The 288,358-nt window shown below is 40.7% G+C and overlaps 1 protein-coding gene across 2 annotated transcripts; it reads right to left on the bottom strand.

Annotated features, from left to right (window-relative positions):
- Positions 1-158,506: 158,506 nt before the first annotated feature.
- GALNT1 (polypeptide N-acetylgalactosaminyltransferase 1) lies at positions 158,507-287,900 on the bottom strand. 2 transcript variants are annotated; one of them, XM_059895604.1, is made up of 13 exons: positions 287,847-287,885; positions 240,988-241,042; positions 228,170-228,413; positions 217,665-217,839; positions 194,317-194,483; positions 188,708-188,915; positions 183,510-183,680; positions 181,279-181,396; positions 179,627-179,807; positions 178,612-178,751; positions 166,550-166,648; positions 165,981-166,115; positions 158,507-160,490 (listed from the first exon to the last, which is right to left on the bottom strand). In XM_059895604.1, exons 3-13 carry the CDS (start codon positions 228,306-228,308, stop codon positions 160,344-160,346), a joined length of 1,680 nt encoding a protein of 559 aa, XP_059751587.1. In that variant the 5' UTR covers positions 228,309-228,413; positions 240,988-241,042; positions 287,847-287,885; the 3' UTR covers positions 158,507-160,343. The 2 variants fall into 2 exon arrangements, with proteins under 2 accessions (XP_059751587.1, XP_059751588.1); XM_059895605.1 differs by lacking the exon at positions 240,988-241,042 and having other exon boundaries at positions 287,847-287,900.
- Positions 287,901-288,358: the final 458 nt, after the last annotated feature.

Raw genomic sequence — 288,358 nt, 5'->3', positions numbered from 1 at the left:
AAAAGAAACAAATCTAATATGGAGTCAGATTTGTTCTTCCCTATTACGGTACCTCATGGAGTATCGTGCTCAGTAAAGATTAGCTATCGTTACCCAACAACAGTCTCCTAGTCTAAATTGTGTCCAGAGTTCCCTTTTCTCTTTCAAGGTGAGCACAACTTCTCTGTGCTTCCATATTTCTCTCGGGGAAATGTGGAGACCTGTGTCAGCACACGCTGATGAAGCACGCCTTCTGTCTCCTGCCGCATACCTCAGGGTCTTGCAGCTTAGCTGCCTCTCCAAGGACTCCCACATGGTCCCCTTTCTCCTTTTCCATCCTTCCACTTCTCTACTTTTCTGCCATCTTCGTCGTTTGGATACAGAAGGGCTGCAAAGCTCAAGCCCTCAGCATGCCCTCCTGGTGCTGCTGGCTGCACCCCTGTGGGGCTAGTGTCACATTGTAATTTCTTCAAAAATTCACTGCAACTCGCTGTACTTTCTTGCAAGTGCTGATGTAAATGTTTCTCTGCCAGAATCTGGTAACATTCTAATACTTCCAGGACTTAGATTAGTGTCGACACTTTTGTTGACCTTCTAAAGACAGATAAGGTGAAGTGGTTTGGCTAATGTCAGCTTTCAGGGGCCTAAACTTTCCAAATTGACTACAACCATTCTAGATCTTACTTTCTGCTAGGAAAAACTGTGGTATCTTCTGGCAAACAGGGATGTTTTTCTTTTTCAGATAATAAGATTTATGTAAAAATTAAGCTACTTTTTTTTTTTTAACTTTGGTTGCTATGATGCTCTGAGTTAAATTGTATGTTCCAGTATAAAAATTTATACTTCACTGTTGTTTTCTGATATATCTATCTTTTCCACTGGATATTTAATTCTTATTTTAATTGTCCTAATATATAGGTCTTTTTTTTTTTTTTATAAATTTATTTATTTATTTATTTTTGGCTGTGTTGTGTCTTCATTGCTGTGTGTGGGCTTTCTCTAGTTGCGGTGAACGGGGGCTACTCTTTGTTGTGGTGCACGGTCTTCTCATTGTGGTGGCTTCTCTTGTAGAGCATGGACTTTAGGCATGCGGGCTTCAGTAGTTGTGGCTTGTGGGTTCAGTAGTTGTGGCTCATGGGCTCTAGAGTGCAGGCTCAGTAGTTGTGGTGCACGGACTTAGTTGCTCCATGGCATGTGGGATCTTCCCGAACCAGGGCTTGAACCCATGTCCCCTGCATTGGCAGGTGGATTCTTAACCACTGCGCCACCAGGGAAGTCCTATATAGGTCTTTGTATTGTAAGTGGACTCAAATCCTGCTAGAGGCAGTGCATAAGTAGAAAGTGATGCGTGAATTATTAGAATTGCCCCCATTAAAATATACGGTCACTGTTGGTTGTTTGGTCTTCCTGATTATAGCACCTTTCAAAGCTAGAATTTCTGAAGCCTGTTACACAAGATGTGGTAGTTTCCAATCTATTAATCGTTTAATAATTCAGAAGACACATGACATTTTAGTTAGGATGTTTTGGGTTGCAGGTTACTGAAAATCCCATCTATTTCACAGGCTTGAACATTAGAGGAGATTCACTGAGTCTTGTGACCCAAGTGCTTGATGGGTTTCAGGCACGGTTTGATCAGGGTTCTGCCTATGGATCTATTTCTCTTAGTTTCTCCTAGATTGCTCGCCTCTGTGTTGGCTTTTTCTTGAGGCTGGCTTCATTCAGTAGGGGTAGGGGCTGCCAGCTGCCTCTGATGAGGGCCCTGTGCTTTACTCTGATTGGGCCACACTCTGTGCGAGACTATTCCTGAACCAAACACTGCAGCAGAGGAATAGGGGTGCTCTGATTGGGCTGGACTAGTCAGGTCCTACCTGCAGCTGTGACCCCACACAAACTCCCCAGGGGCTGCATGGTAGGGTGGGGTGGAGTGGAAGAGAGAGAGGGAGGTTTATTGCTCACTCCATCTGACAGGGCCGATGAAAAGAGAACAAGGGAAGGACTTGGACCTACTGTGAGGAGCGCTACTATAAAACTGTGTGCATATGCATTTCTTTGGGATGAACAATGCCAGATTGTGCCTTGGCAGGTCTTGTAAATTCTATCAAAACTCTCTCACTCTTTTTTGGCCTCCAGAAAGAATTTGTCTTGCAGTGCCTCTAGATTGGGGCAGGTGGAAAGCTTCCTGCAATTATATTCCTTATAGGTGACATTTCTCTACCAGACATTTGCAGTTTTGTAGGGTCCATCAACCAGTTGATAGCGGATTTGAGATGTGAGTTTAGTGCATCAGAGAAGGAGAGGCGGGTTCCATGTGCCCAGGGAGCAGACTGGTGCTTGGCTCAACGTGTCCACCAATTGCTTTATAGGAGAAAAATCCTTAGAGGAATTAATACACTTCTGCAAAGAGGGCTCAAAAGGGTTCTGGATTCTTTTCCTCTTAATTAACCAAGGAATATTTCACTTCTTTTTAGAAGTAACCGTTTTCTTTCCCAGTTCCTATATTTTGCTATATCTGATTATAATTTATGTCTGAAGTAAGCATTTCATAGAGAACCATCAGAATTTACGGAAAAGAAGAAACCCCATGAGTGCACACGCAGGTACACATACACCCTGACTCACAAATGACTGTTTCCTTTACATCCAGCATCTTTTTCATTGCTGGACTAAGGGTAGGACAATGGCCCCTGTCAAAGGCCTTTTCTTGGATGAGCACTGTGGCTTTCAAGTTCCCTTGCAGAGCTGTGGCTTGGCCATATGCTGCAGCACAGGCATACATACTTTTGGTTCCGAGAGTAAAATGACCCAGGGTAGAAGGACGGGCATATTGGCTGGGGGAGGATGGAACCTGCCCCAGCAGACAAGCTGTGCCATTTCTGTACCCAGATGTCCTGAGAGCCTGTTCGCTGCCGGGTGAGGCCAGGGTACTTGAGTCTCACTGGGGCTTGTAGTGAAGTATGAATCTTGGTGGCTTTGTCCTCAGTGAGGCAAACCAGGCCAAGGTGGCCCAGGGCTCTCTATATAACAGCATCGGTGCATGTAATCTAGGTGTTGTTGTCATCCCTTCAGTAATTACTGTCAGCTGCTTAACACCTCTCCCCACCCATCTTCACTTCTACCTAAAAAAGCAGAAATGAGGAACTTGAAAAGGCCCTTTGTTGAATCCAGTGTGCTTTGGGTGATGGCACAAGACAACCGAGCGAACGGGACTGTTTCTTGCCCTGAGAAACATTGCTGCGGGCCCATGTTAACAAAGACAAATCCCCCCCAAAGTGGAGCCAGTTGGTGGAGGTTTGTGCGGGTGCTTGCTTGAGCTTAGCCAAGGAGTGCCAGGGAGGACAAGGGGAGGACTGGGAAGGGCAGGTCGGGGCTGGAGACCAGACCACATAGAGGGCTCACCTTCAAAGGGAGTGGTCAACCATTCAAACTACAGTGCCAAGGGTTGCAGATAGCTCTGGATTGATCAGGCTGGGACATGACCTGACTCTTTGTTGAAGCTCTGGTTCTTGGGACCCAACCCAAGATCAGGGCCTTGTTCATCATGCCCCAGAGGCAGAAGCCCCATCATATGAATATTGTGAACATTGGAATTTCTAGAAAGACCCTTGGATAGGGAGATCTGGCTGGGAGAGCAGTTTCAAACTTAGCACGCTCCGTCTTTAGCAAAAGCCTGGAAGATTACTCAAAGGCTGCGGAATGCAGCCGCAGCTCCACCTGCCAGGGATTAAACTGGGAACGTGGGAATGCTGGTCCTGGACCCCGACTGTGCCCAGCATCCTGCAGAGTTGCTTTCACCTAACTGGAGTCTCAAGGTCAGCCTATCACCCTGATGTTGATGAGGGAATTCACTATGTGACACAGTCTTTGCTTTATGGGCACCCTCCGGAGAAATGTGACCTACTTGAAGAACAGGAAACTGGCACTTCTCAGCATGAGACTTATTTTTATCTTAAGGACACTGTGAATCAGGTAAGCTTCTCACAGTGTTGGAAGTTTCTTAAAGCCAAATGTGAGTTTTCAACCTGTGTATAGGGCTTTGTAGTATACATTTTCATGTTTACTAATTCCTGGCCCCATTTTACTCCTTTATGCTTGTTTCATTCCTTCCTTTTCACCTACTTTTTGCTTATGTTACCTTGATGCATTTTATGTACCCTTTCAGGTTGCCTTCCAGTGGTGTGCTAGAACCTTTGCAGTTGTTAAATATTCAGGCATTTTATGAGCCCCCTGTTAAACAGTTGATAGCTTGAAATCAGCCATAGTGGGAATATTTACACCACAGACATAGGCAGACACTACAAAATAGGCCTTCCCCCCCACCCCCAGGGAACTAGTTTACCAGCATACTACTGTTTATATCTTATCTAAAAAAGGTGAAGTCTTAATAAATGTGTTTTTTAGGACCTAGAGATTATCATACTAAGTGGAGTAATTCAGACAGAAAAAGACAAATATCATATCACTTATATGTGGAATCTAAAAAAATGATACAAATGAATTTATTTATGGAACAGAAACAGACTCACAGACACAGAAAACAAACTTATGGTTACCAAAGGGGAAAGGTGGGAGGGATAAATTAGGAGTTTGGGATTAGCAGATACATACTACAGTAGTCTATATAAAAATAGACAAACAACAAAGACCTACTGTATAGCACAGGGAACTAAATTCAATATCTTGTAGTAAACTATAATGGAAAAGAATCTGAAAAAGAATATATACATATAACTGAATCACTTTGCTATACACCAGAAACTAACACAACTTTGTAAATCAACTCTACTTCAACTTAAAAAAAATTTTTTTATTGTGTTTTTTAAAAGTACTATGAAGTTATCTATCTTATTTAAATATTGCATATAGTTTTAAATCTAAAGAACAGTGGCACTGTTTTGGGTCCAAAAATGTTTCCAGGGTACATAAATTTATGAGATTGTTTTTTATTGATGGCAAAGGAAAAATTGCCATTTGGGATTCATCCAAAACGTGCCTTCTCGTCAACTTGGCTGTTGTGCAGCTGTTCTGTAAAAGAGGATATTTATGTATGGGGATGTGCTGACAGCTGTTTACATTTCTGTTTATTTCGTTTTAAGTTGTACTCTGGTAGAGCTAAGATTTTGGTAAATCTAGCAGTATTAGAAGTAAGTTGATATCCCATTCAATGTGGGATTGTTGTTAAGGGACCATTCAATGCAAATTAGAAGTAATAATAGCTCTGGTTTAAAAGGGCAAAGAATTAGGGCTGGGAAGGGAAAATGACTCCCTACAGAGGACAAGGGTTTTGCAGTGACAAATGTGGACATTTGCTCAGTCCAGGAACTGAGAGCCAAGGAGGAGTGGGGACAGAGCAAGGATGAGGAAAGCTGCATCACTCCTGGCAGGCTCCTCTGGTCTCGGCTTGCCTTGGAATAAGTGTAAATAGCTGCAGAAAGCATGTTTGTTATCCAGAGTTGGCAGCCCAGCAACTGCAAACTTTGGCAACAGCGCGAAAAGAGAAGAGAAGATCTCTGACAGTAAAACGGCAATTCCTGGGCCACAAACAATGATAGTGAAGACAGCTGGAAAGTCCCCCAAACCTGAAGATTCCCCCAAAGGCACTGCAACAGAAGCATTCACTGACCGCGGAAGAGCTAACAATGTCTGTGTGCTGACTGCCGGGCGCAGGAGTGTGCTAGAAAACACTTTCCTTGTAGCCCGTTTAATCCTCCAAACAGACTGAGAAACTGACACATAGATGGCTGACGTTACTTGCCCCAGGGGCTCAGTGATCAAGAGAAGGAGCCAGGATTTGTGCCTCTGCTCTCAACTGCTCAGATCAAACAGAAAGAAAAGACTTGCGTGGATGGTGATGACCTGAAATGCGGTGATCGGGGCACGGGGAGCAGGTAAGTGAAGAGGGACGATGTAAGCAGCATGAGAATGATCTTGGAGAGGCAGCAGTGAGTGGTGGCCTGAAGCAAGATCTTCATTCCCTGCCCAGGAATTGAACCTGGGTAGCCTGGATGAAAACCAGGAATCCTAGCCACCAGAACCCCTGGCTCTTGCCCCCAGTGGAAAATGCATTTCTCACGGAGGCAAAAACTGTAAAAACAGGTACAAAGTTTATCATTTAGAGACACAGCACAACAGTGGGAGAGCACACAAACTGTTTAGTTAAGATAGAAGCAAGGCACACCCGGAGAGAAAGGATGTGGGCGTCCTCCCTAATGAGGAGGAGTGCAGCAAAGAGGCAGTTAAGTGATCTGTATAGGGCAGTTCTTCCGGGTCTCTGTTTACTTTTGGCCAATTACCTGGTTCTTTTTCCACCTGACCTGCCCTAGGGCCTCCCCAGCAGGCATGCGCAACTTTTTTCCAAGACGGATTTCAGCCCAGAGGCCGATGGGGTGGCCTTAGCATCACATATTATGGGGTGATGCCCCCTCCTTTTTGACCCCCAAGGAGCTTTTCTGCACATGTGCAATGTCTCCCTTGCCCCAAGGATGGGAAATATGTGACCTCTTGATCCTTTACCCAAACAATGTTTAGCCCCTCTCTCTTCCTGCCATGACTGTTATCTTAAGGTGCCCACAGGAGACAAAGCCTGGCTATTCACCTTGCTTCTGTTGTTACTTCCATTTCGGAGAGCAAACAGGAGGCTGATTTTAAATGTCTAACCTGGAGCCCATCTATCTCCTATCTCAGGAAATTCAAACAGGAGACTAGTTGTAAGTGTCCGGCCTGAAGCTCACTTCTCCCTGCCCCATGAAATGTAAACAGGAGGCCAGTTGTAAATGCCTAGCTTGTGGCCCATCCATCTCCTGCCTCAAGAACAGTAAAAGAGAGAGACCACTGAGGGGTGGGGACCGGACAGGGCCCAGTTCCCAGCTCAGGAGACCTACAGCCTTCAACCGGAGGGGGAGGAAACCACCTAGAAAACCTAGACAATCTGCTTTCTACTGGCCAAATAGCACCACATATCAAGCTGTTGCTGAGCCTCTGTACTGTTAAAGGCAGTCATGGGTGTGGGATTTGAGGGGTTACACTGGTGTAGGGCAGTTTCTAGAGGGGACCATGCATGCTGAGCTGCATGTCTGGAGGGTGGATTAGCATCATATAGAGGACTTTATTGAGCAGGGGGTTGGGACAGAGATTCAAAGATCCTAAGATAGGAGCAAACCCATAAAAACACTGATCTAAACCTTAAGGGAGAAAATGGGAATCTTTATGTCATTGGAACAGAGTGAGCACCAAAAATTTGTTCAGATGAGCACAGCCATGCTTCTTCCTTGTGAACTCCACCTATTTGCCCTGAGGACCATTACTCCTTACCAAAGAGTCCCAGACACCACGCTATTTACCAGCTGATAAAAATCTTTGCGGATTGCTGGTCAAGTAGTTATATATTAAACCACCACACAAACACGCCAGAGGCTAGACCTTGTTTGTTTGAGGAGCTCTTGGCTGCTCATTGGACAGAACCCGGGCTTTCACTAGGTGACTTTGGTGTTTCCAGATCCAACAGCACTGAAGGCAAGTTCTGGCTCCCAAGAACCAGAGCTGGAGGGTCGAAGCATCCTCTCCCAAGCTCCTCCCACAGGACCCAAGTCTTCACCATACAGTTTTCTCTCTCTTTAAAAAAACGTTTTATAAGATATAATTTACCTACCATAAAATTCACCTGTTTTAAGTGTACAACCCAATGGTATTTAGTACCTTTAAAGAGTTGTACATATATGATGATCTAATTTTAGAACATTTCCATCATCCCCCAAAAGAAACCTCCTGTCCATTTGTATTCACACCCAATTTTTACCTCCAGGCCTAGGCAACCACTAATCTGCTTTCTGTCTGAACAGTTTTATATGTGGATGAAACCGGGGATGTTTTGCAAACACAGCATCTGCCCTGCACCTGGGATGAAGCAAAACACAGACAAGTTGACAATTTTTGCATAGCCTCATAAAAATAAAAAATTCAGCAACTTTAATGTGTTACAATTTAATGTGTTAAAAGATGCAATAACCTATTGCTTATCATCTTGGAATATATTCTGTGAAAGATCAGTTATGAATCGTTGGCTGACTTGAAGGTCCAAACTTTCATATAGCTAGATGATTGTAAAACTCCATAGAGATAGTAGGGTACAAGCCTAGATTTGTTTTTTTGTTACCATTTTCTTTTTCTCTGAAATTCATGTCGTTAATTTAACTTGTATTCTTGGGTGCTTCTCAGAGTATGAGCTGCTATTACAAAGCAGATTTCATGAGGAAGTTGGCCCAATGTTTGAACTCCTCAGAACTGGGAATCCAGAACATCGCAGCTGCATTTGAATCTTGCCATGTGTCTTGTAGGATTAGATGGCTGAGTGTGGACCCCTCCCTCTCCTCTCTCTGATAGACCCTTTCCTCCCGCAGTTTTCTCCTTTCTCTCCTGTACTGTTGAGTTTTCCCTTTTCTGGACCATTTGTATCAGGATGCACACCTGCAGCAATTTTTTTCTGTTTACAAAAACCCTCTCTTTGACCTGGCTTCCCCTTCAGATCCTGCCCATCATGTCTGATTCCCTTTTCAGAGAATTCTGGGATGGAATTGTCTAAGGTAGCTCTCCCTACCTCTTCTTCAATTCCCTCTTGAACTCAGTTTGGGCAGGGCTTTGTATCTGCCACTCCACCAAAATGGCCCACGGTGTCGTTGCCAGTGACCCTACATGACTGATCCCATAGTTGACCCTCAGCCTCTCAATGCAGCTTATCAGTTGCATTGACACGTTGATCATCCTCACGTTCCTGAAGCACTTGCTTCTCCTGGCCCCTGGAACAGCTCTGTCACTTGGCTTTTCATGTGCCTTGCTGGTCCTTCCTATTCAGTCTGCTGAAGGCTACCGCTCTTCATATCTCCAGCATATCTAAGTGTTGGAGAGTCCCAAGTCTTGTTTCTTCACCTCTTCTCTCCTCGGCCTGGGACCCCCTTCAGGTGATCTCATGTAGGATGGTGGGTACTTTAAATATTATATCTCTCCTGACTTCCAAATTTGTATCTCCAACCCTCCCATCCTAAAACTATGGGAGTTCAGGAGAATTGTTCATGGGGATGCTAGAAATATGAGAGGGCTCAGTGGGCCCTGTCCTTGGACCTATTCTCTTCTTTGCACTCCCTCACTTGCTGGTCTTATCCAGTCTTATAGATTTATTTTATTGAGGTCCAGCATATCATTTTTTTCTTTCATGGATCATGCTTTTGGGGTTGCACCTAAAAACTCATCACTAAACCCCAGGTCATGATAAATTTTCTCCTATATTTTCTTCTAGCAATTTTATGGTTTTGCATTTTACATTTCAGTCTATAATCCATTTTGAGTCAATTTTTGTGAAAGGTGTAAGGAAGTCTGTGTCTAAGTTTATTTTTTGTATCTGGACATCCAGTTGTTCTAGCACAATTTGTTGAAAAGACTATCCTTTCTCCACTTAATTGACTTTGCTTCCTTGTCAAAGATCATTTGACTATACTTGTATGGGCCTACTTCTGAACTCTCTATTCTGTTGCATGTTTCATAACTTTAAGTATCACTGCTAAGGCTCTTCAATTTATATGTCTAGCCTGGACTTCTCCCCTGAGGTTCTGACATATATATCCACTGCCCTCCTGTATCTCCACTCAAATGCCTAACAGACATCTCAAACTGACCACGTCCAAACGTAACATGATCTCCTTCCCTGCTACCCAATCTGCTTCTCCTCCCATCTCCATGGCAACTCCATCTTTCCTGTTGTTCCGGTCAAAAATCTTGACTTCTCTTCACTCTCTCATACTTCTCATCAAATAGGTCAGGATATTCTGTTGCTTCTACTTCAAAATACATCAAGATTCCAACCATGGGCTTCCCTGGTGGTGCAGTGGTTGAGAGTCTGCCTGCCGATGCAGGGGACACGGGTTCGAGCCCTGGTCTGGGAAGATCCCACATGCTGCGGAGCAACTGGGCCCGTGAGCCACAATTACTGAGCCTGCGCGTCTGGAGCCTGTGCTCTGCAAAAGGAGAGGCCACGATAGTGAGAGGCCCGTGCACCACGATGAAGAGTGGCCGCCACTTGCCACAACTAGAGAAAGCCCTTGCACAGAAACGAAGACCCAACACAGCCATAAATAAATAAATAAATAAATTAAAAAAAAAAAAAAAAAGAATCCAACCATTTCTTACCATCTACCCTGCTACCATGCTGGTGCAAGCCACCATCATCCCTTTCCTGGGTCACTGCAACAGCCTCCTGACTGGTCTCCCTGCTTATTCCCTTGCTTCTTGATAGTCTATTATCTACAGAGCAGCTAGAAGGAAGCTGTTAAAGTCAGATCATGTCACTCTTTTGCCCGGGTCCCTCCAGTGTCTTTCTTTTGAATTCAGAGTAAATTCCAAAGACCTCATAGTAGCCCATATGGTCCTTTATCACTTGTACTACCCATTCACCTCTCCCACTTCACCTCCCACTGCTCCTCCTTGTTCACTCTGCTCCAGCCACCCTGGCCTCCTTCCTGTTCTTTGAACGTCCTACACAGGGTCCTGCCTCAGGGCCTTGGCACCAGTCCCTCTGCCTGGCACGTTCTTCCCCAAGAGATCCACAGGGCCTACTTCCTCACCTCCTTCAAAGCTTTACTCAAATGTCACCTTCTTTTTATTTTAAATTTATTTTATTGAAGTATAGTTGATTTACAATGTTGTGTTAGTTTCTGGTGTACAGCAAAGTGATTCAGATATATATATATATATATATATATATATATATATATATATATATATATATATATATATAATAGTTTGCCTCTGCTAACCCAAACTCCCAATCCATCCCTCACCTCCTGGCAACCACAAGTCTGTTCTCTGTGAGTCTGTTTCGTACATAAGTTCGTGTTGTATTTTAGATTCCACATATAAGTGATATCATATGGTATTCATCTTTCTCTTTCTGACTTACTTCACTTAGTATGATAATCTCTATGTCCATCCATGTTGCTGCAAATGGCATTATTTCATTCTTTTTTATGGCTGAGTAATATTCCATTGTATATATGTACCACATCTTCTTTATCCATTCTTCTGTTGAAGGACATTTACGTTGCTTCCATGTCTTGGCTATTGTGAATAGTGCTGCTACGAGCATAGGGGTGCATGTATCTTTTTGAGTTAGAGTTTTCTCTGGATATATGCCCAAGAGTGGGATTGCTGGACCATATGGTAGGTAATTCTATGGTAGGTAAGTTCCGTGAGGATAGGGGTTTATGTCTTTGCTATATTCCTAGTGCCTTGAGCTATGCCTGCCTCGTAGCTGGTTACTGATAAATGTTTGCTGAGTGAATGAATGATTGGAAAAAGGGATGACTGGTATGTCCTTCTCTGGTTGGGTATCCACATGAGCATCTTGCTTCTTGGGCAGGAGGAGAAGAACCTATGAGAGCTGGCATGGTGAAGAGACAGGCCGCCTACAGTGGAGTAGCCTGCAGGCCTGGCCTTCATTGTAGCCAAAATGATGGAGGTTCCTCTGGGTCAAGTGGTCACTGAGTTGCTCACATGCGGCTGGTGACTGAGCTGGGCATGTGGTGATGAGGGAACTCTTGGAGGCTGGAGCTGGTGTAGGGTTGGAAGAGGCTGAGTGGGGCAGGTCTGCCATGGTCCCAGGTGAAAGAAGAGTACAGTGAGGAAGCCTGTCCCACCCTTCAAGACAGCCAGCATTTGGACAACCCCCTCAGAGGGCATCAGCAGCTAGCAGGGTTGACCGGACATGGGAGGCCACTTGTCCAGCTCTGTCCGGCCCATTCTTCTACACACCCCTCTGCCCAGTGGAGACCCAGCGCAGGGAGGGAGGGGAAGCAGGTGCTCCAAGCAGACTCCTCCGCATTCCTGGTGCCTCAAGTGAGCCTGGCCAGACATGGGGGGAGCGAGCCTTGCTGGAAGGTGCGAAGTGGACTAAGCTAAGGGTAAGGTAGGAGACCTACCAGAATATCACTGAGGGAGGGAAAAGAGCCATTCCACTGAGTGTGACTGGAGGCAGTGGCTACGGGAGATAACAACGCGTTATGTTAGCTAAGTAAAGCGTCTAAGGGAAAAGAAACAATGTTTTGAAGACTGAATTTGCAGATCTATATCCATGAAAAACAGCCAAGAATTACCTTTGCTTCATGAGATAGCTTTACTTTAAGATAAAGTGAGCTAAATAAGCAGAACTTAACTTCCTAAAACTTTTTCACATGTTGCTCCAGGTTTCTTCAAACAAAATTTAAATCACTAGGTGAATTTGTGCACAGAAACATGTTGAGAAGCCACAGGTCCTGGTCTCAGTCCCGTGCTGTTTGGCTTCCACAGGGACATTTTACCCATAACCAGGGATACTGCACTTGACCTGAGCTCCCATCTCACCAAGGTACGCTGGTCAGCCCTGGATCACGGAATCATAGACTCTTAGAGCTAAGAGGCATGAGTTAGTTCAATTCTTTATGATACACAAGATGAGGCAGGCTCAGAGAGGTGGATGGTTTGGTCAGGATCACACAGCAAGTTGGGGGTTGTGGTAAGCAGAATAATGGCTCTGAAGGTGTCACATCCTTATCCCCAGAACCTGTGACTATATTCCCTTTCATGGCACATGGAAGTTTTCAGATATGATTAAGTTAAGGATTTTGAGATGCAGAGATTATCCTGGAGTATACAGGTATAATCACAAGGGTTCTTATAAGTGGGAGGCAGGAGGCAAGAGTCAAAGAGAGAGATGTGACAATGGAAGCAGAGGTCAGAGTGATGCAGCCATGACTTCTAGAAACTGAAGAAGTCAAGGAAACAAATTCACCCCTGTCACCTCCAGAGGAATTGCAGCTCTGCCAACACCTTGATTATAACCCCACAAGACTCATATCAAACTTCTGACTTCCAGAACTAAAAGATAGTAAACCAGTGTTGTTTTAAGTTATTCAGTAGGTGGTATTTTGTTAAAACAACAGTAGGAAACGAATCTTGTGGTAAAGCCAGCATTAAAACGCCCATCTCCTGGGACTTCCCTGGTGGTGCAGTGGTTACGAATCCGCCTGCCAATGCAGGGGACGTGGGTTCGATCCCTGGTCTGGGAAGATCCCACATGCCACGGAGCAACTAAACCCGTGCGCCACAACTACTGAGCCTGCACTCTAGAGCCCGCAAACCACAACTACTGAAGCCCGCGCGCTCTAGGGCCCGCATGCTGCAACTACTGAGCTCGCATGCTGCAGCTACTGAAGCCCACGCGCCTAGAGCCTGTGCTCTGCAACAAGAGAAGCCACCACAATGAGAAGCCCGCGCACCGCAACGGAGTAGCCCCTGCTCGCCACAACTAGAGAAAGCCTGCGCAGAACAATGAAGACCCAGAGCAGCCAAAAATAAATAAATTTATTTAAAAAAATAAAATGCTGAAAAATGCCTTAAATAGCACAAAATCCAAGAAAATGACCTAATATTTTAGTTAATTAACAGCCTGACACATCTCTGTTTTTCCCTATTTTTTTTTTTATTTGGCTGCATGCTCTTTGATCACCTATCATACTCAGTGCAGAGAATCAAAAGATAATACGTTCTATTTGGCATAATTTCAAATTAGCATAATTTCCTTGAGCCTGATTCATCAAAATTTACTGCATCTGGAATGACAGACTTCATCAGGACAAGGTGTGTCAGATATTTTAAAACGGGATCTGACATGTTGGGATACATAAACCATGTGACTTCCACAGAGACGAACTCAGTGTTGGTAGTATTTTACAGGTTTATGTCCCATGAACACAGAGATTCTGAAAAAAGTTTATCAAAAAAGAGAAAAGAGCATGGTATGTTTATAATTGTACAAACTTCATTCTCAAGTCTGTTCCTGGCAAGAGAGAATGGGCATTCTGATTGGCGTTGATGAGAGCTGAATCTTCTGCTTACAATTCTGCACATCTGGTGCTGCAAGGAATTTTCTGTAGACCAGTTTCTGGCTGGGTACATTTTAAACCTTGCTTCTCCTTCTCCCCATATTCTTCTGCTGCTGGGTCCCCTGAGACATGTTCATATTATAATACGGCCCTGGGCCCTCAACCTTCAAGGCCAGACCAGGGAGCCCGCCCAGAGGGTGGCAGAACCCTTCATGGGGGACATTCTTGTAATTGGGCAGTCAGCAATAACTTAGCTATGTGTGGAAGTGACTGGAGACTGCATAAATGGATACTGCCACCCAAATTAAATGTATCCCTAACCTTATTTCCCTTGCTGGATCCCCCAGATGCCATGGCCATTCCACTGCCACCTGGCCTGAAGGAGAGTGTGACATAGGGAACTCTGGAGTGGACATGGGCAGTGGTCTTACTCAACGATGGTAAAATATCTTTAAAAAATTTACAGAAGGGGCATCCCTAGTGGCGCAGCGGATAAGACTCTGTGCTCCCAATGCAGGGGGCCCGGGTTCGATCCCTGGTCAGGGAACTAGATCCCACATGCATGCCACAACTAAGTAGCTGGCAAGCTGCAACTAAGGAACCCTGGAGTTGCAACTAAGGAGCACGCCTGCCGCAACTAAGGCCCAGTGCAACCAGAAAAAAAAAAAAAAAATTTACAGAAACATATAACCATGTTTCCAGAGTCTGCGAAACAGCCTGGCGAGAGAGGGGCCCTGAAGCTGGAGCTTCAGAGGTGTGGTTGGCTGAAGTCACTGTCACTGTACTGTACACACTGTCCTCCAGACCTGAGAAAGGGGACTTGTTTTACATTTGCATAGCCGAAAGGCCATTTAGAATGTTTTTCCTACGGCAAGGAGCACTGCCTCAAAACTCGAGCCTCTACCATTTTGGAGGCAGAAAACTACTTGAAACTTTAAAGTTTTTTCCAGTATCTATTCATTAAGAATTAATTTTTTTTTCATCCAGAACTAGTCACTTCCCTTTTTATATCTTCAAGGACACCTTGCTTATATCTTAGTTATCTGGTGTCCGTCACTAAATTAGTGTTTTGCAAACTGGAGTCCACAAGTCCTTGATGACACTTTTAGAATGCTTTTTGGGTGAAATGCTAAAAACTCTGCAAAAGTGTGACACTTTCTTATAAAACTAAACATATAATTACCATCGAACCCATCACTCTTACTTGTAGGCTTTCATCCCAAAGAAATGAAAATTTATGTTCACACAAAAACTTGTACATGAATGTTCATGGAAGTTTTATTTGAAATGGACCCAAAACTTGAAACACACCAGATGTCCTTCAACAGGTGAATGGTTAAACAAACTGCGATGCATCCAGACCATGGAATCCTAGCCAGCAATGAAAAAGAACAAACTCTTGATACACAGTACACTTTGGATGGATCTTAAGGGAATTATACTGAGTACAAAAGCCAATCCTAAAAGGTTGCATACTGTATGGTTCCATTTATATAAGATTCTCGAAATGACCAAACTATAGAGATGGAGAACAGATTAGTGGTTGCCAGGGGCTTGGGGGGTGGGGTGGGTACAGAGGGGAGATGCGTGTGGTTATAAAAGGGTAGCTCTAGGGGTCCTTGTGGTGGTGGAACTGGTTTATGTCTTGACTGTGGTGGCGGAAACTGCACATGGGGTAAAATTGCATGGAACTAAACCACAGAAAATAAATGCAAATGAGTAAGTGCATGTTAAACTGGGGAAATCTGATGAAGATTGGTGCTTTGTCAAGGACATTGTCAATGTCAGTGTCCTGAGTGTGATCTTACTATAGTTTTATAAGATGTTACCCCTGGGGAAACTGGGTGAGGGATGTGTGGGATCTCTCAGTATTATTTCTTATAACTTCATGTGAATCTACAATCATCTCAAAAAAGAAGTTTAATTAAAAGTTATGTGAATATTTCGAGGTAATAAAAAGACAAGTGTCAGTACATTCTGGATGACCTGAGTGACCCCTTTATAGCCTTATGAGCTAGTTCCCCAATGGGTCATCAGTGCTTTCTTTGGAATGAATGTTTATTGCCAGTCACTTTGCACCAGTAACATCTCAACACGAACAGAATCAATGACAAGCCTCCCCAGTGAGCAGGCCAAGCGTCAGAGAAAGATTTTGCAAGGCAGAACTGAGAAAAATTCTTATTGGGTTGACTGTATTATTATAATGCTATTTAAACACATGCAAGCTCATATACAAATTTCTAACTGAATATAATAAAAACTACAAAACCAGTAAAATTCAAATTAGTGCCATTAATTTAATGCAATGAATGATGCTGTTGTGTTGAAACTAATTTGCTGATCACAAAGTGGAGATTAGACACACACTGCTACAGGGCTTGCCTACCAACTTTATTCAGAAGTGGGACTTCTTTGCTTACAACTTGAACTTCCTAGGGAACCAGGAAGAATGTAGGAAAAGGCCTCAGACCTTCTGGAATAAATGTTAACAAGGACCACTAGTTCTTAACCTTTTAACAACACGCTTCTTGCTCAGGCATAGCCTTGACCAGCTTGGTTAGCTAGTTTTCTGACCTTTGCAAATAGAAGGATTGCTGCTGCAGGCTGTCCCCTCGTGAAATGACCACAGAGAATCTGACAGTCATGGGGAGATGATTGGAAAATTATGAAAAGCAGATACAGAAACTAAATATTTTAGCAGTTGAGAGGAAAAGGCACAGAGCTTCCGAGAAAATCACAGTCTGCCCAGCACACTAAATAATGTTCATGATAATGACGCTGAATGATCAATGGAAGGTCGAATTAGGCTGAGAATGTCATGCTTGGGAAGACTGGGTGGTCCCATCTGGACCCTCACATGTTTTGAGTTCTGGTCCTTGAACGAGCATACTTCAGTTACCTGCAGACCTGGGCAACTCTTTCCCAGCAGGGAGAAGGCTGGCTCTGTGCGCTTGTGTTTGTGTGTTGGGTAGGGACGGAGGAGGGTGATGGAATTCTAAGACATGCAGAACAAATGGCCTCACAGGTGATTAATTGTGCCCCCCGCTCCCCAGGCCCTCAAGGCTGCTAATAATCGCTCCCCATTTCAGGATTTCGAGGTTGCACATCTGACCTTTTGAGCTTTCATCTTCACACCTCTTCATGCCTCTTATGACCCATAATTATGGCTGAGGTTGAGCATCAACAGGAACGCAGACCTCTTATCTTCACGTTAGGCACTTCAACCAACATTTTAAGACAAATTAATTGTGCTCGAGAAAATGATACCAGCAGAATCTTCGGAGATATTGTTTTGTGACCGTGGAAGAAAGAAAGCCATTTCCATGACAAATAGGGGAACTTTTATGAAGTAACTAAATATTAATTTATCCAACAAATATTTATTACATACCTTCAATGTTCGAGATATCTTATTAGCGACCAAAGGGTACACAAAGCCATACGTGATTCAGTTCCTGACCTAATGGAGTTTATAACTTGGAGTTTATTGTTTAAAAGTCCTACCATATAAAGAAGTGTCAAAAATGAAGTTCAATCTTAGCTCTTGAGGAGGTGAGAAGTGGGGGTGTCTAATGAGAAGGGACCCCCTGAGCTGAAAGGATGGGCAGTGCAATGATGGACAGGAATGGGGACGGGCATGCCCCGTGGAGGGGATGGTGTGGGCAAAGTTGTGAGGGTCGGGGGCAAGGAAGCAGTGAGTTTCTCGGGACTATGAAATACTGATGGAGGAGTAGCTGGAGATGGGGAGAGACCAGGTTGTAAAGCAGTTTTAAAATGCCAGGCTAAGAAGTTAAGCTTTATTCTTTGGGAAGTGGAGTGACTAATAGAGGTAGTATTAGTGGGGAGATGATTAGAATGGACTAGAATGATCTCCATCCAGCTAGGAGGCCACCACAGGGGTCCAGGTAGAAGGCCTGGAAAGAGGAAGTGGAAATTTTTAAATAGTTTCAGCGAGTCTGGCATGACTATGTCAAGTAAGTCTGGAGGGGGGTGAGCCTCACTTTTGGTCAGAGGCAGCAGGATAGAGAGAGCAGATCTCTGATAAGGCTATACGGGTTTCGGCAGGGAGGGGGACACAGCCTCCAAGGCATTCCTGCCCCAAAGGGCTTCCCCAACCTCAGTGTTTTTGTTACTGAGTCCAAGCTTGTACTGCTCGCCGCACAACAGGCCAATAAATGAGAGACGAGGTGCTGGGGCAAGAAATAGGGACTTTATTCGGAAAGCCAGCAAACCGAGAAGATGGTGGACTCATGCCCCAGAGAACCATCTTACCTGAGTTAGAATTCAGGCTTCTTTTATACTAAAGGGGAGGGAGTAAAGTCAAATATTTCGTGGCTCTGATCAGCCTCCTGAGGGGATGTGTTCATTTCTTCTTTCCTGCAGTCATTCACAGGTGGGCCTGGTCAGCATGTTTCCTATGATCTAAACAAAGGTATTTTAGCTTAATGCTCATTACCTGGGGAGGTAGGGTTCCCAGAGATGGGCCATTATGTATAATTTAAGCTTATAGGCAACATCCCTTTAGTGATTAACTTGTAATAGGATACAAAAGCTTCTTCCCTATTACATTTTGAAACTACTATACTAAATCTATCTTATCTGCAGGTTGACATTTTGCAATTTTAAACTGATCCCATATGGTTTCATGAGATGTGCCTTGAATCTCCCCAGAAGGTAACCCACACCTGGTGGCGAGTCCCAAGCCTATCGCTAGAGTTGGTCAGGACCCTAAGAGTGTGCCTGGCACCCAGTATGAACACAGAAAATGCAGAAGTCTATAACCGTGGTTCCTATGAAAGGCCTAGCTCAGGTCAGACCTTCATTTATCGGTTTGTTCACTTGCCGAGTATGCTGAGCCCTACTATGTGCAGGAGCCAGGCCCTGTCTGTGGCTGTCGGCCTCGATGACCTTCCCCTTCTCTGAACTCCTCTGGGGAGCATGTGGTGCACCCCTGGTTTTCCTCACCGGCAAGTTCTTCCTTCCGGAGGTGGAAAGACTAGAGGTTCCCCTGCTGGGTGGGATCTGGACGGACCACCAGCAAGGAGTGGATTGAGGGTCACCTCTGTGGGGAGCCTGGGGAATAAGCCATTGTGTCTAAATATGTCACCGTGAATGAAACAGCATCGCTGGTGCATATGACAGCAACAGCAGGTACTGCATGGGGAAGGGGGGGATGGGGGGGCTCTGTCTGTGGCAGGTACAAGTTCTTTACCACGTTACACCTCATTCTCCTCATGGCCATCTGGTGAATGTGGCACTATCACCCCCATTTTAAAGATGGAGAAACTTGTTTTCACAGGCACTATGTAATGTTCCCCAGGTTACACAGCTCATAAGCTGGATTTGAACCCAGAGCATTCTGGCTCCAAAGCTTAAGCCCTGGCTTAGCCCACAGACTTAACCCCTTTACTGTCCCTTTAAATATGAAATAGGATCACATTTGGCTGCAGGTAACAGAACCTGACCACCATGGTCGGAACAGGTGGGGGGTCCACCATCTTACTTCCAGCGCTTAGCATAGGGTCAGGCACACACTAAAAGCTCAATAAATGTTTGTTAAATGAATGTAAGAGTGCATAATTTCCTTAAATAATAATTCTACTAATATCTTGCATCAACATAACATTTTATTGTTAGTGCTCAGTCCCATTTCAGGGATAACAAAGAAGATCCTATCCTGCTCTACCTGTAAAAACAACCCCATGCAAAGGCCAGGACAGGTTTTATATACCCATTTTGCAGAGAAGGAAACTGAGGCTTAGAAAGGTTAAAGTGACTTGCCTGAAGTCCCAGAGTAAGGGCATCACGGTGCAGAATTCAAAAGCCTGTATTTACTTATTTATATTTTTTACTTTTGCTCAATATCCCTTCTCCATCACTGCACCTCTTCCTCTAAATAATGTGGTAGAAGCCAAGGTGCAGAGTCTTTCTTTTCTCATTAGCATTCTTTCTGAAACAGGGGCAGAGATTTTACCAGTGGGCCCATCCTATTAAGTGCCATAAAGCGGACTTGTGTGGTCTTCCGTCCTGCTCTGGAAGCATCTGTGAGTCTCGTGCTCTGGAGGCAAGGGGAAAAGAAGTATTAGGTTCTCTAATATGATAATAATACAAAAGAAATTTATGGTGCCCCAGAGGAAGATAATTACAAATGGATGAAAGGTGACTATTTAATGTAGAGGCTTTTTTTTTTTTTAAAGGGTATAAAAATAAATAGAAGAAAATAGAGTGCAAATAGAACCTGCAGAAAATGGAAGGCAAATGGGCCTGTTTCACTGGTGCTCCCGCTGCAACCCACCTCCCTGCATAATGATGGCCATTTTTAACATTTCCGACTTTGTCATTTTCCAAGTAGCTCTGAAGTCTCTTGCTTGTTTGCCAGTCTTCAAGAGGTTTCTAAAGCTCCAGGAGTGCCTTTGGCCTCGTCTTTCCTTCCTTCACCACCTCCCTTAAGGTTCTGTGGTTCTACCCTAAAGTCAGACCCTGGGCCGGGCAAGCAGGGACTGGCGCTGTGCTCCCTCCTAGTGCTCCTGCCACTGAATCTGCCCTGCTAGGACATCTGTGAACGGCTGGGGGCACTCTGTGGGCAGCCCCCAGGAGGGGCGGTGAGGGGCCAGAAGCGCATCTCCCAGGGAAGCCAGGCCTTTGCAGACACTCAGGTCACGTGCCCGGGTCTCTGGCACCGCCCCTTTCCCTCCCCCACTCCAGGGCGGGTCGTCATGAGCTCTTCCCCTGCCGGAGGACACTCAGGGGCCTGCACCCCAGATGCCTGGCCCGCTGCCCTCTTACTGCAGGCCTCGGTCTGCCCTGCTTGCACATCCCAGCCCTGCCCAGTGCGGAAGCGGCCAGGACGCTCAGTGCAGCCGTGTCGGCCCCGAACTCCAGCTGCACTTCGCCAAGGCCACGCAGTAGGTAAACTCCGCTCATTTCCCTGAGTCCCGCCCCACCCCAGACGTCACTGTTGCGCAGGAGGCCGCTGACCTTCCGCCTACAGCAGTCTCCACTTGCTACAGATGCTCTTTGATTTAACGGAAGCACCTTTTCTCCTTTGTCCTCGGCCTGCTGCCCCCGCAGCGTGCCGGTTTCGGTGTCCCCCATCCCGCAGGTGGGCTCTGGGGGCTCTGAGTTTTGCTCTCAGCTTTTCCCATTCTCTCTTCACTCTGACCTCTGGTTGGTGCAGACAAGCCACGCAGCCCCGCTTCATCACGGGCGTGGAGGAGACGACTGGTTCCCTCCAGGGTAGTGGGGGTGAGGTAGTGGGGCGGAAGGGCCCAGGCAGTGAGCGGGGACAGGAGGCTTGTCTTGTCCCCATCTTCCTGCAACACCGCCCCTCTCCACTGTTCAGGACTCCTCTGAACTCACCTCCTCCTTGGACTTACCTTCCAGCCTGGCCTGGAGCTTCTGACCGGCCCACCTCCTGTTGGGCTCCCTGCTCTCCTCCGCCCAGGGTTGGGGGGGGGGCCCTGCCCCTCCGCTGTTCCAGCTGAGCCCCGACGTGAGCCAGGCTTCTGACTAGGGCTGGAAGGCCCGGCTCACAGCACCCGGAGGATGTGCCTTGGGAGAGGTGCAGGGGCTCCCGTGGGCTGAGGCTCTGCCTCTGCCTGGCCCGCACTTCGCTTCCTGGTTCCTGGGGACCAGCTCTCCTAGCATCATGCAAATAGGCAGGGCATGCCTGCAGCCTTGGGTTTTTTCTAGGGGTCGCACATAGTGGCCTCACCCCCTGCTGCTGTGTGGCAGGGCTGGAGTTCTTTTTTGTTTTTGTTTTTAAAGATTTATTTATTGATTGATTGATTGATTGCTATGTTGGGTCTTCGTTTCTGTGCTAGGGCTTTCTCTAGTTGTGGCAAGTGGGGGCCACTCTTCATCGCGGTGCGCGGGCCTCTCACTATCGTGGCCTCTCTTGTTGCGGAGCACAGGCTCCAGACGCGCAGGCTCAGTAGCTGTGGCTCACGGGCCCAGTTGCTCCACGGCATGTGGGATCCTCCCAGACCAGGGCTCGAACCCGTGTCCCCTGCATTGGCAGGTAGACTCTGAACCACTGTGCCACCAGGGAAGCCCAGGGCTGGAGTTTTAGCGCCACCTCCTTCCCCCGCCCGACGCCGTTGTATCGCCACAGGGCTTTCTCGTCAGGGTCCGGTCTGCCTCTGTGTCCCTTAGTTTCTCAAAATACATCACAGGGTGGCACACGTGCTCACAGTCAGACGTGCTGATAAGCACTGGGAAACCTTCACTTTCTTAAAACAGAACTCTCACACAAACTAATTTCTGCTGTTTTTCAAAGGCAAGGTCATCATGTGCAGAATTTCAGTTTCTTCTGAGTTTAATTAGGGCCTGGCTGCTTGGAGACAGCTAACATCAGGAGTCTAGACTTTCTAAGCAGAGGTCCTGGGGAGTGGGGAGTTTCTCCCAACAGCCAGCAGTGGGCCACTGCCTGGGGGCTCTCTGACAGGTCTCCTTTCTCAGAGGTCCTGTCCTGGTCTCCGAGAACACAACAAAGTCTTAAAAAGTGAATGATTCCAGGAGATATAGGACAGAAAAGTGAAAGGAGCTTTGGAAAAAAGTAACTTATCTGGGGAATGTGTCTCCAAGGTACTGCACACACACTCAAGAGACAATGGTGAGAATTCAGGTCATCTGGGAAGAACCCTTGTAAATCTTTTAGATCATTTAGGCAGGAAAAGGGTTTTTGTTTTTTTTTTTTCCTTTGAGACTGTTCAATTTTAAGTTTCTGTGTAAAATATGGGCATGATATTGTTATTCCTCTTCCTCCTACATGGTGAGTCTGTGGAATTCTTGTCTTCTTTAATTGGGAGAAAACCACGTCATATTGAATTTCTACACTTTTATTTAACGTCTAATCTGTGCTCAAAGCCTATTGCCTTCTTAAACAAGGGTGATGATCTGCGTTATTGGAGCAAAAGTAGAGTGAGCAATGCCTCAGTTTATTCCTCTGTCAATCCATGATTTCCGCAAAGAGTTTAGCTGACAGGGAATCTGGCGGAGAAATTTCAATAGGTCACCTCTGGGGAAATTGAATGGGCACTTTTTTGATTCTGAACCTTCCTCATTTTATTTTGTAAGAAAACCCAGAAATGGCTCACCAAAAAGAATCCACATAAAAATGATATGTAGGAGTTTTTGAATAAAAATAAGCCATAAATAAGTAATAAATCCTAGATGGGCCCATTGAAAATGGATAGCAGTAATGCTGTGTTTACTGCCTTACTTCCAAAGCACAGACATTTATTACAATTCAGGGCAATTCATTGTACTAGTCTGGCATTTACAAAATTCTCATCATAATACTAGAGTAAGACCCTATTTCCTAGGAAGAATTGTTGTAATAAACTGTAATTAGTGCCTTGTAAACAGCCGTAATTCATTTTTGGAAGGAAGAGGCATGTGGACAGCTAAATATTGTGAGCGTACTTGCTCTCTGAGCGTTTCCATCAGGCTGGGGTGCACCTGGAGCTCAGGGAGCCCACGCCGCCCCCCGCAGGGCTTGGGCGGAGGCAGTCAGACTCCTCAGCTCCCGGCTGCCCTCCACCGAAGCCACTGGTTTTTCCTCTGCTGCCGCGAGGACAGCCCCTGTCCCAGCGCCCCATCCCCACGTGGCCTCTGTTGTCTTACAGCGTGCTTGTCCAGATGCACAGCCAGGCAGACTCCTCCAGCCCAAGCCGGGCCGCCCACCTGGAAGAGGAAGCGGGGCAGGTGCCCGCAGGCCGGGCTCACCATGACACGGTGTGAGACCTCCGGCTACAACACGGGACCCGGGCGCTGCTCCGACCCCTCGTGTCTTGTGTTGCAGCCGGAGGGACGCAGGTCCGCAGCAGAGCCTGCTCCCCGCCAGGGACCCGACGTGGCAGCAGCACGGAGACGGCGGGAAGGAAGGTGGGTGTAGCTCCCGGCAGAGTGGCCTGGGGGCAGCCCCCGCCTGGCCCCTGCTTGGTCGGCGATCAGTCTCGGTTTAGGGCTTTGCTCATCCCTAGTCCGCGTCCAGTACCTTGTGCCAGCTGCCTGGGGCGCGGCCCGCTTTGACCTGGGCTTTGAGGCCACTTTCTGCTCCTCACCCCCCGGCCCCCACTCCAGCACAGGTGGCCGAGGCTCCACAGTGAGGCTTGAAGGTCAGCAAGGAAGGCAGCTGCTCCCCAAACATCTCTCCCATTGGTGGGAAAGCCCACCATTAACCTGCGTTCCCATCGGGACAACAAACGTTGCAGTTTTACGAGTTGTCTATTAAATGTGAGTATTTTCTGCAAGGTGATAGATTAAACCACTGCAGGCATCAGCTGGGTTTCATTGATTACGTTACTCTCCTACATGACAGGGACTTGAGAGGGAAATGAAATCAGATGGTGAATTTTTTTTTTTTAATATCTTTATTGGAGTATAATTGCTTTACAATGGTGTGTTAGTTTCTGCTGTATAATAAAGTGAATCAGCTATACATATATGTATATCCCCATTTCTCTTCCCTCTTGCGTCTCCCTCCCACCCTCCCTATCCCACCCCTCTAGGTGGACAAAAAGCACGGAGCTGATCTCCCTGTGCTATGCGGCTGCTTCCCACTAGCTATCTATTTTACATTTGGTAGTGTATATATGTCCATGCCACTCTCTCACTTCATCCCAGCTTACCCTTCCCCCTCCCCCTCCCCAGATGGTGAATTTCAATAGGGAAGAAGCTCCAACAGAGGACCCTCAAACTGGAGGTGGGAGGCATCAGAGGCAAGCTGCCTTCACCATCACAGCACTGGGGTGGGATCTGGGGACACAGGGTCCAGGGAGTGACCCCTGCCTTTACAGCTGGGGTCTGTGGGTCACATTTCTGCAAAGCGCCTGCCCTAGGGTAGCATCTTTCAGCCAGATCCAGATCAACCTCAGGTCTGACGACCATCTGCGTGTGTTTCTCCCACACCTGCCCAGTCCTCAGTATAAATCATCCATTTATTCCTTCACTTTTCTCTGGCCTCGTGGCGTTCATAGAGCCTCCTCTTTTAGCAGGAACTTACTAGGTTTTAAATGTAATAGGTTCAGCGTTTTTCCTTCTCTTGAATGATTTAGAGGGCAGTGGAATAAAATGAGAGGCTATATTTAAATGAAACTGCTGGGGAAACCAGGTTGCTGAGACGGTTGAGATGAAGTGATGATTCACAGCTGGTCCTGAAATTCTTCTCAGGCAATGCCTTTATTTAGGAAAACAAGTTGGGATGGAAAGCCGTTTGGCAGACATCAAGGAATCAACAGAAACATCTAGATTGCCTTTTGTAGAAATGAACAATAATTTGGAGGTGGGGAGGACAGAAAAGGAAGGGGGAGCAAAGAGAGTGGATCAAATGGTAGGGGGTTTTATTGTACACTTTTAAGTTGTTTGTGTTGCTAAAGAAGAACCCATACTGTGTCCCCTAAAGTCTGTAACACTCACAAAGGCCTTGTGTGAATGGGGTTCTGTTAGTTTCTTGGTTTTGTTGGAACTTGGTGGAAGGGGCTGAGTTTCACATTAATGGCACATGTGAGATGGCCTGATGATTTGTAAACTGAATTAATTTAGGACAAATATTAGTTTGGAGACCATAGGCAGGCTCATCCTTCAAGAAATTTAAGAAATCATGGTGGGGAGGCATGATGGTTAATTTTATGTGTCAACTTGGCTGGGCAGCAGTGACCAGGTATTTGGCCTAACATTATTCTGGATGTTTCTGTGAAGGTGTTTTTGTTGGATGTTTTGTTGGCTGAGATTAACATTTAAATGCGTGGACTTCAAGTGAACCAGTTACCCTCCATAGGGTGAATGGGCCTCATCCATTCCTTGAAACCTAACTAGAACAAAGACTGACTTCTCTTGAGCAAGGAGGAATTCTGCCAGCAGACCGTCTTTGGACAGTCTTGAATGGCAGCTCTTACCTGAGTCTTCAGTTTGCCAGGCTACCCTGCAGGTTTTGGATTTATTAAGCCCCTGCAATCAAATAAGCCAGTTAAAAAAAATATCTCCCTCTCTCTATATATGTATGTATACACATCCTGTTGGTTTTCTTTCTCTGGAGAACCCTGACTAATACAGGAGAGGATATCAGATTTCCATAGATAGAGGATGAGGGTCAGCGAAAAACTTACCTAGATTATTTGAGGCAGGGAGACTCCGCTGACATATAGGTGAAGACTTATTTATTTTTTTTAGAAATTGATTTCTAGTTTAATTCCACTGTGGCCAGAGAACATATCCTTATGATTGCAATGCTTGAAATTTATTGGCTTGTTTAATGGCCCAATAAATAGTCTCTATTGGTGAATATGTGCACTTGAAAAGTATGTGTATTCTGCTGTGGTTGGGTGGGATGTTCTATAAATGCCAATTAGGAAAAATTGGTGGATAGTGTTGTTCATATTTTTTTGTATCTTTATTAATATTTCTGTCTGCTTATTCTAAAGATTACTGACAGGGAGATCAGCTCGATGCTTTCTGACGATCTAGAGTGGTGGGATACGGAGGGTGGGAGGGAGGGGATATGGGGATATATGTATACATATAGCTGATTCACTTTGTTGTACAGCAGAAACTAACACAACATTATAAAACAATTACGCTCCAATAAAGATGGAAAAAAAAAAGATTACTGAGAGAAGAGTGTTGAAATATTCAGGTAAGATGAAGGATTTGCTTGGTTCTATCATTTTTTGCTTTAGCTATTTGTATGTGAAAGCTTGTTGTTGGGTGCATATATTTAAGATTGTCATGTCCTGTAAAACTGAGCCTTTTATCATTATGAAATATTCCTCTTTCACTGGTGATAATCCTTGTCCTGAAGTCTACTTTCTCTCTTATTAACATAACCGCACCAGCTTTGTTCTGATTAGCGTTTGTGTAGCATGTATCTTTCAACCTGTGTCCTTATATTTAATGTGTACCTCTAATAAATAACATACAGTTGAATCTTTTTTTAAAAATCCAAATGATTTTTTATTGGAATGTCTAGTTCATTTACAGTTACTGTAATTACTGATATGGTTGGGTTAAACCATTTTGTTCCTATTTTCTATTTGTCCCATCTGTTCTTTGTTCGTTGTTTCATGCTTTCTCTTGAATTAATCAAGCACTTTTTGGTATTCCATTTTGTCTCTTTTATTTGCTTTTTAGCTATACTGCTTGATAGATAGATAGATAGTTAATTTAATGGCTGTTCAAAGGATTATAGTATGCAGCCTTAAGTTATCACAAGTGACCTTGAATTCAATCATACCACTATACAAACAATATAAGAATCTTACAACTGTATTTAACTCCATTTCTTGCTTTGTGCTATTTTTTTGTTGTATATATATTTTTAAATTTTTATTTATTTATTATTTTTGGCTGTGTTGGGTCTTCGTTTCTGTGCGAGGGCTTTCTCCAGTTGCGGCAAGCGGGGGCCACTCTTCATCGCGGTGCGCGGGCCTCTCACTCTCGCGGCCTCTCTTGTTGCGGAGCACAGGCTCCAGACGCACAGGCTCAGTAGTTGTGGCTCACGGGCTTAGTTGCTCCGCGGCATGTGGGATCCTCCCAGACCAGGGCTCGAACCCGTGTCCCCTGCATTGGCAGGCAGATTCTCAACCACTGCGCCACCAGGGAAGCCCCTTTTTGTTGTATATTTTACTTCTATATTTGTTATAAATACTCCATACATTGTTTTTACTGCTTTTACTTTAAACAGTCAATAGTTTTCCAAAATCTTTCGCTTTTGAAATAGGTATAGACTCACGGGAAGTTGCAAAAGTAGTACAGAGAATCTTGTGTATCCTTTACCCATATTCCCCCAGTGGTAATATCTAGCCCAAATAATATCGAAACCAGGAAATTGATATTGGTACAATACTGTTAACTGTGCCTTATTCAGATTTCACAAGTTTTCACTGATGAGTTTGTATGTGTGTGTATGTATAGTTCTATTCAATTTTTCCACATGTATGGATTTGTTTCACTACATAATCGAGATATAAAACTGTCCCATCAATACCAAGGAACTCCCTTGTGCTACCCCTTTATAGCACCCCACCCTCCCTCCCCAAATCTCTATCCTCTGGCAACCATTAATTTGCTCTCCATTTCTATGATACTGACATTTTGAGGATGTTGTATAAATGGAGTCATACAGTATGTAATCTTTTTAGATTGGCTTTTTTCACTCAGAAGAACGCCTTTGAAGAAAAACACTATCAAACACTATTGAAAGCACGTGCATTACACCTGTAAAGAAATCAGTATACAGAGTAAATACTGATGTGTATTTTCCTCCTACGATGCCTTAAGATGACAGAGCAGGAGAATAAAGAGGCAGTAGTGTGAAAAAAAAAAAAAGAATGCCTCTGAGATCCATGTAATATGTATTCTATATCAGTAGCTTGCTCCTTTTTTATTGCTGAGTAGTATTCCACCGTACCATAGTTTGTTTATCCATTTACCCATTGAAGGACATTTGGGCTATTTCCATATTTTAGCTATTATGAATAAAGCTGCTATGAACATTCATATACAGGTTCTTGTGTGAGCATAAATTTTCATTTCTCTGGGATAAATGTCCAAGTGTGTGAGTGCTGGGTCAAATAATAAGTATATATTTAGTTTTATAAGAAATTGCCAAACTATTTTCCAGATTGATTGTCCCATTTTACATTCCCAATAGCAATGTATGAGAGATGCAGTTTCTCCACAGCCTCACCGGCACTTATTATTTTTATTTTAGTCATCCTAATAGATTTGTCATGATATTTCATTGTGGTTTTAATTTTCGTCTCTCTAATGGCTAATGATGTTAAACAACATTTTTTATGTTTATTGGCCATCCATAAATCCTTTTCGGTGAGATGTCTGTTAATGTTTTTTGCTCATTTTCTCATTGGATTGCTTGCTTTATTACTGTTGAGTGTGTGAGTTCTTCATATGGTCTAGATACAAGTCCTTTGTCAGATACATAGTTTGCAAATATTTCCTTCCAGTCTGGGGCTTGCCTTGTCATCCTCTTATGATCTTTCATAGAGCGAAAAAGTTTTTAATTTTGATGAAGTTTAATTTATCAATGTGTTCTTTTAGGAATTATACTTTTGATGTCATGGCTAATCACTAGTGATGTTGAATTTAGCACTAGGTTCCAAAGATTTTTCTCCTGTGTTTTCTTCCAAAAGTCTTACAGTTTTACATTTAAGTCTATGGTTCATTATGAACAATTTTTTTTATATGAGATCTGAGGTTTAGATCAAGGTTTTTGTTTTTGTTTTGTTTTGTTTTTGCCAGTTGCTCCAGCACCATTTACTGACTAGACTATCCTTCCTCCATTGAACTGCATTTTGTACCTTTGTCAAAAAATGTTGGGCATATTTGTATGGATCTATTTCTGGGTTCTCTATTCTATGTCATTGATCTATGTGTTCATTCCTCCAGCAGTACCACACTGTCTTGGTTACTGTAGGTATATAGTAAGTCTAAAAATTCCTCCCACTTTATTCTTCTTGTCAAAGCTGTTCTGGCTCTTCTAGGCCCTTTGCTTTTCCATATACATTTTAGAATAAGCTTGTCTTCCATTGTTTGTTAAAAGAGAAACATTGAAAACAGTCTTTTATGTTTACCCACATCTTCATCATTTCCAGGACTCTTCTTACAGGTCTAGTCTTTATAGGATCATTTCCCTTTAGCATTTTTTTGCAATGTAGTTCTGTTGGTGATAAATTCTATTTTTATTTATCTAAAAATGTCTCTACTTTGTCTTCATTTTTGAAGGATATTTTCACTGGGTATAGTGTTCTAAATTGACTAATATTTTCTTTCAGCACTTTGAAAATGTTGTTTTACTGGCTGGTGGTTTCCATAGCTTCTGATGAGAAGTTAGTCATTATTGATATTGTTCCCCTGAATGTAATGTGTCCCCCTCCCCACATTGGCTGTTTTAAGATTTTTCTCTTTCTCTTTGGTTTTCTGAAGTTTGACTATAATGTGCCTTTGTATTCATCCTGCTTGGGATTCACTTAGATTCTTGTATGTAGATTGATGTATTTCATCAGTTTTTGAAAAATTTCATTTACTATCTCTAAATATATTTCCTCCACATCTTGTCTTCTTCTGGGACTCCATACATATTTATTGGGCTGATAATGTCCCCAGATGCCCTTGCTTTTTATTATTATTATTATTTTCTCTGTGTAGTTCATTTTGAATCCTTTCTATTGACCTATCTTTGATTTCACTGATTAGTTCTTCTTCTGTGACCATCTTCAGCTAAGCCCTCCAGTGAATTCTTTATTAAGATATTGTATTTTCAGTTTCTATACAGAATTATTTGGTTCTTTTTAAGAGTTTCTCTTTTGGAATTTCCCATCTGTTCACCTATGTTACATATTTTTCTCTAAATTTGTTAACATATTTATAGTAGTTATTTTTAAGATCCTTATTTGGTAATACATATATCTGAGTCATTCATTTGTCTGCTTAACTTACTGTTTTCCCTCTTGATTATGGATCACATTTTCTAGTAATTTTTTTCTGAATGCTGAACATTGTAAATGATATATTGTAAAGGCTCTGGGCTATATTGTCTTTATCTAAAGATTGTTAAGTTTTATTCTGTCAAGCAGTTAAATTATTGGCAGAGGCAGATATTCTTGATCTTGTAGCTGCTTGGTGTTAGGAGAATATATATCTATTCTCATTTTGGGGGAAATGGATTATAATAAATCTCAGTGGAAAACAGTAAGCTAACTCCTTAGGACCAATGAAGAATGCCTACTTTAAGGTCTAAGAGCTCATATGGATATAGTTGAAAAATGGTGGAGATACAGGTTTCCATGAATTTATTGAATGAGGATCTCTTCAGAATCTAGCCTAATTCCAGTCATTTTAGATATCAAGAATATTCTAGTTAGAGGTCTGAAAACTTAACCTGTTTTGCCACATCTCATTAGTCACTTCAAGTGATTCTCACCACAATTCTAAAATCTTTGTATCACAGGTCCTTGTATCACAAATAAGGAGACAAGCTTGCAAATAGGTTATCTACAAAGATGTTTATTGCACCATTGTTTATAATACCAAAAAAAGGGGAAACAGCCCAAATGACTATCAATAAATGATCAATTAAATAAATGAACCATAAATTCTACACAACAGAATGCTGTACAAATAATATATCTATATTTAAGGGCAAAGGAAAATGTGTTCATTCTATGTTAAATGAGAAAAGGTTAATAAACATAGTATATAATATGACCCATTGTCCATTAACAAAATATTGGAGTATATAGGAAAAAAAGTCTCTAAGTATGTGTGTGTATGTGTATATATATATATATATATATTTTTTTTTTTTTTTTGGCTGCGTTGGGTCTTTGTTGCTGCGTGCAGGCTTTCTCTAGTTGCAGTGAGCGGGGGCTACTCTTCATTGCAGTGCGCGGACTTCTCATTGCGGTGGCTTCTCTTGTTGCAGAGCATGGGCTCTAGGCGCCCGGGCTTCAGGAGTTGTGGCTCGCGGGCTCTAGAGCGCAGGCTCAGTAGTTGGGGGCGCACGGGTTAAATTGCTCTGCAGCATGTGGGATCTTCCCGGACCAGGGCTCGAACCCGTGTCCCCTGCATTGGCAGGAGGATTCTTAACCACTGCGCCACCAGGGAGGCCCTATATATGTATTTTTAAGAAAATATTATCTTTAGAAGTAAGACAATGAATTATTTTAACTTCAAATTTTTAATATTTGCATTGAGGATCCCCAAGACCATACATTATGTTTGATGATTCACTAGTAGGACTCACAGGACTCAGAAAAGCTGTTATACTCACAGTTAGAGTTTATTACAGTAAAACAGTACATACTGAAATCAGCAAAGGGAAAGGCACATAGGATGGAGTCCAGGAAAAACCAGGACAAGCTTCCAATTGTTCTCACACAGTGGAGTCACAGAAAGTGCTTAATTCTCCCAGCAACAAGATGTGACAACACATATGCCGTGTTACCAACAAGGGAAGCTCATAACTGGGGAATATCACTGAGCCTTGGTGTCCAGGGGTCAGTCACATAGGCATGCAGACCCCACATTCCAGAGGTCAGACTGATAAGAGTGTGGCCCAAAGCCTCAGGCCTACAGAAACAGTTTTCACCATAATCACATTGTTAGCATAAACTACCTGGTGCGGCCCAAGGCTTCAGGCAGACAAAAACACTCTCACAGGCAGGATATTCCAAAGGCTCAAAGGTCCATCTCCAAGAACTAGGCCAAAGTCAAGTCCTGAAGATCTTGGGAAGGTGTGGGTTTGAACAGCGCAAGCGCAGCCTGCTGAGTTAACTCTTTATTGCACAATGCTTTTCTTGTTTTTAGTGCTTTGCAATAACCACATATTGCTTTTATCATCACAAAGTAATTAAACTAACTCCATTCTGCAAAAAAGGAAATGCATCAGAAATGTTTGTGTGCTGTCCTTCTAATATTGTTTGATGTCACCAAATTCAGACTCTATGTAACAACTTTCTGAGTTGCCAAAAGTGACATCTCAGTAACTATAGGTGAAACATATCATTTTGAAATAACTTTCTTGCCAGGAATGATCTGAATTTTATAAACAGTCTCAAGAATTTATACCAGAGAAGGCCAGGAGCCAACTCTCTTCATTTAGAAGAAGAAAACCTTAGTCCATGGTGTCAAATGCTCAGAAAGTCAGAAACAGCTACATAGGAAGGTGGCTGAAAGAAGTGTTGTCACCCTAGCCACTTGAAACTCAAGTAATTTAGAACCATTTAGTTCTGGTGACTGTGTTGTGAATTAAGGATTGGGGATTTCAGAAGCCTGGCTCGCTTAGAGACTGTTCATTTCCTGGCAATTCTGATCATGGACTCAGAGATCGGCATGAGCAAAAATACTTTACTCTCTCACCCTTTTCAGTCATCGCCATGTTTTCCTGGCTGGCAAAGAATAAAAGAGCTGTTTACTGTAGGCTAAATTCTGTGTCAAACACTTAGATTACACTCAACCTTCAGAACAGTTTTGTAGGCTATATGTTATCACCCCCACTTTACAGAGGAGGAAACTGAGGGTCAGTACAAGCCTCAGGACAGTGACAACGGGATAAAACGAAAAAGAGGTCTCTTCAGTATGATATTCGATTGAAGTAATGCCAGTAAATCTACACATTTCAAAATTCTTACAACCCAGCAGGAGTGGCCAGTGTTTGGAAACTACCTCTGATACCCACTGTCATGTTTAACCATCACGGAAAGGAAAGAAGTACATATATATTTTAGGATAAAACTTTTCCTTCTCAAAGAGAGAAAAATGGCATAACCTAAAGAAAATTCTGAAGAGAGCAAATTACTAAGAAATATTCAGCATAAAGTTGACAGTGCTTCCATAACATTTTGAATTTAGATCTGATTGTGAGTTAAGTTGCAAGAGGGTGACAGATTCTGAACAAGTCAATTGAAACTCAGTAAACGGTTGCTCCATCCTACTCCTCAGCAGTTAATTATAGTAAGAACCCTGCTTCCTGGGATGTGTTATAATAAATTATAATTAGTGGTTTGAAGCAGATACTTTTCCCTTTTAAAAAAAAAAATGTGTGTACCTGGGTAAAGAGCTCTGTTGGAGCTGTACCGTTTGAGTTCAAAAAGAGTTATGGTAGAAAATTGGTTATTCTTTTGGCAGCTGAGAAAAACTGTCAGTCAACACTGTGAGTCAAGAGCTCCGAATATTATTCAAACAGAAGAGAAAGAACCTTGTAGAACGTTCAGATGTGGATAGGCCCTTGGAGCCTTGGCAAATGTTCCGCCTTACTTCATGCCGAACGCTAATTGATGGATCTCCGCTGATTGCGGTTGGTTTTAAAGCTACATTCAGATTAGGCTTTCTCTGCCGCAGAGAATGTGGCAATTAAAAAGTGCTTTAATATCACTAAGAATGGGCCCAGGAGCAGCTTGGACGGCTCCATGAGCTCATCGAAAATAACGACAGATGTGGGGCTGTGGTTAGCGCTCAAGGTGGGTAAACAGCTCTGCGCACTGATTTTTAAGCAAAGGCTCAGAGCTTAGCCGATGATGATTTGACAGCCGGGAGCTTCCTCCACGCTGCTCCTCTCTTACCTCCAAGCCGCCTTTTCTCCCTTCCTGTTGCCTTTCTTTGCCTTTTCTCTTAGAGCTTCCTTCCACTGCTGTCCTGGAGCCCTGGATTCTAGTGACAGTGACAGAAACTTCTGCGGCTGCTATCTCCTCAGAGAGCTTGGCCAAATCCAGTTATTTCTAGAACTACTGGCACTAGGAGTAACCCAGGGGTGGGTAGGGGCTGGATATTTTGTTGGCTCCACCCTTCCCTCCCATTCTGTGCCCTCAAAGGCTGACTTCCATAGGCTGCATCGGCTAAGTGTTATCTTATCCTCTGGCTTCTGATCAGATCAGCCGGGGTATGGGGGGGGAGTGGGCGGGGCGGGGGCGGGGGGAAGCACCGGCAGCAGACCCGAGGATAAGGGAAAGAGGTGAAGATATCTATTCTCCGCCCCCGGCCGAGCCCACAGCTCGGCTCCCATCCAGCCCACCCTCTTCCGTGGCTATAGCTTTCATTGGGTTCCAGTAACAGCTCCCTCCCCTTGACCTTTGAGGCTTAGGGGTTTAATGAGTTCCCTCTATGTCCCTTGTTTCTTCTCCATGCTTCTCAGTTTCCTTAACCCTCCTCTCTGTAAACAGTCCCTTCTTTAATTCTCTTCATTTTGAGCAGTCATCTGTCAGCTGATGGGACCCTAGCTGATACATACAGCAACTTAGGGCCTTTCAGCAGAAGCGATGGAGGCAAGCATCAGGTACCGTTAGTGTGTGGGAGAGTCGTTTGTCACCTGTGCAGCCAGGTGACAGGTGCCATGCTTAGATTCCAGCGAAGCTCTCCTCCAGTAGCCTTCCCAGGTTCCAGGTTAAATATGCTGTGGGACCATGAACTTGGAAAGGTCGAAAAGGAACAAACCATCGGGGTAAAGAGGCTCTTGCTACAGCCCTGTTTCTTTCTTTCCTTTGGTAAATTTCTGCGCTGTAAGTGGCGCCCACCAGACCTTGGTTTTCTTGCCTCCTTTTCAATCCCTATCTCTGTTCCATTTTACTACCATCAAAATTGCTCTACTGAAGCTGCTTTTTTAAAGTCACCAAGTTCCAGGTCACAAAGTCCAGGTAAGACAGTCTCCTTAAAGCTGGTCTTACTCTCCCTCCCTGTGCTCTGGATAAGTTGTATATTGATATCCTGGCCTACTAGTGTGTGTGTGTGTGTGTGTGTGTGTGTGTGTGTGTGTTTGTGTACATGAGTATGTGCATGTGTGTTGTGTAAGTAAAGATGTATGCATTTATATATCCTCTAGTGGTCCATGGTCTCTCTGCTCCATCTTTACTTACTTTGGGGCACAATAAGTTCCCAGTGCAGTTCCTTATATATAGTAGGACCTAATGAAATGTTAGTTGAACTCTGTGTTAGGCAGAATAATGGCCCCCCAAAGATGTGCACTTTCCCATCCCAGGAAGCTGTGGATATGTTACATTATATGGCCAAGAAGAATTAAGGTTGATGGAATTAAGGTTGCCAATTTGCTAACCTTAAAATTGGAAGAGTGGCTTCCCTGGTGGCGCAGTGGTTGAGAATCCGCCTGCCGATGCAGGGGACATGGGTTCGAGCCCTGGTCTGGGAAGATCCCACATGCCGCGGAGCAACTAGGCCCGTGAGCCAAAACTACTGAGCCTGAGCGTCTGGAGCCTGTGCTCTGCAACAAGAGAGGCCTCGACAGTGAGAGGCCTGCGCACCGCGATGAAGAGCGGCCCCCACTCGCTGCGACTAGAGAAAGCCCTCACACAGAAACGAGGACCCAACACAGCCAAAAATAAATAAATAAATACATTAATTTAAAAAAAAATTGGAAGAGTATTATGAATTATCCTAGTGGGCCTAATATAATCACAGGGGTGCTTAAAAGTGGGAGAGAGTGGCAGAAGATCGGAGTGATGTGATGTGAGAAGGATTCAACCTCTTTTACTGGCTTTGAAGATGGAGGAAGGGGGCACAAGCCAATGAATAAGGGTGCCCTCTAGAAGCTGGAAAGGGCAAGGAAATGGATTTTCCCCTAGAGCCTCCGGAAAGGAATGCAGTCCTGCTGACACCTTGATTTTGACCCACTGAGAACTGTATTAGACAAAACCTGCAGAATTGTAAGATAATACATTTGTATTGTTTTAAGCTGCTAAGTTTGGGATAATTTGTTATAGCAGCAATAGAAAAATAATACAAGCTCCATGCAGAACTATACACAGGACAGGAGCTAGCATTAGAACAAGGACCAAAAGGAGTCAGTGGTGGACTCGAGTTAGGCTGGGCTGTACTGTGTGCAGCAATGGGACTCAGGTCAGCCTAGGGTTTGGGCCAGAAACCCAATGGGTGACAGGTTGGGGGGTCCTTAGACACTCACAGGGCAGGAGTTTCAATCCCTCACCCAAATTTGCTTCATCCTGAGAGGAGCATCATGATGGGTGAAATGTGGTCTATGTTTGTGCATGGGGTGTGGGTGAACGTAAGGGGTGGATATGCTATACTGAGAGGGCTCTTCCTTAGAACGACTCCTACACCCATAGCACCTGTAAGGACACCTACTTCACTGGCCATATGTGATATGTCACCCTCCGTATGTCCCTCCTCCTAGCTATGGCTGCCCAGGCAGGGTGGGCACATGGCTTAGGGCTGCCAGTTTGCATACTGACTCTGGTATGATATGACATAGGGAGAGGAACTGGGTCACAGAGACTCTTTTTGCCAACAACCTGAACAAAGAAAGATGAGGGGCTAGGGTAGTGGGCTGCAGAGGGAGGTGAGGCCATGGCAAGCTTCACTGTGTAAGCCAAAGAGGGAGCTAAAATCATGAGGGAGCAGGGGGGTTGGTTAGTGATGAATGGAGCAAAGAGGAGAGACTGAGGCCCACAAGGGAGAGGCAGGGAACAAGCAGCTCCTCAGCTGCCTCAGGACCTGACGGCTCCTACCTGATCCCCATGATGCCCAGCCGTGCCTCAGATTTGCTCTTAAGTTCCCATATGGTCATTGTCTTATGTGCCAACCGTACCCTAAGTAACAGGTGCTTTAACAGATCAATATTGTAGAGCTATCAGATCTTCACAAGAAAAACAAGCCTAACTAAGGTATGTGTGGGCCCCTAAAGTTGACAGCACACCTTGTATGGGACCTGGAGGCCAATAGCAGCCATAAAATGTTTGGCAACAGAATGGAGGAAGTGGAGGAGGAATGGGGAAGAGGTTCCCCAGGTCTGACCCCTTTTACAGGCTTTTGTCCATGGTTTCCAAAATGAGAACTGGCTGTCCTCTGACCTTTCCCCTTGAGTGTAGCAGTTCCACAAAGCCTGGTGCCTAAAGGATGTGGTATAATGTCATCATCTAGGGTAATGCCTGCCTGGGTCTGAATTCCAAATCTTTAAACTACTAGATGTGATATCTTGAGCAAGTTACTTAGCTTCTAACGTAACCTCAGTTTCCTCATTTGTAAATGGGCAAAAGAATAGTATCTATTCATAGTGTTGTTATGAATGCAAAACGGACTAATCCATGTAAATGGTAGAGCACCACGACTGACATATAGTGTGTGATCAGTGTAGTAGGTTGAATTTTGACCCCCAAAAGATATATCTAAGTCCCAACCCCCAGTACCTGTGAGTGTGAACTTATATGGAAATAGGGTCTTTGCAAATGTTACTAAGAATCTTGAGATGCTACCATCCTGAATTTAGAGTGGACTCTAAGTCCAATAACCAGTGTTTTCCCAAGAGACAGGAGAGGGAGATGTGAGAAAAAAACCACCACCAACAACCAAAAAACAGAGACAGAGGGAAGAAGGTCATGAGAAGAAGGCAGAGATTGAACTGATGTGGCCACAAGCCAGAATCTGCCAGGGACCATCAGAAGCTGGAAGAGACAAGGAAGGATTCTCCCCTAGAGCCCTGCCAGCACCTTGATTTTGGACTTCTTACCTCCAGAACTGTGAGAAAATAAATTTCTATTGTTTTAAGCCACCTGGTTTGTGGCAATTTGTTACAGCAGCCATAGGAAACTAATGCAATCAATATATTTTCTTTTGCTATTTTAAAGGGGAGCCATGTCTACACTGACAGAGGAAGGATGAGGGTAGTGTTCAGAGGCAGCTGGTAGAAGTGTCTTGATTTCTTGCTGTCCTTTGTTCATTTACGAGAGGGGTGACAGGCAGGATAGATAAATTCACAAACTGGCCTTACTTTGATTCTTTAATTGTTAATATATTTTCCAGTTTTATTGAGATATAATTGACACACATCACTGTATAAGTTTATAGTATACAGAATAATGGTTTGACTTAAATGTATTGTGAAATGACTACCTCAGTAAATTTAGTTAGCATCCATCATCTCATAAAGATACAATAAAAAGAGAAAGCAAAAAATATTTTTTCCTTGTGTTGAGAACTCTTAGGATTTACCCTCTTGACAACTTTCATATATATCACAACGGTGTTAACTATGTCATCATGCTGTACCTTACATCCATGGTACTTATTTATCATGTAATTTGAGGTTTGTCTACTTTGATTCTTGAAGAAACAAGGAAATTGCCAACCCTTTCACTGAGGCCAAACTAGAAGAACTGGACAGAATAGAAAAGATATATATATATATACACAGATATATATATATATATATATATATATATACACACACACACACACACACACATATATATACATATACATATATATATATACACACACACATATATGTATATATATTTTTTGGCTGTGTCAGGTCTTAGTTGCTGCACATGGGATCTTTGTTGAGGCATGTGGGATCGTGCCGGCTTCTCTCTAGTTGTGGCATGCAGGTTTTCTCTCTCTAGTTGTGGTGCACAGGCTCTAGAGCACATGGGCTCTGTAGTTTGTGGTATGTGAGCTCAGTAGTTGTGGCATGCGGGCTTAGTTGCCCCATGGCATGTGGGATCCTAGTTCCCCGACCAGGGATCGAACCCACGTTCCCTGCATTGGAAGGAGAAGTCCCTGGAAAGATATATATTTGGAGGAGGAACCTGGAGTTCAGCAGACTCACTGACTAGAAGGAATGAAAATGGGAGTTCAGGTTCTACCAGAAAGAGATTCTGCTAAACTCTAAGCTAAGACTTTGTCTCGAGCTATGTCCTGGGAGTAAAAATGAACTAGAAATAGATCAGTCAGTATATGAATTGAAACCATTTCAAATTCTATTAATCCCTTATTGGATTAAGATGGTCTGGAATTGGGAGTGCCTCAAACTCCCTACCAGAAGCAAAAGTAAATCCTCTCTGGAGAAGGATACCAATATCCAGGCCTCAAGTTATATCTGATTTTTTTTTTTTTTTTAAGATTCATGGATCTTTTCTTATAAATTTATTTATTTATTTATTTGTTTTATTTTTGGCTGCATTGGGTCTTCATTGCTGCGTGCGGGCTTTCTCTAGTTGCAGCGAGCAGGGGCTACTCTTCGTTGCGGTGCGTGGGCTTCTCATTGAGGTGCCTTCTCTTGTTGTGGACCACAGGCTCTAGGCATGCGGGCTTCCGTAGTTGTGGCACGCAGGCTCAGTAGTTGTGTTTCACAGGCTCTAGAGTGCAGGCTCAGTAGTTGTGGCACATGGGCTTATTGCTCTGTGGCATGTGGGATCTTCCCGGAACAGGGATCGAACCCATGTCCCCTGCATTGGCAGGCGGATTCTTAACCACTGTGCCACCAAGGAAGTCCTGATTTTTAAAAAATATGATGTCTAGTGCTTAAAAAAAATTACAGGATACAAGAAACCAAGACCATATGACCAAAAATAAGAGAAGCAATGGACAGTAGAAACAGGTCCACAGGAGATTCAGATAATTAATATATCAGTCTGGGATTTAAAATAACTCTTCAAGGAGTTAAAAGATGATATTGAGAATTCTAGGTAACCCAAGAAAAATGGCAGTGCATAAATCCAAATCACTCCATATATCCTATAAAAAGTATGCAGATCAATAAGAGGAACAAATAAAACCACATGAAACAGATACCTTTAGGATAACTAAGAGACAGGAAAACATGACAAACTTCAAATAATCTGTCAGTAGAAAAATAAACACTAAATTCCACCAGAGTTCTCTCTCTAGCTGACACTGCAATCCTCTGTGGAGAGTGATTTGGGAGGATATTTAATAACGGGTCATTGAATAAAGGCAGAAAAACAACCAAGAAAATGAGATACAGAGGATGTAAAAGGGATCATGGGGAACGTGGTTGCAATAGAAGACAGACAAAGCAAATTCAGCATAATTAGAGTCCCTGAAGCAGAAAAACAAACAATATAATAGAACTAATGTTTAAACTATAATCCAAGAAAATATTTTGGAAAAAAAAAAAAATGGCCTGAGTCTACATATTGATAAATCCAACTGGGTACCTTGGAAAATTCCCCCAGAATGGTTGACTCCAAGAAATAGCTTAGTGAAACTATTAGACTTAAGATTAAACTATTAGACTTAATCTTTAAACTAAAGATTAAAAAAAAAAAATCCTCAGGCCTCCAGGTGGAAAGACTAAATGACTTTGCAAGGGCAAGAGAATTAGGCTAGCATCAGACTTCTCAAGAGCAACATACAAAGCAAAGCAAAAAAGGAAGGGACTTATAAGAAATTCAAGGAAAGAAATGTGTGAACCAGAAATTCTGTATCTTGCCAAGCTGTCCTTCAAGGATCAAGGCTGTAGAAGAACAGTTTAAAACATTCAAGAACTCAGAGAACTCTGTATTCAATGAACCCTTCTTTTTTTTTTTTTTTTTAAATTTATTTATTTATTTATTTTTGGCTGTGTTGGGTCTTCGTTGCTGAATGCGGGCTTTCTCTATTTGCGGCGAGCAGGGGCTACCTTTCCTTGCGGTGCACGGGCTTCTCATTGCAGTGGCTCTTGTTGTGGAGCGCGGGCTCTAGGCACACGGGCTTCAGTAGTTGTGGCATGCGGGCTCAGTAGTTGTGGCTCATGGGCTCTAGAGTGCAGGCTCAGTAGTTGTAGCACACGGGCTTAATTGCTCCGCGGCATGTGGGATCTTCCCGGGCCAGGGCTCGAACCTGTGTCTCCTGCATTGGCAGGCGGATTCTTAACCACTGTGCCACCAGGGAGACCCAATGAACCCTTCTTGAATAAGAATAAGCTACAAAGGGATCAAATATGTAAAGATAAAAACAAAATCATACATTTAGTAGAAGAAAGCATGGGTATCTATAACCTGGATATAGGCAAAAGCTTTTAACTGTCACTTCAAATATAGGTACAATAGAAGAAACGATTGATTAATTTAACTACATTTAAAAAGAAAAAACAAACTTTGCATGGTGTAAACAAACAAAAAACCCATTAAGTTAAACAATGAAAGGCAAAGTGGGAGAAAATATTTACAACATATATTACGGGTAAAGAGCTAGTTAAAGGAAAACGATCAAAGAACCCAATAGAAAAATGGATTAAAAATAGGAACATACAGTTCACACACACAAAAAGATATTCAAAATCACTCATAATTATAGAAATGCAAGTCAAAACTATTGAGTTACTATTTCTCATGTATCGGATTGGCAAAAATTAAAAAACATAAAAACACACTGCTTGTAAAGGTGTGGACAAACAGGCACTTTTATACATTGCTGGTGTGAATGCAAAAGCATGCAATTCCCTTATGAAGGGGAATTTTGCCATATCTCACAAAACTACACGAGTTTACTTTGTATCCAGAAGTCCCACTTGTATAAATTTACCCTAAAGATACACCTTCAATAATTTGAAAATGCATATGTGAAATGTTATATACTGTAGCATTGTTTGTGATTATAAAATATTGGAAACAACTTAGATATCCACATATAGAAGATTGGATGAATAAACTATGGTACACCCATACAATGGAATAATGTGCAGCTGAGAGAGAGAGAGAGAGAGAGAGAAACAGAATATCTACAAAGAAATGAGAATCTGATTTGCCTCAGGATTTCCAAAGACAACTTGGATGCTTAACTCAATAAAACCAAATTCTGGAAGAAAATTATATTAGACATAATTTTATATCTAGCCAACCTAGTATTATAAGAGTGAGAGCAAAAATAGAGACATAGTTAAACATATAAGAAATACCCTTAAACTATCTCAGAAAGAAATACTCGTTATTTTTTCAGTAAAACAAATAAGTTAAAAAAATCCAAAAGAGCCAGTAAATACAAGCAAAGGAACCAATGAAACTTATTTATTTTTCATTTAAAAAAAACTTTATTGAGTATGGTTGAGTATGAGTATGTGTTAATTTTTACTATACAGCAAAGTGATTCAGTTATACATACATACATATATATATTCTTTTTCATTCTGGTTTATCACAGGATATTGAATATAGTCCCCTGTGCTATATAGTAGGACCTTGTTGTTTATCCATCCTGTGTATACTAGTTTGCATCTGCTAATCCCAAGCTCCCAACCCTTCCCTCCCCACCTCTCCTCCCCCTTGGCAACCACAGTCTGTTCTCTATGTCTGTGAGTCTGTTTCTGTTTCATAGATACGTTCATTTGCATCGTATTTTAGATACCACATGTAAGTGATATCATATGGTATTTGTCTTTCTCTTTCTAGCTTACTTCGCTTAGTATGATAACCGCTAGTTACATCCATGTTGTTGCAAATGGCATTATTTCATTCTTTTTTTATGGCTGAGCAGTATTCCATTGTATATATGTACCACATCTTCTTTATCCATTCATCTGTTGATGGACGTTTAGGTTGTTTCCATGTCTTGCTATTGTGAATACTGCTGCTATGAACATAGGGGGTACGTGTATCTTTTTGAGTTATAGTTTTGTCTGGATATATGCCCAGGAGTAGGATTGCTGGATCATATGGAACCTAACTTTAGTTTTTTGAGGAACGTCCATACTGTTTTCCATAGTGGCTGCACCAATTTACATTCCCACCAACAGTGTAGGAAGGTTCCCTTTTCTCTACACCCTCTCCAGCATTTGTTATCTGTAGACTTTCTAATGATGGCCGTTCTGATTGGTGTGAGGTGATACCTCATTGTAGTTTTGATTTGCATTTCTCTAATAATTAGTGATGATGAGCATCTTTTCATGTGCCTATTGACCATCTGTATGTCTTCTTTGGAGAAATATCTATTTAGGTCTTCTGCCCATATTTTGATTGGGTTGTTTTGTTTTTCTGTTACTGAGTTGTATGAGCTGTTTGTGTATTTTGGAAATTAAGCCCTTTTCAGTCCCATCATTTGCAAATATCTTCTCCCAGTCCATAGGCTGTCTTTTCATTTTGTTTATGGTTTCCTTTGCTTTACAGAAGCTTTTAAGTTGGATTAGGTCCCATTTGTTTATTTTTGCTTTTATTTCTATTTCCTTGAAAGACTGACCTAAGAAAACATTGGTACAATTTATATCAGAGAACGTTTTGCCTATGTTCTCTTCTAGGAGTTTTATGGTGTCATGTCTTATATTTAAGTCTTTAAGCCATTTTGAGTTTATTTTTATGTATGGTGTGAGGGTGTGTTCTAACTTCATTGATTTACATGCAGCTGTCCAACTTTTCCAACACCACTTGCTGAAGAGACTATCTTTTCCCCATTGTATATTCTTGCCTCCTTTGTCAAAGATTACTTGTCCATAGGTGTGTGGGTTTATTTCTGGTCTCTCTATTCTGTTTCATTGATCCATATGTCTGTTTTTGCCAGTACCATGCTGTTTTGATTACTGTAGCTTTGTAGTATTGTCTGAAGTCTGGAAGGGTTATGCCTCCTGGTTTGGTCTTTATCCTCAGGATTGCTTTGGCAATTCTGGGTCTTTTATGGTTCCATATAAATTTTAGGAGTATTTGTTCTCATTCTGTGAAAAATGTCATGGGTAATTTGATAGATATTGCATTAAATCTGTAGATTGCTTTGGGTAGTGTGACCATTTTAACAACCAATGAAACTTATTGAGTTAAGTTTACATAAATGTTGAGGAATAACATTAATATAACCTCTACCATTACTTGTATTATCTTTGGAAAGTAACATACCATATGTATACCTCATAAACATGTTGGTAAGACTAGAAGAATTTATGCTTATACATTGTGGAATAGAGTAAGTCATTCTATAAATGTTAGTTTTGTTTGTTATTACTAACAGTATTCTTATTATTGGAACTGAAGTCCCAGATAATTCTGACATGAGTGGTGGCAGGGATGAGTAAGAGGGAAAGAGAAGCTTGATAAGTTTCTTTTCCTTTTCAGGGGAGAAGTTAAAGATACTAATTAACAGAAATATATGTATAAATATATGCTTTACATTTTAAAGGAAAACCACTAAAAGAACAAAATGGAATAAGGACAATTCAATCAATCTTATAAAAGGCAGGGAAGAAAAAAATACTAAAAATTATAGTAAATTTGAAAGAATAAAGTAGAACCTTTAAGTAATCACAATAAATATGAATGGACTATATTCTATTAAAATTCAGAGTGGTTACAATAAATAGATGAATAAATCGGCTCTGTGCTATGTATGAGGCTCTTTAAAACAAAATGACATAGAAAAATATATGCCAGGAAAATGTTAACAAAAAGTACACATAGCAATATTAATATCAGACAAAATAGAATATAAGGCAAAAAGCATTTTCTGGGATAAAGGAGTTTTTTCATATTGATAAAAGTTACATTCCAATAAGAAGATGCAATAATCCTACAATATTATATGTCTAAAGATATAGTTTTAAAATATAAAATAAAAAACTGATAGATTAGGAAAATGCAAATCAAAACCACAATGCAATACCACTTCATACACAGTGGGATAGCTATAATTGAAAAGACAATTACAGGTGCTGGTGAGGATTTAGAGAAGTTGGAACCCTCCTACACTGTTTGGTGGGAATGTAAAATGGTGAAGCTGCTTTGGAAAACAGTCTGGCAGTTCCTTTAAAAGTTAAATATAGGGTTACCATATGACCTAGCACTTTCACTCCTGGGCATATATACAAGGGAAATGAAAACATATGTTTACACAAAAATTTGTACATGCATGTTCATAACAGCATTATTCATAATAGCCCCAAACTAGAAACAACCCAAATGTCCATTAGCTAATGAAAAGATAAACAAGAGGTAGTGTATCCATATAATTGAATATTATTTGGTAATAAAGAGGAATGGAATACTGATCCATGCTACAACATAGATGAAACTTGAAAACATTATGCTAAGTGAAAGAAGCCAGTGACAGAAGATCACATATTGTATGATTCTATTTATATGAGATATCCAGAAAAGGAAAATCTGTAGAGGTAAAAAGGTAGATTAGTAGTTGCCTAGGGCTTGAGGGGTTGAAGGGCAATACAGAATATGGGGTTTGGGATGATGAAAATACTCAAAATTTACTGTGGTCATGGTTGCACAATTCTGAATTATACTAAAAACCATTGAAGTGTACACTTTAAATGACAGAATTGTGTGGTATGTGATTTATAGTTTAATAAACTTCTTATAAAAACAAATGCAAAATAAATATAAAGAAAAATTGACAAAAATACAGATAGAAAAGCAATTGTGCAAATGTTTAATCATGCATGCACAGTAAATTATTCGGTAGAGCATTAAATATGTCCATATATGTTCACTGATGCTGGAGTGGGACCTGGCCTCTGCAGCTTTAATATAGCTCCCACTGCTATAGTTCAAAGGCCATGGTTCTAGTCCCAGATTCTGATACCAATTTACTCTGGGCCCTGGGAAGAATCACTCTACTCCTCTGGGCCTCAGTTTTTTTTACCTGTAAAATGAGAAGGAAAGAGACCTTCCTTAGTGATCTTAGTGAAAGAGATTTTCTTAGCAATCACTAAGAAACTTCTGTTCTCACATCCCATGAAGACCTGGAAATTTCCCTTGATGTGCTGTTCCTGGTCATCTCTGTGACACTTGTATAAGTCCTGGCTTCTCCTCCCAGTCAGAAGCTAGAGCCCCGTGCAGCCAGCAGCAGGCACCTGTATGGTAACTGTGCAAAAACAAAAGACAAGACAGTATATTCATTTCACTCCGTAGAGGCCACTGCCAATCTGGACCTGTGTTCATTTCGGTTTTTAAGGGATATATTTTGTCTTCTATTTAAGGCACTGTCTTTGTATTTACATTCAAGAAATTTGACTCTTAAGAATATTTCCTTATTTGCATTTTCCTTTCTAGGGATCCTAGGAGTTCTTTCAAAAAATTGTAAGCTACTTTGATCAGAGATAGATAAAGCAATGAGGGAATTTGTTACTCTGCATTTAATTCTGACCAACCGGGTGGAAATAGGGTGGATGAGTGGAAATGGGAAAAAATGAGCTGGAAGGTCAGCATCATGTCATAATGAAATGAATGTGCAATTCAGAATCAGATCTGGATCTGAATCTTGGTTCATCTTGGTTCATTTCATCTCACCATTACTAGATGTATGACTTTGCGCCAGCTCAATAACCTCTTTGAGCCTCAGTTTTCTCAACTGTAAAATGAAGACAATATGCTTTACCTTATAGAGTTGTAAGAATTAGAGATAATAGCAGTAGCTGTTATCATTTCTAACTACTAAATGCAGGAACCACTTACAACAGCTAATTACTGCTCAAACACACACCCTCTACAGCATGGAAAACCATGTCTTTGTGAATATCTGTAATTGCTAAAAATTCCATCCTTATATTGAGGTGAAATATTCATCCCTTTAACCTCCATCTATTGTCCTGGTTTTATTGTTTGAATCATTGTCATCCTCATGATAGACTTTAGATATTACAACATATGCCACACCGGCACCAAGTATTCTCTTGGCTAAGTACTCCCCATTACCTCCATTTTTCCTTATAGGACAAGGTTTCCAGATTCCCCACCATCCTGGATGTCAGCTTGGTGATAGCCCCTGTGATTTGTAGCTGAGACCATTGGTCTAAAGATGGTCTGATTAACCCAAAAAACATTGAGGCTGTTTCCTCTCTTGGTAATTCTAATGGAGCCTTGAGTGTCATTAGCTTGTTTAGCAGCCTAATCATATCCTTTGTTCCTGTTGAATTTGCATTTATTTGAAACCTGTTAAATTTTTCAAATGGACTTTTTTCAGAGTCAGGTCCTTGGTCCTCTTCAACCTACAGTTGCATGCACACACACACACACACGTACATATACACTGACTTTTTATCCTATTTTTCAGATGAGAAAACAGAGAGGTTAAATAGTTTGTGCAAGTATATATATTTCTAAATGTACCTCTATATTCATTTATGTGAAGAGTTCCAGAAAGTGCTAAACACAGCATGCAAATAATATCTAACATTGATTGAAAATTTTCTATGAGCCATCACTGACTTTTTATCACATTTTCAGTAGAGGGAACAGAGAGGTTAAATAGCATGTGCAAATTTTTTCACAGCCTGTGCGTGCCGGAACTGGAGCCCAAGCTTGTACTCTTAACCACTGCTCTATACTGACTCCTGACATGGCACCAAACACATGCACACACGATGGCACCACTTCCATCCGAGTTGAGGACGGCACTGAAATGCAGGTCTTAATTAGGTCACAGTCTCTCTTGGTCCTTATCTGTACTACATCTGGTTGGGCTAGAGGATTTCTTATGTTTCTCTCAGCCCCAAGTTTCTGCATAAATCCACCAAGACTCTAATCTAAGTGTAGAAGAGAAGTTAAATTTTTAATTTTCTTTCTCAGAAAATTGCATTGAGCTCACGCACAGAACCTCACATTTGCCCCTATTGAATGTCGTCTTATCAGATTTGTTGGGGTGATAAGAGCTTCTGGAATCAGTATTTCCACAGCAGCCACATCTCTGGCCCTCCGACTGGGCAGCAGCATCTACAGGCTGATGCTCAGATCCTGTTGGCCTTCTTCCAAGTCACTGGTCACACACACAGCAGCCCATAGTGGCCTGCAGGGGCCTTGCTTGGCCACTAGAAATGCTTCTGGGACATGGGGACAACTGTGCATACTGCGGTCTCCAGAACTGTTTTTTTAAATATATATAAATTTATTTATTTTATTTATTTACTTTATTTTTGGCTGCGTTGGGTCTTTGTTGCTGCACGCGGGCTTTTCTCTGGTTGTGGCGAGAGGGGGCTACTCTTTGTTGCGGTGTGCACGCTTCTCATTGTGGTGGCTTCTCTTGTGGGGAGCACGGGCTCTAGGTGCGTGGGCTTCCGTAGTTGTGGCACCTGGGCTCAGTAGTTGTGGCTCGCGGGCTCTAGAGCGCAGGATCAGTAGTTGTGGGACACGGGCTTAGTTGTTCCACGGCATGTGGGATCTTCCCGGACCAGGGCTCGAACCCATGTCTCCTGCATTGGCAGGCGGATTCTTAACCACTGCACCACCAGGGAAACCCCCAGAACTCTTTTAATGATGTGTCCCCAAATGGTCTTTCCTGCAATAACCACCTAGGATGCAAACCAAGATGACCATGACCACAGTCTCTGGGTCAGAGTGACCCTGAGCAAGTCCATTAACTGTCTGGCTGTGGCCTGTGGGGTCAGCTTTGAGGAGACCGTGTGAGCTCTTGGGCAGAGGTGGGGTGATGTTGAGAGGACACTGAGAAGCTCGCTCACACCCCACTCCACCATTCTGTCCCCTGCAGACTCAACTCCACAGCAACTCAGTGGGCCACTTTCCCTTCCTCAGCAAGCTCCTTCTCCTTTGATAAGATCAAAAGCTTCACTTTTGGTAAGAAGAAAATGTTGGGGCTTTTATTCCTGGCCTTCTTCCCCCCAAACCTAAGCAAGAATGGTCTTTTCTCTGTCAACACACATCCCCTGTCTGCAAGGAAAAGAAGAATTCTTTTCATCATAGGATCTATTTTTTCGGTCATGCCCTATCCCTGGAATGCAAATGCAGACCAAGCTGGTGCAGCAATTGACTGGTAGCAAAACTCTGGCACTATTTTGGGAAACCTTGGAGAAAATCTCTTTTGGTGCTGGAGATTTTTCTTTCTCATTGACAGCAGATAGGATGAATAGAACAATTGTCTTTTTCTTAAGTGATCATGCAGTGGATGATACGTTCCTTTCCAGGACATGTACTGTGTATCTGCAGCAAGGAAAAGTACACGCAATTTTGCAAAGTTCCTTTTAATTTCCCCTCTTTGTTTAGAAATTATGCTTGCTTGTTGAAAAACGTTTGTAGTCAAGACTAGGGGGAAGCGTGTCTCACTGTGTCCCACATGAGGGAAGAGCATTGTGATTAGATGTCACTTTTAACCTAGAATTTCTGCCCTGAAGAAAGAGATAGAAATAAGACAGGATCCCTTGCCCCCAGGAAAGGTGGTAGAGACACAGCCTCAGTCATAGCCCTCTCTGGTTTTTTTTTTTTTTTGGTTCCCAAAGACAAGTGAACCAAGCCAGATCCAGGACATTTGCACAATCTCACATTCAGACAGAGGAAGTTGTAACTAGATAATGTGTGAATTTTATGGGACTTGCCTTCCATAGGGAGTCAGAGATAGATACCCTTTGTCTGCCATCTGTCTCCCAGCGTCCTGACTTTCTATCGCATTGTGATAAAAAGAATGAGAGTGTGACGTGGCTCAGACAGGGATGACATCCCTAATTTTGACAAGTCCTAAAATAAACACCAAGAGTTTAAGTGCCATAGCGAGGGTCATGCAATATTGAGGTCAACTCCTGATTCTAGATCCAAAGTTCTTTCCACTTAGTCTCAAGGGCCAGGTTTCCTTCAGTTGAAGAGCAGACAGAAGCCGTCCAGGTCAGGGTTTCCAGGAACGGCTTCCACTGCCCTCACATTTCCTCTCTAGCCTGGGTGTCCAGCTTCAGGGGCTCTGGGGAAGGAGGTAAATGAGAAAGACATTTCTGCCAAACACGCCAGCTGTGAGCAGTGTAAGCAGTGGTGTCTCTCCGCTAGGAGAAAGAATAACAGAGGACGCGAGGTTCATTTTGGGCAGTCTGTCTCTCTGGACATCTGTGACCGGCCGCTGCTGAGAGCACGTCTTCCATTTGCCATCATGTTGCTCTGAGTACAAAACAGGTTCCGTTCCAACTTAGTGAACTGTGGTGACAGCAGTTATTCTGGTTTTCTAGCTCTCTTTGGTTCATTTCTTCTGTTGATTGATCAGTCTTTCATCATGGGACCTTTCTCCAGCTCTTCCTCCCTCTTGGCCAGGTCAGTACACCATCCAGAGCGGATCAGCTTTCAGTCCCCATGGTTGCCCACCCCTTGTCCCTGACTCACCACGGAGACGTGTTGCACATTCCTGGCTCTGACCACAGCAGGGCATTCCTACCAGATGTGCTGTTTTGATCAAGAGGCCCCTAAAATGAAGCATTCGGAAGCCTGTTGAGCTAGAAGCCCCGGCGAGGCACTGTGGCAGCTGTGTATCCTCAGACCCTTGGGCCCACAGCACAGCAACCCAGCCTGTCTGACTGCTGCTGGCAGCAAACCTGAGGAGCACATTTTCCTGGTGACAACAGGACTGGGAGACCAGCATTCCCCACATGCTGTTTCAGGTGTAATAATAGGTGTTCCTGAACTGGTTGCCATCTGTGCTCCAGATTTGCAGGAGCTTTTACCTTGAACCAAGAATAATTATTTCTTCTGCTTGATCTGACTTTTTATGATAAATACAACCCTGGTGAGAGACTGGACATACACCCAGACAATGACCAGACCATATATGACAATGGAACTCTGATCCACAACCTCTGCAGCAGAAAGGTCAGCACTTGGGCAGTGACTGTAGCTTCCTATTTTTTTTTGTCTTTTAAATCACCCCCCTCCCTCCAATTCAGGACCAACTCGAAAAAGCCAACTAAGCTCCCCAAAGCAATCCCATAGGATGCCCCACTTCTCGTTAGCCTGCCTCTAGCTTTCCCATGCCAACAATCTCCAATGAGAGCATCCCTGAAGCCTTCCTTTTTTCCACTCTAAAGCTTTCCCACTGCCTTGCCTGCCTTGGAGTCTCTGCCAACACAAGAGATGGTGGCTGGTTGGCTCCCTTGCCATAGCAAGCTCTGAATAGATAGCCTCTGTCTGTTCTCATTCGGGAAGTTTCCACACCGGGTAAGTCGTCCAGCTCTTCAGCTCCTGCCCCTCCTACCCTTGACTGCTCAAAGGGAAAATATCCTCAGTAATGGAAAGGGAGCGATGTTATGGTGATGGGCTGTACTTCCTTTAAAAGAACACAATAAAATGACAGCAGAGGAACAGAAAAGCATCTTTTTTCCTTAGTGTTTGGCATTGTCTCTGCATTACCCACGCAGATGTTAAAGGAAAGTGGCCACCCTGGGACCGAGGCTCCACTGAAGGGAAAACTCAAGAATCAAGCTTTAAGGATTCCGAAATCCCCTGAAATAAGTGCCCCTTTGTGCTTACGACTGAAGCCCCAGCCCACCCCCCATGCCACCCACCCCCTCACTTTCTCTTTGGATACCTTTCTTCTTGCACAGGATTTGTACCCACGGAGAGCTCCTTGGTCCCTCTAGAACCTCCGATTAGCAGCAATTAAAATAAGGTCTTCCAGCAACTTGACAGTTTTGAAATGCTAATTAATGCTAAGCAGAGCCATCAGGCTGTCGTTCACACCTACTCAGTCCCTGCCCCGAGCTTTTTTGCATATTTGAATCAATAAGTTTCTAAACCAAGGAAGTGTGAGATATGCAAATAGAGTGCTCCCACTGTCCTTGCTGAGACTGGTACCAGTGGAGACCCAGAAAATCCCCGCAGTCCCCGCCCCCCAGTGTTTTAACTCTTTCGCAAGTGGAATGCTCAGATCCTCCAGGGAGTGACCTTTGTCCTTTGTTAGAGCTTTGTTCCAGCATTTGCATAAACTTGTTGACAAACACTTGGTTGAGTCTGTTGCCTAAGCAATGAAGTGGTTTAAAATGACACCAGTGTATACAACCCGTGAAAGAAAGGATGCAGAGATGAGACTGCTGAATTAGGTACAGAGCTGGCTGATGTCCCCAGAGCAAGAAAACCCTAACGCCACCAGGCAGAGGCCATTTATGACATATTAATCATCTATCAGTCGGTACCTAATGTCACAGTGTGATCAGTAGTCGACAGAATGCCAATAGTGTGTCAAACCAGGTTACATTTCTCTAGAGAAGCAAACCCTGAGGCTTGTCAGACGATGATCCTATATGAGTTTGAAAGGGCATGCAGTCATCTTTTGCCTTACTTTTATTAAAAAAAAATTTTTTTAACATCTTTATTGGAGTATAATTGCTTTACAATGGTGTGTTAGTTTCTGCTTTATAATAAAGTGAATCAGCTATACATATACATATATCCCCATATCTCCTCCCTCTTGCGTCTCCCTCCCACCCTCCCTATCCCACCCCTCTAGGTGGTCACAAAGCAATGAGCTGATCTCCCTGTGCTATGCGGCTGCTTCCCACTAGCTATCTATTTTACATTTTTTTGCCTTACTTTTAAATACTTCACACTTTTAGAGATTGTCCCTGAAGGGTAGCAGAATATGCTATCCCCAAATATGGTTTTTTGGCATAAGGATTATTTGGAACCAATTATTTTTGAGAAAAAGCAGTCACAGAAGAAGCTCTAAAAACAGAGTAGAATTTACTCTTTTGTAAGGGAAATGTACACTGATGGGGGGAATCTCCATTTGAAGGATGTCCCCCCTCTCTGTATCAGGAAGAGAATGACTAAATCACAAGAAGCTCTTATCAGTGTGTCTGACTTAAATCTGCATAACAACCTTACCCATGTTTACTGTGTTTTTCCTAAGAAGCTGCCATAACTTGTCTGCCACCTATCAATATCTTTCTTTTGTCTGTAGCTGAAGGTGGTATTTAAGGTGGTGGTTTGGGCCACTTCAGTGAGTTTTGCTCAGTTTTCCTGGGTATCCCCCATTATACAGTTGGTGTCCATTTTATTAAACTTGTGTTTGTTTTTCTCTTGTTAATCTGTCCTTTATTACACGGGGGTCTCTCACAGAACCTAGAAAGGTAGAGGGAAAATTATTTTTCCTCCCCTACATCCCCACCCCCAGGGCAGCCCCAAGACCTGCATGGCAATGTTCTCATCCAGGAACATGTCCTTGCAGCTGACGTTGCCTCAAATCATGCAGTCCAGAAGTTGCTCTCCGCTGGGCCTTTTTGTCCCCAAGCCCCAGTATAGCAGCCCTTCTGACAATGACTGTCCCCTTTACCAAATGTTACTCAGGGTCCTATAAGCCCTCTTCTCGACTAGGCCTCAGCCTTGGCCTTCTGAGTCCATCCTTGAGGAGTCCCCACTAAGTCAGTTTATAGAGAATACCCTACCCTTGATATCCGATCAAGTTCTTCGTCCTCAAATTTTGCTGTCCCAAGTCCTTGGCCTGCCTTTAGCAAGAATCCTGTTAGGTCAGTTTAGCAAGAATCCCCCCCTTGATATCTCCTCTTAGTAATTTTCTGTCCACTGGCCCCTCACCCTGCCCATTGGCTAGAAATCCCCACTGTCTTTGATGGATGCAGAGTTGAGCCCGATCTCTGTCTCTCTCTCTTATTGAAGTAGTCTTGAATGAAGTCTTCCTTACTGCTTTAACAAGGGTCAGAATAATTTTTCCTTTAACCCTTCTACAGGACATCACTCCTTCTGCCAGGACTTGGTATAGCTGAGTTCTGGGGCTCACAGCAACACTGCCCAGCAGGCACCCTGGGATGGAGCTATTGCCTTTGGCCAGCCCAGTGCCAGCCCTTCTCCTTGGCCACAGGTGGGCACAGGATTTGGGCCTAGGCCAACCCCTGGACACAGGCTGGTCCACATGTGCTGGGCCTGATACCCAGACAGTGGCAGAAAGAAGACATCTTCTGTTGAGGTTGGCAAGCTGGGAAGATGTTAAATTGGGGCTTTGCCTCCATCCCCTCAATGGGGGAATCCCTCCTGCCGTTGACCAGAATGAAGCTGAGATGCAGAGGGCAATGGGGCACAAGAGGGAAGGGTCCTGAGGACACCCCAGAGACTCCAGCTGGCCTGGGTCCCTCCTGAAGCCAGGACATTCCCTTTGGGTCTGAGTTGGGATTTTTGTCAATAGCAGCTGAGCGCCCCGAGTTCTGCAGGGTGATGGTTCAGTTATCCCCTTGTACATTCCCCAAACTGCCCTCCCATACTTTACTCACAGGGCCCCAAGAGGACCTCCTGTGCCAGTTCCTGGCCCCTCTCTCTGAGGTAGCCTTGACACTGAGCATGTCTGAGCAGGGTCTGGCTTTCTTTTCTCTTTACAGCTGCTCTGCACAATCTCTCATGACAATACACTAAAGCAGTGTTTTTCAAGTTTGAGCAAAGAACAGACCCTATTCAAAGAAGAGAAAAAGCACACCCCCCTGTGTGAATTTAAATTATTTTTATACTAAGTGCAAGCATATAACATATATCCATGGCTATATAAAACTAAAATAAATTTTCAAATATAAAAGCAACAAAACTCAAAAGCAATAATTTCATGACAGATTATATTTTGCTAAAGCCACATTGCTAACATTTAGTTATTATTAGAAAATGCTCTCTATTTAATTAGTTCTGAATTTTGATAGAGAATAAATGGTGGGAGAAACCCTTGGGCCAATTTCTGTTTCCCAGAGTCCTAACATTTCCATTTCACTGTGATCTTCCAGAAGGAGGCAAGCACTTCTGGTTCTGAGAGGGAAGCTGACCTCCAGGTTCCCCTTGAGGTTCTGAGAGCCCAGTTTTGAAACCCTGGATTGTGAGGTACTCAGGTGCCCTTGGTGTCCCTGTTCAGGCCCCTTGTCTTAAGGAGAATGGAGGAAGCCTGCCGGGAGGCACATGGCCCTGGACTCATCAAATACTTGCTTCTCTATGTTTTGGTCTTAGGCAGGCAGGTGTAAAAGTCCCCTCACAGGGCATGGCTACCCCAAGTCCCATTGGGAGAGCAAGAGGGTTCTTGTGATGGTTAAATGCTCTCAGCATTTGGAAGGAATAATGGAAGAATAGGAACATACTGAAAAAATGACATGAAATAATGGAAAAACAGAACAATGTCTTTTTTAGAGAACTGTTTAAAAAAAAATAGTATATTGAGAAGGAACTGAGACCTGAGATCCTGGTAGGTAAGGTCAATGTACAGAGGGGTTACTCCAGGACCCCGGTCCCCAGCATTGAATCCTCTGCCTTTAGCCCCCAGAATCCCCAGTTCCTAGATCCTGGGTCTCCAGCTCCAAGCCCCAGCCCCAGCCCCTGCCCCTAACCCCCAGCAGTCAGTGCCCCCATTCCTTTCTATTTTCTCAAAAACTTTATCCTATTATAAAATACTTAAGCTTCATTCATCGCCAAACACGCTTCTTTGTAATAAAGAACATGTATCATAATTGCAATGAAAAACTTAAAAAATTTTTCCTGTGACCATAGTGCCTGCTTCAATTTTTTTGAAAGCAAATAATTAAAAATAACATTTTGGAAGCGCATTTCTTAATCCTTCTATGTTAATAATTGCTTATCAAAATTCATAATGCATAGAATGATATATCATTTTGATAAAATACATACTACTAGTCATTGTAATCTTAATCCAATCCAGAAATTTTTAAATTTAAGAAGTATTTAAATACTTGGAATATTACTGTCACAGGAAGCTTTTTTAAGTTTTAAATTTCAATTATCTGATGATGTATTCCTTTGTGAGTTTTGACATAAAGTTGGAAGGAGTTCAAAGTATTGAGTGAATTGCTGTAACAAATCTCCTCCCATTCCCGTCTACTTATTTGTATGAATAAGAGTACTTACATCAGTGAAAATGAAAAATAGGAGTAGAATCTTTGCTGAGTTCTATCTCATTCCAGTAATAAGTACTATGAAGTGGGCACGCCTGGCAAGCGTAACATCAGACTCTTCTTGAAGCCTCTTCCCTCCTCTCCTCCTCTCAATAGAGTTATACTGCTCTTTTAAATTAAATCAATATTCAGCATTTGTATTATTATGACTGGGTAAATATTATTCATGGCTGAACCAGCAGTGAGCTATGCTTATATTTCCTTTCTTGTACAATGATATCTTTTTCTATTCCTTAGTCTTCTTTATGACAAGTCCTAAACTTTGCTATAGAACTGAAAGTCTGCTCTCAACATGATTAAACACGTCAAATACAACTACAATTTCACTTTCTTCTTGGAGACATTCTCCTTCGAGCTCTCAGTATTCTCCTGCTCTAACCTGGACTTTGCTCCTTGTATCTGTTACATAGCTGTCGTCTGAGATTCACCTCCACATCCTCGGGGACTCATCTCCATGTTATTCGGAGGACCATCCTTGCCTCTCTCTTGAGCTGGATCCCAGGTCTTTGGTCTGCCTTTGTTTTTAGTGGAACACATCTTCGTTGGCTTCCTGGGAAAGCATGCCAAGGGAAGTCCTTGTTCTCCTCTAGGTCCAAATATTTCCAAATTCAGGAAATAGAGAGGACAGAGGAGATTACTGATATCATAGGGATGCAGTCAGCAAAATAATCTAGAACATGGGCAACGTTACAGGTCACACAACCCAGTTTCTTCAACAAATAAATTTCAAGAGGGAAAAAAAGCATTTGCAAGAAAATAGTTTGTACAGAAAATAAGAGGAGAAAATGAGAGATTAAAAGATTTAGAAAGCAAACAGTTTACAAGATGTGGACCTTATATGGATCCTGATTCAAACAAACTATATTTCTAAAAAGTGTGTGACATTTATGAAGCAGTTGGAAATTTGAACACTGAATATCTGATGATATTGTTCAATTTTATTTTAGGTGTAATAATGACATTATTCTTATATTTTGAAGTCCTTCTCTTTTAGAGAGACTCATTGATAGAACAGAGGGGTAAACAGGGTGTATATGAAGCAAGATTGGCCATGATCTGTTCATTGTTGAATCTGGGTGTTAAGTAGATGGGAGTTTATTATACTATTGTCCTCTCTACTTTTACATGTTTGAACTTTTCCACCATAATTTTTTTTTTTTTAATGAGGAAAACAATAATAAAAAGGCACTGGTTTTTCCCCAGACTTAAGTGATACCTCAGCTGGATATGAATTATAAGATAGAAATTCTTTTACCTCAGAATTGTGAAGGGGTTTCTCCACTGTGAGTCTTCTCACAGTAAGGTTGGTTTCTGAGAGGTCTGATGCTTTTCTGAGTCCTGATCCTGGGTTTTTTATAATCTATTTTTCTTCCTTTCTGTTGGTATCTAAGAGCTTCCTTTTTATTACTTTTGTTCTGTAATTTCTTAATCATATGCTTTGGTGTGGGTCTTTTTTCTCTATTTATTATACTGAGAATTCAAAAGGCCCTTTCAATCTAGAATGTTTTGCTCAAGAAATTGTATTTTTCTTTGATAATTTTTTCCCACCGTTTTCTTTGTTCTTTCTGAAATTCCTATTATTTGGATGTTGAACTGATGCTATTTTTATTGGGATCACATTAAACTTGTAGATAAAATTAGGGAGAATCGACACTTTTATAGGGTAGATTTTCTGATCTTGAACAGGATATGTCTTTCCGTTTATTTAATTGTCCTCTCAGTTTTGTCAATAGAGTTTAAAATTTTTCTACATACTGCACATTTTTAATAATCTTATCCTCAGCAATTTTTACTTTGTTTTATGTCATTTTGAAGTGGAATCTTTTGTTCTGTTACGTTTGTTAGCTAGTTATTGTTGCATGTAGCAAAGCAATCATTTTGTTTACTAAGTTTTTTAACCAGTTTTCTAAATTCTCTTATTTCTAATAGTTTTCAGTTGATTATTTTGGTTTTTCCAGGTATACATCTATATCATCTCCAAATGAAATTAATTTTGGGTCTGCTTTTTTGTTTATTTTTAACCTCTTCTTTCTTTTTAGTCTTTAAAAATAGATGGTGATGGTGGGGTATTGTTTTTTCGTGTGTTGCTACATTCTCTTTCCTAGTTTTTCATTTTGAAGTTTCTTTCACTATTGATAGGTGATAATGGATTCTGTTGGTTATGGTACAAAGCAACATGTTCCTCTGTCTTCTGCATTTCCTACAAATTGACAGCCGGAGCCAGAAATTGGACCAGATTCAAGTTAAATTCTTTTAGCAAGACAGCAGGAAACACATAATGTCTGGTTGTCTCTCTTTTTGTGATCATAGCAGTCACTGATGCTTAATGCCTGTATTCATTCCCTGGGGTGTAGGGTGATATTCTGCCATTTCTTTTTAAAATATTTAAATAAACATCTTGTTTCAGAATAGTTTTAGATTTACAAAAAAATTTCAAAGATAGTGTGAGAATTCAATGTACCTTGTACCGAGTTTCCCCTATTTTAACATCTTACACTCCTGTGGTACATTTGTCACAACGAGTGCATCAGTATGCATACATTATTAACTCAAGTCCACACTTTATTCAGATTCCCTTGGTTTTTGCCTAATGTTCTTTTTCTGTTCCAAGATCCCATCCAGAATATCACAACACATGTAATTATCACGTTTCATTCATTGCTAGTGGGGATACAACACAGTACAACCACTTTAGGAGACAGTCTGGCAGTTTCCTACAAAACTGAATATAGGCTTACCATACGATCCAGCGATTGTACTCCTTGGTATTTACCCAAATGAGTTGAAAACATATGCATGCAGAAACCTGCGTATACTTATAGCAGCTGTATTCATAATTGCCAAAAATTGGAAGCAACCAAGATATCCTTTAATAAGTAAATGGATAAGCAAATGGTGCGTCCATACAATGGAGTATTATTCAGCAATAAAAATAAATGAGCTAGGGCTTCCCTGGTGGTGCAGTGGTTGAGAGTCTGCCTGCCAAGGCAGGAGACACGGGTTCGAGCCCTGGTCTGGGAGGATCCCACATGCCGCGGAGCAGCTAGGCCCGTGAGCCACAATTACTGAGCCTGTGCGTCTGGAGCCTGTGCTCGGCAACAAGAGAGGCCGTGATAGTGAGAGGCCTGCGCACCGCGATGAAGAGTGGCCCCCGCTTGCCACAACTAGAGAAAGCCCTCGCACAGAAACGAAGACCCAACACAGCCATAAATAAATAAATAAATAAATAAATAAATAAATAAACCCAAAAGTTTGGGGGAAAATAAATAAATAAATAAATAAATGAGCTATAAAGTCATAAAAAGACAATGAGGAAACTTAAAAGCATATTGCCCAGTGAAGGAAGCCAATCTGAAAAGAATACATATTGTATGATTCTAACTATGTGACATTCTAGAAAAGGCAAAACTAGGGAGACAGTAAAAGGACCAGTGGTTGCCAGGGTTCAGAACGAGGGAAGAACAGGTGGAGCACAGGGGATTTTAGGGCAGTAAAACTATTCTGCTGATACTGTAATGGTGGATACATTTATTACACATTCGTCAAAGCCCACAGAATGTACAACACAAAGAGTGAACTCTAACATAAACTATAGACTTTGGTTTATGAGTCATATTACCTCATAAATTGTAACAAATGTACCACAAAAATACAAGATGTAAATAATAGCGGAAACTCGTGTGTGTGTGTGTGTGTGTGTGTGTGTGTGTGAAATATATGGGAACTCTGTACTTTCTGTTCAATTTTCCTATAAACCTAAAACTGCTCTAAAACAAAGTCTATTAATTTAAAGAAATTTCTGATCATATTCCTAATTTAGTTAATTAATCAATTACTTTATATCTATATGGATTCATAGAGTCTTATTTTGTCCCATAAGTTATGTCATTATTATTGATAAAGAAAAAGGCATTCCTGAGATCTAGGACCTGGTGTGATGCTTTCAGCTGGACGTCACTGTTCAAAGCTGGCCTGGTGCTCAAACTAGGCCACGTATCCTCTTCTGTCAGGCACAAGTCATCTCACAGAGCACCAACATCAGACAAGGCCACTTTGAGACCATGGCAAATTGATACAAAACAAGGCCACTTAATAATTTTGTCTAGGCATAGACAAAAACAAGATGCAACCCACAAAATACCAAATATCCCTCTCTCCCGGCTAATATGAGTGACTGCTTCTTCTTGACTGTTACAGCCTGATCCCCGCTCTAGTCTGCCCTCCCTATAGATAAGATTTGTTGAGGCACCAATCATAGAAATGTCTCTACTGCCTGACAGTGTGCGATCCAGAGTGAATCCCATGTTCTTGGACTCTCCCCAAACCCTCCAAAACAAAAGCCAGATCCTGTAATAGTTTCTTTCTGACATCCTCTTACTGAGATACCCCATGGTTACTTATGGTATGCATTCGCCCTCACTGTAATGAGTAGTAAACCCAACTGGTTCAACTATAGGCATTGACACTATCATCTATTTTGATGCTAAAATTGTCTCAGATTTGACCTGTAGACCAAAGTCCTTTTGACATATCCCTATTGTTCTCTGAGCACTTTCCTACTTTCTGGCACAATAAGATATCCCAGGCTCATCTTGTAGGTTCCCTGCCCCAGCCCTGGAATCAGCCATTTCTCTAAGGAGCCCTGGTTTCTTTCAGTTGGGAATGATATTTAAAAGCCAAGATCGGGGAGCTAAGTAGGCTCATTGCTTTTGTGGTACCACTACTTCCAGGTGTGGCCAGGGTTAGGGAATATATATATGTACTTTTATCTACACACACACAAACATTTGCATCTATATTTCTCTCTGTCTTTATTCCTATATATATGACAACGTGAGTTCACACTGACACTGTCAGTTTCAGCACCACAGGATTCATTTTATTTTTTCCTTCCTTATTTGTAACTTTCTTTTCTGTCAGTGAGAAACCTGGCTTCCCTTTCCCTGAATATATCCACGTATGTACGTAGTCAGTCTCCCGCCTCAGACTTCCCTCTGATGCCCTCCTCATGTCACCTGGGCTCAGAAATCCCGTGCGGTGCTGTGCCCTCACCAGACATCCTCCAGACCCCGACTGGGCTCTCCCACACTGCCCTGAGCCACCATGACTTCCTCCCACCTTGCTCTGCCCTACCTGAGGGCTTTAAGGTTGAACTGAGAGGAAGGGAATGAGGAAGAGGAAAAAGTGCAGGAAAACTTCTATATTTCCTGTTAACTTAAAAAAAAAGGAACAGTGTCAGCCAATTTGGTCTAGGCAAAAAACTGCCTAAGATACTATTCATGGCAGCTTGTATATTAAACATTTAATTTCACTTAACAAATGTTTGTTAAAGCATCTGTTTATATTTTATTTTAATGTACTTTTGTGACCACTTTTAGTATTTGCATGGTATAGAATATATTTCAGGGGCAGGGCCCAATTTGCGGCATTGTACCTGTGGAAAGGCACCACCATGGCAACTTTCAGGTGCCAGGGGCAGAGGTGGAGAAGTGCCTTCATTGGCAAGAGCAGCACCGAGCTGGGGGCCTCCCATCAGACCCACAGGTGTGGCAAGAGGGGAGGGAAATCAATGTTTGTGGCTGGTGGTGACAGGTGAGGGACGAGTGGGGAGGCGGGTGGGCCTGTTAAAGAAAAAATGATTCATGCTGTTTATTAAAGAACGTAAGGCAGCTTTCATTCAGGACCATGGCAATAGGTAGAGAGACCACTGCAATGGGATTCTGCAGTGGGAAAGAGACTGGACTTAACTCTGAATACTGCACAGGCAAGTGGGAATTTGTAGCCAAGGATCAGGGTGGGAGTCAGTGTGTGGAAAATTCCTACGAGGAAACATCAGGGGTAAGAGGGAACTCTGGCTAAACCAGACTAACAGGCTTCTTGCTGAGGGCAGGCCAGGGTGATCATATACCAACTGGGAAATGAGGGGGACGAGGAACCTGATCAGATATTGAGGTTAGGAGAGCTGGTTCTTGCTGAAACTGTATTTTACAAGGAAGTGCAGAGATGGGCTTGGAGAAGGTTTGGGAACCCGACTAAAGTTTGGTCAAGCAAAGAATCTTTGTCAGTGCTCACTGAATCAGGCTGGCCCACGAGGCCTGTCACCCCCTGTGACCCTGTGATAAGGGACTGTCGTCCAGGCCCCCCACTGCTGAGCCACCATGGTCCCACCTCCCCAAGAATGCCTGGGGGTCACCATTTGACTGTTGATTCAGTCAGATGAAGCTCAGATTCTTCCCCCCAAATTCAATGGAACAAATATTGGTAAAGCCTGGATTACGTGTTTTACGTGTTATCATTAATCCAATATATACCCGCTGACAGAAGATACCTCCCCGGCGCACCATTCCAGACACATAGAAAGACTTAACTGTGTCCAGAATATGCTCTGTGGTCCTACCTCTGCCCCTTTGCTGAAGCTCTGTCTCACCCTGGCCAGAGACCATGGCCCTCCTTAGAGTTTCTAGAGCTTTCTCTCCTCTGTCCTCTCTTTCTCCATCCCTCCAAGAACGGTAGTTTCTTTTTTTTTTTTCTTTAAGGGTCATTATCTTGACAATACACAGAACTGCAGAGCTACTGTGACCGCACCCTGACAGCGGTGGGGAGTGGGATGGGGGGTTGTGTGAATCCACTCGAAGGAAAGAAAACCCCGTCCTAAAGTCACGGCTGAAAAGCCCAGACGATGCTGAGCAGGTCCCTACAGGAGCCATTCATGTTTGCAGGAGGCTTAGCGGAAATTGTGTTTCTTACAGGCCGCCTTGGGCACCCCCTTGGGTGAGTGAAGGGCTGACCGTACCTGTGACCTTCACTGCTGTTTGTCTGACTCACCCACGGGGTCTTGCCACAGAGCTCAGCCCCCTCTCGCCCTGTTCCCCCTCCCCTGCCTCTGCCATCCCTGTGTGCTGGTCCCCCAGGCCCTGAGATAACCAGTAGCTAACCCCCTCCGTTAGCCTCTGCCCTCCCTGTGGTCACCGGGTCCAGGGAGGCCCTCGCGGCTCCTGCACCGCCCACAGAGGACAGACGGCGACCCGTGACTTTCAGAGATGTCTGTCCATTACCACAGGCGCCCTGACTGCTCCTTCACCCCACCCGTCCCCCACAGTACCCAGCCCGAACCCCTCGACAGTGGGAAGGGGCGTCAGGTTTCCCCGTCTCCGCGAAGTCCTTTGACTTTCTTTCTCAACATAACAGGACTTCCATGGGCACCTGAAGGTGATGAATTTTGCCAGCCAATGTGCATTCTTCTGATCTCATTCACTTCTGGGACTGTCTTGACAGGCTGTGATTTGTTTGTTTGTTGTGACTAAGGAGCCACAGGCTGGGAAGGCAATTTGCTGCCTTCAACCCTTTACCGCCCAGCCGTGAAGGCAGGTGGCAAGGAGCCTGTTCCTTGCTGTGTGTTCTCACTGGCCTAGCCCAGGATCAGAGCATCCAGGGGTCCTGGTGGGTGGGTGATCCTGGTAAGGCTGTGAGAGCTTTCACTCACCCGTGGACCAGCGCTGCCATTATTTGAGCCCTTTCCGGGAGCCAGGCTCTGTGCTAAGTGCTTTGTTGCCAAGTTCACTGTCTCATGTAGTCCTCACAATGGCTCTCTGCGAGGCAGATGTCAGCACCCCCATCTTCCAGGAGAGGAACCTGAAAGGTTCAATAAGGTGTCCATGGCCAGGACTGTGACGGTGGTGTTGGACTCTGGCCCCGGCCCACCTGGACTCATAACCAGTAAGCTAGCTCAGGTCACAGCAGCACACCCACCAGCAGCCTTACAAAGTGGGGGGACAATTTCGTTAGAGTGCAAAGCATTAGGGGTTCAAATAACAAATAGGTTGTCCAGTGCAAGCCCATGACATGGTTTAAAAAAAAGCACCTTTACACAGCTGGAAGCCCAGTCTCATTTCTCTCCCTCTGCTGTAACATGGACCACCTCTAGTCCAGGTCCTCTAATGGAACTTGAGGGTTTAAATTTCTGCTGCTGTCCAAGACATCCTAATTCTTAGACCCCAGAACCCACCCATCCTAGGAGTCCAGACCCCAGAACCCACCCATCCTAGGAGTCCAGCGAGCAAACTTGCATTGTGGCCCTCTCAGCCCTTGCCCTGGGATCTCCCGAAGTCTCTGCAGGATCTTCTTTCATCCCCACCTCAGAGCATATTCTTGCTCCTCCTTCTCAGCTCGGGCGGGGCAGGGTTGGGGGCCACGGTGCGGCCACTTGAAGCAGAATCTTAGTTCCCTGACAGTGAATTGAATCCGGGCTGCCTGGGTGAAAACCAGGAATCTTAACCCCTAGACCACAAGGGCCAGTGGGCTTGAAACAGGACCTTGGTCCTTGTCTTCTCTGAAGAAAGAATTCAACAAGGAGACAGAAGGTAGTGAAGCAGGTAAAGTGTTTATTAGAAAACAAGTATGTGCGGAAAGACACACGAGGGGGCTCGGAGAGTCACGTGCTTTGGGAGCGGCTTAAATTGTTTATATGGGGGTGGCTTAAATTGTTTATATGGGGGCAGTTTTGTCGGTTTCCTCTAGCCAATCATCTTGCTTCATCTTGCTTTGTGCCCATATCTGGTCTGACTCAGGGCACTCCCTGACGTGGGCGCACATCTTTTAGCCAAGATGGATTCCAGCGCGAGGGCTCTGGGAGGTTGGCAGGACGTACTATGGGCTAACACCCCCTCCCTTTTTTGACTCCTGAGGAACCTTTTCTTGCGCATTTGTAGTCGGGGAGGTCTCCCTGACCTCAAGAATGAAAAATGTGGTCGTCTTATCTTTTTACTCTAGCAGAGCTCAGCTCCTCTCTGCACCTGCCTTTATCTTTCCCTTGAAATGTCTGCAGGAGACAAGCTCCAGCTGCTCAGCCTGGGGCCCAGCTATCTCCTGTCTCACTTCCAAGGGTGTGATGGTGCCAGAAGGGCTAAGCTGGTGTTTACTGTGGGATGGCCATCTAACCTTTTGATCTTCATCTTAGTCCTCCTGGTCTGTAACCAGGGTGAAAGGAAAGACTGGGTGCCCGGTGTGCCTCAGATCCACCCCAGCCCTTCCTGTGCTCCTCTTTTGGTTGTAAGGAACTACATTTCATGGGCTTCTTTACCACTGACCTTGGTAGGCATGCCAAGGGAGGCCTGGTGGAAAACTGGAGGGAGGGGAGGAAATTCCCTACTGCTTTACTCCCTTGTCTCTCTCTCTGCTCTTGCATCTCAGCAGTGGCTGTGTTCCCTTCAAGGCTCCAGCCTCTGCCACGCAGCCCCTCCCTTATGGTCCCAGCTCCCATGGGGCCATCTCACAGTTTCAGTATCTGCAGGAGACCTGGTTTTGGCCCCTGGTCCCACCCTCTGCTCCCACTGTCTCACGGGCCCTGGTGTGTTTGTGGCTTCCTGCTGTGGCTAATCTCTGCTTTTCCACTGTTTCCTGTTGAATTCCTCTGCGCTCCTGTAGCTTCATCAACTGATCCCCTGTATTAAGGTCCTCTTTTCAAAGACCTAGAGGGATTTCTGTTTTCCTGGGCAGGCCCAGCTCTCACCAAGTGCTTTATGAACCATACTGCCTAGACAAAGGAAGAGACTTTTGTTCCTCTCTTCCTCCCTGCCCAACTTGGAAGTGAGGAGGGCAGAGCTCATTTCTTTCTTTTTAAAGTCTATATTTGTTATGATTATAGAAGTTACCTGGTAGTGAGGAAAGCTCTGAGCATCAGTGATGCGACCCTCCACTCAGACTGTGGGGCTGTCCCCCTCTTTTTCCCCAGACCCTCAGCTCCTGCACAAGAGGGTCAGATGAACATGTGAAGTCAACACAGTTCTTATTCCTGGATGACTGCAACCTGACTGGGAGCTAGGCTGCAAGTCCTTCCTGCTGAGGTCATGGCTCAAAGCTTCAGTTCACTGGGCATGAGCTGCCTGGAAACGTGTGGATGCGTCAAACCAGGAGCTGGCAGCAAGAGCTGTGAGTTGGTGTGTGTGGGGGGGGGTGGTGGTGGTGGTGAGTCCTGTGTAGAAATGTGCAAATGCCATTTGCTAGGATGGGGACTTTGTCTCACAGGGTCTCCAGGAAGCAGGGAAGGTCTGGGGTGGTGGGAAAGAGAGCAGGAGTCTGATGCAAATCAACCCAGTAACCCTGGAGACCCGTGCAGTTGGTACCTTCAGCAAACACTGAAGCCTTTCCTCTGTGTGATATTTATTTCTTGTAATGTGTTACTATAGTTGTTATACTTTATCAAAAAAAAGATGCTACGTTAGAAGGGGAAATTCAGCCAGTTCTCTAGCAGTAGGGGAAAGGAGAATGATGTTGGCAGAAGAAAATCTCCTCTTAAAATCTGGCAGGTACTGTTGAAGGTGGCTGTCCTGATATTACTGCAATGCTTCTTTCCTGATGCTCGGATGGAGGGAATTCTTTTCTTCTTTGTCTCAGATGCGTGGGAGCTAATTACAAAATATCATTCAATATACTCTCTGTTGAAGGATGACAGCCACTATGTTTTTCTCTTTTCAAGATGCAGAAGCCACTGATCCATTTCATTGCCTGGCCCAGCTGTGAAGTGTACATTCTAGATGCTAACTATTATGTTTCTTAGAACAATTTCCCTTTGATAAAACTTTTCCAAATAGTAGATGATGCATCCTTTACTTTTAAGGAAGTGATGTGCAGCAGACAGAGAAAAACTGGGGCTGGAAGAGTCCTTTTCCTGCCCTCTAACCCTGAGACCAATACTCTGAGAAGGTTAACCCTTCTGCCTCCTTGAGGAGGGGAGGGGTGAGAGGGGCCACCTAAGAACTCCACTCTGGCCCAAGGGAAAGAACTTATATTTCAAGGCCCTGCCCCAGAGTTTGAAAACTAAATCTCTCAGCTGTTTGATAAGGGGTGAGAAAGAGCCCCTTCCTTTGTACTCTGGGCATGGTCTGGACAGAAGAGCATGGACAAAATGGCTCAGCTGGTGCTCACCACGTTAATGAAGAGGTCTATGGGAAACACTTTCTGCCTTTTTTTTTTTTTTAATTTATTTATTTTATTTATTTATTTTTGGCTGCATTAGGTCTTCATTGCTGCACGTGGGCTTTCTCTAGTTGCGGCGAGTGTGGTGCATGGGCTTCTCATTGCGGTGGCTTCTCTTGTTGCAGAGCACAGGTTCTAGGCACGTGGGCTTCAGTAGTTGTGCTGCGTAGGCTCAGTAGTTGTGGCTCGTGGGCTCTAGAGCACAGGCTCAGTAGTTGTGGCGCATGGGCTTAGTTGCTCCACGGCATGTGGGATCTTCCCGGACCAGGGCCCAAACCCATGTCCCCTGCATCGGCAGGTGGATTCTTAACCACTGTGCCACCAGGGAAGCCCACGTTCTGCCTTCCTATTGCTACACTGTTTTCTTCTGGAGATTATTATTCATTATTGGGAAGTGTGTGTGTGTTGGGAGTGGTGAGCATTACTGCCTAAAGATTGTTGCAGGGAACTGAGTGGAGTGGGGGGAGCGGGGATCCATCCCACCAAAGCCATGCATGGTGGCCATAGTGTAGGTGGAGGGCAGCAGTCCCTAAATTCCAAGTGGTAGTCCCCAGTGGAGGAGCCGAAGGCCATGGGGAGCTGAGAGACACATAACGAGGCATCAGCAACATGGCTGGATCTTGGCCTGTGTGAGACCAACATCTCTTTCAAAACATGACATGAGCTCTGCCTGGAGAGGTAAATATACAGTTGTCACAAGTTCTTCCAGGGTTTAATGAAGGACTATTCTAGATGAACCCATTGGTCATGACACTTAGCCAGCATTTCTCCCCAAAACCTATGCTATTAAGAAACTGAGTTAAAATAATAAGTAACTATTTTGAATAGAAATCATCCATACTCGTACTACTAAGAAAGTAATTTACATAGAAACGGTGAGTAGAATGGTGGTTGCCAGGGGTGGGGTTGGGGGAGAATGGGAGATGGTCAAAGGGTACAAACTTTCAGTTTTAAGATGAGTAAGTCCTGGGGACCTAATGTACCGACATGGTAACCATAGTAACAGTACTGTATTACATACTTGAAAGTTGCCGATAGATCTTAAATGTTCTCACAACACACACAAAAGGTAATCATGTGAGAGGTGGAGGTGCTAACTGACCTTATTGTGGTAATCATTTTGCAATATATACACGTATCAAATCATCATATTGTATACCTTAAACTTATACAAAGTTGTATGTCAATCATATCTCAATAAAGCTGGGGGGAAAAGGAAATAAGTTAATTAATAAGAAATGCTCCAAACCCATGCTATTAAGAAAGTGAGTTAATGTAATAAGGAATTACTCGAGGGAAAAGTCCCAGCCCTACATGTGGCAAATCACTATTTGGAAATTTTGGAGTGTGGTGAAGAAAAGAAAGTCAACAACAAAGATTAAAACCTTAGAGGACCTCAAGTTATGATGGAGTTTAATCCTATGAGTTAGGAAATACTGACAAATTTAAATCTCATTCATAGGATTTATTAAGAGCCTCGTCCTAGGGCCAGTGACCTAAAACTAGCCCAGTAATGAAATGGTCACCCATCCAAGCAAGAGGGACATTCAAAATATTTTACAATTAAGTGGGGCCACTGGCATCAACCACTTAGATTTCCTATCAGCACGGAATTCTGTGCCAGATGATAACCCTACAATTGCCATTGTGGAAAGGACTGGGGGCTTTGTGGGAGGAGGAGGATCAAGGTAGTCAGGACAACAGGGAGCACTTGAAGAGCTCAGGGAGCAACATATTTACCAACCAATGTGGAAGTATTTTAATGTTTCGACAACCTGAATGCCCATGCTGTTGCAAACCATCTTGGTCCTGCATCCATCCATTCGGTCATCTACCATATCTATTCATCTACCACCCACCCACCCACCCATCCATCCATCCATTCATTCAGTGTTCCATCTATCTATTCAACAAACCTATCCTAGGGATGTTTCCTTGGGTGATGTGTGTCACAGTGGATATACGGATGAGTGGACATGGCTCTTAGCCTTGGGGAGCTCACAAACTATTCTTGTTATTTGTGGGAAGGATGTGTTTTGGCTGCTGCCATTTATCCTACTGTGATAGAATTATGGTGAAATGTCATGGAATAACACATTAAATAAATGTATAAAATTTCACAGAGCATATGTTTATCATTCTTTATATGCCTCAAAGAAATTTTGTACTTTCCTCCTAGCAATGCTGTGAGATGGGTAGAAACACATTCTATTGATACAAACAAAGGCACTGAGATACAAAACCGTTATGTGACAGCCAGAGGGGTACAGAGCCAGGAATCTGGCCAATGGCCCTTCATCATGGGTAGAAGTGGGTGGAATCATTGCTGAGTGATTGTGACTTCAAAGTATGGAATCCTTTCCTATCTTAATATTGACATTGTCTGGCAAACTGTGCAGCCAAGAGTGGATGATCCAGGTTTTTGTGGTTGAGTTGACACTCTGGCTCTGCAATTAGCCAATATTCGGCTCTTTGCTGGTTCGATAGAGTAAGAAGGAAGGAAGGGAGGATTCACTGAAATTCAAAAGTCCCCTGTGATTGGAATGGTAAATTTTCATATAAAATGCAATTCAACACCCTCAAATGAAGAAAGGGCTTCTCATGTTCTTTCAAGGACCTACTGAACCAAGACAAATGTCCCAGTGTTCCCACTGGGGATTTACTTTCTTCCTTTCTGTGAAGCCAGTATGAATGGTTGCTTTTCAGTCATCTGGATCTTTCTGTACCCAACTGTGATATACTCTGACAGATAAAGTGGCTGCCTCCGGCTTTGAGGGTGAATGGAAAAACACATTCTTGTAGCCGAGTGAAAGAGTACCTCGCAGAAGTTGATCAAGTTTGAGTCAGTTTTTAAGCTGTCAGTAGGGACTAGCCTAGAGAGTATTTGTAAGAGGAAAATAAGATTTACTGTCCTTCTTTCTTCCCTGAACTTCACTGAAGGTTTTGGCTAGAGAAGAAGTAACTGCAGGAAGCGTGACCTGTTCTCAGGAGATTTATGACCAGAGCCTGACTGGCAGTGATTTAAGCTAAAAGTACCTGGTCAAAAAGCAGAAGAGGACTTCCCTGGTGGTGCAGTGGTTAAGAATCCGACTGCCAATGCAGGGGACACGGGTTCCAGCCCTGGTCCGGGAAGATCCCACATGCCACGGAGCAACTAAGCCCATGGGCCACAACTATTGAGCCTGCGTGCCACACTAGTGAAGCCCGCGCGCCGCAACATGCTCCACAACAGAGAGAAGCTACCGCAATGAGAAGCCCGTGCACCGCAACGAAGAGCAGCCCCTGCTCGCCGCAGCTAGAGAACGTCCGCGCGCAGCAACGAAGACCCAACACAGCCAAAAATAAATAAATAAATTTATTAAAAAAAAAAAAAAACAGAAGAGTTCACTCTTGGGTTATTGGTCATTCAAGAGGTGAGACAATAACCAAGAATTATGACTCCCCTGTCACACCTCCTTGAAATGGGTCAGTACCTCCGGTACCGAGAGCAAGGGTAGGTATATCTTTCTACCAAAAATAAAATAGGCTCCAATATTGTTTATGATGGCTGAACCCACAGAAGGGTCTGTGAACAGAATAGATTGTTCATGCACAGACCATCAGAGGCTTTCATGTGCCTGTGAGAGATGTTAGCTGAGAAAAGGTCCTGGGGAACCTACCCTTGGCCTGCTACCCCTCAAGCCAGGAGTGGATCCTGGATGGAGAGGGCCTAGGAAAGATGGAACATCATGGTCTGGTCCTGGGAAGCAGTATCTGAAAGAGGCAGCATCAGACTCAAGCAGGAGATGATTAAACCAGCCCTGTCTGCTGCATGTATGTGGCCACCTTGGGCCTCTGAGGCCCCCACCTGCCCCTTGTCCTCAGCTGGTCCTGGTTAACTTCCTCACATTCTGCTACTTCCTCTACTTTGATCCCATGAAGTCAGGGCTTTCTACATATATAACCCCAGAAGGGATCAGAAAGCCTGCACAGCACTTTAGGCATTACAAAGAGCTCATATTAGTTATATATTTCTGAATTAAAAACCACCCCAAAACCTAGAGGCTTAAGGCAATTATTTGCTTATGATTCTGTGTAAGAAAGTAAAAAGTGGCCCCAACAGCTGGCAGCTGTAGTGTTCCTGAATGTATATAAACAGTTTTCACAGCATATAAACAATACTCAGACAAGGCCATTCTTTGACCATGATGGAATAAGACAGAACAAGACTATTTTGTGATCATGCCTGAAACTATACAGAGACAAGGACATTCTGCAACTCAAAAATAACTAAACATCTCCTCCTTCCAGCTAATATGAGTTACCACTGACAACTGTAGTCCCACTTTAATCCTCCTGCCTCAGAGATAAAAATTATCAAGAGATCCAGTCACCAAGGTGGCCCCATTTTCTGAAAGCACCCAATCAAAAACTGGCTCCCACTTCCCTAAATGCCTTGTGGAATCACCCAACAGACACCCAAATCCTATAATAAGCCCCTCCTGGCTTCTCCTTCCTGGTTCCTCTGGTGTACACTCTCCATTGATGCAGAACTCGAAATAAAGCTAACTTTGCTCGACTACAAGTGTGTTCCTAGTGGTCTTTGACATGTAGGTCAGCAATTGGGGCTGAGCTCAGCTGGCTGGTTCTTCTGCACCTGGAGTCTCTTGTATGGCTCCAGTCATCTGGCAGCTCAGCTGGGATAGGATGGTCTAAGACGGCCTCACTCGCATGGCTGGTGGTTGGGCTGGCTGACAGCTGAGCCACACATCTCCAGCAGGCTAGCTCAGGCATCTTCTCATGGTAGACTTGTGTGGTATAAGAAGACAAGTCCCAATGCACAGTATGTTAAGCCTTTGCTCAAATTATGTTTGCGAATGTGCCATCAGTCAAAGCAAGTCACGTGGCTAATCCCAGAATCAATGTGGGATGAGACCACCAAGGGTGAAGATACAGGAAGAAGTAATTGGGGGCCCATTTCTGTAATAAACTACCATAGCACTGAACACACACACAATCTTATTCAATCTTCACAAATGAAAACACTGTTTTCCTAATTTTACTGATGAGAAAATTCAAGTTTAGAAAAATTTGAATCTTGACTAAGGCCATAAAGCTAGTAAATTTCAAGGCTGGAGCCCAGGACCAAATTGCTGAGTTGTACTTCAGAGTTTCTCTCCTCAGATCCCTCACTGCAGATTTGCGCTCTTGCTTTGGTTCTGCAGGGCCCTTCAAGTACATTTTGTGACTGACTTTTTTCATCTATCATAATGTTTTCAGCTTCATCCATTCCTTTTTACAGCTAAATAATATCTCATTGTATGGATATACCATATTTTGTTTATCTATTCATCAGTTGATGGGCATTTGGGTTGAAGCCAAAGGGAGGAGAGGCTGTGAATTAAGTTATGAGCTGTACATAATAAAGTCATGCCAGCTCATTTATGCATTTTACTGGGGCAATTTGACATCTCAATCTACAAACTGCCTTCTCTCCTCCAGGTTGAGGAGGGGACATACGTCCCAGGAGGCAGGGATAGTGAGTGGGGGGAGACATGAAGGGCTCCCCTGCATGGGGCCTCTCCCAAGTCTGAAGCAGTCTTGCTCCCACATTGAGGGGTTTCCCACAGGACCCCATCTGGGGCCAGGCTCTCACTTCAAGGGCACAATTTTATTGCCAGAGCATCTAGACATAGCATATTTAATCAGTCAGGAATTTCTTCTGTCACCAGATCAACAACTATGGCCCTAACACAACTAGGGAAAGATTCCCTAAAAATACAGATTTAACCAATTTCTGATTTTTCTTAGTTAAACAGAAGAAGCTTAGGGTGGGGCTTGAGAAGGAGGAAAGGAAATAATCTCTATCCCCAAAGCTACTCTACAGCAGACAGCAGGAAGTGTCAGGTGTCCATGAGAACTGGCAGGGCTGCAAGAGCTAAGATTGATTGGAAGTGGCAGAAACTAGAGATGGTTCTTTTTAAAAGACCACACAAAACAAAACAATGGTGCGTTTAGAAAACATGTGTTTCTAGAATTAATTGTAAAAGGCAGCGATGAAAATGGGTGTCAGGACATGTCCTGAGACCTTCTCGCTGAACTGTGCTCCAATTGCAGTGAGGACCTTGAGTTTAGCCACCCCCACAGGGTTCCCCAGAGGTGTCAGAGGGGGCCTGGAAATCCACACTTTTAACAGGGCCGTGAGTGGTCTGAGCATCCCATTTTGGAATCACTGTCCTAGAGGCCACCTTAGTTCTGTCTTCTTCTGATTGCAGTGTTCATTTCTGAAGGTGGAAGTCACAGAAGAAAGGAGAATGCTTTGGAGTCTTTGGAAGTGACATGGATCAGTCCTCACATAACTGGAAAATTTAATTAATTGACACATTCCACTTAACACACATGCCCACTTTAGGTCAATGAAAGGAGTATTTTAATATCAGTTCAATTTGTTTAATCGAGTTGAGAAGCCCTCTGGGGAGGCAGAACTACACCATTTCTACTGGAAACTAATGGATATTCACAGGTTGACTATGTTATGGTGTCAGGGTTCCCCTGAGAAAGAGAACCAACAGGATATATATGTAAAGAGATTTATTATAAGGAATAGGCTTATATGATTATGAAGGCTAAGAAGTTCCAGCCCGAGTCTGAAGCAGGAGAGCTGATAGTGTAACTTCCAGTGCAAGTCTGAATCCAAAGGCAAGAGGAGACCAATGTCCCAACTCAGAGACAGGTAGAGAGAGAGTGAATCCCTCACTCAGCCTTTTTGTTCTATTCAGGCCTTAATCTGATAGGATAAGACCCACCCACACTGGGGAGGGCAATCTGCTTTACTCAGTCTACTGATTCAAATCTTAATCCCATCCATAAACACCCTCACAAATACACTCAGAATAATATTTAACCAAATATCTGTCCATCCCATGGTTCAGTTAAGTTGATGCATAAAATTAACCATTACATATGTTATTTCACATTTCAGAATAAAGTGGGATCTAAATGTATTCTACTACTCTTAATTTAGTTAAACTTGGCGAAGGACCCCCAAGTCAAGAAGTCTCTAAAATGATACCTCAGTGCTGTGCTTTTCCTTGGGTTGGCTGGCTGGTGACCCTGGTGTCCCTCTTCTTTCCCACCATGGCTACCCTGCTTTGTAACACAATGGCTTCTTTACATGGAGATCTCCACCATCAGACTTGTGAGTTCCCAAAGCCAGGAACCTGGTCTATATTGTTTACCCAGTACTGCTAGCCTGGGATGGTGCCTGCCACATAGAAGGTGCTAGAAGGTGCTCAATAACCTTTTTTTAGAAATTGGACTTGATCCTTGGCCCATAATACTGGTATATTGAGTTGGCTTCCCCATCCACCACCAAATCTCTTGCAGGACAGGCTTATGGCGTTGTGTAAGCTTGGTTTGACAAATTAATATGAAATACTAAGAGAAATTATTAACATTTTTATGACAGAGAAAGCATTAGAATAAAATGAGACTATAAAATAAAATTGTAGCAAATGACTAATAAAGATGGGGCTCAACCTAATAAACAATCTTTCCATAATTTGTTTTATTCTGGTGAATTGTGGCAGCAGCTGCTGATTTACAACAGGCTGATTCTGACCAAATCTAGCTCAGATTGTGATGAAGAAATATAACCCAATATTACACACAAAATATAGTTCATTTTTTTTGTTTTGCACCAAATGTCATTGAGGCATTCAGAAAAATGTTAAAATACCTTTCATGGATGATTTTTCTCCAGTAAATTTTTAATCACACCAAATATGCAATAAACAAAATGCAGTTATTTCCTCTATAATTAAATTGATTAAATTCACAAGTTCATCACATTAATTAAAACAGCACTCACCCAGTTGTCAAATTACAAATAGCTGGCTTTCTCTTGGGCTTCTGATGATAGCTTTTATTAGTTCATATATTTACGCATATACAGGCTATCATTTGCCCTGCACTATTTCAGATTTGTTAATTTTGCAACAAATCCTTTGTTAGGAAAAAAATGAAAATTTAAGTAATATCTGTTCTTTAACTGAAGCCCACAGTCAAACCTGTTGCAGCATTTTTTTTCAGTCAGATGTCAGCTATGGCCCTATAAATAAAGCTAATTACCAACTTCAAAGTAATAGATAACCCTGAACTTTTAGAGAAAAAGTATGTGTATTTGAATTCATTTAAGCCTGGATATAAATGATTTCAAGACATAATGGTGCAAAAACCCAGTATTCCCAGAGACTGATTATATTTGACTCTAAAGACCCAATGATAATACAACATAATTAAACACACGGGGGTGTGAGTGTCTCTGAAACACATTATCTGCAGCGTGGATAAAGAGAAACGGGATTTCTTTTTTTTTTTCCTTAAATGAGACTTTAAGAATGTAAATCTGGTTTTCAAATGTTTAGCTAAATCATTCTTTTATCTTTCTCTCAAATCCCACATGAAGTTAGTTTTCATAGACTCAGATTTGGAAGCTGAGTCTAATTCCTGACTCAGAACCAGAATCTTCTTTTTGTTGCTCTAATTGCAGGCAGCCTCTCAAGGCAGCCTTTCCTCTATTTGAAGGGCTCATTGCTGGAAACATCTCCTTTATGTTGTTAGAGCCTTAAACCATGTCCCTGTAGGGTCCCATAATCATTTGACCTAGTTTGGCCTTGTTTCTGTAGTTCAGAAAAAGCCCCTCTCACCCCTAGAAATGACCTGAATCTTGCTCATATTGTACGTTTTTCAGACGACTTCCTTCCATTCTGGATACCAAAGCCCTGACTGACTCAAACTTGTCAATACCAGTTTTAAAATGTAAGTCACAAATTCAATTCTACAGATTTATTGAGTAGCATTGTGTCAGGTACATGCTAAAATTTTGTTATTATAAAGAGATCACTTTTTTTGTTTTGCACCAAGTGTCATCGAGGCATTCAGAAAAATGTTAAAATACGTTTCATGGATGATTTTTCTCCAGTAAATTTTTAATCACACCAAATATGCAATAAACAAAATGCAGTTATTTCCTCTATAATTAGATTGACTAACTTTTACTGTCCTCCAGTAGTTTCCAATTGGGAATAGACCAATTCTGCGCCTCTCTCCAAGCTTCTCTTTCCACGCCACCCCAGTCTCCCTCTAAGGGGGAAGTTGTGCCTGTGGTTGGGTAAATCCCAGGATAGTCACTTGTCCTGTTTTACTAGGGGACCAGGTGGCTGAGCCTTAAAAGATACCACCCATTTGTGGCGCCCTGTCCATCTTCCCTAAGGCAAGATTTGGAGCCTAGTGACAGGCCAGCCATCCACTGTTTCTATGTTGTGTCCACTCTGGTAAGTGGACTCTGCCCACTTGAACCCCCTCCATCTCTCTCTGTCTCTCCGTCAATCTGCCCCTCTCTCTGCACTGGAGGTGCAGGTGGGAAGAGTAAGTATCCCACTTTGACCTCGAACCAAATCTGCCTACTCTAACTGAATTTTCCTAGTGGGCTCTACTTTGTAGAACAAGGGCATTGGTTCACATTAAATCCTGGCACTTTATTCTCATTCTGCTATTGTTCTTTAAACACAGATTCCTCAGCCTGAGCCACGATGAGGAGGAGTGGGGGGAGGAGAAGCATGATACAGACTTTCCTGGGACCCTGTGCCTCATTCCACCAGGTGCACACCAGAGCCCCACCCAGAATCCCAACACTCACACAGCAGACATAATAAAAAATATATACCCATAAAAGGAGAACAAAAACATGGAGTTTCCTGGGTGAGAGATTGGGGGTTGAGGTAGAAGTTGTAAGGCAAGGTATGGGAAGAATTGGAACTTTCAGCAGGTGCAGCTGGAAGGCTGAGGAGGGAGATGACAGCCTGTGAGGTGGGGAGAAACTGGAATATAGTCAGGAAATGGTGAGATCTCAAGTTCAATTGAAACATGTAGGAGAGAGTGGGAAGAAGAAGGCTGGAAAGAGGAGCTGGCCAAAACATGAAGCTCTTTGCCTTATAGGCCAAGGTTTTGTGCGTGACTTGGTAGGCAATGAGGTGTTGCTGAGGTTTAGCGTGTTGGGAAGTAGAAGTGGTCCCCTCACATACAATGATATGCGGGCCAGGGAAGAGGGAAAAGGGAGGCTGGGCAACTGTGAGCCCAGTGAGGAGGCTCTCAAGTGTAACACCCAGATGTGGTGGTCCATGGAGAGGGCAGTGCAGAAAGGGTTGATGCAAACCCAGGTTGGACTCATCTTTTTAGCTGCCACATCAAACTCTTGGACTTGGCATTGACTGAGATCACCAGATCTTTTTTTTCACAGGAATTCTTTCAAGTCTCCCCACACTCACAATTTACAAGTGACTAGGAAGATGTCTGTATAAAGCCTGACCTTCATCTTTGTGCAAGTTAATCTTTTTTAGTGTTAACCTGACATTCCTGACTCCCAAGAAAATTCTCAATCTTCACTCTGTTGTCTATCACTTTATCTCTTCTTCCCTGCTCTGTTCTGTCAGAAAATGGAATAACCATCAAAGTTATTGCTAAAAATGTTGACAAGATAAGGACAGAGACAGGCCCCTGGAGCTCTAAGTGGAAGCCCCACTAATGGCATCAAAACCATTGACCAACAGACTGCAGGAACATTGCTTCCCTGGAAGCAAATCCATCCATCAACCTCATCATGCCCCTGGGTGTTAATCATTTCATTCCATAAAAGACTTCACAGTGACATCAAAGACTCTGTGCATTCCCCTGGCCTCCGGACTCTCTAGCACCGGCAGTGATGAGAAGGTGGGTCATGTGACACTATTGTTCTACTAAGTTTACAAAGCCTGCTCTTTCTTATTTTCATTTTAAAGATATTTTCATTTTTCTTATACAAATACAAGAAGTAAGATTACTGGATCATACAGTAGTTTTCCATAGTGGCTGCACCAATTTACCTTCCCACCAACAGTGCACAAGAGTTGCCTTTTCTCCACATCCTCACTAACATTTGTTATCTCTTGTCTTTTTGATAAGAGCCATTCTATCAGGTATAAGGCGATATCTTATTGTGGTTTTGATTTGCATTTCCCTGGTGATTAGTGATGTTGAGCACGTTTTCATGTACCTGTTGGCCATTTGTATGTCTTCAGAAAAATGTCTATTTACTTCCTCTGCCCATTTTTAACCAAATGGTTTTGTTTTGTTTTGTTTTTTGTTGAGTTGTGTGAGTTCTTTATATTTCGCATATTAACTTTTATCACATATTTGATTTGTAAATACTTTCTCCCATTCTGTAGGCTGCCTTTTCATTTTGTTGATAGTTTCCTTTGCTGTGCAGAAGCTGTTTAGTTTTATGTGGTCCCATTTGTTTATTTTTGCTTTCGTTGCCTTTGCTTTTGGAGTCAAATCCAAAAAAATCATTGCCAAGACCAATGTCAAAGAGCTTATCCTCTATATTTTCTTCTAGGAGTTTTATGGTTTCAGGCCTTATGTTTAAGTCTTATTCAATTTTGAGTTGCCTTTTGTGTATGGTGTAAGATAGTGGTTGAGTTTCATTCTTTTGCATGTGGCTGTCTGGTTTTCTCAGCAACATTTATTGAAGAGACTATCCTTTCCCCACTGTATATTCTTGGCTCCTAAATTAATTGACTGTATATACATGGGTTTATTTCTGGGCTCTCTATTCTGTTCCTTTGAGCTATGTGTGTGTTTTTATGCCAATACTATAATGTTTTCATTACTATAGCTTTGTAATATAGTCTGAAATCAATGTTAAAAAACAAAATTCAACTGAGTAAATTTGAAGATCTAATTGGCTTTATTCAAAGATTCATGAATTGGGCAGCATCCCACCTAGTAAGCAGAAAGGTGCTCCAAGGAGTTGTACAAAATAGAAGGTTTTTATAGGTAAAAAGAGAGTGGGACAAGGAAATGAAAAGAGTAGATTACTTCTGGAAAGGTTATCTTCCTTTAGGGATAGGCAGTGGGTCTTAGGCAGATTACCTCACTAGTGCTGACCAGGAAATCAAGACTGATTTGTTTAAATTTCCATTCTTGGGAGAAGCTGAAACTGCAGTTAGGTTAGGTAGTCTTGGTGGGTCTTAGCACGGGTGACTCCATTTGGGGCTTGTTTCTTTTTAACATCAGGAAGTGTGATGCCTCCAGCTTTGTTCTTCTTTCTCAAGATTGCTTTGCCTATTTGGGGTCTTTTGTGGTTGTATACAAATTTTGGGATTGTTTGTTCTATTTCTGTGAAAAATGTCATTGGTATTTTGATAAGGATTGCTCTGAATCTGTAAATCCCTTTGGGTAGTATGGACATTTTAACTATTTTTTATTTGGACAGTTTAACTATTAATTGATCCGATCTATGGGCATAAAATATTTATCCATTTATTTGTGTCTTCTTCAGTTTCTTTCATCAGAGTCTTATAGCTTTCAGTGTACAGATTCTTCACCTCCTTGGTTAAATTTAATCTTGCTATTTTATTCTTTTCGATACAATTGTAAATGGGATTGTTTTCTTAATTTCTCTTTCTGATAATTCATGTTTACTGTATAGAATTGTAACTGATTTTTGTATATTGATTTGGTATCTTGCAACTTTATTGATCTTGTTTATTAAATCTAACAGTTTTTTGGTGGCGTCTTTAGGGTCTTCTATGTATAATTCATAAATTATTTATTTTCTCTATATTATATATTATATATATAATTTATTTTATTATTATTATTAAGAATATTTAAAACACACCTTGTAGGCAGAATTCTAAGACAGTTTCATGATCTCCACCCCCTGATGTTATGCCCATGATTGGGTTTCATATATGGCAAAAATGAAGGTATTTTGCAAATGTAGCTAAAGTCCCTAAGCAATAGACCTCAAGTTTTTTGTTTTTTTAAAAAAATATTTTATTCCTTTATTCTCTTTTTCTAAAGAAGATTTTAGTCCTGGATACATGAAATACGTCAGGGGGAGGTAAAAATCATTGTGTATCCAAATAACAATATATTTGCTGAATACATTTTCTTTCTTTGTAGTTATACAATAAAGTAAGCTGGGTTTTTTTGCCTTTATTTATTTTATTTATTTATTTTTTATACAGCAGGTTCTTATTAGTTATCTATTTTATACATATTAGTGTATATATGTCAGTTCCAATCTCCCAAATCATCCCACCACCACCCCCCCGCCCCACTTTCCCCCCTTGGTGTCCATACGTTTGTTCTCTACATCTGTGTCTCTATTTCTGCCCTGCAAACCGATTCATCTGTACCATTTTTCTAGAGTCCACATATATACGTTAATATACAATATTTGTTTTTCTCTTTCTGACTTACTTCACTCTGTATGACAGTCTCTAGGTCCATCCACGTCTCCACAAATGACCCAGTTTTGTTCCTTTTTATGGATGAGTAATATTCCATTGTATATATGTACCATATCTTCTTGATCCATTCGTCTGTCGATGGGCAGTTAGGTTGCTTCTGTGACCTGGCTATTGTAAATAGTATTGCAGTGAACATTGGGGTGCATGTGTCTTTTTGAATTATGGTTTTCTCTGGATATATGCCCAGTAATGGGATTGCTGGGTCATATGGTAATTCTATTTTTAGTTTTTTAAGGAACCTCCATACTGTTCTCCATAGTGGCTGTATCGGTTTACGTTGCCACCAACAGTGCAAGAGGGTTCCCTTTTCTCCACACCCTCTCCAGCATTTGTTGTTTGTAGATTTTCAAATGATGCCCATTCTAACTGGTGTGAGGTGATACCTGATTGTAGTTTTGATTTACATTTCTCTAATAATTAGTGATGTTGAGCAGTTTTTCATGTGCCTCTTGGCCATCTGTATGTCTTCTTTGGAGAGATGCCTATTTAGGTCTTCTGCCCATTTTATGATTGGGTTGTTTTTTTTTTAATATTGAGCTGCATGAGCTGTTTATATATTTTGGAGATTAATCCTTTGTCCATTGATTTGTTTGCAAATATTTTCTCCCGTTCTGAGGGTTGTCTTTTTGTCTTGTTTATAATTTCCTTCTCTGTGCAAAAGCTTTTAATTTTCATTAGGTCTCATTTGTTTATTTTTGTTTTCATTTCCATTACTCTAGGAGCTGGGTCAAAAAAGATCTTGCCCTGGTTTATGTCAAAGAGTGTTTTTCCTCTAAGAGTTTTATAGTGTCTGATCGTACATTTAGGTCTTTAATCCATTTTGAGTTTATTTTTGTGTATGGTGTTAGGGAGTGTTCTAATTTCATTCCTTTACACGTAGCTGTCCACTTTTCCCAGCACCACTTATTGAAGAGACTGTCTTTTCTCCATTGTATATCCTTGCCTCCTTTGTCATAGATTAGTTGACCATAGGTGCGTGGGTTTATCTCTGGGCTTTCTATCCTGTTCCATTGATCTATATTTCTGTTTTTGTGCCAGTACCATATTGTCTTGATTACTTTAGCTTTGTAATATAGTCTGAAGTCAGGGAGTCTGATTCCTCCAGCTACGTTTTTTCCCTCAAGACTGCTTTGGCTACTTGGGGTCTTTTGTGTCTCAACACAAATTTTAAGATTTTTTATTCTAGTTCCGTAAAACATGCCACTGGTAATTTGATAGGGATTGCATTGAATCTGTAGATTGCTTTGGGTAGTATAGTCATTTTCACCATATTGATTCTTCCAATCCAAGAACATGGTATGTCTCTCTATCTGTTTGTGTCATCTTTGATCTCTTTCATCAGTGTCTTATAGTTTTCTGAGTACAGGTCTTTTACCTCCTTGGGTAGGTTTATTCCTAGGTATTTTATTCTGTTTGTTGCAATGGTGAATGGGATCATTTCCTTAATTTCTCTTTCTGATCTTTCATTGTTAGTGTATAGGAATGCAAGATATTTCTGTGCACTAATTTTGTATCCTGCAAGTTTACCAAATTCATTGATTAGCTCTAGTAGTTTTCTGGTGGCATCTTTAGGATTTTTTATGTATAGTATCATGTCATCTGCAAACAGTGACAGTTTTACTTCTTTTCCAATTTGTATTCCTTTTATTTCTTTTTCTTCTCTGATTGCCATGGCTAGGACTTCCAAAACTATGTTGAATAATAGTGGCGAGAGTTGACATCCTTGTCTTGTTCCTGATCTTAGAGGAAATGCTTTCAGTTTTCACCATTGAGAATGATGTTTGCTGTGGGTTTTTCATATATGACCTTTATTATGTTGAGGTAGGTTCCCTCTATGCCCACTATCTGAAGAGTTTTTAACATAAATGGGTGTTGAATTTTGTCAAAAGCTTTTTCTGCATCTATTGAGATGATCATATAGTTTTTATTCTTCAATTTGTTAATATGGTGTATCACATTGATTGATTTGAGTATATTGAAGAATCCTTGCATCCCTGAGATAAATCCCCTTGATCATGGTGTATGATCCATTTGATGTGTTTTTGGATTCTTCTTGCTAGTATTTTGTTGAGGATTTTTGCATCTATATTCATCAGTGATATTGGTCTGTAATTTTCTTTTTTTGTGATATCTTTGTTTGGTTTTGGTATCAGGGTGATGGTGGCCTCATAGAATGAGTTTGGGAGTGTTCCTTCCTCTGCAATTTTTTGGAAGAGTTTTAGAAAGATGGGTGTTAGCTCTTCTCTAAATGTTTGATAGAATTCACCTGTGAAGCCATCTGGTCCTGGACTTTTCTCTGTTGGAAGATTTTTAATCACAGTTTCAATTCATTACTTGGGATTGGTCTGTTCATATTTTCTATTTCTTCCTGGTTCAGTCTTGGAAGGATATACCTTTCTAAGAATTTGTCCATTTCTTCCAGGTTGTACATTTTATTGGTATAGAGTTGCTTGTAGTAGTCTCTTATGATGCTTTGTATTTTCTGTGGTGTCTGTTGTAACTTCTCCTTTTTCATTTCTAATTTTATTGATTTGAGTCCTCTCCCTCTTTTTCTTGATGAGTCTGGCTAAAGGTTTATCAATTTTGTTTATCTTCTCAAAGAACCAGCTTTTAGTTTTATTGATCTTTGCTATTGTTTTCTTTGTTTCTATTTCATTTATTTCTGCTCTGATTTTTATGATTTCTTTCCTTCTGTTAGCTTTGGGTTTTCTTTGTTCTTCTTTCTTTAGTTGCTTTAGGTGTAAGCTTAGGTTGTTTATTTGAGATTTTTCTTGTTTCCTGAGGTAGGATTGTATTACTATAAACTTCCCCCTTAGAACTGCTCTTGCTGCATCCCATAGGTTTTGGATCGTCGTGTTTTCGTTGTCATTTGTCTCTAGGTATTTTTTATTTCCCCTTTGATTTCTTCAGTGATCTCTTGGTTATTTAGTAACGTATTGTTTAGCCTCCATGTGTTTGTGTTTTTAACGTTTTTTTCCCTGTAATTCATTTCTAATCTCATAGTGTTGGTGTCGGAAAGGATGCTTGATATGATTTCAATTTTCTTAAATTTACCGAGGCTTGATTTCTGACCCAAGATGTGTTCTATCCTTGAGAATGTTCCGTGTGCACTTGATAAGAAAGTGTAATCTGCTCTTTTTGGATAGAATGTTCTATAAATATCAATTAAATCTATCTGGTCTATTGTGTCACTTAAAGCTTGTGTTTCCTTATTTATTTTCATTTTGGATGATCTGTCCATTGGTGTAAGTGAGGTGTTAAAGTCCCTCCCTATTATTGTATTACTGTTGAGTTCCTCTTTTATAGCTGTTAGCAGTTGCCTGATGTATTGAGGTGCTCCTATGTTGGGTGCATATATATTTATAATTGTTATGTCTTCTTCTTTGATTGATCCCTTGATCATTATGTAGTGCCCTTCCTTGTCTCTTGTAACATTCTTTATTTTAAAGTCTATTTTATCTCATATGAGTATTGCTACTCCAGCTTTCTTTTTTTTTTTTTTTGAATTTATTTATTTTATTTATTTATTTTTGGCTGCGTTGGGTCTTCTTTGCTGTGCACGGGCTTTCTCTAGTTGTGGCGAGCAGGGGCTACTCTTCATTGTGGTGTGCGGGCTTCTCATTGTGGTGGCTTCTCTTGTTGAGGAGCATGGGCTCTAGTCTCGTGAGCTTCAGTAGTTGTGGCATGCGGGCTTCAGGAGTTGTGGCTCACAGGCTCCAGTAGTTGTGGCTCACAGGCTCTAGAGTGCAGGCTCAGTAGTTGTGGCACACGGGCTTTGTTGCTCCGTGGCATGTGGGATCTTCCCAGACTAGGGCTCGAACCCGTGTCCCCTGCATTGGCAGGTGGATTCTTAACCACTGCGCCACCAGGGAAGCCCACTGCAGCTTTCTTTTGATTTCCATTTGCATGGAATATCTTTTTCCATCCCCTCACTTTCAGTCTGTATGTGTCCCTAGGTCTGAAGTGGGTCTCTTGTAGACAGCGTATATCTGGATCTTGTTTTTGTATCCATTCAGCAAGCCTGTGTCTTTTGGTTGGAGCATTTAATTCATTCATGTTTAAGGTAATTATCTATATGTATGTTCCTATGACCATTTTCTTAATTGTTATGGATTTGTTTTTGTAGGTCTTTTTCTTCTCTTGTGTTTCCCACTTAGAGAAGTTCCTTTAGCATTTGTTGTAGAGCTGGTTTGGTGGTGCTGAATTCTCTTAGCTTTTGCTTGTCTGTAAAGCTTTTGATTTCTCTGTCGAATCTGAATGAGATCCTTGCCAGGTAGAGTAGTCTTGGTTGTAGGTTCTTCCCTTTCATCACTTTAAATATATCATGCCACTCCCTTTTGGCTTGTAGAGTTTCTGCTGAGAAATCAGCTGTTAACCTTATGGGAGTTCCCTTGTATGTTATTTGTCGTTTTTCCCTTGTTGCTTTCAATAATTTTTCTTTGTCTTTAATTTTTGTCAATTTGATTACTCTGTGTCTCAGCATGTTTCTCCTTGGGTTTATCCTGCCTGGGACTCTTTGTGCTTCCTGGATTTGGGTGGCTATTTCCTTTCCCATGTTAGGGAATTTTTCAACTATAATCTCTCTCTTTTTTGTTTTTTTCTTTATAAATTTATTTATTTAGGCTGCATTGGGTCTTCATTGCTGTGTGTGGGCTTTCTCTCTAGTTGTGGCGGGGGGGGGGCTACTCCTTGTGGTGCGCAGGCTTCTCATTGCAGTGGCTTCTCTTGTTGCAGAGCATGGGCTCTAGGAGCGCAGGCTTCAGTAGTTGTGGCACGTGGGCTCAGTAGTTGTGGTGCACATGCTTAGTTGCTCCGTGGCATGTGGGATCTTCCCGGACCAGGGCTTGAACCTGTGTCGCCTGCATTGGCAGGTGGATTCTTAACCACTGTGCAAGCAGGGAAGTCCCTATAATCTCTTCAAATATTTTCTTGGGTCCTTTCTCTCTCTCTTCTCTTTCTGAGACCCCTATACTGTGTTGTTGCGTTTAATGTTGTCCCAGAGGTCTCTTATGCTGTCTTCATTTCTTTCATTCTTTTTTCTTTATTCTGTTCTGTGGCAGTGAATTCCACCATTCTGTTTTCCAGGTCACTTATCTGTTCTTCTGCCTCAGTTATTTTGCTATTGATTCCTTCTAGTGTATTTTTCATTTCGGTTATTGTATTGTTCATCTCTGTTTGTTTGTTCTTTAATTCTTCTAGGTCTTTGTTAAACATTTCTTGCATCTTCTCGATCTTTGCCTCCATTCTTTTTCCAAGGTCCTGGATCATCTTCACTATCATTATTCTGAATTCTTTTTCTGGAAGGTTGCCTATCTCCACTTCATTTAATTGTTTTCCTGGGGTTTTATCTTGTTCCTTCATTTGTTACATAGTCCGTTGCCTTTTCATTTTGTCTGTCTTTCTGTGAATGTGGTTTTTATTCCACAGGCTGCAGGATTGTAGTTCCTCTTTCTTCTGCTGTCTGCCCTCTGGTGGATGAGGCTATCTAAGAAAGTTGTGCAAGCTTCCTGTTGGGAGGGACTGGTGGTGGGTAGAGCTGGGTGTTGCTCTGGTGGGCAGAGCTCAGTAAAACTTTAATCTGCTTGACTGCTGATGGGTGGGGCTGGGTTCCCTCCCTGTTGGTTGTTTGGCCTCAGGCAACCCAGCACTGTAGCCTACCCGGCTCTTTGGTGGGGCTAATGGTGGACTCTGGGAGGGCTCACGCCAAGGATTACTTCCCAGAACTTCTGCTGCCAGTGTCCTTGTCCCCACAGTGAGCCACAGCCATCCCCCACCTCTGCAGGAGATCCTCCAACCCTAGCAGAGAGGTCTGGTTCAGTCTCCTATGGGGTCACTGCTCCTTCCCCTGTGTCCTGATGTGCACACTACTTTGTGTGTGCCCTCCAAGAGTGGAGTCTCTGTTTCCCCCAGTCCTGTCAAAGTCCTGTAATCAAATCCCACTAGCCTTCAAAGTCTGATTCTCCAGGAATTCCTCCTCCCATTGCCAGACCTGCAGGTTGGGAACCCTGACGTAGGGCTCAGAACCTTCACTCTAGTGGGTGGACTTCTGTGGTATAAGTGTTCTCCAGTTTGTGAGTCACCCACCCAGAGGTTATGGGATTTGATTTTATTGTGATTGCTCCCCTCCTACCGTCTCACTGTGGCTTCTCCTTTGTCTCTGGATGTGGGGTATCTTTTTTGGTGAGTTCCAGTGTCTTCCTGTCAATGATTGTTCAGCAGTTGGTTGTGATCTGGTGCTCTCACAAGAGGGAGTGAGTGCACATCCTTCTACTCCACCATCTTGAACTAATGAGCCAACCTCAAGTTGATGGAAAGAGAGATTTACCTGTATGGGCATGACCTAATCAGAGGAACTCTTTAAAAGAAATGCAAAGCAACAGAGACTATCTCCTGCTGGCCCTGATGAAGTCAACAGCCATGCTGTTAACTGCCTAAGGAGAGCAGCAGCCAATCAGAGCACAAACCTCAGTCCTACAACTGCAAGGAACTGAATTTGCCAGCAACCTGAGGGAGCTTGGAAGCTCATTCTTCCCAAGTTGAGCTTCTAGATGGGAATGCAGCCCAGATGACATCTTTGCTGTCACCTTGTGAGACCCTGAGCAGAGGACCCAACTAGGTATTCCTGGACTCCTAACCCACAAAAACTGTGAGAGAGTAAATTTGTGTTATTTTAAGCCACTAAGTTTGTGGTAATTTGTTATGCAGTAATAGAAAACAGATACACACACAAAAGTAGAGAGAATAGTACAATGTAGCGCTACTCAAACTATAGTCCATGGACCTATGGTGTCCACAGTCTGTTTGTTTTTGATCCATGAGGCATTAAGTACAGAAATTGAGATTAAACACTGAGAAACTTTCACAGAAATTTGACACTGCCATGACTTCCAAGTGCCTGTCACTGGATTCATCTCAAGAAGCAGGATAGACAGTTTGGATTTTTTAAACTTACATTATGAATTGTGTACGGTGTGACCGATGTACCAGATACACATTGCAACATATACAATTTTCAGTTTAATTTGGCAGTTGAAATCTAAAAGTTGTAAAACTACTAGTGTAAGCATTTATTTATTTTTATGACTTGCTATTTTTTTTAAATCAAGCTTGTCTGTTTTTAATTTAGAAAATTATTAGCTTAATTAGGAAAATAGCAATCCAATGATTTATTTTTAACCCTATGTTATTTGACCCCATGTTTCATTGACCATAGCTTGATACAGGGAGGAACTGCCTAGTATAAAGAAAACCAACCCATAGAACAAATAAAGCCAGTAAAGAATTTTTAATTGTAGCATAAAGAATGCACAGATTTGTTAATATGATAATTCTAGTGTGTGTGAAATTTAAACATGATGGTGATATGTATTCTTTCTAACTTCATTGTCAATAAATGCAACTAGTTCTGAACTATATAAAATTACAAAAGAATATATTATCAACAAATGTAGTTTGGAGTTTGTTTTGTGTAGGACAGTGTGTTCTGATAGCATAGTTGCAATGATGGGAGAATATTCTGGACCAGTCACCTGGATTAAGGAGCTTGTGAATTAATGCACTGCTTCCTTCATTGAGAAAGTCTTGTTACCAAAACAAACAAATTAAAAAATCATGTGAACTAATGTATTTAATGATTAATTAAAAATCTGTGAATTACATAAAAGCAAAATGCATTAGCACGGAAACAACCTAAATATCCCTCGATGGATGAATGGATAAAGAAAATACAGTACATATATACAATGGAATGCTATTCAACCATAAAAAAGAACAAAATAATGTAAATCAACTATACTTCATTAAAAAAATCGTTCTACTTTTATGTGATGTATGGATGTGGAGCATAATAATCTCTTACTGCATGCTGAGGCACAATGCTTGTTGCAGGGAGAATTCTTTTGGAATACAATGCAGAACAAATTCATCATTTTTCTGTAAGGTAAGGAATCAGTTTGATCCAATGTGTTTTTTTGTTTTTATAAATTTATTTATTTTATTTATTTTTGTATTTTTGGCTGTGTTGGGTCTTTGTTGCTGCACACGGGCTTTCTCTAGTTGCAGCGAGCAGGGGCTACTCTTGGTTGTGGTGCGTGAGCTTCTCATTGCAGTGGCTTCTCTTGTTGTGGAGCACGGGCTCTAGGCGCGAGGGCTTCAGTAGTTGTGGGGTGAGGGCTCAGTAGTTGTGGCTCACGGGCTCTAGAGCACAGGCTCAGTAGTGTGGCGCATGGGCTTAGTTGCTCCGTGGTATTTGGGATCTTACCGGACGAGGGCTCGAACCCATGTCCCCTGCATTGGCAGGCGGATTCTTAACCACTGAGCCACCAGGGTAGCCCCTGATCCAATGTTTAAAGATGTGAACTAGAGCTCCAGACTTGCTGATTTGTCTGATCTCTTAGATATTTTTAATGATCTTAAAACTTCCACCCAAAAAGGAATGCAACAAAAGATCAAAAAGGCAAAAACAAAAGTTAGGATTTCTATGATTTTTATGACATGTCTCAACAACAATCAGGAATGTAGGTAGTGGCCTGTTACTCTACACTCATACACCTATGAATATGAATTTTATTTTCTACCAAAATACAATGCACATGTAAGAAATCTATGGCTCTGTAATAATTTTTCATCAAAAGGTATGGATAATTTAAATTGAAGTACAGCTTTACAGGATAAATTGATGGCACTGGTTAGGATTAAGGACTGAAGACAAATATTGAAAATATATCATTATTTGCTTCATTTTGGATACAAGTTAAAAATGAATATTCTGAGCCTGCTGAAATGACTTGAAACTCTCTCCTGCCATTCACACCTCTGTTAGTCTGATTTCTCTACTAGAAGTGTTATGACAACGAAACAAAGAAAAGTTTAGAGGCACATTATCCTCTGTGAGTAGTGTTGTCATCAATCCAAACTAGTTTAGATAAATTAACAAGCAAGAAGCAAGCTCAATTGTCACATTAAAAACTTTAAATATTGATATGTGTGGTTTTTGTTCAAATTGTGTGCAGAGGCATTTAATATGGGGAATCACTATCTCACTCATAACTTTCTGATGAGTTATGATTATGGAATGACAAAAAGTTATGAATGTAATAGCAATTCTCCATATTCATTGCTTATATAGGCGCATTCAGTGAAAAACAGCCACAAAACAGGTTTAAAAAATTATTTTTGCTTTCCATGTAGTATATTTGTTCTGACTGTATTAATTTCAATATAATTGTATGTGTGTTGAACCCAATGAAAAATTTAAACTTATATGCTGTATGTCTGGTTTTTTATCATTTAACTTTTTTGGCAATTCACTTTTATTGTATTTTACAAAAGTTTTGGTCTACAATAAATTGGAAATTTAAAAAAAAGCAAAGCAGTCTTCTCTCCCAGGTAGATGAGAAGCTACAGGGGTGTAAAACTGCAGGGGCCAATATTCTCTTCCACAGAAATCCACTTTTCAGCATTCTTGTCTCAGGTGCTCTCCCATTTATATTTTTCTTGCTGGAGTATTTTAAAGCAAACCTCAGATATCATATAATGTCACATGCAAATACTTCAATATGTATCTCTAAATGTAGTGACTTAAAAACTCTAACTATAATATCATGACAGTCAACAAAATAAGTAATTCCTATTAGTGTCCAATACCTGGTTTATATTCACTTTTCTCTGATTATTTCAAAAACATATCTTTGTAGTTGTTTTTTTCAAATCAGGATGCAAATAAGGACCACATACCACATTTGATTGTGATGTCCCAAGTCTCCTTTGATCTAACAATTTGCTTCTCTTCTTTAAAACCATATCTTCATTGAAGAAACTGGGTCATTTGTCCTGTAGAATTTTCTACATTTCCAAGTTTGGCTTACTGCTTTCTAGAACTATCTGTTAACCTGTTCCTCTATCCCTGATCGTTTCCTTTCCTGGGAGTATGGTCGAGGGCTTGGTCAGATTCAGGCTTTTTTTTCCACCAAAATTACTTCCTAGGTAGTGCTGTGTGCTTCCTATTGCATCACCCCAAGAGGCAAAGTTGCCCACTTTTGGTGACACTAACTCACATTGATCAGTGGGTTTAGTTTTTCACCCTGATCCATTCATTCCAATACATTCCATTGACTTTCACTGAATGGTTAGCAGCCATTAATTATTGCTACCTAGGTCCGTTTTTCATTGGGGATTTACAAAATGGTGATTTTCTAATTACCTCACTGCTTATTCATTTATTAGCTTGAATGGCTTTCAATAGAAAGAAATTTTCCTTCTTTACTTGGTTATCTTGAAATATAGGTTGTAGAGAAAAGCAGGATAAAGCTCAATTCTTTCCCTTGCTTTATCAGTTTTCAGAATAACAAGTTTGTGCCTTATCTAAGGTAATCAATGAGTTTTGTTTTGTTCTAGGGGTTTTTTGGGAATATTAATATGAACTCATATATTTTAATATATTCCATGTCTTTCAAAACATTGTCATTATTCAAATGGTCGCATTTGGGCCACGGAGCCTTTTCAAGTTGACTCTTGGGTCTTTGTTTGCCGTGACCCTTTGAGATCTCTTTTTTTTCAGGCAGGACTAGATGGCCCAGGTTCATCTTATACACTTTTGGCCCAAGATCTGGAATCAGCCATTTAATCCTGGTTCATTTTAGTGGGAGTTGGCATTTTGGGGCCAAAGTCTGTGTTCTATGTGTGTAATTTCTTTAAACTCTTTTCTCATGGAAAACTCACCAGGAACTGAATATGTTGGAGTTTGTGGCTAATGCCATTGCTTTGCTTTGGGAGTCCAATGTCTGTGTCATCCTCAGGGGCCCCCAAGAAGAGAGAGACCTGGGGCTCCTGACCTAAGGCCAGAAAATGACACTTGCACCCGCCCCCGAAACATCTAAGTGACTTCATGTTTTCATTCAAGGAATACTATGATGATTGCCTGTTGTCGCTATTGTTCTGGGCCCCAGGATAGTCCTCATCCATGCTGTCATTGATAATGACTTTCTGGTGAAGGGACATTCATGTGTTGGGGTATGGGGGCTGCTTTTCTGTGCAGGGGCGTCTGATAAACATTGGAACAGAGACCTGCCTGAAGTGAGGAATGATGCCAGGCAGAAGTCTGGGGGAAAAGTGTTGGGGCAGAGGGAACGGTGAGTGTAAGGGCCCTGAGTCAGGAGCGTGCTCACTGTGATTTCTAATATTGACACATTCTTCACTCTCCAAGATTTCAAGATTCCTTATCAGTTGCAAAATATTTTCTCACAGTAAAAACTTAAAGTTTTCAGCTTGCCTTTCAGTAGTGATCTTTTATATGATAACCCTTCTGCCATCACATCATGCTCTCTTACAACATATACCATCTTGCCCCCTCCCCCCAACACTCATATTCTTAAAAATAACTTTCCTAATTCCAGAAGTCATAGGTGTTTGTGGCAGAACACACGGAAAGCCCCCAAAAGAACACAGAACAAAATAAAATTAAAACAAAACAGAGGCCATCTGTGATCCCGCGGCCCCCCGCTAGAATTAACCTCTGTAATATGGCAGTTGGTATCCATGCTTCCATTCTTTTACAAAAGTGCTGTCTTCCTCCTCCTCCTCCTCTCCCTGCCTTCCTGCTTTCAGATGTGGTCTTCAGTGGCTGTAGAGATGTCTAGCTTTTACCTGCTCAATACTTCTTTGTCAGAGCAGAAGTTTCTTGCTGAGCTTACACTTGCCTACTCAAATTGTTCCTTCAGACCTAGGGGCACTCCCGATGTGCCCTATACCCCCATCCTTCCCTGTCTCCAGGGCATATGCTTCTGGGTCCTGCCATTCCCACATCACCGACCAGTTCTTGCTTCCTGGTCAGACAGAAGTGACAAGGAAAGTCTGTCCTTACTGTCACCATTTCTTCTTCCTGCAGAGAGAGATGGTGGGGGAGGGGAGAGGAGGCCAGCAATATTTCAAAGGTAACAGTGGAGCTGGAATTTAATCAACTCTTCTTAAAAGAAAAAAATTCATTTCAGTGTAAAGTGGAATTTTCATTTACTGGGTTTGCTTCCGTCACCCAAGGCTGCGTGTGCTATTATCACAGAGGACCTGTTCATTTGTTAAGTCTCATCCCAGTTATCTGAATACTGGTATATGTGAAATATTCTTAACAAATTTAGACACATGTGGAAGAAAACAAAGACCAACCAAATGAGCACAAACAGGTCCCAGGTGTTAAGATTTCAACAGATCTTTCTTAGGGAAACAATTCAACCTACAACAGGTACCTTGATACTACAAAAAGAGTATTTTTGAGAGGCAGCATAGCAAAGGAGTTGGGAGAGGGATTCTGGCACCAGATTGTCCAGATTCAACCTCTGGCTTTGCTGCTTCTTAGCTGAATGATCTTGGGAAAGATAGTCAGCAATCTGTGCCTCAGTTTCTGCATCTGTGAAATGGGGATGATGCTAATAGAGGTACTGACCTCACTGGGGTGATAAGGGGATCCTGTGAATGAGCACAGGGATAGCACGGAGCAGGTGCTCAACCCATGCTGGCTATGCTGAGTGATCTGAGCCCTTCACGGGTATTAACCTTGATCTTCAAAACAACTCAGTTAAATTCGTACTATCATTGCCTTCATTTTACAGAAGGTTTAACTGAGGCACAGACAGATTAACAACTAGTCCAAGGTCACACACTGGAACATGGCACAGCTGGGATCCAAACCTGGGTGGCCCAAGTTCCGAGCCTGTACTTGGCTACAATGTCTGATATCTGCTTAAACCTGGCGTTTCCTGCTAGAACCAAGGAACCTGTTTCTTTTGAATGTTATTTTCTCCCTCGTGTCTTAGACTCAAATATGTATATGGATATGGTTCTAAGTTTAAAATGAGGCTTTCTCTGCCCCCTCAGTCCTCTGGGGCTTGTCCTGGGCTGTCTTCACTTCTCTAACTCCTCAGACCTCTGGCATTCACAAAGGACTCCCTGAACCCTTCTTACCTTTGCCTATGTGTAGGGAGCTGCCAGCAAGAGTTCAGTTACACAATGGGTCTCTATACAGAGGGTGTCCTCACTGTCTGCCGGCCGTCTCTCAACCTCTGCCCCTTCTCCTTTATTTTATTCCTTTTTTGGAAAAAACTCAGCCCCAGTGCTGATGACTTCACACTTTATTTGTATCCGTAAGAGATGGCCCCTTTCACAGAGTTCTCATCCCAGGTCCCCGGGTGCATGAGCTAGAGGACCACACAGGGACAGGGCAGTGGCAATGCCTGGTCACAAAGGAAAGAGGGGCTTGGCTTGACATCAGGTTCATTTTGAATGAATTTATCCAGAGGCTGCTTTGGGCCAGGACTGGGAATAAATGAGGAAGAAGTTCCAGCCTGCTTTTGTGGCAGACACATAGCAGGATCCGGGGTATGATGCAGGTGTCATAGAGGAGGGTGTGTGGAGGTCACGGAACGCTTCCTGGAGGAGGTGACCTGAGCTGAGTCAGACTCAGGTTTGAACTGAGGCTTCATTGCTCCCTAACTGTGTAACATTGTCAACCTCTCTGGCCTTCTTTCCTCACTGGCTAAATGGAGCTATTGTGAAAATGAGACATGCACTGTATGTGGCATACAAGGGTCAGCCTATAAATCACAGCAGGTGGTGCTATTGTCAAAATTTTACCCACTATCAATGACAATGGTTATTTTCTACTAACATGCCCTCCTCATATTCAGAGGTTATGTTCACTTCCAACAACAAATCCCAGTCTACATGCAAATATGGCTCTTTAAAAATACAATTATACATAGAAAAGCAAGGTTTTAAAGAAAAAAGGTGTTATAAGTGGATTTCGCCACAGACCGTTTCATGCAGCTCCTGCACCACTGACCTCTTGATGGGTCTCCCATGAGCCCCGTTAAACGTTTGAGGATTTGCAGAACCGGAATCAGACTTTCTATCCTCTGTGCCGACTTCCATCTGAGTGACAGGAACAAAGATATTTCCTCCACCTTTAACCCATTACATGGGATGTGTAATTATGACCGTGGTGGAACATTTTCGGCTCCCTGGGATCACATCCTAGCGATGATTCTTTTGTAAATTGCCATTATTTCTCCACAGAGTACAACTGAGCGGAGCCACGTTGCTGAGACGAATGGTATAAGCGTGTCATTGCATTAAACAGACGTTTCCCCCCTTGGCCTTTAATAATTTATACCTTAAAGAAGACAAGTAGCTGTCCAGCCAGCTAATTAGAAATACTGGGTCTCACAGATGAGAAGTATGGTTCTTATTAAAGTGTGCATTTGCTACCTTGACGGTTTCTAAGAAGCAGATATTTCTACTGCTCCAGATATAAGGAAACAAAGTTACTCAGCCGTGGGGAATCCACTTTGGTAAACAAATGAGTCCGTGAGACTCCCCCATGATGACACAGCCCTCCGTACAGAATCAGATGATAAAGTGGGATGCCTGCAGAAAAAATGCAATTCTCATTAAGTGAGGGAATTGGAACCTTCTTGATCCCAATATCAGCCTGTGATCCACACATTTCCCCCACATTATCAAGGAGGGGATTTGTTGGAATAAATACGAAGCATCCCCTCACTAAGCGCAGAAGGACTTCACTAAGGAGCAGTTCTCTGACAAAAGCCTGCCCCAGACAAAAACCTGACATGACTGCCAGTTACAGATGCTGTGGGGATGCGATCACCTGCAGCTGCTCTGTCCCCATAGTCCTCTAAAAGTAAAGGGACAAAAAAAAGGCATAAGCCCCCAAAAGGTAAAGAGACTAGGCCAAGAGATCACAGCAGAGAGAGAAGGCAACAAAACTTTGGAAAAAGATCTCTGAGTGGTCACTGACCTAGCAAACACAGGAAGCTGAGAGCTGACAGCTAGCAGGGGGGCAAGCTGAGAAGCCAGCCGTGTGAGCCCAGAGCCTGCAAGGCTCAGAAGAGAGGCATCAGGGAGCTGAAAACACAGAGGCACCTAGGACTGGAGAAGAACAAAACGGCCCCTGACAGCTGGGAGCTGGCCTGGCCCTCACAACGAGGCCATGATATTCTCCTGTTGAACAAAGACAGTTTCCTAGGACACCTCCGTCAGACAAGGCCACTCGGTCACGTGACAGATGAAGATTAAAAACAAGACCATTCCACAACCACGCCTGAGCATCAAGAAGAACAGGAACAAACGAGACCTGAAGAATGTTCCAGAGACCCCTCTTCTGGCTCAGAAAGCGACTGAGGCTTCTTTACTGATTACACTTCATTCCTCCTGACTCCTAGATAAGGTTCATTAAGCAGTCACAGTATTACCCCTCATATCCAGACAGCACCCAATCCAGAGCAAACCACACTTCCCTGAGCCCTCTTCCAAATCACCTAACTCAAGTCCAAATCATATTCTAAGTTCTTCATAACACTCTTTCAGATACGCCCGCAGGTCTCCACGATGTCCGGCTCTCTCATTTCAACAAGACAATAAACTCAACTTTGACGGCAGGTGCGCTCTTGGTGGTCTTTGACTGATGAACATCCATAGGCCCCAGACCCCACCCCCTACACCATTTCAGGCAGCTGGGGTGGCTGGGTGCCCTGGAGAGATTGAGCCTGCGGGACCTGAGGGAGTGCCAGGCCCTGCGGAAGAAGTGGTGGGTTCTCCAAACGGGGCATTAAATGAATGACATCATAGCGAGACTACCAACCTCCTCCCCCACCTGGTTCCCAGAAAAGACAAAGCAAAGAAAAATCAAGAATCTCACTGGAAGCAGAGACAAAAGCAAAAAATAGAATGTCTAAAGCTGAAGTATATTCTTCAACAAATAAATGACGTGGAAAAAAGAGTTGGAAGGGAAATTAAACATTAAAAGAGACTTAAGAGCTTTATCAACCAATAGCAAAGTGTGGCGCTTACCTGGATTCTGATTCAAACACACCATAAAAAAAAAAATTTATGAAAAGTAGGGCTTTAGAACCAGCCTCTCCTAAATGTGCCACTTTTGCATGAGGATTATTTTGGGCTAAAGGCAATCGAGCTCCTACAGGTTCAAAAGAAACTACTGCCCCTCCCTTTGAGCACCTGGAAGAATTTAAATTGAGGATTTTTCCCAGAAAAGAGTTATTACCAGCAATAAATTTTATCTAAGTGGCCCCATCTATGTGGCAGAGCAAACATCTAATTACCAAACATCTGCTCTTCTTATTGGCTTGTGAAGACCTTCCAGTCTTCTTATTGGCTTGTGAAGCCCCATGCCCTTATCCCATCCCTTAGCTCAGGATGGCACATAAACCTCATTTTACCATTCTGTCTCTGAACCTCTCATGTATGTGTAGTTGAAACCGAGCAGGACCCTGTAGGGCCCTTCTGGGTACAAAAGCCTTTCTGTGTCCCCCATTTCTTTTTTCTTTTTTTCTTTTTAAAAGTTAATTAATTAATTAATGTATTTATTTTTGGCTGCATTGGGTCTTCATTGCTGTGCGCAAGGCTACTCTTAGTTGGCGGTGCGCAGGCTTCTCATTGCAGTGGCTTCTCTTGTCATGGAGCATGGGCTCTAGGCATGCGGGCTTCAGTAGTTGTGGCACGTGGGCTCAGTAGTTGTGGCTCACAGGCTCTAGAGCGCAGGCTCAGTAGTTGTGACTCACGGGCTTAGTTGCTCTGCGGCATGTGAGATCTTCCCAGACCAGGGCTCGAACCCGTGTCCCCTGCATTGGCAGCTGGATTCTTAACCACTGCGCCACCAGGGAAGTCCCCCCATTTCTTGTTTGTAGGAAAAAGGTTTCAGCCTCCTAGACCTTCCCTGAGTTCCCAAGGGCAGATTCAAGCAGTTACTAATAGGGAAGTGAGGGGAAGCAGAAACAAAGGGAAAGTAGTCAAGAAACAGCAGTGAGGCAATAAAGCAGAGTCCTAGCTCCTCATCAAGGGATATACAGAACCACCTGATCCGCATCTCTGAGTTCTTCTACAGGAACTAAGGCCCCACCCAGGTGGAAGGTAGTAACTTCAGGCTGGGCACAAGCACGTGAACCCCAGATTGGTCAGAACCAGAGGCTGATGACTGAGATTCCTGGAATACCACCCTGCTCCTCAACCACCAACCAATCAGAAGAAAGTCACACACTCTGCAGACCTCCCCCCCCCCCACCAAATTTTGCCTATAAAAACTCTTTTCCAGAAAAGCATGTGGGAGTTCAAGTCTTTAGAGCATGAACTGCCCTGTTTTCCTTGCTCAGCCCTGCAATAAGCCTCTCTGCTCCAAACTCCAACATTTTGTTTTGTTTGGCCTCACTATGTATCGGGCACATGAACTTGGGTTTGCCAATGGGGTCCCTGACCTTCTCATGTATGTGGGACTCCTATATGTATGAAATTAAATTGGCTGTTAATCTCATATCAATTTAATCCTTAGACCAGCCAGAATAACCTAGAAAAGTAAAGTTTTCTTCCTCCCTGACAGAAACAATCAAGGAAAGATGAATACTGACAGCATATTTGAGGATATGAGAGAATTACCATCAAAAGTTTCTAGATGTGGCAATTGTATTGTGGTTATAATGACATAAAAGATTCCTTATCTGCAGAAATACATATGGGAATATTTATAGGTGAAACACATTGAATTCTGCTTAAAAATAATCATCTGGGGAGCGGAGTAAAGATGAACCAGGACTGGCAGATATGGAATTGTCAAAACTGGGTGGGAGGTATACAGAGGTTCATCATTCTATTAGCTCTCCTTTTGCATATGTTTGGAAATTCCCATAATAGAGAGGGAACAAAAACAAAAACGAAACATAAGAACTCCTAAAGTATAACCTTGAAAAAATGCCTCAGCTAATTCAGACCCTCCCTTTGTCCCTAGCCAGGAAGGTGTCAGAGAACAGTGGTCCTCAAAGCCTACAGACACAGGAAGAAAGCTTTAGAAAGCTCTCTGAAAATGTCATAAATCTTATTGAGGATCTAAAGCAGGAAGGTTAAGAGGGCAGCCCCGAGCACAGTTGTACAGGGCTGTCTCTCCTCCCTGCATCCTCTGCTCCCACCCTTGAGTGAGCCCATGGTATCCGGGGACAAGGCCCTTCCATTCTTCAGGAAGCCCTACTGGGCAGCTTAGCTGGGGGGGCTCTGGAGGGCCAAATGCAGGCGATAGCTCTGGGGTCAGAATTGGCCCTGGGTGAGGGTAGGGAGGTGGCTTGCCTTTGATGCAAGGGAGCCCTCCACTGACCCAGGTGACAAGTGGGAGGTGGGCACCAGGAAGGAGAGGACAGTTACATTTGTGACAGCTGAGCTGCTGGCAGAGTGGAGGTTGGGGGTGGGATTTGACGCTTGGAAGCAAAGAGCTGCTGCTCAAGTTTTCTCTAAGGGATGTTGCTTAAGGGGCTGTGACTTCAAACAACTCCCTCTGACATTAATGATGTTAATCTTGGAGGAAGAAATTCTTCATTTTAAAGTTCACTGTGAGACCCAGAGACAGCTTGAAACAGAAATTTTCTTTACCAGGAAACTTCCAAGGGCTCTCTTGCTTTTGAGCAACTTACCTAGGTTTTCATATTTTTATGAGACTTGTTGCTTTCAGCCTCTTTGAAGTACAATGAAAAAATATTTTTCCACCTTAGTAATAGAGAGTAGTACCTTCATGCTGTACAAATAAGGGTTTTCACCAAGTGTGTGGAACTGGGAATTCATTTAATGATGGCTAGATGGAAGTTTGTGGCTTATAAAGAGCTGCTTTCTAAAAATAGACAATTATCAGTGCAATTCATTCACCAGGAAAGGGCACATCAGAACAGTCCTGAAAAATAGGCACAGGCCAGAGTCACGTCTCCTGAGCTTTTTGGAGTAATGGACCTGTCAAGAATCTAATGGAAGATATGAATGCCTCAGAAAAATGCACAAAATGCTCACCCACACATATTTTACATATCATTTTAGAGGGTTCATGAGCCCAAGGAAAGCTCCTGAACAAGAACAACACAGAGCTGGGAGGAAGCGATGGATCATTTACATCACAAAAGAACTCTTTGCTCCAAAAAAAGGATTTGCTCTGGGCTCCAAAATTCCAGTTGGTTTATTTGATTTGCAAATATTCCATTTCTATGAGACTTCACAGCTAAGACACTGTTTAATCAGTTCAAGCCTACTTCCTTCACAAGTCCATTAATGAAACAACGAATTCTTTTAACAAATTATTATTGTGCCCCTTCCCTGTGCCAGGCCTGCGGGCCGAAGAATAGATGCAGTTTCTGTCTTGTGGAGCGGACAGGCAGCTGGGCAAGAGAGTCTGAGTCTGGGTTGTTCCTGGCTGTGTCTCCAGCACCTAGGACAGCTCTCAGTACTAGCGACTGGATCAATGTAGGAACGAATAAGTAAGCTAAATACAAAATACTATGAAGAAAACGAGTGCTGTAATGGTGGCTAAAGGGTGGGGGTAGAGGGAAGAAACCTCAGTGGAAGGAGGCGGGGAGAAATCAGGGAAGGGGTCCACAAAAAAGGAGAGCTTTAAGCTGAGCCCTGAAGAATGAGACCTGGGGAAGAGTATTTCAGAAGGGAAGACCAGCATGTACAAAATCTCAGGTCAGGAGAGGTGTGCCATGGTGAGGACACATGATTGGCCTGGAGCATAAGAAGGAACCAGATATAGGGCTTTCTAGGCCAGGGTAAAGAGCTGCTTCTTTAATTCTGGATGCTATGGGAAGTAATTGGAGGGTTTAAGCCATGAAGGAATATGATTTGATCTACATTTTCAGAAAAATTGCTCTGGTTGCTGTGTAAAGAATAAACCACTTGGGAGTGAAGGACAGAGAGGACAGCTGGAGGCCAGTTGTCTGGGCAAGAGATGATGGTGGCTGTTTGATTTGGGGGGATGGTGAGTTAAGGATGTTGAGAAATGACTGGAGATGAGTGATCCCTGGAAGAAGTCAACCAGGAGTGGTGATAAATCTGATGTGGACAGAGGAGACTCAAGGATGGCCCCTGACTTCTGGCTAGAAGGATGGTGTTGGGCAGGCAGAAATTTTCCTTTACCCTTCTAGGTTCTTCCGGCTGGTCTAACTTGACATGAGTCAGATTAATAGGAGAAAATCAGTTTAATTTCATACATTCAGGAACACCATAAACATGAGGGTCAGAGACAGAAGGGTAAAATGAGGTATATATGCCATCCTGAGCTAAGGAATGGGATGGGGCCTGGGGCTTCTGAGGACAGGAGGGTCATTCACAGGAAGATAATAAGAAGAGCAGATGTTTGATAATTAGATGTTTGCCCTTCTATATGGATAGGGCCACTCAGATAAAATTTATTTTTGGTAATAACTCTTTTTCTGGGAAACATCCTCAATTTAAATTCTTCGAGGTGGTTAAGGGAGCACCAGTAGTTTTTCTTGAGCCCACAGGGTGTCAATTGCCTTGAGCTCAAAAGTGGCACATTTCGGGGGAGGGTCGTTCTGAACCCCTACAATGGTGATGTTATTCACAGAGACGAGGAAAACGAGAGAATGGGTTTTGAGGGAGAAATCAGGAGTTCCAAGCTGGATGTGTTGGATTTAAGAAGTTGATTGGACATCTAAGTGGCATGTGAGGGAGGCAGTGCCACTGGAGGAGTCTGGGGATGGAGGATGAACTGGGATAGGTCACAGCATAGGGGGCATTAAGTCTAGAGATATTAGGGGGCCCGGAAAGACCAAGTGGCCATAAGTTTTTATTTATTTTTGGCCACGTGGCTTGCGGGATCTTAGTTCCCTGACCAGGGATCGAACCCGGTTCCCCAGCAGTTGAAGTGCAGAGTCCTAACCGCTCGACCACCGGGGAATTCCCTCTAGTCTTTTCTTAATCCCACCCACCCTTTAAAACTCAGTTCACTCCCTCTCTGGCGTCACCCTGGCGACAAGGGTCCCATTCCCCCACCCCTGTTCTGCTTTGTGCTGAAAACCTCTTGCCCTGCACAGCATCACACATGCATCCATGTTGGCCCCCAAACCACAGAGAACATGAATCAAGCTCTTCAAGTGCCCTGCTGAAGCCCTCTCTATACTTGAGGTGAAGGAGGACTCCCCCATACCAAATCTTGGGCCTTTTATGCCCTGGACAAGGTGTGGGTGGGAGAGTCACAGGGCTTTTGAAGTAGTCCTGCATCGTGGGCTTGTGTCCCACCCTGGAAAACGGGGCAGCTTGTATTGATGAATCTGGTGCCTCTGCCTTAACTGCCTTTTGAATATCCCATTCCACATGTATTTATGGCCCTTTGTTTTTGTTTTATTGGAGTATAGTTGATTTACAATGATGTGTTAGTTTCAGGTGTACAGCAAAGTTCATCAGTTATGCATATACATATATCCCTTCTTTTTCATATTCCTTTCCCATATAGGTTATTGCGGAATATTGAGTATTGTTCCCTGTGCTATACAGTAGGTCTTTATTAGTTATCTATTTTCTATATGGTCGTGTGTATATGTTAATCCCAATCTCCTAATTTATCACTTCCCCCGACGTTTCCCCTTTGGTAACCATAAGTTTGATTTTGAGATTTCTGAGTCTGTTTCTGTTTTGTAAATAAGTCCATTTGTATCATTTTTTTTTTTTACTAGATTCCACATTTAAGTGATATCATATATTTGTCTTTCTCTGTCTGACTTAACTTCACTTAAGTATGATAATCTCTAGGTCCGTCCATGTTGCTGCAAATGGCATTATTTCATTCTTTTTTATGGCTAATATTCCATTGTATATATGTACCACATCTTCTTTTTCCATTTATCTGTTGATGGACATTTAGGTTGTTTCCATGTCTTGGTTATTGTAAACAGTGTTGCAGTGAACATTGGGGAGCATGTATCTTTTCGAATTATGGTTTTCTCCAGATATATGCCCAGGAGTGGGATTGCTGGATCATATAGTACAAAGGATGGGAGGTGGTGGTGGCCTTCACGTGGGCCCCACCCAGGGGCAGGGTTTAGAAAGGGAGCAGGAGGAGGTGAGAGCAACATCTGAGACCATGGGGCAGAAAGCTCCAGGAATTGACATCTAAGAAATTTCAATGAGTCTCTTTTTGATAAAAAGGGTACTTTGCCTTGGTGATGTCAGAATGGGCAAATGTTCCTTTTTTTTTTTTTCTTTTTACCAGCTAACATGTGCAAAGATGTTTGTTACTTGCTCACTCTCTGAGCCTCATTCTAAGGAGTGGTGACTACACTTTGGAGTAGTGTGGGGCCCTGAGAGCCAGAGAGGGGTGATGGCGAGAGTTGTGGCAGGCAGTAGGAAGCCAGCATAGGTCCTAGAGGAGAGGAGGGATATCACGAGTCCCAAGGGGTGAAGATCTGGCAGGTTAGGCAGGGCTGAAGGCTGAGAAATCAGTGAGATGCTGCTCCTGCCATCCAGGTGGGAGACAGGAACCTTGGGGTGTCCTCAGGATCAGAGGACCTGCTGGGCCTTAGGCCCCAGATGCCTACCAGGAGCCGGTGAACCGCAACTAAGGAGCCCGCCTGCCACAACTTAGACCCATTGGGACCAAATAAATAGATAAATAAATAAATATTTTTTTAAAAAAGAAGGAAAAAAAGCTGAGGTGTGGGAAGTGTAGGGAAAGGTAATTGGAGATAAGAAAAAAGTGAGGTAATGGTCATTCTGCACAGGTGCAACTAAGCTACAGACTTCTTCATGAGATGTGTGCTCAGAAAATGGTGAGGCCCAAATGCTCTGAGGGTGGAGTTTTGGGCCCTTTGACATCAAAAAGTCACCGAGCCGACTCTTGCGCATGCCCAGATGAAGGGTCAGTGGTCTTAGCCAGTCTTCACTGGCTCGAGCTCAAACTCGACATAGCTGAGTCCAAGTTTCTGAAAATACAACTTGGGCAAACATCTTATTGTTTAGGCTACATGAGGCTTGGAGGACACACAAGGTTTTGTAAAAATAAACTGAGCTTGGTCAGTGAAGGCAAGTTACAGGTGTAATGGATCTTACTGATGATTACCCTCTGTTTCGATAGTAGTACAACAATAACGAAGTAATGAGTTTTGAGGATTTTTCACTTTAATTTTTAGTATAATTTGTTTACTTTTAAGTTTACATAATTTAATTCTTAATAATGACTGTGGAAGAACTAGCTTGCACGTTTCCAGAAAATTTAATAATCAGCTCTTGAAAGGTGGTACAAGCCATTACTTTTTTTTGTTTTGGCTGCGTTGGGTCTTTGTTGCTGTGTGAGGGCTTTCTTTAGTTGTGACGAGTGGGGGCTACTCTTCATTGCAGTGCACGGGCTTCTCATTGTGGTGCCTTCTCTTGTTGCAGAGCACAGGCTCTAGGCACACGGGCTTCAGTAGTTGCAGCACATGGGCTCAGTAGTTGTGGCACGCGAGCCCTAGAGCACGGGGGCTTCAGTAGTTATGGTGCATGGGCTCAGTAGTTGTGGCTCGTGGGCTGTAGAGCACAGGCTCAGTAGCTGTGGCGCATGGGCTTAGTTGCTTCCTGGCATGTGGGATCGTCCCAGACTAGGGATCGAACCCATGTCCCCTGCATTGCCAGGCGGATCCCTACAAGCCATTTCTGACACATCACTGGCTGATGCTGAGCACGGGTCCTGGTTCTTGGCACAAGGAGCCCTTTCCCATGGAGCTCTCCGGCAAGACGCACAGCTTCCCAATGTTGAGAGGCCTTGTTTCCTCCTAGGGAAGCTGTGGAGGAAACACAACTGGGCAACTCCTAAGAAGAGCTTAGAGCAGGGCCAGCCAGGTCAGCCTGTGAGATGGGCATCTTTCCTGTAACACAGGTCTAAGAACTGTCTGATTTTTAACCAAAAAGAACAGGAAAACTAATTTAAAACTTGCATTTGCAAGTGTCGTTTGAGCAGGAATGGCTGTGATAAGACAATGTATCCGTATTAAAATTAAAGTGAAAATTAAGAACACGCCTCCCTCTTAGTCAGCACTTTTAAGGCTGTCTTATTTGAAGTTCAGAAAAAGAGTTAAAGAATCTATTTAAATGCAAATGTGCCATAAAACCGACTAACAGCAATTCATCTTTGAAATGCTCTCAGCCCTTCTTTCATCAGGCTCTGCTCATAATAGTGTTGTTATTTTTTTCATCGTAGAGAATAATATCTCTCGAGAAGGCCTGTGTCAATGGAGTGCAGCTGGTGTGATTACCTGGGGTTGGCGAGGGACTGGTGGTGGTGGGGGTGGAATCTGGGACAGAATCAGCACATGTGCCCCTGTGCCTTCTGAGATGGGCTGAGCAGCACAGAAGCTGGGCATGGCATCCATCTAGTGGGGCTGGGGGCTCTGGGCTCTGGGGGTTCCTCTGCCTGGAGTTTCCTCCCTGGCCTTCCTGATTACAGTGCTCCAGAGGAGCCAAAACTTACCTCTGTGTTCCAGTGAGCAGGAGGATGTGGCGCCCAGACTCAAGGACTGAATTAGACTCTGTTCAAAAGCAAGCAGACACAGCACCTGACTCAGAGGAAGCGACCTGACAGTGCTGACCACGGACCCTTGTGCTCAGTGCAGGAAGGAGGAGGGAAGGTAATTTACCCTCACTGTCTGTGAAACCTGTGTGGCCTGTGGGGTCCTCCTAGATACAAATGCCCCTCTGTGCTGCAATTTTTTGTTTGTAGAAAAAGGTTTTACTCTCCTAGGCCTTCCCTGATTTCCAAAGGGCAGACTCAAGCAGTTGCTAATTAGGGAAGTGAGGGAATGCAGAAACAGAGGAAAAGCAGTCAAGAAACAATAGTTCAGTGATAAAACAGAGTCCTAGTTCCTCCTCAAGGGATATACATAACAATCTGACACATATCTTTGAGTTGTTCTTTAGGAGCTAAGGTGGAGGATGGTGACTACATGCTGAGCACAAACACTGTAGACCCCAGACCCCAAAAGGTTGATGATTAAGATTCCTGAAATATCATCCTATTACCTCACCACCAGCCAAGCAGAAGAAAGTCATCCTCCCTGCAACCCTCACTCCAAATGTTGCCTTTAAATACCTTACACCCCAGCCAGCCAATAAGATGGATCTGAGGCAAACCTACATCTCCCATTTTCTGGGTTGGTGCCCTCTTGATCAATAACCCTTTCTTTGCTCCAAACTCTGGCATTTCCTTTGTTTAGCCTCACTGTGACTGTGCATGGGCACACGAACTTGGGTTCAGCAACATCTGTGTACATAGGGGACTGGGCACCAGGCAGCTAGGGCAGAGCTTGGTGGGGAATCTAGCGTGGTGCTGATTGAAACCATCTGCTTCTCAGAGGCAGGAGGGCCTTTGTCCCCATCAAGGCCTGGGCCCCTCTGGGAGCAGCCAGGGGACCCAAATCATGTCCAATGGCCACAGGTACCCTTGTGCCTGTGTCCTTGACTAAGAAGAGACTGTGCACTTGAAAGCCCCCCAAACCCACAGAGCTATCTAAGAACTACCTGGCTCAGGCTGGACTCTTTTTAGGGAGCAGGCAAAGCCCACCTGGCACAGCTCACCTCATCTCTGTTGCTGACCTAGGGGCACCTCAGAATGAGGCCATGGTCCTGGCACCAGGATCAGGGCCCAGCCCCAGTGGGTAAGCAATCAAAGTGTGTTGAGTTTTTGGAAACTGCTGTATAGTTATGTAATATGTATAGGTGCAGAATTTCTAGGTATTAAGATGTTTAATATAAAATTGCTTTCATACAGTTCTTTTTACTTCTGTTTATTCGGAGTCATGCAGAATTTGGTTTTAAAGACCCTATGCTAAGGTAGGTTGTTCTCCCATATTTTTTCTGCCCCCTCCTCAAAGAACCCACTTCCCTCAGGACTCACAAGTGGAGGCCAACCTTGTGAAGAAGGAACGCAGGGCTGTGAAAAACCCCACTTCCCTTCTTCTTTCTCTATTTTGGAGACACCATGGGGGTGGGCACATTTCGGGTCTGGAATTGCTTTCTGCCTGGCAGAAGAAGCTGGAGCCAGGGACAAATGATGGAGCTCAGGGGCTCTTAGAGTAAACTCGTTTAGGCAAGGGTGGTATCCATGAAGCTCATCTCTTGGGAATACAGCCAGGCAGGGACAGCCTTCAGAGGACTGACTCTGCAGAGGAGAAGGGCCCCCACCTCTAAGAGTGAAACTGAGTAGGACCCTATGGGGCCCTCTTGGGAACAAAAGCCTTTCTATGTCCCCCATTTCTTGTTTGTAGGAAAAGGCTTCAGCTTCCTAGACCTTCCCTGAGTTCCAAAGGGCAGATTCAAACATTTACCAATCAGGTAGCTGAGGGAACACAGAAACAAAGGAAAGGCAGTCAAACAATAGTGCAGAAGTAAAGCAGAGTCCTAGTTCCTCCTCAAGGAACTCCTTATCTTTGAGTTCTTCTGCAGGAACTAAGGTCTCCATCCAAGTAGAGGATGGTAACTTCAGGCTGAACACCAGATTCTTAGAACACCACCCTGTTACCTCACCACTAACCAATCAGAAGAAAGTCACACACCCTGCAGCCCTCACCCCAAATTTGCCTTTAAACACTCTTCCCCGAAAAACATCAGGTCTTTTGAACACCAGCTGCCCAGTCTCCTTGCTTGGCCCTTGCAGTAAACCTTTATCTGCTCCAAACTCTGATGTTTTGGTTTGTTTGGCTTCACTGCGTGTTAGGTACACAAACTTGCATTCGACAACAATTTTGGCGAGCCAGCCAGGAGCCCGTGCCTGTGACAGGTCAACCCTGGCTGGGGGCAGTCCCTTCCCTGAGTCCCCAGCAGCTGCTAAAGCTCATTTTGTTTCGGAGAACTCAGAGGGACTCTCTCTGACAGGCACCAACCACCACAGCACAAGGCTGTTTGGAGCTGAGAAATGTCCTGATCTACAGTTCACCTTTACTTTTGTTTTGGTGTGAGTCACTACAACTTGTGCAGGCTGGGAATTCTGTCCCCACCAACTGGGTTCATTCCCTTTCAGGAACTGAGCCACTCTGGGCTCATTGTGAGCCAATCTAGACCCATTCCCTCTTGGGAGCTGGGGCAATCTCTTTGGAGGCCTCCGTCTGGGAATGGGAGTGGAATTTGGACTCTATCTCATCTGATCTTTTGTCTGTGTGACTGTATTTGTTGTTTGTATCTTTGTGTGTATATCAATACTTGCATTGGCTGGTTGAGACATCTCTGGTAACAGAGATTGCATGTGATGACACCAGAGTATTTGTCCCTGTTGCATTGCCTTCACCTACAGTGGAGCATTCGTTGGGAATTTTCCCTTTCTAGGGCTACGGAACTGTGACCCTGAGAGACGTTCTGCATTGCAGTGTTTGCTGTTTGCTTGATATTTGACAACACCAGCAGTGAGTAATTAAATATGGGTGATCAGAGCTCTGTTCCACCTTGTAGTCCTCTAGGGTGTATATTGCAAAACTGGGAGAGCTTCAGCTATCTTCCATGAATGAAAGAAAATGATATTTTATTGTAACACTGCTTGGCCTCAGTACTCCTTGGGGTCTGGAGAACAATGGTCCCTAATTATTCTCTAAATTATAACACCATCTTTCAACTAGAACTGTTTTCTGAAAGGGAAAGGAAATAGGATGAACTTCCTAATGTTTAGGCTTTTATTCTATTGTAACAAAGTGAGTCTTTTGGAATTGCTTTGGCTTTTATCTTGGGTGTGTGTGTGAGTGTCTCAGTACATGAGTCCAAATCCTGTTTTCTCTTCCTGGTATTGACCTTTGTCAGACGGTCCTGGTAACTTAAATGCTGGTTCAAGTTTCTCTGGAAGTGAGGCATGTGAATGATATGTATTACTGTCTATTACTGTTATTGATTTAAACTGAATTGGCTATTTAGAAACTGAAGGAAATCTCACCCTAAAAATGGCCAAGATGGGGATCTTTTGACCTTCTAAAACTGTTTTTTGCATGTGCAGTTAGTAGAAGGTAGCTTTCTAGGAGGAACTTGTACTTCTCTCCCTGTGCCTTTGAGATGTAAATGATCTACCTGGGCTCTCAGGAACTTTTATCTAATCATCTGTGATCCCTGAGACTGAAGAAAAAAAAAAAAAAAAAAAAAGAGGCCTTTTTAAACTCAAGCAAGAAAACTGTGGGTTATCTGTCTGTGTCTATATAGATGTATGTATGTTTATGTGTACATTATAAATATGATGTGTCTCTGCCTCCAAATGGCATTGCGAAGATTGGTTTGTGGATGAGCTCCGTTTAAAAGGCTTAAAAGAAATTAAGCACTTATATAAGTTCTCAGAAATATAAAAGAAACTGGCCAGAATGAATTTTAGGTTCACCTGATCTTGGAGATATTCAATATTAAATTGATATCTGGTATTAAAGCTAGTGGAAGCTTGTTGGTTTGATTAATATAAACATGTCTTTAGAGTCATCAGTATTAAGTATAATATTTTTATTGTACTTACTAAAAGTCAACAAGTTCATATTGTTTCTGTTATAAAATTTGTCAACAAGAAAAATGACTTGATATGATGAAACGAGTAAATTAAATGTAAATAAGATAAGAAGGTTTTTTTAAAAAATATTTATTTATTTATTTTTGGCTGTGTTGGGTCCTCATTTCTGTGCGAGGGCTTTCTCTAGTTGTGGCGAGCGGGGGCCACTCTTCATCGCGGCGCGCAGGCCTCTCACTATCGCGGCCTCTCTTGTTGCAGAGCACAGGCTCCAGACGCGCAGGCTCAGTAGTTGTGGCACCCAGGCCCAGTTGCTCCATGGCATGTGGGATCTTCCCAGACCTGGGCTTGAACCCGTGTCCCCTGCATTGGCAGGCGGATTCTCAACCACTGCGCCACCAGGGAAGCCCGATAAGCAGGTTTTTTAGGTAAACTTTAAAAAATAATTTAAAAAATAATAATGAGGGAAACATCTCAGCATGCCAGAAAAAGTAGGATGTGTTTTTTCAGTAAAAGAAGGTATGAGGAATGGAAATGCATCTTGTTAAAGGAAAAAAAGGTAGTTTTACCCCAGAGCTGGTTGTTTCTGAATGAAAAAGAAAATAAGGGACAGAATAATATAGATACAGAAAGTTGTACAAGGTTTGTGGAAAAGGAACACTGAGAAAAGAGTTTTTTACATGGTCAGAATTGGCTAAGACTGGATTAAATTTAATTAGGTAAATGGATTTTGTTATTAAGAGTAGGCTGATACAGCACTGGAATTGGTTTCTCTGTTAAGAGAACAAAGTTTTCTTGGAATGCTGCTTTTGATAACAAACTGTGTGAGGTTCTTTGCCTTTAAGTGATCTGTATTTGCTTTTGAAATCTTTTGTCACTTTGGTTGAGTGAATAAGTTTTTTTACACATAACCTGTGATCCTATTTGACCAAGTGTTTTGAAACCGTTTTGATATTTTTGACAAACTTCCCAAATATCAAATTCTAACTGATGTTCTTTTGACCTCCAGCTTACTCTGGGATGCTGAGGCATCTCAGAGATTAAATTAACTAGGATTATTTGATAAGTTAAATTACAGGGGAAGCATTGTCAAATGAATGATAAGCCTTCTTAGGTTATACTGTGTGGGTAAATGTTATTAATATAGATATTCTAAAAGCAATATGGAATTCCTAAAAATATGGTATGTCCTGATAAAATGTTATCAGTCATAATTCTAGTTATTATAACCAAGTTTGTCAATTGCATTGACAGGAGTCTTAATCATACAAGACTTGGACCCAAAACTTAGAACACGGGAATATTTCCAATTTGGTGTCCATTCCCCAAATTGAGGCAGGACTACACCCCATTTCAGCAGGAAGTAGCCAGAGCAGTTGTTGCCCTGTTCTCTCAAAGATTTGGGAAAGGTTGAAACAGGAGTGGGGATTGAAACTGAGTTGCTGTAAAACTGAGTTCCTCTGCCAAATTTATGATTAACCTCTCTATCTAAAATGTTATTCCCTTTCTTGTCCAACACCTGTTCCCCTCAAGATTGAGGAGTATTAAAGAAAAGGAGGGATTGAGATGAGCATAACCCTGTGGGCCCTACTGGTACAAAAGCCTTTCCGTGTCCTCTGTTTCTTATTGGTAGGAAAAAGGCTGCAGCTTCCTAGACCTTCCCTGATTTCCAAAGTGCAGATTCAAACAGTTATTAATCATAGAAGTGAGGGAATGCAGAAACAAAGAGAAAGCATCAAACAATAGTAGAGTGATAAAGCAGAGTCCTAGCTCCTCCTCAAGGGATATACATAACAATATGTCCTTGAGTTCTTCTACAGGAACTAAGTCCCCCACCCAGGTGGAGGATGGTAACTTCACCACATAGGCTGAGCACAAGATTCCTGAAACACCACCTTTTTACCTCACCATTAACTAATCAGAAGAAAGTCACACACCCTGTAGCCCTCATCCAAAATTTTGCCTTTAAAAACTCTTCCCCCCCAAAACCTTCAAGTCTTTTGAGCACAAGCCACCTGTTCTTCTTGCTTGGCCCTGAAATAAACCTTTCTCTGCTCCAAACTCTAGAGTTTTGGTTTGTTTGGCCTCACTGAGCATCAGGCACACAAACTTGGGTTCAACAATAAGAGCTTGAGGGGATGTTGACTCTAACAAGGAATGCATGAGACAAACTGTCATCCAGGGAGGGCTCACCATGCACCAGATACATGCACTATTTTATGTGATCTTCCCTCAAACTATCTGTTTGCAGATGACATGATCTTCAATTGAGAAAATCCTCAGGAATGTACTAAAAACTATTAAACTAATAAATGAGGTCAGCAAATTTGCAAAATACAAGATCAATGTACCAAAAAATATAGATTGTACATAAAATACACAAAACAATGTACATGGACTGAATGAATGCAAAGCAGTGTTCACAGTGCTTGGCACTTGTGGCAGGAAGCAAGAAGGATGGGAGCATGTGGTTAAGGAGGCTATGGTGCTTCCCTCTGAATATTCCTGCATTGGTTGAACCTTTTATGAGGAGTATGCATTAATATATTACTTGTGTGGTAAAAACATCAGTAATTGGTCACCTCCTCCAAACTTCTCCCTAAAATGCAATAAAGAAAATGACTGGCCTTAATTCAGATCATGATAGGGATGGGTTTTTTTAAAATGTATGTTTATACACTTGCAATGAATAATCCAAAAGTGAAATTAAGAAAATAATTTCATATATAATAGCACCAAAAAGTAAAACAAGAATACATTTAACTAAAGAAATGCAAACCTTGAACACTGAAAACTATAAAATATTGTTGAAAGAAATTAGGAAGACCTAAATAAATGAAGACAATCCATGTTCATGGATTGGAAGGCTTAATATTTTTAAGATGGCAATACTCCCTAATTATTCTATAGATCCAACACAATCCCTATAAAATTCCAAGTGCCTTTTTGGCCAGAACTGACAAGCTGATCTTAAAATTTGTATGGAAATGCAAGGGACCCAGTATAGCCAAAACAATCTTGAAAAAGAAGAACCGAGTTGGAGGACTCACACTTACCCATTTCAAATTTACTGCAAAGCTACAGCATCAAGAAAGTGTGGTACTGGCATAAGAATAGGCATATAGACCAATGAAATAGATTTGAGATCCCAGAAATTAACTTTCATGTTTATAGTCCATTGATTTTCAGCATGGGTGCCAAGACAATTAAATGGGGAAAGAACAGTTTTTTAAATAGATGGTACTGAGACAACTGGATACTTATATGTAAAAGATCACTTCCTCACACCATACATAAAAATGAACTCAAATGAATGCTAGACCTGATTGTTAGAGCTAAAACTATAAAACTCTTAGAAAAAAATATAGGCATGAACATTCATGACCTTGGATTAGAACAAGCATTCTTTTTGTGTGTGTGTGTGTGTGTTAGTTTCTGCTTTATAACAAAGTGAATCAGCTACACATATACACACGTTCCCATATCTCCTCCCTCCCGCATCTCCCTCCCTCCCACCCTCCCCATCCCACCCCCCCAAGGCGGTCACAAAGCACCGAGCTGATCTCCCTGTGCTATGCGGCTGCTTCCCACTAGCTATCTATTTTACATTTGGTAGTGTATATATGTCCATGACTCTCTCTCACCCTGTCACATCTCACCCCTCCCCCTCCCCATATCCTCAAGTCCATTCTTTAGTAGGTCTGTGTCTTTATTCCCATCTTGCCACTAGGTTCTTCATGACCTTTTTTTTTTTCCCCCCTTAGATTCCATATATATGTGTTAGCATACTGTATTTGTTTTTCTCTTTCTGACTTACTTCACTCTGTATGACAGACTCTAACTCCATCCACCTCATTACAAATACCTCCATTTCATTTCTTTTTATGGCAGAGTAATATTCCATTGTATATATGTGCCACATCTTCTTTATCCATTCATCCGATGATGGACACTTCGGTTGCTTCCATGTCCTGGCTATTGTAAATAGAGCTGCAATGAACATTTTGGTACATGACTCTTTTTTAATTATGGTTTTCTCAGGGTATATGCCCAGTAGTAGGATTGCTGGGTCGTATGGTAGTTCTATTTGTAGTTTTTTTAAGGAACCTCCATACTGTTCTCCATAGTGGCTGTATCAATTTACATTCCCACCAACAGTGCAAGAGTGTTCCCTTTTCTCCACACCCTCTCCAGCATTTATTGTTTCTAGATTTTTTGATGATGGCCATTCTGACAGGTGTGAGATGATACCTCATTGTAGTTTTGATTTGCATTTCTCTAATGATTAATGATGTTGAGCATTCTTTCATGTGTCTGTTGGCCATCTGTATATCTTCTTTGGAGAAATGTCTATTTAGGTCTTCTGCCCATTTTTGGATTGGGTTGTTTGTTTTTTTGTTATTGAGCTGCATGAGCTGCTTGTAAATCTTGGAGATTAATCCTTTGTCAGTTGCTCCATTTGCAAATATTTTCTCCCATTCTGAGGGTTGTCTTTTGGTCTTGCTTATGGTTTCCTTTGCTGTGCAAAAGCTTTTAAGTTTCATTAGGTCCCATTTGTTTATTTGTGTTTTTATTTCCATTTCTCTAGGAGCTGGGTCAAAAAGGATCTTGCTGTGATTTATGTCATAGAGTGTTCTGCCTATGTTTTCCTCTAAGGGTTTGATAGTGTCTGGCTTTACACTTAGGTCTTTAATCCATTTTGAGTTTATTTTTGTGTATGGTGTCAGGGAGTGTTCTAATTTCATACTTTTACATGTACCTGTCCAATTTTCCCAGCACCACTTATTGAAGAGGCTGTCTTTTCTCCACTGTATATGCTTGCCTCCTTTATCAAAGATAAGGTGACCATATGTGCGTGGGTTTATCTCTGGGCTTTCTATCCTGTAGAACAAGCATTCTTAGATATGACACAAAAGGTGTAAACAACAAAAGAAAAAAAGATAAAGCATACTTCATCAAAATTAAAAACTATTGTGCTTCAAAGTATACTACCAAGAAAGTGAAAAGACAACTTATAGAATAGGAGAAAATATTTGCAAATCATATATCTGATAAGGGACTTGTATCTAGAGTATATAAAGAACACATCATTCAATAACAAAAAGACAAATAACCTAATTAAAAAGTAGGGGAAGGATCTGAGTAAACACCTCTCTGAAGGAGATATACAAATGATCAATAAGCAGATGAAAAGAAGTGTCAATATCATTAACCATCAGGGAAATGCAAATCAAAACCATAATGAGATACTACTTCACACTCACTAGGATGGCTGGAATTTTTTTTTTTTTTTTTTTTTTTTAGGATCTTCATGACAATGATTAGCACCATGACAGTGATTAGCACCGTGGCTGGCAGCCTTTGTTTCTAGATATGCACAGTGTTAGGCATCGTACAAGAAGACCTGCCTAGATTTATGTGGAGAAAGGGGCACTAATATAACCAGTGCCTGGTGAGTGTTATCCCACACCACCAAGCAATTCTCCAGGTCTCAGAGGATACTGACTGGATGTCCTACAGTTCAACTCAGTTCCGACACTGTCAGCCTGGAGATAGTGTCAGATCTCATAGGTTAAGGACTCAGTCCCACAAGGCTGTCTCCATTTTGGACACCAATCAGAAGTCCAGGTTATCACCTGTGCTTCTGATTGACTGGCTACAAATTGGAGGTTTCCACGACCCCTCCTAGGGTTCAGTTAATTTGCTAGAGCAGCTCATAGGACTCAGGAAAACAATTTACTTACTAGATGAAGAGTTTATTACAATTTACTTACTAGATGAAGAGTTTATTATAAAAGGATATAACTCAGGAAGAGACAGGTGGGAGAGATGCATAGGGCACAGTATGGGGAAAGAGGCGTGGAGCTTCCGTGCCCTCTCCAGGCACCACTTTCCCCCAATCTCTGCATGTTCACCAACCCTGAAGCTCTCCAAACCACCTAGAATTTTTTAAAAAGACAGATTATAACATGTGTTTGAAGGCACTTTTATACACTGTTGGTGAGAATTGTAGTGGTATGGCTACTTTGGAAAAGTATGGCTGTTCCTCAAAAAGACAAACATAGAGTTACCATATGACCCAGAAATTCCACTCCTAAGTATATACCCAAGAGAAATGAAAACATATGTCCACATTAAAACTTTTACACAAATGTTTATGGCTATATTATTCATAACAGCCAAAAAGTGGAAACAACCCAAATACCCATCAATTAATGAATGGATCAATCAAATGTGATATATCTATATAATGGAAGATTGTTTGACCATAAAAGGAAATAAAGAACTTATACATGCTACAACATGGATGAACCTTGAAAATATGGTAAGAGAAAGAAACCAGTCACAAAGACCATGTATTATATGATTCCATTTATAAGAAATGTCCAGGATAGGCAAAGTCATAGAGACAGAAAATACATTAGTGGCTGCCTAGTGCTGAAGAATTGGGAGGAAATGTGGAGTGATTGCTCATGGGTTCAGGGTTTATTTTGGGGTGTTGAAATGTTCTAAAATTGATTGTGTTGATGATTACACAACTCTAAATACACCAAAAACTATTGAATTGTACACTTTAATGGGTGAATTATGTGGTATGTTAATAATATCCCAATAAGATTGTTATAGTAAAAGAAAATAATTTATCAATGAAAACATCAGGGCTTGGAGATTTTTAAAGTACAGTTTTAAACTACAAATTCAATTTTTGAAATTGTTATAGGACTGAGTTATCTTTCATGTTGTGGATGAGTTTTGATAGTTTGTGGTTTTTGAGGATTTAACCTATTTCATGTAGTCTGTCCAATTCATTTGCATAGAAATATTATTGTTTTAGTGTCTGTGAGGTCTACAGTTATATTCACTTTTTCATTCTTGATTTAGTAATTTCTGTCTTCTCTCTTTTTATGTTTGTCAGTCTGACTAGGGGTACAGCAATTGTATTGTCTTTCAAAGAACCACCTTTTGGTTTCATTGATTTTTTTCTGTTTGTCTATTTTCAATTTCATTAATAACTGATCTTTATTATTTCCACCTCCTACTCGCTTTGGGTTTATTTTGCTCCCCCTCCTCTCACCCCCTCCCCCAGTTTCTTATGGGAGAAGCTTAGATGGTTGCTTTAAGACATTTCTTATTTTGTAATATAAGCATTTAATGCAATAAATACCCCTCCCACTTTAGCTACATCCCACAATTTTGATATGTTATATATTAATTGTCTTTCTTTTTAATGTATTTCCTAATTTCCTTTGAGATTTCCTTTTTAAAAGTGTGTTGTTTCTTTGCTAGTGTTTGGAAAATTTTCAATTATCTTTCTGTTACTGATTTCTAGTTTAATTTCATTAGAGTCAGAAAGCATACTTTGTATGATTTCAATCCTTTTAAGTTTGTTAAAGTTTGATTTATGACTCACAATATAGTCTATCTTGGTAAATGCTCCATGTGCACTTGAAAAGAATGTGTGGGGTGTTCCATAAATATCAGTTAATTCAAGCTAGTTGATGGTGTTGTTCAGTTCTATCCTTGCTAATTTTCTGTCACTTTTTCTATATATTACAGAGAGGAGTGCTGCAGCTTCCAAGTATAATTGTGGATATGTCTACTACTTTTCTGCTATGACAATTTTTGCTTCATATATTTTGAAGCTCCTATTCTCAGGTGTTTATACATTTAGAAATGTTATGGGTGGATTGATTCTTCTAACAATGTGTAATGTCTCTCTCTAACTCTGCTAATTTCTTTGCTCTGAAGTTTACTTTGATATTAATTTAGTCACCCTTGCTTTGGTTTGTTAGGGTTTCCATGGTATAGTTTTTTTCATACTTTTTCTTTTTAACCTACCTATATCATAATATGGGAAGAGAGTTTCTTGTAGACAGCAGGTACTTGGGGGATTTTTTAAAAATCCATTCTGCCAATCTCTATCTTGAATTGGTGTGTTTACGTTATTTACATTTAAGGTAATTATTGGTATGTATGGATCTAGACCATTTTATCATTTGTTTTCGGTTTGTTCCCTCTATTTTTCATTCTTCTGTTTCCCCTTTCCTACCTTTGTTTAGGTTACTTAAAAAAATTTTTTTTAGTATTCCATTTTAAGTTATCTAGTATGGTTTTGACATTATCTCTTCATATAATTTTTTTCAGTTTTGGGAGAGACAATTCTCTTTGAGCTTCTTGCTCTCCTGCCTCTCCTACTGTGTGTGCCAAGACTGTAAAGTCCTGACCCCTGTTTTGCCTGGGCCATTTCTCAGCACTGCATGGTGCCCAAAGCACAGAGGATGCAGGTTGGAAGGCGGTGGCCTGTGCAGAGGAAGAAAGAAGCCCCTGGGCCCACGCACCGGACGCTGGGAGCAATAAGTGGCATGCTCAGGTGTAGACCCTGGAGGAATGGAGAAAAGAAGCTGACATTGTTTCCTTCCTGCTGCTCCCACTGTCCCCCAGGGGCTAGCCTCCACCACCCACTGTGCTCCGTGAACTGCCAGCCAGGGGATGTGTTGTCCTGGTGTTAGGGACTCACATCACTGTAGTCCCTGACTCTTGTGCATGTTAGACTCCTTGGTTCATGTTCTCATGGAATAAAAAGGCTCCCGAATTCAAACGATGGGGTTTTGGTGAAGTTTGCAGAAGGGAAGGAAACCCTAAGGGGCCTTTGGGCGGGGTCCTGTGGGCCATTCACTGTACTGTTGTGGCTTCCACCACTGAACGGATGGTAAGTACCGAGGGTTCTAGTCTGCCTTCCTGTCAGGTGAGTGACAGAGGGGCCTCTCCCATCCGGGATTGCTGCGTGTACAGAAGTGCTGGAGGTACGTGTAGACTGCAACCTCCCCTCTATCTTTTCCTCCCTAAACCATCCCTGCTGGTCCGGCAGAAACAATACAGAATTCCTGCAAGAGGAGAAATCAATTTTAATGTTTTAATGGCCGTCAGACTATGCTGGGGCATTTCCTGGTATAACAGCGCCACCTGCCGGACAAGCCACCGGTGGCCTTTCGGTTTTGTTTTTGAGCAAGTTATTACCAAGCTCTTGTGGAAACTGCATGTCTGACCCATGCATGGCTTGTGGCTCTTTGGCCTGAATGTCCATTTTGGGGCGTATCAAATCAGACTCAATGACTAACAAGGTGGAAAGAGCCCAAAAGGTCTCTCTGTTCAAAAGGAAATGGCATATATATTCAAGAACCAGTTTGCCTGGCCCTCCTGGCATCTCACCTTCACATAAAAAGGGGCATTGACACCTTTAGGGGAAACAGTATCCCCTGCCATGTCCCCTAAAGCAGAGCCACTGACACAAAGGGGTCCTGGCTTCACAAAGAAACCCCTAAACTCCTGGGCCTGGTGCACTGGTGGTTTAGCTAAGTTGATGGCGTCAGCACTGTTGCAGCTGCTCAGCACCATATCCGTCAGGCAGAAAGTGACCGCGATTGTTCTCTCAAGGGCCAGAGCTCACCACAGTCCTAATCGTACTGGCCAGTCCTCCCCTGAGCCTGAGTTGCTGATGGCCCACCACCTGGCCTGCTACTGGGGAGATTCTGGACTGGCAGATTACAGACACCCTTCTGTGGGGCAGTAAATCGGGGAAACGTATTGCCACTGATGATGGGACAGTGGTGCCGCTGACGCAGATGTATTCAGTAAGGATTCTCTGATGAGACCCACTGGAAGCAAGCTGCTGATCAAGCCTTCATTGCCCAGATCACAGCCGTCACTACCCACGTCCACTTGCAGATATCCGGCAGCCTGGAGCCAAGGCTCAGAGATATGGCGGGTTCCCTTCCAGACCACCACAATAAATTGAATATTGCAATAAAGCAAGTCACATGAATTTTTTTGTTTCCCAGTGCATATAAAAGTTATGTTGACTCTATACTGTCAAATATTAAGTGTGCAATAGCATTATGTTTAAAAAACAATGCACATACCTTAATTAAAACATACTTTATTGGTAAAAAAAAATAATGTTAACCATCATCTGATAACACAGAGTCATCACAAACCTTCAATTTATAAAAGAAAAAACCCTGCAATATCTGCGAAGGGCAATAAAACAAGGTATGCTGTACTGGAGAACAAAAGTAGTGAACTCACTGCTAGTGCTTGGGTGCTTCAAATTCTGCTCTCCTTCCCCAATCCCCCTGCTGCTATGTACTTCTCAGAGTCTTCAGATAGCTGCTCCATGCCTGCTCTCTGGGGGTACAGTTGTATTGAGTGGGACAGACAGGGTGGCGTGTGCTTACTCCATCTCACCCAGAACTGGAACCCAGGTAAAGCTTTGAACAGGTGGAGATAGGGCAACCCCAGCACCAGGGCAAAGGCATAGAGCTGGGAACACAGGACAGGCTGGGTCCTGAGCCCTGAAGGAGAGCAGAGGGAGAGAAATCTGGCAGAAGGGCTTGGCCCGAGCGCTGTGGGCCCAGGTGGGCAGCCATCACGGGGGAGCCACTGAGGGGAACCAAGCCGAGAGAGCCAAGACAGGAGCTGTGCTTCAGGCCCCGAACGTGCTGTTGCCTTCACCTGGAACACTCCTTCTGATCTTCACCCAGCCAACTCTTTCTCATCCTCAGGTGTCAGCTGAAATCTCATTTCCTCAGGGAAGCCTACCTGACCATAGATCCCACAGAATTCTGTACTTTTCCCCTGGTCCTTATCATGGTGGCAATTGTTAATTAAGCATTTGCAATTGTTTAATTCACACCAGTTTCCCCTACTGGACTGTGGGAACATGAGGGCAACATCCACATAGATCTCGTTAATTGCTTAGGTCGATCAGTCAGTCAGCAAACCTGTAGGGAGAACCTGCTCTGTGCCCACCATTGTCCTGGGCACCAGTGTTCCCAAGGACGAGGTGTCCACCTTGCCCACTGCTGTCTGCCTGTTGCCGGCACAAACGCTGAGCCCAGTGTTAACTGCTTGCCTGCCCAAAGGTGGTTCTGGCTGTGTGTGCATGTGTGTGTGTGTGTGTTTACAGGGAGAAGGGGCAGGTGGCAGAGAGGCCAGGCCAGGATCTGCTGTAATAGCCCAAAGGAGGCCCCGACCAGGCTGTAGCCGGGGCCTGAGGGGCAGGGCTGGACTCTAGAGTGGAGGCAGACACTGCCTGGACCGTTCTGAGACCTTGGGGATGAGGGAGTCCCAACGTGCGACCTTCTGATGATGTTCGTTAACCTCCTGCAGGCTGCCTGGTGCTCTTCCGGCAGCCCCTGGGGAACTGTCGGGGCTGAGCACCTCCTGGGCCAGGCCCAGAGCACCGCACTCCCCATGAGGCTACAGCCGGGAGAGCCTTGAGGCTCGTTCTTCCGCTACCGACTGGAGGAGTGAAGGGGCCAGGACAGGGACCCCAGGCCTGTCCGCTTAGAAGCTCCCCGACCTCTAGGGGGCCCCTGTGCTCCTCAGGGACCACCCTGGGGAAGGGAGATCTGGTTGGGAGGCCGCCTCCGTCAGCTCCTTCATCATCCTCTGCCTTTCATACCCCGGTCCTCCTCACGCTGTCGCCTTGGAAGGAAGGAATCCACCCATCTGCGCCCCAGGCAGTCTCCTCCTGCCGCCCCCCGTGCACAGCGGGCGCCTGCAAGTGTCTCGGGGAGTAGAGCCTGTGGGGAGGACCCCCAGCAGGGACCCTGTACCTATCGGCCCCAGCTCCAACTCCAAGGGCCCTGGACGTGGTCCCTGATCCCCAGAGACACTGCGGGCAGGTGGGGAGAAGGCCTCTCCTTGTCTCTCAGAATCAGGGATCTTTTCACAGCTCAGTAGGGCCCCAGTTGAGCCTCTCAAGCTCCCTGGAGCCTCAGGGTCCTTATAGAAAGCAGGAGTTTGGCATAGACAAGCCCTCCCTATTGCATCCATCGGTATTTCCCCCAGAGGGCGCTCTGCTCACAGAATCCGGCACCTTCATCTTGCATCTCTGGCCGCAGTCACCTCTGGTGAGAAAGGCTCGGCGAAACTCGAGAGACTCGCCTAAGTTTGTTTAACCCGTAGTTCCCCAGACCTACGTAACCGGAATGTGCATTTTCCACAGAACACCTTTTACGATGCCATGGAATCCAGACTGGGAAACTCCTCGAAGACCTTTTTTTCCATTTTAGGCTTGTAGGGTTGGGTCCTTCCCTCCCATCCCCCTCGGGGCCGGGCTCTGACTCCTCCCGACCTAAGCCCAGGCTCCCATGGGGCCTGTGCAAGGGCTGCGCTGAGGCTGATCCACCGTGGCCTCCGCATGAGCCTAGATCAGCTGCTCATTGTTAAGCTAAGGTTGACCCTCCTCCCCCCAGGGTAAAAGGGGGGTGGGGAGTCCGATTTCCGTAAGGACAGGGATTGGTTAAACGCGTTTCTCCAGGAACTACTGTGTGCCAGGCACTGACTGGGTGGTCACTTTGGGGCACATTTTCTGCGCTAAGAAGTTCTCACTGCTTTGGGAAGTGCATTATGGATCCAGGAAGGACATTGTCCCCTTCTGGCTCACCCTTTCTGTAGATCAACCACACCTGGGCCTCATTCTCCAGCACCTCCCACCTCAGGCAGCGCAGGGCAGGGGTCTGGGCCAGGCGGAGAAAGGGCAAACACAGTGACACACGCGGGATGGGGTGGGAGTGGGGCTTGGAGCTTGGGAGCAGAGGTGACGGTTCACTGCAGTCCTGGGGTCTGCCCCCAGCCCCCCACGCCCCTCACTCCAGTCTCTCTCACTGAGGTCCTGATAAATTGACATCTTTCACAAAAGCCGATTCCTCCAGAAGCTCTGACTCCTCCCTTCTCACTGCTAAGAATAGGTGGAGAGCTGTAAAAAACCCCACACCTAGAGACAATTCTAGTCATTTTGGTAGATGTTTGCTCTAAAGATCTGCAATGTCTGTCATTATTAAAACCGGGTGTTCCTTGGCAAACTCATTTCTTTTAAAAGCAGATTATTTCACAGGCTTCAATAAAATAAATTTCTTATTTCCAGTGGGTTCGGAGACATTCAGAGGTGTTACTACAAAGCCGTGACGATCCTCACCATGGGAATTCAAGGTTCTTGTTAAGGTGACAAGCAACATGCAACTCGGGGCTCCTGCCGGAGTCTCTCCAGCTCATCCGGAGGGGTGATGGGCCCGGGGTTTCCAGGGTTAACTAAGAGCCTGGGGCCTCGATGCGGGTGTGGCCCCAGTGGGCCAGGCTATGGAGTGACCACGTTCTTCTGGGTCCTTTCACCTGGGGGTTCTCACATGTAGGGGGAAATGTGTGCTTTCATAGAAACTATGAATTGTTTAGATCACATCCTTTGGGATTATCTGATTCTGGCCTTTTATTGCCGAAGTGCTATTTTATAACTCTAAATTGTAGATGACTGATAACAGTGCAAAATGATTCTTGTCTAAAGGCATGCAAATAGCTTTTCTCTGCCGGACCCCACCCCCGGATGGAAAAGACAGTTTTGGATCCACTTGCAGGTTCATTTCAGTGTAAAATATTATACTATCTCTCGGGGCCGCCCACCTCACCCCCAGCATTACACCCCCCAGCAGCAGCGCTCGTCGAATCCCGGGCCGGTGGAGAGACGGTCGCCGTGTTCTCCCCGCTCCCTGCGCCCACCTCCGCGGCGGCTCTCCGGCTAGGGTGTCCCCCACGGGAGCTCGCCGGTGTTTGGGGGGGCCGGGTGCGCGGGTGGGCGAGCGAGGAGGACTGGCCCCAGGGCGCCCTGGGTGGGTCGCGCTGTGGGCCTGGGGGTTTGCCAGGCGCCACACGGCGACCAAAGCACAGCGAGGCGAGCGCACGGGGTCAGCGTGGGGTGTCGGCAGCCCAACCAGCGCCAGGCGACGCACCCCTTCCCTGTGACTCTGAGTTGGGCGACGAGGCATTGATGAGAACTGGGGTCTGGTTGATAGGTGGCGTGAGCCTGACTCTTTAAGAAGGAGTCTGGGAGGCAGGGCCTGCAGCCCCTGGGGCACCCAGGTGTCTTCATCCCAGGACCGCCCGTCTCCCGGTTGATCTCTCGAGATCCTACGAGATCGCGCTTCCTCCGGGAAGAGAGGTGAAAGGAGCAGGGCGTTGGGCCCTGTTCCGCCATTCTCTGAGCCTCCCCTGCCGCTCGGTGCGTTCCAGCCCATCCTCTGCCCGCTCCTCCATCAGGCCCCGCACTTAACCGCCACGCCACCTGAGCCGCACAGCACACCTTTGGGGCTCCTGTTTGCCTTCCTGGGAAGCCCCACACGCCATCCCTCCCTCCCCAGGCCCTATCCTTGACCCTCATGTGTCCGTCATGGTGTTCAAAGAGGAGAACATTTCCTGATGGAGGGGCTTGGGTGAAGGGGCCAGCTCTCCCATCGCAGGGCGCTGGCAGTTGGGCCGGTTTCAAAGAGAAAGCAATGCGTTAAGGCTGTTCTGCAGAGGAAAGGCTCCAGGAGTAAGCAAGGATGTCTCCTGGGACGAATTCGGGACACCTCACAGCTGCTGGCAGGAACAACCGGCCCCAAGGATGTGGGTGAGTGCCTGGGATTTTTTTTTTGTTTGTTTGCATATGTCTGTGAGTGAGGGAGTGTGTGTGTGTGTTTGCACATGTTTCTTTTTTCTTTTTTTTTCCCCAAAAACCTACTGCGAGAAGTGTACTAAAGTGACTTAGCTCTAGTTCTTTCTGGATAAGAGTGTTCAGGATGGGTAGCCCAAGGTGCATTAGGACCAGCTGTAACCTGTGTACTCGTTAGTGTGCCTTGGGTTCTGAGAGTAAGGGCCATTTTTTCCCTTGGGACTGGTTTGTGCTGTGAAGAAGGAGATTGGCTGCAGCTGTGCAGTGGAAGATGGCCAAGGCTGACAACACCAGGTATTATCAGGCGGGCTCCCATTCAGTTGCTCTGAGATTCCTTATTTTCTGATTTGAGACTATAACAGTGTGTCAGGTTGCTGCAGACTTTCACCTTTCCAGACATTAGGCTTTGTGCCACTGGAGCCTGTGCTGGTATCCTGGGATTTGGTCCCTGGGGCTCTGGGACTCCTGGAAAGTGATAGGCTCCCGGTATTCATGTGTGTTCTCTCCCCTGACCGAGTCTCAGATATTCCTGCCCTTGTACCTCCTTTGGGACAAAGCCTGGTCTCTCCTTTCTGGGACCCTGGGAAGAGCCACCATTGCAGTGTGACTCTGATAGGTGGCATGAGCCAGACTCTGTACTGAAGAGCCTGGGTAGAGGCACCCAAATGCCTTGTCAACCAATTGTCTGTTGGCACTGTCCTGTACTTAGCTTCTTGCTTTGAGATACCAGATCAAGAGGTCATCTTGTTAATATGATTGTGGCAAAATTGCTTTGACATCGTTTCCTAAGATTGAGCAGATGTGAGTGAAGGTGGGAGTGTGAGGGTGAGAGGGTGGTGGATCCTGATTTGAGGTGACACAGCAGCCCAAATGGGCAAGTAGGCATCTAACACTGAGATTAATTATTCGACTGGGATGAGGTTTATAGGCAAATAGCAATTATAGTAATAATGATTAGTATAAATATTTATTTATACATACATAACCTTAATAAACATAGACTACCATAAATTATGCATCTATGTAAAAAGTAAACAAATATGTGAGCAATTAGAAAAAGGATAACAGGGCTTCCCTGGTGGGACAGTGGTTAAGAATCTGCCTGCCAATGCAGGAGACATGGGTTTGAGCCCTGGTCCGGAAAGGTCCCACATGCCGCAGAGCAACTAAGCCCGTGCACCACAACTACTGAGCCTGCACTCTATACCCTGCGAGCCGCAACTACTGAGCCCACGTGCCACAACTACTGAAGCCCGCATGCCTAGAGCCCATGCTGTGCAATAAGAGAAGCCACCACAATGAGAAGCCCATGCACCGCTACAAAGAGTAGCCCCCACTCACCGCAACTAGAGAAAGCCCGTGTGCAGCAATGAAGACCCAACACAGCCAAAAAATAAATAAATAAATAAATTTATAAAAAAAAAGGATAATAGGAAAATTACCTAATCTGAACAATAAAGAAAAACAGGTTAAAAAATTAATAACAGACCCTCACAGACCTGTAGGATTATAAACAGATCAAATATTTGTGTCACTGGAGTCTCAGAAGGAGATGAGAAAAAGTATGGGGCTTAAAAGGTATTCAAAAAAATTATAGCTGAAAATATCCCAAATATGACAAAAGATATACGTCTACAGATTTAAGAAACTGAGCAAATACCCAACAGGATAAGCCCAAAGAAAGCCAAATCAAAACATATTATGATAAAAATTCTGCAAACTAAAGACAAAGAAAAAATTCTTTATCAATGAGAGAGAAGTGACACCCATAAAGGAAAAATAATTCAAATGACAGTGAATTTCTGATCAGAAATCATAGAGGCCAGAGGAAGTACCATAACATTTTTCAAGTGCTAAAAGTAAAGAATCATCAACTCACAATTCTATATCCAGTGAAAATATCCTTTAGGAAGGAACGGTAAATTAAGACATTCTCAGATGAAGAAAAACTAAGAGAATCCGTTTCCAGTAGAACTACTCTAAAAGAATAGCTAAAGGAAGTTTTTTTTTTTTTTAACTTTTTATTGTATTTTGGAGTATAAGTTGATTAACAATGTTATGTTAGTTTCAGGTGTACAGGAAAGTGATTCGGTTATCCATATACATGTATCATTTTTTTTCAAATTCTTTTCCCATTTAGGTTGTTACATAATATTTAGCAGAGTTCCCTGTGCTATACAGTAGGTCCTTATTGATTATCCATTTTAAATATAGTAGTGTGTACATGTCAATCCCAAATTCCCTAACTATCCCTCCCCCCAACCCTTCCCCTCTGGTAACCATAAGTTTGTTCTCTAAGTCTGTGAGTCTGTTTCTGTTTTGTAAATACGTTCATTTGTATCATTTTTTTTAGATTCTGCATATAAGTGATATTATACGATATTTGTCTTTCTCTGTCTGACTTACTTCACTCAGTATGATAATCTCTAGGTCCATCCATGTTGCTGCAAATGACATTGTTTCATTCTTTTTAATGGCTGAGTAATATTCCAATGGATATATGTACCACATCTTTTTTATCCATTCATCTGTCAATGGACATTGAGGTTGCTTCCAATTAGGTTTCTTGGCTATTGTAAACAGTGCTGCAATGAACATTGGGGTGCATGTATCCTTTCGGACCATGTCTTTCTCTGGATATATGCCCAGGAGTGGGATTGCAGTATCATATGGTAGCTCTATTTTTAGCTTTTTAAGAAACCTCCATACTGTTCTCCATAGTGACTGTACCAATTTACATTCCCATCAACAGTGTAGGAGGGTTCCCTTTTCTCCACACCATCTCCAGCATTTACTGTTTGTGGATTTTTTTGATGATGGCCATTCTGACTGATGTGAGGTGATATCTCATTGTAGTTTTGATCTTCATTTCTCTAATAATTAGCGATGTTGAACATCTTTTAATATGCCTCTTGGCCATCTGTATGTCTTCTTTGGAGAAGTATCTATTTAGGTCTTCTGCCCATTTTTTGATTGGGTTGTTTGTTTTTATGATATTAAGCTGCATGAACTGTTTGTAAATTTTGGAGACTAATCTCTTGTCTCACATCATTTGTAAATATTTTCTCCAATTCTGTGGGTTGTCTTTTTGTTCATGGTTTCCTTTGCTGTGCAAAAGCTTTTGAGTTTAATTAGGTCCCATTTGTTTATTTTTGTTTTTATTTCCATTACTCTGACAGACAGATTGAAAAACATATTGCTGTGATTTATGTCAGAGAGTGTTCTACCTATGTTTTCCTCTAAGAGTTTTATAGTGTCTGGCCTTACATTTAGGTCTTTAATCTATTTTGAGTTTATTTTTAAATAAATAAAAATGTTAGAGTGTTCTAATTTCATTTTTTTAACATGTAGCTATCTAGTTTTCCCAGCGCCATTTATTGAAGAAACTGTCTTTCCTCCATTGTATAGTCTTGCCTGCTTTGTTGTAGATTAATTGACCATAGGGGCATGGGTTTATTTCTGGGCTTTCTATCCTGTTCCACTGATCTATATTTCTATTTTTGTGTCAGTATCATACTGTTTTATGACCCCTCTAGGTGGTCACAAAGCACCGAGCTGGTCTCCCTGTGCTATGTAGCTGCTTCCCACTAGCTATCTATTTTACATTTGGTAGTATATATAAGTCCATGCCACTCTCTCACTTTGTCCCAGCTTACCCTTCCCCCTCCCCGTGTCCTCAAGTCCATTCTCTACATCTGCATCTTTATTCCCGTCCTGCCCTAGGTTCCTCATAACCATTTTTTTTTTTTTAGATTCCATATATATGTGTTAGCATACGGTATTTGTTTTTCTCTTTCTGACTTACTTCATTCTGTATGACAGACTCTATGTCCATCCACCTCACTACCAATAACTCAATTCCATTTCTTTTTATGGCTGAGTAATATTCCATTGTATGTATGTGCCACATCTTCTTTATCCATTCATCTGTTGATGGACACTTACGTTGCTTCCATGTCCTGGCTATTGTAAATAGAGGTGCAATGAACATTGTGGTGCATGACTCTTTTTGAATTATGGTTTTCTCGGGGTATATACCCAGTAGTGGGATTGCTGGGTCATATGGTAGTTCTATTTTTAGTTTTTTAAGGAACCTCCATACTGTTCTCCATAGTGGCTGTATCAATTTACATTCCTACAACCTGTTGGGGGTTTTTTAATCAAAGTTTCAATTTCAGTACTTGTTATTGGTCTGTTCATATTTCCCACATGCTGCGCACCACAACTACTGAGCTCACGTGCCTCAACAAGAGAACCCTCGTGCCACAAACTACAGAGCCCATGTGCTCTGGAGCCCGCGTGCCACAACTGTAGAGCCCATGCTCCCTGGAGCCCGCGTGCCACAACAAGAAAGAGAAAACCTGCACACCACAAGTAGAGAGAAACCTGCACACCACTAGAGAGAAACCCACATGCCACAACTAGAAAGAAGCCCGTGTGTCACAACAAAGAGACTGTGCACTGCAATGAAAGTTACTGCATGCCTCAACAAAGATCCTGCATGCCGCAACTAAGACCCAATGCAGTCAAAAAAAAGAAAGAAAAAAAAAGATAATAAGTTTTGATGATGTGGAGAAACTGGATCCCTCATACATTGCTGGTGGGAATGTAAAATGGTGTAACTGCTTTGAAAAACAGTTTGGCAGGTCCTCAAAAAATTAAACATAGAGTTATCATATGACCCAGCAATTTCACTCCTAGGTATATACCCAAGGAAAATGTCCTGCAAAAAAATTTGTACATAAATGTTCATACCTGCATTATTCATAGTCAAAAGTGGAAACAACCCAAATATCTGTTAACTGATGAATGGATAAATCAAGTGTGGTATATCCACACAATGGAATATTATTTGGCAATAGAAAGGAATGAAATATTGATACATGCTACAACATGGATGAATCTTGAAAATATAAGCTAAATGAAAGAAGCCGATCAGAAAACACTATATTCCATTTATATGAAATCTCCAGAATAGGTAAATCTACAGAGAGAAAAAGTAGATTAGTGGTTGCCTAGGATTTGGGGGGTGATGGCTAAAGAGTATGGGGTTTCTTTCTGAGGTGATAAAAATGTTCTAAAATTGTGATGATGGTTGCACAACTCTGTTAATATACTAAAAAACTATTGAGTTGTACACTTGTAATGAGTAAATTGTATTCTGTGAATTATATCTCAATAAAGCTGTTACCAAAAAAATAAAAGAATTCGTGGAACATCAGTAAGGAAGAAAGAAAAACAGAAAGAGTAAAACTATGAGTAAATACAATAGATTTTCCTTTTCCTCCTAAGTTTTCTAAATTATGTTTGGTGGTTGAAGCAAAAATTACTACATTTTCTTTTCTGTTTAGTTAAAGTTTTTATTATCTAAAATTACTATGTTTTCTGATGTAGTTCTCAGTGTATTTAGAGAAAATAGCTAAGACAATCATTATGTAGATGGGGAAGAGTAAAAGGAATCAAAGGGAGGTAAAGTTTCTTTGGTAAATAAATCAGGTGAATTTCTCAGTGTTCCTATAAAAGTCTCAGACTCCAGAGACTCGGGAATCAGTGTTCAATAAACATAATGTTTGTTTTCACTTCGCTCAGAAACTAGATCTGAAGTCATCTGTTTCCCTAATAGTAGAACTAATTGCTTCCATCCATTAGCCTTGTTTTATCCACCCAAGAGCAAAAAAGTTACATTTCAGGATAGATATCTAGGTTTGAGCATTATTTTTCTAGGTAGTGGCTTTTGAAATTTCAAAAGGGATGAAACCCAGGACACACAGATATTTGTACATTGTAAAAGCTGAGAATTGGGCTATTTAGACCCTTGAGATATTTATTTCAATGTGTTCAAGTAAGACATTTCCAAGGAGACTCTTTCAGAAGGGGAGAGAGAGGCATCTGTCTCTTTCTCCTGCATATAAATGGCCAAAATTCACTCCTCTGTGTTTCTCACTTACAATGTAGACTTTGCATGTGTCTTTGTATTTGACCTGGCTCTCATTGTATTGTTCCAAGGACATGGGAGAAGCACATGCTTGTTATTTTCTGTAAGGTAAATAATAAGAAATCTACTCCTGATCTAAAAATCCCATGTGTACATTCAGGACACAATTAAAGAGGATGAGTGCTAAAAACATAACACTTCACTTGGACTGAAAAATGTTGACCTCAGTAGACTGATGTTATATACATATAGTATAATATCTTGAGCAAACTGCTGAAAAAAATACTATACAAAGAGGTGCCTTAAAAAGAAAAACCATTCAAAAAGGCACATGCACCCCAATGTTCATTGCAGCACTGTTTACGATAGCCAGGTCATGGAAGCAACCTAAATGCCCATCAGCAGGCAAATGGGTAAAGGAGATGTGGTATGTATATACAATGGAATTTCACTCAGCCGTAAAGAGGAATGAAATTGAGTCATTTGTAGAGATGTGGATGGACCTAGAGACTATCATACAGAGTGAAGTAAGTCAGAAAGAGAAAAACAAATATTGTATATTAATGCGTATATGTGGAATCTAGAAAAATGGTACAGATGAACTGGTTTACAAGGCAGAAATAGAGACACAGATGTAGAGAACAAACGTATGGACACCAAGGGGGGAAAGCGGGGGTGTTGGTGGTGGTGGTGGTGTGATGAATTGGGAGATTGGGATTGACATGTATACACTGATGTGTATAAAATTGATGACTACTAAGAACCTGCTGTATAAAAAATTAAATTAAAAAAAAGAAAAACTATAAGAAAATAAAATCTCTAGAAGGTAAGTAAAAGTGGAAGTCTAAGACCTACAGGAAGGAGTTCTGGTTTCCAGTTCCACGTGTAAGGAACTTGGAAGTCGCCATCCATTCTAACAACATGTAAAAAGCTGGGCAGACTGAAAAATCAACAACTCTTCTTGGATCCATAGAAGAGGGGAGGACACAGGGCAAACCACTGCCCCAGGATTGAAGAGTCAGGCGAATACAGGGAGTCCCAGCTTACCAGAGGAGTGGAGACTCATGAGCAGAATTCACTGCAGGAACCAGAGTCAGGGTAGGAAAATCTGAACTGTAACGGCTGGAGGCTCAGTGTGGACAAATCTGAGAGTTAAAAACTCCAGGGCACCCAGGCACAGAGGGACCCTCACAGTATTGTGAGATTTACCTCCAGGAGCTCAATCAGATCCCCACAGTAGATATCAGAGAAGAATTATCTCCGGGCATCTGGCATGGGGAGGGGAAAAGAAACCATTTTGAAATATGCCAAGAAATCTGTTCTTCTTAACAAGACCTACCCTCAGGGGAAACTAGCAGTTTATTTTATGGATTATCAACAAGCTGATTCTAAAGTTTATATGGAGAGACAAAAGACTAAGAATAGCCAACACAAAATCGAAGAAGAACAATATTGGGCAACTGATTCTACCTGACTTCAAGCCTTATTATATAGCTATAAAAATTAAGACAGTATGGTATTGGTGAAAAGACAGACAGATAAATCAATAGAACGGAATCAAAAGCCCAGAAATAGTGCCCCATAAATATGGTCAACTACTCTTTGACAAAGAAGCAAAGGCAATACAGTGGAACAAAGATAGTCTCTTCAACAGTTGATGTTGGAACAACTGGACATTTACATACAAAAAAAAAAAAAATAACCTAGACAGAGACCTTACACCCTTCACAAAAATTAACTTAAAATGGATCATAGATCTAACTGTAAAATGCAAAACTGTAAAACTCCTGGAAAACAACACAGGAGAAAACCTATGACTTTGGGTATTGTGGTGCGGTTTTTTAGACAGAACAACAAAGACATGATCCATGAAAGAAATAATTGATAAGTTGGACTTCATTAAAGTTAAAAACTTCTGCTCTGTGAAAGACAATCAAGAAAATGGGAAGACCAGACAGACTGGGAGAAAATATTTGCAAAAGACACATCTAATAAAGGACTGTTATCCACAATTTACAAAGAACTCTTAACTACACAATGATAACACAAAAAGGGAAATCTGTAGATCAATATCCCTCATGAATATAGATACAAAAACTCTTAACAAGACATTAGCAAGCAGAATTCACCAGTCTGTAAAAGAATTATACACTATGACTAAATGGGGTTTATTCCAGGGATGGAATGCTAATTAAATATTTGAAAATAGTATAATACACCATTATGTTTGTTTCTTATTGCTGGTGTAACAACACAAACTAGTGGTGTAAAAGCACAAATTTGTTATCTTACCATTCTAGGGGCCAGAAGTCCAAAATGGGTTTTACTGGCTTAAAATCAAGGTGTCAGTAGGGCTATGTTCCTTTCTGTAGATTTGAAGGGATAATCTGTTTTTTCACCTTTTCTAGCTGCTAGGGGCTGCTTGCATCCTTAGCTCATGGCCCCCTTCCATCTTCAAAGCCAGCAATGTCCAGTTGAGTCTTTCTTATATCACATCACTCTAACACTGATTCACTGTCTTTTACATTTAAGGAGACTTGTGATTGCATTGGGACCAGCCAGATAATCTAGGATAATTTCCCCACCTCAGGGTCAGCTGATTAGCAACCTTATATCCATTTGCAAACTTAATTCTCCTTTGCAAAGTAAACTAACATATTCACAGGTTCCAGGGATTAGGACATGGCCATCTTTGGGAGCCATTATTCTGCCTATAATTAGCCCTCCCATTGCCTGCTTTTTGGCTCTATCTTAGGCTCTTCCCCTTCACTTAACTATTCCCTGTCCACACTGCCCTGCTAATCAGCTTGCTGACCTTGTTCCTGTCCCAGGGCCTTTGCCCTCGCTGCTCCCCAACCTGGAACACTGTCTACTTGCCCCATGGCTTGCTCTTTTGTACCTTTCAGACTATGGTCAAATATCCCTTCTTTAGTTAGGCTGACCACCTGCTGTGGAATGGCTCCTTCTTTTTTTTTTTTTTTTTTTTTTTTTTTTTGCTACTTTATTTATTTATTTATTTATTTATGGCTGTGTTGGGTCCTCGGTTCGTGCGAGGGCTTTCTCCAGTTGCGGCAAGCGGGGGCCACTCTTCATCGCGGTGCGGGGACCGCTCTTCATCGCAGTGCGCGGGCCTCTCACTATCGCGGCCCCTCCCGTTGCGGGGCACAGGCTCCAGACGCGCAGGCTCAGTAGTCGTGGCTCACGGGCCCAGCCACTCCGTGGCATGTGGGATCTTCCCAGACCAGGGCTCGAACCCGCGTCCCCTGCATTAGCAGGCAGATTCTCAACCACTGCGCCACCAGGGAAGCCCCTGGAATGGCTCCTTCTGCCCTGTCACTCTGTCAACTGTTTTAGTTTTCTTCAAGGCACATTCTTTATTTTGTTTCACTTGTTTATCTGTCTCCAACCCTCCCTCCTGTCAGCTCTGTGAAGGCAGGGAGTTTGCCTTCTGTTTCCCTGAATGGTGTGGGACAGAGAGGAGGCTCTCGGTGTATATTTGGTGAATTAAGAAACAAATAAATGACAATCATCTGCAAATAATGAGAACACGTTGTTCTTGATGATGTTTTTTACCTCCGTTCTGTTTCAGATCTTAAGGTATTGTCAGAACTTCCTGAACACTGTTAAGTGGTAGTGGTGACAGCAGGCATCCTTCTTTTGTTTGATTTAAATAACAAAGTCTCTAGGGTTTTATCGTTAAATAGAAATTTGGCTTTTGGTTTGAAAAAATGTAAGTTAAAGTACAAGAGTACTTTAAAAAAAACAAACATGTTAAACACAGCTTTTGCAACAAGTGTTTACTAGTAAGGTTTTATCAAACATCTACTGGCCCAATACATTCATAGATTTTCTCTTAAATCTTAGTTAAATTTTGAGACAATCCCAACTTAGTTGAAGTGAATACTTCTTTTAATCTAATGTTGAATTCTTTATTTTTATGTTGTGTCTAGGAGTTTTGAGTCTGCAATCATGAGGGAGATTGGCTGAGACTTTTCCTTTCTTAAAAATTTATTTTATTCTAGTATAGTTGATTTACAATGTTGTGTGAGTTTCTGGTGTACAACACAGTGATTCAGTTAAATATATGTGTGTGTGTGTGTGTGTGTATATATATATGTGTATATATATATATATATATATACACACACACACACATACACACACACACACATACATATACATTCTTTTTCATATTCTTTTCCACTACAGTTTATCACAGGATATTGAATATAGTAGTTCCCTGTGCTATACAGTAAGACCTTGTTGTTTATCCATTCTATATATAATAGTTTGCCTCTGCTAATTCCAAACTCCCTATCCATCCCTCCCCTACCCCCCTCCCCCTTGGCAACCACAAGTCTGTTCTCTGTGTCTGTGAGTCTGGCTGAGACTTTTCTCTCTTTGGTCCACTGTTTCAAGTCAAGCTCTTTATCTCTAAACCTGCCTGTGGCCTGTGGATCAGGGAAGGCCACACACTCAGGGTGCAGGATGGAATCAGGTGGGCTGGACTGAGTAACAGTGGAAGTGCTGAAGAGTAAATACTACCTTGTTTCTTTTAACTTTTTGCAGTTTTACATGTTTCTTTGCTGAAGTCAAACCAAGGCATGCATTGGTTAAGGAGGACTGGATTTCCATCCTTCTGGATTGGATCCCCTTCCAGCGGCCCAGTGCACAGTGTCCTTGGTCTGGTCTGGCACACAGCTCAGTGCAGCTGCCCTCACCACAGGCACCAGCCTTAGCAGAAGCAAATGATGAGAGCAGCGGAAGGGAAAAACCATCTGTTAATGCCATCTCTGTCAAGGTGTTATAACTCCCCAACGAGGCAGCCAGTTTAGACATGACAAAACAGAGGCCCGGGGAGATGAAGGGCCTTGCTAAAAGTCCCTCAGCTGACAGATGGCCCGCTTTGGATTTGAACCTATGATTATCTGACTTTCCACAGGGCCACTGTCTCCTTTCACAACTGACCGTCTCACTTTGGCCACTGAAATGGCACAATTGTGTAGAGACCATGTCCCTCTCCTTCTCCCCTCTCTTGACAGGATGTGCAGTACAATATTTCCTGATGTCTTGAAATCTGGCAAAGGCCCAAAGCTGAGGACAGAAAGTGAAGGTTCTTCCTGGCCTATGAGGCAGGAGCTGAGGCCCTTAGGGTGGCCCCTCTGCACAGGCTTATAGGGAAGTTCCTATGTGCAACCCAGCCCTTCTGCCTTCGGACCTGTAGCAGCTCAACCCCAGAGTCCGAAGGTGGGAGGGGGGGCTTTTGAGGGACGTCAGCCTCTCCCTTTCCCAAGTGTGTCCCCCTAGGGTAGAATGGGGTGCTTGCCTGAGGGGAGCCGGGCACTGGCCCTGCACGCTCTGCTCATCTGCTTAGATGGTGGACTTAACTGGGGTTCCCTCCACCACCGGCATAACAGAGAGAGAGTGTATGGTGAGAGCTGCCTGTGGAGAGGACCCTAATTCCTAAGAGCGAAGGAGCAAGATGGCAAAGGAACCCACCACCTGGGAGTTGGCTTCAGAGGGCAGTTCCCACCCCACACTACTGCTATTAGGTATAATTATCATTACTATTGCTCTTTTTTCCCTTTTGTAGATCTGAATGCCTACCCGCTTCCATTTCCTTTCAGTATGAAGAACTTCTTTTAGCATTTCTTATAGTGCAGGACTGTTGGCCACAGAGGCTCTCAGGTTCCATTTATATGAAAATGTCTTTATTTCACCTTCGATTTTTTGCTTACTTGTTTATTTACTTTTTAAAGTATACAGTTCAATGGTTTTAGTATATTTACAACGTTGTGCACCATATCCGCTATCTAATTCCAGAACATTTTTATAATCGCAAAAATACACACATACCCATTTCCAGTCATTCCCCATTCCCTCTTCCCCAAGGTCCTGCCAACCACTAACCTATTTTCAGTCTCTGTGGGTGCCTAATCGGAACACTTCACATAAATGGAATCATAAAATGTGTTCTGTCTGGCTTCTTTCATGCAGCATATTTTCAAAGTGCATCCATGTTGTAACATGCATTAATAAGTACTTAATTCCTTTTATTAAAAAAACATTTTTAAGAGCAGTTTTTAGGTTCACAACAAAATTGAGAGGGAGGTACAGAGATTTCCCATATACCCCCTTTCTCCCACACATGTATAGCCTCCAACTTCACTCACCATAGTGGTACATTTGTTACCAAGGGTGACCCTATATTGGCAAACCATGATCACTCAAAGTCCATAGTTTACCTTAGGGTTCACTCTTGGTGGTGTAAATTCTATGGGTTTGGACAAATGTATAAAGACATGTATCCATCATTATAACATCATACAGAGTATTTTCACTGCCCTAAGAATTCTCTGTGCTCTGCCTATTTATTCCTCCCCCCGACCCTTTCCCCCTGGCAACTACAGATATTTTTATTGTCTCCATAGTTTTGATTTTCCGGAATGTCATACAGTTGGAATCCTACAGTAGGTAGCTTTTTCAGGTTGGCTTTTTTTCACCTAGTAATGTGCATTTAAGGTTCCCCCATGCCTTTTTTTGGCTTGGTAGCTTTTTTTTTTTTAAGGGCTGAATAACAGTCCATTGTTGTAATGTACCACGGTTTATCCATTCACCTTGGTTGCTTCCAAGTTTTGGCACTTATGAATAGAGCTACTGTAAACATCCGTGTGGAGGTTTTTGTGTGGACGAAAGTTTCCAGATCCTTTGGATAAATACCAAGGAGAATGATTACTGGATGGTGTGGTAAGAATATGTTTAGTTTTGTAAGAAACTGCCCAACTGTCTTCCAAAGTGGCTGTACCATTCTGCATCCCCACCAGCAATAAATGAGAGTTCCTGTTATCCTGTATACTCACCAGCATTTGGTGCATTCCTTTTTGTGCGTGTGGTAAAAAACACATAAAATTTACCATTTTAACCATTTTAACTGTACTTTAGTGTTAAGTATATTCACATTGTTGTGAAAATACCCATTAAACAGCAACTCCCTTTTCCCCCCTCCCCCCAGCCCCTGGTAACCACAATTCTACTTTCTATTTCAATGAATTTGACTACTTTAGATATTTCATATAAGCAGAAACATACAATATTTGCCTTTTTGTGACTGACATATTTCACTTAGCATAATGTCTTCAAGGTTCGTCCATGTTGAAGCATGTGTCAGGATTTCTTTCCATTTTAAGGCTGAGTAATAATCCACTGTGTGATTATATCTATCTCACATTTTGTTTATCCATTCACATTTGTGTTGCTTCTACATCTTGGCTGTTGTTAATAGTGTGCTATAAGCATGGGTATGCAAGTATCTTTTGGAGACCCTGCTTTCAATTTTTTTTGATATATGCCCATAAATAGGATTGTGGGATCATATGGTAGTTCTATTTTAAATTTTTTGAAGAACCTCCATACTGTTTTCCATAATGGTTGCACGATTTTACAATCCCACCAACAATGCACAAGTTCCAACTTCTCCACATCCCTGCCAACATTTGTTATTTTCTGTCTTTTTGATATTACCCATACTAATGGGTATGAGGTGATACCTAATGTGGTTCTGATTTGCATTTCTCTGATGATTAGTGATGTTGAGCATCTTTTCATATGCTTTTTGGCCATTTATATATCATCTTTGGAGAAATGTCTATTAAAATTTGTGCCCATTTTTTAGTTAGGCTATTTTTTTTATTGATTTGTAGGATTTCTTTATATATTCTGGATATTAATGCCTTTTTCAGATATGTGCTTTTGCAAATATTTTCTCCCATTACATAGTTTGCCTTTCACTTCGTTGATTTTGTCCTTTGACACACAAAAGTTTTTAAGTTTAATATAGTCTATTTTTTTGCTCTTGTTGCTTGTGATTTTGGTGCCATATCCAAGAAATCATTGCCAAGTCCAATGTCATGAAACTTTTCCCTTTTGTTTTCCTCTAGGAGTTTTATAGTTTTAGGTCTAAGTGCCTAAGTGCTCTAGCTAGGATTTCCAATACTATATTGAAAAAAAAAAAAAGTGGTAAGAGCAGATATCCTTGCCTTGTTCCTGATCTCAGAGGGAAAACTCAGTCTTTCACCCTTAAGTATGATTGATAGCTGTGGGCTTTTCATATATGGGCTTTATTATGTTGCAATAATTCTTTCTTTTTTTAGTTTGTTGATTTTTTTTTATCATGAAAGGGTGTTGAACCTTGTCTTATGCTTTTCCACATCAATTGAGATGATCCTTTTTCATCCTTCATTCTGTTATTGTGGTGTATTGCATTAATTGATTTTTATAAGTTGAGCCATTTAAGCATTCCAGGAACAAATCCCACTTGGTCATGGTGTATACTCCTTTTAAAGTTCTGCTGAATTCTTTTTGCTAGTATTTTGTTAAGAATTTTTGCATCAATAGTCATCAGGGATATTGGTCATAGTTATAATTTCTTGTAGTGTCTTCATCTGGCTTTGGTATCAGGATAATGCTAGCTTCATAGAATGAATTTGGACGTGTACCCTCCTCTTAAGTTTTTTTGAAGAGTTTCAGGAGAATTGGTGTTACTTTTTTAAATGTTTGGTAGAATTCACCAGTGAATCTATCTGGTCCTGGGCTTTTCTTTGTTGGGAGGCTTTTGATTCCCGATTCAATCTTTTTACTCAGTATTCGTCTGTTTATATTTTCTATTTCTTCATGATTCAGTCTTGGCAGTTTAAGTGTTTCTAGGATTTTATTCATTTCTTCTAGGGTAACTAATTTGTTGTACAACTTGGTGTACAATTGTTCATAGTATTCTCCTATAATCCTTTTCTTCCTGTCATTGTAATGCCCTCTTTCATTTCTAATTTTAGTTATTTGAGTCTTCTCTCTTTTTTCGTAATCTAGCTAAGGATTTGACAATTTTGTTGATCTTTTAAAATTCAACTCTTAGCTTCATTGATTGTTTTCTGTTTTTCTGTTCTCTAGTTTATCTCTGCTCTAATCTTTATTATTTTCTTCCTTATGCTCTCTTTGGATTAAGTTTTTTCTTCTTTTTCTAGTTTCTTGAGGTGTAAATTTGGGTTGAGGTCTTTCTACTTTATTGTAGTACTCATTTATAGCTGTAAATTTCCCTCTTAGCGCTGCTTTCACTGCATTCCATAGGTTTTGGTATGTCATGTTTTAATTTTGACTTGTCTCAGGTATTTTATAATTTTCCTTGTGAATTCTTTGTTGCATTGGTTGTTTAAAAATGTATTGTTTAATTTCCACATATTCGTGGATTTTCCAGTTTTTCTTGTGCTGTTGATTTCTAGTTTCATTCCATTATGATGGAAAAAGATACTTTGTATGATTTCAGTAGTCTTGAATTTATTAAGAGTTGTTTTGTGGCCTAATATGTGGTCTGTCCTGGAGAATGTACCATGTGCACTTGATAAGAATGTACATTCTGCTATAGTTGGGTAAAATGTTCTGTATATGTCTGTTAGGTCCACTTGGTCTATAGTGTTGTTCAGTTCCTCCATTTGCTTGCTGACTTTCTGTCTGGTAGTTCTATCCATTATTGAAAGTGGGGAATTGAACTCTCTTACTAGTATTGTGTTTCTGTCTATTTCTCCCTTCAATTCTATCAAGGTTTGCTTCATATATTTAGGAGTTCTGAGGTTTGGTACATAAATATTTATAACTGATAAATCTTGGTGAATCGACCCTTTTATTATTGTACAATGTCCTTCTTTGTCTTTTGTAACAGTTTTTGATTTAAAGTCTGTCTGGTTTTAGTATGGTCACTCCTGCTCCTTTTTGGTTACCGTTTGTATGGAATATCTTTTTCCACCCTTTCACTTTCAGCCTATGTGTGTCCTTAGATCTAAAGTCTCTTGTAGACAGAATATAGTTGGATCACTTTTTTAAATCCATTAAGCCACTCTATGTCTTTTGATTGGGGAGTGTAATGCATTTACATGTATTTAAAGTAATTATTGACAGGGAGGGACTTACGATTGCCATTTTGTTCATCGTTTTCTGTATGTCTTGTAGCTTTATTGTCTTTCATTTCTTACTTTGTGTTTCATTTTTTTGGTAGTGATATGCTTTGATTTCTTTCTCATTTCCTTTTGTGTATATTCTATAGATATTTTCCTTGTGGTTACCATTGCAATCAAATATCTTAAAATTGTAGCTTTCTGTTTTAAACTGTTAACAACTTAGCTTCAGTTGCAACTCTATTCGTTTACAGCTTCACCTCACACACTTTGTACTATTGATGTCACCAATGACATCTTTAAATATTGTGTAATATAGATTTATGGTTATTTAAATTTTTGTCATTTAAATTCTATGCATTAAAATTACAATAGAAGAGGTTACTATATTTGTTCATGCATTTACCTTTATTGAAGAGCCTTATAATTTCAGCAACAGCTTCATGTTGCTGTCTATCATCTTTTCGCTTCAACTTGAAGGACTCTTTTAGCATTCCTTGTAGAGTAGTTCTAGTGCTAATGAAATCCCTCAGCTTTTATTTATCTAGGAAGGTCTTAATTTCTCCTTCATTTTGAAGGACAGTCTTGCCACATACAGTATTCTTGGTTGAATTCTTTTCTTTTAGTACTTTGAATATATCATACTACTCCCTTCTGGCCTTCAAAGGTTATGCTGAGAAATCTGCTGATAATCTTATGGAAGCTCCTTTGTAAATGATATATTGCTTTCCTCTAACTGCTTTCAAGATCTTCTGTCTTTGACTTTAGACAATTTGATTGTAATGTGTCTTGATGCAGTTCTCTTTGGATTTACTCCAGTTGGAGTTCTTTAAATTTCTTAAAATCTGTATGTCTATTTTCTTAGATTTGGGAAGCTTTTGACTGTCATTTCTTCACAGAAACTCTTTGCCCCTTTCTCTCTTTCTTCTCCTTCTGGGATTTCCTTAATGTGTACATTGGTCCCCCTGAGAATGTACCATAAGTCCCTAAGGCTATCTTTGGTTTTTTTAATATTTTCTTATTTGCTCCTCTGACTCAATAATTTCAGATGACCTGTCTTCACTTTTGCTAGCTTGGTCAAGTCAGCTGTTGAACCCCTCTATTGAATTTTTTTTGAATAAATTTATTTATTTATTTTTGGCTGTGTTGGGCTTTTGTTGCTGCACGTGGGCTTTCTCTAGCCATGGCGAGCAGGGGCTACTCTTCATTGCGGTGTGTGGGCTTCTCATTGTGGTGGCTTCTCTTGTTGAGCATGCGCTGTAGGCACACGGACTTCAGTAGTTGTGGCACACGGGCTCAGTAGTTGTGGCTTGTGGGCTCTAGAGCACAGGCTCAGTAGTTGTGGCACACAGGCTTAGTTGCTCCACAGCATGTGGGATCTTCCCAGACCAGGGCTCGAACCCATGTCCCCTGCATTGGCAGGAGGATTCTTAACCACTGCACCACCTGGGATGTCCCCACTCTATTGAATTTTTTGTTCAGTTATTGTATTTTTCAGCTCCAGAATTTGTTTGCTTTTTAAAAAAAATAGTTTGTCTCTTTGTTAATATTATTTTGTTCATCATTTTCTTAATTTAGTTTAGTTGTTTGTGTTTTCTTTTAGTTCACTATCTTTATAACAGTTATTTTAATTTTTTGTCAGGAAGCTCATAGATCTGTATTTCTTTAGGGTTAGTTTCTAGAGTTTTATTTTTTTCCTTTGACCAACATTTTCCTGTGTCTTTGTATGCCTTACAATTTTTTTTCTGAGATTTGAGCATTTGGAAAAAATAACCACCTCTCCCAATCTTTGCATACTAGCTTTACACAGGGAAGACCTTCACCAATCAGCCTAGCTGTAGGTTCTAAGACCTCTCAATTTTTTATCTCTTGCTCCCCTTGGTGTCTTCCTGCAAAACTGCTGCTGTGATATGCTGCTTGCCTCTGATTTCAGCAGCTTCCCAAATTCTGGTACTGATCCTGTTAAACACTCTGAGTCAGGCAAGACAGAAAGCAGTCCCTCAGGCTGCTCCCAAGCAAGCCAGAGTGTTGGCTACATGGTCCACTCTTTTGTTTCTATCCTGAGGGAGGAACAAGGATTTCCTCTATGCTGTGCTACATAAAGGAAGGGGCATGAACAGGTGCATCCAATGTGAATTTTCCTACCCCTTTTGCTGGAGTTCCTTCTTGATTTTACAATAGCCTGGGTGCCGTAGCTTCTCAGTTGGTCTCTAGAGTTCTCAGAGAGGTTCTCTGGTCTGTATATTGTTAACTCAATGTCTTTGTGGGGGAAGGTGGACCTGTAGCTTCCTAGTCCACCATCTTGCTGATGTCACTCTCCAGTGGTTAATTCTTTTTTGTGACTGAATAACATTCTGTTGTATGGAGATATATTTTATTCATCCATTCATCAGTTGATGGACATTGGGTTTTTGCCACGCTTTGGCTATTATGAATAATGCTGCTATGACTGTTTATGAATAAATTTTTGTGTAGACATGTTTTCAGTTCTCTTGGGTATAAACCTAGGAGTGAAATTACTAGGTTTCTTGCAGCAACATGGATGGACTTAGAGATTGTCATACTGAGTGAAGTAAGTCAGACAGACAAACAGAAATATATCGCTTATATGCGGAATGTAACAAAAATGGTACAAATGAACTTATTTACAAAACAGAAACAGACTCACAGACCTAGAGAATGAACTTATGGTTCCAGGGGAGAAGAGTTGGGGGGAGGAATAGTTAGAGAGTTTGGAATTGACATGTACACACTGCTATATTGAAAATGGATAACCAACAAGGATCTACTGTATAGCACAGAGAACTCTGCTCAGTATTATGTAACAACCTAATTGGGAAAAGAATTTGAAAAAGAATAGATACATGTCTATGTATACCTGAATCACTTTGTTGTACAACTGAAACTAACACAACATTGTTAATCAACTATACTCCAATATAAAATTAAAAGTTAAAAAAAAAGAAATTACTGGGTCTCATGATCACTCTATGTTTAACTTTTTAAGGAACCTGCCAAATGTTTCCCATGGCACCTGCACCATTTTACACTTCTACCAGCAATGTATGAAGGTCCTGATTTCTTTATATCCTCAGCAGAACTTATTGTCTTTTTCTTAATAGTCATCCTAGTGGGTATGAAGTGGTATCTTATTGTGGTTTTGATTTGTATTTCCCTGATGGTTAATGATGTTGAGCATATTTTCATATTCTTATTGGCCATTTGTGTATCTTCTTTGGAGAAATGTCTATTTGATTCTTTTGTCCATTATTTAATTGGATTATTTGTCTTTTTATTGTTGAGTTGTAAGCACTTTTCATATATTCTGGATAAAAGTCCCTTATTGAATATATGATTGACCAATATTTTTTTCCCATTCTCTGGGTTGTCTTTTCACTTTCTTGATGGGGACCTTTGAAAGCACAAAAGCTTTTCATTTTGATGAATTTCAATTTCTATATTTCTTTCTCTTTTTACTGGCGCTTTTTAGTTTCATATCTTAGAGATCATTGCCTAATCCAAGGTAATGAAGATCATGCTTATGTTTTCTTTTAAGAGTTTTATAATTTTAGCTCTTACATTTGGGTCTTTTATCCATTTTGAGTTAATTTTTGTATGGTATAATATACAGGTCAAACTTCCTTCTTTTGCATGTAGACTTCCAGTTGTCCCACTACCATTTGTTTAAAAAACTACTCTTTCCATTAAATTTTCCTGGCACTCTTGTTGAAAAATCAATTGACCATAAATGTAAGAGATTTTTAATGGACTCACAGTTCTATTCCATTGATCTGTTTGTCTATCCATATGCAAGCCCCACACTGTCTTGATTACTGTAGCTTTGTAGTAAGGCTGAAAATCAAGAAGCTTAACACTCCAACTTTTGTCCTCTTTCCAAGATTACTTTGGTTATTCTGGGCCTTTTGAATTTCCATATGAATTTTAGGATAAGCTTGGCAATTTCTGCAACGACAACAACAAAAAGGCACCTGGGATTTTGATAGAGACTTATTGAAATTGTAGCTCAATTTGGGAAATATCACCATTTTAAGTCTTGATTCATGAACATGTGATTTTTTTAGGTCTTCTTTCAGTGATTTTTTAAAAAAAGTTTTCAATGTATAAGTCTTGCACTGTTTTGTTGAATCTATTCCTGAGTATTTATTTCTTTTTGATACTATTTTAAATTAATTGTTTTATTAATTTTATTTTTGAATTGTTCATTGCTAGGGTATACAAATACAACTGATTTTTGAGTATTGATCTTGTCTTGCAACCTTGCTGAACTCATTTATTATTTCTAATTTTTTTTTTTTTTGGTGTACTCCTTAGAATTTTCTATATATGAGATCATGTCATCTGCAAATAAAGATAGTTTTAGTTTTTTCCTTTTCAATCTGGATGCTTTTTCTTGCTTAAATGCCTTGGGTAGTATCTCCAGTACAATGGTGAATAGACATGGCAAGATTGAACAACCTTGTTGTTTGTTTTCCAGATCTTAGGTAGAAAACATCCAGTCTTTCACTGTTAAATATCATGCTAGCTGTGGATTTTTCATAGAGGCCCTTTGTTAGATTGAGGAAGTTCCCTTCTATTCCCAGTTTGTTGACTGTTTTTATCATGAAAGGGTGTTGGATTTTATCAAATATCTCTACTGCATCTGTTGAAATGATCATGTGGTTTTTGTCCTTTATTATATTACTACGGTGTATTACATGGATTTCATATGTTGAACCAACTTTGCATTCCTAGGATAAATCCCACTTCATCATGGTGTGTAATTGTTTTAATATACTGCTGGGTTTGGTTTACTAGTATCTTTGGTTTACTAATATCTTTTGTTGAAGGTATTTTCATCAATAATCATCAGAGATATTTGTCTTTAGGTTTTTTTCCTTTCCTTTTCTTGCGATATCTTTGTCTGGATTTGGTATCAGGGTAATGCTAGTCCCATAAAATGAATTGAGGCGTTTCTTCCTATTCTTTTATGGGACAGTTTGTGAAGGATTGGTGTTAATTCTTCTTTAAATGTTTAGTGGATGTACTGATTTAAAATAGTGTTTCCCCAAAATTCACATCTACTCAGAACTTCAGAATGGGACCTAATTTTGAAATAAGGTCTGTGTAAGTTTCCTGGAGCTGCCATAACAAAGTACCACACACTGAGTGGCTTAAACAACAGAAATTTATTGTTCTGGAGTTTGGAGACTAGAAGACCCAAATCAAGGGGTTAGCAGAGTTGATTCCTTCAGAGGGTTGTAAGGGATAATCTGTTCCTTGCTTCTCTCCTAGGTTCTGTTACTCTGAGGCATTCCTTGGCTTGTAGATGATGTTCTGTCTGTTTCTTCTCATCATCTTCTATCTGTGTCCCTCTCTGTGTTCAAATTTCCCATTTCTATAAGGACATAAGGCATATTGGATTAGGGCCCACCCTAATGACCTTATTATAACTTGATTACCTCTGTAAAGATGCTATTTCCAAATAAGGTTTATATTCTGAGGAATTGACGGTTAGACTTTAACATATCTTTCTTGGGTGGACACAATTCAACCCATAACAGTATTGCAGATGTAGTTAGCTAAGAGGTCAAATTAGATTAGGGTGGGCCCTCAGTCCAGTATATTTAGTGTCCTTTAAGAGGACAGACACAGACACAGTATAATGCCATGTATAGAAAAAGGCAGAAATTGGAGTGATGCATCTACAAGCCAGGGATTGCCAGCAGTCATGGAAGTGAGGAGAAAGGCATGACACAACTTCTCCCTCAGCCTTCATTCTCTGTCTTACCTCCTTCTGAGTATCAAATGCATGTGCTTGATTATCATGACTTTTCCTCTTTTTAAAAAAATATCATTTTATTAAATGATATATATATAAATTTTTTATAATTACAGATTTTTATTAAACTGTGCCACCTAATGAAGAACTAAGAAGAAATAATTTTTTTCTGCAAAGTGCATATTTATTACAGAACAATAGAAACAAATAAAAATTATTGGTTTACTCTTTCAACAAATATATATTTTTTATCTATGTTCCAAGCACTATATTTGTCACTAAATTCTATCAATGAGGTTTGGTTGTTTATACAGCTTATCATTAGTGGTAAGATAGGGTAAACCCCCAAATAATTATATGATCAAACATTTTGTTAAGAGCAACAAAGGAAAAGATTATATAGTGAATAAAAGGGGTGCCTGTTTGGAATTGTGTAGTCAGGGAAAGTCTTGCTAAGGAAGGGGCATTTATTTAAGGTATGAATAATAATGGAAAATAGCTGGTGTGTGTGGGACTTTTTAGGAAAATCAAGGCACAGCACATGTAAAAGCCTTCATGTGAAAAAGAGCTTGGTTTGTTGGAGGAACTGAAAGACCATGGTGGTTGGATCATAATGAACAAAAAGGAAAGAAGCTGAAAATGATGTTGAAGAGGGAGATAGGCTTTTCTATAGATGATGCATTTTATTATTAACACAATTAGAAGCCACTAATTTTTTTGAAAATAATATTTTATTTATTAAAGTTATAAATTTTATAAAAATCTAGTTCCTTCTTAAGTTTTAAGATTTAGTTTATAATTTTTCTTTTTATTTTTCTATGTATAAGTCTATCAAAATTTAGCAGTCATTTTTTTGTTTGTTTTTTCCTTCCCCCTCCCCATATCCTCAAGTCCATTCTCTAGTAGGTCTGTGTCTTTATTCCCATCTTGCCACTAGGTTCTTCATGACCTTTTTTTTTTTTTTCCCCCTTAGATTCCATATATATGTGTTGCATACTGTATTTGTTTTTCTCTTTCTGACTTACTTCACTCTGTATGACAGACTCTAACTCCATCCACCTCACTACAAATAACTCAATTTCGTTTCTTTTTATGGCTGAGTAATATTCCGTCGTATATATGCGCCACATCTTCTTTATCCATTCATCCGATGATGGACACTTAGGTTGCTTCCATGTCCTGGCTATTGTAAATAGAGCTGCAATGAACATTTTGGTACATGACTCTTTTTTAATTATGGTTTTGTCAGGGTATATGCCCAGTAGTGGGATTGCTGGGTCGTATGGTAGTTCTATTTTTAGTTTTTTAAGGAACCTCCATACTGTTCTCCATAGTGGCTGTATCAATTTACATTCCCACCAACAGTGCAAGAGTGTTCCCTTTTCTCCACACCCTCTCCAGCCTTTATTGTTTCTAGATTTTTTGATGATGGCCATTCTGGCCAGTGTGAGATGATATCTCATTGTAGTTTTGATGCAGATCAAAACTACAGTGAGATAGCAGTCTTTTTACGGGGCTTTTGGATGATGTTTGTTTCATTTACAAACTTAAACACCTTCAAATATTTAAAATGTCACTTGATAAATATTTCATTTTAATTGAATTATATAGCTGATTTACAATATTATATTAGTTTTGAGTGTACAACATAGTGATTCAAAATTTTTATAGCTTATATTTCATTTAAAGGTATTTTAAAATATGGGCTGTATTCCCTGAGCTGTGCAATATATCCTTGTAGCTTATTTCTTTTATATATAGTACTTTGTACCTCTTAATTCTCTACCCCTCTCTTGCCCTTCCTCCCTTTCCTCTCCCCACTGGAGAGGTAGCTAGGGAGGTAACTGGTAACCACTAGTTTGTTCTCTATATCTGTGAGGCTGTTTTTGTTTATTATATTCATTTGTTTGTTTTGTTTTTAGATTCCACTTGTAAGTGATAACATACAATATTTGTCTTTTTCTGTCTGACTTAGTTCACTAAGCACAATGCCCTCCATGTCCATCCATGTTGTTGCAAATAGCAAAATTGTATTCTTTTTTGTGGCTGAGTAGTATTGCATTGTATGTATGTATGTGTGTGTATGTGTGTGTGTGTGTATATATATATACCATAGCTTCTTTATCCATTAATCTATTGATGGGCACTTGCTTGCATATATTGGCTATTGTGAATAATGCTGCCATGAACTCTGGAGTACCTGTATCTTTTTGAAATTAGTGTTTTCATTTTCTTTGGATCTGATTGCCTATCTCCAGTGCATTTAGTTCTTCTGGGGTTTTATCTTATTCCTTTGTTTGGACCATGTTCCTTTCTCCTCATTTTGCCTAACTGCTGTTTTTATTTCTGTGTTATTTGTTAGGTTGGTTACTTTTCCCAGCCTTGGAGAAGTGGCCTTTTGTAGATGTCCTGTGCGTCCCAGCAGTGCATTACACTCTCATCACCAGAGCCATACGCTCTAGGGGTGCTCTTTATGTGGGCTGCTGGTTGGCAGGGCCGGGACACGAGGTGGCTGGCTGCCGCACCGTTGTGGGGTGGTGGTCCTGTGGCTAGTGCTGGCCCACTGGTGGGCTGAGCTGGGTTCTCGGGTGGGTGGTTTGGGGGCCGGGCTTCCAGGATCTGGTATTGGCCTTTTGGCAGGTGGGGCCAGTTCCTGACATGGTTGGCTGCAGGGTCCTGGTGTCTCAAAGCTGGTGCTGAAAAAAAAAAAAAAAAAAAGCTGGTGCTGGTTAGCTGCAAGTGGGGCCGGGGTGCCCATGGAAGGAGGTAAGCCCAGGGTCTTCCTGCTCTGCCATCTTGGCCAAGCCCCTGCCTCTCAGACTGTCTTTCTCTTCCTCATCTTCTTCACTACCTGTGGTTCAGTTTGAAAAAATTTCATTGACTTGTGTTCACTGACCCTTTTTCTGTTGTGTCCTATTTGATATTAATCTCATACAATAAATTCTTTGATATTTTTCAATATTAGGATTCTAATTTTTCTCTTTTCTAATTTCTACATCTTCTGAAATTTCCCATTTTTATTATAGCCATTTTTTCAATATCTATTTTTAAAAAACACATAATTATTTTGAAGAGCTCGTCTGCTAATTCCATTATCTAGGTTATCAGTGGGTCTGCTTTTATTGACTATTTAAAAAAATAAAGATCACTTTCTTGTCTCTTTATCTATTACTTTTTCATTTTGTACTGAGCATTGTGACTGATGTATTGAAGAGATTCTGTATTCTGTTATCTTCCTCAGAAGACTATTGAGTTTTGTCCAAGAAGTCAATTAAATTATTGGCAGATCAACTTGATGTTACAGAGGCTTGGTTTTACACTTTGTTAAGTCTGGTCTTTTCCCACTTTGTTCTTGGCCCTAGGAATAGCTCTAAATCCTTAAGAAAAATGGTCTTTATTCCTATGGCTCTTATTGGGTTTCAACATAAAGTCTAAAGTGTTTATCAGGCCCCTGGAAATTGGAAGAATGTGAACTTGAAACTTTGTATTCTTGGTACCAGGCAACCTCTGCTCAGATCTTCTGCCTTCCAGCTGTTTTTCCCTGGGCTTCCTGGAGTCTCATCCTGTATATACTTAGTTGAATAAGCCAAGGATTTGAGGAAAATTTTGTATGCAGATTTGGGGGTTCCCCTATGGCTTCTTCCTGTTGGGATTTCCTCCCTCCATTTCCAGCCACTCTGTTTCCTTCTAAATAAGATCTCTTACTCTTCAGCATAAGACAACAGTCACTGCCTGTATGAACACTACTTTAGTGAGCTGTGTGCATTGGGGATCCTCTCTGTGGAAAAGCTATACATATGTCATTTTATCCAATGAAGGTCCTGCTAAATAAGGGTCGAATCCCCTACATTTTCTGTCTTTTGCTCACTCTCCAGGGCCTTCAAACTTTCTTTTAAAAAATTGTCCTGGAGAATTCCCTGGTGGTCCAGTGGTTAGGACTCTGTGCTTCCACTGCAGGGGGCCCGGGTTCGATCCCTGGTGGAGGAACAAGATCCCACAAGGCAAGTGGCATGGCCCCCACCCCCACAAAAAATTGTTGTCCAGGGTCATTAACTTATTGACTTATTGGGAAGAGGTTTAGCCTGACCCAAGCTATCCTCACTTTGCCCGAACTTCTTTTAAATTCTTTTTTTGTTAATTAAAGTGTAGTTGATTTACAATGTTATATTAGTTTCAAGTGTACAACATAGTGATTTGATATTTTTATAGATTATACTCCATTTAAAGTTATTATAAAATATTGGTTATATTCCCTGTGCTACACCTTACATCCTTGTATCTTACTTATTTTGTATCTAATAGTTTGTATTTCTTAGTCCCCTTCGCCTATCTTGCTCCTCTCCCCACCACTCTCCCCACTGGTAACCACTAGTTTGTTCTCTGTAGCTATGAGTTTGTTTCTGTTTTGTTATATTCATTCATGTGCTTTTTTAGATTCCACATATAAGTGAAAACAGTGTTTGCCTTTCTCTGTCTGATTTGTTTTACTAAGCGTAAACCTTCCAGGTCCATCCACGTTGTTGCAAATGGCAAATTTCATTCTTTTTTATGGTTGAGTAATATTCCATTTGTGTGTGTGTGTGTGTGTGTGTGTGTGTGTGTGTGTGTACCACAGCTTCTTTGTCCATTAGTATGTTGATGGACACTTAGGTTGCTTCTATGTCTTGGCTATTGTAAATAATGCTGCTATGAATATTGGGTGCACGTATCTTTTCTTATTAGTGCTCTTGTTTTCTTCAGATATATACCCAGGAGTGGTACTGCTGGATCAGATGATAGTTCTATTTTTTATTTTTTGAGGAACCTCCATTGTTTTTCATAGTGGCTGTACCAATTTACATTCCTACCAATAGTGAAATAGGGTTCCCTTTTCACCACACCCTTGCCAACACTTATTTTCTGTTGTCTTTTTAGTGATAGGTATTCTGACAGGTGTGAGGTGAAATCACATTGTGTTTTTTTTTTTTTAAGAAGGGCAGTGGCTTTAAGACATTTAAGAGGCAGTCGCCACCAACTATTTTATTTTATTTTGTTTTATTGGAATATAGTTGCTTTACTATGTTGTGTTAGTTTCTGCTGTACAGCAAAGTGAATCAGTTATATGTATACATATATTCCCTCCTTTTTTGATTTCCTTCCCATTTAGGTCACCACAGAGCATTGAGTAGAGTTCCCTGTGCTATATAGTAGGTTCTCATTGGTTATCTATTTTATACATAGTAGCGTATATATGTCAATCCCAGTCACCCAATTCATCCCACCCCCCCTTTCCCCCCTTGGCGTCCATACATTTGTTCTCTATGATATACATTAATATATGATATTTGTTTTGCTCTTTCTGACTTATTTCACTCTGCATGACAGTCTCTAGGTCCATCTGTGTCTCTGCAAATGGCACAATTTCATTCCTTCTTATGGCTGAGTAATATTCCATTGTATATATGTACCACATCTTCTTTATCCATTCCTCTGCTGATGGACATTTAGGTTGCTTCCATTTCCTGGCTATTGTAAATAGTGCTGCAATGAACATTGAGGTGCATGTATCTTTTGGAATTATGTTTTCTCTGGGTATATGCCCAGGAGTGGGATTGCTGGGTCATATGGTAATTCTATTTTTAGTTTTCTAAGGAACCTCCATACTGTTTTCCATAGTGGCTGTATCAATTTACATTCCCATCAACAGTGTAAGAGGGTTCCCTTTTCTCCACACCCTGTCCAGCATTTATTGTTTGTAGATTTTTTGATGATGACCATTCTGACTGGTGTGAGATGATACCTTATTGTAGTTTTGACTTGCATTTCTGTAATAATTAGCGATGTTTAGCATCTTTTCATGTGTGACCCAAGGTGTGATCTATCCTGGAGAATGTACTGTGTGCACTTGAGAAGAAAATGTATTCTGCTGCTTTTGGATGGAATGTTCTATAAATATCAATTAAGTCTATCTGGTCTAATGTGTCATTTAAAGCTTGTATTTCCTTATTAATTATCTGTCTGGATGATCTGTCCATTGGTAAGTGGTGTGTTAAAGTCCCCCACTATTATTGTGTTACTGTCAGTTTCTCCCTTTATGGCTATTAGTATTTGCCTTATATATTGAGGTTCTCCTATGCTGGGTGCATAAATATTTACAATTGTTATATCTTCTTCTTGGATTGATCCCTGATCATCATGTAGTGTCCTTCCTTGTCTCTTGTCACAGTCTTTATTTCAAAGTCTATTTTGTCTGGTATGAGTATTGCTACTCCAGCTTTCTTTTGATTTCCATTTGCATGGAATATCTTTTTCCATCCCCTCACTTTCAGTCTGTTATGTGTCTCTACGTCTGAAGTGGGTCTCTTGTAGACAGCATATATATGGGTCTTGTTTTTGTATCCATTCAGCCAGTCTGTGTCTTTTCATTGGAGCATTTAATCCATTTACACTTAAGGTAATTATCGATATGTATGTTCCTATTACCATTTTCTTAATTGTTTTGGGTTTGTTTTTGTAGGTCTTTTTCTCCTCTTGTGTTTCCCTCCTAGAGAAGTTCCTTTAGCATTTGTTGTAAAGCTCGCTTGGTGCTGCTGAATTCTTTTACCTTTTGCTTGTCTGTACAACTTTTGATTTCTCCATTGAATCTGAATGATATCCTTGCCAGGTAGAGTAATCTTGGTTGTAGGCTTTTCCCTTTCATGACTTTAAATATATCCTGCCACTCCTTTCTGGCCTGCAGAGTTTATGCTGAAAAATCAGCTGATAACCTTATGGGGATTCCCTTGTATGTTGGGATCCCCTTATTTGTTGCTTTTCCTTTGCTGCTTTGAATATTTTGTCTTTGAATTTAATTTTTGTTAGTTTGATTAATATGTGTCTCTTATGATTGTTTGGGTTTCATTGATCTCTTCTATTGTTTTTTTGGCCTCAATTTTATTTATTTCCTCACTGATCTTTATTATTTCTTTCCTTCTTCTGGCTCTGGGCTTTGTTTGTATTTCTTTTTCTAATTCCTTTCGATGGTAGGTTAGGTTGATTGAGATTTTTCTTGTTTCTTGAAGTATGCCTGCATCACTATAAAGTTTCCTCTTAGAACTGCTTTTGCTGCATCTTGTAGATTTTGGAAAGTTGTGTTTTTATTTTCATGTCTCAATGTATTTTCTGATTTCCTCTTTTATTTCTATACTGACCCATTAGTTTTTTATTAGCATGTTTAATCTCCTAGTGTTTTTGTTTTCCCCGTTTTTCTTCCTGTAATTAATTTCTGGCTTCATACCATTGTGGTTGGAAAAGACGCTTGATATAGTTTCTATCCTCTTAAATTTTTTGAGACTTGTATTGTGGCCTAACATGTGATCTATCCTGGAGAATGCTTCATGAGCACTTGAAAAGAATGTGTATTCTGCAGTTTTTGGATGGAATGTTCCATTATGTATCTGTTAAATCCAACTGGTCCAACGTGTCATTTGAGGCCACTGCTTTCTTATTGATTTTCTGTGTGATGATCTCTCCATTGATGTAAGTGGGGTGTTAAAGTCCCCTACTATTATTATATTATTGTCAGTTTCTCCCTTTTTGTCTGTTAATATCTGCTTTATATATTTAGGTGCTCCTATATTACGTGCATATTTGCTTACAAATATTATGTCCCTTTCTTGTATTGATCCCTTTATATAAAGTCTTCCTTTGTCTTTTTTATAGACTTTTTAAAAAAATTATTATTTTTGGCTGTGTTGGGTCTTAGTTGCAGCACGTGGTATCTTCAGCGTGGCACGTGGGATCTTTTGTTGTGGCCCGTGGGCTCTTCATTGTGGTGCGTGGACTTCTCTAGTTGTGGCGTGCAGGCTCTCTAGTTGTGGTGTGCAGGTTCCAGAGCTCATGGGCTCTAGTTGTGGCACGTGGGCTCAGTAGTTGTGGCTCGTGGGCTCTAGAGTGCAGGCTCAGTAGTTGTGGTGCACCAGCTTAGTTGCTCTGCGGCATGTGGGATCTTCCCGGACAAGGGCTCAAACCTGTGTCTCCTGCATTGGCAGGTGGATTCTTAACCACTGTGCCACCAGGGAAGTCCTAGTCCATTGATATTTAAAGTGATTTTTGACAGGTATGTTCTTTTTGCGGCATGCCATTTTGTTATTCACTTTCTGGTTGTTTTTGTAGTTCTCTGGTCTTTTGTTCTTCTTTTAGTCTCTTCTCTTGTGGTTTGATGATTTTCTTTAATGTCATGTTTGTGTTCCTTTCTCTCTAGGTTTTTTATGTCTATTGTAAGTTTTTGATTTGTGGTTAGTGTGTAGTTCATATATGTTGACCTATAACCTATAACTGACCTATAACTGTATCTACTTGATCTATTTGTTTAAAAATGTTAAAACACATTCTAAAAGCTCTGCATTTTTTACCACCCCCACCTTGTTTCATGTTTTGTGTGTTTTTTTTTTTTTTTCCTTCCATTTTTTGGCTGTGCCATGCAGCATGTGGGATCTTAGTTCCCCAACCAGGGATTGAACCTGCACCCTCTGCAGTGGAAATGCATAGTCTTAACCACTGGACCACTAGGGAAGTCCCTTGTTTCATGTTTTTGATGTCATATTTTACATTTTCATGCTTAGCCATTAACTGTTTATTGTAGTTATAGTTAATTTTACAATGTTTTTGCCTTTGTACTAGGTTATTTAAGTGGTTGATCCACAGACTTTACTATATATTTGCCTTTACCAGTGGGATTTTTCACTTCCTATAATTTATTTCTTGTTGCAGCTTTTTCTTTTTTACTTAAAGAAGACCCTTTAACACTTCTGTAAGGTCAGTTTAGTATTGATGAACTCTTTTAGTTTTTACTTGTGTGAGAAGCCCTTTCTCTCTCCTTCAGTTCTCAGTGATAACCTTGCTGGGTAGAGTATCCTAGGTTGTAGGTTTTCTCCTTTCGGCACTTTAAATATATCATGCCGCTCCCTTCTGGCCTACAAAGTTTCTGCTGAAAAGTCAGCTGATAGCTTTATGGAGCTTCCCTTATATGTGACTCTTTTTCTCTTGTGGCTTTTAGAATTCTCTTTAACTTTTGACATTTTAATTACGATATGCCTTGTTGTAGGTGTCTTTGGGTTCATCTTGTTTGGCACTCTGTGTTTCTTGTACCTGGATATCTATCTCCTTTAGGTTAGGAAGTTTTCAGCCATCATTTCATCAAATATATTTTCTACCCCTTTTACTCTTTCTTCTCCTTCTGGGACCCCTATAATGCAAATCTTAGTATGCCTGATGTCCTAGAGGTCCCTTAAACTATTCTCAACTTTTAAAATTTGTTTTTCTTTTTGTTGTTCTGATCGAGTAATTTCCGTTGTTCTGTCTTCCAGATTGCTCTGAGTTCTTCTGTATCACTTAATGTGCTGTTAATTCCCTCTGTGTGTTTTTCATTTCAGTTATTGTATCCATCAGCTCTGACCGGTTCTTTTTATGTTTTCTAGTTCCTTATTAAAATTCTTACAGTGTCAATTCTATTCTTTCCCCTAGTTCAGTTAGCATTCTTATTACTATTGCTTTGAACTCTTTCTCAGGTAAATTATTTATCTCTGTTTCATTAGGGTCTTTTCAGGGTTTTTTTCCCTTGATCTTTTGTTTGAAACATATTCCTCTGTATGCTCATTTTAACTTTCCATGTCTCTATGAAATTAGGTGAAACAGTTACCTATCCTGGTCTTGAAGGTGTGTCCTTGTATGGGAGCATTCTGTGCAGTCTGAGTGTGCCCAGTAGCTTTGGTGCAGAGCTGGTTCTCAAAAGAGCATGAGCTGCCTCTTTCCCTGGGGTGTTCTGGGAGCCACCTCTTTGGTGGGAGGTAAGAATGGAGTTGGAGGGGCTAGAGCCAGAGCCAGGTGCAAGCTGGGGCTTTCCTATGCTCAATGGCTGTAACTGCTCTCCTGGGGCCAGGGCTGGGGCCTAAGGGGATGGAGCAGGGGCTGCAAGGGATTTGGGTTTCTCCCAGGTGTGGTAGCAGCCTCCACCTTGGTTTGGGATATGGCTGAGGCCTGAGGACTTGGGGCTACACTTCCGTGGTTTCACTTTTTCCCTGGTGTGCACGCCTTGGTTAGAGGCTGGATTGGCGAAGGAGGGGTTGATGGCATGCCACTGAGCTGGCCCAGCCCCCTCCCACATGTATACAAAGCTCCAGTGATGCTCGTCTCTGCCCTGGAGCTAGCTTCACTCCCTTCCGAGTCTGCGCAGGGACTGGTGCTCTCGTGATGGTCTCCACCCTGGAGACAGCCTTGCTCCCTCCTGTGTGTGTGCACCAAAGGGCTCGCTGGCAGTGGCTGGTCAGAGGTGGGGCTGGGTCTGAGCTGGCTCAGTTCTCTCCAAGTGTGCATAGGCTCATTGAAAATGGCAGCTTCTGCCTTAGTGGCAAGCAGCACCAGAGCAAGAGGGACTGGAGCAGGAGCCCAGTGCAGGCTCGGGAGTGTGCTATGGTGGTCCTGGCAAGCTGGCCAGAGCCCCAGGCAGTTTTCAATCTGCTGCCTCCACACTGTGATCGGAAGTAAGCAAGTCCATGCATGTGTTCTTCAAGAATGGGGTCTCAGTTTCCTATGGTCCTCAGGTAAGCCCCACTGGTTTTCAGACTAAAAGGGCTCATCTTCGTGGTGTCAGACCCCTGGGCTGGCGTGCCTCATAAGTGGCTGGAAGCCCTCACTCTCCAGGGAGGATCCTTGAGCCTGTGATCTCTCCCTCCTCTTCTGTATCCCCCACTAGGGGTGCAGGTCTCCACCAGATTGCTTCTTTTCCCTTCCTACCAGGCTCTGTGTGGATCTTTCCTCACAGCCTTGGTTGTGGAAGAGCTGTTCTGCTACTCCCCATGCTGACCTCAGTGAGAGTCGCTCTATGTGTATTTGCAGTTTTGATGTGTTTGTGAGGGGAGGTGAGCTCAGCAGCCTCCTATTCCACCATCTTTATCTTCAGCAAACTTTTTTTTTTTTTTTTTTAACATTCATACTGGGGACTCACTTCCTCTTTTATATAGTGATTTCATAATTTGTGGAGTGTAGGGAATTGGATTTTTTTCAAAAAGACTTGTATTCCAATGATTCCCAGCAAAGGCCATAAATTTCACTTTTTCTTGATCTTCAGACCTCATGATTGTGGCATTAAACCCTTGACCTATGTAAAAGCAGGCCTTATGATTACAGAGGTGGCATCATCCTCATCACCATTTACACTCGGAAGAGGGGCAGAGTTAGTCACTTTTTGGTTTCCTTCACAAGGTGGCAGACTTCTTTACCTATCCTTAGATGTAACTCCTCTGACTATCCCAGCTTTATGCAGATCTTCAATTCTCCACCTTTGTTCAGGCCTAAGCTCCTATTCCCCAAACTCTGGTTACTATATTTTGTCCTTGGAGAGGAAGGGCTTTCATGTTTAGCAGTTACATCTGTGGCTTAAGTTTATGTATCCTTTTTACCCCCAGACATTAGGGATTTTCTATATTTTCTTCGGAGCTCAGCATTCCACGAGGAAATATGTTTGGTGTAATTTATTCAGCCTCTGGGTGTTTTGTAGCAGTGGAGAAAATCTTGCTATCTTCCTTATTTCCCCCAGTACTTTATTGAGGTATAATTCACATACAATAAAATGCATATATCCTAAGTACACAGCTCAAGAAAATTTTAAATAATGTTTATGCATGTTACCATCATCTAAATCACTTTATAGAATACTCCCATCATTCCAGAAAGTTCTCTCATGCTTGTTTCCACCCTATGCTCACCCAGAGGTAACCACTCTGTATTTGCTTTGCCTGTTCTTGAACTTGATATAAATGCAACATGTCTAGCTTTCTTTGTTCAACATTTTTTAGACTTATCCTTGTTGTTCTATCAGGAATTCACTTTTTAAAATTGCAGACTAATATCCCAGTGTATAAATATACCATTAGTTTGATTATCCACTAACTTGTTGATGGATATTTGGGTGGTTCCCAATTTGGAACTATGACAATATTCTTGCACAAATCTTGCTGTGGGCCCATATACTCATCTCTCTTGGTTTTATCTGTGGAAGTGGAGTCACTGAGTCATGGGGTAGGCATATGTTTACCTTTATGAGGAACTGGCAAGCTGTTTCCCAAGGTGACAATACCAATTGGCATGCACCAGTTGCTCCACATTCTCACCATTCAGCAGGTATACAGTGTGATTTCCTTGTGGTTTCATTTTGCATTCCCTGATGACTGATGTTGGGCACCTTTTCCTGTGCTAATTGCACATTTGGATAGCTTCTGTGAAGTGTGTATTCAAGTCATTGATTTTTATATTGTGTTGCTTTTGAAATGGCTTTTACAAGTTGTTTTTCTGCATATGAATCCTTTGTCATTTACATGCATTGCAAATGTTTTCTCTTTGGTCATGGCTTGCCTTTTCACCTTAACAGTATCTTCTTGATGAGAAGGGTTTAATTTTGGTGAAATTTATCGGTTTTTATCTTTTACGGTTGACATCTTTTGTGTCCTAAAATACCTGCCTATCCTGAGAGTCATGGAGATACTCTGTTTTCTTCTAGAAGATTTGCTTTGCCCTTCACATTTAGGTCTCTGATCCATTTTGAATAAATGCACATTGCATTAAAGCATCAATGTTTGGTGTTTTCTCATACAGGTATCATTACTCCAGGTCCAACTGAAAACACATTCCATAACAACTTACTGAATTGCTTGGTGTTTTTGTTGAAAAGTCAGTAATTATATATGTGTGGATCTATTTCTGGACTCTCTATTCTATCCATTGATCTATGTCTGTCCTAACTCTAGTACCACACTCAATTTCTGTAGCTTTAAAGCAAGTCATAAAGTCGAGTAGTGTAAAGTCTTCCAACCTTTTTTTTCCTTCTTCAAGATTTTCTTGGCTATTTTGGGTCTGCTGCATTTCATATATATTTGCCAATTTCTACAAGAAAGCCTCATATTTTGATTTCACTGAATCTGTAGATCAATCTGTGGGCAATGAGATCTTAACAGTATGTAGTCTTTCAATTCATGAACATAACATATCGATTGCAGTGTTCTACAGTTTCTCTCAGCAATGTTTTGTAGTTTTCTGGGTAGAAGTCTTGCACCTCTCTTGTTACCTTACTTTTGAGGTATTTGACTTCTTTGATGATAAATTATGTATTTAAAATTTAATTCTCAATTGTTTGTTGCTAGTGTATAGACAGTACAACTGAGTTTTGCCTCATATCCTGCAAAATTGTCAGTTCTGGTAGATTTATCAAGCAAACACTTCAAGAAATCAGAGAATAGGAGCAGTGTCATATAATTGGAAACATCTGATTTTCCGAACAGTAAAACGTGATTCACTTTGTATACCTCTTTTTACAGGTATCACCTCAGAAATACTACCTTCTTTCTGATTTCCTTCTCCTTTGCAGAATATGTAATTCTTGAGTTAAATTTGTTCTTGGTATAGTTCTTAAAAATCAGAGACAGCACCAAACCTTTACAGAGGAACCTTTGTTTTTCAGCTAAATGTAGAATAGGGAAATGAGGACATGACCTACATGCTGCCTTTTATTTGCAGAATGGTGAACAAAGTACTATTTTCAAGATCCCAATTAGAACAGAAAGACATATTAAAATGGGTTGGGATTGGAGTAGGGTGAATAGATTGGTGAGATTCAGATTGTCCTGAACTGTCACATTTACGAATTATTCACTAGTCAAGTAATAATCCCATCTTTTCATCCTTTGCTTTCTTTTTCATTCATTCCTTTCTTCCCAATTTAATTTTTAACAGTGTTTAGCACACTGCCTAATCTACAAATAGCTATAAAGAACAGGGATCTATTTTAACTTCAAATAAAACCAATGTAAAGCAAAACTATTCAGGAATATTTTATATTTTCAAAGTACTTAGGAATTCTTTAATTAGAAAAATAAAGGCAATGGGATTATCTATCGGATTCTAAAAGTACCCATGAATTAAATCACTCACATCCCCCTCTTAAAAAACACAACAAAACCTTAAATCACATTGCTGTTAAGTTTTCTTACAGTAAGAAATAAGACCAACCTACACTAGAGTACAAAAACCTGAAATTCTGAGCATGAAAATAATTTATTGATTAGACATCTGGTTTATTCAAGCATAAGGCCTACCAAAGATAGAATTAACACAGCTCATGGAATAGGAAAAAAACGCCATCCAGCACTTCCTTTGTCTCAGATTTCCTGGGGACAAAATTTACGCATTCTGTACTACAGCCTCACCCTAAAGCATCCACATGTGCTTGATATTAACTTGAATAGGATGTGAGAAACTTTCTGTACACTCAACTTGGCAAGCATCATTAGTGATGCAACAACTTTCAGAAACATTTTTAGGCACAAGAAATAGCACTGCCTGCAGTGAGAGCCTTTGACAAAGAAAATAACATTAAATATAATCATCTTACAAATAGGAAGAAAAATATATGCACTTTTGCCAATGGATTGCTTCACGTATTAGGAAAAATGTCACAATCAGATTTTCTTTCGATGATTAAAACAATTTAATTGATACTCAACTTTAATCAATACTCAGGTTATCATCTTGTATTAAAAATCAGAAAAATAAAACAGATTTAACCTAAATGGAATTTAGAGAAGAAATGCAGGACTAATAATATGGAATAATAGCTGCACTTCTTCAGCTAACTCACTCATTAAAAAATACCAATTAAACATTTTCAGTCAAATTTTATTAAAAAAAAAAAAAGCAGCAAATCAACATTACAATTCAAGAACCTAATCTAAATATGCACTTGACAATGAAGCACATCTGAGTATGGAGTGAAAAAAGTTTTTTCCAAAAAACCATCAAACGTATCATCTCCAAATACCCAAATAAATCACTTCTGCAGGCCGTCTGTTGAGTGGAATCATAAACAAAGAACAGAAGATTTATTGCTGTGAAAACAAATCTGTAGTACAGTAGTATGAATCTTGGGTATTAAACATAATCAGTTGAATCAAGTTAGGAAGTTGAAAATCTAATAAGAAATTTGTGTGTGAGAGAAAGTCTATAAGCCAGTTGACCCAAGAGCAACTGAGATATCAAACTTGTTCAGTGAAACCAGACATTATTTTAAATCTCCATTTTTTGAAGGCAATTAAAAATTACAATTCCAACAGCCCACAAACCAAATAAAAAAAACTGTAGAAAGCAATTAAAACTACGTTCAAGGAGCCACTTTTTCAGCTCAATTTCAGCACCCCAAGGAAAAAAAAAGCATCCATGACTATCACAGATGAAAACAGAATGAATGTCATTGGAATCAGTTATTTTCCCCCACTGAGGTATAAAATCTATATAGAAATTTGATACTATACTATAACAAATTGTACTTCTCATAGTTCTGTTTTAATTTCCTTTAAACCCTGTTTAATATAGTTTCTTTAATTGTTGTAAAAATGTTTTCATGATTCTGAATCTGGTTCCAGTTCTTTTTCATTTATTTTTATATCAATATTTAATATACTGGCTACCAGTTCTAATCAGAAAAAAAATCTTGGACATCTCATTATAACAGCACATTCAGCAGAAATTACTGATGTGCAAGCAAACCATAAAAGGTGCAGCTCTCTGGAAAGCACATTTCGTAGATTGTTTCAGTCTGAATATTCTTTACAATGATTCTTGATGAAAGACTCTTTTAATCTTGTAAACATCAGTGTGCACAATCTCGCTACTACATAGTTTCACGTCCTTGGGCAGGAAGGCCGGTTCACAGCTAGTGAAAGAGAGAGCAGTTTAAGTTTTAATGGCTGATAAACCTTACATCCTGCAGGAGGAAAGCACTTTTCCTTTTTTGCTACTTAAGAATGTGGCAGAAATGTATGCTGAGGTAGCCCAGTCAATCCTTATTTATTTTCTTCTTTTTTTGTAAATTTGGTCTCAGAATATTTCTGGAAGGGTGACATTTCGAAGAAGCCACTGCTGGGACCGGCTTCCATTGCAGTCTCTAATGCTGGGCACCTGGCTGTCCTCTTCCGTGGCTTTATCCAGGCACTGATTACTGTTCACATGCTGCAGGGTTAATTTCTGAAAATGACAGGAAAGAAGTCTTAATATCAAAGTGGAAAACAAAACCAAAACACCTCAACCATCATTTTTTGTGATTATGAAATTCCTCTGTAGAAAAGGGTTTTGTTTCTGAAATATAAATTATTCAAGACAATGGAGAAATGTGTCCGTGTAAAGACAGCATTAAGAGCTATGTCGGGGAGAAAGGCACTGGGGGTACAGTGCATTCTGCTGGATTTGCAGTCAGATGACCTCAATTCTAAGTCCCAATTCTGCCATAAGCTCTGTAATACTGTGAGAAATTTTACTTTTTTGTGCTTCAGTTTCCTAAAAAAGTGATCAGATTAGTGATTCCTAATTTAGGATCCTCAACCTATTTTCAAAAAGCTATCCCAAAACTGCTTCATTTTCCCATGATAAGGCTGTTCAAATTATTAATTCTGTGATTCCAAGCTTCAAGTCCTTAGAAACTCAGGTCTTTTTGAAGACTCGAAATCATAAGATTTATAAAACAGTCCTTAATAAGTGGCTGATAGATGTGGCTATATATCTTCCTCTCTACTTGTCTGCATTCCAGACTTGATGCTGTCATGTTGATTTTTAGGATAATTTCAAAAGAACTGACAGATGAGAGTTAACAGACACATACTGACCATACTAATGAATCCGATACCAAGCCCTGGTCAGGTGAAGAACTCCAAAGCAGCTATGTAGGAATTTGCATTAAGCGTTATCCTAATAAGTATGCAACTATAAGGAAATATATATTTTTTTAATGTTATCGATTAACTTTTTTTTTTTTAAGTTTAATTTTTATTTATTTATTTATTTATGGCTGTGTTGGGTCTTCGTTTCTGTGCAAGGGCTTTCTCTAGTTGTGGCAAGTGGGGGCCACTCTTCATCGCGGTGCGCAGGCCTCCCATTATCGCGGCCTCTCCTGTTGCGGAGCACAGGCTCCAGACGTGCAGGCTCAGTAATTGTGGCTCACGGGCCTAGTTGCTCCGTGGCATGTGGGATCTTCCCAGACCAGGGCTCGAACCCGTGTCCCCTGCATTGGCAGGCAGATTCTCAACCACTGCGCCACCAGGGAAGCCCAGGAAATATGTTTATTAACACATTTTTACTCATGGCTCTATTTTAATGTAATTCTTTTATCTCATTTAATTTTCATAAGGAACATTTCATTTTCATAAGGCCTCTTTTGTACCTATTTGAACTTCAAACAAATCAAAACCTAATGACTGTATACAATACAGCTACTTTAGCTTTCAGTCACTTCTGTGTTATGGTCCATGTGGAAGCTGGCAAAAGGCAGTGCACATTCGCAGATGTCACAGTTTACTCTCAACGCTGACTTCAGTAATATCGAAGGGTCAGTGTTAGATACTTTAGTTCCAATAAATGCATAACAAGAAGACCAGGAAGGGTTTCCCTGGTGGCGCAGTGGTTAAGAATCTGCCTGCTAATGCAGGGGACACGGGTTCGAGCCCTGGTCCGGGAAGATCCCACATGCCGCAGAGCAGCTAAGCCCGTGCGCCACAACTACTGAGCCTGCGCTTTAGAGCCCATGCTCTGCAACAAGAGAAGTCACGGCAATGAGAAGCCCGCGCACCGCAACGAAGAGTAGCCCCTGCTCTCCGCAACTAGAGAAAGCCTGCGTGAAGACCCAACGCAGCCATACATGCATACATACGTAAATAAAAAGACCGGGAAAAGTCAGCATGGCTGGGGCTGTTTTCACTTTTATGCAGATGCTGTGTAGTTTGTTTTGAGGGGATGCACTTTGCAGCCAGACATTTCTGTAGTGAACCCCAGATTTGTCACGTACCAACAATATGCCCCTGAGCAGAAACCTCTCTCAGCCCCAGGTTCCTCATCTATAAAATGGGGACAAGAATACTTCTCGAGTTGTGCGGAAACATTAAGATAATGAACAGAAAGTGCCGCCCAGCTCAGGGGCACTCGCTACAACATCCTGAGCAGCCACGGACACAGTCTGGCAGCCCCGAGAGAGCGGAAGCACACAGCTTGCTGCTAAGGCCTTCGGTCATTTGTAAGACAAAAACAAAGCACTTTAAAAAGAAACCCCCAAACATTCCAGAAGGCCCTTCAAAGCTTCTCTGAGTGGCCACCTTCATCAGGCCCACTGTCAGTACTAATAAAAACAAAAAAACACAACAAAAAACTTAGTTGGGAAATTGGTCTTTATCACCCTAATTTTTAAAAATGTTATTATTTCACTTATTTAGAATCATTAAAATAAACTTGTAACAAAGACAGAGGTTATTGATACATGCTGGGTATTTAACTGCTCAAAATTAAGACAGAATCCCTATAATTTCAGGAAGCTAACGTCCCTTCAGGAGACCAGGACTCTGGTGAAGAGCCCTGTTGCAGACACAGCTCTCCGGCTGCTGACAGCAGGGGCAGAGTCCTGTGGCTCGTGACTCTGTGGGGACTGTGGTCACCGTACTCAGCAGAGGATCTGTCAGCACGGACTAGTTTCCACACAGAAAGAGTGTAACTAAGGCAACAGGCTAACTGTAACCTCTGAAAGGAGGATGAAAGCTATAGTTATCATTGCATAAAGTCCACCTGCAACCTAGAAAAAAATAATTTGCCGCCCTCTACCCCTAATCTCTAGATATAACTGTGTCAAAATCTACATTTTCATTTCAGAAAGGACAGCTACAAGTAGTCAAAGCAAAAGAGCTTGGTGTCGTAAACTCTCTGCAATATATACTATAAACAAGACTTAAAGATATAAGAATATACAAATTTAATACAAGATAGTATGGTATTGTGCAAAGAATCCTGGATTAAGAATCCCAGGTCTGAGATCTGGTAACACCATTTACCTGTTCTGTGACCTTGGGCAATTAACTTCCATTCTGGGCTTCAGTGTCTACATGTATTAAAAACAAGGTCCTGAATTTTATTTCTAGGGTTCCTTTGAAATCTAAGATTTCACGACTTTAGGTTTAGATTATACATGACTGACATAAGTGTTATTCTTCCAGACTGCAGTTTTCAACTGATGGAGGCAGGACAACTCTGATGGGCCGTCTGGAGCTCCCTGTGCAGTCGGCTCAGACTGTGGGACCCACATCACAGCCTGACTCCTCCCTCTGACTATTCTTCTGTCTCCCTTTTCGCAGGTGTTGATCTGAAGGGTGCTCCCTAATACACATCCTGAACACTAAGCTTGACCTTGGAGTGGAGTCAGCTTCTGGGAGAACCCAGCCTGCAATACTAGAATTTAATCTCAGGGAAGACACCTTGCAAAGTGCTCCAGGGGTTTTAAAACTTTACACTCATAACTGGTTCTTTCAAAATATCCTAAATCACTTCTAGCTCCTTAACTTCTAAGCAAACATTTACTTTTGAATAACTGTTGTGGTAGACTGTATATCTTATACACAGTCTGCCAATGGCCATTCCCACTCCCTGTCTCCTGGCCACAGCACACCATAAAGACTGGAAATGCAAATGCCTGCTTTCCCAGCCTCCCCTTGTAGCTGGGGGATCACTATGAGATGAAGTTCTGGCCCATGGGACACAGCAGAGCCTGCTGCGGGGGATCCAGGAAAAGCTTTGGCTTTCCTGATAAAGAGCAATTCAAGCAGTAGTGCAACATTCCTCTTCCCTTCTTCCCGTCTTGAGTTGGGCGTGATGGTGAGCACTGCAGCAGCCTTCTAGAGGCCACAAGAAAAAGCCAAGAATATTGCTGCAGTGTCATCCCTGACATCATTGTGTCACTGAATCCATGCCAGAAGCCACTTACATCCAGACTTAAGAAAATAAACCACTATCTGTTCATGCTACTATAAATAGGTTTATGTTACCTAATTAAATATACCATCATTTTTCAATGAACATATACAATTGGGAGGCTTTTTAATTTTCAAAATATTTTGGCTTCGCAATGACTGTGGGGTGCCACTGGCATTTACTGTCTGGACTCAGAGATGCCATATATCCTGCAGGACCTGGGGCGGCTACACCCAAAATGGCAATAGCATGCACCATGGAAAACCCTGCAACAGAATATTCAGGCCACTTCCAATAGTCATATTAACTGAGCTACTGCACTCTCTCTCTCTCCCATACACACACACACACAATTTTTTTTTTTAACTATGGTTTGATATTGTGAAGGGAGACCCAGGATTTATAAAACATGGTCTTTGCCCTCCAGGATCTAACTATCTAATAGTGGAGAAAAAGACTGGTAGATAAATAACTACAAAGAAGCACAGAATTACAGGGGTCAGAGACAATTGTAATTAAGACAGAGAGAGCTAATTTCTGGCTGGGATCCATGGAAGTGATGTCAATTCTGGGCCCTCAAGAACAGGCAGGATTTGTTAGGCAGGTGGAACTGTATGATCTTAAATGTAAAGTGGGAAAGTACAGGATATGTTCAGGGAATAGCTGGTCGAAGATGAAAAGTAGACCAGGGTTTGTATGTGATGCAGTACAAGGAGAAAAGACAGCCAGAGTCACAACTTGGTTTGGACATCTCCATTGAGGGGGTAGAATGAAGCAGCAGAGTGAGCCAAGCAGAAAAAGAAGTAGAGAAAAAGCTAAGAGAAGAAACTAAACAGTAGTGCATCTAAAGCCAACGGATAAGAGGATTTTAAAAGATCATCTGCTTAGCAATAGTAAATGCTACAGAGAAGTTAAGAAAAAGAGACGAGAATGTCCTGGCTTTGCATCCAGGGGCTGTTTCTATACAGTGTCAGACCAAGGCAGGAGCCAGGTTGAAGAACCAGAGGTACAAGTGCCAGCCATTCACTCGCCATCATACAGCACAGGAGGAAAGTAGGATGGTATGTAGAAAATAAAATAGGAACAAAAGTCTGTCCCAACATGAAGAAGAAAACCAGTGCTTGTAGGCGGAAGAAAAAGAACCAGAGAAAGATATATTGAAGATGCTGGTGCTGGTTCCAGAACCATAGAGCAAAAAAGCATAAGTTGGGAGGTTAGCCAGGTATGAGGAAAGGAAGAGAGGTTTACTGGAGATGCTTTTAAGTACCTCTATTTGAGTACAACATATAGCAGGTGGGGAGAGGGAGTGGCTCCAGAGGAAAGCAAAGACAAATAGTTTTATTATATATGTCACTGAAAAATCATTGAGCCAGAGAATTTCATTAATTAAAGCTCAACTTTTACCTAAATGTTTAATTCGGTAATTTTAAAAGCCTACTTACTGTTCCATTTCTACCACAGTGGCTGGCAAAGCTTAAGGACATACAGAGGGAAGAGTGGCTACACAGTAACAACAAGGACCCAGGGACTGGAGGCAATACTAATTTAATTACTGGAGAGATTAAAACATGTTTATTTTACTTATATTGCTTTTCCTATCTGTCAATTCTTGGAGTATAAGAACAATTTGATCCATATGCAGATTCCACAAGAATTCGTTCTTTTAGATATAAAGCATTTTATACAATACACCCGATGACACCCAATTTTATTCCTATATTCAACTGGATAACTTACCACTGGGTCATACTCCCAAAGTTGGTTGCCTTTTAGGTGGTGGCATTTGAGCATTGTGACTGGGCCATTAAGTTTGGAGACATCCAAGCAAAGGTCATCTGTTCTAATTTCTTTGTTGGCAGTGTAAGAGAAAACCTGAAAAACAAAAATGCACACATACACGCTTTAACAGCAAAATAAATTAGCGTTTTATATGCCTAAGAATCTGGCAGGGAAAAAAACAAGTATTTCAAGATACTCAGAAAAGACACCGCTATTTTTGCAGAGAAGAAAAAAAAATGATCTTAGGTTCTCTGCATATACTGAGTTGTCAAGGGTTGTCATCTGTTTGACTAAAAAGGGCAGAATAAATCTCATGCACAACAATGTAAACACAGTTCTCAGAAAGGGCCTTTTACAAATGCTTCATTTAAAAAATAATCATTAGATTGAAGGCTCTATTCTCCTAAAGGTCTTTACTATTTTCTCTTTAAAGGTAGAAAAATATTTCCTGAATGATGTCATGAAATAAAAAAGGAAGATTAAAACAAATCCAAATTACCCCTTTAAAGCTTTACTAAAATACTCACCTGATTACCTCCCATACCGTGACAGTTAAAAATTCCAACTTTTTCATTCTCTTTTCTAGCCATGTTATCTAGACACTGATTTGTTTCCACATTTCGTATCTAGGGGACAATGAATAATGAAAATATCATGAGTTAGAGAGGTTAACTAGACAGACACATACAGATCTAACACACACATTAAAATCGATCTAAACTTCCCACTAAATCTCTAATTCCTGAGGTAAGGGCTATGAGTTGGGAGGGATAAAAATCACTGGCTATCTAAGACTCTGTGATCTAGAAAGGTCTTACTATTTATATAAGTAATTTTTGTGTTTCATGGGAAATCCTTTAAGTTCTTTTTTCTTTCATCCCAAACTGTTCTTCTATGATTTGTATTTAACTCAGTAAGCTCTAGTTTGCCTAATAATTTAAAGCAACTTAACTACTCCCTGTGGACACTGCCACCAAGATAAGGGGGCATTACTATTGATAACTACTTTGATGACTTCTTAGGAGGCTCAAGGTGGGTATTTTCTAAGCAAAGAATGTGGAACTTGGCTTAACTGGAAAGCCTAAGCATGGTGTAGTGTAAACACCATTCTTCCATTAGGTATTTGTCAGTTACATAAAAAAATTGAATCACGTCATCAGAATTAGGAAGAATATTTTAAGCACTGTCCTTTGATATATTTTTTCCCTCTGAACCACTACAGTTTAAAAGCATATGGCAAATTAATAGACATTTGTAAAGTCCTAAATCTATTCTCATGGGTGGTATTGTCAGCAGGTAAGCCGGAAGGGAGAAGTAGGACAAACTATATCTGTCATGTCATGTAGATAGAAAAGGGGTAATTGTCTGTGATAGATAAACTGGGGGGAAAGTTAAAACCACAAATAACCCATTTATTTTTATAAACATGTACAGTCTACATATTATTCCACTATTTTAATAAGGCACTAACAAGTCCAGATGCATTTTTTTCTTATAAAGATACAATAGCATAAGTATGAATAACTGTATTATTCCCAGGGGATCAGAATAAGAACTGGGGCTTTGGCAAAAGAGAGGCCTGGGTTTAAGTCCAAATGATCCAAACCCTCTGAGAACAATTTCCTAAGAGAGACTAGTCAGCTCTATGTTGAGGTTGGGTAAGACAGTGCATCCACATACCTACTTCGGAGTCTAGCATGTAGTGGACTCAGAAATAATAATAATCTGCGCTGCCGCCTTATCACTAGTCAACTCCATCTGGCTATTCCATCAAAACCTCAAACTCAGTTCATGCAAAAACAGGATTTTCCAGCTCCTTAATGCTAATACTTCTTCACCCGAACATCTTAACATACCCCTGCCACTCCACCCCTGACCCTGAGGATTGCTATCTAAAACAAACCTCCATCATCATTCCTCCATATATTCCCCTCTTCCCCTGACACCCCTAGTTTTATTAATAATCCCACAAGTTGTCCAATTATTCAAGCTGGAAATCCCAAGGCCTTTTCTTCCTGGGTGTAACATATCGCATCAGTATACAGGAATTCTTTTACCACATAATGCACATCATCTTTTTATCCATTATTTTAAAGCAGAAACCTATTACCTCATAAATAAATTTTATAAAAGGTTTTATAGTTAGATAAAATTTTACATAAAACACCTTTCTGCACCTCAATGGATAATCAATTAATACTTGATGATCATGGCTATCTTACTTGACAAAAAATTTAGTTCGAATTTTGACAAGGTGAGTCTTTATCTCATATATTCATATAAAACAATTATTTCCTTATACTTTTGAAAAAGTTACAAACTCCCCAGTCCTTTGCTTTCCTCAATTTTTTTCTTTCAAATACAGATGTAGAGGTTTCTGAAGAAAGGTGATAAATGTCACAGAAATGATTAGGGAAGAACCACCATTATTGTCAGCTTCTCCCTCTCACATGGAATGTTTTTTTTTTGGTTAAATAATTATCTTTTATCAAACTTAATATAATAAAAATTTAAAAAATAAAATTCTCCCCAAATGTAATTGGACTTCCTATCACTCAGTAACTATCTTATAATAAATCAACTTTGGCTATTCTGTTTCCATAACTGACGTTGCTAAAAATTACGGCAAATAAATTACACTTACTCTGCACTAGGCATTGTTCTATGAGTTTTTAACCTGTAACAGCTTATACCACCCTTACACCATTCCTATGAACAATTCTGGATTGTTTTCTGACATAAGAGATCTGAGCCTCCAACCCTTGAGGATACTACTGACAACTAGATGTTAAAAGTAAAGTTCTCCAAGGATTGGAAACCATTGCTTCCCGACAACTGTTTTGGTGACAATGAACCTTGATTAGCAAGATGTGGCCCAGCTGAGACGAGTGGTCAGAGAGTGGGTGGGCCTCTGCTGGGGCCTGATGACACTTCTCCAAAGTGCAGGGGAGGAATGGAGAGAAGCCCCGCACACTCGGTGAGGAAGGAACTTCCGTAGAAGGGGAGCTGTGATGTTTGGTGCCTGGGCAGAGAGGATTCTGTCTGGCTCAATGCATAAAGTGGCATCTTTGAGCTGCTCTCCAGGCTGGTTTTTCCACGTTAGATTGCTAGAGGAGACAGTTTTCAGGGAATATCCTCCTCCTTTGTAGGAATACATGTGGGCTACCTCACCTACAGAGTGTGTGAGATGATTTCTGAAGGACATGAAAAACCAGGATGACTAGGGGTGAGTTTTGGGAACAATTCTGTTCTTTATGATGTCAGTAGGCAGTAGATCATTTAATAGGTTTGTTTGGTGGGAGTTAACTTTGAAGAGTCTTTGGGGAATGGAAAAATTAGGAACAAACATTTAAAAAAAAAAGTTGAATCAGATGTTCAAAATTGTAATTCTATATAGCTTTAACGCTATGTAACCAATTACCGGCTTTCTACTGAACTATGGAAGGTAGGAATGGTGGTGATAATACTTGTTTCAATGTTCATATTGGAATGGAAATAGGTACCAAACTTGGTTACTCAAAATCTGACACTTAAAGTCATAACAATATCTGAACGATGCAGTCAGGGAAAAATAGCCGCACTTTCAAGGTGTCTGGAGGCAGATGGGTAGGCATGAGAGCTTAGGGTGGGGGGACGCGCAGAGCTGGGCCTCACGCCCGGCTCCACCTGCCATGCGACCTTGGCAGGTCAGTACTCTAAGACAGTGATTCCCAAAACCATGATTTGAACGACTGAATAAACTTTTTTTCAGTATCTGCCACTGAAAAAAAGATTTTGTGATCAAGTATGTTTGGGAAATACCAGATTAACAAATTTGAATAGGTTTTCTTTACTGAAGGACTTCTCAAAGCCTTTTAACATACTAATTAAGACTCTTGGTAGGGGTGGGGACTGATAGTACAGAAGGATATAATGCTGCTTTTTATAAAGCAGCATTTCCCAAACATTTTTGGCCATAAAATCCACCCCTCCTCCCCTACCCCTTGCCTTTCTAACAGGCACCTTGAGAGATACCAGACATCAGCATTCCTTAGAACGTAGTAAGTGGGAAACATTGCTGTACAGACCTCATTTTCTCATCTGTAAAACAGGGACAACACTCTCTCGCGCGTTTGCTGAGATCCCTCAGCGAGGTAACGCATACAGAGGCCCAGCAGAAACCGACACCTAGTAGGCCCACAGTAGCTGTTGGTTCTCCTTAACTCAGGTGTATACAGCTGTCACTAAAATATTATTTTCAACCTTCTGAGTTGATGATTGTGAATGCACTCATTCCTGGGAAACCAGGCAAGAAATTAGAGCCTAAGTTTCTTGGTTTCTGCTATAGTCTCCTCCAGAATCCTGGCACCTTCATTAGGGTGGACGATGTAATAAGCAGTTAAAGGATTCTTGGAATCTACTATTACGGAATCTAGATTTACTTTTTCACTCTCTGCCATGAGGGTAATACTGGTTAGATATGAGAAAGGGTGTGAGTGTTAGTCGTTAAGATTAGCACAAGCTCTCAAGCCAGACTGCCTGTGCTCAAATCCTGTCTCTTCCATTTTGTGGTTGTGACCTGAGCCATGTTGCTTAAACCATTTATTTGTGCCTTAATTTACTTACCCGTGAAGTGGGGGAAAATAGCACCTATCTCAGAGTGCTGGGAAATGAGTTAGTATTTGTAAAGCCTCAGACTGGTGCTTGACATAAAGTTCATGCTCAGTAAATTTTAGGGTGGAAAAGTAAATGGTCAGTCCATAAGCCTGGCTAAACTGTACGAGTCTGGATTATTTGCTTTCTGTGTCTGCTGTTTAGACAATTCACCTCTTGGATTAACAACAATTAGATATCACAATGAAACACATTTATTCAGTTCCAGGTCCCTACAGGAGCTATGAGAGCCAGACTTTGTGAAGCCAGATGTGCTAAATGTACACATTCCGATTTCCCTTCCTGCTCTAAAATCCTATGACTTCAGGTTTCCCTGGGTCCTTGTAATATGACAAGAGGTACCTGATAGGCTAAATTCCAGTCCTAGCAAAGGAAGGCTCACAGAGATGGAGCTATGATCACAAGCACAAGCTCCCTAGCTGCACTTTGGCTGGTGCTCGAGAACAACCCCAGTCCCCAAATCAGAGCTTCGACCTGATAGTGTGGCCTAGTATTAAGGACATAAATGCTTAAGACCAGCTGCTTAGTTACTAAGGTAATAACAAGCAGGCCACAGAGGGTAAAATCTGTTCCTTATATAGAAAGCCAGCTGGCAAGAGGCAGGTAAAAGGCAAGCTTGCCTTGGCAATCATCTACTGTGTGTTAGACAAGTGGCTCTTTGTAATACGCCTATATTCTGACCTAGCTAACAATGCCTAGGTGTTGTCCAAAATTGGGTCAGTTCTAAAAAAAAAAAAAAAACAAACAAACAACTCCTCATTCTTTATTCTGAAGGCAAGCAACTGCTATCAATCTTCCCATGGCATCACCCACGCTGGGCCTTTCCTGACTGGAATGAGGCTCCAGCAAAGGGAATGGATACTCACTGATGAGACAAGGAACTCCGCATACCCTCGCTTGTTTGAGGTGACTTCCTTAAACCACGACAAAGTTCAGAGGCAGGGAGCTCAGGTCAACCGTGAAGTAGCCTCAGGAACTACCAAGGACAAACAAGGAGTCTGTGCTTGCTCTGGCACTGGAGACACTGCAACCAGGCCGATCGGTTTCTCACTCACCACCGCGCAGCTCCCCGCTGTGATCTAGCTGCTCTACCGCATCCTACTTTTCCACGTTACATCTCCTCCTCTTTCCCCCATCACCAACACCCCCTCTTCACTCTCAGCCAACGATCTTGTGTTCAGCTGAAGAAACAAAGCTCACCAGAGAAGCCCCTCATACTCCCACCTCAAACTACCAGCCTCCAGCCCTCAACCCACAATTCGCCTGACTTGGCCTGGCCCCGCTTCCTTCCAGCTGCGTGCATGAACTGCCCCGTCTCCAGCCTCTACCTCCACTGTGCACCAGAGCCCATCCCCCGCCTACTAAACGTGGCTCCTGGACTCCTGCCAGCAGTGGCTCTTTTCTATCTTCACATTTTCTCTTTTGTGTCCTTGGCATCAGCACAGTTTCATCTTAGCAAAAATACACAGAAAAACCCTTCTTTAACCCCATTTACCCCTCCAGCTACCACTCACTTCTCTGTTCAGCTTTACAGCAAAATTTCTTATCCACACTCATGATCTCCACTTCCTCTTCTCCTGATCTGTGAAGCCATCAGAGATTCTGTCCCTACCAGTCTCCACCGGAACCACTTGACACAGTGAGATGGAGCCTCCTGACAATGTCTCCCTCACCAATCCAACGGCCAGTTCTCAGGACTTGTCCCCCTCCTTTCTCTGCAGTGTTCCACACGATGGGTCACTTCCCTCTTTCTTGAAGCAAGTCCTTCACTTACTGGGGCATCACTCTCTTAGTTCTCTTCCTATTTCAGAAATAGTAACTTTTTTTTTTTTTTTTTGGCCATGCCACGTGGTTTGTGGGACCTTAGTTCCCCGACCAGGGATGGAACCCGTGCCCCCTGCAGTGGACGCGCAGAGTCCTAACCACTGGACTGCCAGGGAATTCCCTCTCTTCCTATTTCAATGCTCTCTCCTTCTCAGTCTTTTTGGCTGATGCCTTCTCACCTTCACAATTTCTAAATTGTGGAGTCTTTTATGGCTTGTCCTCAGTCCTCGTGTCCATCTACAATACATTCACTCCCCCCAAGGCGCTCTCATGAAGTTTTGTGGTTTTAAAAACCACCTATATACTGCCAACCCCTAACTGTAGATCTCCGTCCCAAACTTGTGTCCAAGCTGCAGGCTTTTTAATGCAAATATCTATCCACTGTCTTTACCCGGATCAAATGTAACACGTCCCAGGCTGCACTGCTGAGCGCCTTCTGCACCTGCTCTACAGGCCTTCCCATCTCAGGAAGGCCAACTTCACTGCCCCAGTGTCTCGCTCAAAATCTTAATATAATCCTTGGCTGTTCTCTTCCTTTCACCAATACACCAGTTCTACGCTTGTTCCCACAGAGTTCTTTCTGACATAGCAGACAACCTGATCCTTTTAGTGAAAGTCTGCTCATCTCTCCCTGCAACTTCCCACCTCAGAACAAAACCCAAAGTCCTTACTATGGCCTACAAGCTCTATGTGATTTGGCCCTCACTACGTCTTGACCTTATCTTCTTCTGCTCTCCCCCTGTCCACTATACCCAGACAACTGGCCTCTCTGCTGCTTCTGGAATGTGCCAAGGTACATTCCTGTCTTAGGGCCTTGGCACTTGTTTTCCTTGTGCCTGGCACACTCTTTCCCCAGAAATTCATCTGACTTGCTCCTTCACTTCCTTCAGATCTCTGCTCAAAAATCACATTATAAGAGAGGACTTTTTCAACTACTCCACATAAAAGAGCACCACCACTCCCACCCACAAGTCATTCTATCCCCTTTGTCCTTACCACCACCTGACACCGTGAATATTAAAAAAAAAAAAAAAAAAAATCTGTCTTCCTCCAGAGACTGCAAGATCCACAAGAGCAGAGACTTTATTTTATTCACTGTATTCCCAGCACTTAAAATAGTATCTATCAAATAGTAGGTATGCAAATATTTGTTGAATGAATGAAAGGAAGGAAGAAGTGACAACCTCCTGCAGATCAGGGGTGGGGGTGGGGGGTCGACTTTTCCTGAGTGTCAGGAAGATTCAGTCCTGGGATGGGACCTGGATGTGGCCCTGTCCACACAAATCATCATTCCCTGCTGTGACTTACAAAGAAAATTTTGCCCTGCTATCAATTCCTGTCACAGAAGTGTTGGGTTTTTCTTTTCTTCTATTTGGATTCACATGCTTTCAAAAAGTCAGTATTATAATTTACAGGTTTATAAAGATTTGCAATGAACTGCAGACAGACCCAGTAAAAACAAAATTTCTTTACTATAAGCAATGCACTTTCATACAGTATTTCCTAAGTTATTAAAAAATGTTGGCCATAAGTAGCTAAATTGATTTATAAACCACTTCTGGGTTGTAATCAGAAAATTGAAAATCACTGCCTTGACCTAATAAAAAGAGGAACTTTGGGGAATTAGAAGATTATTAAGAAAGGAGAACCAGAATCTTTATGGCCCCCTGGCTTGGGGTATTGCACTGTAGTAAAGAAGAGGAAAAACACTTACTTTCTCAGTAGTAACACATAGTAGCCCAACACTTCTGCTCCAACAAGTAGAGGGAAAAACAGCTAAATTGCAGAAATCCTATTTTTGAGTGTATTAGAGAGCAATGGAAGCAAGTAGGGTGAGGTGAACTGTAATCCCAGAAAGGGAAGAGCCCTCCCTGGGTGAGCTGACAATCACCAGATGTCTTCCTCTGTAAGGACATTTGCTGATGGTGCAGGCTGAGGACAGGGTGTGGCCCAAATGGGCCTTTTCCTCAAGGAAAGAGCACAGTGATGTTGGTTATGTGAAGGCTAGCATGACAAAATAAAAATCAGAGGAGCCCCAAATACAAGGCCATTCTCCTCATGGGACATTTGCTGTGCTGTCAGTGGGTGGGAAGCTGTGGCTAGAAAGGCAGAATGAAATCCTCCACATCTCAAGAGGGAAAACTGTCATGATATGCAGATGCCATGATACTATATATATAGAAAACCCTAAAGACTCCACACAAAAACTACTAGAACTGATGAACGAATTCAGCAAGGTAGCAGGATACAAGATTAGCATAACAGAAATCGGGTGCATTTCTTTACACTAACAATGAAATATCAGAAAGGGAAAAAAAAACAATCCCTTTCAAAACTGCATTAAAAAAACACCTAGGAATAAACCTGACCAATGCGGTGAAAGACTTATATGCTGAGAACTATAAAACATTAATAAAGGAAACTGAAGATGATTCAAAGAAATGGAAAGATATTTTATATGCTCTTGGATTGAAAGAATATTGTTAAAGTGGCCATACTACCAAAGCAATCTATAGATTTATGCAATTCCTATCAAATTACCCATGACATTTTTCACAGAACGAGAACAAATAATCCTAAAATTTATATGGAACCATAAAAGACCCAGAATTGCCAACGCAATCCTGAGGAAAAAGAACACAGCAGGAGGCATAACTCTCCCAGACTTCAGACAATTCTACAAAGCTACAGTAATCAAATCAGTGTGGTACTGGCACAAAAACAGACATATGGATCAACGGAATGAAATAGTGAGCCCAGAAATAAACCTACACACCTATGGTCAATTAATCTTTGACAAAGGAGCCTACAATACACAATGGAGAAAAGAAAGTCTCTTCAGCAAGTGGTACTGGGAAAGTTGGACAGACAGCTGCATGTAAATCAATGAAATTAGAACACACCCTCATACCATACACAAAAATAAACTCAAAATGGCTTAAAGACTTAAATATAAGACATGACACCATAAAACTCTTAGAAGAGAATATAGGCAAAACATTCTCTGACATAAATCATACCAGTGTTTTAAGTCAGTCACTCAAGGCAATAGAAATATAAACAAAAATAAACAAACAGGACCTAATCAAACCTATAAGCTTTTGCACAGCAAAGGAAACCTAAACAAAACGAAAAGACAATCTATGGACTGGGAGAAAGTATTTGCAAATGATGTGACTGACAAGGACTTCCAAACTGTACAAACAGCTCATACAACTCAATAACAACAACAACAGCAGCAAAAAAACCCAATCAAAAAATGAGCAGGGCTTCCCTGGTGGCACAGTGGTTGAGAATCTGCCTGCTAATGCAGGGGACACGGGTTCGAGCCCTGGTCCGGGAAGATCCCACATGCCGCGGAGCAACTAGGCCCGTGAGCCACAACTACTGAGCCTGCGTGTCTGGAGCCTGTGCTCCGCAACAAGAGAGGCCGCGACAGTGAGAGGTCCGCGCACCGTGATGAAGAGTGGCCCCCGCTTGCCGCAACTAGAGAAAGCCCTCGCACAGAAACGAAGACCCAACACAGCCAAAAATAAATAAATAAATTTAAAAAAAAAATGAGCAGAAGACCTAAATAAATATTTCTCCAAATAATACATACAGATGGCCAAAAGGCACATGAAAAGATGATCAACATAGCTAATTATTAGAGAAATGCAAATCAAAACTACAATGAGGTATCACCTAACACTGGTCAGAATGGCCATCATTAAAAAGTCTACAAATAACAAATGCTGGAGAGGGTATGGAGAAAAGGGAACCCTCCTACACTGTTGGTGGGAATGTAAATTGGTACAGCCACTATGGAAAACAGTAATGAGGTTCCTCAAAAAACTAAAAACAGAGTTGCCATATGATCCTGCAATCCCACAACTGGTCATATATCTGGAAAAAACTGTAATTTGAAAAGATACATGCACCCCAGTGTTCACTGCAGCACTACTTACAATAGCCAAGACATGGAAGCAACCTAAATGTCCATCGACAGATGAATGGATAAAGAAGATACGGTACATATATACAATGGAATTGTATATCAGCCATGATATACTCAGCCATGAAAAAGAATGAAATAATGCCATTTGCAGCAACATGGATGGACCTAGAGATTATCATACTAAGCAGGGTAAGTCAGAAAGAGAAAGACAGATACCATATGATATCACTTATATGTGGAATCCAAATTATGACACAAATGAACTTATCTACAGAACAGAAACAATCTCGCAGATATAGAGAACAGACTTGTGGTTGCCAATGGGGGGGTGTGGAGGAGGGATGGATAGGGAGTATGGGATTAGTAGATGTAAACTATTATATATAGGATGGATAAACAACAAGGTCCTACTGTATAGCACAGGGAACTCTACTCAATATCCTGTGATAAACCATAATGGAAAAGGATATGAAAAAGAATGTGTGTGTGTGTGTGTGTGTATGTGTGTGTGTGTGTATATATATATATAACTGAATCACTTTGCTGTATAGCAGAAATTAACACAACATTGTACATCAACTATACTTCAATAAAATTAAAAAAAAAAAAATCTTCCACATCTCCTGGTGCTTAGGAGACAAATTCCTGCTAGACAGAAGACTTGAAAAAAATAACAACTGGTCCCCCCTCCACTGAACAAGGTGGGAGGCTAAAGTATACTAATCTCAAAACCTCAGAAAGGCAAAACTTCCAGGGTTGAGGAGACAGAGACCCCTCCAAGAAGCATACATGAGCCAGAAGTGAACTAAGTCTTCCTAAAACTGCAACCCAGCCCCACCTAGCTCAATTGTTATGGATTGAATTGTGTCCCCCCTCCAAATTCACATGTTGGAGTCCTAACCCCCCGTACCTCAGAATGTGACATTATTTGGAGATAGGTTCTTTACAGAGGTAATCAAGTTAAAACGAGGTCATTAGGGTAGGCCTTAATCCAATATGACTGGTGTCCTTATAAAGAGGGCAAATTTGGAGACAGACACGTACACAGGAGAATGCCATGTGAAGATGAAGGCAGAGATCAGGGTGACGCTTCTACACGCCAAGGAACACCAAAGATTGTCGGCAAACCACTAGAAGCTAGAAAGAGGCAGAGAACAGATTCTTCCTCACAGACCTCAGAAGGAACCAAACCTGCCCACACTTTGATCTTGGATTTCTAGTCTTTAGAACTGTGAGACAATACATTTCTGTGTTTAAGCCAGAAGTGGTATTTTATTATGGCAGCCCTATGAAACTACTAAAACCCCTGACTTGATCAGACCCCTGGACTAAAGAGAAGGACCCATTTAGATTTCCTACACACAGAGCACAGCTTTGGCTGGGAACCAGAAAGAATGGCTATCGACATTCTAGGAAAACAGTGGGACAGGGCACAAGAAGTACTTCCTTGTGACCATCCTGGTAGTTATACCAGAAGGTAAGAAGGCAAGACTCCCTCACACCAGACCCTATACTATGGGCAACCACAAAGATTAAAAAGGCCAAACTCCAAAGCACAACTAATTGTGTTGGCTAATTATAAGCACTAATAAGTAAATTATTTCAGTTTCAAGAAGATCTGCTGCTGAATTCTAAGAGCAATGACTAAAGGCATCATCAGAGATAAGCATGCTAACCAACAGTCTTTCCAACCTCCATGCCCACACTGAGATTTTGGACTCCCAAGGGAAAATAAATGGGTGTTAAAAATACAACTTATTATAAATGGTCTTTCAAGTTTCCTTGTCAGTTCTTTACAATTTATCTTTACTTTGAAGTTCCTCACACTTTGATTTGGGCTAATTAATGCTAGGACATTAGCTTTAGGAATATATGGTTTCAACTAAATGGGCCAGTTTGTTAAAATAAGAAGTCTATCGAAGACACTAATATACTGTAACAAAAGTCCAACTCTGAAAGGTGAGAGGTAGAGCATTCTTATTTTAATAAAATATAACATGATAAAAAATTAATAAGGTAGACTTTGTCAACTAACAAGAACTTTCTCACATTTGAGGTAACTTTAATATGAAGGTACTCTCTTGTTAGAAATTTAACCTCTATTATTTTTTATAAATCAGTGAGAACATAATAACCACACAGAATATATATATATACATATATATATTTTTTTACCTCTCCCAAAGAGAAATAGTGACGTGGAATCTGAGAATCGGGATAAATATTCTCTAGGTACCAAGAGAAAGGTCTGCATCGGAGTTTGTGTCGTAGACCAAGTCTTGATGATATATCTCCATAATCTACCTTTGTAACACCTGTTAAAAGAAATAAGTGACTGAATTATTAATGTTCTGTTAGGTAACACATTTCTATTTATATATTGCATCTAAAAAGCCAGTCAAATGAGAAAAGTAGTATCATTTTGGTGATGTGTGACTACACAAGTGACATACCATAAATCCACCTCCCAAAATATAAAACAAGGAAATATATGTGTTTTTCAAAGAAAAATTAAATTTATCTGAGAACGATATACATGCTAATAATATTACACACAAATGTAAGTTATATGGGGTCAGAAAAGTTTAATATTTGTTAAGGCAAAAACAAAAATAAAGACCAATATTGCCCAATATATGAAACAGAGGTTAAACAGAGCAATTGTTTCCGGTCAGGTTTCTCTCGCACAGCTCACTGAATTGTGTGCGCTGCCACTGCATAGTCTTACGGTGATTGGAAGAGGATGGAATGGTAACAATGTCAGGCAGATTTATAGCTGATGGAACAGCTGTTGCCACAAAACTCAGAAGAGCAGAGAAAAGCTCCTGGAGGGAAGTCCCTGGAGGCATGTTACAGGGCTCTGCACTGGCCTTGAAATACTTGATGCTTTCATATAAACTTAATTGTTGCAGTTAGGTTTAAAAAAAAAAGAACATGGAAAGCACCTGGACCAATAGTGACTTCTGCAAGACTGGATCGTGTATTGTTATTGTTAATGACATATACCGGCATTCTGCTAAGCACCTCCTATACTGTATGTGACTTCCTTTACTCCTTACAACAACCTGTGAGGTAGGTGTCTCGCCTCTGCTCAGAGGTTCTCTTCCACTCCTTCTTATCTCTCTTCAGAATGCATTAGGATCAGACCAAGAAAGTTAGTTTTGTATTTCTAATGCAAAATAATGCTAACCTGGAGAAATTATATAGAAGAAATTCTTGAATTCATCCATCCACACTTCTGCAAGTCGTCTGTTATTTTTATTGATAATCTGCCCTGTGCCTCCTGGAAACGTGTAGGGTGTAGCTTTCCGAAACACATGTCCAACATGTGAGCAAGTAACAATCTCCAAAGTTCCTCCACACTGCCAAATCTGAAAACAACAGCAAAGAAGACCAGTTTTAAACACTGATAATTATAAAAAAAAAAAAAACGGTTCACATCTATTGAGTTTCATAGCTGGAATTTCACAGACTCAAGGGCGTACAGTGGAGCTCCTGCTATATGGTCCCAAAGCCAGTGCTTCCTCAATTTTTGGTTCTGATCAAACCAGAAGCTGAAGGTTAAATTCAGAAAGATAGGTAAATGCAAAATACAGAAAAGACTTGAGGTCCACAGCAGTATTTCTCTAACTGCAGGCCGTCACTCTTACAAGGGTCATAAAATTCAAATTTGATGAATTGCAACCAGTACTAGCAAGGACATACTGTTTCATGAAATGTTTACATTATGGGTTGTGTGTATGTTTATTAATATGGTTCGTGGTCAAAAAACTTTGACCATGCAGTATTCAGCCAGAGTCCTATCTGTTCCTCCTTCTCCAAACCTGTCACAACCTGTACATTAAACAGAACCTAAGAATCTTAACTTGATTACTCGTGAGTTATTCAGTGGACAGTGAGAGCACACTCTATGGTGTTTGTGAGGATAAAAACAAAAAAGGGGTAAAAGAAAGATCATTAACTGTGGTTTCACATCCTTAACGAAATTATCCTTTCAAAATACATTTTTCCATAAGTCAAAAATCTACTATTTTCAATTAAAATACATTTTGAAAAATTTTGATTTTGTTAAATATTCAGTGTGCCTACCTTAACATTTTCACAGGATCAAAAAGTGATACAGCTAAGTAGGATCTCCAAGATGATCTGGAGTTCAAAACTCTCCTTTTATAAAGAGCAAAGCTATCTACCAGGAACACAGCAAGCTAGCTGGGTTAGACTTCAGTGCAGTTCAGTGTGATTTCCACTATAGGCCACGTGTCTAAAGTTCATTATTTTCAGAAATACACTACGTCATTTTAAAAATATGTTGATTTTTGTGAACAGGAAATGCATAAGACTTAAGGTTGACTGGGTTACATTAATTTAGAATAATTTCAGAATTCTTTTGCCTTTTTCTTTTTACGGAAAAATATAAAGCTGGTAAAGTGACCAGGTTTAAATGAGAGAGAACAATTTTCAAACCAGAAGGACAAAGCATATTAAAGAAAGTGAAATTATGTTTTTGGCAGTTAAGTAACAAAGTAGCATCTACAAACTATGTGTTATTTTTGTTTATTTTTAGAGTTTGAATTACTTCCTTGAAAGTAACAAATTAAAGACAACAGGGGAATCTTGTATAAGTTTTAAAGGTGGACTAGTAATATAACTGAATTATTTGCTTAAAATAGTTTATAATGAACCTTTAATAGTATCACCAAACTTTTTATGGGCTGAAGGCTGTGAAGTCTGATTAAACTCATATTAATTTCACTTTTTAATTTTTGTTTAGAGATAACATAAATATTTAAAGCATATCCATATTTGAGTTTATACAGATTACTTTTTTCAAAGGGAACTTACCCTAAAGGAAATTTCTAGGTTTTCTCCTCCCCAAATATCCATTCCAGCATCATATGTTCCAATTTCCTGAAAGTAATCTCTGTCTATTGAAAAAAGGCCTCCTGCCATTGTAGGTGTTCTGAAATTCAATCATAATACTATACCGTTAATTGTAACAATTTAAAATTTACTATCAGTTTTTGTTTTTAAAAGTAGTTTTATAACTGTTTGTAACTACAGAATAAATGCTTATTCTCACACTCTTCAGAAACTTTCACAGGCTCCCAGGGCTTTCTTTGTTTTTATGCTGGACCTGCACCCCACTCGTGCTGTCACAGCTCCTGCCTGGACATCCTTCTCTGCCTGGACACCCTTCTCTGCCTGGACACCCTTTCCTGCCCAGTCCCAAGGGCTCTTACTGTCTTCAGTACCTTTCTTGATCCTCAGGTGCTGACTGAGCTTCTACCTCAAACTCCTTAAATTGAAGCTATTTCTCATAATCCTCTCCATCTGACTGTGTATCTACTCCATAGTTCCAAGCAACCATAAATGCAGTTGACCACATTAACCAACTAGACTCATGTTAGCAGCTCTAACACGCCAGGTTCTAAGGGGTGGCAAATATCGCAAAGACGTAAGACTAAACAGGATGAAAGCAATGCAGCCCTTTCCCTCAACCTTTAAGGAAGGAGATGAAGTACAGAATAAAATCAATATACTCCTCGTAAGTAAGGAGATCATCATCCTGACCAAGTATGGTAAATTCTCTGCCTCAAAACATGGCCTAGGTATGTAGAGTGGGTGGGAATAGGTAGAATTAAGCAGAGAAATGATAATGAAGGAGGATTTAAATGAATGAATACCAAATATTGGTTTCCTTGAAGAATGAATATGGGGAAAAACTGGGTTCCAACTAGGAGACCGTAATTAAGTTCCAGGGACAGAGGACACTATGGAGATCATATTTTAGGATGAACTGGCTACCTATGTAACCCTAAAACATACTCATTCCATGCACTGGTGAGGGTGGCAGCATTTGCTTTTCCAGTAGAAGTAGTTGTTTCCACAAAGAAGTTAGGACTTACTTTGATTTTAGAAGAGAAAAAAGAATGAGAAAGTCTAATATCTTAGGAGTCAAAGGAAACAGGCTGACACCCAGCACTATCATTTAGTGCAGGGGTTTCTTGACCTAGGTTTGGGGATCTCTCTAAATTTCCTAGACTTGTATGTAAACGCTTCTGTTTGCACATGTGCATCCCTGCCTCCCACCCCCAGTCCCACTTTAGAGAAGACTCAAAGCTTTTATCAGGTTTTTCAAAGAAGTCCATCATGTATGAAATGTTTAGTGACCCTTGGTTTAGATGGTGATTTGAACTGTCACCAAAAGAGTGGCAAAGTCCCTTTACTAGGAAAGGACTTGGGTTGGCTAGGGAGAAAGAGCAAAGAATTAGTGAAACCGCTCTTCAACTTTGTCAGAACTGGACTTAATTCAAAGGAAGAAAGATCTGGGAAGCCTTCTCCTCTCCTGGAGAGGAGAAGGCTAAAAAGTCTGGTGCTGCAGGAACTCTTAATTACTACAGAAGCAACAGGCTGATGCAACTGGAATCCTAGGATGGCTCAGAAGGCTCCAGGTCTCTATCTAAAGGTCCTGAATAGCATGAAGGTTTTTATCCCTTTCTGAAAAAAATCTATGTAAGACCAAATATAGAACAAAAGAAGAAGCAGAAATGCATTAATGGAAATCCTTTTTTATACTTTTGTCAATTCTAGTTATTTTTATATTTGAAACAAGCTTTTTCTAACCTTATCAGATGGTACATGTCTGAATTTAAAATCTTACGTTTTACATTTTATTACCCAGTTTTAGGTATTATTTTCACATATTGGCACTTACAATTAATTAAGGGATGGTTTAAGTTAAATATTATTTTCCCTAACAACTGAATTAAAGCATAAATTATAGATCTGCAAAATGTTCATATAGGAATGAAAGAACATATGCATGTCACCATCATTTCTCACAGGCACTAGATTTATAGAAATGAAAAATTCGAATTTTATTAATTCATCAGAGGAAAAAAGTCCCTCTTTGAAATAATGATATACATGAAAGATGGCTCTTAACTACATATATGGTGCACAAATCCTTCGTGTCTTTCAAAATACACGTATAATCCTTCTAATATGATCCCCAAAGCTTCACAATCCCCTGCCAATAACACATTAGGGAAAATGTTTGACAAATCAGTTACCTCACAGGAAGAGTTCGATCACCTTTCCTTCTGTCCATTTCTCTTTGGGGAACAGGATACCAGCGAAAATTGAGCTTCCAGTTGAATCCACCATAGGTCATGTCAGAACCTGCCATGTACTCAAAAGTATCATCACTGATCACATCAATTATAGGACAGACCACTGTCTTCCTAAAATCATAAAAGCAAATTAAAAATCTTTTAAAACCTTCTTTTTTGAGGGCTATCGTAACAACTATATAACAAGTGTATACTAAGTGTTTTTAAAATAAAAATACATTCTATTATGTTAAGGACAATGGTGAAAAAATTCCCTGCTATATCCTACCAAGCTAGCATCATAATTATTTATTATATTTATTTATAACTTATTGAAAATAACCTTCCATCCCTCTTCCATTCATACTTTTATATATTTGCCACACGTAAAAGTACTTCAAATATTTCTACAGTATTCAAAAATAACTTTTTTTTTTTTTTTATAAATTTTACACTTTATTTATTTATTGATTTATTTTTGGCTGTGTTGGGTCTTCGTTTCTGTGCGTGGGCTTTCTCTAGTTGTGGCGAGCGGGGGCCACTCTTCATTGTGGTGCGTGGACCTCTCACTATCGCGGCCTCTCTTGTTGCGGAGCACAGGCTCCAGACGCGCAGGCTCAGTAGTTGTGGCTCACGGGCCCAGTTGCTCCGCGGCATGTGGGATCCTCCCAGACCAGGGCCCGAACCTGTGTCCCCTGCATTGGCAGGCAGACTCTCAACCACTGCGCCACCAGGGAAGCCCCAAAAATAACTTTTAATGACTATATATTTAATAATTCTAATGACTACATATTTAATAATTTTAAGCTAACAATTTTCTTAATAAATGACTTCTGGACATTTGTGTTTCTTATAGATTTTTGCTACTAAGATACTAAGTGACCATGTTCATATATACAATATTTTACTTTTGCTTTAAGAGTGAACTTCCAGGAGTGAGATTAGCGAATTAAAGGAAAGAACTTTTTGTGGCACTACTCATAACTGCTTTCCAAAAGTGTTATATGTATATTTATATACAGATTCCTTATAATACTATCAACTTTGGATGCTATTTTCTTGCAATTTTGTTACTATAATAATGTTACATAGTATCTCTGGATTTAAAAAATTTATCTTTTCTAATGATTAGAAGAGTATTTTTCCTGCAGTTTGTATTTCTTCATACAAATTGAACACACACTCTGAAATATTTTTCTTTTGGTATTGTGATTTTTATAAACTTGAAAAAACACACATGCCCACAGCCCCTTCTAAGAAACAGTGCCCTCTGCTCAGAGCCCTTGGGAGCCACATTTTAGAGTATGTGATATCCTCCCCATCTGACTGGTGTCTTATTTGAGGAAATCTTTCCCTACTCCCAAATCACGAAGCTATTCTCCCATATTCTCTTCAAAAAGAATTATATTTTTGCCTTTCATGTTTACCTTTAATCCTTGTGAAACTGATTTTGGGTATTACATGCAATAAGTATCCAACTTCGTTTATTTTCCTTATGGATGAACAATTGTTCTAGCACTATTTATCTAACGGTCTTTTTTTTTCTTCTGCTGTAATCGTAAGTGCCTGCTCTGTCATAAATCAAGTTTTCATAGAAACATGGAGTGGCTCTGTTTCACTAGTCTATTTGTGAATTCCTGCATCAACACGTCACTGCCACAATTAAAAGAGCTTTAAAATAAGTCTTGATGTCTAGTAGGGCAGGCCCAGTTGTACTTGACTCCTCTTTTTTCAGGGGTATTTTAGCTATTTTTTAAAATGTGTACTTCCAGATAAATGTTAGAATCAGCCAGTTTCTCCAAGAAAATTCTGTTGAGATTTTCAATTAGAAACACATTGAATTTATATAGATCAATGTGGAGAGAAATGACATTTTTTTTTTTTTTAAAAAGAAATTCACGTTCTTTTATTTATTTATTTATGACTGTGTTGAGTCTTCGTTTCTGTGCGAGGGCTTTCTCTAGTTGTGGCAAGTGGGGACCACTCTTCATCGCGGTGCGCGGGCCTCTCACCATCGCGGCCTCTCTTGTTGCGGAGCACAGGCTCCAGACGCGCAGGCTCAGTAATTGTGGCTCACGGGCCCAGTTGCTCCGTGGCATGTGGGATCTTCCCAGACCAGGGCTCGAACCCGTGTCCCCTGCATTGGCAGGCAGATTCTCAACCACTGCACCACCAGGGAAGCCCAGAAATGACATTTTTATATTGACTTTTCTATCCATGAACATTATCCTTCTTTCCACTCAAGATTATTTTCCAATGAATTTCAACAGTTTTCTATTTCATGCATCATTTGTTAAACATATTCCTAATTATAGCCTATGATTTCCATTGCTATTATAAATGATATCATTTCTTTTCTTCTTTTTACATTATATTTTCTAACTCTTCCTGCTGGTATGGAGAAGGCAACTGACTTTTCTATGGTGATCTTATGTTTGGCTACACTGCTAAATTCTTATTATTTCTACTACTTTGTGTATAGTTTACTTTTCTTTGTAAAAAACACATCATTTGCAATTGACAGCACTTTTTTTTTCCTTTCTAATTCTTATACCCTTTATTTATTTCTTATATTATTGCAAAATCTAAGGCTTCTAATAATACTGAGTAACAGTAATAATTCAGGGCATTCTTATCTTGTGCAATATCTTCCAAAAAATACTTTCTGCATTTCTCTATTGATATGATGTTTGCTAGTTAAGGGTGTGTGTGTGTGTAGCTAAATTAAATTAGTTTAGCTTCTTAAATTAGTAAATTTCCATTCTATAATAGTTTACTAAGTATTTTTAATCATAAATCAATGTTCATTTTAATCATAAATGAACACTTTTTTCTGTATCTATTAAAGTGATTACAGAGTTTTAATGACAGAGTTTTAATCCCAGTTTCAGAAATATGTTAGTAGGGTATATTATGTGAATTGGTTTTGTAATATTACACTAAACCAAGCAGTAATGATATGTTACATATATTGATATGTTATATGATATGTTTTACTTTTATATATAAATATATATATATATGTTGATATATTAATAAATCTCAGTTGGATTCAGTTTGCTGGTGCTGTGAGATTTTTGTATTAGCATTCATGAGTGGGTTTGAGAAATTTTCCACATCTGTTCTGGTTTCATATCAATGTTATACCAGTCTCATAAAAAGAGCTGAATTGGTACCCCTTTTCTTTGTTCTGCTTACAAACCCTTAGGGGAGATCCCCTCCTCCACCCCATACCAAGGTTGAAACAGCCAAGTTGTCTTTAGTGTGGTGGGATTCATTTCTCATTCTAACACAGAAGTACAGACATCAGGAGCCTAGCTTTATACAGGTGTTTGCTATTTGTCTTCCCACTGCAGGCAGGGCCCAGGCCTTGGCTCCCATCCTCCCATCTGTTTGTCTTTCAAGGCAGAAGCTCAGTGTCACCTAAGTTCAGCAGAAACCCTACAAGTGAAAGCTGGCTTTAGTGCCCAGACTGCTTTACTTGTTTGCACTTTGTTCTGAGATCTGCAAAATTTCTTACTTTGCTGCCAACTTGGTGATGCATTTAAAAATGTATTTTGGGGACTTCCCTGGTGGTCCAGTGGTAAAGAATCCACCTTACAATGCAGGGGACACAGGTTCGAACCCTGGTCAGGAAACTTAAGACCCCACATGCTACAGGGCAACTAAGCCCGCACGCCACAAATACTGAGCTCTCGCGCCTCTACTAGAGACACTGTGTGCCGCAAACTACAGAGCACACGTGCTCTGGAGCCCATGCGCCACAACTACAGAGAGAAAAACCCACGTCACAACTAGAGAGAAGCCCATGCACCGCAATGAAAAATCCTGCGTGCCTCAATGAAGATCCTGCGTGCTGCAACTAAGACCCGACGTAGCCAAAAATAAATGAAATAAATAAATAATAAATAAATCTTTTTTAAAAAATGTGTTTTGTATTTATCCAGCACTTAGCTTTTTCAGTTGGAAACGTTATTCAGGATACCTAATCTACCACACAGCCCAACTGGAAGTTGTTGTGGTTGTTATTTCAGCCAATTACCCTTTCATATTTCTGTCATCACCTCACATTGCTTTCTCTCCATGGGTCCAGGCTCCTGCTTCATAAAGGTTACACATTGTCTTTACGCAAGCAAACACTTCCTAAATCAGTCATCTGTTACATATAGAAAACAATTTACAGAAATATCCTATTTCTTCTTCAGGCAGTGTTCTTCTTCCTAAAGCTACTGTATCTTCTCATTGCCCAGGCAATTCATCTTTGAAAGGGGAGAGATGGGGACTTCCCTGGTGGTCCAGTGGTTAAGACTCCACGCTCCCAATGCAGGGGGCATAGGTTCGATCCCGGGTCAGGGAAAACGGGGGTTGGGGGGGGTGGGACGGGAGAGATGTAGGTCCAGCATTTGCTTACAAACAGAATAGATGCAATGACTTTGGCTCCCACTATGCTCTACTTGACTAGTAAAAGTTTATCCTGCTGAAATCTAAACCTTAATGTTAAGTTGACACAGCCAGCCTCTGGTTCAAACTTCAATGACAAGCAGAAATTCAACTAACATAGGTCTTGCAGACTGAAGTTAGGTTGTCTTCTCATATCTAGGAGCTAAGGCCAAGCCCAGCAGTAGGTAATTCTTTGAAAATTTTGCATCATGAAAGAGTACAACCATGAGCTTGCGCTGCTCCCAATGTTCTATCTGTATTATCCAAGATTACAGTCCTTTTCCATATACAATCAAGCATTTCAGGATCCCCACCCCCTTCTACTTTGTGCTACTGGCTGAGAGATACAGTCCCAGTAAGGATGCAGACAGAGAGGAGATGACCTGCTCACGCCCCAGTGTCAGCCTTAGAGAGCAGGGACAAGTAAAGGGCTTTATCCTACCTTCCCTGAGATCCGTATCTATCTGTTCTGCTCCCGTTTAGTGAAGAGAGCATACAGTATACATCCTAACATGTTTCCTAATCCATCCTCATTAACAAGACAGTCTGCAAACATTCCTTCCATAGAACGTGGTCTTATTCATATTTAGTTTAGAGTACTCTTCATGGGTATTTTAAAGGAAAATATTTTTACATTTATTTAAAAACATGGAATTTTGCAACTTACCACAGTTTAGGACAAACGCACTGAAAACAATTTATAGACTCCAGAAAATTACCTGTCATGTTTGATCCTGGCTAAGAGAGGCTCCAGCCACCCCACTGTACATTCACAGTGAGCATCTAAAAAGGTGATCACTTGGCCTTTAGACACTGCAGCTCCTTTTAACCTAGCTCTGATCAATCCAGAACGTTGCTCCATTCGAATTACGTGAACTGGTACTTTTAATTTTTTCACATAACTCTCTAGAGGTCTTTTCAAAAAGTCTGAAAATTAATAAAACAAATTTTAAAAAATAACATGAAAAAACTGCGAGCTGGCATTATCCAGATGGAAGGCAATTTCGGTTTGCAATATTCATTCAACACATACCTACTGAGCACTTTCAGTGAGGCTCCCTGACTCACAAACCCATTTCACTTAGGAAGCCTTTTTATTTCCTGAGAGAATGTACCAGAACTGCCTCTCCTTTGTTACACGAGGAATTAGGGGAGAGCCTCTGGGCTCAGGCTCAGTCAAAGGCACGTTACCACGCTTCTCTAAGCAGCTCTCCGTCAGGCTCAAGTCTCCTTTTCTCTAATCATGCTTAAGGATCAGGAACAGAAAGAAGGTAGTTCAAGAGAATTAAATCCAGACCTCAATAGAGAGAAAGAACAGAATACGCAATAGCTGTTCGGGTTTGGAAAATTGTGGGGTTTCTTCAAAGGCAGAAACAAATTGTCTTATAGATTATCACAGTCTCTATGTAGTTCTTTTTCAGGAGGTGGGAAATGAGGTCAAGCTAGATGAGAATGCTGGACTGGAGCCGCCAAGACCAAACAGAACCCTTACCAGACCGGTCGGTCTAAGTAAAAAAGGTTTCCAGAGGGAAGGGCAATTGAAGAGGAAAAGAGAAAGGGAGAGTGAATGGGTGATGAAATCAGCAGCTATCCTAGAGAGATCAGATAGAGGTTATGCTCCTAAGCCAAGGCTTTCCTGCCTCCAAAGTACATAATTGATTTTAAAAAGCAGAAAAGGGTCCACTTCCTCAAACCAAAGACAAGAAACTTTTCAGATCAGGTTAGTTCATGGTGCTTATGCCAGAGAAGTGACGGACGGTGATCAAATGTCTTTCCAATCTGCCCCCATACAACAGGTACAAGGACAGTCTCTCTAGGGAAGGAAAAATTTGACACGGAGCTACTAGGACTCCTATGATTAGCTCTGTCCTGGGACCCCAGTAACGGAGGTCAGGGTGTAAGTATTAAGGGGCTCTTTAAATACTAAACGTGGGAATCCAAAGGGCTCCCTACATAGCGGAGAGGGAAAGACAAATAGTAGTGAAATGGTTCTTGTCCATTGGAACTGGTAAGACCTGACTGATTCAATAATGGCATAATCAGGACTATGAAAACTGTGAAAGAAAAAAAGGCCTCTGTGTCCCACTACACCAGAACACCAATCATTCCCATGTCTGCTAATACACTTCCTAAAATATCTGGGCTAAAAAGAGAATCTGAAAAATATGTGGAGAACTCCTATCTGATCACCATGATTTTATGAACCAAATCTTAGGGTCAGAAACATATATAACTTGATTCTGAGTAAAAAAAGGTGAGGGTAGTGCCAACCCCAATGAAAAACAACATTTTACCATTTTATGTCTATTTAATACAATGCCAGGTTCTTTACATATTTTATTTCATTTAATCCTCATAACAACCCTATGAGATGTCATTAAGCATATTTTAGACATGAAACTCTAAGGCTCAGAATATTAAATGAACTGATCAAGATGACACAGCTTATTAAGAGGTAGATCCAAGATTCAAGCCAGGTCTGCCTGACTTCAAAGCCCCTCTTTTCACCCACAGCAAGAAATCCTAGAAGGGAATTACTGAGAGAACAATTCAGGACTGTGGATTCACCCAACCTGATCCAAATTTAAATTGCTTTATGTCCAGAGTTTGACAGAATCTCATGTGGTTAAGGTGTGAGATATATTCTAGTACCTTAGACCAGTCAAATACGGCTGTGTCACAAACACTGTGTCTCCCAATACGTCTTCCCCAAAATATTAGACAGTTTAAAGTGCTTATTAAGAATCAAAGCAATCTAATCCCTGAATCCCGTATCTTTGAAAGTTATAATATTCTGTCCTGTCTATAATTAAAATGAAAAATGCATGATTCTCTGGTCTGGTAGTTGAAAAGAGTTGCTGTTCAACAAATTTTCTTGGTATCTTTGTTTGATGTCTTTGTGGCTTTCATGCAATATGGCTAAGAAATAGGTATCTTCCTAACACCTGATATAGAATTATGGACTCAGGGCTAGGTGGGGGATTAGGAACTATTTATTCAAACCTCATTTTATAAAAATGAAGCCATTGGGGGTTGTTAAGTGATTATGATTAGAAGGTACGATGTCATCTAAAAATAAGAGAGAATCTTATTTTATTAGAGTATCTTTACAGCTATTAGTCTATAAATGGATCCCTAGGCATCTCTGCATAAGGGAGTTGTGAGGCTGTCAGAGAGTGAATGTCAGGGAAAATTTCACTGCTCCCAGCAACATCTGAGAAATCTTAGCCAGAACTCTAAAGAGCAGCAGAAAGAGCAAAGAATTTAGAGTGTAATAAATCTGACGCCTAATCCCTACTTAAATAAGAACCTCTGTTTCCTTCTGTGTAAAATGAGAAAAACAATAGTTATCTCAGATTAAGAACATTGTATCAATTCTAAATCTTAACATAACCTTCTGAGATGACAACTGCATAACTTCGAACATGAACTAGGGATTCATCCAGACTCCGTCTTCATTACAGACCCCTTAACGGTAAAGTTATGACAGACATGAGCTACATAGCAGTTAAGAGGTTAAGCCCTAGGTTTATGCGAAGTCTCATTTTGCTCAATCAATAAAATAGGGATAATTAAAGCACCTACTCCATACTTAATAAATGGAGCTACTGACAACTCAGCAGGTTCACCGTGACATCCAATACCTGAGGCCATGAGCCGACTATGCACACTACACAACCTAGTTAGGAAGTCTGTGCAGACAAGGAGTAGAAATATGGATCAGCTGACTGGTAGATTATTCTTTCCTTCCTTCACTGTCTGGACTGTCTACTGTGTGATAGGCACTGTGGACACCGAGGAGATGATGGTGAGCAAATAGTCCTGATGGAGTCATGGTGCCTGTCTGGGGGGCAGGGTGGGGGGAGACAGTCATTAAATAGACAAGTAAACAGGTAAATCTCTGGGGAGAGCTGTGGGAGTATAGAGTGTTCTGAGAGGTGCTCAGAGGGACATGACCCGGTCGCAGGAGGTCAGGAAAGCCTCTCTAAGTGCAACTTGATTCTGAGGAAACATACGAGCGGAACTAGGGGCTGGGGTGGGCAGGGAATGATCTGAGATATGACTGGAGATGCAGGCAGAGGCCAGGTCCTGCAGGCCTTAGAGGGAAGGCTTCTTTTTCTTTTAATTGAAGTATAGTTGATTTACAATGTTTCAGGTGTACAGCAACGTGATTCAGTTATATATACATGTATATTTTTTTCAGATTCTTTTCCATTATAGGTTATTACAGGATACTGACTATAGTTCCCTGTGCTACACAGTAGGTCCTTGTTTAGAGGAAAGGTTTTAATCAGAGAAGTGACACGGTCAGGCCTGCACGTTTAAAAGCTCCCTCTGCACGCAGCATGAACAGACAGGATGGGGTGAGGATGTTTGTGGGGAGACTATTAGTCTGTTTCATCGGCCAGGTGAGAAATGAGGGTGCCATGGCTGTGCCTCATGAATAGGAAAGAGCGGACTTAGAGAGCTGGCTCTGGTTCCTGGGCCCAAAGTTACCACCTAAACAAGAAAGTTAGATTAGATAATTCTCAATCTGGATAGCAAGACTGCAGTTATAACCACAAAAACACAATGCCCAGGGGTTCCCAAATATCAGAAGTAGTGACCCAGGTGCCTGAGGCTTTCCATGCAGGAAGATATAGAAGAGCCAGGTCCCTGATCAGGGCTGTGGGGAGACGCTCAGGGTCCTGCTTAGTGACTAAGCCCGATGGGGCAGGGAGGCAGACACCTGCCCACACGTTTCCAATTACAGGTTTACAAAGGCTGGGGTGATTCAGAAGGGCCTACACGAGGGAGGTAAAAGATAACCGGGATACGTGACTATCTTTGTCACTTCAGGTTGCGGACATGTAAGTCTTGCTGGTTAGGCCACATCCTACAAAAACTTACTATTTCATAGCCTTCTCAGGCACTCAACAAAATAATGGAGAAAACAAAGGGGGGACTGGAAAAATAAATCATTTCATCTGAGGAAAAATATCTCTTCTTGAGGAACATTTAACAAATATCAACATATAAGTGAAAGTCACTTGCAGGATAGATGTTTGTATGAATCACTGCTAAAATTAACTTCAGTTAATTTTCTTAAACAGGGATTAATTAACTCCTAGCTAACAATTATCCACGTGCGGTTTATACTTCTACTGTCAACAGTAATTATTTAAGTGTGGTAGTCTTAATTTATAACAGTTCTCATTCATTTTGACATTAATTACATTATATATTATTATTAAATGTTTTATGTAATTATAAACTATCTCCTTGATTAGATTAAGGAAGTGAGCTACAAGGCCCTTGAAACAGCAGGGCTATAACTAATTCTTCATTTGTACCTCTACAACCTGGCAAAGTAAGAAGATTTAAATTGTTATCAATGAGTAAATTACTCCCAATAATTAAGACAGGAAGTGATTAAATTCATCATGGTTAAATGTATATATTTAGTGTGGGCACAGGGAGGAGAAGGTATAATACTTGACTAAACTATTTTAGCAGATGCAATGAGAGATAGGCGAGAAAGTTGAAGATAATAACAAAAAAGGTTGAAAAGATGGGTCATGAAGTTTAAGGCTGCTTAAGGAAGGAAGGAAGAGCCGTTTTCCGTAGTTCCCTCCAAATTTTTCTCATGTGAGTACAGGAATATTGGGGGAAACACATGACACCAATGATCCTGAACAGCTGTGCTGTGAAAAAAAAGCCTGTGAAAAATTCTGAGATTCTTGGAAGAACGTCTGGGCAAGAGCCACTGTAGAGATTCATCATGAGATCAGAAACATATTATATACCACTTTTTCATAAGTTCCTTCGTCACCCTTTATGTACCTAGCTATAGATTATCCCTGAACTTAGGAATGGAGGAAACGGAAAACCTACGAAGAATCTGGAGAACTAAGGCTCCCCCAGCTCAGGCTCTGTTTTGCTGTCAGGGATGCTTCCCACTGTACAGGGAACTAAATCTCTCTATTCATGGCTCTCAGTAGGAGCCAATCTTTCTCCACTGACTCAGGGCTGCAGCTTCCCACAGAGAAAATCCTGACAAAATTACGTGGTTTTTTTTTTTTCACTGTTCTGCATAAATTTTTATAGATTTCTTTTTAAAACAAGATTAAGATGTGACACAAACTAAATGCTAATTAAAGTAATATTTTAAGTTTCACAAGGGTGTAAATTTTTTGCGTATGTGAAATGAGTCCAAACGTCATAAATAACTTTTAGGATAAATTAGAAGTTTGTATAAAATTATTAGGTTAAAATGATAGCAACTAGTTTTTTAACCATTAATGACAAAAGGTGTAGCATATTATTGGCATTAAAATGTAAAATTTACCTCTTTCACTGGCATCATCTACTAGAACAATTTCTTCTAGCATGTGTCTTGGTGAGCGATTAAGGACACTATGGACAGTTCGCAGAAGTGTGCTCCAAGCCTCATTATGGAAAACAATCACCACACTTGTTGTAGGAAGATTATCTGGATACACCTTTGTTTTACACCTAGAGACAAAGCAAATGCCTTTGTAAAACTGTTACAAATAGCATAATCAAGTAACCCAGACTAGAAGGGGTAATAGAAGAATAAGACAGGTGGCTCTAGTGGTGCAACTCTCAGTACTTCATTTATTTTAGTTTTGGTTAACGTTGCATGTTTAATAAAATAGTAACTACTTAGAGTTATATGGTTAGATTAAAACTATTTTAAAGATGTTAGTTATATTCTTAAAATCAGGCACCTCTTTCCTGACATGTTTTCTTTCTGTTGATTCGTTTTAATGGATAATGTACTAAGGCTATATTAATCCCAAAGTGAACGTATCTCAAGAATCCCATTAGACAAAAAATCAGAACCACAACAGTCTAACAGTTTAATAATCTAAGCAAAGGACTACCTTCCACAAAGGAAGTAAACTAGTATTTACTGAGTATCTATTATGTACTGGTCACTGAAGCCTCCTAATAGTCCTGTGAGGTATCTGAAGCCACATTTCACAGACGAGAAGCAGAGGATGGACCAAGGGAGGGAGCGGCAGGGCCTGACTGGTAGCTCCACAGTCCTGATGCTGCCCCCTCCACAGTGAAATTCCCACATGCATCTTGTTTAGTACAGACTATCTTTAGAAATGTAACCATCAGAAAGACCAAACACACCCAAAATATCTGCACACAGAATCAATATACTAATTCTACATGGTCTCTTCTTTCAATCTTGCTAGCTAGATGAAACCGCTAGAAACAGACTAGCCAAGGGCAACAACAGCACTAAGTAACCAGGCATCAAGGCAGCTGTTTAGGACAAAGGCTCTCCTAAAGAGTGCATGTGTTACTCTTTCTTAGGGACCCCCAAATTTTATGAGTTGTTCCAGCCTCTATATCCACCTTTTTTTTCTTGCTCTCATAAACTCCTCAAACCTTGTGTGGTCTCTTCCAATCTCGTCTATTATTACCTGTCAATGGGAGCGGAGAAAGGAGAGAAGGGGGAAGAATTGAGAAAAAATACCAACAAAAGCCCTCTTCTGAAGCTGCCACTATAAACCTACTCACTAAATGTGGCACCCTAGGGCTGCTGATTGGCAGCTGGAAGAAAAGGAAAATAGAAAAGGAAAAAGATGGCAAGGTAAAATAAAGGGGTTGAAAGAAGGAGAAACGAAGGAGAGTTCACTAGGGAGCCCCATCAGCACTGGTCCCTCCTCCCTCCCAGGAGAAAAGGGGAAACAAACAGCTTCCATTGTCCTTCTTCATTAAATCCCATTTCAGCCCCTCCCACCTCTTCACCGTTCCCAAGACTCCCTTTCACAGCGCGGTCTCCCTCTCCTCCCGCCAGCAACCTCACTGTCTATCCACCGACGCCTGAGACCACAGCCCCATGTCCACGTCAGAGTCCACTCCCCGCTCACCCTGTGTTCACACCAAGATCCACTAGAAGGCTGCCACACAGCCTGCCACCCTCTCTACAATCCCCTCCCTCCAGGTCTGGGCTAGAGGTGAAGTCCAAAAGACTAGCTGCCTAGGCTACAGGAAGGAAAACTATGGGAAGGTTCTTGGCATTCCAAATAATACTATCTGAAAATAGTACCATTTTGTTTTTTATTATTATTTTCAGATAGTATTGATATAATAGCATTATATCAAATAGTATTACTTTTGGACAGTATTTATCAAAAACTCTGTTACAAATGGCGGCCAAATTATAGGTATCTCATTAGTACTATGCTTCAGGTACCTTGCAGGTGAGCAAGCCAAGACACTCATGTTTTCATGGGAAGGTGCATGCTGTATACCTGACTCGCAGACTACTGGAGCAGGACTGTGAAGTCAGGAATAGCTTGTGTATGGAGAAGGGGCGTTCAGAAAAAGACTTTCTAATATTATTTAACTGAATCATATTAAGTCATATGTAATCCTTTTTCACAAATTAATCCTACTTATTATTATAGGAGAATTGGGAAACAGAAAACAGTCATGGTGACTGTAAAGCTGCTAGCTTACTGAAACAACAAAAAGAACAAAATCAAGTGAGACACAGAAGATGATTAGGCAAATTCGCCATGTACCAACAGTACTGCTAGCCATGTGCATGGCTAGGAAGCAGGGAGGAAGACGACGGAAAACTCTTGAGATGGCAGGGTCTGCAGAAGAGGAGTGATAAGCCAGACTTATTACTAGGATGACACATTAAAGAATTAAATTCTGAAGTTGTACGGAAAGGAAGCAAGGCTATAGGAACACTGGAAATAAAGAAGACTAAAATGGAAATCATTCACAGCAGGATGGAAGAATCAGAAAGCAAAGCAAATTATTGGGACCCAGAAGAACAGATGACAAAAAGGAAAACAATTTCCTAAATCAAACAATTGAATTTAATCATTCAGAGAACATATAAATTCATAAATATTCTCTCAATGCAAAACAGAAAATATAGAGAAAATATGGGAAAATCTTCATAACTGATCTCAAACAGGTAAACACACACATACTCCCCTCTACCTGAGAAAGCCATAAAGCACTTGAGAAGACCAGAGATGCTTTCAGCATTCTAGCTAAGCTTCTCCCATGGAGGGACCACCTGTCCTTGTGGGGCTGGAGGTGAGGGATCCCTTTGGGGGTAGGGAGCTGAGGATAAGCACAGGCAGTGTTATGAAGCAGTTTTCTTCCACCCTGTCCCAACTGAGTCTTTCATCCTCAGGGATGAAAATTAGCCAGTGTAAGGCTGTGCTACTTCAAAAAACAAACAAAACGGGGCTTCCCTGGTGGCGCAGTGGTTGAGAATCTGCCTGCCAATGCAGGGGATGCGGGTTCGAGCCCCGGTCTGGGAAGATCCCACATGCCGCGGAGCAACTAGGCCCGTGAGCCACAACTACTGAGCCTGTGCGTCTGGAGCCCGTGCTACGCAACAAGAGAGGCCGCGACAGTGAGAGGCCCGCGCACCGCGATGAAGAGTGGCCCCCGCTCGCCGCAACTAGAGAAAGCCCTCGCACAGTAACGAAGACCCAACACACCCAAAAATAAATAAATACATAAAAATTAAAACAAACAAACAAAAAAAAACAAAGCAAAAACACCACACACAGATTTAACAACAGGGTGTGGGCTAGGAAGAGAGGGGAAAGAAGAGTCTTAACTTTTTACTGAAATATAATATACATTCAAACAAGTTGACAACCATAAGTATACAGGTGAATGAGTTTCCACAAAGTGACTGCATCAAGGAGTCAGCACCCAGATAAAGAAACAGACCATTACCAACACCCCAGAGGCTTCCTTTCTGCCCCTTCCCAAGGTAACCACTCCTCTGGACCTCTAGCACTACAGATGAATTTTACCTCTTTTTTAAATGCTTATTTAAAAGGAATAATACAGAGCAGTGGTCATCAAACTTTTTGACTCAAAACCCCTTTATACATTTAAAAATTGAGGATCCCTAAGTTCTTCTGTCTATGGGTTATAGCTATTAATATTTACATTATAAATTAAAACAAAATTTTAAAATAAAGAATCCACAAACACATATTACGTTAGCTATCAGAGAGATGATTTATCACTTTCATATAGTAACCCACTAAGAATTTATTGCCTCTTATCTCCAAATATATCCTTCACTGCCTGCTCTGGGATAGTGTAACTGGTTCCTATAAGCATTTCTCCTTTGCAGTTGGCAAGATGCATACATAAGCTTTGAGAGTCGAGGGTGCTGGAGGGACACTGCCGGAGGAAGAAACCTCCCTTCCTGGTTCTAGCATGCCTCCATTTGTTTTCTTCTCCTTCCTATAGGGTGGCTGCTACTGGAGTGTGTGGAAGACGCCCTAACGCATGAGTTTCAGTAGCACCCACAGGAAGCCTCTAAGTAAGTCTCCCAGGTACCCCAGCAGCTGGCTTCCCAGAGTTGGCTGCCTAAAGCCAGGAGGGGTGGCTGCTGTTTGGCAGTTCTGGCTCTGATTTCCTGCCCAAATGAGCTCCGAAGTGTATTTTATGCTTGTTACCCTGCTTTACCAGTCCCCACTCTGGAGGGTACTGTGCACTGGGTCTGGCCAGGGGTAACTGGCAAAGTTCTCTACCATCTACTGAAACTTCTCCAATGAGGTCTGAATCCCAGCCTTATGGAGGGGTCTCCCTTCCAAAGGTTTTCCTTCCGTGATAATTTTCCTTCCTTTACTACTATCTTTACTCCCTTATAGTTAATTCCATTATAGTTAGTAATTATTTATATTAAACTCTCTCTGTTCAAATTATTGTGTGATTTCTGACTCCCACCTGGACCCTGATCCACACAGCCTCTCAAACTCCACTGCACACTAGTTGATTAAGAGCAGAAAGGGCAAATAATACCTTAGTAATATTACGAAAACTGTTTTGACCTTGCAGACTTCTTGAAAGGACTTCAAGGACCCCAGAAGTCTCAGGACTACACTTTGGGAGCTATCGATACTGAGCATCCTTTTATGTCTGAATTCTTTCATTCAACAGTGTGGTTATGTATCGTCCATAATGTTGTATGCCATAGTTTATTTATACTGCCGTACAGTATTCCATTATATGAATACATAATCATAACATAATCATAACTTATTTTTCCATTCACCATTGATGGACATTAGCATACTTTCTAGTCTGGGCTATAATGAATAGTGCTGTGATAATATTCATGTGTATGTCTTTTGGTGACTACATGTATACATTTCTGTATTGTTGGGCAATAAAGGATATATAAGCTCAGCTTTAGTAAATACTGTGAAACAGGCTTCCAAAGAGGGTGTAATAATTTTCACTCTCACCATCAGTCTGTTAGAGTTCGAGTTGTTCCACATATTCACCAACACTTGGTATTGTGTCATTTTTTTAATGACCTTTTTTTGGGGTGGTGGTGAAAAGTTCTATGAGTTTTAGCATATGTATAGATTCATAAAACTATTCACCAAAATCAGAAAACAGAACAGTTCCATCTCCCCAAAGAACTCCTTTGTGTTATCCTTTTATACTCACACCCTCCCCCTACACCTAACATCCCCAGCAACCAACATCTGTTCTCCATTACTATAGTTTTATCTTTCCACAAATGTCATGAATGAGGTGTATAATCTTTCTTTCACCCAGGACAATATCTCTGAGATTCCTTTAAGTTGTGGTATCAGAAGTTTGTTATTTTTTATTGCTGAATACTACTCCATTCTGATATATTAGTTTGTTTCTTCATTCACCTGTTCTTCCCAGTTTTTTTGGCCATTATGAATAGGGTTGCTATAAATATTCGTACAAATTTTTGTGTGCTTTTATTTTCATTACTCTAGGAGGTGGGTCAAAAAATATCTTGCTGTGATTTATGTCAAAGAGTGTTTTTCCTATGTTTTCCTCTAATTTTATAGTGTCTGGTCTTACATTTAGGTCTTTATTCCATTTTGAGTTTATTTTTGTGTATGGTGTTAGGGAGTGTTCTAATTTCACTCTTTTACATGTAGCTGTCCAGTTTTCCCAGCACCATTTACTGAAGAGGCTGTCTTTTCTCCATTGTATATTCTTGCCTCTTTTGTCATAGATTAGGTGACCACAGATGTGTGGATTTATCTCTGGGCTCTCTATCCTGTTCCATTGATCTATATTTCTGTTTTTGTGCCAGCACCATACTGTATTGATTACTGTAGCTTTGTAGTATAGTCTGAAGTCGGAGAGCCTGATTCTTCCAGCTCCGTTTTTCTTTCTCAAGATTGCTTCAGCTATTCGGGGTCTTTTGTGTTGAGATTAGGTTTGACATAAATACACTACCATGTGCAAAATAGATAGGTAGTAGGAACCTGCTGTATAGCACAGGGAGCTCAGCTCAGTGCTATGTGATGGCCTAGCTGGGTGGGATGTTGGGCTGGGGGGAGGGAGGTCCAAGAGGGAGGGGATGTGTGTATGCGTATGGCTGATTCACTTCGCTATGCAGCAGAAATTAACACAACATTGTAAAAGCAATTATACTCCAATAAAAAAAAACTTTTCGTGTGAACATGTTCTCATTTCTCTAGAGTAAATAAATATTCAGTAATGGGCTAGCTGGGTTACATGGTAAGTGTTAACAATGTTAAGTGTAACTTTTAAACTGCCAAACTTTTCCAGAGAGACTGTATCATTTTTGCGTTCCCACCAGAAATATATGAGAGTTCCAACTGTTCTGCATCTTTGTTAGTACTTGATGCTGTCGGTATTTTTTATTTTAGCCATTTAAATAGGTATAGAGTGGTATCTAATTATGGTTTAAACTGGCATTTCCCCAATGGTTGGTGTCTTTTCATGTGCTCATTTGCTATTCATATAGCATCTTGGGTGAAGTGTCAAATCTTTTGACAACTTTTTATTGCATTCAATTCTTTTTTAATTTGGTTGAATGGTTTTTTTTAATTAAAAAATTATTTTTTAATTTTTTTAACATCTTCATTGGAGTAAGGGTTGAATGTTTGAGAGTCCTTTGTGTATTCTAGACACAAGCACTTTGTTGGATATCTAGTTTATAAATATTTCCTCCCAGTCTGTTGCTTGTCATTTGATTCTCTTAACAGTGTTTTCAACAGAGTGAAAACTTTAAAATTTGATGAAGTCCAATTTATCATTTTTTTTCCTTGATGAAATCATGCTTTTGATGTCATGTCTAAATACTCTCTGCCTAATGTAAGGTCCTGAATATTGTCCCTAAAAATTATAATATTTTAGGTTTTAGATTTAGATCTGTGATCCAATTTGAGTTAATTTTCATATAATACATGAGATTCAGGTTGAGAGTCATGTTTTTGCATATGAATTTCTAACTGTTCCAACACCATTTGTTGAAGAGAAAATCTTTTCTCTATTGAATGGCTTTTTACCTTTGTCAAAGATCAAATAGCCTAATCCCACTCCTGGGCATATATCTGGAGAAAACTCTAATTCAGAAAGATACATGCATCCCAATGTTCACAGCAGCACTATTTACAATAGCCAAGATATGGAAGCAACCTAAATGTCCACTGACAGATGAATAGATAAAGAAGATGCGGTATATACATACATACATACATATATATGTATTTGTGTGTGTGTATGTATATAATGGAATATTATTCAGCCATAAAAAAGAATGAAATAATGCCATTTGCACCAACATGGATGGAACTAGAGATTATCATACTAAGTGAAATAAGTCAGAAAGAGAAAGACAAATACCACATGGTATCACTTATACGTGGAATCTAAAATATGATACAAATGAACTTATTTACAAAACAAAAACAGACTCACAGACATAGAAAACAAACTTATGGTTACCAAGGGGGAAAGGGGCTGGGAGAGGGGTATTATTAGGAGTTTGCGATTAGCAGATACAAACTACTATACATAAAACATAAACAACAAGGTCCTACTGTACAGCACAGGGAACTATATTCAGTGTCTTATAATAAACCATAATGGAAAAGAATATGAATATATAAAAGTGAATCACTTTGCTGTACAACTCAAACTAACACAACATTGTAAATCAACTATACTTCAATAAAAAAAAATAGCCATATTTATATGGGTCTATTTCTGAGTTTTCTGCCCTGTTCCACTAATCTATATATCTGTCTTTTTGCCAACACCACACTGTCTTGATTACTGCAGCTTTATAGAAAGTCTTTAAATTGGGTACTGTATTTCCTCCAACTTTATTCATCTTTTTCAAAATTATTTTATCTATTCTATTTCCTTTGCCTTTTCAAATAAAAATTTAAATCCCTTGCTGGGATTTTGAATGGAATTTCACCAAACATCTATTGGGGAGAACTGACATCTTTTATGTTGAGTCTTCCAACATAGCTAGAAAGCAGAGGCTTTAGTCTCCTCCCTCTGCTGCATACTTCCCAAGACTGTCCTGTGTTCCAGGTCACGCTGTCAGAGACAGAAAAAGAAAAGCAATGGGAATTCTACCCATGCTCCGGACACCAGAGTTGTTCTAGTCAGAGACAATTCCCTTCAGATGTTTAGTTGCTTCCCTGGCCACTGCTCATGGCTGTGCTGCCTGGCAATACTGCCTAGGGGCTGAGATTGTGGGGCAGGTAAAAAAAATTTTTTTTAAAGAGATGGGTTAGGGGAGAAATAAGGGTTTTACTCCACTCTCTAACCCTTAAGAGACCCTCTTCTTGTATCCCAGACCAGAGAGGGCTTCTTCTGGGGCTCTCCTTCTGTACCCACAGCACAGGTCCAAGTTTTGGACTGGTACAATTTTAAATAGAAGTGGAAAGTAGACATCCTTTCCTTATTTCTGATCTTAGGGGGGAAGATTCCAGTCTTGTACCATGAAGTGTGATATAACATTGGAAGCATGACCCATAAAAGAAACAACTGATAAATATGACTTCATTAAAATTAACTTTTTGTGTGCCATTAAGCACATTCTGTGCCTAGTTACCATTAAGGAAATGTAAAACACAAGCCACAAACTGAGAAAATATTTGGAAATCATATGTCTGATAAATGATTTGTATCCAGAATACATAAAGAACTCTTACAACTCAGTAACAGGAAGACAAATAATCCAATTTAAAATGGGCAACATATTTGAAGAAACATTTCATCAAAGATATAAGAATGGCTAAGTACATGAAAAGATCCCCAATATCATTAATCATTAGAGAAACACAAATTAAAATCACAATGAGACACCAGTTCATACCTAGTAGAATGGCTACAGTAAAAAAGACAGTCAAAAATAAGTGTTGGTGAGGATGTGGAGAAACTAGAACCCTCATACATTGCTGGTGGGTACGTAAATGGTGCAGCCACTCTGGAAAATAGTTTGGCAATTTCTTAAATAGTTAAAGTTATCATGTGACCCAGCAATCAGGAATTTGCCCAAGAAAAACAAAACTATATATCCACACAAACACCTGTAACACAAATGTTCTTAGCAACATTATTCATAATAGCCAGAAAAGAGGAACAATTCAAATGTTCATCAACTGGTGACAGGAGAAATAAATGTGTTTTATCCATACAGCTGAATAACACTGGGCAATAAAAAGGAACAAAGGATACATGCTACAACACGGGAGAATCCCAGAAACATTATCCTCCGTCAAAGAACCCAGACACAAAAGACTTCATATTATATGATTCCACTTACCTGAAATGTCCAGATAAGGCAAATCTATATACACAGAGTACATTAGTGATAACTTAATCCTAGGGCTGAGAGTGGGAATGGAGAGTGCGAATGGAGAGTGACTACACCACAGACCTTTTTGGGGTGATGGAAATTTTCTAAAAGTGGTGATACTTGCATAACTCTGCAAATTTACTCAAAATCATTGAATTATTCACTTTAAATGGGTGCATTTTCTGGCTCCAGGAAAGATGGAGTAAGTGCACTCCACTCTGTTACTCCCAGTGGGCGGGACCATAACTCCTGGACAGGATACATGGAGCAGCTGTCTGAAGGGACACTGAAATGTAAATGGTAGCAGGTCAACTAGTGAAGGAGACTAGAATTTGAAGTTCCATCTAACCAGTGGTGAGTTTTCCATTCTTCCCCCTCTGGCATTAGTCAGGCTGCACTCAAAGGCAGTTCCACAACTGGAAGCATGCACTAGAAGCACAAAGAAAGAGTCCCAAGATAAGCTCTCTCCTTCTGGTCTGGGAAACTAGTAAGGGGTGACCAAAGGCCAGAGAGAGATTAAACTCCACATCCACATTCCCAGCCTTGTTTTTCTTTCTCCCTCCTCTCCTACCCTAGCAAGTTTGAGTTTGAGAAGCACTAGATTGGAGTAATGAGTCTCTGGGAGGTGGGATGTCTGCAGAGATCAGAATTAGCTAAGCATCTTTATTTAGGTTTTTATTTTGATCAAAGGACATGTGCATGCTTAAAAAATAAGCTGTCAAAAGCTTGTTTAAAAAGGCTGTACAACAGAAACTAACACAGTATTGTGAAGAAATTATACTCCAATAAAGATCTATTTAAAAAAAGGCTGTTCCCTCACCTCTTTGCCACTTCTCCCTTCCCATAGAGCAGACATAATTCTAAGTACTATATCTGCATTTTTACTTGATTTTTCCCTAGTTGTAGATATTATATATTGATTTCTTACTACAGAATATGAGGATTTATCTCACTCCCATCTCCCCCAACGCATACACTTGCTAGTCTCTCAGTCTCCCAAAATTATATTATAAATTTGGATATATCACTACTGAATGTATATTAGAGCTATGTAAAATGCTATTCATAGCTGAGTCATATATTATGAATAATATTCCTCTTTCTGCACAACATTCCCCTCCATTTCACCCTGGATTATCCCCCCACTCGTCCTTAGTTTTCTATGTATTTGTCACTAATTCAAACCCACACTCTCTACAAACTGTCTGAAAGTCTCTTAAGGTGTTCAGAAGCACCAACTATCAGTATAGTATCAGTGGAACCTTCTTAAAGCAATCTCTCCTGAGGTTTTCTGGGCTGCCTCCCTCCATGCTTGCACCACTGTCATCTGGGGCTCTCCCTTCGCCACCTGCCCCCCAGCCCCGCCTGGGATTCTGTTCTCTCTCTGCACACTGGATTTCCTCTCTTCTATACAGCATGTCTTTCTCTTAGTTTTACTCCTTTGTTTTGGCAGAGAGCACAGACTGAGAAAGGATGAGGGGAGATGGCAGGTGTTTCAGACTACACCATCACTTCCATAGTGGGCTGATGGTATTAATGGGAGTGAGTTATATACTAGAGTAGATTGAAAATCCCATTTTTATAATTTTTAAACAATGAGCAAAAACACGAGTGGTTTCATTTCTGTCCCTATATACAATACTAATTAAAAGATGTCCTGCATAATGAGTACTCATTTTATAAGCGAGTGAGAGGATTACTGAATAAACTCTAATGCATGAAATTCACTATGTGGTCTGAGAGTTAGCTTGAGTGCCTGCCTGAGTGACTCAGCAGTGTTTCAGGAAATAAAGACATTAATAAATTTGCTTAGGATAGTGTTCAACTCAGCAAGACTAGGCTTACCAGAGAAATCAATCCACACAAATACCTAAAAATTCAGGAATACAGAACAACAGAATTCCCTTGATAATTATTATTTCTATGATTTTTCAACAGTTAAAGTCCCACTGTACTTATCCTAACCCTCTTAGGGAGTGAAATGGCATTAAGAGTTTTATATGCATTATCCCACTTTATCCTTACAACAACCCTAAGACAGAGGTATTATTCTCCCAATTTTAAAGATGGGAAAACTGAGGCTTACAGAAATGAAGTAGCTTGATTCCAAATCAAGGTGAATATGCACAAATAACCTAATCCTCATCTCCATGTCCCTTTGAGTATGATTTTCAGAGTATTCTTTGTCACCCACCAAATTTACCTGACACTACCATTTATCAACGACAAGTTAAAACACTGTCTGGCAGTGTTTGGCAATGTTACATAATTTCTCCTCCATGTACTCTCATTCAGGCAAGATCAATGAAGATCTAACCATAAAAGTGATGGCCAAGCACACTGACTAAGATTACATGTTTTATCATTGACACATTTCACTTGAGTCACTTCTTGACCATACTTTTGCATAAATTATTTAAGCTCCCCAAGCTGAGTTTACCAATCTGTAAACTGGGCATACTACTACCATTTTGCTCAACTGTTTAAATAGGATAATGTGTATAGTCCTGGGTACATAATAAACACTCAATAAGTGGTATTATTATTACTTTTTAAGCATCTGAGACTAATTATATAGGATGGAATTGCCAAATGAGGTGCTTTGAATTTGTATTAATCTCCTTCCCTAAGATTATACGTTACAAAGATTATTCCTTGACTCTTAATTCTATTGAACTCTTCTTGACACTGGAACAATGTTATTCTTTCCTCCAGTCGCCTTCAGAAATGTGCCCCTGGAGACCCTACAAGGCAGTAAAGGTTCTGGCACAGGGTGATCCGGACACTCCAGCTATACTACCAGTTAACCCTACAGCTTAGAACCCCCAAGGCTTTTCTGGATTCAGATAAGGGGGTGAAAAAAGCTGCTCTCTAGGGGCTGTCCCACACTACTCCTCCTTCCACCTCTGGGAATCGGTCTGAAAACCACCTGCTGGCCAGTTTTGTCCATCTCAATGTAGGGATATTTAAATATTAGGCTGACAGTCCTCATTTCACATTTCATTGTGAATACACTTCAGAAGCCAGACAGTGATGAGTGAAAAAGAGTGAGGATGGAAAAGCACGCTTGGAGTAAGCTTTTCCTGAGAACTGCACTGGTACCCGGAGCTCATTCTCCCTGAACAGAGGCCTTCTCTGCATCCTAGGCCAGTGAGTATTCAAAGCGCTACAGAGCCTCCCAGCAGCTCTTGTTACTGTCCAGATTGTACAGGTAAGGATCCCGAGGTACGGAAAGGTGAATAACTTGTCCAAAGCCACACGGCCAATAATGGCAGATCCAGACTTTGCCAGCATCAAGACATTAATGAGAAATTCATCTAGATACAATTCAAAAAAGGAGAAAAAATAAGAGTATAGATTAAGAAGCTCTAGTATATGCACACGAGCAGTTCCAGAAGAGCAGACCAGAGGGAATGGTGGCACAGCAAAATTTGAGATTATAACTAGAAATGTTCTAGAAGTGAAGAAAATGAATGCTCAGATCAAAAATACACTATGTACACTGACTATGTAGATGAATTCACACCTTGACAGACATTACAATGGGCCCAGATCTCACCACTAAACGAATAAAAATAAAATGTGAAGTTTCCAAACCAAGAGAGAGAAAAACATGAATACTAAAAATTTTATCAACTGAAACTGTATCAATTAGCAATGCAGGAAAGGAAGAAAAAAAAATGATGGTAAACAGAAAACAAGATTTATTAGATGGAACTTTATAAAGCTGTCATTTTCAAGGTCAAAAATGAATATCAATTTCATATGGTTCAACCTAAAAGAAATAAGTCTAAATATATCAACAGTCACAATAAATATACATGCATCAAACTCAACTATTAGAAACAAAGATTATATGATTTAAAAATACAAAATTCAGCCATTTAGTAGAGATACACCTAAAACAAAAACCATACAGATGGCTGAAAGTAAAAAAACAGAAAAAGAAAAAAGACATACCAGGAAAATGTTAGACTAAAAGTGATGTAACAATATCAAAATCAGGCGGAAGAAAGTCAATAAAGATACACGAACATTGAGTTTAAAAAACACACATGCGTGCGTGTGTGCGCGCGCGCGCGCGCACACACACACACACACACAGTAAATTGTCTTAAATGCATCCAACGATGCAGCCTTGAAAAGTAAACTAATAGAATGAGTTAGGGAAATTGTCAAATCCACAATCATAGTGGGAGTTCTTTTTTTATACAAATTAATCAGAATCTAATAGAGTATGCACACTAAAACAGACAAAAACAAAAGTAACAGGCAACCAGACCATGTTATTTTCAACAGCAGAGGAAACATTTAAAAAAACCTGCACACTTTCTAGATCACAAAGGTTTCAACACATTTCAAAAAGACAATCCTTACTGATCATTAATCTAGGAATCAATAACAAAAATGAGAAAATCAAAAGGCAAAAAGAAATGTAAACAGAAATTTAAAAATGTACTTCTAAGTCATCCTGGGTTGAATAGAAATCAAATGGAAATTACAAACTACTTGTAAATGAATTAGGATGAAAGTACTACACATAAAACTAGCAGGGTGCACTGACATGATTCACAGATGTAAATTTACAGTCTTTAATGAATTTATTAGAAAACAAAAATATTTTAAATTAACAGGTTAAGCATTTAACTAAGGAAGTGAGAAAACAGATTAAACACAAAATAGAAGACAAGATAATTACATAGAAAACAAGTTTTTAAAAACTGGATAAACAAAAGGAAAAGCTACTCCTCTTTTAAACTTAAAAACTGCAAACCACTAGCAAGACTGACTAAGGAAAAATGAGAAAAGAAACAAACAATATTAGAAATGAGAATAGACACATAATTATAGATCTAGTGAAAATGTTTTAAAAGCATCAGGTACTGAAGATAATGCTATGAACAAATAACAAAAATCCCAAGCCTTCCAGGTCATCGTGAATTACCCAAATTCTAATGGCGATTTGGCTAACTAAAGCTCATAATCTCTAAACCTTTCCACTGTGCTCTCTGGAATTCATGGTTACTGTCATTAGCAAAGTTCCCAAATATTCACAATCTCTTCTCTGAATATTCCCTTCATATTCTACACTAATTAAAATATCACCAAGAATACTGCCTCCTGAGTGGTCTTTCAAGAGAAGGCTGGCTTTTCTTCAACATCCCTTGAACCACTGAGTCTGGAAGTGGGGGCAAGTATATCCCTTGTTCCTCATCGCTATTTCAAGACTTATGTTTCTCCCTCTTCCCTAAGAAGGCTCAGGTCCTTTAAAGAAGGTGCTATCAGAAGTTTCCAACCCATCCTTGGTACAGTCATCTGTCACCTTCCCTACCAATTCCATCACTAGTCTTGTCATCACGTTATCAGTCATTTTAGTTTCCATGCAGTCGATTTATCAATACTTGGCCTCTCAGATCTTTGCTCTGCTCTGTTCTCCTCCACCATATATCATCCACTTACTTTCATGCTATGCCCTTAGACCACAGCATTACTGATAATCTCCATTTAAGCATCCCAATCTCTGGTCACCATTGCTCCTTCCACCTCCCATCCCCACTCCCTCCCCCTGACATCCTGGCTTGTTCCAACTCAGTTACTCCAATAATCCCAGATCCTTAGCTTTCTTCATTGGGATCTCAAATCCAGACCCTTCCATCCTTTTACTTTCTGTGACCCTCTTCATGTTTTCCAGGACTCTTTATTATAATCACTGTCTTGTATCTCCCTATTCTATCTCACTTGCTTGGCAATATCCCAATAGCTAAATCCAACTTTCCGCTGATTCTGCATCTGCACTAGGGCTGCTGAATATGGCTAAAGAAAACATATGAGCATGCTGAATGGTCTCATTTTCAATTTACAAACACAAACCTCAAGGAGGCTCTCAGCACTATCCAGTACTCCCACTACATTTCCTGGTTAACTCCTGCAAACTGTTCCACATCTCCTGAGATTCCCAATACCTTTCCTACCCTCCTCACTCACAGGTGTTAACCTTGTTTCTAATTTCACTGAAAAAAGCCATCAGATGAGGATTTCCATACTCCCATCAACACACTGACCATCCTCTAGATATCTGTGATCATGAACATTGTGCCTTTTCCCCATTATACAATGTCTGCATTATCCCTGTTCCTGTCTGAAGCCAACTACATTCCTTCTCACCTACTCAAGTTGAATGCTCTTGCTATAATACTCCCCTCTCAAACTTTCCCTCAGTGGGATCATTTCTATCAACATACAACCATATTGTACTATATGCCATATTACAGAAGAAAAAGAAAATGTCTCCCTTGATTGCACAATCTCCCCAGCTAACTGCCCCATTTCTCTTTTTCCAACAATTACACCTCAAAAGCACTGCTATACTTGCTGTCTCCACTGCTTCCCTCCCACTTTGTTTCTCCCACTCTTTTTTCAAGTTGATTTTATGGGAAGCATAACAGAGTGCAAAAACCATAAATTTAGAGCAAATGAGATATCACAAGTAAATGCTCATGTAATCATGACTCAGGTGAAGAAACAGAACACAGCCAGCACCTCATTAAGTCCCTCTTGCTCCCAATACCTTTTCTTTCCTGTCGAAAGCACTATTTAGTTTCTCAGTATATACCTTTTGGATTCAGCAGATGCCTCTAGATAAAAAGTAGCCTCCAAATTCTATGCTCATTTCTCTGGGTTTCCATCTTCTCCCAGATGTTGGCTCTGTAATTTTTCACTACCTTCTAAGCTGTGCTTTCTAACCTCTGGATGTTTTCAAGAGGATGATTTTTCTAACTCTCTAGATGTTCTCATTTGGAGAGTTGGTCCAGATCACCAAGGCCACCATTAAAGAAATGGAAAGTCTCCCCATTCTTTTAAACCACGGTTTCATTGCCTATCACTCCATAGAAACAATCCTGTCCAACAGCCTCTCCACACACTGAAACCATCGGTCAGTTTAGAGATCTCAACTTAACCTCTCAGCAGCATTTAACACAGCTGGCCACTTCCCCCTTGAAACATTACCTCACCTCTCCCCAGCCTCTTGCTAGATCTCCCTCCTGTTCTAAATCTTCAGAGGCTGGAACATTAGCTCCCTAATCCTTTTTTCACCTCATCCACTCCAGTGGCTGTCAACCAGTCCCGTGACTTTAAATTCTCTTATCCCTTAATGACTCCAGCTTCAATCCCTCCCCTGAACTCCAAGATTTTACAAATATGTGCTAACAATTCTTGATCTCTATTCCCGTATTTCTCCTCTCCTTTCCATCTTGGCAAGTATGACTTTAATTCAGATAGCTAATCAGGCCTAAATTCTTAACTTTTCCTTTTCTCTTTTACTCCACATCCAACCTGTCAGCATTCTGATAGCTTCCATCTTAAACATACAATCAGAATTTGAAAACTTCTTCACCTGTGCCAGCCTCATCCATGCCACTATTATATCTCACTCATGCCACTACTATCCTCTGCGTGAATATGCAGAGCAATGTAATCTCTCAGCCACTGCAGCTGGAAAATGTAAACTGGTGAAACCACAGTGGGAGCAATTTTTAAAAACATCAAATGAAATTAAAAAGTGCATTCCTCTCAACACAATTATTTTGCATCTCTGTGCAACTGACCATAACACATGGTAACAAATACATTTTACGTCACTGTAAAACATACATTCTTAAACAATGATTAATGAAAAAAAACTTTTATCACATGAGATACACTCCGATATCTTCTATTTCACTAATTAAAATGCTAACAGGTATTCACATTGTGTATGAAATACCATAAAAAAAAAAACTTGAGGCCTAAGGTCTTCTAAATTGATCTCATGATCCATTAATGACTAAGGGGTCATGACCTACAATTTGGAAAGCACTGCTCCACAGAAAACTGTTACATCTGTACAAGAGAATACATGCTTGTTTAAAAAGGATATTTATAGACATTCTGTAACTGTAAAGTATATACATCTAAGCAAAAGCAAAATAGATAAATTATGGTGTATATTCCCACAATGGACTTCTACAAAGCAGTTAAAATGAATGACCTAGAACTACATGTAATGACATGGCCAAATTTCAAAATCAACGCTTGAACAATTTTAAAGTTGCAGAAGAATATGTGCATATGCTATGCTAGAATTTGTTGTTAAAAATATGAAACTATATATTATTTAGGTAGATAGATAGATATAAACATGCACAGTAATGATAAATGCAAAAATCAGACCTATGGTTAGAGAGGAATGGAATACAACTGGGGAGGGGTACACAAATGGTTTCAACAGTAGCTGTAAAGTTTTATTTTAAAAACAAATTATGAAGAGAATATGGCAACTTGTTAAAATTCAATAAAGTTAGTGGTTGATACAAAGCTTTGTTATCTCCTATAGCCTTCTGAATGTTTAGACTATTTCATTCAAAAAAAATTAATAGCTAAAATAAGGAAAGCGAAAGCTACGTTTTCCAAAGAATAAAATTTCTGAGAGATCACTAGTGAAAGATGGAAAATGCAAAAGAGGGCTTCCCTGGTGGCGCAGTGGTTAAGAATCCGCCTGCCAATGCAGGGGACACGGGTTCGATCCCCGGTCTGGGAAGATCCCACATGCCGCAGAGCAACTAAGCCCATGCGCCACAACTACTGAGCCTGCGCTCTAGAGCCCGCAAGCCACAACTACTGAGCCCGCGCGCTTAGAGCCCATGCTCCGCAACAAGAGAAGCCACCGCAGTGAGAAGGCTGCGCACCGCGATAAAGAGTAGCCCCGCTAGCCACAACTAAAGAAAGCCCGCGCACAGCAACCGAAGCAGCCAAAAAAAAAAAAAACACAAAAGAAAAGATACTTCAAGATAAATATTTTAAGGCATATTTTTAAACTACTAATTATCACGTGTGTCTTTGAGGCAACAGATAAAAAATGAGGGAACTCACTAAACTTGTATAACAAAAATTTACATTTCATGAAGCAGGTAGAAATCATACTATAAAAGGATAAATACAAAGAGTAAAATTTATGTTAGAATATTGTTTTCAAAATTGTATTTAACGGAAAACAAAATACATATTAGCCTTAGAACTACCAATTACTATTTATAGAATAACAACATTACTGAAAACATCTAAAAGATTATAAAACCGTAAGTCTTAAAAATTATAAGCAAAGCAACTCCCAGAAGTTTATCCAAATCATCTAGAGAAGCTTATCTAACATGAGAAAATAAACAGAATTCTACTAAATACATGATTTTAATCTGTTTCCAGAATTTCATCTAACATTAAAAGGAATAGTTAAGAAAATGAGAAAAAAATAACCTTCAGCAATTAGGCAGAGAAAGAAGGGAATTAAAAGTCAGAAGACCTGGATTCAAACCTGATTCAATTGTCCTGGGCTACAGCAATCTCTCTGAGGCACTTAACAGCAGCCTGCCTCATAAGACTGATAATTTTTTAAACCAAAGTTAAAATTACTTTAAAAACTAGAAAGATTAAAATGCTACTGTTATACTAAACATCTCACAAATATTTCTGTGAATAAAAAAGTTAAGTTGCAGGGTTTTGTGTCTGTATCTTTAAGTCAGAAAACAACAGCAACGACTTAGTAATTAAAAATTTAACAAATAAAAAATTCAAGAGAATAGCTGAAAGGTAGCCTAGCATTTCTCCCTGGAAGTAGAACAGAAAGACGAGAAAAGATAAAAATAAAAGGGACTAAGAGAATCAATGCAAGCAGTCCAAAGCCTGGCTAATAGGAGTTTCAATGATAGAAAACAGACTGATGGGACATATAACAGGCCTGTCTAATAGGTCACAACTTACTTGACTTCAAGGATATTGGTACAAAACGCCTTTAACCTACCAATCTACAGGGACGAGAGGAAACAGAAGAACACAATCAGTGGCACCAGCAATCAGCAAAATGCAGACTCAGGAAAGATACAAGACGCTCCACCTGGTATTCAAATAATAAACTGTAAGGGAAAAAAGAAGACGGAACCTACAGACTAAGAGAGACTTGAGATAGATATCTACCAGTTGCAATGTGTGCACCTTATTTGCATCCCGATACAAACACTCTTAAAAAAGGAAAATATATGACATAACTAGGGAAATTTAACTGGCTATTTCATGTTATCAAGGAATCACTGTTAATACTTTTTTTAGGTATGAAAAACGGTATCATGATTTTTCCCTTTCCTTTTTTTTTGTTCTATGAGTCCTATCTTTCAGAGACAAATATTGTAATATTTGCAAATGGTAGGTCTTTGCCTGAGGTTGGGGAATCTGCTTCTAATCTCACGCAACTGGTTGATCCCCAAAATCCACAAACCATGTGGGCTTCTCCACAGGGCCATTCCTGTCATGTCAGCTGGCTTACTCCAGAGTCAATGATCCAAGTGAGAATAAAAGACCAAATTGGAAACCATAGTGTATTTTATAACCCAATCCTGAAAATGACACTCCATCACTTGTACGGTGTTCTGCTGGTCATACAGACCAACCCTAGCACAACATAGCAAGAGACCACACAGAAGTGTAAATACCAGGAGAAGGAGATTGTTGCAGGACATCTTAGAGGGTATAAAAGAGAACTTTTAGGAACTGTTGAAGCAAGGTGATGAATACATTAGGGTTCATACTATTATCTCTGTTTTTGTATATATTTGAAAATTTCCATAATAAAAAGTTTTTCAAAACTTTTTTTTTAAAAAAAAGGATAAAAGCACAGAAATGGAACAAGAAGGCAAAAAAATGGCTATTCAGCGGTAGTAGTGACTTTGTGCCACCTCATGAAGCAGCCCTGTCCCACAGAGACCCAATGGTTGGCCAGAAGGGCTGTGTATTAGCAGCTGGACTAGCAATCCAGCACAAAGCAGGGTTTTTTCAAGTCTGAGAAGTCCTCATCAAGCCCCAGATTTGGTGCACAAGCATACATATCACTCCGTTTAAACACTCATCTTTATATCATGAAGTTGTTCACTGTGCAAAAACTAGTGTTTATAATATATTTAATATACTTATAAGCTACTCATTAATAAAAGTATCTTCAAGAACCATGTAAAAGATTTTAAAAAATAAACAATAAAATGTGTTGAGAGTGGTGATGTATTTAGGGGAATTATTAAAAGCGCAGAAACAACTCTACTATAAACAATAATAGTTAAGGTTCTTTTTAATGCACACATCACTGAATTTAACTGAGACTTCCTTGAGGAGTCTAGCTTTCTTCAATAATTCTTAAATTACTCAGGAAAGTACACAGTTTGTGAAAATCTAAGTTTACAACGAAGCTTCTCTTGACTGATGTCCACTGAACCAATTTGCTGGATGAATACTCTATATCCCCTCAGTTTAATTTTTACATGCACAATATTCAATGGTTACCTTATTATGACTTATTCATAGCTGTGCCATGTAATAAACTATGATTACCTTTGCCTTCTCTGAACAACTTCACAAAATTTTCCCTGGATTTAATGATTGTTTAATTTTTTTCTTGCAATGGTTTTCTATGTACTTATTACTAATTCAATCCCAAACTCTCCATCAATTGTCTAAATCTCTCCAAGACATTCAGCCTTATCAGGTACGACTTCAACAACATCTCCTTGAAGTCTCTCCTGGTGAGCATTTTCTGAGCTGCTCCCACCCGGGCTGGCTGCCTCTTTGCCTGACCAACTCTCACCCGTGGCTGTCCTTACACCATCTTCCAGAGATTCCCACCATCTCTCGCACATCAGATCTCCTGTCTTCTACATCCTGTGTCAACCTTTTCCTTGATTTAAGTCCTCTTTTGGTGGAGCACAAGCCAGTAACTTCCCAAGAAAAGATATGTGGCGGCAGTTCAATGTTTTGAGACCTTGCATTCCCAAAATGTCCTTATTTAACCTGTGCACTTTATTGTTAATTTGGATGCACACAGAATTCTAGGTTGGCAGTTATTTTCCTTTAGAATTTTGCTCCTTTGTTTCCAGAGTTGCTGCTGAGAAGTTTGAAGATATTCTGATAAATAATCCTTTGATTGTGATCTGCTTTCTTCTCAAGAGAAACTTATAAGAGGTCTTTTTCAGGGAACGATTGCCAGTGTTCTGAAAGTCACAATGCCTTGGGGGTGCAGTCTGTTTTCATCTGTTGTCCTGAAAACTTAATGGTCTTTCAATCCAAAACCTGTACAGTCCAGTTCTGGAAAATCTGGTGGATAAATTTTCTCCTTCCCACCTGCCTACCCCTCTCCTCACTTTTTTTGTTGTTCTCTTTGAGACTCCTATTAATCAAATATTGGTCCTCATTGATAGTCAATTCAATTTCATATGCTTTTACTATTGTCCATCTCTTTGATCTATTTGTATGGAAGATTTCCTCCCAACCTGCTACTGAGTTTTGTTTTGTTTTAATTCCCAAAAGCTCTTTTTGGTTCCCTCAGTCTATTTTTTGAATGGTATCCTATTCTTGTTTTATGGTTGTAATATAAATATGTTTTCTTATTTCATTGGGATTACTAATTATTTCTTTTTAAGTTTTCTTCCCCCTGAATAGTCAGTCTTTGCTTCCTCCAAGTTGCTTAAAGTTTTGAATTATACTTTACATGTTTGAGGGTTTCCTGTGATGTCTAGTATTCCTTGGCCATCTATTACTAAAAATGGAAGGCCAAAAAACTGAATATAAGCTCTGAATATTTAAGTGAGGCTTAGTAACTATGAGTATCCTCCACTGGAGTGACCAGGCTATGCTATTAAGTTGGAGAATCTCTGATGTCAGTGTTTGCAGTTGTTTTGCTTTTCTCTAGGGCTAGTCCAATTCTGCTGAAAAAGATCCTCCAATCTCCTGCCTGGAGGGATAAAGCCTGGCTGCTGGCATTAATGGGAGCCATAGAGGGCAAGGTGGCTAGGGGGTCTCAACAGCTAGAATGTATATGTTCACTTGATCTACCTTTCTCTGTACAGTTCCCTTACTTTTAACTGGGCCTGTTGTCCTCCAGTCCAGATACCTTGTATTACCTTCTTCGTATGGCACAACTGGGCCTTCTATTGCTGGCAGGAGTGTTAAGTTGGTACAACCATCTTGGAAAAATGTTTGGCAGCCCGTGCTAAAGCTGCTTAAGTGTATACCCTATTCCTTTCCCCAATACGTATACCAAATAGAAATGAGAGCTTAAGTCTTCCTAAAATGTGCACAGAAATGTCACCATAGCCTTTATTCACAATGGTCAAAAAGTGGAAACAACACAAATATCTATCAACATGTAAATAAACTATGGTATATTCACATAACAAACCACAACACTGCGATGGACAAGAATAAGTTTCTGATATATGCAACAATATGGATCTCAGAGACACCAAAGAATATAAACAGTATGGGTCCATTTATAAACAGTTCAAAGAAGGACAAAGCTAATCTATGTTTAGAGATCAAAACAATGGCTGCCCCTGGTGGTTGGAGTATTGACTGGAAAGGAACACAAGAGAACTTCCAGGGGTGATGGAAATGTTCTGTAACTTGATTTGGATGAGGGTTAGACAGGTACATACATATGTAAAAATTCAGTCATCTGTATGCTTATGACTGTATACTTCACCATTTTAAGTTACACACAACTTAAAAGAATCTTGTAAAAAATTAATTATATACACCAAGGGGGGAAAGCGGCGGGGGTGGGTGGGTGGGATGAACTGGGAGATTGGGACTGACATATATACACTAATATGTATAAAACAGATAACTAATAAGAACCTGCTGTATAAAAAAATAAAATAAAATTCAAATAAAAAAATTAATTATATAAATGTTTTGTTAATAATGAAGTTTAAAATCCCTACTAATCTATCAAGATAAACAATTATCTTCCAAAGCCTAAAATATATAGTCCCAATGATCGCTAGAACTTGAGGTATTATTTTATCAGCATTTAACTATTTAAGTGGGGGGGGGGGTAAGTAGTAACTTAGTGATGTAACGATCACTTTAAGAACAGTCAACACTAAAGTGCAATTTATTGGGAATTCATAACATACTTTTCATTCATATTAAATACAATTAGGACCACACTAGGTACTTACCCTTCTAACCTAACATCTGGTAAAGATCTGTTGAGTGCAATCATCTCACTTGCCATTAAATTGAACTGATTGATTTTAAACATCTCTTTCATCTTTTCTTGATCCTCTTTAGGAATGATGACTGGTTTCCCCATTTCTCCAGGACCTTCATGAGGCTTTTGTACTGGCTCTAGAACTAAGAATAAGGAGGAAACTTAACATTAATTGTATAACAATTGATTCATGTTTCTGTTTAATAACATTTGAGTTTAAACTATGCCCTCAACAACCAGAGCCATTTCTGAGACCATCCTCTCCCAGTCTGTGACACGGCCTAGGGGCTGCCTTGTCCTCCGCTTCCACGCCTTGTCCTGACTCAAGACCTCCTCACTTTGCACCACTCACCTGAACCACTTCATGGCCTTGGCACTCCCATCTCGGATATCCTTACCACATTAATCTCCCTAAAGCATAGCCTTCATTGTGTTATTCTCATGGTCTCCTAGAGGCCAATCTCTTTAATAGGAAATTTAATCTAACTTCCCAAACCCACCACCTGCTGGGCTCTCCACCTCCCACCCCCCGGATCCTCATCCTCCAGTTAAACAGCACCCACTACTTTCCTCCATGTGCCTCATGTCTTCTTGCGTTGGTGCCTTTCCTCACACTGGCCCCCTCCCTTGGCACCTCCTTCCTACCTCTACCTCTAGCAATACCAAACTCACACTTGTCCTTCAAGGCCCAGCTAAAACAGCTTCTCTCCTGCAGCTTTTCTGCATCTCTCTAGAGTGATCATTTACTACTCTTGCCTACTACATCATTTTGTCCAGGGCTCTATGTCTCTAATCAATAGTTCTCTCTTATTATGATCGCTAAACCTGCCTATGACACCCTCCCCTAACTAGATTATGATCTCTTTTTTAGCTGGAGTTTTTTGTTCATTCACGTACCTTCTGTGGAGTTTAGCAGTGTTTTATAGGCATTTTATAACTACATGCTAAATTAATATGTGAGTAAAAGTGTTATTCAAAATAAGTCAAAATGAAATCCTAGAACTGACAATAGTAGACATTATAATAAGCATTATGCAAGGTGGAGCATCAAGAAATATAATTCTTGAGAATTTCTTTTATTTTGAATTTCTTTTATGCTTTGAGCTTTTTATTTGTTCAAACATTCATTGTAAACTTTTTTACTTTATTGCACTTAAGTGAGAAAATACAGCCTTCCAACAATAAATATTTAATGAGCACCTACATCATAGCAGCCACTGTGCCAGGCACTGAGGATCAGTGCAGACAACACATTACATGTTCTCTACCCTCATGTGGCTTAAAATTCCTACCTTTTGAAAGGTATTAACATTTCCTTTGTGGGCTAGAAAAATGCTTCATTTTTAAAAATGCTAAGTGGAATGTGTTAAAATTATGTATTCCATATATGTAGATTACATATTTGAAATATATCTAGTAAATAACCTTATTAATGAAAAAAAAAGAAATATAATTCTAATCAGAAGTAATGTTATCTCGTAATATATAGTTGTCCCTCAGTATCCATGGGGGACTGGTTCCAAGACACCCCCCTCACCCCGCCCTGTGGATACCAAAATCCACAGACGCACAAGTCCCTTATATAAAAAGTTGTGGTACGGTCAGGCCTCTATATAACCCATGGATATGGAGGACCGGCTATATCAGTAAAAAGAATAATATTCCTGATCAGCAATTCCCAAATCTTGTTCCTTGCTATATGCTTTTGAGATGCTTTTGAAAAGTGTTCCAAGAAAAATATGTTCTAGAATATATTAAATTTGAAAAAAAACTGTTAAACTTCCCATCTAAGAGGGATGGGTAGAAAATGAGGTGAGGATAAGAATGGGATGAAAATATCTGTTTTGTACATTACTTGTTTATTTTTAAAGCTGAAAGTTTTATTCTCCTACAGTGTGTTTTTTAGGCATCCCTGAAAGTCTCTGGACAAAAATGAAGATATCAAGGCAGTAGACAAACCAGCTCATTTCAGCCAAGCTTCATCTGCCCAAGAACAGCTCTAGTTGGTAAAGCTGACCTATAGGATGACTGTTCAGATGGGGTACAAAGGAACCTACCAATACCAGAGTTGCAGAATATTATTCACTGTGTCCTCAAAAACTCTGTCTAGAATATAAAATCTATTCTAGAGGACTATCAAGGAAAAAAATGGTGGATAATAACTTTCCCCATTCTCAGAATGAACTGTGATTCCAAGAAGAAAGTTAAAATATTAGGAAATAACTTAAATTATAGGAAACTCTTATAACACAATTTTTAAAAACAAATCCCGCCTAATTTTTGTCAAGTAAGCTCTTTAAATATAAGAATTAAAAATTTTCAGTGACAAAAATTTCCAATGCCAAGTGTAATAAAAACTGTAAGTACAGAAGTATAATGCCCATATAAGCTTTTAAAACTTTAAATATCATAAATTATAAAACTCTCAAGAGTCAATTCTTACTTACCTGTCTCTGAAAATAAAGAGTAATTAACAGATTTGGGGGTTGGGACATTCACGGGTCAATATAAAGCAGCGGAGTTCTAGAGGTAACAGTTATTTTATCTGCATGGCACAGATAACCTGAAGAGCAGGTGGGAGACATCTAGTGGCCCTGATTATAAATATCCTTCAGTTACCTTGCCCTATTTTAGCATAAGATGATGCTTTAAAGAAAAGTTATAATGGAAACATTTTCACACTACTCAGTTTTTTAATTGAGTATTAAGTTATACAGAACACCATCTATAACATATTTTTGCTGGGGGCAGGGTGGGGTAGATCCTGAATCTGATCAAGCCTCTGGATTTACTTACCAATTCACATGAAATATAGGGGACAGAGGAAATGATAAAAAAACATTAAAGGGATGCAAATCCTGACTGTGGGAAACTGGAGAAAACAAAAAAAACCATTTCTTCTTCCTCAACAACAACCAAAAACGGGGGGTGGGGAGGACAAAAAGAAAGAGGTATCCATGTATCTATGCCACAAGACTAGCTTTGAGTTGATAACTGTTGAAGCCAGATGGTATATGGGAGATCAATTTTCTATTTTTCTCTACTTTTGTTTATGTTTGGAAATTTTCCATGAGGACTGGGGGGAGCATGAAGGAGCACTCAAGAAATTATTACTTTAAGAACCAGTAAGTATAAACTTGATTGCTTACAGCCTAAAAGACTGTATGACCAGAAAGTTAAAATCCTGCCCCATCACAGTGAAGTAAAACTCTAGCCTTGAGGTCTTAAAGAATTGGGCAAAACTGTTCAACATATAAAATCCTCCTGGCTGCAATATTTTACAAATTTGGTCACCTGGTACTTACTAATAATCTAAATATCTAGTATAATACCCACATTATATACTTTAACCTACTGATACACATGCGATCTCAGAGCCGCATTTAAAATGACCATTAATCAAAAGTTATGTGACTACTGCATGACTTACAGAATCCACCACAATACTCTAATTTAGAAATTATAATATCCTGAAGAATTACACCAACCAGTAAACTAATTTTCTTTGGCAAAGATGCCAGGATAAAATGCAACTAGCTAGTGAATATTTTTACTACTAATGCACTTGCAGTATTAAAAAGCAACTAACAAAGAAGATAGTAAGCATTAACTTTCCTTGTATTCTACTTACCAGTCTTTCATGTAAATTAAAAAAGAGTTCAGTGAAACTTGTTTGAAGGCAAATGAAATGGGTTTGGATATTATCATTTCCCAAACTGAAAAACAAACTTTCGTTGCCATAAAATTTTATAGGCAGATCATTTCTAAAAATCAAATCAGCTTTGACAAGGGGGTGACTAAGGTGTTATTCCAAAGTATTATGTGAGAACAAACATTTTATTATACACTTTAGTTAAACTTCATTTACATGACAATGTAGAGAAGTTTCATGTTTTAGAAAATTTAATTTTCGAAAAAACTATAGGTTCACTCTGAATGCTGCCAAATAAGATTCACATATACAAACCACATGACATACCTATGAATGTGTTTTAATAAATCTTACAAATTTCTAATTTGTATTTTTCTCATGGAAGTGGAATAAGGAGGTATAAAGTTACATGATACCCATTTGGGGAAGATGGGGAAGATAAAAGGCTAAAATCATTTCTCCCAAACAATTTTCTTATCTTATTATACAACTATCTTTACTATTTTTATGCACTATATTTCACTTATTCCAAAATATTTTTTCCCATATTTTAACATCTCTGAAATTGGGATGTGGCTTACAATGACAACTGAAATGTTTTTGCTTTCTTAGTGTATATAATATGTATTCTAGAAACAAAGCAAATTACCTCATTTTTTTAACGTCAAAATATTATTGCATGTAACTAAATTCATTGATAACTCTCTGCTACCTCAACACCTGTCAGTTTCAACCTTCATTCCAATTTTATATTCAATTCATTTGTAATGTGTTCAAATAAAACTCTAAGCACACTAAAAGTCTGTAATAAAGAGTTTCTGAAAGCCTTTACTAACAATATTTTTAAGTTTTTAATCATCAGAAGTTTCTTCTATAAAATATGTTCTCAAACTTTTCCTACTGTTTGACAACTGAAATAATTCTAGCAGAAGCACATGAAAACTTGAATAATCAACATTTTAATAATCTGAAAATCAAGTACAGTGCTGGCACAAAGGATTAATTCCTACTTGAAATTGCATCTGTAAAAATAGTGAATAGTCTATGCAACATCCAAATCCCTAAATTGAATGAATGAGTTAATTCTAAAAAGCAGAAGAGTTGCAAAAATATTCCCAAGACATAACCCACACTAACCCTGTTTTTTCAAAGGGAATCTAATCTAATTCTCTAGCAACAGAAGAATTTTGCCATTCTCAGTCTGGGGTATAAAATACAAGTATAAAACTATGAGAGAGAACTGCTCAGGAAAATAAAATAAAACAAAACAAAACAAAACCAACCCTCTGAAACACCAAAGACTGGCCTGTTGTTACCTGACGCAGGCAAGTAACAAGTAAATGTAAGAATCCTAGAAAACTAAATATATCAACGATAATCTTATAAGCATTATCATAAGGATAATGAATCCATTTTGCTTAAAAATAGGACACCTTTTTGCACACAATAGTATAAAGAACAGAATTTGGTAAATTTTACCAAATTGGCACTGTAAAGCAGTTCAAAGAAGTTCAGAAATGAGGTCCTTACAATACTGAGACAATTGCTCTGGAGTGTTGTATCTGCTCATTGTTTTTTTTGCTTTTTTGTTTTGATTTGGTTTTTCAAATGCCATAGAAAACGAATATCCTGGAGACCTTATGTGTTCTATCAAAAGAGACCTACATTCCTCTAGGTCACTGACTGTACTTGCTAATTCCACTAAGAAGGTCCACATCCTTGGTGCCATCACCTATCAACCCTCTCCCAACAATTTTAGAGAAAGATCTGTTCAGTGGCACCACAATTCCTCAGCAGCCTTATGTTGAGAGCCTTAACAACCTTAGGCCTCGGATGCTACTTGAGACCTCTCAGCACCCACTGCACTGAAACTTCACATCAGAGCAGATTTTTCAAACTGTTCTTGCTTAGCATCAATTGTCCCCCTTCCCTAAATCATTTCCTCGCTCTTTGCCTTCAATCCCTTAAGGCTACATGGAACACAGTTTGAAAAAGTGGATGCTCTAGGGCCCCATCTGGAACGGCTGGCCTCTCCAAGTCTCTCCCTTCAGCTATTAACTCACGTCTTGGCTTACTGCTCAGTGCTTCTCTCATCCTTCCGCTGCTCACGTCCTTCTCAGTCTGTCCCACTCAACACCCTGATGCCCCCAGGCCATTATAAAGCTTCTATCAATACATCGTCTTGTCTCAACAGGGGCCCCATCTACCAGACTTAAATCCGGCTCTTCCCCAGAGCCCACTAACCTCACAACCCTCAACAACTTTCATTCTCCGTCTCCCAGGAGGTAACGATGCTCTCTCATAGCTCTACATTGTTACTTTCAGACCATTTCTCCTTTACTTCGTACTTCTGTACTTTGTATGAAAGCTACTCCTTTTCTTTGATGCTCATGCTACTAGTGGTTTTCCAAAACTGTATTAACCTTAGAATCCTCTTCAAGGATAATCTTTTTCTTCTGGTTGATACCACACTGTCTCATCTGCTGAGAATTGGCTCTTTCAAGTATTACTTCATTCCTTTATATTTTAAACCTCTCTCTCAACATACATAAAAAATACATACATACATAGAAAACCAACTTTGGCTCCATTCCTTTCTTTTAAACTACTGTACTATCTATCTCTTTGTGTGGAAGCTTCCTAAAAGGATAAGCTACACATCAGTAATATCAAATCCACTGGCACTGAAATGGCACTTGCTAGGGTCACAAGAAACCCCCTGTTGGGAAACACATCAGAACCACTTCTTCATCTCAGGTAAAATCTCTGAACAAACATCACTCCTGGATTTCCATACCCCACTCCCTCTGGCTTCTCCTCCTACTCTGACTTCCAGAAGCCTTATTTCCCTTTGCTGACCCTCCATGATCCTCTCCAACACTGGCCTGTCTCTTCCAACATCCACACACTGCTGGGGCCCACACTGCCGCCCCCGTGCTCTACCCCAGCCACCCTCTGCTGCCGAACATCCCTCCCAACACCTCCACGTGAAATGCTCCAAACGCAACTCATCCTTCTGCCTTCTCACCAAAGCCACTCCGCCTCTGGGGGCCCCACGTCGTATCAATTCATCCAAAGAGGAAGACCTGAGAATCATCTTCAACTTTTCACTTTCCGTTATTACCTACATTCAGTGACTCCCCATGCTATGTAAATGCCACTAGTTACAAACTTCTCATATATTTTACTTCCTCCCATCTCCAGTGTCATTTTAGTGTAGGCCCCAAGAACTTCTCCAAACCTTCCCAGCGGCCTCACAACCAGTCTCTGCTGTCTCATTCCCTGCTAGTATTGGGTGGGCCAAAAAGTTTGTTTGGTTTTTCCCATACGATGGCTCTGGTAGTGCTTAGTTGTCTTTAACTTCATATGAAACATTTTTGTTAGATTGTACTGTGACAGCTGTCATATCAGCATGCATTAAAAAAAAAAAAAATTGGTGAATTTTTGTGTAGCCATTTTAATACTGAGGACGGAAGAAAAAAAGCAACATTTTCGGCATGTTATGCTTTATTATTACAAGAAAGGTAAAAATGCAACTGAAACACAAAAAAATATTTGTGCAGTGTATGGAGAAAGTGCTGTGACTGATCGAACGTGTCAAAAGTGGTCTGCGAAGTTTCGTGCTGGACGATGCTCCAAGGTCGGGGAGACCAGTTGAAGTTGACAGGGATCAAATCGAGACATTAACTGAGAACAATCAATGTTATATCACATGGGAGACAGCCAACATACTCAAAGTATCCAAATCAAGCGCTGAAATCATTTGCACCAGCTTGGTTATGTAAATCGCTTTGATGTTTGGGTTCCATGTAAATTAAGCGAAAAAAAACCTTCTTGACCGGATTTCTGCATGAGATTCTCTGCTGAAACGTAACGAAACGTTCCGTTTTTAAAACAAATTGTGACAGACGATGAAAAGTGGATACTGTACAATAATGTGGAATGGAAGAGATCGTGGGGCAAGTGAATGAACCACCACCAATCACACCGAAGGCTGGTCTTCATCCAAAGAAGGTGATGTTGTGTATATGGTGGGATTGGAAGGGAGTCCTCTATTATGAGCCCCTTCCAGAAACCAAATGATTAATTCCAAAAGTACTGCTCCCAATTAGACCAACTGAAAGCAGCACTCGACGAAAGGGTCCAGAATTAGTCAAAAGAAAATGCATAATCTTCCATCAGGATTAACGCAAAACCACACGTTTCTTTGATGACCAAGCAAAAACTGTTACAGCTTGGCCGGGAAGTTCTGATTAATCCGCCATATTCACCAGACATTGTACCTTCAGATTTCCATTTATTTCGGTCTTTACAAAAGTCTCTTAATGGAAAAAATTTCAATCCCCTGGAAGACTGTAAAAGGCACCTGAAACACTTCTTTGCTCAGAAAGATAAAAAGTTTTAGGAAGATGGAATTATGAAGTTGCCTGAAAAATGGCAGAAGGTAGTGGTACAAAACTGAATATGTTGTTCAATAAAGTTCTTGGTGAAAATGAAAAATGTGTCTTTTATTTTTATTTAAAAACCGAAGGAACTCGTCTTTTAAACACCAAGCCAATACATCAGCCACGTGACCACCAAACTTCCTTCTGAAAGTCTGGATCCCATCAGGTTACTTATTCCCTTGTTTAAAATCCTTCAGTGGGACTTCCCTGGTGGTCCAGTGGTAAACAATCTGCCTTACAATGCAGGCGACAAAGGTTCCATCCCTGGTCAGGGAACTAAGATCCCACATGCTGCAAGGCAACTAAGCCCGCAAGCCACAACTACTGAGCTCGCGGGCCTCAACTAGAGAGCCTGCATGCCACAAACTACACAGCCCACGCGCCTTGGAGCCTGCGCACCACAACTAGAGAGAAGCCCATGCGCCGCAACAAAGAGCCCGTGTGCCGCAACAAAAGATCCTGCGTGCCGCAACTAAGACCTGACGCAGCCAAAAAAATCCTTCAATGTCATGCCTCACCTACAGGATTCAGTCCAAAACCCTTAGCATGTCATAAAAGGCCTCCTGTGATGTGGCCTCTGCTAACCTCCCAGCTTCATCCCGTGCTCTTTCCTCACATTCTCCTATCCATCAACTCTGTCTCTCACTTGCTTATCTTGCACATGCTTCTCTCCTTTGCTTGGAAGGTATTCCCCTCACCCATCAAACCTAACAAACACCTGTTCACCCTGATACTACAGCTTGAGCATTACACTTCCTTGCTGCACCTTCTCAGATGCCCCACGGTGTTCCTTCCTCCTGCTCTCATGCACATCTCTAGTAGGCTATCTAGCATATCACTACTTTACCATATTCTTTCCCTCCTGTTGGATTGGGATTCTCCAAAGGGAGGAACTTTTTTGTATTGTTGAAGTGTATGTCACTAGCACGTAGCACACTGCCCAGCACATATCAGAGTTTAAAAAACACTCACTAAGTGTGTCTTCACCTACTACAGCAGTCCCAGTCTGTCTTACTTCTCATGCCTTTGCATTTAAGACAGAACACCATGAGCTCCCTCTATAAATGGCAATGAATTAAGGTGGAGTAAGGGGAAAGTTAATCTGTTCCATTTGGGAAAAGAATTATGCTAGTTTCTTACTGGTGAATGGCAATACCTTTGATTTGATTTAAATGTTGACAGAGTTATAGCTCTAACAACAGTTAAGGAGGTAGTGTCTTGTCACCCAACAAACTTACTAAACAGCAGGGCCATAAAGGAAACCAGGAAAGTCAACAAATTAATAGGCAAAAAAATTATGGGGAAGGTGAAAATTAAAAAGTCAGGGGTTAGCCTAGCCAACTGAGCCTAATTTGAGGCAGATTTCCCATGAAATAAACAGAACTGGTTACACAATCCCATCTGTAAAAATTACAATAAGTAGGCACACTTACCAGTACAAATAAATAATTTTAGATTATAAATTTTAAGGGACCAGGTGCTTTCATTATAAAAGTGCAAGATATTTAAATGTGGCTATATATTCAAATAAAGCAGTAATCATTTACATATAATTCCTAAAAATAGAATTACTGTTTAGCCAGATATTCTATAACTAATCACAGAGAGTTCAGAGCGCAGAATAGCTGAATTACTGAATTCACAATGCAAAGTCATTTTCATTTTGTTAAAAAAATAAATAAAATAAATAATAATAATAATAAATAAAAGGCAGCATTTGTTTTTTAGTTTAAACACAGAGTCTAAAACTGAATTTTTCAGGTGTCCTCTGTCAAAAATGTCAGTACTTCCAAACTAGATGCTTCATATTTGTGTTTCCTTCCTTTTCCATATCAGACACTGCAGTGTTCTCACTGCAGCCCAGATTTTATAGCCTGATCTTTTCATAAGTTCTCCCTAAAAGTGCTAACTGGAGCTATCTACAGCATTAACAAAACAAACTCACCAGACCACATCTACCTAAAATGACTTCTTCCCTTAGGACTGAGATGGGAAGGCTGGAGAACTCTCTCATACTTGATAATGCAATTTTAACGCTCCACTCAGCATTATGACACTAGACTAATCTCCTGTACAATTCTGGTAGTTCCAGCTATGAGATTCCCTACAGTATTTGGTAATATAACTTCCAGAAAATTAACTACATTTAACATTGAACAAACAAATTGACTTTAGCAATTCTATAACGGATACTTTAATACTTTTAACTGTTAGAAGAACCCACTGGAGAACTGATGGAACTATGATCATCATATATAGGAAGCCAGGGATTACTATTAATCTAAAAATGTTAAAATTTTATAGTTTCCAAATTAGTTAGTACAAACAAGTGACACATATATCAAAACAGGTCCACTATTATAAAATGTCACTCACCATCCCCAGCAGGAAGTCCTCTCTCTTTTTTTTCATCACATTTGTTGCATTCACTGAAGTAAAGCAGCAGGAACATATCCAAGAGTACCCAAATCAAGGAGGTGGCTAGGACCACCTTGCAATATGCAAATTTTCTCATGGCACTTTAAGTCAAATGCAAAATTTTAAAATATATATATATATAAATATACAAAGATCATGAAAATTATTCCAATCCAGTTTCATCAGAAATCACGTTCATAACCTATAGAAAGAAAAAGAAAAAAGATTAACTTAAAAATTCAGAACCTAAAAAAGAACCAATGGATTAATTCAATATGAATATGAAATTTTACTACAAAGAATAAGTTTTAAAATCAGACTTGAAAGAATACATGTAAAATATATAAAAATGGTAACAAGAACATGCAAATAACTCCTACAAATCAATATACACAATCCAATAGAAAAATGGGTAAAGGATGTAAACAAGCACTTTGCAGAAAGGAAACCTGAATAGCCAATAAACAAGTGAAAAGGTACTCAATTCATTACAATGAGGAAAATTCAAATTAAAACAATGAGCTACTATCTTATATCCATCAAACACATGGGGCTTAACTGCCTTCTATTCAATTGCCGTATTAAACACTAAAGCAAAAGCTAAGCCATTAACTGCCACAGGAGTTTAAGAAACCAGTAATTCCCAGTCCATTTTAACCACTCACATTCAGTTCCCAGGGTCCAAGGATTTATATGAGTTCTCCTAGTACTTTTCTAGAGCAGTTTAATTGGAATGATTCTTATCCCTCTGTCCCACTGAATCCCATAATAAAAATGCTAGTCACCAGCCGTTCACAAACAAGACTCATGGAAAGTATAACAGAAAAGAAAAGGGTATCGAAACATCTGAGCCCTAGTCCTGGCTCTGACAGTAATTTTACAGAATTCCCTGATGTTTAGTTTCTATCCACCTCCCCACCCCCAATCTGTTAAAATATCATGAGAAAATGACTGGAGGAACTGTCCTTTGGGATAGCTAGACCAGAAACACTTCTGGCACATACGGCACTCATCTGGGGGAGCTCTGGAGCAGTCGGAGGGACCTCAGAGAGGTAAGGAGTCATCCCACCGAGCCGCTGACATCAAGGCTCAAAGGTCTGTGTCACTGCTGATCAGGAAACAGATGAGCCAAGTGCATTCAGGGGAGTGGATGGAGGAAACACACACTGGGCACAGGTGAAAGCCAATGAGCAGATGCTCTGAAGGGCTGGGCTGATGGGCAGCATAGCAGCTTCTTACAAGGGCAGTTTTATGTAGCATGTTCCATGGTGGACAGTAGAGATGTCTCTACCTAAACAATCCAGGGCAGGCCAGAGAGTTTATTTATGAAAAAGATACAATAGTTCTTTCCTACTTCACAAGGTGGCTAAACAGCAACCTGAAAAGCACCCCAAAATACCAAGTAATACTTATAAATGTAAAGTATTATTTCTGTTCATCTCTCTGGGGACTTTGATCTCTTGCGTATTGGCCTCCTTTCATCAAACCAACACTCCCTGACTGCACAGTGAGAACAGGGATGCTACTGTCATATTCTTGCCTCAAAATCATACTTACTCAATATCTGTCACATGCAGTGAGCAACAACTGACATCTGTGGTGACTAGGGTGAGCGGAAGAGCAAAAGCATTATAATGCACAGTGTCACGGAGCAACAGTTCTCTCCAGGGAAGCGAGATACATATTATATATGTATATATTTCAAGCCACTTTACAGGAAAGGCTACCTCTTTTGGTCACTGGCAAAGCAAGCAGTCGAACTGCCAGAGCAATAAGCTGGGATTCAAATGTAGTTTTGTGTTCTCTAAAATCTGCTGATTGTTATTTTTTTCAATGCTTACAGCCCAGAACACTTAAATGTAAATCTTTATAACTCTGTACTCATTCCTATTTAATTTTTCCAAGGCAGCAAAATTAGATTCTAAAAGTGAAGATGCAATGCAGTGGGTGTGTGTGTATTTGGGAGAGCGGTACAGAGAAAGCAGGAGGTGTAGAGAGAAAGGAGGATAAAGGAGAGGCAAAAACATCTTTGAGACCTTGAGTTATGCAGAGATTCCTTAGATGGTAACAATAAAATGCACAAATCATTTTAAAAGATTGATAAGTTGGACTTTGTAATTAAAATCTGCTCTTCAAAAGACAGTTAAAAAAATAAAAAACAAGTCACATATTGGGAGAAAATATTTACAAATTACGTATCTGATAATTACTTGTATCCAGACCATATAAAGAACTCTCCAAATACAATTTTTAAAAATCCTGATCCAATACAATGGGCAAAAGGTTTGAACTGTTGCTTTACCAAAACAGTGATACAGGTGGCAAAAGAGCACAAGAAAAGATGTTCAACATCATTAGCTATTAGGGAACTGCAAGTTAAGACCACAATGAAACACCACTATGCACCAATATAAACAGTGAAAGGAAAAAAGAAAACTACCAAGTGCTATCAAGGAACTGCTGCAACTGGACCTCTAATACATTGCCAGTGGAATGCACAATGGTACAGTCTCTCTGGAAAACAGTTTGGCAGTTTCTTCCCACAAGAATCTGCAATTCCATTCCTAGCTATTTACTTAAGAGAAAGGAAAACGTAAGTCTACACAAAGGCTTGTACACAAATCTTTATAGCAGCTTAATCATAATCATCAAAATCTGGAAACAATCCAAATGTCCATCACCTGGTTAATGGATAAACAAATTGTGGTACACCAAACAGTGAAATACTACTACCCAGAAATCCAGCAATCAAAAAGAACTCTTGATATATATGCAATAATACTGATGAATCTCAAAAGCTTTATGCTAAGTGAAAGTGGTCAGTCACAAAAGGCTGCATACTGTATACTGTATGATTCCATTTATATGAGACAAATCAGATCAGTGGTTGCCAGGGGCTGTGGAAAAGTAGAGGACTGCTCTCAAAGGGCCATGAAGGAACTTGTGATAATGAAAACATTCCACCTCTTGCTTGTGGTGGCGGCAGTCATCTTGTCCAAACTGGTACGACTACACCTAAAAGGGTGAATTTTACTGTACACAGATAAATACAGGGGAGGTGAGGATCCTTCAAAGAAACAATTCCAATTTTAGGAGAAAAACTGTTGTGTATTTCTTCAAGTGATACATACCAGAATTTATCTTGGAAATTATTAAAAGCTCAGAGTTTCTGTCTCAACCACAATAGATTAAAACCTTCCATGTGAAATGCATTTAACTCCTTAATTATTTTAGAAGGTATAAAATCTGAATTAATGTCAAAGTACAGTGATCAATTATATCAGTAAACTTCTGGTTCTATCCTACGTGTCATATGCCAAGTTTTTCCAAAGGTTGATCAGTATTTTCTAGGGCTAGATAATTATTTTCTCTTACTCCATATACTTCTAGCCAAGGCTCTCCAGAAATTTCAAGCCTAAAAAGAGAGTCTCAGCTCAAAAGCAGCTTTGGAGAAAACAGAAGCATCATTCTCTTGGACCTAAAACTTCAGTCTTCTGAGTATGTTAAGGTGCTTATCTCCCCTCTCCCAAGAACACTGAATTCTCAGGCACCTACACCTAGAATCACTAATTTTGCACTGTACTGACCAGGCAGAGGTATGATATGAGACCCTTCAATAGATCTATTCATTTAATTTGTAGCTGAAATTTCTGCCAGAAAAACTAAAAAGACTTAAAAAAATGATATTTATCCTCTAACATTGTAAAGAGAAGCAAGATTATTTTATTTACTAATTATATATTCCATTTGCTCTATTTCTCAGAACTATAATGAAACCTATTCATTCACTTATTATTATTTCATACATTCAAAACACACAAACTCAGTAAATGTAGGGAATGTGTCAAATGCAAGGAATACAAACGTGAACAAAATATTCCTTCCCTTACGAAGTTTAGAGTTGGCTCCAGGAAAGCAGGCATTAGTCGAACACTCACATAAACGTGAAATTTCAATCGTGATTACTGTTTTGGAGGGAGGTACACAGCACTATACACATCTGTAACAGAGATCTGACTTTGTCAAAAAGGCTTCCCTGAGGAAAACATGATTTGAAGAGAAAATGAGCATTTGGGGCAGTGAGTAGCAAGGATTCTATAGCAGGAAGGAGCCCAACACTCAAAGGCCAGTGGATCAAAGACAAAAGAGGTGAAAACTGTGATTGCGACAAAGCTGGAGCTGGATAAAAGTGGGCAGATTCAAGAGGTATTAAGGGACAAACTCAATGGGATTTAAGGATGAGTCAGGTGGGGGTACAGAGGAGGAAATTCTGGCCTATACAAGTGGATGCAGAGTGTTGCCAGTCACAGAAACAGGGACCGGTAAAAGAGGACCAATTTTTGGAAAGGAGGAAAAGATGGGAAGAAATATAAGTTTGACTTTGGACATGCTGAGTATGAGGTACCTCTGATACCCTCAAAGAGATGTTAACAACAGCTGAGGACACAAAAGTTTGAGGCTCAAAGTGGGGTTCTCTGTATATCTCTGTAAAGATATACAGATAGAAGCCCCTGCTCTTGTGCAACTTTGTAGGGGCAGACAGACTAAAAAAAAATCAATACATGAAATAATTTTTGTGGAGTGTAATTTCCCTCCTAAAGTGTGGGCTGGACTTAGGGACTTGCTTCTAACCAATAGAATATGGTGGAAGTAATGATGTGTGATTTCAAGACTAGTCATAAAGCACAGTTCTTCCCAGCTCTCTCTCAGATCACACACTCTGGGGAAAGCCAGCACCATGTCAGAAGGACACTCAAGCATCCCTATAAAGAGGTCCATGTGCTGAGAAACTGAAACCTCCTGCCAACAAAGAGTACTCTCTTGCGAGGCATGGAAGTGAACCATTTTGGAAGCAGACCCAGTCAAACCTTCATCTTGACTGTAACATCATATAAGATCCTGAGTCAATACCACCTTGCTAAGCTACTCCTGCATTCCTGACCCAAAGAAAATATGAGATAATAAATGTTTATTGTTTAAAGCCATTAAGTTTTGAGGCAGTTAGGTAGTTCATTACTCATCAATAGAGAACTTCAACAGAAAACTAGGACTAGAAAGGAAATTCTTTAACTTATAGCAAACATATTTAATGATGGGATTCCCAATGCATTTCTGTAACATTGTAAATAAGAAAAGTTATGCATCCTCACTCCAATCTGATATTGTACTGGAGGTCTAAACAATAAGACAAGAAAAGGAATAAGAATTAGGGGATTAAAAAGAGACAAAATTATCTGCAGATGGCATGTCTTCTATATAGAAACTCTAAAAGAAATCAATAAATAAACCATTAGAGCTAATTCATTATTTCATCAAGGTTGCTGAATACAAAGGTGAACATATAACATCAATCATGCTTCTTCATGATAATAACTAATTAGAATATATAAAGGAAAACAAATCACATTCAAAGCAGCTATAAAAACGCTAAGGTATTTGGAAATAAACTTAACAAAATATGTGCAAGACATGGAGAAAATTGTGGAGCTTTGTCGAAGGACATAAAAGAACACCTGACTAATGGATAGATGTACCATGTTCAGGAAAAACAAACAAGCAACTTCTTCCCTAAATTAATTTAATTCTAATCAAAACACAAATGAAACCTCTATTATAAAGCAGAAGTATCTACAGCCGTGAGGTACCCCAAAACAAACCTAAACATGTGTGGAAAATTGGAAATGTGCTACTATAAATCAGAGCAGAAAACTTATAAAGGAACAAACAGCTTTCCAAATGGTAAAAAATAAATTTAGATCCTACCATATACCAATAACAAAAGTAAATCTATGAATAGATAATAACTGAAGCCAAAGTTGTCAAAACAAAGTAGCAGCTATTCTGGCCTATTACATTTCTGCCACTGTCTTTGAGTTGTCCAGTGATTATTAATTAAAACAACACTGAAAAGGCTCATTCACTAGCTTAAAAAATGTACCAATTTTGGGCTTCCCTGGTGGCGCAGTGGTTGAGAATCTGCCTGCCGATGCAGGGGACACGGGTTCGAGCCCTGGTCTGGGAAGATCCCACATGCCGCGGAGCAACTAGGCCCGTGAGCCACAACTACTGAGCCTGTGCATCTGGAGCCTGTGCTCCGCAACAAGAGAGGCCGCGATAGTGAGAGGCCCGTGCACCGCGATGAAGAGTTGCCCCCGCTTGCCACAACTAGAGAAAGCCCTCACACAGAAACGAAGACCCAACACAGCCAAAAATAAATAAATAAATAATTAATTAATTAAAAAAAAAAACTCACATTATTTAAAAAAAAAAAAAAGTACCAATTTTTAGGTATTAGCGTATGTAACAAAATGATGCCCACATTCAATATAAATTTGGATATTCTCTTTTCTTAATTATTTCCCAGGTGTTACCCCAAGTTTAGAGGTTGGTGGAACAAGCTTATCATTTGGGGTATCCAAAGTACAGACTCCTATAAAATTTACTGGCTGAAATGTTTTAATTTAGAGCATTCAGTGTTTGGTATCTTAAGTGGAATGTCAGTTTCCAAGGTGATAAACAGACTTAGCTTCTAGCAATACCTTTAAAAGTGAACATTTTTCCTAGTTACAAAGTAATATATGCTCAATACAAAGAACTTGGCAAACACAGAGAAGTAAAATAAAAGATACAAAGCCATCTATAAACCCCCATCCCAGCTGAACACTATTACCAGTGGGATAAGTGCCCTCCCAGTCATTCAGAATAGCTCATAGATATGTCGTTTTAAAGCAAGTTTGTAATGTCTATTTTGACTCAAACATTTTAATGTCTTAAATGTCCCTATCAGGGGGAAAAGAATGGAATGGCTGCGACTATAAAGGGGTAGCAGGAGAGACCTTTGTCATAATGCTGTTGTGATTTTTTTTAATTACAGTAATACGCTCAACAGACATTTTTAACCTCTCTTTCCACTCCAACCACTGAGTAGCCTGTCTTAGGCAACAAATGTCTTAATGGTCACTTCAAAATAGCCCTGATATCCACAGAGCTATGTCAAAATGCCACATATTGTTTTATACTTAAAGAACAAACATAAAATAGACACAAACCGAGATGGCTTCCTGGCTCATGATTCTGACTTGTGCTCTCCCCACCCTCCCCCAAGGATTTCTTCTGGTAACAGACCTAGCCCCCTGGCCACAGGATAGCCAAATGACCTGGCCAGGCCAACCACAGGACCTCACCCCTTGGTGAGGTTATTTCTAGGTTTCTTCCCGAGTCACAGAGCTGGAAGCCTGTGCTCATCTAGCACTGCAGTCAGCTACACTGCCCAACATGTAGAGAAAGCTGACCTGCAGTCCAAGAGGATGAGCCCAGAGGCACACAGGACGAGAGGCAAAGGTGACGGAGTCCCGGACTCTACTTTGGCTTTTGTGAACACCCAGGAATCCTTCTATTAATCCCCTTTTCTGTTTATGACAGTTTGAATTGGGTTCCTAACACACACCTGGGATGGCCACTGGGGGGATGGGGGGGTAGGGGACAGAGGAGACCTACAGGTAAAAATCAAACAGGTTCTGGTCCACTGGTGAGGTTCCCCTCTACTAGTCATAAACAATTATACATTATGAGGCAGACTACACTATTTGAAAAGATACTTTTTAATGCCCCAAATCACAAAAACATATCATATATCAAAAGTAGGTATAAAACAAATCACAGATATAAAGGATCACAACACAACATACACATGTATCCACCACTCACTTTAAGAATAAGAACATCACCTTTAAAGTTCCCTCTCCAATACCATCTCTTCCCTAGCTCCTCAAAGACCACCTCTATTCTGAACTTAACATTCTTTCTTTTCCTGATAGTTTTACCTCACTGTTATCCTTAAAAATGCCTTGTTTACATTTTCTGTTTCTGAACTACTTATAAATGGAAAAATCTGAGACCTGCTTTTCTTCTAACACTACGTTCCTGAGAACCATCCATTTGTTGCGTGTAGTTGCAGTCAGTTCCTTTTCACTACTGTCTAATATTCAATTGGCTTATATAATTATACACTATAAGGCTTACCACACTTTACCCCTTCTACCCTTAATAAACATATGGTTATTTCTAGGTTTCTGTTATTACAAGCAGTACTGTTACGAATATTCCTGAACACATTTTCTGGAACAAACGTGCCAGGGGTCAGCAAGCTTCTTCTGCAAAGGGCCAGATTGTAAACATTTTAGGCTTTGCGGGACATAAGATCTCTACTGCAACCACTCAAATCTGGTGTTGTACCACAAAAGCAGCCATAAGTGATATGTAACCAAGTAAGTGTGACAGTATTCCAATAGAACTTTATTTATGGACACTGAAATTTGAATCTCATGTAATTTTCATATTATAAATTATGAAACATTATTTTTATTTTTTTAACCATTTAAAGATGTTAAAAACATTTCTTAATTCATGAGTTGTCACACCAACCCTGATCTAGAGTACATACCTAGGGGAATTAGGTCATAGGGTATACATATTTTTAATATGACTAATATGGCAAATTTGTTTTCCCAGGTGTTTGAAACAAATTAGAAAGAAAAATGAGAGCTCTGGATGCGTTATAACCTTGGCAACAGTTATTGATGTCAAACTATTTTATTTTTTTACAATCTGGTAAGTGTGTAGTTGTTACCTTAATGTAGTTTTAATCTGCATTTTCCCACCATCTCTGACATTACTGGTCATTCCATTTCCTCTTCTCTAATGTACCTACTGAAGTTTAGTCCATTATTCTATTGGGTGGGGTCGTTTTGTCTTTTTCCTATTAGTTTGTGAAGATCTTTATACAGTCTAGATTCTAATCCATGTCAGTTACATGTACTACAAGTAACTTTTCCAGTTTATAGCTTATCTTCTTAACAAGAGGTGTCTTTTATTATTTTATTTTTTTCTTTTTGACTGCGCCACACAGTTTGCGGAATCCTAGTTTCCCAACCAGGGATTGAACCCGGGCCCTAAGCAATGAGAGCTCGGAGTTCTAATCACTGGACTGCCAGGGAATTCCCAAGAGTTGTCTTTTATAGTTTGCATTTTCTATGTCTTAAGAAACTCTTCTCTATCTAGAGATCATTAAAAATAATGTTTTAATGTCTAAAAATTTTAAAGTTTTACCTTTCCAGTTTAAGTAGAGATTCAATGTCAGCTTCTTCCATGTGGATAACCAATTGTCCCAGTACTATTTGGGAAAGTTCATCCTCTCCCTAGAAGTGTGCAATGCCAACTTTGTTATAAACCAGGTTTCTGAGGTTCTATGTTCTGTTCCATTGGTCTGTCTATCCCTACACCACATGGCTGTCTTAATTATTACAGCTTTATAATAATTTTTGATACACAGTAAAGCAAGTATTCTCACCTTTCACTACTTGAGAAGGGCCTTGGCTACTTCTGACCCACTGGGCTTCCTTAGCTATGACCACCATTTAATTACTTAAAATGATATTCCATCTACTGCAAAAGAAATCTAGTAGTTAAAAGTGCTTACATGTCTATGGTAGAACAATTCTACTGTTCTGAAAAAATAAACCAATTACAAATTCATAAAGGTCATAAAAAAAGAAGTTGGAGATAAAAAGAGGAATTCAAGAGAAGTCTAAAAGAAAAGTTCTAAAAATGCTTTTCAAAATGACAGCACTATTAAAATAAATGCACAGCACCTAACCTTTATGTCTACTATATTGTTATCCTTAAAAAAATGGCTTCAGTATTTTAGAGTCATAATCATTCCATGCTGTCTGGATATTTATTGAGTCTTAGCCAACTACGTTCTTGATACCATGTCAGACACTGCAGATGGCAGGAGCATGAAGGCAGTGATCCACACCACAGAAGCTGTTATCACACTGTTAAATACCAGTGCGAGAGACACGCCATTCACATTACAAAAGAGAAACATCAACTCAGGAAACCTGGCAGGAAAAAGACATCCAGATAGGGAAGTTTCTAAATAGGTTTTATCAGGCAGTGTAAGATACTAAACTTTTCTGCAACAAGGTTTTCTTTAAATTTTTTTCTATAGTTGTTTTGTTTCTGTCTCTCCTTTAGCTAAATCCCTTTAAGGGCTTCCCGATGTCCTGTTATTTTGTTCTAAAGAACACTAGCTGCAAGACCCATAGGGAGAGTCCGCACTTAAGAAATTCCATGGTCAAATAAGTTAGGGAAATGTTACATACTCCATTCGCTGTACATCATTGCACCAAACATTCTGTGAAGTCCTGCAATAAGGAAAGCTATGTAAGTTTGTTAACTCAGAACTTCTCATATTCAAGCATGGAACCTTCCCCATCTACTTTGTCTTTCTTTTTTGCATAACACAAACCAGGTTTCAAAGAGCAATAAATGAACTAGTAAAGATTGGTTTCAAATCCTGGAAGCAGGCAATTTTTAAATTATGGGTTATTTTCTTTCTGCAAAACTGTTATTTCTGTAAATCTGCAAATTGCATAAAAAAGAGATCCCATTGTGTTTAAAAGCTTCTCACGAGGCAGACCTTCAGAGAGAGAGACGGTTAATTTTGTAATATCTTGATTCAACTAATTTAAGTTCATATTTCTGTATTGTTCTTTAACATAACATATACCTGTATATAATACAAGTAATTGTGGACAAAAATGGGAAATCCAAAAGTCACCATTATATAAAACCCTAAAAGAAAAGAATCTACAAACCTCCCCTCAGATAAGTGAAATTTGTAAACTATTTCTACTATCAATTATTTTTTCTAAGTATAGAGTATCATATTATAAAAATATATCATCATTAAATTTTGCATTCAACAAATGCAGCATTATTTCATGTAGAAGTCTGAGAGGAAGGAGTTAACAAAGAGTCCTACCCAGTCCTTGCTAAACCCTGGGGGATGCCTACAGCCATGGCAATGACCCCTGGCCAAACTCTGAGAACTAAACTCCTGGAATGTTCACAGTCACTGGTTAAGGATGTTAGAGGTGATGAATCAGGATGTACCAGGCTGTCAGCATTGTTTAAAGTAATCATCAAGATTTATGATGTGCACCTGGTATCTGGTCTGGGGCCCTAAGTTTCAGTTGCCATGGCTGGCCACATGGCAGTAGTATGCCTACGTAACCAGCTTCCTATAAGAACTCTGGACTGGAATACTCATGGGCTTCCCTGTCTGACACATCTTGTACGTGTCTCTATCTCTCACAGCTAGAGGGGAAATCATGTCCCTGTGATCCTCACAGAGGGGAGATTTAGAAGTCTGTGCCTGATCTCTCTAGCAATCACCTATATATATCTTTTTCCTGCTGTTCTTGCACTGTAACCTTTGCTGTAATATAAACTTAGCCATGAGTACAACATCATGTTGAGTTGTGTCAGTCCTTCCAGCAAATCAAACTAGTGGGCAGTCATGGGACCCTCAAAACAAACACCACTAAAGAATTTCGTTTGCCATAATACCTACTTCTCTCATTACTTTTCAGAAGCTAAATGATCATAAGAACAATATCCTTAAGTGAATAAATCAGCGTACAGGATAAAAGCTAAGATGTAAGGCTGAGATTACTGTCCTTAGAAAGGCTTGGTTGCAAGGTTAGCCCTTGGCTGGTGTCTGGGAACTTGAAGGATAAACAGTTCCCTACAATGATATAAAACTTATGTTAAATGATAAGTGGGCCTCACTGTGCCTAAACTGTTTATACAAACATTATGGTTTATGCAAAACATCTGTTTTCCTTCTGGGAGCCTGAAATTTTGGTACATGCTAGGTGGAAGGTGCCTCCATTACCAGGTCCAATAAAAACATTGGCAGAGTCTAATGAGTTTCCCTGGTTGACAGCACTTCACATGTGTTGTCAAAAGTCATCGTTGGAGGAATTAAGCTCATCCTGTGGGACTCCTCTACTGGGAGAGGATTCTGGGAAGCTAGTGACTAGTCTCCTCCAGACTTCACCCCATGCACTTTTTCCCTTTGCTAATATTGCTGTGTATCCTTTCGCTGTACTAAATCTTAGCCATTATTATGATCATATGCTGAATCCTATGGGCCCTCCTAGCCAGTCACTAAACCTGGGGTTGGTCTTGGGGACACCCAACACAATCAGCATTTTAAAACAGAAATGAGGGTCTATTAGGCCAAATGCTGAAATTCAAATTTCAATTCCAAAACGTATTAGTTATGTGATCCTAACAATTGTACTTTATTTGCATAAATCTGGGCCTCTTCATTCCTCTGAATGAGAAAAACATACCCACCTTACAGTCCCTGAATTAAATGAAGTAATGCACAACACACTCATAGTAAACACTCAGTAAATATTAAATAGTATTTCTAGAGGCTCTTTCTTAGGTGAAATGAAAAATCAGGAACCTTTTATATTTGTACTGATGCAATGAGAATTCAAACGGCCATCTGGAGTACTGCAAAGAGAAGCTCAGAGACAAGCTTTAACCCTGCATCTCCATAACACTGGTGCTATGAGCGCTTTCCAGTCCACATGACAGGATTATTGGTTGAGCGCAAGCAGGTTAAACCGTATATAGTAAGTATCTTTCTATTTCTAAATCTGGTCTTCATTTAGTCTTCAAATTGACCTCCTGAATGAGAAGTGAATGCATGAATATTAACTAGTACTGTGGCTAAGCTTGATGGTTATATTTCTCAAATTACTACACTAGGATTTTAGTACAAGCCATTTTCTTGTGTATATGAGGCATAAAGTCCAATGAACATAAGTTTGAACCTACATCACAATAAGAGCAAATCCCAATGTAAAGAGAAGTACAACCCTCAAGTCATTTACTCCCAGCTAGCAACTTACCCCAAAGTGGTTTTTCAAATGAATTCATATCACAAATCCACATGTCCCACATCTCCTGTTGAAAAATAAATTTCCTAAAATCAGTTTATTGCAGAGTAACTCTCTCCTCCCCCCGTGACCTCAGCCACCCTCTTCCACTGGACTAGACACCAGCCACCACCTGAGGACAAGGACCAAGTCTTACCAGCTACTTCCCCAATGCTGAGCACAATACCTGGCACAAACTATGTGTTCAGTTAATGTTTATTACATGAATAAGTGAGCCAATGAATAAAGTATTTCTGAGATCCAACACCAAGCTCAGTGGAAATACTGTAAAAAGTATCTCTCCTTCTCTTAGAAATCTATGAGGATATTAACTTCCCAGGTGGGAAGGCCAAGGACACACAGACAGCACCTGTGGCAGATAACTGTTTGTTCCTTATCTCCCACCCCATGTTTTTCATGGCATTAGACCCCTAACTGAATTCAAGTGATCATTCTCTGCTAGACTACCTATTCTTGATTAGTCCAAGTGAACTGTGACTGTTCTACTCCTCTTGCCAGTGTAAGTAACCAAATCTCAACCAATTGGATCTGAGGGGAAATCTATCGGGAAGCATTCAGGAAAAGTTATGCTCCCTCATAGAGATGCTGAAGGAGAAACTATACTTTTCTGGCTTTGGATATTGTTTGCAGAGCACACTTAGAAGTGCTGCAGCCATCTTGAGGTCATGAGGGAAGCCAACATCAACATGCTAAGGATGACAACATGAAAACATGGAAAGCAAAAGGGACCCTGTTTATCATGGGGCCACTAACAGACTAGCCCTGAAATCTCCTAGGTCTGGACTTCTTGTTACCAGAGGGGATAAAGCCCTATTTGTTTAACTGGGTATTCTGCTACTATAGTCAAAAGCATGCCAATACATCACTCTACAACCTACAGTTATTGATTTAGAAAGGCACATATCCTGTGAAGAAAAAAATGAGATGTAAACCAGTGGAGGATCCAAATTAAGGAATCTACCTTTACAGGAGATTGCATAGGAGCAGAATTTCAGTATAAATTTAACAGCTGCAAAATAGAACCTGGTATATAATATGCCCATTCTTAGCATTATTTAAGCTATCACAGAATCACAAATCCCTAATTCATTCAAACTTCAATAAATATCAAGTATGTACAAGACACAAAACTAAGTAGTTTGATGTATATAAATATGAAGAAGGCTCAGTTTCTGCCCTCAATGAGCTTGTAGTTTAGGAGGACAGATAATAAGTTTTTGTGGCACTTTACAATTTACAAAATGCTTTTCTATCTTTGCAACAGGTGCCAAGCTACAAGGAGCTATAGTGCACAAAGGAGAGAACCTGGTGAAGGAGAATGACAGGAATTGGTTTCAATTAGGAAAAGGCAAAAGGATGTTTCAGGTGGACAAAACAATGCGACCTAAAATAGGGAGGCAGGAAAATCAAGGGACATGTCGGGGACAGCAAACAGAAAAACTGGGAGATATGGTTGAAAGGGTGTGTTCAGAACAGGGGAAATCTTGACTCTCACACTAAGGAGTTTGAAGAGCAATGGTCACGGGAAGTTTTCCCATGTTTTTAATTTTATCTCTGAATACAAATGACAAATCATTACAACAGAACACTGAGGTTTCAGAAAATGTGCATCTTTCCTCCCAACCATGAACTGAGATACAAGGAAATACACCGCCACCATCAGCAATGGAAAACCCGAGAGATCCTGGGGAGCAGTTTCTGGCAAGTAAAGGATCCAGCAGAAACCTCCTCCAGGCCAGAGGCCCATTTTATCTTCTGGCCAGAGAGTCCCTAAAGTCTCCAAGGTTTTGTTCTGTATTTTTGCCAGAATACCAACCTTAGCCCTGAGTTCTACAATGCTGCCCTCTTCCCCTCAAATTATCACTCTCTCTCTTTTCTTTCCTTTACCACCTTCTATGCAAGTAGTCTTCATTCTCTGTCTCCAATTTCTCAACTTCTCAACTCAGTGTAGTCTGGCTTCACTTAAATGAAACTGTTTTTGATCAAGTCACTCTAATGTCCTAACTACCAAGACAAGTCTCTTTCTCATACTCCTTCTACTTTATGTCTCAGCCTCTTATTTGCAGAATAGGCAGGCTATAAGTAAAACATAACCTCTTCTTTTCTTGGCTCCAGGGTCATTCCTTGTTCTCCCACTTTTCTGACCATGCTTTGCAGTCTTCTTCTCTGGCTCATCCCACTCTGCCCGGGATCTGTCTGCATGCTGCCTGACACTCTAACAGCCTCGTTGGGAAATCCACCAGTTGTACAGCATTACCCACCATGTGCTGAAGGGTCCCCCACCTGTAACTTCTTCCTGTGACTCTGGTTAGAATGCAAGCTCCTCCAGCATGAGAATCATGTTTTACACACTTGAGCCCTAAAAATCTTATCAAATGTCTGAAGACAGCAGAAACTCATATATAAAATAGCATCTCCACCCCAAGTCATTCTTTATTTTGTCCTAATGCTTTACTTTCCATTCCAGCACCAAACACTAACTTACAACAAAATATATCATAATCAGTTTATTAATTATCTTGTAAGCTTCATGAGGGCAGAGACTGTATTTTGTTTAATGCTATTACTACAGTACCTAGAAGAGAACTTGGCACATGGTAGAAGAATTCAATAATTATTTGTAAATGAATGAAAATACCAGAAAGCAATGCCATGTAAGAAGGAATAAAGGTAATTGAAATTAAAGCATTTTAAGCTTGCTGTGTTTAGGTATAGAGCAGAGATATTTGATTAATTTTAGACTTTTTAAAATTAAATATTTTTTAAATTAAAAGGTAACAATTAATTAAGTAAAAACAGTATGTGTAATCAAAAACCAAACTGCAAAAAGGAGAAATAAGAAAACCAATCAATTCGGAATAAAATGGGAAGGAACTTAAAATCATTAAAAAAACCCAGGGCTTCCCCGGTGGCATAGTGGTTAAGAATCCGCCTGCCACTGCAGGGGACACAGGTTCGAGCCCTGGTCTGGGAAGATCCCACATGTCGCGGAGCAACTAAGCCCGTGCGCCACAACTACTGAAGCCCGCACACCTAGAGCCCGTGCTCCGCAACAAGAGAAGCCACCGCAATGAGAAGCCTGCACACAGCAGCAAAGACCCAATGCAGCCAAAAAAAAAAAAAACCTAATACAAAAAACCCACAAATATAGAAAGCACAAAACAAAATGGTAGAAAAAATTCCCCATACATAAGTAATTTAAATGAAGATAAAAAGATTAAATGTATTCATTAAAAGTTATCAGATTGGATTTTTAAAAATAAAAGCTATATGCTATTTATGATACATACATCAAAAACATAAGGATTCAGAAAAGTTAAAAGTGAAAGCAACCTCACCAAAGATATACAGATGGCAAATAAACATAGGAACAGATGCTGCACATCATACATCATCAGGAAAATACAATTTAAACAACGCGATACCACTACACACCTACTACAATGGCAAAAATCCAGAACACTGACAACACCAACTACTGGTAAGGAACTCTCATCCAACAGAAACTATCATCTATTGCTGGTGAGAATGCAAAATGGTACAGCCACTTTAGAAGACAATTTGGCAGTTTCTTACAAAACTAAACATATTCTTATCATACCATCCAGCAATCATGCTCCTTGGTATTCACCCAAAGAAGCTGAAACCTTTTGTTCACATAAAAACGTGCACATGGATGTTTACATAGTAGCTTCATTCATAATTGCAAAAAACTGGAAGCAACTGGGATGTCCCTCAGGTGAATGGATGGACGAACTGTGGTTCATCCAGACAACAGAATATTAGTCACTGTTAAGAAGAAATGAGCTATCAAGCTATGAAAAGCCATGAAGGAACCTTAAATGCACATTACTGTGAAAAAAGCCGACCTGAAAAGGCTACATACTGTATGATTCCAACTGTATGACATTCTAGAAAAGGCAAAATTATGAAGCAAAAAAAAAAAAAAAATCAGTGGTTGCCAGGGATGGGGGCTGGAGGTCAGGATAAATAGAGAATAGGATTTAGGGGGCAGTGAAAATACTCTGTATGATATTATAATGATGGATATGTGCCTTTATACATTGGTCCAAACTCAAAGAATATACACACCTCCAGGAGTAAACCCTTAGGTAATCTATATACTTTGACTGATTATAATGTGTCAATGTAGGTTTATCCTTGGTTTAAAAAAAAAAAAACCAAAAAAACCAAATGCACCACTCTGGTGAATGATGCTGATAATGAGGAGGTTAAGCATTTGTGGGGGCAGGGGACATATGGACTGAAATCTCTGTACTTTCCTCTCAATTTTATGGTAAACCTAAAATTGCTTTCAAAAATAAAGGCTTTTTTAAAAAAAATTTGAAAGCACAGAAGATTTACATACATAAAGGTTGAACAGCTTATACTGGACTAACGCTCCCACAAACAACAATCATAAACTCTGGCCGAAAGATAAAAACAACTAAATGCACTGGAGAGCAATCAAAAGGCAGAAACTAGACAGAAGCCAACCCTTGAAAGAGGGGAACTATGCTAGGTGAGATTTGCCTTTATACAAGTGCGTGCCTGAGGGCAGACACCAGCCGAGGGCAGACACCAGCCGACGCTGTGTAGAGAAGCTGAAGTTCAAGAAGGAATTCATAATCATATTTGTTCATGGCATCAAAATATGAAGTCTGGAGCTAAAAGAGCAATAGGAAAGCGAGGGGAGATATCCTAGAAAAGAGGGAACCCTGAAATACGTATATAACCTCCACCACAATCCTTAGGTAAGCCCTGGACCATACAACACGGAAGAGACTCCAGAGGTCCAAAATGAAAGCAACAGCCAGACAGCTGTAAGAACTGAACAAAGAAATCAGCTATTGCCCAGTGCAGGGGAAACAGCTTGGAGTTTAAGTCTAGTCAGCTGACTGCCTGCTAGAGCAACAAAGAGTCAATAATCGTTAAGACAAAACAGAACTGCAGGTCACAAAAACATATCCACAATACCCATTTTACAATAAAAACTTACTAGACATGAGAATAAACAGAAAAATGTGACCCACAGTCAAGAAAAAAAAGCAGTCAATACACACCGAACGCAAGATTACTCAGACGTTGGAATTAGTTGACGAGGACTACTATAAATACTATAAAGTGGCTACTATAAATATGTTCAGAAACTTAATAATAAAGAGAGGGAACTCTCATCAGACAAATGAAAACCACAAAAAAGGAACCGTACAGAACCATGTAGAACACAAAGATACAGTCTGAAATGAAAAATTTACTTGGCAGGTTTAAAGCAAATTAGCGACAACAGAATACTGGGTCAGTCACTGTAAAGACAGATAAAAAAAACAATAACCTAATCTGAAGATCTGAGTGGAAAGAAAAATATTTTAATAAACAAAGAGCCTCAGTGAGCTCACTGAGCAGAGGTACAAAACCATAAAGTTTAACATAGGTGAAACTGGAGTCCCAAAAAGTAGGGCACAGAGAAAATTACGCAGAAAAGTATACATAAAAATAAGAGCTGAAAATGTCCACAGTTGGTAGAAAACATAAAATTGCAAATCTAAGTTCAGTGAACCCTACGCAAGATAAATACAAAGAAAATCACAACTAGAGCACATCATATTCAAACTGCTGAAAACTAAAGATTCAGAAAAACTCCTGAGGCAAAGATATACAATGGAGAAAAGACAGTCTCTTCAATAAGTGGTGCTGGGAAAACTGGACAGCTACATGTAAAAGAATGAAATTAGAATACTCCCTAACACCATACACAAAAATAAACTCAAAATGGATTAGAGACCTAAATATAAGACTGGACACTATAAAACTCTTAGAGGAAAACATAGGAAGAACACTCTTTGACATAAATCACAGCAAGATCTTTTTTGATCCACCTCCTAGAGTAATGGAAATAAAAACAAAAATAAACAAGTGGGACCTAATGAAACTTCAAAGCTTTTGCACAGCAAAGGAAACCATAAACAAGACGAAAAGACAACCCTCAGAATGGGAGAAAATATTTGCAAATGAATCAACGGACAAAGGATTAATCTCCAAAATATATAAACAGCTCATTCAGCTCAATATCAAAGAAACAAACACCCCAATCCAAAAATGGGCAGAAGACCTAAATAGACATTTCTCCAAAGAAGACATACAGATGGCCACGAAGCACATGAAAAGATGCTCAACATCACTAATTATTAGAGAAATGCAAATCAAAACTACAATGAGGTATCACCTCACTCCTGTTAGAATGGGCATCATCAGAAAATCTACAAACAACAAATGCTGGAGAGGGTGTGGTGAAAAGGGAACCCTCTTGCACTGTTGGTGGGAATGTAAATTGATACAACCACTATGGAGAACAATATGGAGGTTCCTTAAAAAACTAAAAATAGAATTACCATATGACCCAGCAATCCCACTACTGGGCATATACCCAGAGAAAACCGTAATTCAAAAAGACACATGCACCCGAATGTTCATTGCAGCACTATTTACAATAGCCAGGTCATGGAAGCAACCTAAATGCCCATCAACAGATGAATGGATAAAGAAGTTGTGGTACATATATACAATGGAATATTACTCAGCCATAAAAAGGAACGAAATTGAGTCATTTGTTGAGACGTGGATGGATCTAGAGACTGTCATACAGAGTGAAGTAAGTCAGAAAGAGAAAAACAAATATCGTATATTAATGCATGTATGCGGAACCTAGAAAAATGGTACAGATGAGCCAGTTTGCAGGGCAGAAGTTGAGACACAGATGTAGAGAATGGACATATGGACACCAAGGGGGGAAAACTGCGGTGGGGTGGGGATGGTGGTGTGCTGAATTGGGCGATTGGGATTGACATGTATACACTGATGTGTATAAAACTGATGCCTAATTAAGAACCTGCAGTATAAAAAAACAAACAAAACAACTAATACTAAACTTTCATTGGGTTATTTGTATGGAAACATGTTAATATAAATGTTTCAGACATTACATGAAATTTCTAAAAATCTTATATTTGTATTTGTATGGAAATATGTATGGAAATATGTTAATATAAATGTTTCAGACATTACATGAAATTTCTAAAAATCATATTTGTATTTGTATGGAAATATGTATGGAAATATGTTAATATAAATGTTTCAGACATTAAAAAAAAAAAAAAAAAAAGAAAAACTCCTGAAAGCAGCAGAGAGAGAAAAAAGACATATTAAATACAGAGAAAAAAATGGATGACTTCTCATTACATGAAACAAAGACATTTTCAGATAAAGAAAAAGCCAAAACAACTCATGCCTCACAGACCTGCACTACAAGAAATGCTAACAGAAGTTCTTCAGGCAGAAGGAAAATGACACCAGATGGAAACTCAGATCTGTAAGGAGACATGAAGAACATCAGCAATGGTAAATATCAGTAAATACAAAAGCCTGTTTTTTTTCCCTCCTGATGTCTTAAAAGACATGGTTGATTAAAACAAAATTTATAACTTTGTATTGTACAATTTATTAATATGAAGACATAATATATGACAAAATTAGAGCAAAGGATAGAGGTGGGAGGAAGCTTAACTATATGGTTTCAAGGGACTTAACATTTTATGTGAAGTAATACAACCTAGCACCTATTCATGATATTTAAAACAAAAACAGAAACAAAAGAATGCTAGGAAACTAGAAATAGAATGAATTTTGTTAACCTGATAGAGGATATCTGCCCTAAATCTACAGTAAACAAAATACTTATTGGTGAAGTGTTGTAAGCATTCCCTTTGAAGTTAGGAAAAGGACAAAAATGCTTTCTATCACTTTTCCCTTCCAACAATGTACTAGAATTCCTATCCAGAACAGTAAAACAAGAAAAAGAAACAAAAGATTTAAGAATTGGAAAGACGAGAACAGAACAACAACAAAAGAAATGACAGCAAATCCAAGAAAATAAAGACAATTAGAACTAATGAGAACTTTTAGCAAGGTTGCTGGATTCAAGATCAACACACAAAACTCAATGAATTCTTGGGCTTCCCTGGTGGCGCAGTGGTTAAGAATCCGCCTGCCAATGCAGGGGACACGGGTTCGAGCCCTGGTCCAGGAAGATCCCATGTGCCACGGAGCAACTAAGCCTGTGCGCCACAACTACTGAGCCTGCGCTCTAGAGCCCGTGAGCCACAACTACTGAGCCCGCATGCTACAACTACTGAAGCCCGCACGCCTAGAGCCCATGCTCTGCAACAAGAGAAGCCACTGCAATGAGCAGTCTGTGCACCAAAACGAAGAGTAGCCCCTGCTCGCTGCAACTAGAGAAAGCCCGCACGCAGCAACAAAGACCCAATGCAGCCATAAATAAATAAATAAATAAATAAATAAATAAATAAAGATTTAAAAAACAAAATTCAATGAATTCTTTTGCCAATAATAACTAGAAAAATGCTTAGAAAGACCTTTTAAAAAAATGAAGATATAGCATGCTCATACATGGAAGATTTATCATAGTAAAGAAGTAAATTCTCTTCATATTAATCTACACACTTACCACAGTTCCAATCAAAATCTCAATGTAGTCTTTTATAGAACTTTAAAAGCAGATCCTAAAATCATACTGAAGAGCAAAGCCATGAAAACCAGTAAGATTTTGAACAACAAGGTGAGGGAACTCTGTCTACCATGTATCAATCAAGCTACAGTAATTAAGTCAGTGTGAATCATGGGCAGAGACAGATTAGAAGACCAGTGAAACAGAACAGAGAGTCCAGGATCAGACCTACATGAACATACAAACAACACGTGACACAAGTGGCACTACAAATCAGTATGAAAGGAATGGGCTATTTAATAAATGTTCGTCCATATGTAAAAATAAAATTCCTACCTCACACCACACAAAAAACCAATTCCAGGTGGATTAAAGATTTAAGGATACAAATCTCTAAAACTTTAAAAGAAAATATAGGCAAATATCTTTATGTCCTTGGTTACAGAAGAATTTCTTAAAGAATACTCAAAAAGCACAAACCATAAAAGAAAAAATAAATAATTACTACATGAAAGTTAAAAATTTTAATATAACCAAAGACATCATAGACATTTAAATGATAAGCCAGAGACTAGGGGAAAATAACCACAACAGAAATAATCAGCAAAAGATTAGTATCAGAATGTATTAAAAACTCCTCCAAATCAAAACAAACAACAACACACAAGTGACAAATAGCCAAAAGGTATGAATAGGCAAATCACAGACAAGGAACCATAAACAGCCAATGAACATATGAAAATATACTCAACCTCAGCAGTATTCAGGGAAATGAGTTTGACTTCAACAGATGAGGAGAAACACAAGTGTCAGTAAGGAATAAAAAGCCACTCCTACAATGTTGTTGTAAGTGTAATCTGGCACAGCCACTTCAGAGAGCAATCTGACAGTATCTAGTAAAGCTGAAGAAAGCACTACCCTATCACTCAGTAATTCCACTTCTAGATACACACGCGGAAGAAACTCTGCACGTACTTATAAGGAGAAATGTACAAAGACTGCAGCATTGTTTATGATGGGAGAAAAAAGGTAACAACATACATGTGCATCAAGAGGATACATGAACTGTATAATACTACATAGTAGTTAAAATTAAACTAGAACTATGTGCATCTATCTGGGTAAACAATGCTGAATGAAGAAAAAAGCAATCTGCAGGATATGCACAGTATGTTCCATTTATATAGTTTTAAAATATATTAAAATAAGACACTTCATGGACATAAATAAATACTGTAAAGATAAAATAATATGCATGAGAATAATATACCAAATTCACACATGGTTAACTCTGAGGAGGAAGGAAAGGGCTTCAACTATAAAGGAACTTTTTTTATATATAAAAGACCTAAATTGTGGCAGGTTGTTAGTTCCTCATGGAATTTCTACTTTCCTCTTCTTTCTTACAAATCAAACTGCTGTATTAATGAGTGGCAATTTACATATCCTGGCCTGCCACGCAGATTAAGGTAGCCAGTAAGATCAAACCAGAAATCACTGGGTGGGGTATGGGAAAGGTATTGAAAGGGAACTGACTTCACTGCCCGGAACATGAACATGAAGGATGGAGCTACAAAGACATTCTTTGCAACCATGAGAAGACCTTGAGAAAGCAAGCCACAGGCTAAGGACTGAAAAGCAGAAAGATAAGAGGAGTAGGGTGCTTGATGACCACACAGCTGCCATGTCCTGGGAGGAAAAAACTCTCTTTAAAAGCACCTTTTTGGGGGAAAGAAGGGAAACAGGTATCTTTTAGATGCAGCCAAACCTAACACTAACTGAAGAGAATCAAGTAGAGAAAAATGTAAAGATAAGACACAGGGGAAAGGTGAGTTCATGACCGTTCCTGGTCTTCTGCTACTGTACTTTACTATATGTTTAAAATCTTTTATTTAAAAAATATATTTTACTTCTCAGATTTTAAACAGAGATTCTCAGATGTTACCCACAGATGGCTGTTGGCCCACAGATCAAGCCAAAATGCACAGGCAACGCGTATGTGCTATGAGGTGGCCAACCAGAGTGGATAAAGAATCCACTAGAAACTGGCCAACCACACCGAGAATGCAGACAGTACTATGCTATTACCACCAGCACTGCTACCGCCAGTTTGGATAACAAACAAGACTGTAAGATCCCACAGTCTCTTGGCTCTGGGCTTGGGATGAGAAAAACCAAAAACAATTTGCAGACTAAATGGAAATCTCTGTTGTCATTCCCTTTTCCCTATTTTTCCTTCTTCCATGCATTCCCCAGAGCTCAGTGCCATACTTTTCCTCCTCCTCCACTGAATCATCTGGGAAGAGAGAAGGAAGAAAAAATATCAAAGGACGAGAGTACCCTCAAATGAAATTTGGTTGTCTTTTACGATTGCAAACATAAAGGGTCTTCTGAGAACTACTTCACTTAAAACACTGTCTTACGTTACTTGGAGGTTAACTTAAGTGACCTTTTGGGATCGAAAAAGTTTTAAATTTGCTCAACAGACCAAATGAAAACAGAAATTTGGGATGGGGGTAGATATCAGATTTTGGTCCAAGATAATGGTCTGAAATATTTATAGTTACCATTAAAAAAAAAAACACAACCCTTTGTTCATGTATTAGCGTGTTACAGAAAGATGGTACTCTAGTCAGTCATGAATTCTACTTCACAGATTTATCACAGGCACCACACACTATGCAACACAGTCTTCATCTTCTTCCCTTAACTCGTCAGCAAGCTGGTACACTGGTTTTGGCTTTTGTGGGGTTTTTTCCTAATTTGGTTACTCTCTAATGCCACTTAACTCCTTTTCTTAGCTTATATTGTTTCTGCATTCTCTCTTGCTGTTTTTACTCAACTTTCTGGCCCCTTGCCTTTTGTTTTTGTGAATAGCTATTCTCTACCTCACTGCCTCAATTTAATTTTCTCCTAGTTTCACATGGCTTCTGATACTAGTTAAGGACTTCTGCACTGACACTAGCTAAGGTCCATGCTAGGAGATAACACCCCAAGTGCCTTTTCTTGGAATTTTTTTCAGCTCTTTGGGAGTAGACATAGGATTTGCTTCCTGCTCTCAGAAACCCTCAAAACCACTGCAATTAGGATTTAATTCACTTAACAATATAATAGAAAGTTAACAGGAAAACTGTTGAAAAAGTCCCTGAAATAATCCTGTTATTTAATTCACATCAATAACTCAAAACATTACTTCTGCACTATTTTTTAAAATTCCACTTAATTCTCAAAATTGCATTCTGCTAAAACCTCTAAACACTTGGGTTATCTTCCCTTATTACACACTGAACAGTTACACATGTTTTTCTTTATTACCGACAAAAATACCATAACTAAAAGATAAATTTTTGCAGATGACATTTCTCTATTTCAGCTTTAGAGAATGTAAGAATTAAGTTCATCCGTGAGCAGATTTTTCCAAATACACATACTATGTTACAGCCTAAATTTAGCTTCCTCCTTATAACCATAAATTCAAGAAAAATAACTCTAAAATATTTAAGATATGTTTAAATGTTATCAAAGAGCATATACATTTTAATGAACATAAAATAATTTTACAGCCTTAATGAAAAGTCCTAACAGTACTGCAGAGAACAGTTAAATTTAACAACCTTCAGTCTCGCATTTTGCTGTGCTGTTAAGTGCAGTACTGCCCTATACACGTTAAAGTGCTTGATTAACAAAAAAGAACAGCAAAGCAGTCTCAAGGGAGATGAAACCTTTACCTAAAATTGCAAAGCCTCTGGTTTTATTATAAAGAACCCTAATCTTGAGGGAGAGTATTTAAAAAAAAAGAAAAAGAAGGGGGGGGGGGAGAAATAATAAAAACTAGGTATTGTTTTATTTCTTCATAAGAAGAGTTTTCTCATGAAAACCAAATGTAATGTGTGGATTTGTTTGACTTTTGAATCAACAAACCAACTCAAACAGACACTATAGGGACCACTGGGAAAATATGACTATGGACTGGGTAGAAGATGATACTAAGGAATTATTGTTAGTTTTATTAGGAATGATAACATCATTATGGCTAGATTTGAAAACGTTCTCACTTTTAAAAGATCCACACTGAAGAATTTTAGAGGTAAAATAGCATGGTGTCTCATACTGCTTTAAGATACTTAGGTTTCTAACATGACAATGTAAATCAACTACACTCCAATAAAAATTAATTAAAAAAAAAAAGATACTTGGGGTTGGCAGGAAGGTGGTGGGAAGGATTGAGAAGTGAAGCACATGTGGCAAATCTTAACCTCTGCTGAATCTGGAAGATGGAAACAGGTTTCAGGGGGTTCATTTTACTATTTCCTCTACTTTTATGTATGTTGGAATTTTTTGAATATAAAGAAATAACTTTTAAGTTTGTTTCAGCTAGCTGAAAGCTAATTTAGGGTTACAAACAGATTTAACATCCTACTTTGGCAGGCCAAATATTGCAAACACTGGTGTTTTATGAACAAAATCAAGGCATGAATACATTCATTCACTTAACTTGAATATAATCAGCACCTATGTACTATATGCCAAGCATGTTGCCAGACCCTAGGAGAACAAAGATGAGTTAGACAATGTCACTATCCTTAGGGAAGAGACAGTCGGTATGAACATCTGTGATCAGGGTGGTATGACAGATAGTTATAGAGAACAGAAGCCACACACATAAGATTGAGGGGAAAATTGTCTGAATGGGTTTTATCTTCATTTTTCAGATGAAAAAGCTGGTAAGTCATGATTTTAGGGGTGGGCAGCATTTAGAGAACTGAAAGGTCTAAGAGGTCAGAGAAGAATCTGGAGCGTGGCACATTAAACGAAAAAAGGACAGAGTTCTGAGAAAGGAGTTTTCCACAATGCTAAATGCTACAGAGGAAGGTTAAGTGACACTGGAAACTGTTTTTGTCAGGTATTTAGCAAGCTACATGGAGCTTGGTGATCTAAACATGACACTAAAACATCAGAGGGTCTCAAGAACTGTGCTAATTAAAAGAAATTAAACCTTATTCAAGACTTCAGGGTGAGGATATTTCAAGCCTTACTATCAGTCACGTTAACTACATGCAGTGCAAGGCTGGATAAAAAATACCTAGAGTTCCCAAAGCAAGAAAGGTTCTTTTAATAGGAATGTAAATTTTTAAAGGAGAATAAAGGCATAGCAACAATTACTGAACTTTTAACTTTGTGCTAAGCACTTTTAGGGGCACTATGTAACATAATCTTCCCAACAAGCCAATGAGCTAGGTACTATTATGCCTATGCCCATCATCTTACAGATAAGAAAACGGATGCTTTAAAACGTTAGGTAATTTGGCCAACATCGATTTTGAGTTCTGGCCTTGACAAAGTCTGTCAAGTTCCAGTAACCACGGTAAAACCCATAAATCTGTATTCTTTATAGTCTACCTTTGGAATGTACATTCATGGAATCATACTATAATGTATTTTTTGCTACCTTTGTAGTCCAGTTTGTAAGATTTGTCCATGTTTATGTATTAATAATTCATTATCTTTGGTGCCACAGAGCAGGGGTCGGCAAACCACTATTTTTATAAATAAAATTTTATGGCAACACAGCCACACCCATTCTATTTGTTTATGTATGGTTTATGGCTACTTTTGCTCTACAGTAGCAAAGCTGAGTAATTACAACAGAGACTGTACAGCCTGCAAAGCCTAAAACAGAAGGTTTGCTGACCCTGGCCACAGAGCATTACAGGAGTATGCTGGGTATTATTCAGCTTTTATAATTTTGTCAATGTAGTTTTAATTTGCATTTCCCTGTTGACAAATATTTAGTGGCTATTCATCTTTTTTCTATGAAAAGCTTTTCCTCTCTATTGCCCGTTTATCTTTTCACATTGACATGTGTATGTGCATGGACATATACACATATATGTGTATATATTACTGTGATTTAAAAAATCTTTGTCAGCTGTATGTGTTAGAAATATCTTCTATTTGAGTACCTGTGACTTGTCTTTACACGCTCTTTCTGTTTTAAACAAGAAACAAAAGATCTCAGTTTTAATATATGCAAATTTATTGACCTTTTCCTTCAACAGCTGTGCTTTTGGCAACTAGTTAAGAAAGCCTGAAATCATAAAATACCCTCTAATATCTTATTCTGAAGGCTTAAATTTTGCCTTTCACAAATTTTTAATCCATCTGGAATTTTTTTTTTTTAATATGGTGTGAGGTAAGAAACCATCCTCTCCCCTGCCTTCTAACAATAAATCCCAAGACCGTTTACAGAGGATTCCATCTCCTTATTTGATCTGTAACACTAGCTCTGTCATATATCAGATTTCCATGTATGCAGAGTTCTGTTTTGTTTTTTGCCTCAATTTTTTTTACAGTATCTATTTGTGTATCCTTCCCCTAATACTACACTAACTCAATTATTAAAGCTTTTACATTAAGTCTTAAAATCTGTTAGGACAAGCACTCTTCAGAAATATCTTGGCTATTCTTAGACATTTCCTTTCCAAAATAAATTTTTAAATTAACTTGTCAAGTTTCACAAAAACAAACAAAACCATACCCTACAGGGTTTTTATGGAAATAACAATGAATTTATATATCAATGACAGGTTAATTGATATATTTACAAGAAACAGTCTTTCTCCCTATGAACACAGTGTGTCCCCACATTTATTTAGGTCTTCTTTAACGTCTTTCAACACATTTTTTAAACTTTCTATATATAAAGATCTTGTTACCTCTTTTTATATTTATTCCTATGGAGCTTTTTTTTTCACTATTGTGAAATTTTTTAAAATTTTTATTGGAGTATAGTTGATGTGAAAAATTTTAATCACATTTTTATTGTGAGCTGCTAGTTTAGAGTAACAGAACTGATTTTACTACATCGATCTTATATTCAGCGACTTGCTAACTATTATAAATCCTAAAAATGTATCTGTGGACTGGTGAATTTTCTATGAGAATATTCATACTGACTCTAAGGATGACCACTCTGTTCATCCCTTAAAACCGGTAACGTTCTTGCCTTACTGACTAGCAGCTCCAGTGCAATGCTGCAGAAGTGAGGTAACAAAGGACATCCTTACATTGTTGCTGATTTTTAAAGGAATACTTCTAATGTTTCTCTATCAAGTATGATGTCAGCTGTAGGTTTTTTGTAGATGCCCTTTGTCAGGTTATGGAATTTCTCTCCTATCCTTATTTTGGAATGAGTTTGTATCCTAAAAGAATGTTGAATATTATTAAATGCTTTTTCTGTATCTTTTAGAATATGTTTTTGTTTTTTTAAAGCTTTACACTGTTCATGTGGATAATTACATTAACAGATTTTCTAACACAGAACCGAGCTTGTCTTCCTGGAATAAACTCTTTGTTCAATATGTAGTATTTCCTTTATGCACTGCTGAATTCAGCCTAATTATTTTTGATAGCCTCTTGCTCCTTAGCTATATTTTTATACTCTCTGAACACAGTAAACATTTATTTTATATTCTGTATCTAACAACTAGAATATCTGCAGTTTCTGGTGCCTGACTATATGGTTTCCTAGTTCCACTGATTAACTCATTGTGGCTTATTTGAAAAGCTTTTGATTTTTTTTTTTTTCAACTGTGAGCTCATGTTTGTAGAAACTTACTGTATCAATTCTCTGAAGTATGTGTTCCTATATTCCTCCAGAGAGGATCTGCTTTGCTTCTCAGCTCTAACAACCTGAGATCACCTTTCACTAATTTCTTGGCTTGTTTTTTTGTTTGTTTGTTTGCTTTGTGCCATTCAGGTAGCATAAGCTCCAATCCCAAACCCAGTGAAGAGTGGACTTGTAGTTATCATTTCTCAGGGAAGACGGATCACCTTTCCAATGAAAGACAAGCTGAGACAGGCAATCCTCCTTACCGCACTCCTATTGTCCCCCACCCCTGCACTGTGGGACAAGTTTTTAAATTTTTTCCCAGTTTATTTACCAACACCTTTCAGGGAGTTTCAGCTTTCTACCAGAGTCTCTGAACCTTTCACTTTGCTTGATCCCAAGACTCTGCCTAGCACCCCATGGTCACCCTGCAAAATCCTCTAGGCCTCGAGGGATCTACAGATACCAGCACCCCCAGCATAGCAGCCGTATCACCATTAGCTTACCTCCCTGGATTCAAGAGTTCTTGCTTTTGACCCCCGAGGCGTTTCCTTACTTGCTTGTCAGCTCAACTATGGGTTTAAAAGGTATGGATATCTGGCCCAGTATTTGTGATGTTTAATAAGTGGGGACGTTTTGTTTTTTTTTCCACTCTATAATTTGCCACACTGCCAGAAACTGAAGCCTCTAAACGCTTTGAATAGTTTGCTAGCTGAGTATTTTTCCCCAGAAGAAATGTACCTCTACTTCTAAAAGCCAAAGAAAAAAATGATTCATTTGATTAACAAATATGTACCAAACACTGTTCTATGCACTTGGCATGTATCACTAAACTACACAAAGATTAACACATTCAAAAACCCTATGTGGTACAGATGGCCAACAAACACATAAAAGGATGCTCACCATCACTAATCATTAGAGAAATGCAAATCAGAACTACAGTGAGGTATCACCTCACACCAGTCAGAATGGCCATCATCAAAAAATCTACAAACAACAAATGCTGGAGAGGGTGTGGAGAAAAGGGAACCCTCTTGCACTGTTGGTGGCAATGTAAATTGATACAGCCACTGTGGAGAACAGTATGGAGGTTCCTTAAAAAACTAAAAATAGAACTACCATACAACCCAGCAATCCCACTACTGGGCATATACCCTGAGAAAACCATAATTCAAAGAGTCATGTACCACAGTGTTCACTGCAGCTCTATTTACAATAGCTACGGCATGGAAGCAACCTAAGTGTCCACTGACAAATGAATGGATAAAGAAGATGTGACACATATACACAACGGAATATTACTCAGCCATAAAAAGAAACGAAATTGAGTTATTTGTAGAGAGGTGGATGGACCTAGAGTCTGTCATACAGAGTGAAGTCAAAAAGACAAATACAAATACCGTATGCTAACACATATATATGGAATCTAAAAAATAAAAAAGTGGTTCTGAAGAACCTAGGGGCAGGACAGGAATAAAGACACAGAGGTAGAGAATGGACTTGAGGACACGGGGAGGGGGCAGGGTAAGCTGGGATGAAGTGAGAGAGTGGCATGGACATACATACACTACCAAATGTAAAACAGATAGTCAGTGGGAAGCAGCTGCATAGCACAGGGAGATCAGCTCGGTGCTTTGTGACCACCTAGAGGGGTGGGGTAGGGAGGATGGGAGGGAGATGCAAGAGGGAGGAGATATGGGGATATATGTATATGTATAGCTGATACACTTTGTTATAAAGCAGAAACTAACACACCATTGTAAAGCAAGTATACTCCAATAAAGATGTTAAAAAAAAAATAAAAATATTATGAGAAATTATAACCAAAAAAAAAAAAAAAAACCCTACGTGGGAAGAGAGGTACAGACAGCAAACAATAAACTAAGTAAAGTGAATTGTATCACAGAAGGTAGTAAGAGCAATGGAAAGAAGAAATAGGGATCCTTTAAGTAGAAGGATCAAGAGTGAGGTGAAGGGGCTGGGATCTTAAACAAGGTAGCTATTACTAAACATTATTCCCCCACATACCACCAATTAATTTTTATTAGACGTACAATTATAAGAAATTATGAGTATTTTCCTCTTCTCTTGATGTGAAGGAGGATGATGAGCAGCCTATAATGACTCCATCCACTTCAAAGAAACACAGGCGCACTTTAACATTAATAACTGGAGATGCTGCTCAAAATGCTGTTATGATGCTACCTATTCAAAAAATTAAAATAAATGAAATTTTAAAATAAACTTATGATATGATCAAAATAGAGACTTGAATATTTACTGAGAGAATGGTTAAATGAGAATCATCCTTCATATTTCTAAAGATAATTAGGAATTTATTGGTATCACTATTAGGCAGTTCTTTTGAATGTTAAACCTAATTTAGAAGGTAATTTGCCCAATTATATCTCATTCTATCTTTTATGGAGATGTGCCCTATTTATAACTCTTTAAAGCAGATTTTTCTCTTTTCATAAGAAGAATCATGTATGAAGTTGAGTTAGTAATTAAATCACACCTTAAAACATTTAACTCCAAAACCAAGACTGTACTTTTCAGTCCTGTAATTATTTTCATCGCTTTTCTCGGTATCCCTCAATTTTCCCTTCCACCTCTTAAAAGGTAGAAAATAAAGCTAGAGTTTGTATTCTATATAAACATTGTGTTATGATTATACACAACGGATGATCTCTCTCTCTTTTTAATGATACAGGTAATGATGACGGTAATGGATTAATGTTCCAACATGGTCATTTTACTTTGTCTATCGGATAAAACTCCCAAAGAATAGAACCTACAAAATGTAGAGACAGGATTTACTTGCAAAACCAGAAGCTTTACAGGAAACTTGTGATCCTTTTTCAAGATAAAAAAAAAACATCAGAAACAGTTCCACGTAGTAACAAAATAGGCCAACTTGAGGATGTTTCCTGAGGCAAATAACTGCATTTTAAACACAGCAACATACTGAAGCCGGCCAGCGGTGATGCTGCTTACGGCACTGTGCAGGCACCAGTCTGACTCTGGCCAGCTGCCACTCCCCTCCACTCTCCTCCACTCCCCTCCACTCTCCCGACCACGAGAATCCCTCCTGTATCTGGCAAGCAGAATTAGACCACTTTTACCTCTTCACTTCTGTCTGATTACGTATTAGGCCTTGACTGAATTTTATTTTACATACTCTCAGATGTGTAAAGAAAGCAACTTGTTTTTTAAAACCTGAGTTAGGTAATGTTTACTGACATAAATATTTCTATAAGGTTCTTGCAAATTTCAGTAAAATTTCTTAAACAAAATTGGAAAAGTAAACCTCAGAAACAAAATAAGGTTTCTGATTGCAATTAATTTTTTTTTTTAATGAAAGCAAACCAATGATCGTGTATTTACGGGAAAATGGCCTTTATAAGATACTAGTTCATGCTAAAATATAGTAAGCTATGATATATTAAAAGCCATTAAATAAAATACGTACTGAAATTTAACTATGGTACTGAGTGGTAAACAGCTCACCTGCCTCACTCTCTCACACAATGTTCCCACCCCGGAGGTGCCAATTTAGGAACTTAGCCAAGGAATGAGAAAGAAAGGGAATTCAGGGCTCCTGGGACCTAACGCCCAACACAGATGCACTTTAACCCAAACAGCTCTATCTTTAGCTATACACTGGAGCTTGGTAGAAGATATTATTTGAGAACATACTCTTGCTAGTAAAAAGTCAGAAAACCATCCACCTACAGCAGTGGATCTTCAAATGGTAGCCTGGGGACCACATCTGGGGGTCCTCAAGATCCTTTCAAGGAGCCTGCAAGGTCAAAACTAATCGTATACTAATATCAAGTCATTATTTGTCTTTTTACTCTCATTCCATCATGAGTATACAGCTGAGTTCCAGAGGCTACATGACATATGATATCATAAAAGACTGAATACAAAAGAAGATTTGGGAATCCAGCTATGAGACGCTAGACAATGAGATCTGCACAAATATAAAACACTGCCACACTCCTCACTAATTTTTTGCTTTGGAAAGCAGTTATTTTTTAAAATATATTTATATCAACATGTAATGGATTTATTATTATTTTAAATGAATTAGTGTCTAAAATGTCTAGGTTTTTATCTTTAATATAATAAACATTAACAGACATAACCCACAAAACAAAAAATCTTTGAGGTCTTCAATAATTTTTTGGTATAAAGTGGTCTAGAGAAGAATAATATTGAGAGCCACTGGTCTATAGAATAAAATCCAAAATTCATAGTAAAACATTCCATGCTTACATTGATTCCATAAACATTTATCAAATGCCAGCTTTATGCTGGGTTCTAGGTGCTAGGGATACAGCAGTAAACAGGACAGACCGGGTTCCTGCTCTCATGGAACTGTAGCCAAGCGTTGGGACACAGACAATAAACAAAAATAAACAAAAAGTGTCAGCTAGTAAGGAGCGCTCCGTAAATAAATAAAAAGGACAGGTGCTGTGTTAGCAAGGGCCTGGGCAGTTCCTCTCTGCCAGGTGATCAGGAAAGGCTTTTCTGAGGCAGTGTTGCTGAGGAGACGGGAAGCCACAGACGAGCCCGTGGAAGAACGTCCCCGACACAGCCCTGGGGACAATGCCCAGCATAAGCCGGCCACACGCCCGCTTCCACTCCACACCTCCTTCAGGGCCCTGCCCTGCCAACCACGCCCAGGCTCCAGTGTGCCACGCAGTCTCTGGCTTCACGTCTCCACATGTGTTGACTCCTCTGTCTGAAATGGCCTCTGCTTGTCCATCTGCCAGATTCATATAACAGCCCAAAGTTCCGTGAAGGCAAAGGTTTCGTATTCCCAGGACCCAGGGCTGTGCCTGCTGACGTGTTGCTGGGATTCAAGGAACCGCTCCTGGCCTCCTCAGACCTCTCCCTCCACACACCTCTACTGACGTCATCACGCAGGTGTATTTTTGTATGCCAAGTCCACCCATTTGGCTGTGGGTCCTGGAAGGCATTTTTGAATTCACAGTGCTGAGCAGTGTCTGATTCATAGCAGAGGTGCTTAATAACTATGAGACAAATGACTAAATCACTGAATCGACTTTTATTCTAACTATAACTATTTTTATGTCTTACCTTTAACTATAGCAGGAATTATATCTTATCTTTCTATCACCCACTGAGTCGAACACTGGGCCTTATACATCACACACACTCCATAAATGTTCATCAGATTACTGAATTTCATCTGTAAAGCATGTTATAAACCTCAGAGCCATTTTGTAAACGGCAATGCTCTCAAACAGGCATATCCCCTATTCTGTTTCTCCCCTAATGGTGCAAGAGGTGGCTGGTATCCACATCACAGGTCTCAGCTCCTGGGTCAGCATTTAAGAGAAGCAAAAGCTCCTTGTTAGACACCAGACTGTAGTAAAAGTCAGCCAAACACTGAAAGTTAAGTAAAGTGGATTCAGCATTGTAGCTGGCAACTGCACACAGCAATCAAAACAGTAAAACATGACCCCAAATTATTCAATGTAGAAGCGTGTTAGTTCTTATTGTTTCTGATCAACTGAGTTGATTTCTGTTATGGGAGCTGAGAGGCAGCTCTACGACATGGCAGCTGTTTGCATTACAAACTCCCTTAACTCCATGATGTCCTAATTTCCCTGTGCCATGAGCAGTTGGTTTGTTCATAAATTTTTTTAACAGTTCTCTTCCGTTGGCTATCCAATGTATTCTACCATGCTAGAAGAGCAGGTCTAATTCACATTATACTGTCTGTGAGTTTTATTAAAACACCATATAGGACTTCCCTGGTGGCACAGTGGTTAAGAATCCGCCTGCCAATGCAGGGGACACAGGTTCAATCCCTGGTCTGAGAAAACCCCACACGCTGCGGAGCAACTAAGCCCGTGCGCCACAACTACTGAGTCTGCGCTCTAGAGCCCGCGAGCCACAATTACTGAGCCTGCACACCACAACTACTGAAGCCCATGCACCTAGAGCCCTTACTCCACAACAAGAGAAGCCACCACAATGAGAAGCCTGCGCACCGCAATGAAGAATAGCCCCCGCTCACCGCAACTAGAGAAAGTCACACGGCAACGAAGACCCAACGCAGCTAAAAATAAATAAATAAATGATTTAAAAAAAAAAAAAAACACCATATAAAATTGGGTAAGCTAATGAAACAAGGTACAAAAATGCCCCCCAAAGTAGCTATCAGAAGATCAACATTTAAGTTTTAAAGTGATGTGACCATGAATCATGCTCAAGGAGCTAGCTGCTTCCATTTATTTCTAACAGCAGTCATAATTAACGTGATTCTGCAAAAACAAAACAAAAACTATTTGATTACTAGTTAATAAAAGTAATTTAATTAAAAAAAACTATAGTGACAGCGGTGTATACAGCAGACTTTCAATAACAAACACATGCTACTTAGTCTTCCATGTGTCCTTCAGCAATAGAATATCCGCCACACTTACACAGGCACCGTTCTCAGTTGTAAGGGCTCATTATCTACATTGTAGATTGTAAATGCCTTCTGCTTCTCTTCAGTCCCCTTCCTGTGGGTACCTTCAAGGCTCATTAGAACTCTCAGAGCATTTACAGGAGAATAAAGAAATCTAAATCTAAGCTAATAAAATTTGCAGCAGGACAGAAACTATGACAAAGATCTTAAAAAAGAAAAAAGAAACCCTGTTGGATGGAGAATTGGGAAACAATTTAGGATAAAATTCTGTGGGATTATTTATTTCAACTACCCATACCATTATTTTTATGACCACTGGGAATACCTGATGGAAGTTTTAAATTACACTGACTAGATATGCCTACAGAAACCTTCAAAAGCACCATTTTTAAAGGTTGTGGTTTTGGTCTTGCTATACAGTAATAATTTATCAGCATCTAGTTGCATATAAATGCTACACATCCTCATCTATTAAAGAAGGGGCCTACACTAAATGCAGGCTAAGATTTCCTGGTAGGGCAGGCTTCGCGCGCCTGTGACCTATGCAGTCAGTCACACAGGGCCCCACGCTTAGAAGGGCTCCACATTTTGGTTTACTGCTCTGCTCTCACGGTCTTGAAATTCTTAATGGTTTTTAATAAGGGCCCCACATTTTCATTTTGCACTGGACTCACTCACATTATATAGCTGGCCTATTCCTTGAAATTGTAACACTCTATGATTCCACGGAAGGACACATCCATGGTTCCAGACACAATGCAGATTAAAAACAAAAAAAAACAACTGAAGCTACCTATGTTCCATAAGTTTCAGTATAATGACTTTCAGAACAATTTTCTACCTCTATCAAAAAGAATCAAATGTACACTGAAGATCATTCAAACGCTAGGGATTCATTTCACTTTTATATATAAAAAATATTTAGTATTATTTGAGATGTCATTATTACAACGTATGCTTCAAAAAGAGAATCTAAAGGGATTAATACTAAGCAAAGAGCAAGCAGCTGATTATAATCAATATAAAAAAATGAATTCACTTTGTCTCAGCCACTGCTCTCTCCCAAATGCTTCTGACCATATCTGTCTTTCCCACATTCCCTATTAAAAAATAATTCTCTTTCAGGAAAAAATTTTTAACAGTCCCAGTAGTACCTATGATGGTAAGAATTAAAACAAAATTTAGAGTTATAATTAATCCAAATAAACTATGATGCATAGCAGTGCTTTCAACTCATAAACTTAACACAAAATCTAACAGAGCAAACAGAGAAGAGTTCAATGGTAGCAACGGGCTCTAGGTAAGATCATCAAAGAGAAGACACCATTTCAGAGGAGAGGTCTGAAAAACAGCTATTTCTACATCCCAGGAGATAGGTCGCAGGAGCAATGCTGTATTAATCTCATGTTATCTCCTATATTCTGATAAGCTGACAGCGATTTAACTGATCTAAATTTTTTTGTATAAAAATTCCATTTCAACCTAAGATTACTATGTATTCCCTAAAGCACCACTAATGCCAATCAACGATCAGCTTTCTATAGACAGATGCAGACAAAAAGTAAATGGGGATAAGATTTAAAGTAAAACAAAAACACCACTGGTAAGTCAGTCAACAAAGACTGTCATGTAAAAAATGTCCAAAAGAAATATTAGTTTTGATAAAACTAGGTAACTGGATTTCTGGATAAATGGGGTGTGTGGTGAGAAGAATGTTACATGACATAAAGCACTGTACATGCAGTTATACGCGTATTATATGCTGTGTACATATATTGCTCTTTCCTGTGGTAGATTCAAGGATTTGCCGTTAGAAAGCTTTTACTCTGTCCACGGATAGGAAGGAACTGGAAGTTCTTATAGGAAAGAGTATCTGAATTTGGACTGACAGAGCCCCTACCATGGCTAGTGCTCAGTTAGGGCCAGGGTGTGGGCCTTCATTTCCTGCGTCTTGAAGAAAGAAAGAGGGGGAAGATGCAGCCAGCACGCTTCTTTGCCATCCTAGCGGGTATGCTTTGTATCTTCCACGAGGATCTCCATTACTGCATTTATCACACAACAGCGCGGCTCTTTACTCACACCTCTCTCTCTGCCAAACTGTGAACTCCTTGAGGGCAGAGACCTCATATTAGTTCATTTCTGTGTTTTCTCAATACCCAGGACTGTACTTGAAGTGCACAACGGACACTAATAAAAGAACATTATAGTAAATGAACAAATGAATCTTTGTTTAGTTTGGCCGAAACGATTAGTGGAGTACGTACAAACAGGCATGAAATGAAAGAAGGACATTCTGAGAGGTGACTTAGATGCCTTTCATACCAAGACACAGAGACAGCCTCAAGCAATCGAGTTTACTTTCAAGATACACAAAGCAGATTGTGAGGTGTCCACTGTTCGTGCCCTCTTCTGCAGTTACAGAACCCCCAATTTTTGCAAGGCACATGGACAGCTAGTAAAAGGATGTATTTCCCAGTCTCCCCGGCAGTGAAGATCTAATTGATATGAGAGAAGTCTTGTGTACAACTTCTAGAGGTCTCCACAAAGACCGGACGGAGCATGCCTTCTCTTCTACTCTTCCTCCATCCTGCTGCACGGAACGTGAATGTGACGGCTCAGGCCACGAGGAGGAAGACTAGACCCTGGGATGGCGGAGGAGAGAGCTGGAGCCACCAAGATCCAGGAGAACCATGGAGCTGCCACACCAGCCATGAGCTGTCTATGCTCTGACTTGGACACGAAAGAGAAGTAGCTCTTCTTGCCTCAGCTACCCTTCTTCTGGGTCTCTGGAACAAGTAATCCCAACTAATCCTATCCTACAGAACATGCAAGGAACCCAGGAATCCCAAGCCAAGCTGGGCAGAAGTGACCACAGGGCTGGGGCTCACACAGGGAAGCAGAAATGCAAAGGCCCCCAGCAGCCAGAACTGATCATGGCTTTTCTACTCTCTCATGGCTTCCTAACAGGCTCAGGAGTCTCAGTCTCAGTCTTGGAAGTTAAATTCTCTACACGAGAAAGGAGCTAGCTGGCCTCACTTATCTTTTCAAGCCAGGTCTTATCACAGTAGCTGCTACTGGCCTGGCTGCCTTGCCTTGGTCTGGTGCACGTTTCTGAGGGCTATAAAATTATGACCAACCAAGAGCACCTTTGAGCAGAGACTGGGGGGGTTACACAGTTTCCTGCAGAAGGTCATATAAATATGGCCAGTGCTATGACTGACATAACTCACACAGGATAGTCAAAATCTGTTGTTTAAATCCCAGCCTCCAAAAGCAAAAGATATAAACAGAGATCTGATATCGAATCCTGAACCCCACTTGAAACATTCCAGGGGTCTGACCCAGGATTTTACCCATGTCAGAATGCAAATCCAAAATGCTACTTTTTAAAAGATGCAGGGCAAAGATGGGAAAGGTCTTCCTCTAATGGAAAGTGAAGCAGCTCCAATTATCCTGCCCCTTCCCTGGTCTACTGCATCACCTGAGAGAAGTGAAAAGTCTGTATCTTCCAGAAAAAGTCAGGGATCCAATCCCGAAACTGGTATTCCTCTCTTGAGGACTTTTTCTAAATAACTGGTCTGAAAGTGGCTTTTAAATAAACAAGAGCTAAGAAAACAATGAGGCTAATTTTAATACCATGACCTATACTATACTTGTTCCATGAGGGTAAACAAGATTTGAAGCCTTGGCTGTTACATATAAAGTTGAAAGGCAGAAGAGATTTTATATTTGTCATGATACTGTGATAATCATTAATGCTGTCCACCAAATATTTCTGGTTCTCCTGGCAGGCACATGGTAGATTTGCGATTTTCCATCCCCTTAAAATATGGGTTAGGCATATGACTTGCTTTGGCCCCTGATATGTGAACAAAAATGACACTAAGAAGCTTTAAGAAACAGTGCGCAATTTGCCCTGCTCTCTTTCCCTCTGTGCCAGTGCTGGCAACATTTAAGACGGTAACTGCTCCCTCAGCTTGGGTCCCAGAGGGGCATGAGGCAGAGCACAGTCCCCAGCCAACCAGTATATAAGCCACTGAGATTTGGGGGTTGCATGCTAGTACAGCATAACTCATCCTACCGTGACGTGTACAAATATAAATGCCTAAATATTCATAATTGTTTGAGCACAATCGCTAATATAAAGACTTGTTTTCACAGTGTTGTAACTGCTTTTGATGCTAAAAAAAAAAAACAGTACTAAATAAACATACGCAGACAACTGAAACCTTAAAGCAAGGGAGACCTAAGTTAGCTCCAAAGTTCACCAGGGAAAAAAGTCTCTGCTAGAAGAGCCAACTATATAAGCACTTAAAAGCTACTGGTTTTAAGACTGTCAAAATGTTGATAATTCCTGAGGTAAGAAGATGAATATATGGGGATTCATTACACTATTCTACTTCCATACACATTTGAAAATTTCCACAGTAAAGAGAGAGAATATGAACAATCTGAAGAATCTTAAAGAAACCAAAAAAAAATTTTTTTAAATAAATAAATAAATAAGCTACTGGTGGTTTTAAGTCCTCGGGGGCGGTGGGGGGGGGGTAGTTTTTAAAACACTGTTAAAAACTTTACTACTGCTACTCACATACAAGCTGTAGAAAGAGACTGCCTTGGGGCTACTAAATTATAATAAAAATCTGAGATGGCTCACTGTTTTTCAAAAACAAAAATCTCCTAATTCCTGATTAAGTTTAACTAGATATTTGTCATGGGTTCCAAAATAGAGGATATTTGAGATGAAAAGTACATTACAGCTTATTCAGGGCAACCTTCTTGTTATTGCTAATAGGGAAATTTAGGTCTGTGACATAGGTTCTTAATGGCAAAGTAGAAACTATAATCCAGGTCCTCTGAGTCTAATTCATGCAGTTTCTACCTTGCCAGGTTAGGGGACCAGACTATTTAACAGTATCTTGATGATTTTACTTTGAACATCCAGCAGAAAGAATCTCGTTATCTCTTTCCAGTGCAATTCTGCATTATGACATCTGCTGAGATGCCGTTAACTGTAAGTGAACAGAAATCACACCTCAAACTGCTTAAACGTAAGGAAATTTACTGGCTCACATAACTGTTAGTCCAGGGGTAGGGTGGAATTCAGAGTTGTCAGCCTAGCAACTCTCGCTCCATCCCTCTGCAATACTTTCCGCCACCTTCTGGAGCTGGTTTCCTCCTTGAGTTTAACAAGATTGCTGCAGCAGCTTGGAGCCTCACAGTCAAATCTGACAAAGTCTACACAAAGAGAGCGGCCACTTCCCCATGCCTTGGACAAGGAAAAAAGTCTTTCCCAGAAGCTTCAGCAGATTTTCCTCAGCCTAAAATTGTAACATGCTTATTTCTGAATCAATCCCTAGCAAGGGGGATGGGACTACCATGATTGCCTTAGATTACTCAGGGCCACCACTGATGGCCACACAGTGGGAAGAAGAGAAGCCATGACTGGGAGAGAACTGCACATCAATACAAGGATAGCCAGTGATTCCTAATCTACAGCCAAGAAGCCTCGGGAAGTTGAAGAACTGCCTCACTACCTTTCTGAATAAATTATATCATTTGTGTGTGTGTGAGAGAGAAAGAGATACATGGTACTACCATTTAAAAATATGCACATACACTAAAATTAATAAAATTCAATTTTATTTAAAAGCATTAACTAATTCATGGTAAGTTTTTAAACAGCATAGAGGCAATGCAGCACACACTACCTAGGTTTGCACCTGGCTCTCACACCTATTATCAGGTAAGTTCACACAAGTGGTTACCCACATTAAAAGATTATTGTGATGATTAAATAAGCAGCATGTAAAGGGCTGATATCAGACACAGTATAAATTGTATTGAGCAAAGCACTCAATAAGTTCTAGCTATTGTCTTATACAAGTAAGCTACTACAGTGTGAAGAATTATGAAAAAATTTTTAATTGAGGTAACATCGGTTTGTAACATTATATAAGTTTCATGTGTACAACATTATATTTCTACTTCTATGTACCCTACAGGGTGCTCACCACCAAAAATTTAGTTTCCATCTGTCGCCATACAGTTGATCCCCTTTATCCATTTCACCCTCCCCCCACCTCTTCCCCTCTGGTAACCACTACTCTGTTCTCCACATATATGTGTTTTGTCTAGTTTGTTCATTTATTTTGGTTTTCTGTTTTTTATAGATTCCACATATGAGTGAAATCATGTGGTACTTAGTCTTCCTCTGACTTATTTCACTTAGAGTAATACCCTCAAGGTCCATCTATGTTATTGCAAATAGCAAGATTTCATCTTCTTTATGACTTAGTAGTATTCCATTGTATATGTATTCAATATACCACATCTTTATCCACTCATCTGTTGATGGGCACTTAAGTTGTTTTCATATCTTGGCTATTGTAAATAATGCTGCAATGAACATAGGGGTGCATATATCTTTTCAAATTAGTGTTTTTTATTCTTGGATAAACACCCAGAAGTGGGATAGTGGATCATATGGTAGTTCTATTCTTAACTTTTTGAGGAATCCCCATACTGGATCCATAGTGTCTGCACCAATTTACATTCTTACCAACAGTGTAGGAGGGTTCCCTTTAAGAATCATGAAAATCTTTGATATTGAAAAGGAGACATTTCTTTTCAGCTGCCTAGCATCCATCCTAATTTCCTTTTGGAGAATTACCTCTCCCTGCCTTGTATAATCTTGCAGAGACTGTATAACCATATGTCTACTCAGGTTCACTGCTGCAATCTATACAAAAATATAAAGGGGGAGACTTTCCCCGTCTGTCTCTGGTGGAAACCCTTTTTCCCTAGTTCAGCACACTCCAGCATATAAAAGGTTCATGTTCATAATGAAACTCTATTATACCTCAATAATATGTAAGGGCAGAGATTATTCAGAGGTGAGAGAACAGTATAAGTTATCCAGCTGGCTTGGTTCAGGTTGAAAGTCCTCAACAATTTTTTCCTGGAATTCTATTTTTACTATCCTAGTCTACATCACTAGATCCCTGTCTACTTTTATTTGTCTTATTTCCACCTTCCCGCCCAATCTGAATCTAGCTACTGTTTTTAGTTCCCATTTTGAGTCTGGAGAAAAGTTTTTCCATTTCAGGGCTCAGATAAACCCGTGCTAAGTGACTTCGTGCTTCTTTCTGCTCTGACATAATCTATCCTAACTTCTATATCTAACACCCAGTGTCCTAAGTTCTCTCCCAAAGCTCTCCTGTTTTCCCTGGTCTCCACAGCACCCTCTCTCTCCAAAATATATATTCCCTACCTTCTTCCATTTCTCAAAATGTACTCCAAATTTAACTTTTTAAAAATGCCTACTGGAAAATCGCATCTAACTGGTGGTTTCTTTCCCCTCTAGCCTAGTTATTATATCTCTTCATAATAGTCTAATTTACAAAAAAAACAAAAAATTAAGGCAACTCTCATCTGGCCCAGAAATATCTATGACTTCCATTTGCAAATTAAAAAAAAATACTGGGGTGGAAGAATTACTTTTCACTGTATAACTTTTGGTACTGTCAGGATATTTTACCATGTAAATGTTAACTTCTATTTTTAAAAAATTCCCATTACTTAATAATGCAAAAAAATGACCTTAGTCTCCTTACTCTCCCAGTAGTATTTTTATGCAGAAACATGTGGACATGACATGGAGAGAAGAAAGCATCCCTAAATTCATCATCATTTTTGTTTAGTTTTGTTTGGAAGGTGGCAAGTAAACAGGCAGCAGCTTGCTGCCATAGGCTTACAGTCTGGTTACTAAACAAGCCAATGGTCTTCCACTGCTGAAAGTTTAAGGGAAATGTGAAGACCTTTGTGGAGCCCCTGACCCCTCAGAAAGTGATATTGGCAAGGACTTCTAGGGAACCAGGTGATGGCATGACTGGGTTAGTCACTGCCACTTCTCACAAGTCTGGAGCTGCTAGTAAATGAAAACAGAACAGGTCAGGACTGGCAATCAAGCATCGCTGTGGGTGTGAGTAAAGTGAACTGCAGGTGGACCCCACTTTGTCTGCCCTAAAAAAATGGATCAGTCCCAATCTTCTTACATATTATTTTATTACATTTTTGTTATATATGAGGGTATTCCACATAGGACATTCGCCATAATATTAAGAGTATTGTAATAGTTAAGTGTGAACTGTGGATTAGTCAAAATCTGCTGCTTCATTTAGGCCCCATCCCCAAAAGATGTAACCTTATATTCCGAGACTGATCTTCAAGACACCACCCAACCCCCCAGTGGGCTGATGTCAGCACTGGATTGACTGCCTTCTTCCTCACTTCCAATCCCCTCCATCCTCCATCAGCTGCAACACTCAAGCTGACTTCTAACACTGTCGTCCTCAGAGGCCCGGATCCTGGCGCTCTGTCTTCTGTCTCAGGGCTCAACACCAACCTGCCCGTCCACACCTTACACGGATACCTCGGCCCACACCAAACCCAGACACAGACCACACCTGGCCACGGTCTCCCCACCATCTGGCGCAGACATTCCTCACCCCACCAAACCTGCCCTTCTCCATTTGCCCCTGAGCCACCTCCTCTTCCCCTACCCCACCTTCCACGTGCTCAGCTACCAACCAAGAAGTCACACAACCTTTGTTATTACACCCTCCTGACACACAAAAAATCCCTCACCCACTGGACCTTTCGGCCTTTCAGTCCTAACCCTAGGCAAGTCCCACTGTTTTGTTCTGCTTTGACTTCCAGGATATTAACATCACAGAGAAAGTTCGGACACCAGGCTGGCTGGGTCCACCGGAAACCCACTTCACAGCCCAGCCAGCCACGTGTGCACACCCTCATGGCCACGCCACGTGGCCCTGGCCCCGGCTCCACTAAGTCTCTCTTCCTCAGACACGTGCTCGCCCTCTGCTCTCTCAGAGCCCTTCCCCGTCCCCAAGGACAGTGCCCTCCACTTGCACACATAGTCGCATCCCTTCCCACAGCCTCGGAAGCCTTGTTCCACACACGCTTTCCTCCTGTCTCTCACACTCACCAGCCCTTTCTCCTGAGATAATTGTCAGAGATGAGGATTTTGTCTCTCCTTTCCCCACAAAACCAGACTCTTAAAAAATGAACTGCCAACATTTAAACATCAGGACTTTGCACTCAAAACAAAACCAGGATCCCTGGCTTCTCTGGGAAAACAGAACCCTCTGCCCCCAGGGAGAGAGCACACGCCAAGAGCAAAGTCCTCCTTGGAGCCGATGGCTGGCCGCCCCCTCCTGCGGGGGCATTTGTCCCCTCCGACCACAACCCTCCTTCCCTCCTTCCTTGTCCCGTCAGCCCCGCGCTGGGCCCCTGCTCTCACAGGCCACTCCCACTGCTTACAGGCAACGGCCGCTCCTCCGGTCCTACAAGTCACCCGCCTCGACTGCCCCGATCAAGCCCCGCCCTCCTCCTCCTCTCAGCTCCTCAGGAAACTGGCTCCACCTGCCGTCACCACTGATCACCTCGCTGCTGGAGCTGCAGGGAGCAGAGCAAGTCTCTCCACACTCCGGCCTGCCCAGCAGCACTGGACAGGAGTGCCCGTCGTTCCTCACAAGGCCCCCTCCCCCAAAGTCAAGGCTTTCCTGACTCTGTTCTCTTCTAATTCTCCTCCTGACCTTCCAATGGCCAGGCACCTGGAAACACCTCTGAAGGCCATGCAGGCCCCACAGTCAGCACGCTCTCCCCTGTAACACTGCCACCAGCCAGCCCAGGTCTTGGAGTTTCTCTCAAGGAAAAAACAACAGGAAAAAGACTCAGTCTAAACCTGACCACAGTCTTGCACCTCGAAAGGTACGCATGCTGATTTATTTATTCAACAGAACCGCTCACTTCTCAGCTGGAAGCACCTGTGCTTAAGAGACCAGTAAGTGAAGGTCCCTATTTTTGCCTAAGGAAGTCACAGCCCAGAAGAAACACAGATGAATAAACTGAGCGTCAACACGATACATGATGTGATAGAGGAAAAAGCACCACTGAGGGAAAGGCCAGGGAGGGCCCGAGCAGCTTGCTGAGAGAGACACTAGAGCCATCCTCAGCCTCACCCACACCAACTGCCACCACTGTAGTCCAAGCCTCCTGCAAGTCTCCTCACTGGTCTCCACGCTTCTCTTCCACCCATCCTACCTCCTGCATGAATCCATTCTCCACACTGCAGCAGGGTGATCTGCCTAAAATTTGAGACCGGGCTCTCTCCTGCTCAGAGTCTTCCAACAGCACTGGGATTAAGGTCCTGCATCACCCGTCCCGTCGTCCCTGCCTATTTCCCTCCCTGCGTCTCACCTCACTTTCCATTGCACCAGTGGCCCTTCAGCCACAGTGATCTTTCAGTTCCTTAAACAGAGTGAGTCCTCTTCTGCTACATGGCCTCTGCACGTACCATTCTTTTTACCTGGAATCTTCTTGCCCCACTCTCTGTACTAAAATCTTTTTTGACCTCTGGGTCTCAGCTGAAACATCATTTCCCCATTATTTATTTTGTTTGTTTGTTGTGAAAACTCCCATTATTCACTTAATTGTCTCTATTTTTGTCTACCCCGTTAGATTGTAGATCAACAAGCACAGGAACCATGTCTGTTCTGTTCACTGTGTATTCACATAACCTGGCCCACAGCAGACACTCAATAAATATTCGCTCAATGACGATGTAAAAGACTCTTTCCTTCTCTGCAGTCCCAAATGTAAGTATCCCCTTGGATTCATTTCTCGGCCCTCTCCACCACTCCCTATTTTCACCATCTCCATGCTGCTCATGCTTATCTGTACCTCCAGAACTGACCTCTCCTGCCAAGATCAAGTTCCACAATTACGATGGCCGCAGGACAGTTCCACCTGGAGTTCCTCTCTGGCACCTGCAACTGGACATGTCTCAAGACACACTCAGTAACTATCCTCAAACAAACTCCTGTTTTTTTCCATTTCTGTTAATGGTGATATTCTCCTAGAGGTCGAGTGACTGACTTCTCTCTTTCCTTCGTCCACTGACAAGAACATCTGATTCCATCTCTAAAAATGCAGCTATATGTTCCTGTATACACGGTCAACTAGACTGGTGCATTAGCCTCACGTCCTACCTCTAGTCTTAAAATAAAAACCACCCACCTACATGTATTTTAAAGTTCAATTCTGATGTCAATCAACAGTCCATCAAAATCCTTCAATGTCTCCCTACTGTCCTCCAAATAATGTCCATATTCTTCTGCTTGGTATTCAAAGACCCTATTAATCTTGTCCACACTATTCTAACCAGGCAATCTAGCTTAGTGGTTAAAACCATAAACTCTGGAGCCAGACTGCCATGTTAAATGCACAGACACAGGGAAGGTGCACATCCCAGCTTCACCACTTAACTTCCCTGGGCTACAGTTCCTCCATCCTTCATCTAAACAATGGGGATAGGGCTTCCCTGGTGGTGCAGTGGTTGAGAATCTGCCTGCCAATGCAGGGGACACAGGTTCGAGCCCTGGTCTGGGAGGATCCCACGTGCCGCGGAGCAGCTGGGCCCGTGAGCCACAACTACTGAGCCTGCGCGTCTGGAGCCTGTGCTCCGCAACAAGAGAGGCCGTGATGGTGAGAGGTCCGCGCACCGCAATGAAGAGTGGCCCCCGCTCGCCGCAACTGGAGAGAGCCCTCGCACAGACACGAAGACCCAATACAGCCAAAAAGAAAGAAAGAAAGAAAGAAGCTTTCATTTAAAAAAAATAAATAAATAAAATATAAACAATGGGGATAATGATAAGAGTAGTTACCTCTAAGGACTGTTATAACGATTAAATGAACTAGTGTACATAGAACACTTGGAATAGTGCCTGGCACTGATCAGTGCTACACACGTTGTGTCTTATTTATGTTTTGCAGCACCATCTCCAACTGTCAATAGCTTACATCCCAGTCTATCTGAACCAACTCCTTGTTTCTCTAATACTCCTCAAACTTCTCCTTCTGAGGTAAGAGCCCACGACACCAGCTGATAAACACTGGCTGATAAGCTGCCAGTATTACACCCCTTCCTCTAACTCAAGGACATCTCCAGTCGAACGCTTCTACCACAAAGCTCCTTTCTCTCCAGGAGTGTCCTTATAGCTCATGCACTGAAATGCCCCAGAGGCTGCTCATCACAGGATTTCCAGCCCTATTCAGAGACTCCTAGTCTACAATTAACCATCCTCTTCTTCCCTCTACTTTCTCACTCCTCTCCCAAGTTTCAGATCAGAGACCATCTTACCACCATTCTCCATGCCGAGTGGCAAAACTGTTTTAGTTCTCTTATGCCCCTATTTCTGGGTAGAAGTTGAAACTCTCATGGCTGTTCTCCCTACAACAGTCCTATTTCATCAGGTATTGTTCTCCCTGCATGGAAACACTTAAAATAATTAAAACTAATTCTGCGGCTTGACTATGAGCAGAATATGGACTTCTCTCTGAAGCAGTCAGGCCTCACCTACCCTCTACAGCCCCTGCCACACACAGGGACTGGTAAATACTAGAAAAGTGTTTATTGGTAACTCACGAATCCCTAGAGGCGGAAAAATGAGAGTTACGACATTCCCAGAAAATTTCACTCACTCTTTAACCTTAAGAGAAACAATGAATATAAACTGCAATGTGCAATTTCCAAAGACCAATCCAATAACTTAGCATGTGGCTTTACCAACAAATGCAAATTCTACTCCTATTTATAACTGAACTGATACTTAAAAAAAAATTTTTTTTTAACGAGAAGAAAGTCCTAACTACCAAGGACACAAAGATCTAGCAAAAACCATGACATCTAAACTAAAGAACTACCTTCAATTCACCTCAAGGCTCCCCAAAAGGGTTTATCTAGTGTCTCTTAGTGTTTATCCCATAGCTAAGGTCGCCAACCAAAAGATTACATACCAGAAACCTATATTTACACATCTTTACAGAACCAAAAACCACCATATGTTCTCTATGTAACATTAGAAGTTATAATTACAATGACTGTAAAGGATTCTTATAAACACTTGTAGGAATTTATTCTATAACATAACATTTTATAAGAACTCTAAAAATTAAAGGAGAAATAAGTCACATAAAATCAGAGGTGCACTCTGAACTCTGATCGCTAATGTAACAGCTACCCTAAAACATTCTTTCTCCTTAAGGATTAAAAGGGTTTCACATTGAAGACATCCCTACAAAAATACAAGGAAAATAGCAGAGGAGAAACTAAACTGAATGGCTGATCACTGACTTCTAGTTTCAAAAAGAATCAAGTAGTCATACCCTAGGCAGTGCTAGTCAAAGTGTGGTCCTTAGACAGCAAACTGCTTGCACCTACTCCATGAAGAGTAAGCACAGAGATTGAGAGTAAGCATTTAGAAACTTTGACGGCAATGTTACAGAACTTTTACATCTACTAAATCTAACAATAAAAAATTGTAAGTTATATATTGTAGGCTTTTAATTTCATTTTTCTTATAATTCATACTTTACATATGTTAGAAAAGAATCAGCCTGTGACAAAGGGAAAATGTTAAAAACTGGTCCTTCAGGGACATTTGCTTCCAGGAAAATGGAGTAGATGTACTTTTCCTTATTTCTCCCACTAACTACAACTAAAAATTCTAGACAGTGCGTATGAAACAAACATAAGAAGACTCTTAAATGTGGAGAGAAGAAGGCAGACTGGCAAGGCCTCAGGCCCTGAGGAACAACACAGTGGTGACTACCCTGGGTTTTATTTTTGCCTCATATATCCCAAACTTGGAAGTGAAGAAGCTGGCCAACTGGAAATGCCAACAGTCACAGACAAAAAAAAAGCCCAACAAAAGCCTGCTCTCTCTAGCCAAAGGACCAAAAAAGGGACATCTTAGCAAGACAGAACACGCTAAGGGAAAAAAATGACTCTACTCCAGACAAAAACCACAGAAAAAACTGTGGCCCACCGAGGCCAGCAAAGTTCAGGTAGGTTGCTTAGATTTCCATATACTCACCAGGCTGTAACAAGGCACCCCAACCCCATCCACACTAGACTGGTGCTAAGGAGGCCAAGTAGGGAGCCCAGGCTTTTATCCATGTCAGCTGGTAACAAGGCACCCTTCCACATCATGTCCCCTGAGGATCCTGAACCTCTAACCCCATCTGACAGTAACAAAACACTCTACTTCTTGGGTCGAGGGAGGCCAAGTGGGGAGGCTGTACTTCTAATTCCTCCTAGCAATAACAAGGTAGCACCACATGCCACCCCTACCCCTGCTGGAGTGGTGTCAAAAAAAAGCCAGCTAAAACAAAGGCTTAAATAAGATCCAGAATTTCATAGAATATGAAAATTTCCAAGTTTTAATTAAAAAAAAAACAAAAAGACACTCACCATACCAAAAGCCAGGATGCCCTCAAACTAAATGAAAAAGACATTAATAGATACCAACGCCAAAATGACAGAGATGTCAGAATTATCTGAGAATGATTATAATGCAGCTGTGACAGAAATGCTTCAACAAGAAATTTCAAAATAAATAAATAAAAACAAATAAATAACCTCAACAAAGAAACAGAAGATACAATTAAAAACAAAATGGAAATTTTAGAGCTGAAAAGTACTGAAATGAAAAGCTAAGTTGATGAACTCAACAGCAGAATGGAAGGGACAAAGAAACTGGAAGATACAAAAGCAGAAATTACTCAAACTGAACAACAGAAAGAAAGAAACTAAAGAAAATTGACAGCCTTAGGAACCTGTGGGACCATAACAAAAGATCTAACATTCAAGTCATCAGAGTCTTGAAAAGAAAGAAAGTTTGCTGAAAAAGCACTTGCACTCAGGAAATAATGGTGAAAACTTCCCAAATTTGGAAAGAGACACAAACCTACAGGTTCAGGAAGCTGAGTGAATGCAAACAGGATAAACCCAAAGAAATCCAAACCAACATTTATCACAATTAAATTTCTAAAAACTAAAAATAAAGAAAAAATCCTGAGGACAGTGTTAGATAAAAGACACCTTAACTACAGAAGAAAAACTATTCAGACAGTGGATTTCTCATCAGAAACCATGGAGGCCAGAGGTAAGTGGTACAACATTTTTCAACTGCTGAAAGAAAAGATCAACACAATCCTATATCCAAAGAAAATATCCTTCAGGAATGAAGAGCAAATCAAGTCATCCCGAAATAAAGGAAAACAAAGAAAATCTGTCACCAGTAGGCATACCCTTAAGAATGGCTAAAGGAAGTTCTTAAAAACAAAAAAGAAATGATAAGAGAAGGAATCTTGACACATCAAGAGAAAACACAGTAAGCAAAAATACAGATAAATAGGCTTTCCTTATCCCCTTGAGTTTACTCATTTATGTTTGTGAAAGCAAAAACTATAACACAGTGTCTAGTGTACTTGTAAATGTTTTTAAAAGAAATAAATACAATTGTATTAAAATGTGGGCGGGTAAAGGGATGTATAGGGAAGTAAGGTTTCTGTGCTTCATCTGAACAGGAAAAATGATGACACCACTAGACAATGATTAGCCAGGTATATATAATGTAATACCTAAATCAACCAGTAAAAATACTTTTAATTTAAAAAAACTATACAAAGAAATACACTCAAAAACACTAATAAATTAAAATGGAATTGTAAAAAAAAAAAAAAATGCTCAAGTAACCCACAGGAAGCTGGGAGGAGGAGCAGTGGGGGAATACCCAGAGAAACAAAATACAGAGGGAATAAACAAAAAATTAAATGGCAGACTTAAGCTCTAACAGATCAATAATAACATTCATTGTAAATGGTCTAAATGCATCAATGAAAAAGACAAAGATTGCTAGAATCAACTAAAAAACATGATCCAACTATATGCTGTCTACAAGACACTTAATTCAAACATAACAGTTTAGGCAGGTTGAAAGGAAAAGAATAGAAAAGGATATATCATTCAAACAAAGGAAAGCAATCAAAGGAAAAAGAAAAGTAGCAGTTATGTTAATATCAGATAAAAGTAGAATTCAGAGCAAAGAGAATTACTAGAGACAGAGAAGGACATTATGTAGTGACAGAAAGTGTCAACCCACCACGAAAACACAGCAACCTTAAATGTGTATGCAGCAGAGAGCTGCAAAACATGTAAAGCTAAAAACTGATATAACCTAAAAGGAGAAACAGACAAATCCACAAATATAGTTGAGACTTCAACATCCCTCTCTCAAGAGTTGATAGAATACCTAGGCAGAAAACCAGCAAGGGTATAGAAGAACTCAACAACACTATCAACCAACAGAATGTAATCAACATATATGAAACATTTATAAAACACTCCACTCAACAGCAGAAAACACATTCTAATCAAGTGTCCACAGAACATATACCAAGATAGACTATATTTTAAGCCATAAAACAATCCTAAACACATTTAAAAGAACTGAAACATACAGAGTGTATTCTCCAACCACAACAGAATCGAAGTAAAAACCAAAAACAGAAAGATAACAGGAAAATCTCCAAACACCTGGAAACTAAACAACACACTTCTAAATAATCCATGGGTCAAAGAAGTCTCAGAGAAATAAAAACATATATTGAACTGAGTGAAAATAAAAATAAAACAGAATTTGTGGGACACAGCTAAAACAGTGCTTAGAGGAAAATTTATACTGCTAAATGCCCCCATGAATATAAATGCAAAAAGTCCTCAACAAAATATTAGTAAATAGAATTCAGCAAAATATAAAAGGGATAATACACCATGGCCAAGTGGGGTTTATTCCAGGAATGCAAGGCTGGCTCAATTAAAAATCAATCAAAATAATCCATCATATCAATAGGCTAAAGAAAAAAATTACATGACCATATAAAGATCAATGCGCAAAAAGCACTTAATGAAATTCAACACCCATTCATGACAAAAACTTTCAGAGAGACAGGAACAGAAGGGAACGTCCTCAACTTGATGAAGAGCATCTAGAAAAACCCTACAGTTAACACTATACATAATACTGTGTAGTATAAGTACCTGACAATTAGCTTTTTTGATTGTACAACGTAAATGCCTGACATTAAGCTTTTGATGTCCCAGGCATCCAGTTCAAAGACATCCATCTTGAATAAACACATTGCCAGCTACACAGCTAGATAAAGAGCCATGCCGCCCCACCCATAAAGTTACGTTTTTTTTGTTTTTGTTTTTTCTTTAAGAGAGCTCTAGTCATTAGATAACTGACCATTTGACAGCTTGCTTTTTCCTTCCTGTGCCCTAATTCCTGCTCTTATGTCTTACATTCACCAATAAAGAGAGAACCCACAAAACCCTAGGCCCCTCACCATCAACCCCAAAAAAAGCAGAAACCCAGGTCTGCACTCTTTACCCACAACCTCGTTGTGTGGCCTCAGGCATGCCATGTACCCTCCTCCAGGACCTGTAATAAGCCTTTTTTTTTCAAACTTCCCTTATGGCTGTTGCAGAGGTGTGTCTTACAATCACTGTAAGAGCACAAGGGCCAGTCCAGACACAAAACTGGCTCCAAAAGGGGAAATGTCTGTGTGGGGGCTCACCACAGGCCCAGGTGAGTGCCAGTCATTTCTAGCCAATAGCATCACTATGGACTGGCAGAGACTAACCCAAAACATAGTGAAAGACTGAATGCTTTCTCCCTAAGATCAGAAACAAGGCAATAACGTCCTCTCCTATTATTCTTATTAGACATAGTACTAGAAGTTTTCGCCAGTGCAATCAGGCAGGAAGAGGAAGTAGACAGCATGCAGATTGAAAAGGAAGAAATAAAACTGCCCCTATGTAGACAAGACATGGTTGTCTACTTAGAAAGTCTCAAGGAATCTACAGAAAAACTCCTAGAACTAAAAAATGGGTTCCGCAAGACTGCAGGATACAAGATCAACATAAGAAAGTTAATACTTCTCTCTACTAGCAATAAACACATTGACACCAAAATTTAAAATACAATACCATTTTTTAACAACTTTATTGGAGTATAATTGCTTTAAAATGTTGTCTTACTTTCTGCTTTACAACAAAGTGAATCAGCTATACATGTACATATATCCCCATATCCCCTCCCTCTTGTGTCTCCCTCCCACCCTCCCTAACCCACCCCTCTAGGTGGTCACAAAGCACCGAGCTGACCTCCCTGTGCTATGTGGCTGCTTCCCACTAGCTATCTATTTTACATTTGGTAGTGTATATATGTCCATGACACTCTCTCACTTCGTCCCAGCTTACCCTTCCCCCTCTCCATGTCCTCAAGTCCATTCTCTACGTCTGTGTCTTTATTCCTGTCCTGCCCCTAGGTTCTTCAGAACCATTTTTTTTTTTAGATTCCATATATATGTTAGATACGGTATTTGTTTTTCTCTTTCTGACTTACTTCACTCTGTATGACAGACTCTAGGTCCATCCACCTCACTACAAATAACTCAATTTCGTTTCTTTTTATGGCTGAGTAATATTCCATTGTATATATGTGCCACACCTTCTTTATCTATTCATCTGTCTATGGACACTTAGGTTGCTTCCATGTCCTGGCTATTGTAAATAGTGCTGCAGTGAACATTGTGGTTCATGACTCTTTTTGTTTTTTTTTTTTTTTTTTAAATTTACTTTTTCTTTTTATTATTATTATTATTTTTTAAATTTTGATTTATTTATTTATTTATTTATTTTTGGCTGTGTTGGGTATTCGTTTCTGTACGAGGGCTTTCTCTAGTTGTGGCGAGCAGGGGCCACTCTTCATCGCGGTGCGCGGGCCTCTCACTATCGCGGCCTCTCTTTTTGCGGAGCACAGGCTCCAGACGCGCAGGCTCAGTAGTTGTGGCTCCCGGGCCTAGTTGCTCCGCGGCATGTGGGATCTTCCCAGACCAGGGCTCGAACCCGTGTCCCCTGCATTGGCAGGCAGATTCCCAACCACTGCGCCACCAGGGAAGCCCCATGACTCTTTTTGAATTACAGTTTTCTCAGGGTATATGCCCAGTAGTGGGAATGCTGGGTCATATGGGAGTTCTACTTTTAGTTTTTTAAGGAACCTCCATACTGTTCTCCATAGTGGCTGTCTCAATTTACATTCCCACCGACAGTGCAAGAGGGTTCCCTTTTCTCCACACCCACTCCAGCATTTGTTTGTAGATTTTTTCATGATGGCCATTCTGACTGGTGTGAGGTGATACCTCATTGTAGTTTTGATTTCCATTTCTCTAATGATTAGTGGTGTTGAGCTTCCTTTCATGTGTTTGTTGGCAATCTGTATATCTTCTTTGAAGAAATGTCTATTTAGGTCTTCTGCCCATTTTTGGATTGGGTTGTTTGTTTTTTTTGATACTGAGTTGCATGAGTTGCTTGTAAAATACAATACCATTTTCAATTGTTCAAAATACAAATACTTATATGTAAATCTAACAAAAACCCAACAAAATCTAACAAAACATAGACTTGTATGATAAAACTACACAATGCTAATGAAAGAAATCAAAGATCTAAATAAATGGAGAGACATACCATGTTCATAGATTGGAAGAGACAACAGAGTAAGACATCAATTCTCCCCAAATTGATATACAGTTCTAATGCAATTCCTATCAAAATTCCAGTAAGATTTTTTTATAAATATAAACAAGATTATCCTACAATTTATATGGATAGGCAAAGGAAAGAACAGTTAATACAATTCTGAAAAAGAATGAAGTAGAAGGAATCATTCTACACCTACTTAAGACTTATTATATTGCACAGTAACCAAGACTGTACAATACTGGTGGAGGGACAGACACATAGATCAATGGAACAGAGAACCCAGAAATAAACGCATACAAGTATACCCAACCGATTTTTTTTACAGATATAAAAGCAATTCAATGGAGGAAACAATGTTGCCTTTTCAACCAATGGTGCTATAATAGCCAAACCTGTAAACAACAAATGTCCTTCAACAGGTAAATGGTTAAAAGAACCATAAAAGTACATCCATACTATGAAATACTACTCAGCAATAAAAAGGAAGCAACTATTGATACACCCAATACCTCGATGAGTCTCCAGAGAATTATGCTGGGGGGGGGGGGGGGCGTGGGGGGCAAAAGCCAATTCCAAAAAGTACTTACTATATGACTCCATGTATAAAACATTCTTAAAAGGACAAAATTATAGAAATGGAGAACAGATTAGTGATTGTCAGGACTTAAGGAGTGGATGCAACTGGGAGGGAAGAGGGTATGGCTATAACAGAACAACACGCAGAAACCCTGTGCTGATGGAAATGTTCTGTATCTTGACTATATCAATGCCACTCTCATGGGTCTGATATTGCACTACAGTTTTACATGATACCACTGGGAGCAACTGGGTAAAGGGTACATGGGATCTTTCAGAATTATTTCTTGTAACTGCATGTGGATCTACAATTATGCCACCAAAAAAAGTTTAATTTAAAAAAGCCCAGAGTTTGGGCTTTTTGAGCACTAGCTGTCCCGAACTCCTTGCCTGGTGCCCTGAAATAAATGCTGCACTTTCTTTCATCACTCACACACACACAAAAGCCCAAAACTAGACCTTCACTCACTACTCTAAGATTCATCACCCAAACGTTAACACTTCAGAATAGATCTACCTTCTTAACAACTCTTTATTAATTCTGGCTTTGTGGTGGACTGCGGACACATAGATATAAACGTAAAATATATCCGTACCCTCAAACACCATAAACTCAAGTAGAGTGACAAACACAGGCATAAATCAACAGTGAAAGACTTCATAAAGGAGATGAGATTTGAGCAAATCCTTGAACAAGAGGTAGCACTTACACAAGTGGAAGCGGAGATGGGGATGTCTTGGGAAGAAGAAATCATATGTAAAGACTCGGAGCTAAAAATAAACACAGTGCCTATGAAGAAAGGGGCGTGTGTGTTGTGAAATAAGAAAAAGATGGAGTAAGCAGTGTGGGGGTAACAATGGAAGGTCCCCAAAAGCTGGCGTGAGGAATGCAAATGAGAGAAGACTTCCTTACCAACCCAGCCAACCAAAAGCAAGCAGCTCCCCACCACCACACAAACACAGTCTCTCCAGCACCCTTTACCTTTTCTTTCTAGCACTCATCACAAGTTTAATTATTATGTACTTACCTGCATGTTTATCTAATGCTTTCCAACCCCAGTTATCTTGAGTACCTAAAGCTGGGACTGGCACACAATAAGCGCCCAGTAAATATTAACTGAGTCAATGAACAAACAGTAAGTATTCACTTCTAGTTCCCTTCTATGCAGTTGCCCCAGTCTTCTTTCCTGCATTATCCGTCACTCCGTGCGTCATGGTCCCTCTCTGACCCACTGCCTCTTTTAGCTAATCTCTCCTTTTTCCTAGCTCCTCCACCTCAGCCCAGCTCTTAACCCATCATAAAAAACTCAGTATATTTTAAAATAGTGGTTCACATTTGCAATGTTGTAACACACTTCTGAATCTCAACCAATTAAGAACTGTATCCCAAGAATCTGTTACTGAAAACAGAGCACTACAGTTGTCAGTTGTTACAGAAGCATAATAGATGTATATATTACATAAACAGACAAATACCAGCAGAAATAGCTATTCCTGTCAGGATCTTACTTTCCTGAATATGAGAGCCTTTTCCCAGTATTAGATGATCCTAACTGGTCTGTGGAAAGCTGCCCACTGAAGACAGCCAGGACAGTACTCCTCAAGGCTACCAAAGTTACACAAAACAAGGAAAACTGAGAAACTGCCACAGACCAAAGACTAAGGAATCATGATGACTAAATGCAATGTGGTGCAATGTGGTACCCTGGACAGGATTCTGGAACAGAAAGAGGATATTAATGGGAAAATTGGTGAAATCCAAATAAAGTCTGGAATTTAGTTTTTTTTTTAAATAAATTTATTTATTTATTTATTTATTTTCGGCTGTGTTGGGTCTTCATTGCTGTGTGCGGGCTTTCGCTAGTTGTGGCGAGTGGGGGCTACTCTTTGTTGCTGGCGGGCTTCTCATTGCGGTGGCTTCTCTTGTTGCGGAGCATGGGCTCTAGGCACGTGGGCTTCAGTAGTTGTGGCGTGTGGGCTCAGTGGTTGTGGCTCGCGAGCTTAGTTGCTCCACGGCATGTGGGATCTTCCCGGGCCAGGGCTCAAACCCATGTCCCCTGCATTGGCAGGCGGATTCTTAACCACTGCGCCACCAGGGAAGCCCCTGGAATTTAGTTTTTAAAAAATAATATATATACACATATACATATGTATGTGGCACTAAGATATGATTAAGATTCAAATTTATAAATATTATTTTATATTATTAAAAAGAGAAAGAGATAGGGCATGCAAGGGAACCAGGAAATGAAACTCAGACCAGGGTAGCTGGGGCTTAGAGCTGAAAAACTACACATAGATCTACCTTCATTTTGATTCTGGTCCTATGCTCTTACCCGCTGCCCTGAATATTACCTTGCCTGAATTGCTTGGGATTAACTAGTTTTGACTTCTGAACAGGCTCATTAATATACTCAAGAAGCATTTATTGCTTCTTATTGCTGCTTACCAAGCACTGTGCAGTCTTTGAAGATACATGGCTGGAAAAGGAAGACAAAATCTCTGCTCTCATAAAGCTGACACTCTACTACAGAAGCCAGGCATTTAACAAGTATTTGTGTAAATGATGAGTGTTCCCAAGGCATTCAAAGTTGGCTTAAGAGCCCTACCAAACAATCCATCAGGACATTTGTTAAACCCAGTTATCACTGGTGTTCTGAATAAGGCCTTCAGTATGAAAACAAATCACTTGAGATCTGAGATCTATCACCTGTGACCTGTTAAATCACTTTAACAGACACTCATTCAGTTGATGTGGCTTGGGACCTGAGATTCTGCATTTCTTCCAAACTCCCAGGCGACAGAGAGGCTGCAGCTGGTTCACGAACCACACTTTGCATTAGTAAAGCACTGAAGGTACCACGGAAACATTCCTTAAACTATCATGTAAAATGCAAGCTCCATGAAGCCAAGGACATTTTGCCTCTCCTATTCACCATACTATACCCAGGACTTAAAACTATGCCTCATAGACAGATGGCACTCAACAAATATTTACTGAATAAGCCAATGGATATATGGTCTAAACAAGTGCTGTTCAATAGTAACCACCGGTCACATTTGGCTACTGAACACTTGTAATGTGGCTAGTGAATTTTCAAAACTTTAATTTTAATTAATTTAAATAGCCACACGTGGTTAGTGGCTACCACAATGGACAACCCAAGTCTAGACACAGATGTAATGTAAAGAGCACAGGATTAATAAGACCTAGGTGTGAATCCCAACTCTGCTGCTTAGCTTGCGCCCTGTAAAGTTACAGCTTCTTAGGGCCTCAACTTCATTTGTGAAATGAGGACAAAATACCCACCCATCCCACCCCACCCTCTCAGAGTTCTTGACAAGAATTATTATAGATCAATGTGTTGATATTAAGCATAACGTACGATCTCTGCCCTCCAGAAACAGTTCACAATCACAAAGACTACTCTGACCATTGCCCACACTTGCCAGAAAATGCCAAGCCCGTCTGGTTAGCTTAGCGGCTCTGTGAATGAGGCCAAGGTCACAAGTTCGGAGGAGGGGAACCTTCACTTAGCAAGGTTGACTAGGTAAGAGAGGCAATGACACTGCAAATCATCACAATTCCTGGCAAATCTTTAAATGGGCATTGCATTGATTATGGATGAGTAAATGACATTTCATTCATTCATTCTTCCAGGAAGCTGTACTACATTACCTAACGCCTGCTATTTCCCATCCACAGACGTCTGCTAATTCAGGGCCGGGTCCTCTTCGCGGGTAGTGGGCCGGAAGCCCCCAACCCGGGCCGCCCGTGTGTCCTCCCCTCCCGCGTCGCGCCGGCCGGACGGGGGTCAGCCTGGCACCGCGGCTCCAAGTACCACACCGCCGGACCGAACCCAGGAGCCATATTTAGCTGTATTTTGGTCAATAAAACAAACTTCCGTCTTCTAAAGAAAAACGGTTCTAACTCAATGTCAAACTAGGACGGAAACGCGCTTCTCGCCGCAGCGGCCAACCAGAGACGCCGCGTGTCCAGCAGCCCCCGAGTCCCCGACCCGGACCCCGCGCCCAGCGTGCCCGCGCCCCGGCCGCGCCGGCCACAAAGGGACGGGAGACGCGGACGCGGCCGGGCCTCCTCCTCCTCCTCCCCCGGCCCCGCGTCAGCCGCCGCGGCTCCGGGACGGCCCGGGCGCGGGCGGACACTCACCTCGGTCCGCGCGCGCCGGCGGCGGCGGCGGCGGCGGCGGCGGGCGCTCCTCGGAGCCGGCCCGGGCGGTCGCGGCGCGGTCCCGCGGGCCGCAGCGCGGGCGCTACTCTCGGGCCGCCGTCCGCCGCGCCGCCTCCTCGACCACTGCCGGCGGCTCCCCCGGCGGGCGGGCGGGCCCGACGCGGGCCCCGCCTCCGCCGCGCCTGCCCCCTCCTCCGCGCGGGGCCTCGCGGGCTCGGCGCGCTACTCCGGGCCACCCCGCATGCTGATGCCGCCGCCGCTACCGCTCACTCGGGACCGCCTCAGCACGGCGGTCCGGGGCCGCAGGGCCGCCCACGCAGGCCTCTTGGGCGCGGTCCTCCCGCTCGCGGCGTGCTGGTGGCGGCGGCGGCCCGTGCGGCTGCGCGGGGGAGGCGGGGGCGCCGCGCGCTCACCCGGATGCGGCGCCCCCGCCCCTGCGGCGAGCCCACCTCGGGGCCGCGGCGCTTTCCTCGGGGCCGTGAAGGTTCCGG

Source organism: Balaenoptera ricei, chromosome 14 (assembly GCF_028023285.1).
Source record: "Balaenoptera ricei isolate mBalRic1 chromosome 14, mBalRic1.hap2, whole genome shotgun sequence".
NCBI classification, from domain to species: Eukaryota; Metazoa; Chordata; class Mammalia; order Artiodactyla; family Balaenopteridae; genus Balaenoptera; species Balaenoptera ricei.
Note: the sequence above shows the minus strand (reverse complement) of the source record. Positions and strands in the feature narration are given on the sequence as shown.

Bases quoted from the DNA above. Each gene is read 5' to 3' on its own strand.
- GALNT1 (XM_059895605.1), bottom strand. From the start codon at position 228,308: ATGAGAAAATTTGCATATTGCAAGGTGGTCCTAGCCACCTCCTTGATT. The intron at 181,397-183,509 runs GTAACTGATTTG...ATTGAATTTCAG, and splicing joins GATCGAACTCTTCCTGTGAG to AACACCTACAATGGCAGGAG. The intron at 160,491-165,980 runs GTAAGTTATCCA...TGTCATTTTCAG, and splicing joins TTTGGGAGTATGACCCAGTG to AAATTAACCCTGCAGCATGT.